General features: G+C 36.3%; 7 protein-coding genes and 4 long non-coding RNA genes across 35 annotated transcripts in view; 5 read left to right on the forward strand and 6 right to left on the reverse strand.

Annotated features, from left to right (window-relative positions):
• Positions 1-289, reverse strand: part of LOC137488320 (uncharacterized) — a 3106-nt gene extending 2817 nt beyond the window's left edge. Inside the window, exon 1 of the long non-coding RNA XR_011007332.2 lies at positions 234-289. This is a non-coding gene — a long non-coding RNA (uncharacterized lncRNA). The remainder of the gene's footprint in view (positions 1-233) is intronic.
• A 2519-nt stretch (positions 290-2808) lies between these two features.
• On the forward strand, positions 2809-18365 carry qpctla (glutaminyl-peptide cyclotransferase-like a). The gene is made up of 7 exons (NM_001044953.1): positions 2809-3687; positions 7106-7252; positions 10520-10813; positions 12148-12309; positions 14094-14193; positions 14276-14392; positions 17601-18365. The coding sequence occupies exons 1-7, from the start codon at positions 3475-3477 to the stop codon at positions 17744-17746; spliced, it is 1179 nt and encodes a 392-aa protein (NP_001038418.1). The 5' UTR covers positions 2809-3474; the 3' UTR covers positions 17747-18365.
• A 2797-nt stretch (positions 18366-21162) lies between these two features.
• Positions 21163-25005, reverse strand: six9 (SIX homeobox 9). 3 transcript variants are annotated; one of them, XM_009293776.5, is made up of 4 exons: positions 24855-25005; positions 24348-24771; positions 22359-22522; positions 21163-21575 (listed from the first exon to the last, which is right to left on the reverse strand). In XM_009293776.5, exons 2-4 carry the CDS (start codon positions 24753-24755, stop codon positions 21440-21442), a joined length of 708 nt encoding a protein of 235 aa, XP_009292051.1. In that variant the 5' UTR covers positions 24756-24771; positions 24855-25005; the 3' UTR covers positions 21163-21439.
• A 2365-nt stretch (positions 25006-27370) lies between these two features.
• six5 (SIX homeobox 5) lies at positions 27371-35734 on the reverse strand. Its single transcript, NM_131720.2, has 3 exons — positions 34955-35734; positions 29319-30787; positions 27371-29233 (listed from the first exon to the last, which is right to left on the reverse strand). Exons 1-3 carry the CDS (start codon positions 35644-35646, stop codon positions 28530-28532), a joined length of 2865 nt encoding a protein of 954 aa, NP_571795.2. The 5' UTR covers positions 35647-35734; the 3' UTR covers positions 27371-28529.
• A 7732-nt stretch (positions 35735-43466) lies between these two features.
• tbcb (tubulin folding cofactor B) lies at positions 43467-54407 on the forward strand. Its single transcript, NM_212775.1, is given in 7 exon segments — positions 43467-43667; positions 43811-43952; positions 47810-47953; positions 48804-48900; positions 51027-51218; positions 53356-53428; positions 53562-54407. Coding segments are annotated over 6 exon segments (741 nt in total). The 5' UTR covers positions 43467-43667; positions 43811-43832; the 3' UTR covers positions 53677-54407.
• Positions 54408-56136: 1729 nt separating this feature from the next.
• Positions 56137-65117, forward strand: tmem123 (transmembrane protein 123). Its single transcript, XM_021473324.3, has 4 exons — positions 56137-56412; positions 61270-61431; positions 61556-61703; positions 64460-65117. The coding sequence occupies exons 1-4, from the start codon at positions 56355-56357 to the stop codon at positions 64482-64484; spliced, it is 393 nt and encodes a 130-aa protein (XP_021328999.1). The 5' UTR covers positions 56137-56354; the 3' UTR covers positions 64485-65117.
• Positions 65118-67431: 2314 nt separating this feature from the next.
• Positions 67432-139322, reverse strand: yap1 (Yes1 associated transcriptional regulator). 4 transcript variants are annotated; one of them, NM_001139480.1, is made up of 8 exons: positions 138709-139311; positions 134911-135146; positions 96730-96848; positions 93431-93544; positions 84424-84596; positions 78888-79021; positions 71606-71718; positions 67432-69879 (listed from the first exon to the last, which is right to left on the reverse strand). In NM_001139480.1, exons 1-8 carry the CDS (start codon positions 138907-138909, stop codon positions 69641-69643), a joined length of 1329 nt encoding a protein of 442 aa, NP_001132952.1. In that variant the 5' UTR covers positions 138910-139311; the 3' UTR covers positions 67432-69640. The 4 variants fall into 4 exon arrangements, 2 of the variants coding, with proteins under 2 accessions (NP_001132952.1, XP_005173719.1); XM_005173662.5 differs by lacking the exon at positions 93431-93544 and having other exon boundaries at positions 138709-139322; XR_012393714.1 differs by lacking the exons at positions 67432-69879; positions 71606-71718; positions 78888-79021 and adding an exon at positions 81078-82297 and having other exon boundaries at positions 83506-84596; positions 138709-139322.
• A 4034-nt stretch (positions 139323-143356) lies between these two features.
• On the forward strand, positions 143357-146125 carry LOC137488321 (uncharacterized). Of its 2 annotated transcripts, XR_012394073.1 has the most exons (6): positions 143357-143416; positions 143737-143842; positions 144777-144903; positions 145073-145163; positions 145478-145520; positions 145618-146125. It is a non-coding gene; the product is annotated as an uncharacterized lncRNA (long non-coding RNA). The 2 variants fall into 2 exon arrangements; XR_011007334.2 differs by lacking the exons at positions 145478-145520; positions 145618-146125 and having other exon boundaries at positions 145078-145134.
• Positions 146126-162051: 15926 nt separating this feature from the next.
• cep126 (centrosomal protein 126) lies at positions 162052-199199 on the reverse strand. 17 transcript variants are annotated; one of them, XR_012394082.1, is made up of 15 exons: positions 199113-199199; positions 196589-196712; positions 194725-194851; positions 194544-194620; positions 183927-184072; positions 183674-183788; positions 181434-181620; positions 174388-176347; positions 172280-172435; positions 171616-171737; positions 169890-169944; positions 168677-168853; positions 168452-168516; positions 163999-164180; positions 162052-162306 (listed from the first exon to the last, which is right to left on the reverse strand). XR_012394082.1 is itself a non-coding variant. In XM_073930018.1 (14 exons), exons 8-14 carry the CDS (start codon positions 175907-175909, stop codon positions 164094-164096), a joined length of 2184 nt encoding a protein of 727 aa, XP_073786119.1. In that variant the 5' UTR covers positions 175910-176347; positions 181434-181620; positions 183674-183788; positions 183927-184072; positions 194544-194623; positions 194725-194851; positions 196594-196712; positions 199113-199199; the 3' UTR covers positions 163598-164093. The 17 variants fall into 17 exon arrangements, 8 of the variants coding, with proteins under 8 accessions (XP_021329001.2, XP_073786119.1, XP_073786120.1 ...); XR_012394081.1 differs by lacking the exons at positions 194544-194620; positions 194725-194851; positions 196589-196712; positions 199113-199199 and adding exons at positions 190857-190973; positions 191156-191263; positions 191359-191516 and having other exon boundaries at positions 164010-164180; positions 183674-183785; XR_012394079.1 differs by lacking the exons at positions 194544-194620; positions 194725-194851; positions 196589-196712; positions 199113-199199 and adding exons at positions 190857-190973; positions 191156-191263; positions 191359-191516 and having other exon boundaries at positions 183674-183785.
• Positions 199200-208781: 9582 nt separating this feature from the next.
• On the reverse strand, positions 208782-213116 carry LOC137488322 (uncharacterized). Of its 2 annotated transcripts, XR_011007335.2 has the most exons (7): positions 213042-213116; positions 212731-212768; positions 212411-212438; positions 210145-210204; positions 209711-209833; positions 209502-209605; positions 208782-208946 (listed from the first exon to the last, which is right to left on the reverse strand). It is a non-coding gene; the product is annotated as an uncharacterized lncRNA (long non-coding RNA). The 2 variants fall into 2 exon arrangements; XR_012394083.1 differs by lacking the exons at positions 210145-210204; positions 212411-212438; positions 212731-212768; positions 213042-213116 and adding an exon at positions 210016-210113.
• A 2093-nt stretch (positions 213117-215209) lies between these two features.
• Positions 215210-217338, forward strand: LOC137488323 (uncharacterized). Of its 2 annotated transcripts, XR_011007336.2 has the most exons (5): positions 215210-215316; positions 216120-216203; positions 216478-216553; positions 216628-216804; positions 217108-217338. It is a non-coding gene; the product is annotated as an uncharacterized lncRNA (long non-coding RNA). The 2 variants fall into 2 exon arrangements; XR_011007337.1 differs by lacking the exons at positions 215210-215316; positions 216120-216203 and adding an exon at positions 216324-216378.
• The last annotated feature ends 71020 nt before the right edge of the window (positions 217339-288358 follow it).

The following is a 288358-nucleotide window of genomic DNA, read 5'->3' on the forward strand; positions in this document are numbered from 1 at the left end:
ACATGTACATTTGATGTTTTTATGCACTATGTATGCGTGAGCACATATAAAAACATTCTTGAAAAGAAGTCAATAGTAATGCAGTTAAGCTAGATACACAAACGACCATGAATGAACCGCAGAAGTTTAAAATTGTCACTCCATTCTTAAGTTATTAACTTAACAATATGTTTACAACTGTATTTCCTTAAAGAAAGTCAGTAAAATACCAACATTTAGGTAGTTTGACTCACCAAATGGTGTCTGGAAAATTCTTCAGTGACTGGGGCTGCATGAATTCCCGGATGTTGGAAATAACACCACCAAGTGTTGAAAAGATAACTCCTTGATTTCGCACTGAATAAAATCAATTCTAACTCTAATTATATTCATTTATCAAAATCTAACTCTTTAACGTCAACACTTTACTCTGAAATGCTTCAACACCAAGAATTTAACTCTGAGGAATTTGCTGTGTAATTTGTGCATGTGTGTATAAACATAACATTCTGTAGTGCATTTAGTTATTGCCCAGCAGGCACACAATGTCACAGGTGACCACAATTCAATGTCTAACCAGTGTCTAAGGACAACGTTATTTTGATGTCCAAAAACGATGTGAAATCACGTTGATTTTAGGTTGTGTTGGAAGTGACCAAAATCCAGCATCGAGCCAACATCTTAAACAAACGTCATATTGACGTCAAACTTTTTTATTCATCAGTTATGGCAAACAAAATCCAACATCTGATAGACGTCATACTGGTAACGTCCCCACAACATCAAGCTGTAACATCATTAGACATTGATATTTGGTTGGTTTTAGGTTGGATGTTGGCCTGACAGTGAGTTCTGACGTCAACATGATTTTCATTTCCAAACAAAATGCAAGGTCTCCACAACACGGGTACAACGTCAGTCTGACGTCATGTTGAGGTCTTGTGCCTGCTGGGTGTTTAAGGCCATTTTGGTCATCATACAGTAAACATCTGTCATCTTCTCATCAGTGACATGCATCTAAACAGTCTCTGAGCCAATGCGTTTAAAAATTTTGGACATCTTCTTGTACACTTTTAATGCTTCGAATAGTCTGCTGCAATTATAAAGTGCTTGTGTCTTGAGGTAGTTCAGTATGATGCGATTTGCCTTCTATGTGTGATATGTTTGGAATCACAGGACTGATTTTTCTAATCTCCGTAGGCAGAAAAAAAAGAAAGTAGTGACTGCAGGTTGAAGTAGTGGAGTAAAAGTATCAATTACTGCACTAAAAATGTACTCAAGGGAAAGTGAAAGTACACATTTATAAAACTACTTAGTAAATTACAGTTTCTGAAAAAAAAACTACTCAATTACAGTAATTTGAGTATTTGTAATTAGTTCCTTTACACAACTGTATCACTCCAGTATGACTGTGGACACACTATACCTACACAGTTCTGTCCAAACAGCCTACAAAAGTTGATTTTGCATAATAGGTGCCCTTTAATTGTTATTTTATTTAATAATAAATAGCCTATTCGTTAAATAAACTACATGAGATATTATGAAAGTGATAAGAATCAAACTTGTATTAACTCTGGAGAACTGACTCAGAACCTCTTTGATGAAAATGCTCCAGATCTATTAGCCAGGTCGAATTTTTTTTTGTATTTGTCAACCCCACAACTTAGACTTTGTTCAACTGGTTTCACAGAACTAGAAAGTGCTAAAATGACACCAATATTGATCTCATTAGAAACATTGAAAACGCTGCAAAACATCTTAGGTTTCATTGTAAGAAAGAAAATATGATAGCATTAAAAGATGTAAACATTAAAGCAAGCAACAATATGCTGTGTGTGTGTGTGTGTGTGCGTGTGTGCGTGCGTGCGTGCGTGCGCGCGTGCGTGCGTGTGTGTGCGCGCGCGCGCGCTCGCTTCAGCGTCCAGCAGGAGGCGCTGTAACCTAAAGTTCTGCATGTGGGTTTACAGTGCATGATGCTGCAAAATATTACAGTTGGGCGTTCATTATATATGAGGGAAATGTGCACAAACACACACGTAGGCTATATGTATAGTGTCCGATCGCCACCGCCGCCGTTTGAAACCCGGTCCATTGTACAGTTACTAACACCACAAACACCCCACCATCTCCCCCAGTTCTCAACTTTCTTGTTCAGCCCCCTGCCCGGTCTCCCAGAATTTCGGACAAATGTTAGCAGGTATGGTGACTACCCAAAATACGGTAAATTCGGAATTAACTGGAATAAACGGAGCAACTTTGTCTTTTTTTATTATATATATATATTTTTTTTGCATAACTAGAACAATTACATACAAAAATGAGGAATACAATTTTTTACGTTAAAGGAACATCATTATATATATACAAAAAAATTGTATAAGAAAAATTGCATACATTCTTATAGCTTTTTTATTTTTTGTGTCTTTTAGGGTTTCTATATAATGCTTAAAACCATTTTAAACAAAAGAATATTAGGCTTATTATTGGACCTATTTTGTTTGCGTACATGGTACCTCCTATATATTATCATTAAATTAATAAACAAATTCTGGTCCAAAGTTTTGTTATTATTGTTATAAATCAAAAAAATATCTTGACAAGAAAACCGAATTTTTAATTTTGTAAGTTTAAGTATAAGATATTTAACATCAAACCAAAACATTTGGGTATATATGCATTCAAAAAAAAGATGTTTAATCGATTCCTCTTCTAATTCACAAAAAGTGCACGTAGATTCCATGTGTCTAAAAACGGTGAAACTTTATAGTTTATCGCCTGCACCTTTAAGATGACGGTGTACCTCGTGCTAGAATGACATCACCATGGCGGAAGCGCGTGCACCTTGCAACAGCCACAATCCTGAAAAAGAGAGGACAGGAAAGAAGTCATCCTTTATAACTTTCAACACGAGCAATTATTTTTAAACATCTTTTGATGAACCATCAGTGACTGGAGATTAACGCCGCTGATGTTGACTCTCTGGGGCAGTGACTGAAGTCCAGATCAGATGTTGACAGAAGAGTTCATTCACTGAGTGCTGGACTAAAGCTAATAGACGAGCTTTACTGACTGCAGACGGAGGAACAGAGACATGGCTCATTTTCATTTGCACTCTCTAGATGTCCAGAGCTTCCGAGAAAGGTCATGAGAATACTTCAGTGCGTTTATAAATCACGGATTTTAAAAATGGGCAATGTGTCGAATAAAGTCAGAAAAGTAACGCTTGTAGTCGACTAAAGGTCGTTTCTGGTTGTTGTTTACGAGGCGGTTCAGGAGGACCAGACACAGCTCAGGCTGAGCATTCATGGAGAATACTTTTATAAAGTGTTAGCTGTTGTGTTAGCCTCTGAAATGCCGTTGGTGGTTTCTACTGCACGGTGACGTTAGCGTTGGCGGACAAAGTTGGCCGTTTGAAGTACTGACGTGTCCTCTGGCTGAAGCTGGACGGACACGCCTGTCGCAGTTTCTGCCCCGCATCAACGCCACGTCAAAATGTCTAGAGCGGGACGACGGTTTAAAGCTTTGCATGCCAATAACGGACAGGCGCTGGCCGGATGCGACCCCCGGAGAGGGAGGCGCGTGCGCGTGCTGCTGCTGCTGTGCCTGTGCGGCGCGCTGTCGCTGGCCATGATTTTGGCGCTGTACCTTTCAGCAGAGCCCAGCGGGTCACTACTACCCCATCCTGCAGATCTCATCAAGGACAGGGTGAGCATCAAGACATCTCAGACACCTACACGAATAATCTAAAAGAGGAGGGTTTCAGTCTCGTTGCAATGTGTGCTTATCGTCCCAATAAAATGCTTAATTATTTTAGTCACGAATTGTATTATTATTCCGTTATGTTTTTAACTTCATTCAGCACATTTCACCTAGCCCGCTTAATGTCCCCATCACCTCTGTTTGGAAACTCATGATTGACCCAAGACTAAAAGTTGAGAATTGTAATCATCAACATGCTTTACTTTAGTGTGTACTTTCAGTTTAATATTATTGTTATTATTGAATAAACTTTACATTTAAAAGGTGTTTATTGAAAATAAAACTGATATCAAATAAAACATTAATATTAAATGAAAACAAAAGCAACTTACTACAATTAACTTAGTAACTCTATTGACATTTTTTATATTTATTTTCCTCTTTCTGTTATTTTGCACTGTTGCGGTTTCCTATTTGTGTTATTACATATTTCAAATAAATACTAATTTGAAGTGTTTGGTAAACACAAACATGTAATACACACTGAAATACAAGTGTTTTTAATCATCTAATGTTGAATTTGGTTTACAAAAACAGAAATGGACTGAAATAAGTTAAATCTTATATATGAAATATTATTTCACACAAACTATAAAATCACATCAAAGAATGTAGGAGATATTTACACTCTGTATCAGGAAAAAAGCAAACGAGGATGGATTATATCATGCTTTAATATCACCCAAATAGCATAAAATAAGTAAACTGCATTAGGGATGCTCCGATCAGGATATTTGCAGCTGATACTCAGGCCCGGATTAAGAATTCAGAGGCCCCTGGACACAATGTCTTGTAGATCCCCTACCTGACCGCACCCCTATAGAAAAAAATAAGATTAATGTAATATTTTTCAAATAAAATTTAGCTAGAATGTATTTTTTAAATAAATGATTTACAGTACATATAGTACTAGTCTACAAAAATGTTAAATTTTACTTTGAAAAAAATACTAATAAAACTAGTAAAATTAATGAATTTTAATATACTTGTTAAAAAGTCACAGAAGCAGTACTTAAAATGTATATTTAAGGGTATTTTTAATATATAATTGTGCAAACTTATAATGCATATGATTTGGATATCACACCTCTCCAGTCCAGTTTTATGAATCTGAGTCTTCTATAATACACATACATTTTAATAATTCTTACTTGTCTTTCTTGTGATGAAGAGTAGGCAAAATTCAATCCAGGTTCCTGATCGATCTCGTCAAAACATGCAAGAAAACAAACAAAACACAAGTTGTCATGTGCTTTACGAGCTACGCCACTTATATGGCTGTTGATTGCGCTCTTTATTTATGTTGACTCTGTCAATCAAACGGTGAAGGGCGGGAATCACTTAACGAGCTTATTCCAACAAGGTGCGCTATTTGCACTTAGCCTAAATAGACTCCAAAAGCGGCCTTTTCTCGCCTCGCAAGGACCCCAAGTGCACACAGACCCCTGGGCCTGTGCCCATAATGCCCATTGGTTAATCTGCCCCTGATTCCTTGTCATGGTGATCGGCCGATACAGAGTACCAATTCTAATGCTTCAAGCTTTATAATGCATTAAGCACATTTTCCCTCTAAGTATGAAACTTAGAAAAGATTTCGCCTTATCTAAGAGAATAATTTAAGGATGCTGCACATAATACCTTAAACACATCTCTTATAACCATTTAGATATGAACCTGTCACGGTCAGAAGCAGCTTTACAGAAAATAATTCATCCATTTATTTTACTTCAACTTAGTCCCTATTTATCAGGGGTCGCCATTGCGGAATGAACCGTCACAGAAAATAATATAACAGCGATATAAGAATTGGTATAAAAAATACAAACAAAGCTATTTGGGAACATTGCAAATGATGGAAGAAGAATTCAACATGTCTCAATCAAGAAAAAGTTTAGAGCATACATTTGATGCATAAGAACAGGGGTCTCAAACTCGCGGCCCGCGGGCCATTTGCGGCCCTCAGTGCAATATTTTGTGGCCCGTGCCGACCGCTGTACACTGACAGAATCAGCGGAGCGGGGAGAGAGAGCGCTCCCCGCTCCGCTGATTCTATCCGTACACATCGGTCACTGGCATTCCCCGCCCGCCGTGTTGTCGCGCGCGCGTTCTGATCAGCTGTGTTGTCGCGCGCGTACTCAAGAGCGATGTTATCGCGCGCCTACTGAAGGGCGGGACCGAGGGTGTGTCGCGTCGCGGGGGCACTTTTGATCGTTTTGGAAGGGCACTTTCTATGCAAGACTAAAAAAGGCATGTGCTCTGCACAGGTTGAGCCCTATGTGTGCACGTGCCTGCCCTGCATCTTATATCATAGGTAGATACAGACTGGTACAGACTGATGTGACTGGAGTGGGGTGGGGGTGTTTTATTTATACATATATACGCCTTTTTTTAGGTGAGGGAATGGAAGTTTTGAGTGAGTTTCCCCACTTTTTTCCCTAGGACTTCAATAAGTCAAAGTACAGGTCTAGACTTAATGATGATCATCTTCAAGCCATACTGAGGGTCTCAACTGCTTCCGCTCTAAAGCCAAATGTGGTTCAGATTTGTGAGAAGAAGCGCTGTCAAGTCTCTGGCAGCAAGAAGTAGGCAAAAGATGCCATGTTCAGAAGAACTGTTCATAATCTTCACTGTTCATAATCTTCACTCAATGTTCTATTAATGTTCAGGACACTTCATGTTCAGAAGAAATAATTAAAACTGTTAATAATGACATTTGAGGACTTTTTTTTGTGAAATCCCTTATGCGGCCCAGACTCACCCAGACTTTGCCTCCTGCGGCCCCCAGGTAAATTGAGTTTGAGACCCCTGCATAAGAAGTTAAAATGCACACCTATAAATTTATTACTACCTTACTAAAACTTCTACTATAAACTTCTACACTTCCAGGAGAGGTCATAAGGCAGGATGAGACACTAGAAAGGGGCGATCGCTCCTCTCGCCTCACAGCAACTCAAATCACTGGAAATACAATGGCTGCACCTGCACCAATAGACTGTATAAACAGATTGCACCACATATATTTTAGTAGTGATGTGAGCTCATAGATCGCTTACTCCTACACACATTATTTACCTCCTGTTGAGGCTGCTGTGGGCTATGTATAATAGACGAGAATGCCTGTGCATATTCCTCTGCTTTTAAACTCCTAAACCAGGGATGCCCAACCCTGTTCCTGGAGATCAACCTTCCTGCTGAGTTTAGCTCCTACCCTGATCAAACACACCTGAACCAATTAATTAGGACCTGAATACCACTTGATGATTACAGGCAGGTGTGTTTCAAATGGGTTTTCAGAGGGCCGGACATTCTTTTAAACCATAATAAATATGTTCATATTTTCACCTCTGTCTTTTTCAATCTGCAGCTCTCTCATAAGCCAAATAAATACTCTGTGGCACAAGCCAAGAAACTGGCAGGACAGGTGGATGGGCATCGGCTTTGGGAGACTCACTTGCGGCCCCTGCTAATTGAACGAGTGCCTGGGACAACAGGCAGTCAGATCATACGGCAGGTAATGAATCTGGTTTTTCACTGCTACTTTCTAAACATCTCCAGTCTTAGCGTGAATGAACATTGTTTTCCTGTATTACACTATACAGCTATGGAAAAAAAACAATTGAAAATTTTCTCAGGATTTCCTGTATTTATTAGGTTTGGGTTTTTGAGAATATTTAATTATTCCTGCAAATATTGCTTTCTTAACTCATCTGACTTTAAGTTATTGTTATTGTGCTGTTTAAAAATATTTAATATAATTAATATAAATATCTAATGACGCTTGTTTTGTTCTTTTATGGACAGTGTTTTTGTTTTAAATTTGTAAGAAATTTCAAGTTCTTTACGGAATATAATAAACAGAAATAGGTGCTATGTTTATATTATTAATTAGACAAAACAATACCAATGTTTCAACTTCAGAACTGTGCAGAATTCAATAATCAATACTTGGTTGAATAACTTGTGTGTTTCAATAAAAAGAGAATCATCACGTGAAAATGTTTGATTTTCTGAAAATAAAACCTTAATGTAAAATGGAAGTTGCTGCAGCTTTTATTACAGTATGATAAGGTATTTCCAACTGAAAAATCAATATTAAGGTTTTTATTTTTGCACGTCTTTCACTAGCAGCAAACTAACTTTCGGTAGGGTGTGGCAAAGCATATTTCATCCAGGTCATCAAACTGACGTCATCTATAAGCACTGCTTTTCCAGTGCTTTTCTAGAAGCAAGTGGTCAGATTATGATTAAAGATTACCAAGATTTTTTTTTTTCTCCAGTGGATTAACTTGCAGGCATTAAGAGATTATTTTAAGACTGACAATCTTAATGAAAAGGCTATAACTTTGTTTAAAATTCTAAATGGTAGCATAAATAAACATTCTTTTTATTCTGTCAAAACCACCATAGCCTCGTTGCAAACCCAGCCCCATGGGAGTTAGGGCATTGTCTTACCGTGCACCCAAATTTGGAATGCTCTTCCCAGTTCCATCAAACATTAGGAATGCTGGTTCCTTAAACTGTTTTGAAAAGCTACTTAAAACTCATCTTTTTAGGGCTTTTTAAAACAATTTTTGATATTCTTACTGCTTTTTACTGTATTTTTTGTTGTTTTACTGTGCTTTTGTTGTTTTTTATTGTCTTGTAAGCGCTTTGGATCTTAGAAAAGCGCGTTATAAATAACATTTATTATTATTATTATTATTAGTCATATCTCTTTATATGCAAATGAGATGCTGCTCTCCTGCCCCTCTCTGAGGTTGTTTTAACCTGCCAATTCATGCTTGAGGCACTAAACCAGCACACCACACACAGCGTTCAAACAAACCTTAAGCTTCGGCTTACTTTGTCTGAATGACTGACATGAAGAAGAGTTTGAAGCTATTTCCCCATTATCATGACAAAATGTGAAGTCACTTGGTCTCCACGCTCATAATCCTCGCATGTAATTGATCATTGCTTGACATTGCAGCCCACCATTATTAATGTAAAACATATTTAAACAAATGTCTGTACATATCAAAAGTGACCCTGTTGCATTTACCAAATGCTCAGCTGCAGTTTCTGTGGTTAGTGTGTGAAACCAACAACACCACGCCAAGCTCTGCGCATGAAGGATGTAAGAATGAACTCAAACTGACATTTGCTAACTGTAACCAAACATAACACGAATAAAATTTAAAGATGTACTTGCGTCTTTCAGACAAATTGTAGGTACAGCTACATCTAATTTTGATGCGAGTCCAGCTTTGTCAATCCAATCTCATAAAATAGTCTGATGAAAAATGGGTTGGACACACAAACACCTTTTTGCCCACTATTTCTGGAGCATTCCTTTCTTATATAAAACTAATTAATTTAGGCAATATTCAGTTCAATTAATCTTTTTTTGTATAGCACTTTTACAATGTAGATTGTGTCAAAGCAGCTTAACATAGAAGTTCTAGGAAATTTAAAACTGTGCCAATCCAGTTTTCATAGTTAATGTTCAGTTTATTCATTCATTCATTTTCTTGTCGGCTTAGTCCCTTTATTAATCCGGGGTTGCCACAAAGGAATGAACCGCCAACTTATCCAGCAAGTTTTTACGCAGCGGATGCCCTTCCAGCCGCAACCAATTTATGGGAAACATCCACACACTCCACACACACTCATACACTACGGACAATTTAGCCTACCCATTTCACCTGTACTGCATGTCGTTGGACTGTGAGGGAAACTGGAGCACCCGGAGGAAACCCATGCGAACGCAGGGAGAACATGCAAACTCCACACAGAAACGCCAACTGAGCTGAGGCTCGAACCAGCGACCCAGCAACCTTCTTGCTGTGAGGCGACAGCACTACCTACTGCACCACTGCTTCGCCAATGTTCAGTTTAGTGTGGTTTCATTTTCACTGCTGAAAGGCCAGACACTGAAGGGCAAATCCATCGATGCGCAGCCATGCAAACCAAGCACGGTTAGTGAACGATAGTGAAAAAAATAAACATCAAGAGAAACCAGGCTCAGTTGAGCATGACCATTTCTCCTCTGGCCAAACGTCCTGTGCAGAGCTTAAGTCTAGGTGCTGGAGAACACTGGACCTACATCGTGGAGAAACTGCATGTGTGTGTGAGTAGGTCACCAGCGTGTGTACAGGCTGGCCCTTCTGAATCAATGCAGAAACTTGTCTGTCACTGGGGTCTTTCTGGAGTCAGTCTCATGCTCTCCACTCCTCCATGACCACCACAGCATCTGCTCAGATGCAGGATTACTGAGACCTCGGGATAATGACAAACAGACTAACATAAGCGCAGATGCCGTTCAAATTATAGTCTCTATTGGGTGTCTCTTCTCTAAGTAATCTCTAAGTGTTCCTGGCTATGAATAATATAACCAACTCAACTCGGTAATATGTAACTAACTCGAAAGGCAATACTGTTAGCTGCTTTGCTATCTGTTTACAAATACATAGTCCATAGTTTGCTTGGAGGCAGGCACAAGAAAAAGTAGCTGATATAATGATGATTTTTATTTATATATGATTATTTCCTGAGCTGACAGACACAGCACAAACCCAAGAACACAAAACACACACACACACACACACACACACACACACACAAAAAGTATCTTGTGTCACTGATGTAAATTATCAAGTCAGTCCAGAGAAACCAAGGTTTTTCAAGTGGTCTCTTACTTGTGAGTTTTTAATAGCCGTATATGCAGATTTGCAGTAGCTGACTACCAATATACATGCAGTCAATTTAACTAATCTTCTCCAACCTCTCTCAACCACAGCATATCTTGTCTCAGCTGCGATCGCTGTCAGCTGGATGGACGCTAGAGGAGAATGACTTTGTTTCATCCACCCCTAAGGGTGATGTGACCTTCACCAATCTGCTGGCAGTTCTGGACCCCTCGGCTCCTCGCAGGCTCCTCTTAGCATGTCACCACGACTCCAAGATCATTCCAGCAGACCCCAAGAACTCCAAGCGGGTGTTTGTGGGTGCCAGTGACTCAGCCGTACCCTGTGCCATTATCTTAGAGCTGGCCTCCGCTCTGGACAAACAGCTTAAAGCTCTCAAACAGCAGGTAAGCAACTCTTTCCACACAATCATCAGGAACAAGATTATTTTCGGAAACATTTGAGGACATTCTGAAGAAGAATGAGCTGCATCTGCATATCTTTAAGTCAAATTAGGGACATTTTTTTAACCCTTTTTTTTTCTTTTTTTTTTAAACGTCAGAGTGGGTGCAAACATTGGAACTTAATTTTCTTCAAACTTCTGGTCTCATTCACTTCCATTTTGTTCATGCATTCATTTTCCTTCAGCTTAGTCCCTTATTTATCAGGGGTTGCAGCGGATGCCCTTCCAGCACAACCCAGTACTGGGAAAAAATCCACACACTCCCTCATTTACAATTTAGTTAATCCAGTTCACCTGTACCGCATATATTTGGACTGTGGGGAAAGCCGGAGCACCTGGAGGAAACCCAAACAGGGAGAACATGCAGACTCCACACAGAAAAGCCAACTTGCCCAGGGGGACTTAACCTAAAAACCAACAGCGATGTTACAGTCCAACTTTTGTTTTAACATAACTTAATTCTTTCATGAGTTATTTACAAGTTTCTGACCACTTATAAAAGGTGTTGCTCACAGTTTGTGAAGAGTGGGAAAAGAGGCTTGCGTTGACAATCCAACACAATGGGCAGCACATTGAAAACATTTTAGAAATGGTCAGAAACTTGTAAATAACTCATGAAAGAATAAAGTTGCATTAACACCATTGTTTTTCTTGTGAAATTCCCAATAAGTTTGATGTGACAAATGACCCTCTTCCTATTGAAAAAACTAAAGTTGGATCCAAGATGGCCGACTTCAAAATGTCCACCATGGTCACCACCCATCTTGAAAAGTTTGCCCCCTCACATATACTAATGTGCCACAAACAGGACGTTAATATCACCAACCATTCCCATTTTATTAAGGTGTATCCATATAAATGGCCCACCCTGTAGTTACTTTTTTAGGGAGTAACTCAATACTGTAAGGCCTTACTTTTAAAAGTAACTTTCCCCAACACTGCTAATAATTAAATAATTAACATTCAATGTTGGCACGTTCACCAGATTTTTCCTACCATGCACAATATACTGTCCAGCATTCACATCTGAAGAAAACAGAACACCGTAACAAAAACTCTTTGCTCACATGGACATGTATTTCATTTAAATGTGAAATGTTTAATGATTCTCCTTATTATAAATCACTGATTCTATTTACTATCCTGCAAAGATGTCTTGGATTATTAAGGTTAACGATGGATTGATTTGTTTTAATGGCAATCGATCATGGGAATGCATAGCAGTTGACATCCCTTTCCACAATTCATCACAGTTAATCCATTTGCGTTTCTCTGCAGAGGTCTGCGGTGACGCTGCAGCTGGTGTTTTTTGATGGAGAGGAGGCGTTTGAGGAATGGACAGACACAGACTCTCTCTATGGCTCTCGTCATCTGGCTGAACTGATGTCTCGTACTCCTCACCCTGCTGGATCCACCAAAAGTTCTCTTTTACAGGCAGTGGTGAGTATTCATGTGTGCTGGAATCAGTCGAAACCCCAAAACATAATTCTTTTTTAATGTGTACATTAGTCTACATACAGTTGAATGCACTTCCACTGTGTGCTTCATTTGATGTTATGTGCACCAGATCGATTTATCTTTGTACAGTGTTGGCAGATTTTATTGCCTTTAAATATATACATATCTTAATGCTCTTACACAAGAAGTCATCAACAAGGGTATCAATTATGTTTTTTTTTTGGTTTCCTCTTTTTTGGTAGCATGTTGTTCTTGTTTCATCCCCTCTAAGTCTTTTCAGACTGTGAAAAAACATATTGGTTCAGTGTTGACAACTTGTATTCAAACTAATTTCCTTTGTCCAAGCACACTTGGAAACACATTTATGAGCTGTAATCTGATATGCATTCTTAATGCTGCGTTCACACCAGACTCGGCACGCGCGTCAAGCGCGAGTGATTTCCATGTTAAGTCAATGCAAACGCGCGAATAGACATCCTGCGGTGCGATACGCGCGAATGGCGCGGCGCGAATGATGCAAATTTCTGGATGCACCTCTGAAAGAATGTAGTGGACTCAGACACGACCCTAAACGTATCGACGCTGTTTTTCAGTCTTCATAAAGCACATAAACACTGTTATTTTCTTCATAAAATCCATGTTAGCCATTTAGCTATGAAGCTAGAGTCTTCGGGCAGACAGAAGCCCTGCCCATCACGCGAATCCGCGTCTGTTCTGATGTGAATTTGACACGCGAATGAAGCGGGGTTTGACGCGCGTATGAAGCGAGAAACCTCAAATGTTGACGCGGCTATTTACGTGCGAATAGCACGATTTATCCGCGCGTTCCGCGTCTGGTGTGAACACAGCTTAAGGCATTAAGATTTGCTTAAACACATTGATAGAAAAATCATATAATAGCAAGGCATCAGCTTTATATATAAATACATGATTGCAATGGCGATTTGAACATGAAATTATAAATATTTTAAAGAAATAATTATTTTATAGTTCTTCCATTACCGTTTCATTTGTTGTTTTACTGTTTCAAGAGTTCACACTTAGCTGATGATTTATAAAAGCTTGTTTGGCATGCTGTCCCGGGAGAGAGCCCCGAGCTCAAGGACTCCTCGAGTCCGGGGCTTCCTCCCTTTTGGCAGAGCAAGAGGGGAGCCTGAGCTCGGTGTATCTCAGAACTCCCCTGCTGCGGTAGCTAAGGGAACACGAAGGTTAGATAAATGCTTGGTTGTTATGCATGTTGAATGTCTTTGGATGGTGGGAGGAAACCGGAGAACCCGGGGAAAACCCACGCGGACACGGGGAGAACATACAAACCCCTCACGGAAACACCAGGGGACACTGTGGGACCAGGGCTGGTAGTGTTCTTGCTGTGGGGCTCACAGTGCTAACCACTGGGCCGCCGTGTTGCCCAGTCAGAGGTAAAGGAGGAGAAGAGGGGAGGAGTGGGGTTTCTTCCAAATGAAGATAAAATGGAATGAAAACTGGGGTTGTTTATAGTAGCTTAGGGCTCATATGATTGGAAGATACTGATTAGCAAATGCGAGACTGGCAGTGATAAATCATAAGCACATAATCCTCTCGAAATTAGTTTATGAATAAACTTCATTTAATAGTAATTTTGCAGTAGCATGCACAGTGGTAACTTCATCACCTTTGTTACAAAACATACACATAAAATTTACTTGTTATTAGTAAGATTACAGTAATATGTACTTTTTTTTTTACTATAATAGTTACTATAAATTTAGAAACTTTTCATTTTCCAGGACCTGTTAGTTCTTTTGGACCTGCTGGGTGCCCCAGAACCACTGATTGTCAATCATTTTGATAATACAGCAAGGTGGTTTGACCGACTGATCGCTGCAGGTATGCATTTAAAAGAACTCTGATTCTCTTTTGTCTACAAACACTACAACTGTAGTGATCAAACCTTCTGTCTGACTTTCAGAGAAGAGACTCCACAAACAGGGTTTGCTGACGTCTCACCCATCAGAACAGAGTTACTTCAGGAAGGATTTTTATCTTGGTCCAGTGCAGGATGACCACATTCCATTCTTAAACAGAGGTGCGCAAACAATCATTGCTATGGTGTCACTTAAATAAAAAAAGTTCAAATGTTCAGAATAATAAATCCTTGATGTAACTTAATATAATTTTGACACATTTCCAAACAGTATAATGATGTCATTAGCTTGGAACTAAACTCATTTTGAACCAATGAGTTTAAATCTCTGTCGTTTGAATTGTCTTGTGAATTTCACGTGGATGCAGTTGACCCTTGAGCAAATGAATCAAAATGTCATTTAAACAACTAAAATGTTCTGTTAAATGATGCAGCTCAAAACTAAAAACAACTTTAGTAACATTTATTGTTTGTAACAAATGGGCAAGAAAAAAAGACTGATTTGAGAACTGGCATTAGCATGGTTTTTGTTAACTAAGTTTAAGCACCAATCATTATAGATGTTAAAGTGTTAAATTCGACCAAAAATAACAGATTTGTTTAATTACTAATCCTTGTATTGTTCCAATCCCCTGAGATTTGCGTTCATTTTCACAAATCGAGATCTTTTAGATTAAAACTGAGAGCTCCCTCATTCTCCATAAGCCCCTTTTACACAGTAATTCCCGGAATGACTTTACTGGTAAATTAAGATTAGATTAGATTCAACTTTATTGTCATTTCACATGCAAAGTACAATGCAACGAAATGCAGTTTAGGTCTAACCAGCAGTGCAATAGCAGCAAGTGCTGGATACAGGTATAAGTTATAAAGTGCAGTGATAGAAGAACTATGGTGATATTTACAGATGGATGTATTTTCAACATTATATACAGGTTGTATTAGCTATGAACAGAGATTTACAACAAATGAATATATGTAAATCTTTGTTCATAGCTAATACAATTCATAAATGCGCTGTTCACACAGGTGAGGACATTTCGGATTTTTTCTGAAAAAGACTATTCAAACATCGATTCCAAAATACCATTAAATTCTGACATCATTACCAAGAAATGACCTCTTAACGGCTGCGCTTGTATTTGATTAAATTACAAACTCTGTGGATGGATAAGTGTTGTGAACAACTTCGATGAAAACATGTAGAAAAACACTTTCGCATGTCGAAATGGACATAATATGTGTGTGTTGGCGCTCACCGGCTGCTTCAAGGGCACACGTGATAAGTCAAGCAACTGAAGGAAGCAGAGCTTGAAGGTAAACAAACAACGGCTTATCATAAGCATCTTATAGATAATTATTTACACAGTTGGCATTAAGAAGGAACATTGAAACATGATCTGACTAACAACTAGCAGCTAAATGTGTCTGGAAAAATATTGAAAGGCTTTTATCTTCATAAACAGCACTGATGTGAATGTGTCTCAGTGTTCTGATTGGCTAAAGTAGATGTCTCATGTCAGTGTGTTCTAGACATAAACACAGTCTTTCCGGCAATCTTCCTTCTGCTTTCACACAGTGCAGGATTCCGGCATATTACCGGTAATCTTACAACTTCTCTTTTTGGAAAATAGCTGGAACGAATTTACTGGTAATTGCCGGTAATTTTCCAGAAAGGTCTGTATGCCATGATGATAGTAAATAATATTGCACTAGATATTTATCATGACACTTCTATACAGCTTAAAAGTGACATTTAAAGGCTGAACTAGGTTAATTAGGTTAACTAGGCAGGTTAGGGTAATTAGGCAAGTTATTGTATAACGATGGTTTGTTTTGTAGACTATTGAGAAAAAAAAAAAAAGCTTTAAAGGGGCTAATAGTATTGACCCTAAAATGTTTTTTTTTATTTTTATTTAAAAACTGTTTTTATTCTTTTTGAAACAAAGCAAGTAAAACTTTCTCCAGAAGAACAAAACATTATCAGACATAATGTGAAAATGTCCTTGCTCTGTTAAGTATCATTTGAGAAATATTTAAAAAGAAAAACAAATCAAAGGGGGTTTAATAATTCTGACTTCAATTGTATCTGCAAATCGTTGTTTCAGCACTAGGGGTCCATTCTTCGTACATGGATTACTCAGTTAGCTGGATTTGGTTATTGACGATTTGACATGATCCAGGATTGTTTTGTTCTTGGTGTTGTCATAGCAACAGTTTTGTTAGCTTAAACTTGCTCGGGAGCAGGCCTATTTCATATAAACAGGATTAGATCAGGTCATTCAAGCAAAGGTAATACTGTAAGAATGTCAGCATTCGGTACATACTTAAAGTCGTAGTTATAAACACTTATGAAAATTGGAGAAAATAAAAATATAGTTATAGTAATGTAGTTTCAGTTTAAAGTTTAAAAATATAAAATAAAACTTCTAAACTGCACTGCAAAATAAAAGTACAAAGACTGTCACAGGGTGGTTCTCCCCAAGGGGTTCAAAGAGAACGTTTATTAATATGGACTTTTTAGATAAAAATGCGTACTATTTTAAGGTACCAGCTTTAGAACAATTTGTGTATAATAATAGACATGCACAATATTCAACAGTTTTTTTTTTTTTTTTTTTTTTAAAGGAATAATCATTTATGCAGTCATGCACGTGTTTTGACAGCTAATATGATGGTGAATTGATGCTTTGCAAAAGCTGCAGACACCTTTACCGATATTAAAATGCTTTTTATGATGCAAAATTAATGTATACAGCCAGTTATTCCTTACACCTTGCACAGATTAAGAAACTAGGCCTAGATGACTATAATAAAGAAAATCCGCTCTAAATGTAAAACCAAATAAATTGCTAAATACTCTTGACAGATGAAAGTGAGAAGCCTGCAGTCCAAAACAAAGGTGGAAAATTATTGCATATAATATTTAATACACCATTTACTACGAGTTGTATGTAATTTTGCTTCCATGGATAAATGAATATTAATCAGATGATGTCATCACGCTGCTGTGCAATCAGCCAATCATTGCATTGATCATGATTTCAAGGATAAATAGATCTGTCCTTCAAAACACACGCAGCAATCTCAGATCAGTTTATCCAGACATTTTAATATGATTTACAAACTTGTTTGAAGAACCAAATTAGCCAGAGATCAGTCATCAATCTTAGATCATTTAAGCAAGGTAAGAAGAATGTCTTTGATTTGAGAACTCTGTAAAAAACTCAGAATGCAGAAATTTCATGATACAAGTCCTTAAAACAGACAATGAGTCTATTTATTTTAATTTGAATAATACATCACAATATGTTGTAAAGCAAATGGATCTGACCAGATAAATTTGCTTCGTTTGTGCCCCCTTAACCAGGTGTCCCCGTGCTGCACTTGATCCCCACACCGTTCCCCGTGTTCTGGCACACACTGGATGATGTAGAGGAGAGGATGCACAGGCCCACAGTGGAAAACCTCACTAGAATCCTGGCCATCTTTGTGGCTGAGTACCTGAGCCTCTAAACATGCTGTAATGTTCATTCTACAGCAGACGTTTAGTCACATGACCACATGTTGAATGTAGCCACTGTAAATAATGATGATAATAATAGAGCCATACATCATAACTACCAAAGAGGCACACAGTGTAATGATGTGTTTATTTGGAGTGTGAATGGTACATGCTGATTACATTCATATATTTTTTCTGCTGAAAAGAGCCATATGTCATAATAGGACAAACACTCATGTTACGGCAGCTGTAAAAGGCCTAATCTCATCCTTAAAGAGACTGTTAGACCATCATTTTGTGCTTTGTTTGACTTCAGAGTCAAGTTGAAGTTTTCATTCAGTTCATTAATCATACTTTGTGAAGTATGTGCTGATAAACTACATTATAAATGCATTTGCATTGAAACTGCATTCAGGAAAGCCAGCGGTGCTGCACTTCACATGAAGGTCAGTACACGAGAGATTGAGAGATGCTTGTTTTAAGAATCTGTAAGAAGCATTACATGTGTTTTAAGAGAAATAGAGCTGATTTTGTACATTACTTAGTCAATGAGCTGTTACCACTTTAAACCAAAAGATCAAGTGAAGGGTCTGATGGAGATTCCTAATAAACTTAAGGAAACACTGAAAATGAGCCTCTTGAATTTAATCGTTCTAGAAAACACACTGATAATTGGCCCTTTGTTGAGTTACAGTGAATGAAACTGATACACATTACAAAAGTAACGACAGATCTTTTGTGTGTTGTGATGCATTTAAATTAAGTCATTTACTACAGGAGTTCCCATACTTTTCAGCCTGTGACCCCCAAAAATAACAATGACACTCATTTGTGACTCCCAATATTCTCCGAGGCGGTTATTGATATATTATCCTTGCACACATACCAACGGGCCCAAGTCTATTTATTGTTTAATTTTGTAGAACGCCACTCAGAAACCATCCCCCATGTTCAGTTGTGGCCTGTATTTATTTTTAATGTGCATGAGTGCCATAAAGGTGTCAGAAAGTTTAACCTGGTGCTATAAAATCAATGTGCTGCACCTGACACTATTGCTGTCTTTAATATAATATAATATTATATTATTATTAAACCACCCCAGGGGTCACAAAAACTATTTAAATGCTGGTGGCTTTTTATTTGCATGTTGTTTTAAATGTTTATTATTAACATGTTAACAATGTTACTATAAACTATTTTGTTCTTCAGTAGGTTATGGATAAATATGGTCATTTTCTAATAGTTTATTAAATCCACTTTGGGAACCACTGATTTAGTAGATGCTTTTTTCCAAAGCGACTTGCGATTGTGGAGACATTCAGCAATTCAACAAGAAAAATCGATACACATAAGAAGGGCTAATTATACAAAGGAACTGTTAGTGCTCAGAGAATTAAGCACTAAAGTGGGGTGGGGAGGGTGTTTGTTTGTTTGTTTGTTTTAGAGAGAGAAAAGTGTTTCTACAGGTGGTTTATCAATCCCACTCACTGCAAATTTGATTAAAACAGATTACCGGAAAGATTGGAGAGAATGTGAAACTGTGATGATTGGGTAAATTAGCCATTAGTCATCAGGAAAATGTCTGTAGCTAAAAATAGAACTTGCATGGATTATTATTTACGGTCAATAAAATAGATTTAAAAAATAGAGTACAGCATGCTTATAAACACCCATACCATGTGTCAAAGACAAGACATGCAGTTTTGGTGTTCCAAATACAAAAATATTACAAACTGATTTTACATAAATATAAAGCATATTCAATTATGGGTGAAATAGTGCCCCGTCCTCATTAAGGAAAGCTCCTAATGCTTATAGAAATGTAATTAAACAGCATACAATTAAATATATGTGAAATAGTTGAAATGTACAACTGTAGTACATCTTTTTTTTTTTTTTTTATTATTTGATTATTGAATACCCATTTTTTTGTCTTTGACCTACACTCACCGGCCACTTGACGCAAATTTCTAATCAGCCAATCACATGGCAGCAGCTCAGTGCATTTAGGCATGCAGACATGGTCAAGATGACCCACTGCAGTTCAAACTGAGAATCAGAATGGGGAAGAAAGGTGATTTAAGTGACTGAGTGTGGCATAGTTGTTGGTGCCAGACGGACTGGTATGAGTATTTTAGAAACTGCTGATCTACTGGGATTTTCACAAACAACCATCTCTAGGGTTTACAGAGAATGGTCTAAAAAAGAGAAAATATCCAGTGAGTGGCAGTTCTGTGGGTGCAAATGCCTTGTTGATGCCAGAGGAGAATGGCCAGACTGGTTCCTGCTAATAGAAAGGCAACAGTAACTCAAACAACCACTCAATGCAACCAAGGTATGCAGAAAAGCATCTCTGCACGCACAACACATCGAACCTTGAGGCGGATGGGCTACAGCAGCAGAAGAACACACCAGATTCCACTCATGTCAGCCAAGAACAGGAAAATGAGGCTACAATTCGCACAGGCTCACCAACAATGGACAATAGAAGATTGGAAAAATGTTGCCTGGTCTGATGAGTCTTGATTTCTGCTGCCACATTCAGATGGTAGGGTCAGAATTTGGTGTCAACAACACGAAAGCATGGATCCATCCTGCCTTGTATCAACGGTTCAGGCTGGTGGTGTAATGATGTGGGGGATATTTTCTTGGCTCACTTTGGGCCCATTAGTACCAATTGAGCATTGTCAACACCACAGCCTACCTGAATATTGTTGTTGATCATGTCCATCCCTTTATGACCACCGTGTATCCATCTTCTGATGACTACTTCCAGCAGGATAATGTGTCATAAAGCCAGAATCATCTCAGACTGGTTTCTTGAACATGACATTGAGTTCACTGAACTCAAATGGCCTCCACAATCACCAGATTTCAATCCAATAGAGCACCTTTGGGATGTGGTGGAACGGGAGATTTACATCATGGATGTGCAGCTGACAAATCTGCAGCAACTGCGTAATGCTATCATGTCAATATGGACCAAAATCTCTGAGTAATATTTCCAGTACCTTGTTGAATCTATGCCATAAAGGATTAAGGCAGTTCTGAAGGCAAAAGGGAGTCCAACCCAATTCTAGTAAGTTTACCTAATAAAGTGACCGGTCAGTGTAAAATGCCATTCACTGTGAATTGTGCTGGTGTTTCAGTTTTACTTACTGGAGCTCCAGAATGAACTTTCGGTGAAATTGTATTGTCATTTAGTAGGGTTGAATGATGCTGCAAAAATCTGACAGTGCAATATTTAGTTTTTCTGCTGTATAGCTCTATTTAGAAAAAATTCTTTCCTTATATTGATTAGGACTATTTGGTAGGGGAGCGACTCATGCATAAAATCATAGATAAATGGAATAGAGCAAAAGATGGAAATGAAATAAACAGTTCTTTTCTGGGGAGTCTAACAGTATTCAGAAATTGAATATTCAAATTTAAAATAACTGTGTTGTCTTTATTGTATAAATAATTCATTAAAATACACCTTTAGTAAAGTTCTAACTGCTATTATTTGTTGTGCCTGAATACTTTAATCTCAGAAGCATGCACAAATTATCAAATTTCACTCCATTATTACACTACAGCGACTCCACAAATCTCATGTTTTCTGAACTCTTGCTCTTAGTCAACTGTATTCCAACATATAAACTCAACACAAACATGCTTGCAGCACATTAGATTGCTGTTGTTTGACCTGTGTTCCAGTGCACTCAATAGTGTGCAGGTCCCAGATGGCGGAGAGGAGGTGGGTGGGCAGAGAGCTGCTGGGAGCAGGAGAACAGTGTTCTGGGGCTTCCTGGAGGAGAGATCTCCTCATCTGAACTCAAGAACGCTCCTGCTGAAGTTCTGCTGGAACAAACAGTATACAATCTAAAACATGCCATACTGAGGTCAAGTAGCAATAGAAAAGTTTTAATTCTTGAGTAAAATTATTTAATTTTTCAGTTTGTTGGCACATCCAGCAGAGGGCAGCCAGAAACCAATGAAAGAACAGAAGAACAGCTCTCAGCCATTTAGATTCTTGTCCGTAACAATATTTAGGCCCCATCAACAGTTTTTTTTGTAATTTAAAATGGGGGTTTTAACCAAGAGCACATGAACACCGTGAAGACTTCTATTTGATGTTTGTGTTTACATCTAGAAGATGCTCATCTGCGACACATCTATTGGACGTCTCCTATCAGATGTTAAATAGACATTTGTATTTAGGATGTTTTAATTAAAACAGACCTTTTAAAAACGCCACTCCTATTTTATACACAGATGTTTTCCAGACTAAATGCTTTACAAATATATTTTATTTTCATATGTGTGGTAATTGTAGAATACTCGTATTATCAAATAATGTGGAATATTGTTAATCGACATGCAAAAAATGACCACAAGGCCTATTTACGAAATTATTAATAAACGTCAGTAGCCTAAATATAAATTCAGCAAACTAGCTACTCAAATTAGTTGACTGACAAGTTTTTGTCCAAGTAGGATATATCTAATAGCTGCAAGAATATAAGACGTCACATTAAACAGCGTCAAAGCCGTATTCTTTACATTTAAATAAAAATGTTTAAATGTTTTGACGTTTCTAACACATCGTTCAATGATGCCGTTTTTAGGAGTTTGTCTTACCCTTGGCGGCTGGTCGCAGCTCTGTCCCGCTGGCGGCGGTTCTTGAACCAGTTACTGACTTGTGTAGCTGTCAGTCCGGTGGCTGCAGCCAAATCTCGTTTTTCTCGCGGCGAGGGATACGGCTTTCTGCAGTACCACTCTCTCAGCACACTTCGAGACTTTTCCTGCCAGCAAAAAATATACACAAAAGCTTTTGCTATATCACTTCCAAGAGGACCATTTCGTGAAAACATCAGGTAGGCCTAACTTAAATCTGTGGTTCAGGGGCCTATGCAGGATTCAATAGCCGTAGTTTCTTTTACAGTCGATGCAGGACCCATTTAAAAAAATAACATTTCCAAATCTCTTCATACAGTTCTTACACGCTTTCAATTTTGGGACGAGTAAATATCACATTCAAAATGGACTAAAACGACCAAACATGTTTTAATTTAGGCCTACTAATTCTTATTACTCTTAGAATTTTTAATAACAAAAAACGCTTTCCAAACAAACACAATCCGTCCTTCACAAAACAACGTCTAAACTCTAGATAGGTATTATTACACAAATTTCTTGATGATAATGTAAGTTTAGCATTTACTAGGCCTACAGTAAAGGTCTTTTCTACGGCCCATACTATGACAAAATTGTTCTTTTTTGATGATGCAGAAGTGTTCATAAAAAAATTATTGTTTATTACTTTTTTGAGATTTAGACCACATTTTAATAATGGTACTGTATTAATATAGCAAATCCTATTCAGTTTTGAATTTTGATAGGTTTAAAAATGTTAACTAAACATTTTGGAAAAAGCAGTAAATGTGCATTTCAGAGTGTGAATACACATATTTGGTGAAAAAAAGTATTTCAAAAAAGATGGCAAGTAATAGTTATTAATTATTACAATTAATATAATATTTATAAACCATCCAATAAACTTTGTATTATTTATAAACGTTTTTAAAAAGTACATATAGGTTTAAGTGAGAACATAATTAATGTGACTGATACACATTTTCAGATCATAAAAGTTTTTGAAGTCATTAAAGGGATTGTTGACCCAAAACTGCAAATTTTGTCATCATTTAACCAATTGTTTCAAACAAAGTTTCTTCCTTCCATTGACCAAAAAATAAGTTATTTAAAAAAAGCAGGAAACCTGTAAACATTGAATTGCAAAATAAGTTTTTCCACTATAGAAGTTAATGGTTACAGGTTTCCAGCTTTCTTCAAAATATCTTTAGTAGGCATGGGTCGATAACCGCGGTTTGGAAAAGTCAAGGTTTTAAAAACTGTCAAAATTTTCTGCAATACCGTTCCTAAGGCATGTGTACTACTTTTTTTATTTACTTTTTTGCTTTTTAGGACAACAGTATCTCCAGCAGAAAAGATATCCAAAGATGTTGTTTTAAATTGTAAAGCAAAATCTGTTTTTGAAATAAACGAAGACAGCAGAGGTCAGTAATTCTTTTGAATTATTTAGCATGACATGTTTACTGTTCCAAAATATTTCTCAAAATAAATATATTGAGTTTTTTTTTTTACACAGACATTTAAAAACAATGTATTTTAAAGCAGTGATCACAATACTGTGAAACTGTGGTATTTTTATCCAAGGTTATCATACTGTCAGAATCTTGTACTGGCCCATGCCTAATCTTTAGTCTTCGACAGTAAACTCATAAAGGTTTGGAACCTCTTGAGGGCAGTAAATAGTAAATTGGGTTAACAATCTCTTTAAGTCTTTTTTACTTATAACGCTCAATTCACAGTTTGCATGGGTGTCAAAACCTATTCCTGAAAATTGACCTCCAACCCTAAACACACAATTAGTTATGGTCTTTAGGCTCAAATGGAACATCCATGCAAATTTGCTGAAGCTAAACTTCGTTTGCCATTTACCCTCCAGGAGCACGATTGTCCACCTGGACTGGTGGCCTAGCCCATAGACTACTCACTTTGTGAAGAGTTATGAAGTAAACTTATGTGCTAAACAAACTTTAACACCTTGAAGCAGTAGCTGGTCTCCTCTCCATCCCAGATGGTGCGAGGAAGAGGGAACTTGCGGCGTATGCGATACTTTCCCACAGCCCCAAGAGGGCGGCCCCGCTGCAGTTCAGCCTCCATGTAGTGAGCCCGGAGCCACAGCTGCTGGAGGAGAGGGTGACTGCGCGGGGAAAACACGTTACCCTCTAACAAGGCATACAGCTCTGTAAAACGGCAGTGGTGGAAGGCGACCGCAGCACGTGCTTTCAACACACTCTCCTGACTCTGGCCAAAACCCATATACATGTTGGATGATGTGGAGATTGAAGGTAAAGAGCATAAGAATGAAGACAAGCGATCCATGCTTCCACTTTGCAGAAGAACCTCACAAACACACGCCACCTGCTCAGGTGAGAAGCCCATCGCCATCTCTGGACCAAAGATCCTGAAAGGTCCCACAAAATTATGAGGAATTGTTGTCTGAGAAAGTTCTAAAATCAAATCAAGTTATAATCACAGCAAGCTTACAAAAGTCCACTGGAGGATCCCAAAAGAGAACGGAGACCTGCTTCAAATCCAGTATTTGACTCCACTTGGCGGCAAGCTTCTCAAGAATACATCTGCAGAAGAAGTGTGCGAAACCGAAGAACCTTCTGATGGGAATGCAGTGTAGAAACTCTCAGGTGATGGAGATCTCACAATAGTCCTTTTTGTTCTCTGGTGACGTGTTAGCCAATAAGTGCAGTCGATGAGTGTATCATTTGTTTTTTTTTTAGCTGGTTTTACCTTCTCTGGCCACAAAGACCCGCCCAGACAACTTGGTACATGCAGGTAATCGGAGAGCATAGGGGTTAAAAAAACAGACAGGCACCAGCACACACACATACACAGACCTCTCAGACTGTGTTGTTTGTATTTGTATCAATTACCTGGGGAAGATGTCAGGTGGACAAAGGGGTGTATTTAAATATGAAGGCAATCTTATTTCCTAATCAAATCAGGGTTCCAGCATTTGTTAGACAATTTGGTTAAAGATGGCATGGCTGAAATGTATACAGTATATTTATGCATGTAATGATGTGAAAGAGAACCACGGGTGGTTTGTAGTTGGTGGGGTAAAACAGTGTTACAAACATTTGAGACAAAGAACATGTAGATAGCATTATATACGTTTATTACATATCAAAAAATGGAATATAAAAAAATAAAATAACTATAAGGTACAAAACACACCCCTATAAAAAGAGATGCTGTTTACAATTAGGATGAAATCTCCCTTTACTAAATGAAATGATTAAAAAAAAAAAAAACGTCTTTGGTTTGATCAGCTGCATAATTTTTCGGGGTTTTTTACGTGAACGTGAAGCAAAAGTATTAAAAAGTGAACAGAACAAACATATATAATTCGGATGACTAAAATACATGTGCATTAACATAGTAATCATTACATTCTGGAAGAGTAATAGCAATACTCAGGGATAAACACAAACATACATGCACGCACACAGTCATTCCCTTACTTTCCAAAAAGTCATTGTCCAGGTGCTTGAAAGAAAGAAAAAATAACTTTGGCAAGTCAATGGAACAATTCAAATGTAACATACACGTGTAAAATACAAACACTTTCATAAAAATCTATGAAACGTAGATGCTGCTACACAAAGAAAACTCTTGTGTTATATCACAAAATGGAGTGTAAACCTAAACTACAAAATGTTAAAGATTATCATAGAATGACCCCGAAATGATTGATAGATGCATAAAATATTGTTCAACTAACTGAAACAGACGTACAAAGGTATAATTAAGGCTACTCTGCACGTAAAGATATCAAAATCTCACAGGCCTATCATTCCACAAAAGCCTTAAATGTGTGGTTGAATGGTTTTAAAAATAGCACCAGATTTTAGGGTCAGGGGGAAGAAAGGAGTAAATGCTTCATGAATAAAAACGATAAAATGTGCAAAATATACAGAGATGTACTCCGCATTAAACAAATTAGCCTGATGGTGATAATGACCTGTGTTGAAAAAGTCACACTTTTTTGTAGCTTGGAATCACCTAGACTAAATTGCATTTGATTAAAAATAAAGGGTAGGTAAAGGCATTTTCTGTGGTTATGTAGGAATTCCACAGTTAAATATATAACAGAAGTAATAAACAGGACAATTAGAACAAAACAAAAACAAGAAGAAACATTTCATTGTATCAGTACATGGTGAGTTTGTAGTGTAAGAAGTGGCTGTTTTCAACAGTAAACAAATCTTAAGAGTTCAGTTTTCATGTGGAACAGTTGCATAGACGATTCAGTACTTCAATTCCCTTTAAATGCAAGAACCTACATACAGTCTCATGTTAAAGGTTTGGAATGTCCATGAGTGGAAAACCAACATAATGCTGCGTTCACACCAGACGCGGAACGCACGTCAAGCGCGAGTGATTTACATGTTAAGTCAATGTAAACGCGTGAATAGACATCCTGCGGCGCGATATGCGCGAATGGCGCGGGGTGAATTAAGCGTTTTGCGCGTTGCTTAACAAGCGTTTCGCGCGAATGTCTCGATTTCGAAAATCTTAACTTTAGCGTACATTCGCGCCGCGTTAACCAATCAGAAGCTTGCTCTTGTGGGGGCGTGATTGTGTCGTAGAACCTGTTATCGGTGTTCCTAGGGAAATCCTCCAGCCTTCACTGACAACAGTTCATCAAACTCGGCTTGGCTCAGTCAGAAGCACCGCTGAAAGCCTCCGTCATCCAGGTTAAGTTTCTGGAGGAGTTTATGAGCTCACAGAGCTGGATGCACCTCTGAAAGAATATAGTGGACTCAGACACGACCCTAAACGTATCAACGCTGTTTTTCAGTCTTCATAAAGCACATAAACACTGTTATTTTCTTCATAAAATCCATGTTAGCCATTTAGCTATGAAGCTAGAGTCTTCGGGCAGACAGAAGCCCTGCCAATCATGCGAATCCGCGTCTGTTCTGATGTGAATTTGACACGCGAATGAAGCGGGGTTTGACGCGCGTATGAAGCGAGTATACTCAAATGTTGACGCGGCTATTTACGCGTGAATATCGCGATTTATCCGCGCGTTCCGCGTCTGGTGTGAACACAGCATCATGTTTCCAAGTACGTTTTTGATTTTACCAAAATGTACAAGGGTTCCATTGTCAGCATCACCATCAAGAACATACTGCAAGATTATGTATACATTGACTAAAAGAAGCAACAGAAATAGTATGAGTGCTTCACTACATGTTCAAAGCGTAATGTTCAAATTCCAGGCACCTTGCCATCTTGAAATCTGACACTTGCTTAATATCTTTAGAGAAACTATTAAAACAGCACCTGAACCATGCAGGCAGTGATGATCTAGTACATCCAATGCAGTCACATTTAAAGGTTAATTTGTCAACAAGTCTCGTCTTCCACTGAGTATTATGAGTTTAATAAATCATACGTTTTGATTTTCCTCTCCCAGTGCAGTGTAGGGTCCTGTTGGTGCATTCAGGGACCTTTAAAAGGCACTTAAACAGGACAGCTGACGTTTGTACTCATTTCAGACTCGAGTCAACAAATTTCACACAAAAGATAACTGTTCTGAGATCAGTATAAACATGTATGTACCTCTAGGTTTCTCTCATTAGGTCTCTAGAAGGTAAACCTAATATTCCTATTTATTCTTAAAAGATAAAAGCACTGTTTGGAGTCCTTGAATCTAAAGAAGACAAGTAACAAAAATGTAAGGCACAAAAGAAGGCATTCCCACATGCTCTTCTATCCCAACTAAAACAATCTAGATTGCCTTTGAAATACGAGTGCCTTCTTACCACTCAGGGAGTCATGTAAGCCCTTCTAAAATGCATCAAGCTCTGTTTCTTATCAAAAAACAAGGTTAACTTGCACACACACAAACTTAGATTCCTAAAAGCGAAAATTGTGTGCACAAATTTCTTCAGCAAAATGTTTCCTCAGTTTTTTCCTCTACAACAAATACACCCGCTATTTTTAATTTTGCTGAAAGCATTGATTTCACAACCGAATTTAAAATCTAAGAAAGGTTTGCATTATCATCTTAATGCTAAACAACTGCAGCATTAACATTTGAAGTGAGGAAACACTCAACTTCTGGGACATGATTGAATGCAATTCATTCATGCAGAGATTTAATACTTGTTGCACATGGCCTCAACAGGCTGGCAGCTATAATCCCAGGTCATCATCCACAGGGACAGACTGCAGTTGTGTAAGAATTTTTGAATCCCCATCCATGTCGTCATCCAGATGAGAATCTCTCTCCATATCCTCACCCGGAGAAGGAGTGCCCAACAGGAGAGACTCTCCTCCTGGCAGGCCCAACAAAGCAGGGTCCTCAGGAAGTTCCCCTTTCCCACGCATGTCAAACAATGTCAGACTGGCGGAGGAGGACAGTGGGACAGGACTCCAGGCTGGCTGGGAAAGGTGGTGCCCAGTTACCACTCCACTACAGATTGGACTGAGTGATAACATGCTATCAGGGCTAAGGGCCTGCTGGGATTGTAGGATGCTTGTAGGCGTTGGAGTGCTGGAAGAGTCTGGGGTGTTAGGAGAGGCCCCTGGGGTTGTATTGGCAGTGGTCCCTGGTTCAGGGCTGCAATAAAGTGCAGAGGAGCCAACAAACGCCAAAGGAGATGATTGTAGTGAATTGGAGGTTTGAGCAATAAGTGGAGGTGCTGGTTGATTCTCAAGTGAATGTACAGTAGAGATTTGTGAATCAAGGTTACTGTTGCTTGAGACTGAATTGTCTGGGACGGACTTGACAGGCATGCTGGCAAACTGAATGCCAGCTGGGATAGTGAGTATAAGTTTGCCGTTTTGAACACTTAGGATGGGGCTGCTCCCGATGCCACCCGCTAACAGGATATTGCCTGGAGACAAACAGAATAAAGATCTAATTTAAGACAAAACAACACAAGAACAATTTTCCACTTCTGGTTAATTTGTATGGCCTACCTGGAGAGGCAGTTGGAAGCTTAATCACTCCAGAGTTGAGAAGTTGAACACCTGGAATGGTTCCGGTAGGGACACTCTGAGGAGGCCCTATCGGGCTCAAGCGTATTGGTCCCTGGGCAACACTTAAACCTGTTCCAGCTCCAGATGTTAGAATCTGGAAAGCACCTCCATGGGACGGAATGGATAGAGATGGAGTTGCTGGGACCACCTGAGGAAAGGAGAAGGTTCCAGTTGTTCCCGTAATGGATGATACGGGCATAAGTTGAGGCAGTGACAGGGGGACCATTTGGCTTGAGTCTTTGGTTTGAGATATGGGTACAACTTGAGTTGGGGAAGAGATGGGTATGACTTGTGTCCCTAAAGAGGTCTGTATCTGTGGAAGAGAGGCTAAAGTAGATTCGTTTCCTAGCTGAGGTGTTAGTACTTGTGTAACTTGTCCATCAGCAATCTGTGGGAGTGTTAAAGCACTGCTGGTGTTTAATGTAACTGAGCCATTCTGAGGCTGTGCTTGAGCAAGTCTTGGACCCATGTGAAAAGTCTGTGTCGGAAACTGGGGAATGGAGACTTGGGATAACTGGGGGTTGACTGGGGAGACTGGAACAAGCTGAGGGCGGGATGATACAGTGGTCCCAGATGGAGGCTGCATCAATTGAGATACTGGAACACCCTGTATTGATGGTACCACCTGGGGTAAAGACAGCACCTGTGGGCTAGAAAAAGAGCTGCAAGTTGACGACAGAGGTTCAGCCTTTCCTAATACAACAATTTCCGGTGGCTGTGTGGGCTGTAGTGGAACTACAGGACTTGAGATGACTGAACTCACAGAGCCAGGTATCGATGCAGATATACTATTTGGGGCCAGAATTCCTGAAGAAAGAGATGTAGAAGAGATGACAGAAGTGGAGATGGTAGGCAAGGAGATAGAGTTTGCAGGCACTGGGTGAGTATTATCTGTATTCTTTAAGGCCTCTGGAAGACTGATGAAATCCAGTGGAGAAACATTGCTACTGGTTGATTTTGTGTCCTCGCTAAGAGATAGAGGTATTGTGCTGGTTAGACTGGCTTGTGGATTTAGAACCACAGTAGTCAGGCTGCCTTGGGCCTCCAAATCACTAATGCCCCGTTCATCTTTGGAGATTACTTGAGCCCCATTAAGTAGCAATGGCGCATTAGCTGTAACAGGACTGAGTGTGACTGTGTGGCCATCGCTCAGTGTCAACCCATTAATGATGACCCCAGTTCCTGCCCCTGAGAGAATAGGGCTCCCATTGAGCAGCAGTGGATGAGGGCTTGTAAGGAATCCCCCAGGGCTGTTGAGAACAAGTTGACCAGTACCACAAGGAGCACCAGGGACAGATATGAGGGAAGCATTGGAGCTGCCCGTCTCTTGAGCAGCAGGTTTGTCAGTAATATCCTCCAGATCACCCTTGCTGGCTTCATCTTCTGTGCTGTGGTTCCCATCAGATTCACTAAAAAAAAGACAGAAACATTACATTTAGTTAAATGGTGAAAAAGCTTTTATTGCCTAGCATCAATTCTTAGTCCTCATTTTTTTGCTTGTTATTTGGGCAGAAATCTCAAGACCAGGGGTGTGCAAACTCGGTCCAGGAAGGCCAGTGTCCTGCTGATTTTATCTCCAATTTGCTTCAACACACCTGCAAGGATGTTTCTAGAGAGCCTTATAAGAGCTTGATTAGCTGGCCCAGGTGTGTCTGATTGAGGTTGGAACTAAACTTTGCAGGACACCAGCCCTCCAGGACCCAGTTTGGACATCCCTGCTCTAGACCACTGCCAATTTGCTGTGCATACTGCCACTGATACACATCTAACGTGTAGACCTGCAAGACAAACTAAAAACAGTGTTCAGTGTTACTTTTTAACAAAAACTCAAGTAATTTTTTTTACTTAAAGGAACGTCAAAATTAGTTTGGAAATTTCACAACTCCCTTGCTTGAGCCTCTGACCTTTTTCTTTCTCCAGGGACTGTGCCCTTTTATCTGAGGGGTTTATTGTAATTCGTTTTACTAATTATAAATCAATATATGTACATTTAAGGGTGCTTTCACACCTACACTTTTGTTTCGGAATGTGTCTCGATTGCCCAGTTAGCGCGGAAGCGCCAAAGTAATCACTCCGAGATTGCTTAAATGAGGTGGTCTCGGCTCGATTGAAACGAACCCTGGAGCGGTTCGATTGCAGTGGGAAAGCGATCCGATCCGAGCGCGGTTATATCACAGTGTTTTATGGATATGTAATAGGCATACGGCTATATGAAGAGAGATTTATGAGTATGGCGGGAAGTTTCGCGAGTCTCCGGATGCCCGCAAAAGAGTGATGATCTCCCGGTAATCTCGCGTCTCCCTCCCGGTCCTCAAATAGGCTTCGTCACGCACCCTTCTCACCCCTCCCCACCGCATCTCTCCTCAGACACATCGCGCGCGCACCCTGTCAATCACCATAAAACCGCCACCTCTCCTGACAGCTGAGCGGGACGCTGCAAAATAAACCCTGACACTCTGACCAATGTGAGGAGAGTTTACTCGCACGTGACTTGTTTTAGCTCTTTTGGTCCCATTAGAAACTTTGCAATGTGAAAGCGAACCGCTCCAAGAGCAAAGAGCAACAAAGTAACACTTGTAATCTCTGTTTCGGAACAACTGAATCGATTCACAGGTGTGAAAGCACCCTAAGTTAATATTTTGTCTGCGATTTGTGGACAGCTTTCCCTTACAATAAGATAAACATTTCTTGTTTAGCTACTCCGAACCAGCCATTTCTGCATGCGATGGGACTCTAAAGAGGACTCAACCATTCTAATATGGTGGTTACCAGAATGAAGTGTACAAGTAAAGTCTACCTGCGTAGCAATTCTAGCTGACCTCTATCACTGTAGTACACTATGATTGGCAGATCGGCTAAATTACATTCCTTCGTCAGTTGTCTTCTTTACAGTGTGAAGGTGAGAAAAGATTAACGAAAGACCCAAAGCAAATATTGTTAATTGGTCTCGCTAATATCCATGAAATGATGACATGAAATGTTAGCTAAGGTTTAGCCAAGGCAATATATCTTGGGCACATAGGCTAGCTTAATGAAGAGAAGACAGCTGAATAGTGAAAGTATGCACCTCTTTTGTCTAATGATTTATTCTGAACATATTATGTTAGGCTACTTAACACTAAAAACAAGGACAACATATGCTAATTGTTTCTTAGTCTGTTCTTGTGATAAAATTTGTGAATTCTAAAGCAGACCATGCAGGATGTTTCTGTTGAAACTTGAAATGAAATTAACATAAGGGTGAGGGAATAAACAAAATGTTTTGTTAAAGAGATGGTTCTTCCTAAAATGTAAATTCTGTCATCATAACCACTCCTCCTATTCCAAACCGCTTTCAGTTTCTTTATTTTCTTGAACAAACAAAACAGGAATATATTTCGATCCATGTTGTCTGTCAGTAGCCACTGACTTTTATAGTATTTTTCTTCTTACTATTGAAGTCAGTGTCCATTCTTCATTTTTTTTCAACAGAATGGTTTGGAACTACTTAAGAGTGAGTATATTGTAATTTTCTGTGTGTGAATTATCATTCAATATATTTATTTTTTTTAAATAAATGAGAAAAAGTGTTATTTTTTCCACTTCCCTTAAAATATCTCTGCACATACCTGATTCCTAGCCATATTGACCTAGAAAATAGCAACTTTTCATTTTTAGTCTTAGTACACAGTTACTCCATAAGTTTTAAGCTTTTAATAGTTTTATTCATTTTTAGTGAGATGCTAACGGTGTAATTCAATGATTTATGCCAAGCTAATCTAAAAGTGCTCCCGCCAGACCATGACATCGGCTGAGAGGATTCAAAAATAGTAAAACTCAACAATTTAACTCTAGGTGACGTAAAATGTGTTCCTTTAAACACCATTTATACTTCTGGCTCAAGTGTACACAGTTGTTATGATGCAGTCTCTGTGTAGTGGTATACCAGGATGCGCACATCCTGGTATACCAGAAACACAAAAGTATAAAATGCTTACAATACCAATCGTACTCATGCTAAACTATTCACCCAATGCAGAAGAATAAACTGATCTTTTGTTAACTTAAAGGAAATGTATAAGACGAATGTAAGAAAATAGTCATTCTTAAAATTACTATTAAATAGTTTATTAGCACACAACAAAATTGCTAAAATTCAACTGAGCAGGGAAAATAGGAAAACCATTTAACAACAGTTCTAACAATTAATATAAGTTCCTCAATGATACTGAAGTAACTGTACCACATACCATAATATATTTACATTTTTAACATGCCTACCAGTCGTCATATGTACGTCTGCATGCTCTTAAATGTGCAGCAACAAATAACAGAAAAAGAGAACATATTTACACATTTTCATCTTTGTTATAAACACCTACTGTAAACAGGAACTATACAGCAATTTATTGCAATTAATTATATAACACAATGAAAATATTGTGAATATGCTTTTGTGCAAAATGTGTGTGCTTTTAGGTAATAACCCCGCTTCAGAGATTATAATAGTTTCTATTGGTGTTAACTTATAACGAATTCTAATTATTGATAAATTATTAATTCATGCTTCATAGACCAAATCAAAGCCAGCCTTAAGAGTGATTAGCTTAAGTCTTGCAAATCTGCAAAATTAACAATATCAATAGCACTAACGATTTCATCATTACCGAGGTGGTGAAAAGAATTGTGAAAATGAAGGTAAAGTTGATTTTATATTCGCACATTCGTTCAGTGACAGCTTCATATAGTTTATTATAGTACTTTGAATGTTCAGGCTGAAATCACATGCTTGACTTTAAAACAACATTGGCACTATTAAATTGACTGTAAACAATGTTGTTTTTTGGTTGTTGGCTGCTAATATGGTTTCAATAATAATTTGCAATGACAACTTTTCTGAAATTATATTATTAAGGGGAAAGTCTAAATGTGCGAATATAAAATCAACTTTACCTCAATAGATTGAAACCGTGACCACAAGCAGAGGGCATCACAATGTTTTAAATTGTATTGAACTCTTTCACAGATTAGTTGTGGTTTACTTCCAGTACTCTGTGGGTCCAGTTTAAGTAGCCCACCCTTAAATCACATACATACTTATATTTAATTCACTATTCTCTCTGCCTTGAGATTTACAGGCCATGGACACAGAAAGATACTGTGGTGCAGGATTTCAGGAAACTCGAGCCACTCCTGGCGCCCCTATCTCACATTTCACAACAAAGCAACATGCTTTCAGTCTGTTTTCCGAGACCTCCTTGTCATTTACACTTTATCAATAAGTGTGCTATCAAGACAAACATCCCATCTTCACAACCTGCATCAGCCATTTGTTTATAAACAAACGCAAAGTTTCCATGTGCACAGCTTAAATATTTATTAAATACAACTCTGCCTTTATCTGTTGCACACTGGAAAAGTCCTTGAGGTAAAATGAGAATGTTAGCTTTATTCTATTCAGATGTCAAGATGACGGGTTGTCCTAATGTAAACCTCGCACACAGGAGAGGTTTGTTTACCGCTTTCCTCTCTCGGTTTGGCTCAAGAATGTTTCTTTTGGGCCTGAAAGACGTGCACTCCCAATTAAACACGCTTACCTTTTGCTGTTGGTACCGGACGGGGTCCGGTCCCTCTGTCGGCGATTCTTAAACCAGTTGCTCACTTGAGTCAAAGAAAGTCCGGTAACTTTGGCCAAATTCTTCTTCTCGGCCGGAGTGGGATACCTGTTGATCTTGTAACATTCCTTCAGAGCGTTGCGCGACTTCTCTTTGAAGCAGTACACCGTCTCCTCTCCGTCCCAAATGGTTTTGGGCAAAGGAAACTTTTTGCGCAGCCGATATTTATCCACGGCGCCCAAACTGCGACCCCGGGACCTCTCAGCCTCCTTGTATCGCGCCTTCAAGTAGAGGTCTTGCAGGAACCCATGGTTACTCGGGTGAAAGTCATGACTGTCCAGGATGGCGTACAACTCTTTGAATTCGTCCCGGTGGAAAGCGACCAGAGCCTGGGCCTTCAGCAGGGTCTCGTTGCCACGTAGCAGGTCGGCCGAAGGAGGGATGGTGGCGAGAAATCTCCACAGGCGATCCACATTGCCCGCTTGCAGGAGCGCTTCGCACAGACACGCGACTTGATCGGTGGAAAAACTGAGCGCCGAGTTCTGGAAGCTCTGCAACAGTTGTTCCGAAACTTCGTCCGGGTCCGTCTCCTCTTTCACTTTGGCTTCATTTTGCGCGCTCTCCTTTGGGCCGTTTTCAGTTTGTTCTGTGGACTCCAAAGACAAGGAAGCCATTTTTATTTTAACTTTTTTCCTTCAAGTTCCTCCTCCCTCCCCTTCGGTGTCTCTCTCCCATTCTCCCGTAGGCGAGTGAGCGCTGCAGCAGAGAGACGCGTCACGCCCCTGCGTTTCGTCAACCTCCCCCATCTACATCCACCAGCACACACACGCACTCACACTACAGGCCTGCTGCTTCAGTACCATTGTGCAATACTCTTTTTTCCAAAGCACATTTGTTTCACATTGGAAAATAAGCAATAAACACATTTAGATTTTGTTATAGCATGAAACTAAATCGCGTGCAGAAATTTTATTTATTGTTGTGCTTTATAAAAGGTTTATTGTTTCTTTCATTTTTTCATAAGTGAATGCTTTTAACATACGCAGCGAGCAATACGTTTTACATTAATGAATAACATTTAAATTGTTTTTTTTTTGTTTTTTTTTGCAATAACAACAGGCCATTACAACAAATAGAAATACAAAACCGATAGAATGAAAGTACAAGCAATATAAATATTACTTTTTTTGCCACAAGAGAAGTGTAACAATGTTAAAATAAATATGATAATAAAGGAAAATAAAGACAAAGAGAGAGAGAAAAAGAAAAAAATAATAAATGAGGGCACATGACAAAAATAAAACAAATTAATGCAGAATATTAAATAAAGCACATATTTTAAAAGGTATGTTTCAATTGCTTTCTTGTTGTGGACGTCTGTGATAGTTTTTAAATACAGTTCCAATTCTCATTTAAAAAATTGGCTTACATTGAGTATATTTGCATTTGTGTATGAAAAACTTTCCATTAAATAAAATGAGGTTTATGCAAAAAGTTGAATTTAAGGAATTGTTTTTCTTTAATATAAACCCCCAAAACATCATGTCTAGCATGAAGAAAAATCAATACAAACCTTTTGGACAATTTGAGAATTCACATCAGACCAGAAAGATTTAACAAAGGGACATTTTCCAAAACAAGCAACAGATTCAGAAGAAGTCTCAGAAAGAGCGAGACACGTTAATGTCATTTTTGAATTTTTGTAAAAATTGTTTAACTGGATAAAATCTGAATAATTTGAAAAGATATTTCTTTAATTTTATTTGTTAAAAAAATCTAGGGAGTGACCAAACATATATGACCATTTAATATCATCAAAGAGGTTGTTCTGATAAGAAATTACTTTTGAATTGTTTATGTTCTTTTTATTTCTCTAGAATTTAAGAGACACAAGTTATAATTCATGAATATATTCTTGTGGGCTCTATTTTCAATTTTATATCTCAATTAAAACTTTTGAATTCAGGATTGCTTTGAATGATTTCCTGGTCTAATGTCTACTATTTTTATTTTTTATTTCCTTACTCTTTGTATTTTATGATTATATTGTAAGGTGTCCTTTTTGAAAGGTACCTATAAATAAAAGGTATTATTATTATTATTATTATTATTATTATTAATGATATTATCTCTATTATTACTATTGCATTTGTAAAAGTTCAGATTAACGTTATGCATATATGATTTATAATTGTTACTCATGGTTAATTCAGTTTTTAATGAAACCTATTTGATTGTATGACTTCACATACTTTTTAAAAAGCTTATTCTGCTCATCAAGGCTGCATTTATTTGATCAATAATACACAGTTTAACAGTTTAAAAATGTTATTCCTTAAATTTTATTGTTATCCTTTTTAGTTTAGTAAGTTAAATGAACCCAAGAAACATTTCTTTTAAACCTAGCTAAAATATAATAAGGTATGGAAATGATTTATTACATAATATATATTTGTATTACAAATAATACATGTTATTTAAGATTCATTTGCGCTTTCTGTTTGTTTATGATTTTAAATGATGTCTGCTTTGACACTCTTGTTGTTAAAGACTTCACCATAGTTAATTTATGAAAAAAGATGTATTGTGTTTCCCAGTGATGGGTTGCAGCTGAAAGGGCATTTACTGTGTAAAACATATGCTGGATAAGTTGGCAGTTCATTCCACTGTGGCGACCCCGGATTAATAAAGGGTCTAAGCTGAAAAGAAAATGAATGAATGAATGTAAAGATGTATTGTATGGATTGGTTTGTAAATTATAATACAAGCTGTTAATGAAGTGCCAGTACGTTTTCTGTTATTTTATTATTTCTGTTATACATGATATTGTTTCAAAGCACAAAAATGTCAATAAATTCATTTTGTTAAACTACAGATTTTCATAAAGTTGACAGAAATTCATTCTTTCATTTTCCTTCGCCTTAGTCCCTTTAATCATCAGGGGTCGACACAGTGGAATGAACCGCCAACTTATCCAGCATTTGTTTTACATAGTGGATGCCCTTCCAGACGCAACCCAACACTGGGAAACATATACCTCCTCACATTTACACACTCATACACTACAGCCAATTTAGTTTATTCAATTCACCTTTAGCGCATGTCGTCAGACTGTGGGGGAAACCCACACGAACACGGGGAGAACATGCAAAGTTTACAAAGAAACCATTGTTAACCACTAAGCCACCATGCCGCCCCTTGACAGAGATTAAATTTATAATGCATCATAAATAAAGTTAAAGTAGCAAAAAAAAAAGGACAGGCAGTTATGTTTTCCTGTAGGGTAACAAAATGGAGTTTCATGGTTAGTTAAAGTGTAAGTAGACTTTAAGTAAACTTAAATTATAAATCTAAAAAAAAATCTATACCCTGATCTCTAGAAATGTTTGATCATTTTGATCAAGTCCCTTGAACCTGAACTTTGATATATCAAGGAAATCCATCACAATGATTTTACAGTTGAAGTATGATTAACTAATTATTAAACACTCTGAACTAGCCCCTCCTGTTTATTTTTTTGTCCAATTTTTGTTTCTAGTTTTAATAACTCATTTCAGATAACTGATTTATTTTATCTTTGCCATGATGACAGTACATAATATTTTACTAGATATTTTTCAGGACACTTCTATAGGTTTTAAAGTGACATTAAAAGGCTTAGCTATGTTAATTAGGTTAACTAAGCAGGTTAGGGTAATTAGGCAAGTTATTGTATAATGCTGGTTTGTTCTGTAGACTACCAAAAAAATATATAGCTTAAAGGGGCTAATAATTTCGACCTTATAATGGCTTTTAAAAAATTAAAAACAGTTTTTTTTTTCTAGCCAAAATACAAATAATACTTTCTCCAGAAGAAAAAAAAAAACATTATCAGACATACTGTAAAAATGTCCTTGCTCTATTAAACATAATTTGGGAAATATTTAAAAAAATTAAAAAATTCAAAGGGGGCTAATAATTCTTAACTGTATGTAAGTAGAAGAATTAACCTGGGCAATCCAGCATTGTGTGTGTGTGTGTACATGTTTTTGTGACATATCAGGACACAAATCTGTATAATGACATGGGTATGACACAGGTATTACAAAAAGGAGGTGAAATATGAGGACATTGGTGATGTTCTCATTTCTCAAAATGCGTTTAAATCACACAGAATGAGTTTAATCAGAGAGTAAAGCTGCACACAGTCTCCTGTGATGGTTGGGTTTAGGGGTGGAGTGGGGTGAGGGCAATATAATATACGGTTTGGACCGTATAAAATGAATGGAAACCTATGTAATGTCCCCACTTTTCACAAAAACAAACATGTTTGTGTGTGTGTGTGTGTGTGTGTGTGTGCGTGTGTGTGTGTGTGTGTGTGTGTGTGTGTGTGTGTGTGTGTGTGTGTGTGTGTGTGTGTGCGTGTGTGTGTGTGTGTGTGTGTGTGTGTGTGTGTGTGTGTGTGACTTTGCATGCTGGATGGCCAGGGAGAGTGAGGGTTTAAATGTGAAAGAGGACACGCACACCTGGAAGCAGAAGGACAGGGTGAGATGAAGCAGAGCTCTGCACCTCCATATCATCTCTTTACAAGAATGTAAACTTTTTTTTTTTCAGGAAGGCGGGAGATCAGGCTGTAGTTTGTCAGCCCTGTCTTACAACTTTCTCTCCTGTCAGCTCGTAACCCCTCACCCTTTGATCTTCTGCTTGTGCACACTTGCCTTTAAAAACACAGCCAGTCTTGTGCAGTCAAGACCTCTGCAAATGTGTAGAACTTCACACTGTGGAGATTCAGTTGAATGTGGCTTGGTTATCAAAATATCCATCTTACTTTGATAAAATTATAAAGTTGTCAACATGCTAAAACAAAATGTTTTGAAAGGATAGCTCACCGAAATATAAAACAATCTGCAATCATTTACTCATTCCTTGTTTCCAACCTGTTAGATTTTTCTTCTTCAAAAAAAAAAAAAAAAAAAAAAAAAAACAAGTGCGCCGACATATAGTGCAGTAGCTCCTCAGGGCGTCCTGAGTTTGAATCCCAGCTTGAGGACATATCCCTACCCCCCTCTATCTCGGTTGTTGCTAGAGCGGATGCGTTTGCGGCCGGAAGTTAACGCAAATTATTTCTATTATTTATTAAATTTCTCATTTGTTGTATTTTATTAATGTCTACCCTCACAGTAATGTAAAAACTGTACTTGTACCGAGTATTAGTTTTGTTATCTATTAAATTACCCAATAAAATGTATTTTTTAACGCCTACCCCCACCCCAACCCTAAACCCAACCCTCACAGTACTGTAAAAATATTATTTATTGTTGTACAGTGTCAAAAAAAATGCTGCTTTATTAATGTGCATATCGCACTTCCGGCCGGCCGCATATCCGATCTAGACTTTACCCTCTATCTCCAACATCGCTTCCTGTCTCAATACTGTCCTAACTACTATAGGCAAAAATCCCAAAATAAATCTTAAAAAAAAAAAAAAAAAAAAAAAAAAGTCGCCATTGGCTTCTATAGCACCACTACCCTACTATGGATGTCAATAGCTGCTGGTTTTCATATTTATTTATTTTTTACAGATTTTATATATATTATGGGTCAAAAGGAAGTGAGTGATTAAAAAATGAGGATTTTTAATGCATTTGCTAACATAAAAAAAATTGTTATATTAAAGTATTTATACATTCATTTATACATTCATTTTCTTGTTGGCTTAGTCCCTTTATTAATCCGGGGTCACCACAGCAGAATGAACCGCCAACTTATCCAGCAAGTTTTTACACAGCGTATGCCCTTCCAGCCGCAACCCATCTCTGGGAAACATCCACACACACACACTCATACACTACGGACAATTTAGCCTACCCAATTCACCTGCACTGCATGTCTTTGGACTATGGGGGAAACCAGAGCACCTGAAGGAAAACCATGCAAACGCAGGGAGAACATGCAAACTCCACACAGAAACGCCAATTGAGCTGAGGATCGAACCAGCGACCTTCTTGCTGTGAGGCGACAGCATTACCTAGTGCGCCACTGTGTCGCCTAAAGTATTTATTAATCGTTAAAAAAATACTTACTAAAATACAATACAACTGTTGTTCATTAGTTTAAGTACATTTATTAATAATGTGAGCAGTTTAATACAAATATTTTAATTGCTAGATCATGTTAAACAACAAAGATAAACTAAAGCTATAAAAATGGAATGATTTCATTAAACATTGGTACTAATTTAGTAGTGATCTCCTTATCACAGTGCCAGTATAAGGAAAATAAATCTTTCATTAGAAATGTTTTAAGCTATGATTTTTATTTTTTTCTCCATAGGATAGAAAGATTTTGCTGTTGATGATCTTTGGTGCTTGTTTACATATTCTAGTCTTATATTTTTATATTACTGCTTAAGGGGGTTTGGGAAGTAGGATATTATTGATTGGGCAGTCTTGGTATCTATCCCTTACAAAAAATATTTTATTATTCAAGTTTGCTATTTGTATGCTTCTTTTAAGCTAAAATCAAGTCTAAACTAATAAAACATATAAAGACATAAATAAATGGGTACAAAAATGGTTCAAAGATGATTCCTTTGATTTATATTTTTTTACATAAAGTGGTTGTAAACTATTTAGGCCTATTTGGGCTGAGTTTAACAAACAAATCAAGTTGAACATTTCTAAATTATTATTTTTTGTTTAAATTCAACACATGCAGAAATATTTTCAGTATACATCAAGTGCAAAATGTTAGTTGTAAACTAAGTATGATGTGAAGTTCACTTTAAAAATTACAAGTGTACTTTCAATATAGAAATGACATAATCTGAATTTACTGGCCCACCAAGAAAAAAGTTCACACACTTAATGCATTTTTTTAGCACATTCCATTCTTTAATTTTCTTGTCAGCTAAGTCCCTTTATTAATCTGGGGTCGCCACAGCAGAATGAACCGCCAACTTATCCAGCAAGTTTTTACGCAGCAGATGCCCTTCCAGCCGCAACCCATCTCTGGGAAACATCCACAAACACATTCACACACACACTCATACACTACGGACAATTTAGCCTACCCAATTCACTTGTACCGCATGTCTTTGGACTGTGGGGGAAACCGGAGCACCCGGAGGAAACCCACGCGAAGGCAGGGAGAACATGCAAACTCCTCATAGAAACGCCAACTGAGCCGAGGTTCGAACCAGTGAGGCGTCAGCACTACCTACTGCGCCACTGCCTCGCCCCTAGCACATTCCATAATTTCTACCAAATGGTTGATATGTTGGTTTATAGTAAAAGTAGCGGAATTAATACACATGCTATGAAAAATCTGAAAATATGAAGTGTAAGACCAATTTATTTAAAACATAATCAAAATAAAACATTTTTGAAAACTAAATCATCTTTATTTTTAAAGTATGTCATTAAATATTTCATACTCTCATTCATTCAATCATTCTTTTTTATTTCGACTTAGTCCCTTTATTAATCTGGGGTCGCCACAGTGGAATGAACCGCCAACTTATCCAGCATATGTTTTACGCAGCAGATGCCCTTCCAGCTGCAACTCATCTCTGGGAAATATCCATACTCACTCATTCACAATCATACACTATGGACAATTTGGCCTACCCAATTCACTTGTTCCGCATGTCTTGGGACTGTGGTTGAAACCGGAGCACCCGGAGGAAACTCATGCGAACGCAGGAAGAACATGCAAACTCAATACAGAAGCGCCAACTGACCCAGCCGAGGCTTTAACTAGCGACCTTCTTGCTGTGAGGCGACAGCACTACATACTGCGCCACTGCGTCGCCCTTCAGACTCTCATTTAACATGTTTTCTTGTTTGTTTTTACAATAAACCAAAATCCAGTGCGGTAGTGCAACAGGGTTATTTTATTTTATTTTTTTAAAACCAGCAATGCTGTGTGTAAAGCATTATTAAAAACAGTCATTCTTTAAATGACTTTAACTGCCATTATTTAAAACAGTCAAAATATGGTCAACCGATTGGTAGAGCAGTCAGTTAAATGTTAAAGTATTCAAAGTGTACTTTCAGAAACAAAAACATGCTACAAGTTATATAAAAGTAGGTCTCAAACTCAATTCCTGGAGGACCGCAGCTCTGCACAGCTTTGCTCCAACCCTAATCAAAACAGTTGATCCAGCTAATCAAGGTGTTCAAGACTAGTCTGATTTGGGTTGAAACAAAATTGTGCAGAGCCGCGGCCCTCCAGGAATTGAGTTAGACCTATGCGTGTTTCTTCCTGAAACTCTAGCGGCATCATGTGTTCCACATGCAGTACAGCAGGTGTTTGTGTTTTCCGGGCAACTTTGGGCGCGGTCTGCTTCAACAAAACAAACACTGATTGGACAGCAGCTGTTTCGCTGAAGAGCCATGATTCGACAGAGTGAGTTGTCCATTCCCACTGAAACACTCATAACAGATCACAATTGTTGGAATTCAAGATCCCGCCCAATTGCGGATTTAGTATTGGCCGAAAGGTGCGTGTGGGGGTGGGCAGAATCTTCCAGAATTTAGTGGCGTGGTCTTTGACGGAAGAGCTTTTCACGAGAAGCAGAACAATCAGAAAAATAGACGTTTTAGAGATTTGTATTTTAAATACAACCTTTGAAATAACTTATCGCGCGTAACCGATGAGATCTGAACGCGCAGACAGTTGACTGAAGCAGTGGATGAAGTGAAAGTCTTGTCACGTGAGTGCATGTAAATACTGGTTAGCTATAGCAACCAGCAAGATATCAGATATTAAACATTCAGCGGAAGTCATGAATAAATGAGTCCGTCCGGATATCTGTGCTTTACTGCGTAAATGCCAAACACGTCATTTGGTTTTCAGCTTGACCAAGCAGCAGCAGAAGATGGACGGGAGTGTGACAATCATCACAAATCCCACCGTGTCCGTGCGGGTGACCAGCACCGTCAGCTCCTTCGAGGTGAACCGGAGATTCAACCGGGGAATAACGATCGCAGAGTTTAAGGTGCGGCCGTGTGATCGTGCTTGTGTGTGATACAGTAGGCTAACGTTAGTGGGTGAAGTAATGTGAAACTTTGCTGTCTCCATATGTCCAGTGTCATTTCAGATACACATCATGTTTTTGTTTTCTTGTTTATTAGAAGTATCCATGTTATATTATTTTAGATAAAATGGCTAAAACAAATTTCCTACCTTGTTTTACTCCGTCACATATGTAATGTACTGGTCACATGTAAACGCACTGTGTGCTGTCCATTGTGGCAATATGGCAAAATAACAGCCATGAACATCACTCTTGCATGATCCTTATTATTCAGTACAAACGTCATTTGGACAATTGAGTGTATTTTATCTCAAACAAATTCGCATTTAAATAAATTAAATCTCAAAATAAAAACAAAAGTTTTCCTTTTTCTTCCTATCTCATTTTAATTCCAAATTTTCATAATAAATATGAAAAATACAAAATCTTGTTGGAAAAAAGTAATAAAAAAAGGGTATTTATTTTTCTATATATTTTTTGAACACTAATATTAGGTTACTTCCATCTAGAAAGATGCCAATATTCAATAGTTCAATATATAACGATAACGATTGTGCCTAATATTGTTGTCAGGGACACTTCAAAATACAATGAATAACTGAAATCTTTGGGACCTGTTTCCACTGAGTGGTACGGGTCGGTACAGGTCACCTTTATGAGGCTTGCATTTCCACTGCTAAAAGGGAACTAATCGTACCCTTTTGGTGGCCGTGGTGTACGACAAAGAGTTTCAGTCAACGTCATTCGCGCTCGAGAAAATGTCAAAGTAAAGCTGTACGGGTCATTCATATATCATATAAGAAGCACTTCTCACAAAACAGATGCATTATACACATAAGTACTTGTGTATAAATGTTCATTACTAACCTTTCTATGAGCATGAATTAATTATAACTGCAGATCAAAAAAAAAAAAAAAAAAAACTGCAGATCAATGATAGTGCGGTATAGCCTACTGTAACATCTGCGATTATGTAAAATAAATGTATAAATGCAACATATATGAACGCATACAGACCCTTACACTCTTCGATATAATACCAGTTACAGAAAAACTACACAAAGGATACATTTAGTTCTTATTTGGGTTCAAAAACAACACAACATATAGTACAGTCAGTGCAAATCACACATCTGTATGTTCAATCGTCTGCAGCACATGTAACCTCTTGTTAGAAAGTACTTCCCTCATTCCAAGTTCATAATAGTCCAAATGGTGATGATAATAGTTAAACATGGCAATTTGTTCATGTTTGCTGAAAAAAAATCTTTTTCTCCTTAATTTTTCTGGTTTGTTTTTCCGCGCATCAGTCTCACGTTTGGTCGTTTCTGAAAGGATCTGGGGCCTGTTTCAGTAAGGAGGTTCAACCAACTCTGAGTTTAAACTTGAACTCTTAGTTGATTTACCGAGAGATTAAAAACTCTGAGTTTTCGGTTTCAGAACAGCAGATCTGAGTTAGGTTAATTAACTTTGAGTAGACCAACTCAGAGTTAAGATGGCGCACCGTGAATATAAAAAGGCATTATCAATAGAGTGCAGATATTACGAGTGAGTATGGCAACATCTTAAAAGAGAGATTAACTTGATGTGCTCATGCAAAGTTTTAGCAAATATGACCATGTATTTTGAAAAGCAACACCACTTGGTCAGTGAAACAGAGACAGTTAGCATGGGAAAACAGCTGCTCAAGTTAATGCGTAATTTTACATTTAAAGTATTTAAATATTTAAGTTTAATAAAATAAGTAATGTTATGTGTGACGTTTATAAAATCTTTACACAAGTTTTATACATGTTGATCAGTATTAATAGATTTAAAAGTGCACTTGTGTGTCTGCCTTTTTTATTGATCAAGAGATAGATGTTGATATGACATTTAGAAGGTAAGCAGAACTAAAAACATTAGTATTTAGAAAGAATATTAATCCCCTTAATCTAGGCTACTTGTCCCTGCTGAAGGTCCGTGAATTTTAGCTTTATTTATTAAAAAAGGACAAGCCATTCTCGTACGTGACTTTGTTCTTTGTGTGACTGTAATGTAGGCAATAGCTATGTTTCCATCCAATAATATTAATTAAATTTATGTGCAAAACTGGAATATCGCATAAGATATGTGCGAATAAAGCAGCGTTTCCATCCAACGAGTCAAAGAGAACAAAATCGTCACTTCCTGATAAAACGGACACCAAATATCAACAGTAAAACCAGAATTTACTGCGGTATAAGAAGCTGCAGCAGCGTCAATCTTTTCTATATTTAATAAATGTACTTGCGCCTCAGAAGACAACGCTGACACACATTGAACACGTGGGGCGTTTAAAGCCATGAGATGCGGAGAACAGACGCTCTTGACACGCTCCAGACGCTCTGGAGGTCTTTAATGATATAATACCATTAATACTCAAACTGTTAAGGATTTATAGAATGAATGAGCAAAACAACATTTAAGATGTGTTATAGTGTGCTCAGCCTGCTAGTTTGTCCATTCACACACATTTTCATCATCAAATAACAGACCTTTTTTTAATACAAATACTGTAATTTGTTCATTAAAAGTGTTTTCATCGTAGTTTATGCACATCTTTTCTATCGAATAAAAGTTTATCCTACTCAGCTATGCACATTTTTAATGTGTATTTTCCAAAGTTATGTGCATCATGATGTTTCCATTAATCATTTTTATGGGCATCTCCATAAAAACTTCATTTTTATGGGCATCTGGGGAGGAGACCTGACAGAAACTCAGTTTAGAGAATAAAACCTGCTCCAGACCAGGTTAGGTTCATAGAGTAAGTTACCACAGTAACTGACTATGAGTTAAAGTTTCCTCTCGTTCAGAAACAGGTTTGACTTACCCTGCTTTCTCCAGTTTAACAAACCTGCCATTTTGAAATGGAAAACCCAGAGTTTCTCACATTTTAGGGTTAAAATACTCTGAATTTTCACTTAACCTCCTATCTGAAACAGGCCCCTGTTGTCAGAAGCACTTCAATAACCATGCGCATGTTATTATAATCAGCTCAAGAAGTTTGTTATTACAAATATAGATATGCACACGAGCCTTTACAAAGGGTACGGGCCCTTTTGAGTTCTTTTTATGAACATTCAGATTGTATTTGATTATTAAGTTTAATAGTTAAAACATGAAAACATTTTGCTAGTGTACATTTTGTTGTTAAAACTGTGCAATAAGGGTCCAAAAGTTAACATTAGTTTATTTAACTGAACTCACAATGAAAACGGCAAAAGTTTTTATTAATTGTAATTTCTCACTTACTGGCTAATGGGATGTTTAAATCAGTCGTAATCTGATAACAAGTTGCAATCATTTTATTAAATGAATTTGATACATAATCATTCAGTTTAATTTTTAAACTAATATTAACAATCAGTACTTAAATAAATCAGTTTTTTTTTCTCACAGTTGATTTTGTTTCATTAAGCAATTTTTACTAATATGACTTTACGCAAATGAGGACGTTGCTAAACCTTTTGATCACAAACATTTTGCCACCAAATGCAAAACTTTGCTATTGATTGTAAAGTTATTAGCATAACATTATTGTAATTCAATCAAACATTTTTGTTTGGGTGAACATAAACATTTTGTAAACAAACAAAAATTCCACAGGAACATAAAAGTTTAGCAAGAGAACATTTTTTTTTGTTTGTTTTCAAACCATCCCAAGCTATATTAATATTAAGAAAATGAATTTCGTTCTGAGAGTGAATTACATCCACAAATTGCTTGAGTCATTTTGAAATCACATTGATGTTTTAGTATGGTCAATGAACCTAACTTGTATATTTGTTTTTCAGAGTAAACTGGAGTTGATTGTGGGCACTCCAGCTAGTTGTATGGACCTAGATCTGTTCAGCTCCTCAGACAAGTTCCTTCAGAAACTAGATAACAATGAAGCTCTGCTGGGCTCCTATCATGTGGATGATGACTGCAGAATACATGTGGGTATTTACTCTTTTTGACACCTCGTCTACAAAGTGAACAACATGACACATTTAGAACATGTGAAAGGATGCGAGTTCGTCCTAAATTTCCACAGTGTGTCACATTCATGGGTTGTTATATGTTGGTGTCCCTGGAATATCTTTTCACTCTGGAAATTTAGTCAAAACCTTATTCCTATCCCTAAACCTGGACCATCCACTTGTTAAGTCATGACGTATAGACTACTGTTTCCGGGTCCAAGCTGCTACTCATTTGTCCTGTGATAATACTCGAATGTGACCACTTTTTAGTTATATCACACATTAAATAGATTTTTATATAAAATCATGGTGTACACGACAGTCTCTGGACTTGCTGCATCACAGACACCAATATTTTAACAATTTATAAAAAAATTACTCACTTTCTGGCCATCGGATATTAGGCATTGATATATATATATATTGCGATTATGATTTTCGAAAGTACTACATCGCTTTGTAAATGTTTATTATTACCATTTGTTGATTCTCCCCATGCAGTTTGATAGAGCACTTGGACCTGAAAGCTGCTACGCGGGACATCACACTTAATAAGCGGATGCTTTGTATTATGTTTTATCAACTAACAAAACAAACTAACTCCCACTTATGCAAGGTGTTTGTAGTGCAGAGTCAATGAGCGGGACAGTATATTTGACGTTGTTTTCTTTTCTGACTGCAGAAATCAGTCTTACTATTTAGTTATTTATTTTAAAGTTGTGAAGTATTAAAGATTCAATATTCGTGGTCTGGATATTTAGAAAGTACTTTGATGGCATTAATAAAGACTAAATTTTTGTTCATGGAGTTTTTTTTTTATTTGCAGGTGACAGACCGTAGCGGTACACAGAGCGGAGAGTTCACAGATTTGTCAAAAGTGGAGAAATTTGAAATCTCAGATGAAGCCTATGAAAAACGGGCAGGTAAATAAAATGTCATAAATCATTTTCCTCTGAAATGTGTCATTTAGAATTAAATGGATAGATAGGTCACCCAAAATTGAAAATTTACTTAGTATTTACTCTCCCGCAAGTGTTTACAAACCTTTGTGGGTTTTTTCTTTAGTTAAACGCAAAAGAAGATATTTTGAAGCAAGCTGAAAACCTGTAATCATCGACTTCCATAGTAAGAAAAACCAATACTATGGATGTCAGTGGTTACACAAGTTTGCAGCTTTCTTCAAAATCTCTTTTTTTTCAAGAGAAGTAACTAACTCGAACAGGGTTCGAAAGAAGAGAAGGGTAATTAAATGATGACAGAATTTTCAGTTTGGGGGTAACTATCCATTTATTACAACTGCTGGAGCAGGGTAGGTGATTTGGTTGAAAACATTTTTTGTTATGCTGGTTAAATGTGTGCACTCATCTCGATAGCACTCATTATGTTAAGTGCTCTAAATTTATTTAATGTGTATATGTATTTTAATGTGTGTGCCTTGGGGAAAACACTTTGGTGGACACACTCTTAAGGCTGATTTATATTTCTGCGTCAAACGCACGCGTATGCTACAGCGTTGACCCATAGCCCTACGCTGTGGTCGTCAGCATCGCTGACGTGCACCTCTCAAAAAATAACTACACGTCGCAACGACATGTAGCGCAAGCTCTGTGATTGGTCGGCTTGATAGTGCTGACGAGTCTAGGCGGGATCGAGGGCCGCGTGAATGCCGCGAGCCTGATGCAGCGATTGTTTAGAAGCATGGCCATTTGAAAAGTGAGTTTTCAATGGTGTGTGCAGGATCTTTAGCTTTTAGAGACAGCTAGCATCTCTGAAATCACCTACTGTACCTTCTGCTGACCAACTTGCAGTAAAACAGCACCTGACATAAAAGTAAAACTCTATATTATGCATGCCAGGCTAGTAGTTGGTCATTTGATATTTTAACACCAGCATTTTTACAAAAATCTAAACTTACAATTTGAAACTGCCCCCAAAATGTGGCTGTCCTGTCCTGCTGTCCCATGACCATATCCATATCCAAGTTTTCTGTTTTTAGCTGTAAAATGCTATTATATGTAAATGTACCCAGAATGTTCAGTCAGTTGTTTATAAAGGGACCAGTTTTAAGCAGAATAAACACTAAAACATCTTTCACCTAATGTTTTTTAATGTAAAAAAAACTTTTGTCATTCATGATGTATTTAGAACATAAATTATCTAGTGTTTTACTGCTTTAGGACATGCACTGCTATGATACAATAACTAGAGCTGTGGTTAAAAAAAAAGGCCTAATTTATTCTGCATCTTCAAAATGCATTGATAATCCATTTTGAGTCAATTCTGAGTTAGTTTTTTAACTGCAGATGGCGCTGTATGTAGTTCACGGATCTGCTTGCATCCAATTCCTTACATATACCACTTGACCTGAATCTGAAACAAGTATTAATAAAGCTTAGAAAGTTTTAAGCGAATTACAAGAGGGTTCATCTTGAGCCATTGACATTTAATCTCGTGACAAAAACAAACTGGTATGACTCCTTTTCTTGTGAGCATTTGTGTGCACAGTAAAAAACAAACTAGCCTTGAGCACCATCTGCTGTTAAAATCTAAGCGCAGAATCAATTTATGCGATGCATTTAAAAAATCTCAATCGATTTCTGGAATGGGGTGTCATGGTGGCGCAGTGGGTAGCGTGATCGCCTCAAAGCAAGAAGGTCACTGGTTCGAGTCTCAGCTGGGTCAGTTGGCATTTCTGTGTGGAGTTTGCATGTTCTCCCCATTTTCGCATGGGTTTCCTCTGGGTGCTCTGGTTTCCCCTACAGTCCGAAGACATGCGCTATAGGGGAATTTAGTAAGCTAAAATTGTCCATAGTGTAAGTGTGTGAATGAGAGTGTATGGATGTTACCCAGTGTTGGGTTGCTGGATAAGTTGCTGGTTGAATAAATGAATTTCTAGAATGATTTTTTATCATAGCTCAAGTTTTGTAGCTTAAATAAAAAATAATAATTTAAACAGTTACATCATACATACTGTAGTATCTTTATTGAATTCTCCAAAAGTTATGTTAAAAAAGCAAATATCTAACTTTAAAGTTTTCTCATTTGTCAGATTCAATTCGGAACTTCAAGAAGAATATGAAGTTAGGTCGATTTAATGAGGAAGAGAGGGCCAAGCAAGAAGAGGCTGTCGCTAAGAAAGAGGAAGAGGAGAAGGTGGCCGCTGAGGCTATCGCTGTTGGAAACCGCTGTAAAGTTCAAGTTCCTGGGCAGGCCACTAAGATTGGCACTGTTATGTATGTTGGTAAGTTTACCCTCATTTTCATATCACACCACTCAGATTAAGACTTTCATTGTTTCTGTTGTTTGCATGACCTGATTTAATCAAATCTGCTGCTACTTCTCACAGTGCAATTTAGTTTTAGGTCATGGTTTTTGTACAGTTCAGTGTATATGTTCAGTATGAAAGCACCGTCAAAATAACAAACTCTACAAGCAATATAAAATACAAATTCAAAACAATATAGGAATGATAATACTAAAATAAACAGTGTCTTTTTAGGTTTTTGATGTACCTAACAGCAGTGGTGTAAAGTACTTAAGTAAATGGACTTTGTTACTTTACTTAAGTATTTTTTGGCTACTTTGTACTTGTACTGAGTATTAAAAATATAAGCAACTTTTACTTCCTACTTGACTACATTTTGGATTGAGTATATGTACTCTTTACTCCACTACATTTGAACGGACGCTTCTTGTTACTCGTAACATTGTGATTGTGCGCGACAAGTCGGCATCTTTTTTTTAAGAATTTATCGTCAAATTTTAAACACATTGAGGTAAGAGTCTATTTAACGTTAATATAATAATTTAGTGAATTTAATACAGTTACTGATATGAAAAAACCACTGAGACATGACATGACTATGTTTTTGCTTAATTTCTTTGTGCAACGGGAAAAAATGTATCACTGAAATTATACGTTCTGCATCAGGTGCATTTAGCTGTGAGTTTGTGATGTATTTTTCATTGAATTTAAGTGTAGTTTACTAAGTTGAAAAATAACACTGCTCCTCTTTGTTTAATTTTAATACAGAGAAAACATCCTAATCAATTAAAAAAACTACTCAAAATAAAAGTACTGCCCCCCTTTGAGACTGAGAGGTGAATCACATGAAAGTCAGCTCTGAATTTTTCTTTTACTACATTTTACTACTTTTTTTTATTGTTTCTGCCTTTTTATGAACATTTGAGTTTTAGACTTTTTGTTCTTTTTTTCATCTATTTTGTTCTGCCATTTTGAAACATTGAGGTGTTCATATTTAATTTAATTTCTATATTAGGAAATAAAACATTTCTTGGTGTTCTTTGAGCCAACATATGAGTAAATACTTAAGTTCTTTTAAAAATGGATACTTTAATACTTTTACTCAAGTCTTATTGGAATTTGTGACTTGTAACTTTAATTTTTATAGTAAGGTATCTGTACTTTTACTCAAGTATGGTTTTCAGGTACTCGTTACACCTCTGCCTAAAAGTTACATAAGCTGAAAAATATAATCAAATGTAACACTATACGATAGATAATCTAGACTGTTTAAATTAAATAAAGGTCAACCATTACTGAGCTATATCTATCCAGTTAAGAGTAGGGGGATTTCATAAATTTTTGTTACGACAGGGAAGCTGTCATAAAATATCAGGCCTGTAGCCAGTCTGGTGAAAGGGGTGGTTCTTTTTTTTTTGTCAAAAAGTGGACCTTTTTGCGATTTATAGGCCTCATTTTAGGCTCTTATTTATTTATGAGATTTAATTACCGCATTTCAGTGACATTTTAAGCATTATTTTAGCTGAAATAGATTGTTGGATGATTGTAACCAAAGAAAGTACATTTAAAAATTCACGCGTAACAGCAATAGCCAAAATTGTATTTAAATTTATTTTAATATCTGGTGCTTCACGTCTTTTCATTGGTCATTTTTTGTTCCAAGATTTAGAATGAAAATGCTTGTAAAATATTTGATCTATTTAAAAACAACACAGTAGTGAAAGATGACTTCACTTCATCAGATCGTATGTTTTCTTGCACAGCTGGTTGTTGGATTTATGAAAAATAATTGTGTGCAACTGGTCACACTGAAACGACAGCTGACAGGGGATTCCACTTGGTCTTATCCTTTTTCAATGGTTTTTTTTCACTATTTATTATGGCATCGCAGTCAAAATAGGACAAATGAGCTCATGTATGGGACAAATTCTAGACCTTTATCAGTGAGGGTTGGTCTTTCAAACCACCTGAACCCCCCCTAGCTACGGACCTGAATATGTTATATGATATGTATAGTCATGTTGATTGCAATATTTATTTATTTAAAATTCCTCTTTTTTGTCCCTATAGCTGAGTGCATTCATATTTTTTGCATTGCTTCTATTGTTTTCAGGTACGGCAGATTTCAAGCCAGGCTACTGGGTAGGTGTGAAGTACGATGAGCCACTCGGGAAGCATGATGGCAGGTCAGTGCAAGCACATGCTGTTTAAGTTTATGAAAAGCGCCAGGATGTTTTGAAAAATGACTAATGGGACTGTTACATGAACCTTACTCGAACCTTGTAGTCTAACTGATTCTTTATGTTTGTCTTGATTTAGTGTGAATGGAAAACGTTACTTTGAGTGCGAACCAAAATATGGTGCCTTCGTGAAGCCCCTCACAGTGACTGTAGGAGATTTCCCTGAAGAAGACTATGGTTTGGATGAGATGTGAGAATCAGAACCTGATGAACAGTCAGAAAGTTCTTCAAGAAGTCTGCAGTGAGACTTTGCTGAAGTAGAAGGGTTTTCTGTTGTCATTGCGGATCATTTTGTTTTTTTGCTGATCTTGAAGAGATCGGCAACAATTATACCTTAATTTCCTTCAGTCAAACTCAAGAAATGATCTTAAACAACATCTGTGCCCTGATGACTGGAAGTAACTGGTAAAGCAATTCTGAGAACATCAGTCAAGATCAGAGTTAGAACCTAGTTGAACTCACTTGCATGTTGATTATTGAATTCCAAAGTTCTGCAGCTGATTTGAGCCCAGGCTTAGTCATTTTACTTTAAACAAATCCAACAAAACAAAATGTTCTTCGCGTTTTTTGCAATTCTGTACACAATGTATTGTATAGAGGTCTTATTTGTACTAATGATTTATTTTTGTTGCTTTCTTGTGCATCAACATGACTGTGTTTAGGGTCTCAGTCCCTTATCGTCCTCGGCACTTTAGCAATTAGCTCACTTATGAGTGCAGTAATGTAGAATCCTGTGGCCTCAGTTTTCTGTATTTTCATTGTAAATTACAAAAGTGTGACAATAACTCTAGCTTTTTACTTTGGCATGTAAAGATTTTGATGCATGTCAAATTCACTTTGAACAGAAAGGCCTCATGTTTTATGGAATTCTGTTCAGCAAAATTTGTTTTGAATAAATCCATGTGCCAACTTTGGACATCATGCAGACAGATGCACAATTTGTCTTTTTTTCCCCCTGGAACTGCCTTAATACGCAGCTCAGAACATGTTGATCTGGAAAATACTAATGCAGAACAGCACTAAAATCTTCATGGTTCATGGGTAATAATAAACATTTGTTTATGGTTCAGAAGGGTATGATTGGTTTCATTTGAATGCTGTAATTGTCTTATAGCAGTGCACTACTTTAACAAATCATAGAATAAGTAAAACGTTAGAGACAAGAGCAGGTATAAACATTGATTTTTTTTTGTTTGTTTGTTTGAGATGTTTAGGGAAATGCAAGCAAATTTCATGAGTTGTATATATTTTGAAGCATAGTATTAAAAAAAACTTAAATGAGATATTTGGTGGAAAAACTGACCAAAATTAGAGAACACTTTCAGATTCCTCTGTATTTGTGTTAATCTGACATCTGATGGAATTTCCTTGACAAAGAACCAACAGTCTAATTTCATTTATTTTGCAAGTTGGCCATCTGTTCTAGTATGACTGATGAAGACCAGCAATATTACCCCTAATTTAAGTGAATGCAAATATTTATAAACATTTCCTTCTGCAACATTATTCTGTTCATGCATTCATCATCCAGTCAGTATGCAATTGGCAAAGAGCCAAATGCACAGCAAAATAGGTAAGGCTGTTCATTCAAGCTAAAAATAATGAAATGGCAGACTGGAGTACTGCTGTAAACCTGATTCAAATTTTAATTAATTAATTTTCTTTTCGGCTTAGTCCCTTTATTAATTCGGAGTTGACGCAGCAGAGTGAACCAACCAACTTATCCATCACGTTTTACGCAGCAGATGCCCCTCCAGCTGCAACCCATTAATGGGAAATGATTGAAATTTATGGGGAAAAAATCCTTCTGATAGTCATTATCCTTAAAATTTGTCTAAAAACCCAGTACTGTTGGTGAACTGTGGAGATTGAGGAAGAGCTGATCAAGATCACAGGGTTAGCAGTGATAGACTAGTGATGTGCCTGTAGATTTGTTGCAGACATTTTTTTTTTTAGTTATTGACTGATGTAAACTTAAATAATTGCTATTTTCTTTTACGTGCTACAATTGTTGCTGTTCTCTAACTTTAATTACAAAATTGCTAAAGTGACTTTTTTTATAAGGAGAAAAAAAAGTTACATCAAGAAATACCTTCAAACGCTGAATGGTGAATATTGTCTCTAATGAATAAATAAATAATCTGCTTTAATGTTGCACTTCTGTCTCAACTTAAATTAAGTGACAAATTGTTTTATGATGCAATTTGAGCTCTCCAGGGAACCTTTTTTGTTTTTTAAACGGCCAAATTATAAAATGTATTTAATAAAACAATAAAAATAATATTTAAACTGAGTTTGTGAACTGGGTGTTAAAAATAATGACCTAAAATATTTTCCAAGCCACATTTTAGAAAGATTTATAAAATCAATTTTCCATCCACAGCATAACTTTGGTATTATTTAAGAAGTTACTTTTTACATTAGAATGGGGGGCACACTTTCATAACATCTAAAACATTGAAAACAATTACATTACAACCCCAACGTCCTTGCATTAAATATAACATTTTCACTATTCTTAATTTTTTTCTCATATTCTGCTTTAAATATTAAAAATCGTATCATCGATTGTAACTTACACAAGACATGCTAGAAATCGTTGGACTTTTGCACAAATCATCGTGGTCAGACCAACCCCCCCAGAAAAAACGTCTACAGTTCTTGTCCTTTTGCTGTCAGTAAGAAGCTGCGTGTATTTTCTAAAACTGGATAATCCTGTTTATTTATTTATTTAATTTATTGAAGAATGGTTTTTATCGCGTTTGAATGCCTGAAAGCCGTCGACAAGGATGCCTCAAGAATAACCTTAAGATTATTTTGCTCATGAATTTTGTTTGGATCATGATTGTGGAACTTTAAGTTCGTTAAGAAAATGAACCTCTGCTTATGGTTGAACCTCATAACATTTTCCGGTCTGCTTTTGTCGTTGGGTAAGTGTTTTTCAGTTGTTATTTTGGTATTATTGGTTGAATAGACTTGAAGCGCACTATTTAAAGGAAATTGCGAAAGCTTTCGTTGTGTATACGTGTACACAAGGTCTGGAACACTGGTTCTGTCTAAAAAACTGGGTGAGTTCCCTACCTAGACAACATCCTACGAGGCATTTCGCCGCATCATCAGATAACCAGAAAAGGCGACTCGTCGTTTTAAAATGTTTCAGGGATGAATATAAAGAGAACAACAAACAAACGGCTATTTAGGGACTGCAGTTGGCGTGAAATCTTGTTTTAAAGGTCATTCAAGTTTTAGACGTGCTGCAGATTTTGTTAGGCAAAAAACACGGTAAAGGCAGGAATACCTCACTAAAATCACTTTCAGCAAGTAAGTATTGATGTAGGCTACGTTTTTAATATTGACAACATTTTGTAAAGTTTTTGAAAGAGGGCTTGACATTTCCTGATTTATGTTCACCAAACGTTGTGTCTAAGGATTTCTAAAGTAACGTTAAGCCAGTTAGCAGGTTTCATATGGGCACATTTTTTTTATTATTTCTCATACTTTTAAATATTTATTATAAATGTCCAGTGGCCCCTTTAACACATTCTGTTGATTATAGTTAAAGTGCAGCTATACACGCCTTAGAGTTCAATTAATTAGAGTATAAGTAGGATTGTGGTTAGGTTTAGTGTAAACTGGCATGTAGCAACTTGTAAAGATTCTCATAGACAGATTTTGGTTGAGCAGTGTCAGCAGATACTAAGCAAACAGTCTGCTAATAATGCAATGAGAAATAGTTTGCATCTAGATGCATTGTAACCTCTAGTCAACAAAATGTGCAAAAGCGACTAAAATAAAGTGATACAGATGTAATTATTGTGTGCTACACAATTTAGATCTGGATGGACAGCTCATTATGTTTTGAGTCAGTCTTCATCTCTATAGCTGAATCATTTTTTCGCAAATTGTACACCACATGAATCTCTTAAATCACTGTATCTTAAATTTGAAAATACAGATTGCAATATTCCAGATGTTGTAGACCAGATGTGTAAACTATTTCAGCAAAATCTTACACAATAACTATAAAATACTCTAGAGGCGTTTATCATCACTTCTGTAATAAATGAGCAAATGCTTTTCTGCTAAACTTCTTGTTGATTGCTACTCAGACTCGATGGGGCTTTTCACACTTGAAAATGTTAACCTTGACTTATTCAGAATTGCAAATGTTTTTTTTATAAAATTAAACATCTAGACATTTACTGTTTTGTATTTATGGTCTTAAAATAAAATAATTTGTCCAACGTTTATAAAATAGATTGCTCTGAACTGGTACTTGATTCTGATTGGTTGAGCTGCATTAGAAGCTGTTGTAAAATACTCTATAAACACATCTTTTGTTGTGTTTCATTTTAAAGGCTGCATCTTCTGAAGCATGCATTTGAAGGGCTCTGCGCCATCTGTGGTGCAAAGCTGTCTCATTTTTAAAAAAAATTCAAAGCCTTCTTCAAATGCAGCCTCAAAATGCATCCTTTTGTTTCTCAGGTAATGAAGAACACAAGCTTTGCATCCATTGCGGCCTTAAACGTTCCAAGATTCATTGCGCGCTGATAACGGCAGGACTTCAGATTTAAAACTGCAGATTAAATGTATGAATTAGGTTTATTTTACTTGGATATCTAAACACACATGTTAAAAAACAAAGAGTATGAAATGTTACTAAAAAAGTGTTTTTATATACTGTTTAAAATTTTATTGTAATTTATTTTTTAAACGAATTAACAACTAAAAAAAATTTATAAATCGACTGTAATTGTTTTTAAACTGAATCTTTACCTCGCTTGACTGCTTAATGGTTGGAACAAATTTGCGTGGATTTTATAATGACGTGGAAATGTAATTTCTTAGACCCTCACCATACAAAATATGATCAAACCATGCTGTGTATAATTTATACTTCTAGGTATTTATTGAGGGCCCCCAATTTCCTGAGGCCCTAAGCGGCTGCTTTCTTCACTTATTTGTCAAATCTGCCCCTGCATGTATGCATCTAAGAAATCATATTTCCAACTTCTGTAAACCTTGTTTTGCCTTCAGATGCTTAAAATAAGTTTGAAAATTACTTTGAAAAAAGTAATTCAAGATTGTATTACCGCTTATTATTAACTGCAGCTGTCATAGTTGCTAGGTGATGAGATCTGTCCTCTGTACTCTCTATTTCAACATGCTTGGATAAGCTTGTGTGGACTTCAAAGGACTCACCTTTGAGGTCTAGCCTCTGAAATGAGACTCAGCTTTTGTTTCTTTGGTCCTGGCGACAGTTTTTTTTTACTTGGTTTTATTTTTTGAAACCTTACTATACATATGGAATAAACATATTATAAAAGCAATAAGCCCTATGCAGTCATGATTAATGGTGAATTTATAAAATTTAAGGGGGGTTTTATGTATGTTGTTGTGCTTAACAGCACCCTATTGCTGTTATAAATACACTGTAAACCATGGATTATTGCTTTCATTTTTTGCTTTTTGTTTTATAACCAATTCATATGAAAATTGTTTTTTTTATCTGCCCATATATTGGTTATCAGCTTTTAAATGTTCTGTTGGTATTTGCCATTTTACATGTGGTGTAAAGTAACAGATTACAAATACTCAAGTTACTGTAATTGAGTAGTTTCTCGTAGAAATGGTAGTTTTAATAGTGGTTCTACAAATTGTGTACTTTTACTTTCCCTTTAGTACATTTCAGTGCTACATTGGTACTTTTACATCACTACTTTCCTTTAAACAGTGTTCATTCCTTGATTTTTTTCTTGTCTGTGAGAATTGGCTAAGTAGAAAAATCAGTTCTGCGATTTCTGTCCAATCCCATAGAAAGTAAATCGCATCATACTGAACTACCTAGACATGTGCGCTTTAAAAAGGCAGCAAAACATTTGGAAGCATTAAAAGTGTCCAAGAAGATGTCCAAAATCTTGCACTAAATGCCCTACAGAATGTTACAATTACACACACACACATGCAAAAATTGCATGTAAACATATCACCTTTACACAGCGTAATACTCACTACTAACTACTCTTGAGTACTTTTAAATGGGCTACTTTTTACTCATACTTTGTGTAATATTTAAGACATATTTTTACTCCACTTGCACTACATTTTGGGGTTAAGCAATGGTACTTTTACCTGAGTATGATTTTTCTTTCCTCCACTGCCTTTTACATATTGGTGCATTCCGATATAAAATGCATTATCATGACTGTCCAAAGCATGTAAATATGAATTATATTATATTTTATTTTTTATAATTAAAATATTAAATGCTCTGCAGCTGGGTTTCATGTCCCTGGGTAAAAAAACAAACAACAACATAAAAAAAAATGCTAAAGCTAACCTGGGGTTTAATATAGTGTGAAAAAAGACATATGAACGTTCCAATGAACACACAAAAAAGATTATTGCTGCTTGTAATTTCTTTGGACAATTTATGTTCTATGTCTAACCCACTTTAATAATAATAAAAAAAAGATTAACCTAATTGCTTTGTGTTGGTGTAACCAGGTTAGTGAACGTGTAGTTCTTAGCATGCCCTGTGGGAGATTGCATTAAGAGGAGGATAAGTTAAAAATAATAAAAGCAACCTTTAGTCTTTTAAGTTAAGAAAAAGAATTGTTAGTCTTGTTTTGAAGAGTTTAAGGTTTTGAGGTTACCACCTTGAAGAAGAGTAGCACTAATCATGCTTTGGCAGCTTCTTTAACAACAATATTGTTTGTTGCTTGACTGAGAAAGCCACAACTGTAAAATAGGTGAAATAACACAATTTAACTTAATTAAGATGAGTTGAAATAACTAATTGCAGGACTCTGGGTTAACATCCTAATTTGCATATCTGCGGTTTGAGTGTCATGAATGCAGCATATGACCAGTTAACGTAATGGTTTTGCATGTTTTCACATTACACAGTTGAAGTCAAAAATATTAGACCCCCTTTGATTTTTTTATTTTTTATTTTTTCAAATATTTTCCAAATGATGGTAAACAGAGCAAGGACATGTTCATAGTTCGGCTAGAATAAAAGTAGTTTTTAATAAAAATGAATAAAATAATATAAATGAAGGTCAAAATTATTAGACCTTTTAAGCTATATATTTTTCGAAAGTCTTCAGAACACTTGCCTAATTACCCTATCCGGTCAAGTAAACCTAATTAACCTAGTTAAGCCTTTAAACGTCACGTTAAGCTGTATAGAAGTGTCTTGAAAATATCTAGTGAAATATTATTTACTGTCATCATGACAAAGATAAAATAAATCAGTTATTAGAAATGAGTAATTAAAACTATTATGTTTAGAAATGTGTTGAAAAAAAATCTGCTCTCCGTTAAATAAAATATAGTATAAAAATAATAAAACAGGGGTGCTAATAATTCTGACTTCAACTGCATATCTTTTTTAATGAATCACTTTTTCACACTCAAAAAATTATGTTTTCTGTTTGCTCAAACTACTTATTTGAAACACGCTGAGACAAGACAATTCTAGATGTTTTTGTGGACAACTTAATTGTTTTATGTTTAATCCGCTTCAATTTGTAAAAACCAATAAGTTAGTTTAATTCTATCATGTCATCTTGACACAAATCAATTGCAAGGAACCCAGCATTTTTGACTGTATCAATTATAAAACTTCACTAGCATGAAGCATTTTTGTTATTGTTCAAAGTATGTGAATGTAAAGCAAATTAAGGGGTGTCTATCCTGAATCCTAAAAATAATATTAAGAACAATGACAAAGTGGGTCAAGCATAATGTGAAAACCCATATACTAAATGTCCCCTATACAGACACAAGAGCTCATCAAGCTGAAGAAGAGCCGCTGACTGCCTCAAACATGTCCCACTATTCAACACACCTCTCCAAAGCTAAATCCATCACCCCGACTGAAGCATCTGTGAACACGCTGCACATCTCAACACCCAGCAAACACCTGATCTCTGCATCTATAGGTACACAGCCTGATCTCTTGCATTGAGCTTCTTTTTTTTTAAAACATTATTTTAAGCAGAATAGGTTTGATTTTGATTTTCAGCTTTATCATTTGAAACCCTTTTCTTTGGATGGATAAAACAGGCGTTCCTCCAGGTCACCTAACAGCAGGTGGTGGATTTGATGCGGGTAGTTTCCTCGGTGGTATGATTCTGGCCTTTATCATCATACTGGCCGTCGCTGTAGGGTACAGGCTGTTCTGCTCAAAACGGGCGATTCGCTACAGGGTCATGTGAGTATCTACTGGTGCTTTATGCAACTACGATGAACATAGTAGCTTATTTCAAACATATACAGTTGAAATTATTAGCCCCCCTTTGATTGTTTTATTCTCTTTTAAATATTTACCAAATGATGCTTAACAGAGCAAAGAAACTTTCACGGTATGTCTGATAACATTTTTTCTTTTGGAGAAAGTCTTATATGTTTTATTTCAGCAAGAATAAAATCAGTTTTCAATTTTTTTAAAAACATTTTAAGGTCAAAAATATTAGCCCCGTTAAGCTATATATATATATATATATATATATATATATATATATATATATATATATATATATATTTATTTTTATTTTCTTTGAACCTAGTTAAGCCTTTAAATTACCCTATAAGCTGAATACTAGTGTCTTGAAAAATATCTAGTAAAATATTATTTACTGCCATCATGGCAAAGATAAAATAAATCAGTTGTTAGAAATGAGTTATCAAAACTATTATGTTTAGAAATGAGTTGAGCAAATCTTCTCTCCTTTAAACAGAATTTGGGGGGGAGGGGGGATAAATGGGGGCTAATAATTTTGACCTCAACTATACATGCATCCAAGACATCATAGTGAGGTGAAATACTAAAAAAAAAAACATAATCAACAGGGCTTGGCATTAACACCCACCAAATGCAGGTGGATTTCAGCTGTGGTGGGTTAAACAGCCACCCCAACTAGTCACTTTGGCTGGTTGAAAATATATTTTTTAAATTGTCAGTGCAGTTAATTGGTGATCTGGGACATTCAGCCTGGACAAACTACTGTGCATTTTAGATACATGACAATCATTTTTTTAAATGTCTATTTTTTTTATTGAGAACATTTTTGTTGAATTAAAAAGTGTGTGTAATTTGGCTAGCTTTGACACATTATTTAAATTTTGTGGCAAGAAAATAAATAGTTTGGTGTCACCAGAGAAAAATGGGTAAATTCTTAGCATTAAGCCCTGAAAATTCCTTTCATTAATGAAATATGACACAATGAAAGCACAACCCATTTGCTCATGCATATTTAGCAAGGTCATACACACCACAGAAAAAAGTGAAATGAATGAGGAGGCATGTGGAGATAACACAAAAATCTAAATTAAGTAATTTTAGCATACCAAAGTCAATTATCTGCATATAAAATATGTGCTCCCAACAACAAAATTGTGAATAATGAAAATGCAGAGTGATTAGTAACAAACTACTAGCCACAGTGGCTCATGAGCGACAAAGTTAATGTCAAGCCCTGATAATCAAATATTACAAAAAAAAAAAAACGTAAAGGTAAACATCTAAATGTAATTTCAAAATAAAAGGGAATATGGTGTTAATAATGGTATATGATAATAGTGTTAATCCTACATTTAGGGCTCTTAAAGTATTTCAGAAAGCATTTAGTGATAAAACTAGCTCCTAAATAAGTGAAACATTAGGAATAGTGAATAGAACTCTAAATCACCAAGACCAAACAACATACGATCGAAAAGTGGCTGTTTGGCTTTTTGCTGTGGAAAAATACATTTTTTAAAAATTGGCCAGGATCAGAAATATGTTTTCAAAAATATTTCAAAATTTAGCAAAAATCAAAGGCACTTGAAATATGTGGAATAAATATCCAAAAGCCTTTATTGACATAGCCTTAATAGTCATCTCAATAAGGGCTTTTAAATAAATTGCTGTTTATTCTGATCAACCCTTACCCAAAGAGCACCAACACATTATTTAAGCTACCCCTACCCCTTCTGTTTGATTTTGAATTTTTATATTTCAAACTTTATTAAAAAAAGACCTACAAATATTTTCTCTAAAGTTATTTTTATGCAAATATATGTTCTATAAATAACATTTTTGACTTACATTTTCCAAAATATATGTTTAAAAAATGATTTAAAGCCTAAAATATCTATTTGCTTTATTTCATTTTTTATTGCTTTATTTTCTAAGAAACACAGTCATTTGTATAATTGGGAAAAATCTATATTTAATGTGTGATGAACACTTTTTAGGAATGCAATTATTTACTTATAGACCATTTTGATGGATTTAAACCAAAACAACGGTCCCAAGGTGTTTCCTGTTTTACATTTTGAATTTCTATAGCTTCCGAGAATCCAGAAAGAGCCACATGTTGATAAATAATGTTACGTAATCGCTATTTTAACATTAATTTATAATTGTATTAACTCTTGTTACAGTTATAAAATAGTTTGATAACAGCCAGAACATGTTGATGGGCCAGTGACATCATATTTACATGGTCTATAGCCTGTATTTTAAAAAGTAAATTTGAATGTGGCATTATTATTATAATAATAATAATAATTATTATTATTTTTTATTTTTTATTTATTTTATTTTTTTACTTTTAGTTGAATATGACATCATAATATTGGGTTCTACAGAGTTTCTATGAATTGATCTCTGACATCAGCCAATGATTGTGTGCAACCTTTACTCTCAACTTCACTGAAATTGATTATATTAGATTCAGCTGCTTTGTGAATAGCTTTAAGGTGAAATTGCTTAACTAAAAACCTGACCGCTATTTACAAGAACTATAGGAGATCAAATGTGTTGTGAAACTGTCAAAACATTTTTGATATGTTTTTTTTAAATAATGATATCTGTTTTAAAACCACACACTTTCTACTTACCAATTACACATTAAACAACCCATGTTTTAAACATATTCAAATGTAATAAAACAACCCATCTAATTTCTATTCCATGTCACGCAGCGAGGAACATGATGCCATCATTTAAAAATGGAGCCATCCAAGAAACCTTCATGATCTGAGGAGTTGGTTTTCATCATAATTCATATGCATATGAGGGGTGTGTTCCTGGTGTCTTCACACTGGTTTGACTTGATTTAATTGAACCAATTGAGGGTGTGATTGCTTTGTTAGCGCCACTCATTTAAATGTGTGAACTTCGCAATCCAAATGGTGCACAGACACTAATGAAATGTAGGTTTCGGTCCACTTCCAAATAAACTGTAATGCTGTTCAACAGACAATATGAATGCAGCAAGGACCAAACAAAACAAAACTTGGTGAAACAAAAACAGCAAATGATGTCATAAGATGTGACTATAAAAGTACAGAATGCTCAAAATTGTAGTTTTTTGCTGCAATTCTTGACGTGTGTGTAGCAGGATTTATCCTGACTCCTTTATTATTATCATTATTATTTTTAAGCTTTTCAACACATAAAAATAATATCTCAGGTCCACATATAGAAGTGAGTTTCACATAGTATACAGTACTGCTTTGGATGTTTAGTATGAAAATATACATCACAAAACTTTTTTTGAGGGGACCGACTGTGAAAAGAACACAATGTTTATACATATTTTTGTGTTTTGGTTTGGTTATTAAAGCTATTTTGACAGTTTCTAAGTAAAAGTTAATGTACTTGAAGGGATTTATTAAATTTTTTGTCTGTTTAGTCCAGATTTATAGTCCATGGGCTCTATTTTGATGATCCAGGTGCAAAGTCCAAAGCACAGGGTGCAGAAGCATTAAGGGTGTGTCAGAATCCACTTTTGCTATTTAAGGATGGAAAAATCCGCTTTGGATTTTCCATGGTCCATGAACGCTTCACAAGAGAGTAAACAGTTAAACAGAGCATCAGCGTGAGAATGAGAGATGAGCCTCCTCATTATTTACTTTCACTCTCGTGGATAGGGAAACGTGATGTATGCACAGAAATCCATTAGCCTATACATAATTAATTTTGTTTATTAAGCGCAAACATTTGTTTCAAAACTATTTCTAAATTCAGTTCTAATTTCCAGCAAATGAATAAATGAACAATAATAACGAAGTGTGGTCAAAAAACTGAGTTATTTCCAAAATACATATACTGTGCCCCATATGGTCTAAAACCTGACAGGTTTTAATCTAAGCTTGTTTTTAATAAAACAAATATAAATATGGATATAATAAATAATACTGCTAGTAATGATAACGATGATGGCATGAAGGCTGTTTTTCTTATATTTATGTAGGCTAGAAAGAAATAATTTTTGTAATGTTTTAATCCTTTAATTCATTTTCATTTGTAAAGATATTTGCGCATTTCTCTACATAATGCGTGTATTAGGCAATGTGTAAGCGAGGCGCACAACTAACACGCTCTGTGCTGGATTTTAGACCTCCTCTAAGCGAGGCTATTGAATAGACTATTTTAGTTTCTCAAAATAACAACGCGTCAGCAATGCGCCTTAACATGCCTCCTTTTTTAGAACAGAACACCTATGGGCGCACTTATGAGTGCAAATGCATTTGCTATTAAAACAACGTGGTGCAAAACGTTAAAATGACACCTGCGTCGTGCCTTGCGCCGGTTGTATGATAGAGCCCCATATTTTAACGATTGACTCAATATGTAAAACATGCACACTTAAAAGTCTTTTAACCTTTGTGTACTGTTTAAATTGACTATCTATTCGTGGCTCTTTTTGCTGTTTTTGACTTCCATGTTCCTATGACATTTTTTGATTGCAAAGCCATGACACCAAATAATCATGCAATCTTGACTGTTGGTGTTTTCTATTTCGGGAAGAGGTCAAACTTTTCATTATTTCTGTTGATGATAAGTTGGCAGCATTAACTCTTAAGATAGGCCTGTGCAAAAACGTTTGCTTTTTATATGGAGTAAAACAGCAGATGTGTCTGTGCTTAAATACACTATGTTTACTAATTTCTGAGAGTTGAGCTGCTTTATTCCCCCCAAAAAATATAGAAGTGCCCAATGGTCTCACTCTGTCACACGAACTATAATTCATATAACCATATAATTTTTGTCAAGAAACTAACCTTTATTTTTGCTCTGCAACTGATAATCAAGAGTAAAAATTGTAAATTTACCTCTTCCTAACAAGAAAAACCAGCAACATTAAAGAAAGCATGATTATAGGGTGTCAGAGATTTGCAATCAAAACTGTCATTATAATGGAAGTCAATGGAGCAAAAAGAGCTACAAACATAACAAAAGGCTAGTAAATTTGCCCAGAGTGCATTGTTGAAGGTGACATGGTGGTGCAGTGGGTAGCACTGTTGCCTCACAGCAAGAAGGCCGCTGGTTCAAGCCTCGGCTGGGTCATTTGGCATTTCTGTGTGGAGTTTGCATGTTATCCCTATGGGTTTCCTTTGGGTGCTCCAGTTTCCCCCACAATCCAAAGACGTAGTATAGGTGAATAGGGTAAGCTACATTGTCTGTAGTGTATGCGTGTGAATGAGAGTGAATGGGTGTTTCCCAGTGATGGGTTGCAGCTGGAAGGGTTACACAAGTGCTGGATAAGTTGGCGGTTCATTCCACTGTGGTGATCTCAGATTAATAAAGGGACTAAGCTGAAAAGAAAATGAATGAATAAATGTATTGTTAGTTTTTCTTGTAAATATCAAAGTATTTTTTCCTCTTAATAAGATTAGTCACCAAAAATTGTTCCATTTGCTGAAACAGAAAGTTGTGGACAAATTAAGACTTGATATCACCTCAGAGTCGATGAAAACAACAGCACATAAGGGTTAAAGAAATATGGGGACAATTACTATTTTGATTATCTATTGATTAGTTCTTTAGTTGTTGTAATGGTCCAATTAAGTATTTTTTTGCATAACAAACCTTATACAGACGTTCCTCACACACAAATTACAATAACTCTATAATACTGCTCGTTTATGAACAACCATCAGACAGTAAATACCAAAGTATATACTTTATTCCAGGCCAATTTTAAAGTAATATGTCAAGAGATATAATGTAACAGAACTTAAGGTTCTAAAGTACATGCACATACATTGATTAAAAAAAAGCAACAACGAGATCATAATAAATGGATATAAATTCATTCTGGGTGCGTTTAAAGGAATCTAAATACCAATCCATTAACTTGTGTGATTAGTACTACCACTACAACAAAACAAAACGAAGAGAAAGAAAACAAAAAGTAAACAGTTACTATATAATCTGAACGGTTGCAAACTAAGCAAGCAAATAATCAAGTTTAAGTGACATACACAGTTTAGTCAATGTTCTAGAAACGTGCAATACCCTCACAATTCAGAAAACCTTTTGTTGCATTGCTCTCTTTCTCTCCAACACTGTTTTAGCCCACTAGAGTCTGCCATCAATACTATGTTTGCAAAAATAGAAACTTCTCTTAGCTTGTCTTTTTTTTTCCATTACTCCGGCCTAGCTTGTAGGTATCGATCATAATATTTGACAATACAATTGTTGCCTACTGAGGCAATAAAACTTCACCTTTTAAAATATATATTTATATAGTGTACGGGCCAGTTCTGAAGCTATAATCACGTAGTGTAAAGCTAACCATATTGTAAACAAGACTAAAAAAATTCATATTGTATTTCTGAACGGGAAAGACTGTAGTGTTCTACTAATGTAAACTTCTGACATCATAGAACCAGCAAAAGAAGACCTGTCAAATCTTGCTTCATTAAACCCTCCTCAAATCAGTTAGACCTTTTCTCATTAGCTTATGTCTTACGTGTACATCAAAGAAGGATAAATGATCCCGTCGTCCATTTCGAGAAAAGATTCATCACGAAGAAATCTTTGGAAGAAATCCTGACAGAAATGATAACTTGATGAAAGTCTACTCTATCGATACCAAATCAGATCCAAGCTAATCTACAGCACTAACCCTCAAAACATACTCGGTCTACCCATTTTTAAACGTATCAGAATCTTTCACTTCCTGCCCGATATCGGTCTCGGCGCCAAACGCCATCAACGTAACTGGCACAGACTCTGCTGGAGCTCATATCAGAGACGTCTGTCTTTTGATCAAAGTGCCCTTGATAGTTTTGTTCCTTGCTTTTTAGTTGAACGATATTTTTGCTTAAACAAGCAAGCATCAACTAAGATACTAAAATCGTACAATAAGAATAAAAAATAGGTAACAAACTGTTACAACGTAGCAGAAATGCTAGTTTTTCTAGTCAGTGTTCTTATTCATATAGTGTAAGGCAGCTCTTAGAAGAAAAGAAAGCGGTTATGAGAGCAAAAACTTGTTCTTTGATCACAAATGAATGCCAAAACCCTCAAGAAACAAAATGAGGCTTAAATAAAAACTAACACACAAGGAGGCTAGGGTTCTTCAAAGAAGAAACAAAACAAAAATCAAACCCTAATTCCCAACATAATATTCTTTTATAAAACCTTTGAAAGAAATATACTTTGATTAATGAAGAAGAGTAAGTAAAAGAAAACGTCGAATTTGATCGATGATCTCGAGTGTAAAAACTGTTTTTTTTTCTTTTGTTTTTTCATCTGAAGGCACTTGATTACACAGTATCTAGTGTGATATGCTGGCACAGCCAAGCAGCAGTATTTGTTTAACCAAAGCCACGCGTTAAAAAAAGATTTGAACCCACATACATATGACCTCCTCATCGCTTTTGTTCGTTTGGTATCTCAGGCTCATCGCTGCATCAAGTAAAACAGTCAATTGTAGCTTGAGTTGAGATCAGGGACTTTCATTTATTCAGGATTCGTCTGTCTTTGTCGTTCCCGCTTGTGAAACACTTGAACCCACTTGGCTCTGTCGGAGTTTTGCGAGGCAAAAAACAAAACACAAAATGGACATACTCGCACGCTGATGGGCCGACGTGCAGTACAGCCGTGAGAGAGATTCTGCTACTTGTGAATACTTGTCTGTTCATGGGCCAGCCTTGAGGATGCAGACATGAAAAGAAGAATAAAAAAAAGGACCAAAGGTTCGGCTTTTAAAACCAATTGGGCCAAATGTTGTGAATAAAACGAGAGAGAACCAAAAACAAAAAGGTGAAATGTCTTTTGTCGACTCAAAGCATCTACAGATCCTTCACAGATTGGATTGGGCAGCAGTTCGGTATGAAAGAGAAGGTGTAGTGCTGGGTTCGGGCTCTCTATAGCCAGGTTAGAAAGTTCTCCTTGTCGATCTTGGTAGCTGCCAGCACTGACTCCATGTCGTTGAGGATGTCGGAGCTTAGGGCTTCCTGCAGGCTGGGCATCAGCTCCTCGCCCTCCACCGCCATGCTCTCGCCCTCAAGGGTGCCTAGGTCCACGTCCGTGCCCGGGATGGCGTCTAGGTAATCGGGGAATCGGCTGGGCTGTGTTGCCATTGAGCCGGGGCCGAGGGTGTCACCTGAGAAAGGAGAGAGGGGTCAGAAATGAACGTTTCCTTTAGGGCTGCACTATACAGAGTTTGGGAAATGCCTGTGAGCCAAGACTGTGATTGTCCAAAGTGCAATGCCGCAATAAGTATTATTGTATATTTATACAAAACTCAATTAAACACGATTAAAATGATTGAATACACTTGATTCTTGCTCTTGACAGTAATAAGGATTCTTATTAGATTATTGCTGTTTTTATTATTATAACTCAAAGCCTCTCCTATTTTGAGTCACCACCGCCTGAATCAAACAAACAGCTTCAATTATTATCACAAAAATCAGTCAAAGTAATTTTTTCATTGCATTAACATCTGTTTCATGCATTATTATTATGTATTTTATGACTGTTTTAAAAAAATGACATATTTTGTCTGTAACAAAAAGTCATGACAATGATCTGTAAAGCACTGATAGAAAAAAAAAATCTGGTTTAGGATACACCAATTGTATATTTAATATATGTAAATTCTGTTATTGTGAAATTTCAGCGAATTTCAGATTTTTAAAAACAATAATATGATGGAAATGCATGAAATCCTGTTTTTGGCATGCCCTGTAATATCTATTTTTTTAAGGTTAGCATCTTGAGCTAAAGCACAGAATGGCTTTTATGGTTTAAAACGTTTAACTGCAATTAACAAGCAAATGTTGCCTATTACATTCAAGAATTATGCATTATTTTACATTATTATCAGATTCACTTCACTGCAAATATATCATTCCTGTTTAAGGAAAATGCTTGAAATGTCCCCACAACTCTGGAATGAGTCACATATAATAATAGCTGCGTCCCAAATGGCACACTATACACTCATGCACTATGTACTTATGCACTTACACACTCACCAGGATAGTATATGTATGTAGTGTCGTCTCAAATGGAGCACTAATGTTTTTTTACTAAGCAGAAATTCAAACCGTTTCCCTGATGACGTTTGACGGTTGCCAAATCAGTGAAATAAACGACCGAATTATCAAATAATACCTGCCGTGAGTATAACCGCATTCACCATCGGGAGGCGCTATAATCACTCTCGTAGGAGAATTTTGCTTTCACAATCCATAATATATAAAGTTATTCAACATGTGCGCCCGATAGCTCCGCCCCTTCCGCTACTTGAGCAAACCTGCAGTCTTTGAGCGTGTGAAGTGTCCATCATTACACACTTCGTTTTAGCGGCTGAATGAGTGCACCATCCGGGTAATTAAAGTGCATGTATTATTTTTAGAGTTTTCAGTGTGAACACACTACTTACACTATTTATACTACAAAATGACGTAGAATAGTGCATAAGTATGCAAGTTGGGACGCAGCTAATGTTTTTGTGTTTAAAAAAACAACACTTCCTATTCTTTCTGCACAGACAAAACAAATGTTGGCCCATTTAATGAGTTTCGTACAAATCTATAGTTATAAATGCTAACTCTGTGAAACAAATCTCATTGATCATATCTGCACTTTTTATTATTCATGATGAGAGAATTACCCAGCATGCATTCAGCAATATTTAAAGTAAATCTGATGAAACAAGCAACCCTAAACATAATGCAATGAATTGACAATTTCAACTGTGACATCACAATACATTTGGTTTAACAGCGTAGCATTTAGCATTTAATTTTAGGCCCAATTGATTTTCTATCAGAGGATATAAATTGTTATGCATTTTCATTATAAGTAGTCCAGTACTGTACCTGTCTCCATCTCATCCACACTGTTGAGGAAGTCGTCTGGAGTGCGAGGGACGCTGTAACTGCTCATGCTCAGGCCACTGTCTGTGCTCTCGTCTCTAGAGTGATATGTCCCGCTGCACAGAACAACACCATTAATAACTTTAAGTGTTTAAATATCAGTTATGTGTACGGATCAAAGATGAGGCATCAAACTTAAAGAACAGTTCACCCAAAGTTAAAAGTTATGTGATCAATTTCTCACCCTCATATCACTCTAATCCCTTGAGGCATTTGTTCATATTATTCGGTAAACAAATGATAAAACTTCTGATCAAACCAGAGAGCTCCCTCATCCTCCACAGACAGGTATAGCTCGATTAACATTTTTTCCCTCTATATCTTCTCATCAGGGCGCCAGGTTGTATGTTTACTACCAGCTATACATTGTAAAGCAGCAAAACACATAATCGTTGTACTGCCGGAAGTAAGCGCGGCCTGACATGGAAAACAGACAAAAACTTGTTTTTACAGTTTTTTGGCAAATAAAAGTGTACTCAGAGCTTTATATGGTTATTTTTGAACCACTGAAGTCATATGAATATTTTTTGCAATGATTTTGTTTGCTTTTCTGGACTGCTGTTTAAGGAGGATGTGAGATTTCATCTAAAATGTCTTCACATTTGGGTTCCAAAGAAAAATGAAGGTCTTTGGAACTACATGAGGGTGAGTAATTATTAACAGAATGTTCATGGTGAACTAAATCAGGACATTACCTTCTAAAACATTAAATATACAGCAAGTAATGCTCTGAGGTTTCATATAACTACTGTGAAAAAAAATGTCAAAACAGTATGATAAAAATTTGCTTTCTATATTTTTACAGATTTTTTTTTTTAATAGCACTTTTATTTTGTAAAAGTATATTGTACACTTCCAGTGTTGCCAGAATGGGCATGTGTCTGTAAAAAAATGGCATAGCCGGGTTGACAAAATGTGGGCGGTTTTAAAGCGTAAATTTTATATGCAACTTATTTAACAAAACATAACTGCGTGCTCCTACTCCATTCAGTTTCTAGTGACCAATGCATAGTGCAAACCCCTTGGGCTCACCCGCAACAGGAGGTGAAGGAAAGTTGTATCAAAATCTGACACCCAGGACAAATCTGACTCCCCTTCGCAGTTAAACTCACAGCAGTTCATCATTACACTTATCTATCTTTTTTTTCCACAATTGACAGCAAGAACAAACATAGAAGTACTGTCTAATTAACAAGCAGCACCTAATTCTATTCAAAAGAATTTAAAACACCAAATGGGACGATTTTTTACCCCATTTTGAAAGTGAAACTCTAGGTAGTGTAATCTACATAGCAATAAGTGCAGCGTGTGTTTTGATGTGATCCGGTTATGTTGTGGTTCTTTGACTGCTGGTTGGTAAAAAAAATTATGACAGTTACAGTAACTCGGTTTATTAATTAATAATATAATTTATTTCATGTAAATAAATTTAAATAAAATAAAGCAATTCCATGCAATGTCAACCTTGCCATGAAAAAAATAGCAAAACCCCCTTTTTTGTGTGTGTGTAGGCTTGTATTTTAAAGTACTGCACAAATGCTCAAAAAGTATTTGTCAGTGTTTTCAAACTATTATATCTGATTTACTAAAGTCACACAAGTGGCAATTTCACATCTGTCACTTCCATAACGAAAAAGTGTCCCATCCATAACCAAGATTTTCTCTTATAAATGCAAAAACATCAAATCAAATCAATCATGTTTATTCTATAGTGAGTCAACTCTTACCCTTTTAGTTGGCATTAATTTTTTTGGGGTTGTGCAGTTTAATTCACTGAATTTCTACAAAGCATGTTGTGCACTGTAAACTTGCAGACCTTTTTGGTCACATCCATAACGCATGTTTATTTTCCTCATTTAAAATATAAAATATGTTTACGGATTGATATTGTTCTGATCCTGTAACTCTGTGCTTTAGTTGCTTTAAAAAAATATAAACAGATGTTTCAATATACTGTTATACTTTCTCTGTGAATTTATGTTTCGAGTTTTTACTGCAAATGTCACATCAATAACGCTGGAATTGCTTAATATTCTAGTATTTAAGGCAAGATTTGGGTGTGGGGGCAGGTTTTGGACATCTTTTGAGCTGGAAAGTCAGCTATATCTGGCAACACCGATCAAATCAAAATCAAGGATCAGAAATGTTAAATATACTGCAGATCAACACACACTTGATTAAATCCAAACCCAAACAAGCCAAGACTATAATTATATACTACAATTGAATCTCCGATGGCTGAGGGAAAAGGTTACCAAAAAGAACATGGCATCTTTTGTATAAAGGTGGATTTATCCCAATAATGTTAGACCTTTTTCTTGGCTGCTGCATAGAAAGCGTTATACCGACCAGCGTCTTCCGGTCGAATGTTTAGAACTTCCGGTTACAGCGTTTACAACTGGTAATTTGCACTCCAAAAATGGATATCAATAGCGTTTGAGTGGATTACGTGTGTGTTTTTGTGAAAGGTGTGTATTAAAGCCGTTATAATCTGTCATTCGTGGTTCAAGCACGAGAGAAAAACGTTCTCCTAGTTCACATCTCTGCTGTGAGAAATACAGTGGCTGTGTGTTTCCCCGGCCTGTCAGCTGTTAGCTCAGCGGCTCTTCAATATTTCACTGCATCATAGAGCAAACCAGATTACTGCCATTAAACTTAACAGGTATGCAAGTCATGCAGTTTACAAAAATGACCAATAAAAGTCTGTTACTGATACTCAGCTGGCTGATTTGCTGTTCATTCTAATCAGGAGCAGTTTACCTTTCATTTAGTGTGTTGTATTTTCAGATTTGTGTTTTTCTGTCATTTCAAAGTGTCGCTTTATTTTCACTTTTTCACAGTTATTAAATCAGTGTGTCAGTGGGACAGTACAGGTGACTTTAGTGATGACGAGGCTTCATTTAAACAGTAGAAGATGCCGTCTGACAATGTGAAGAAAATGCCTCACTGCCCTCACAGCAGTTGTTTTCCCTCCATTAGACATTTTTTTAAATGATCAGTCCAGGAGGTGGCGCTGATCGACAACAGTATTAGTTCAAAGATGATAAAACAGGTAAATAAATTAAAACTATTGTTACAAAGCTGTCCAAATGTGACTGTTTATCCGCATCAGCTGCCGACCGGAAGTTCTTAGCATTCTCCTTGCGCATACACGCAAAGCATAATGGCTAATTTTGGGTTCCAAAAAAAGGTCTATAGAAAAATCACAATTTTATGAAGTCATTTCAAAGAATGAGAACGTGCAGAGCTGTGACTTTGCAGAAAATGTCCTTTTAATATACTAATAATTGTGCTAGTACTGAGCTATACCAATTATAGTGATTATTATACACCTTCACAAGACAATAATCATTTACAAAGTGTTGCAAGAAACTTCCTCTTGACATCTCTACATTTATTTGCAATAATAGCTAATAATAATGACTGCTTATTCTGCTACTAATTGCTGTAAGAGTTTGTGCATGTCCTCCTCCTCCCTGTGGCCTGTGTTGAACTGCTTTTGAGAGTCATTGTAAAAGGTGTTGTTTTGCTGGTGGTCTGAAAAAAAGCGCTCTATAAATAGCAGACAGGCCGTTTAGCAATGAGGGCTCAAATAAAGGGGCCAGAGGACATGCTACAGTGAAGGAAAATACAGCAAGTTTCTCTAATGAAGAGAATGAAATGTGGCTGGAGTGCATGAGAGTTGCTGGATGAATGAGCTCTTTGTGAGTGCAGTGTGAGTGGTGGGGGTGAAGGGGACGGCCGTGTATGAGACCGAAACCACACAGGCCGCCTTTTTACATCTTTTACATGAGAGCTTATGAGGATGGATTCATGTGCTGGACTGCCACTGGAGGGCGCAATTCTCTGAAAAAGCACTAAAATTCATTCATTTTCTCACCCTCGCATATTTCCTTTTTTTGTGATTATTATTATTTACATGACAAAACACCACAAACACATATGACAGGTAGTATGTAGGACTAAAAAATAATGAGAGGGTAAAATGAACAAAAATGCTGATCTAGGAAGAAAGAAAAAAATGGGTTAATAAAAAAACAATAGTAATATGTGTGATTTATGGTGTTGCCAGGGGGGGATTTAGTGATTTGTGGGCCCTAAGCAATTCCTGCAGTAATATGCACCCATTGGATTTGTATTTATTTATTTAGCTGCCTTTTTCTTACACCACTCCGTCTTTTTTCTCCATTTTAATGCAATTATAAATTTTTTTAAGATTTATTTGCTTAAATTGAATTCCTAGCTAAAATTATTGAATAGACTTTTGGATTTGATTTTTATAACTAAATCTTCACCTGATTTGACTGCTAGACTGATCCATGATTGGGAGTGGGGGGACACATTTGCAGAGATGTGATAATCAGGGTGAATCTGTATTTGTTAGACACTCACAGAATAAAATATGTCTCAAAATGCTATTTCATATAGTTTATAAAAACATCTAGGTATTTATTGGGGGCCGTCAAATTTCCTGGGGCCCTTAAGGCTGGTTTATACTTCTATCTCGAGTGAACCGGCACATACCTTGCGCGTAGTTGCAAGATGTCCTCGCTGCAGCCCGCAGCTTGATATCGTAGACCAGTGGTCACCAAACTTGTTCCTGGAGGGTGAGTGTCCTGCAGATTTTAGCTCCAACCCTAATCAAACACACCTGAACAAGCTAATCAAGGTCTTACTAGGTACACTTGAAACATCCAGGCAAGTGTGTTGAAGCAAGTTGGAGCTAAACCCTGCAGGGACATCAGCCCTCCAGGACCGAGATTGGTGACCCCTGTCATAGACGATCGTCAACTATGTAACGGACCTTGTACCGCCCTAAGTTTACGCTCATGCTACCATGATGGTTGGGTTTAGGGTAGGGGGAGGTGTAGGCGATCGTCAACCACGTAGCAGACCTGGTTAACTACGTCATCAAGCTGGGGGCTGCAGCGAGGACTGTCTCCATAGCTGTGCATTTATACTTCTGCATGCTGTTTGTGTTGCTCTGCATTAGCACTTCAGAAACGCTAGCTGGCAGTAGGTTTTTAAGTTCCTCTATGTCCAGTTTCTTTACTGGTGTTTGGACGTCAAACTTGCTCATTCAAAGGCGGGAACCGATGGATGTGCTTTAATCATAAGATAAACAAAATAAAAGTTTTCATCTGGAGCTCCTTTTCACGATACTCGACACTTGTAAACACTCATTCCATCGGCTCTCAGCACCGCCCACACTCGTCACAGCTACCCAAGAAGACCAATCACAGAGCTTGTTCTATGTGTTGTTGCGACGTGTAGTTACATTTTTTAAAGAGTGCAAGTCGACATCAGCCATGGCGAGCCTTAAGTGGCTTACTATTAAATCTGCCCCTGGGTGTTGCATGAAAAGACCATCCTGTCTTTTTTAAAGAGTTACAAATTTTGTTCATTCAGCACAAGTGAAGTTTTTTTCTTTTCTTTTTTTTAAAATTCAAATCTGAGAGATTTCTTGAAAATCTGCACATGCAGAGCTCTTTAAAATGTTCTTAAAGAGGTTAAAAAACCTGTATGAATCTGTCTGAGGAGACATGACTGGCTTAAATCATGAACAGATTTAATTTATTCAAATATAAATGCTAATCAGTAATGTTTGGTTGACGTGGAATGTTTAGTTTCTGTTTGCTGTTCAAAGTTAATATATGTGAATAAAAGCCCAATATATATCTATTCATCATTTTAAATGTGATTCATCAGTAGAATTGGATTAAATCTCTTAATTTTTATAAAGAGTCAAGAGTTTTGGATGAAAAAACTATAAATAAAGGAAAAGAAATATGCCATATCTTTAAGTTCTACAAGTTGAGCAAAGGTAAGTATTTGGAACAATAGTCAGTGATTCCTTTGTGTGTGTGTGTGTGTGTGTGTGTGTGTGTGTGTGTGTGTGTGTGTATATATATATATATTTTTTTTTTTTTTCCTTCTTTTTTTGCTTCTTGTTTTTCTGTCCATTACAAGTCATATAAATTTATCTTTTTAGTCAAGTGAAAGTGAGGGAAAAGTCAAGGAATTTGACATTTGGTTTAGAGTGGGGAAAAAACAAATATGACAAGAAGAAATCATCATGGTAACCAATGACAACATTTTCATTTTGTGGTGAACCAAGGCAGCATTTACACTGCAGATCTTGATGGTCAATTCCGATTTTGTGACTGCATCCGATATGTTTGACAACCCGCTTACATAATCTCTTAAAAGTGACTTGTGTTGTCTGCATTTACACTGCACCAGCAAAGACACAATGAACACGGTAAAAACAGTGGGTGCCGACTGACGGTTGTGATAATAAAATGATCCATTACTGTAATGAATCAGTTTGAAGGTTGTTGGGTTTTTTTATGCATGCATGCATGTACACTACTGATCAAAAATTTGGGGTCAGTTTTTTTTTTCTTCTAATAATTAATTTTATTTAATAATTTAAATAAAATTATTTTGTTCATCAAGGCAGCATTTATTAAATGAAAAAAAATATTAAATACATATTTATTAAATAATTAAATATTTATTTATTACATATTGTATGTAGTTTCAAATTAAATCATTACTCCAGTCATTATGGCTCTTATTACTATTACGATTAATAATAATAATAATAATAATAATTAATATTAGAGTAATTTCTGAAGGGTCATGTGACTCGGAAGACTGGACTAATGAAACTGAAAATTCATCTTTAAAATCACAGGGATAAATGATTAAATTAAATGATCAACTACTTTTAAACAGTGATTTTATAGTGCAATATCATTTGACAATTTAACAATGTGTACTGTATTTTGGATGCAGCCTTGGTGAGCATGAGAAATTTATTTTAAAACATTTAAAAATCCTACTGACCCCAAATGTTTCACCGGTAGTGTATAACTTTAAGCCCTATGCAATTTCTCTGTCTCGACACTGCTGCTAAGCATATTCATGGGCAAGTTAATTTGTTTGTTTATGACGAAGTTCTCATTTGGTACTTTGGTACTTTTAATGTAGGCTTTTCAGCAGAAATGTGACTATCCCCAAATCTCAACTCAACTTGACTGTTTTCCCCAGCTTTTCCAGCAGAGGTCACCGATGAAAGTGCTTCAAGCAAAACTACATACATACTTTGTTATACACTGCCCTTATGTGCTTTTGAACAGCCAACTACAATCATGTGCAAATGCAAAAGTGAGCTTTTCTTGAATAACCAGTGTTCTGCGTGCAGCTGAATGTGTCTTACCTGTTCAAGAAAGGGTCAGAGCTGTTGGTGGTCATGTTACGGGCGTCTTGGCCCATACCAGGTGAAGACACAGGGTTTTGGGTGCCGCCATCCTGCTCCATGCTGGTTGGCAGCTGGTTTCTGAGGGCGAGCTCCTGCACACACACACAAAACAAAAGCAACATGCCTCAAACCGTCATGAAGCAAGCAGACAGGGTTTGCAGGAACCGAACGGAAGCTTAGCGGAAGTCTGAATAGCTAATTTTTGTTGGAATTACTCCAAGTACAGATGAGAGCAGATACATTTTTCTACTGAAGAAAAAGGACAGAACAAACTATACTGGTTTTACTATGAAACCACGCATACGTGCACAATGAACTATCAATGAGTTATGGGAAGTAAAGGACAAAAAAAAAAAAAAACTTAACCTACAAGTTTTACTTAGTTTCATGTGTGTGAGAAATAAAAGCCTTTTCCCATCCAACAAGTTCCTAGGAGTTACAAATCTGGTTATGATTTATCAATGGATTGTGTAAGACTGCTTACTTCAGGCCTCAGCTCAAATGAGTGGTTTAAAGAGACTCACGCGAAGGTGTGGGTTTATTGCACATCATTTAGTACAGAAGGGTCAGAGCTTTGATTTTATTACAGACTTCCTATGACTAATTGAAACTTAAATACTGTCACAATTTCTGCTGATTAAAGGATGATTCAAGCACTGCTTATCAACACGCCATCCACACTGACCCTTTGACTGTTTGAGTGCACTTCACTCATCATAGCTGATAATTATTCATCACATTATGTAAAAAAAAACTCATTTAAATTAACTGACATGATTTTTTTGTATTCGTTTTCAAAAAATATATGTATAATTGAGAGTAGTTTAATTTTATTCAGTATTAACATATTTTATTTGAATTTTTTTGCACAGCCATCTTAACTTTTATCATTTATTAGTGAATATTAAACATCTGTACTTAAAATGAAAATGAATTATTTAATAGCATCCAGAATATAGCTGTTAAAATAGTTGAGAAATTTATAGATATGCGTTTGAGTTTATTGTTAAGATTTGAATTATTGTGTAAAAGGTCTGATAACATTTCCATATGTCAAATAACAATATTGCCATTGAGATTTTTATTATTCATTATATACAGTGCTCAGCATAATAGAGTATAGCCCATTTTTGAAATGAATATTTGTATCTGTTTCTCAGTAAATATAGGCAATGTATTCTGGTGCATTTAAACAAAACAGATATATTTATTTAAATAATATTTTAGTTACCAAACTTATTTAGAAATTGAGAGATAATACTATTAAAATCAAAGCAAAATACTGCAAAAAAAAAAAAAAAATCAATACAATTTTCTCTTTTTTTTGTTGCTCTTGATTTATTTTCTTTTTTAAATTCGTATGTAATATTTTTCCATAACATAAATTTGGGTGTGCTCATTTTTTGGCCATTATCGTAAATTATTTTGTTAGATGAGCTCCAGATTTGGCCTCAGTACTGACTAATCTAATGTTTTTGCACAAATATAACATTGTATAGCTTCCTATTAAAAATAAACAAATTTCAAAGAGAGATTTGTGAGAGGTGTAATCATATTTGCTGAGCACTGTATTTCAGAGGGAAGAATTACACTTAACTGTGGTCATGCCATTTTATAGATTTTTTTTCTCAAAAATGGTATGACAGCAGCTTGTAATTGTTCATCTGAATGTCTCTTTCCTCTGATGGGAACATTGTATATAATTCAGGGGGGCTGATAATTCTGACTTCAACTGTTATAATGTTATATATATAACTGTTATATATATATATATACATATAGTAAATAATATTTTATATTATACACACACACACACACACACACACACACACACACACACACACACACACACACACACACATACATACATACATACATACATACACATATATACACAAACAGAAATGGACAAAATTGTTGGTACATTTCAATTTTGTCCAGTCCACTTTCATAAGCTTGCCTTTTTTAACACTTCTGTTTACCCAAAATTCGAAATCAATATCTGATTTTCATTCATTTATTTTCAGTAATTTTTGATTAATAAAGACATAATTTTATTGACCACTATACTTTTTCTTTCTTTAATGGATGATGATGATAATGGTGTATTTTTATTGAATGCCATATCAGCATCCAAGGCTATTTTCATTTTTCTTTAACCTTTTGTCCACTATGTATGAAAATACCCTATATAAACAAATAAGAAAAATCCAGAAAATTGTCAAAACAACAAATATTTAATCGACAATTCATGGTTATTTAACCAAACACTTTCGTCTCTTTGCAATATTAGTTTGGGTATTATGCAACAATTATTACAACCAAAACATGGAATCATTTTTAGTTATTCTTTGCAGTTGTAATTTGATGTTCTAAATGCTCTAAAAACACTCTAAATAAGTTTTTACACACAGATTTCAACATCTACTAATCAGTCAACCTTTAGCCAATTAAAACTATACATAAAATATAATGTTATTTAACATATAACATAAAAATCAATACAATAATAGAACTAAATCCTGCCCTACAGTTATCTTTAAAAAAAGTGTCATGATATTGAAGCAAAACCGGTTGTGGAAGCAACTTTACATTGACTTTAATTGTCTGTGATTCATTACATAACACTGCTACAACATCAATTCATATGTATACATGTTGTGCTGCTCAGTGTTTAAATTGAGCTGTTTGTAGCCACAGTCTGTCAGATCTCTGTTTATTTCGTTTTCCAGCAGGGGGGTCTACATGACTGACTCAACGCTGTGTTTACATTCCAAAGCAGGGGCAGCTAAAAAGCTCCTCCTCTCCTCCGTATCATTTACTCTCTCAATACAATATTCATACAGCAAGGCTCTTATTTACTGATTTAAAGAAACTAAGTGTGACGGTTTCTTCATATGTTTGTCAGCTGCTTGACTAAGCAGCAAAGGGGACCAGAATTAATGCCAATATACTAATATGTCTGTCTTAGCAATCTTTATAATTACACCATTAGTGCACTGCATATGAAAATACCGAACATAAAGGGTGAGTACATGCGCTACATCCATCTTGCATGTCAAGACAGAAGCTACGTCTGTATGACATCAATGTAGCCAAAAACGTAATCACTTTCCCTCTGTATGTTTACAAGACAGTGTTTTCAAAACAATCCACATTTACACATCCCTTAAAATGACTAAAAATGTTGTATTAGGTGTGCCAGGTCAGTATTTGGTGGTGTTACGTATTGTGAAACAAGTGATGACTTTAAGGACTTTGCTGTGTGTGTATGATGTAATCGTCATAGTTAGTTGAAATGTAAAGTAAACTACACTTTGCTGTGGATTGAGCAATAACACATGCACATATTTCGCCATTGTTGTGTACTGTATGGGCCCTATCATACACCCGGCGCAGTGTGGCGCAAGGCACGGCACAATAGTTGTTTGCTAGTTTCAGCTTGGCGCAAGAGTCGTTTTGAGGCGTTGCGCTACGCTGTTCAAATAGCAAATGCATTAGCGCTCATATGTGTGTCCATAGGCGTTCTGGTCTAAAAAGCAAGGCGTTCTGAGGCGGACCGCTGGCACGTTGCTATTTTGAGAAACTATAATAGATTTTTCATTAGACCAAAACAAACCCAGTCTAAACTCCAGCGCAGAGTTGCGCCTCGCTTACACACTGCTTAATACGCACAAGAGAGCAATAGGCAAATATCTTTACATATGAAAAAAAAATAAATATTAAGGATATATATAGGATATAATAAGAATATTTATAGGATATAAATATAAAGGATTAAAATATTACAAAACATTATTTTCTAGCCTACATAAATATGAAAAATCACTGCTTTTATGCCTTCTTCATCTCGGGAGGCTTTTTCAGTTCATTCATAACAATTTGCTTTTGTATAATGTTATTATTATTAGCAGTATTATTTATTATATCCATATTTATATTTGTTTTATTAAAAACAAGCTTAGATTTGCCCACCTGTCAGGTTTTAGACCATATGGGGCACAGCATGTGTTTTAGGGTATAATTCAGGTTTTCGAACACAATTCGTTAATATTGTTCATTTATTTGTTTGCTGGAAATTAGAACTGAATTTAGAAATAATTTTAAAACAAATATTAGCGCTTAACAAACGCAATTAATTATTTATAGACTAATTGATGTCTGTGCGTAAAGGTTTCACTATCCAAGAGCGAAAGTGATCCATTATCTCTCATTCTCAGCAGTAGATGCTCCGTTTAACAGTTTTCTGTTAAAAAAAACTGTTAACTGTTAACTGTTTGCTAGTGAAATGCTCATTTTTTCCACTTAGACTTACTTTACGTCCTGTAAATAGCGAATACGCTAATGGCGCAACGCAACTGGCTCTTAAAGGGAATGGGAGATGAGACTCTAATTGGTTTATTCTCAAAACACACCAATAACTCATTAAGAAAATAAACTCAACCCTTTTATACAATGCGCCATGGCGCAAAGTGGATTTTCCAGTCCTTAAATTAGCAAAAATGCGTTCTGACTTGCCCTGAAAGCGTTTGCGCCCTGCGTTTTGCGCTCTGCGCATGGACCGTCAAAATAGAGCCCTATGTTTGTTTGTTTTGCTCTTGTCTTTAATCAACACCTCCCTTAAGATGTACGATGCACTTATGTGACATCGTTTTCAAAGACTCTTGGTTTTGGGTGTTTTCATGAACATTTCACAAACTTCCACTTTGAAAGTGAGTTTCAGCAGTGGTGGAAAGAGCACTGAAAAATCTTGCTCAAGTAAAAGTACCAACACTTGCCTAAAAATGTAGTACAAGTAGAGTAAAATTATCTGTTGTAAATATTACCCAAGTAGTTAATACGAGTAAAAGCCCTTTTAAAAGTACTCAAGTGTAGTGAGTATTACCATGTGAACGGCTCATGTGTTTACATGCAATTTGAGCACTGATGTGTAAACGTAATATTCTGTAGTGCATTAGTAATTGTTTAAGGGCATTTGGTGGTTTCAGTTCTCATACAATAAACATCCATCTTCTCATCAATGATATGCAGTCTATAAAGTCTCTAGATCATTGCATGTAAAGATTTTAGACATCTTGCACTTTTGGTGCTTCCAAACAATTTGTTGCATATATGAAGCACCAATGTCTTACGGTTGTTTAGTGTGATGCAGTTTACTTTCAATGTGCGATTTGACTGGACACGAATCACAGGACTGATTAATCTACTTTAGCCAATCCTCTGTGAGAAGAAAATGAGGTAGAGATTGCAGGTTAAGGGAAAAAAAAGGAGTAGAAGTACCAATATAGCCCTAAAAATGTACTCAAGGCAAAGTAAAAGTACACTTTTTTTTCAAACAACTTAATAAATTACAATTCCTAATAAAATGACTTAATTACAGTAATTTGAGTATTTGTAATTTACTTTACACCACTAAGTTTCAGTCACAGTCTTGCTTTTCACTAAAAACGTTGTGTAAACAGCCCCTGAATGTTCTGACTGGTGTGTGTCTGACCTGAGGTCTCTGGCGAAGGAGCTCTTGTTTGATCCTCAGTCTCTCCTTCTCTATGTGGATCTGCTGCAGTCGGATGGGGTTGTTTCCACTCATCACTCCACTCTGTGGGCTGGAGGGCAACTGGGAACCTTGCTTTACTGGGGCACTCTGGGAAATTCGCTGCTGGTTCATTGCTGAGGACATGAAATTAATTGTGTTTATTAATTATTGGCACAAAAAGTACATTGAGGTATATCAGACTTGTTTACATTACACTAATTATCTCACAAACGTATATGGCACAGGTGTCAAACTCAGTTCCTGGAGAGCCGCAGCTCTGCACAGTTTCGTTCCAACCCTAATTAAACAAACCTGATCAAACCTATTTATTCCATCAGGCTTGTTTTAAACCTACAGGTAAGTGTATTTCAGCAGGGTTGGAACTAAACTCCAGGAATTGAGTTTGACACCACTGGTATGTAGAAATGTGCTCATCTACAGCAGTCAACATGTTAAGTCGGGATAATAGTTGAGCAGGAGCTACAGCTCAGAATACACACGACTTGTGGAGTCACTACAGAGATTATTGTTTTTAAGGCTTGTGACTTTGTAAGCATATTAAGAGAGTAAAGAATTCAGGCACAAACGTTTGTACTGTAACTTTAATAAAGATTGATTTGATTTAATATTTAGAAAATGAAGGCTAGGCAGTGCTATTTTTACATTTTATTATTCAATTTCTGCACCTGAAAACTGTTAAAAATAAAAAATTGCAAATAAAACACGAACATTATTTCACTTGCTAATTGATTTATACTGGTTGACTAATTTATTTATTTATTTATTATATTTTATGCATAATTGACGCTCCTGTAAAATCATCCCAATCAATTTAAATGAATAGAATGTTTCCAAATAGGGAAATTTAAGACATCTGGTGAAATTGTGTTCATACCGCAAAATAAAAAAGAAAAGCACAGAAAAGCTAAATACCGCAAATATGTAGTTAATTCACATGGCTGTAAAATAAAATAAAACATTCATTGGAGGGCCTTTATAATTATTAGATAAAAGAATTGTAAAGTAAAAGAACAATCAAATATTTATTTACAAAAAAAAATGGAAAATAGGTATGCTGATATGTTTTTAGAAAATGTTGACTGCATGTTTTTAAGGTATTAAATGATCAGGCACCGTCTTAATCCTGACTTATACTTTCGACTTGAGCCACATGGCGGACCTCCGCTGACTGAGCGTGGAAATTGTATACTTGGCTTTTATACTTGATGCGTTTGCCGTTGTGATAATCTTTACAATGTCAGGGGGTGGCCAAAAGAAACCTATCGTAAAATCAGACAGATAACCATAGAAGTAGGAAGTTTCCGGAACTACATCATATCAATAATATCATTCAAGATTTTTAAACAGTTCTACCAATTAAAGCTTATTAAAATATTAAAGACAACAGAACATGGGTTGCTCAACATATATATATATATATTTATAGGAAGAATAAACCATTATCACCAATAGAATAAAAAAAAACAGAGCATCAGTATGTTAAAAACGATTAAATATTCTTTATCAGTTTTCAAATAAATTATTTTTTCCTTAATTATTGTTTTGTACCTATAAGATTATTTTATTCAAAATGAATGATGAAAAAACACATTCCTGTAATTAAATAATCTGTTTTGCCTTTAACAGACTTTAGGTTTTTCCAAGCTTTTACAAAATTGGTCCTCATTTCCCAATGCTGTTGCAATTTCTAGCCAAGAATTATTGGCCATCTGATTATCCTTATGATCACGCATGGATGGATCATGAAGGTGTCTGTACAGTAGTGAATGTTTCAGACAAAATCTCTTCAAAATGATTCATTATTCAACTCAAATGAAACACTATGCTGCACAAACTGTTCTGCTTTTGTGCAATCATGTCGCACGCATCAAAAGCAAACCACCGAATGTGACATCGATGACGTCACATTCGCTGCGCACACTAAAGCGAACTAGTGGACGAGTCGAGTATAAACCAGTTTTATTTTTGTAACCTTAATGCTGTTAAAATTACTGGCAGATGTTTAAGGTCTTCAAAGCAGAAAATGTCCCCAGAAGTCCCCAGATCAAACTAAAGAAAAAAGGAAAAAAGTTGCAATGACTTCTGGGACTTCTAGAGCGAGTGCTGCGCTAAAATCTGCATTGATGCGTCTTCGATATCAAGAACACATTTGGGAACTTTCTCATGTCCTCTGTACTTGCGTTCTTGAGTTTTGGAACTGAACTTTTGCAGTTGATGATAATGTTACACGAGGACGCAAAATCGCTGATGAACCCATACTGAGAAACAGCCAAAGTTACTGGCGATTGGAACAAACATGGATGGCATTCATATTGCCTCGGCATCTTCTTTAATGTGCACCAGCATTGACAGTTTCGCGCTTGATCGCCTCCAAGTGTTGTGTACTGTAATTTTAACTGCTCCGTGAACATGAACAACCAATCTGATTGAAGGGTTTGATGCGATGATCAGATTGGTACCCTTTATTTAGTCACGAGGCATTAAACGTCGACTAAAAACGTGAGCAAAAAGCATTCCGGTGTGAACAGGCATTTAGAAAAAGCCTTTTAATTTGTTTCTACGATATGCATTTGATGTTAAGTGCTATGTTGGTTGTACTGTATCCTGTTTTATTTGTTGTTGCTTATCTTTTGATAATTTATAGCCCAATGTGTGTACAGCACAATGATTAAGAACTGTTTTATTGTGCTTTGTAAAGAAACGTAAAGTCAACATCAAAACTTAAATTGTAGAAAGAAAAAAGTTAGCTAATAGTTTGATTCAGATCTGTAATATAATATATTTTTTTATTCTTTTTGCCAATTTAACATTAAACAACTTTGTTATATTTATTTGTAATTTCATAAATCACCTGAGATCAGTCTACAATCACTAAGAAGCCTAAAAGATAAGGGATCTCACCCAAAGGGTGTCATAGGCATTGGTATGTATACTACACAGGGTTTAGGAAAGGCCTATCAATTCAAATGAATAGAGCAATGTGTTTCGCCGCAGACGCAAACACAGAAACAAATGTTTTGGACCGTAGGAGGTGGGGTGTTACAGTAATTGGACCAATGAAAATCGGTGTTTACTTATGCGCTGGGGCCACCAGTGACAACAAAGCCGCGATGGTGCTGGCGTTGTCATGCGCAAGGGAGCCCCGTCTTCCCTGCTTATCCTCATCACCATTCAATCAGAGAGTGTTTACACTACCTCAGGCCTGAATGAGTCTCCGCTCTCCTCTCACCATGGGAATCAGATCAGAGACTCACCACGCCTCACACACACACCGCAAACACCCTCCCCCACCCTGCCCGAGGCTTGGAAGAGTGTGTGGGAATGTGTGTGAGCACAAGTGGGGGAGTGTGTGTGTGTGTGTGTGTGTATGTTTGTTTCTCTTTAAAGACTCTTATCTCGCATAGATATGGGTTTGTTGAAGGCAAATGATGGCTCTGGTGGAGCAGTAATGACTGATCTCTGACCAGAAGTGACCAGTTAATGGGGTAATTCACCCAAAAATGAAAATTTGCTCACTGTTTGTTCACCCTCAAGGGGTTCCAAAGCTTTAGGAGATTTCTTAATCTGTTAAAGACTAAAGAAGATTTTGAAGAAAGCTCAAAACCAGTAAATAGTAGGAATAACAAATACTATGGAAGTCAACGTTCACATGTTTTCAGCTTTCTTCAAAAGATCTTCCTTGGTGTTTAACAGAAGGAAGAAACTCAAAGATTTAAAACAAGTAAAGGACGAATAAATGATGACAGAAATTTGGGGAGAACTACCCCTTTAATATTTGCTGATATGTCATGGCTAGTTTTGTTTCGTCTGCGATTAGAGACACAACAACAACAGTAATAAAAATGGTTCTCAGGTCTGGATTTCCCTGACTAGTCTGTACTTGTCTGCTGTAGAGTTTCTGTGGGCATCTCTCTTGGGAAACTCCATACCACAGCACGAAGATGAAACACAAACAAGTCTTATCCATGGGGTTGAATGACTCAGTGTTGCATAAGCACAGCAGAACTAAAGGGTTGTGCCATGGACTGTTCTCTTCTCTTCTGAACCAACATGTGGAGGTGGAGGAATCGTTCCAGAAGAACACAAATAAAAAAAGAGATAAAAGTTCAGATTGACGTAGTTTGCCCGTCTACACAACACCGAGTCATAAGTCTTCATATCAAGCTATCTTCTAAAGGTGCCAGCCAATAGCAGCTCACTTTTCTTTTCAGGAGAGAGCTGGAAGGGTGTAGGGAAATGTTGGGAAATGCAGGACCTTTGAAGTCTTTGTAAATATTGATTTAACAGGTTTGTTGTATAAAAGCCATGCTCAAGTTGCGTTTCTAGTTAAGAGATAAGTGCCAAGGAGAAAAGGAAAGAGTCAATCAGTGTCCAGAAGAAAAGCCTCTCTATATCCTATCATACACAAACCTCAGTGGGTCACACAAAAGCATGCTGAGAGCTGCCGGAAGCCAGCGTGAGGAAATTCAGCTGTGACTAGTGTGTAGTAGGAGACCAGTTGAAAGCAAGATGGCAGCCGTATCACTTACAAGTGGAAACAGCAGGTGGTATATTTATACATCAAAGCTCGGAGACTTAGGCAGTTATTATTAGTGATTACTGCAGTGAGGAAGGCAAATGTGTTTCTGTTATTTGGGACTCAAGTAACACTAAATTATATTATCTACAAATATTACAGTTAAACTAAGGTTCTTAGACTTTTCTTGCTCTCGGAATATGTAACATTTGATCAGTTTTCTTTCACAACATTTTATTTCACGTCCTAACAGCAGATGCAGTCACACCATCTCAAAATTATTATTATTATTATTATTTTTTTTTAAAGAGAGATCACATTCTTGTAAAACTTAGTTTCAATGTCTGAATGTCAAGAGGTATCTCAATGACTAACCAAATGCATTTCAAGGTGAAAAGGAGGCAGCACACACTTGGGTGTAGCCAAGTTTGACGGGGCCTGGTAGGGAACATGCTAAAACCCACCTAGAACTAGCCATATATCACTGCACTCCAACTCATCTGAACAAGCTAATCATGGTCTAAGGTGCCATTTACACTAGTGTGTTTTTGTTTTAAAATGCAGTTTGTAATGGTTATGCCTGCTCTCCACTGTACTCCGACATCTTCAAACTGAGAACAAAGAGCCTGTTTTAGTGGATGCAGTTTGAGTTTGGAAATGTGGCTATCCACAATCCCCTTGTGACTGGTCTTCTGAACTATTCTGCATCTTTCCCTGATTTGCCAAGGCCTGGTTATATGAAGATTACAACCAGTAGATGGCAAGTTTGGATGCCGGTAAATTATGCACATATTAATAATAATAATAATAATTCCTTACATTTGTTTAAAATTTTTCTGGACACTCAAAGTGCTTTATACAATTTTGGAAAGAATCTTCTGTTTCACCACCAGTGTGCAGCATCCACCTAGATCAGGGATGTCCAAACTCCTGCAGATTTTAGCTACTACTTGCTTCAACACACCTGCAAGGATGTTTCTAGAATGCCTAGTAAGAGCTTGATTAGCTAGCCTAGGTGTGTCTGATTGGGGTTGGAACTAAACTTTGCAGGACACCGACCCTCCAGGACCGAGTGTGGACATCCCTGACCTAGATGATGCGACAGCAGCCATATTGTGCCAGAACGCACACCACACACAAGCTGACTGGTGTAGAGGAGACAGAGTGATGAAGCCAATTATGATATGGGGATGGTTAAAAGGGCATGATGAACAGAGGCCAGTGGGCAAATTTGGCCAGGATGCCGGGGTTAAACCCCTACTCTTTTTTTTTGAAGGACATCCTGGGATTTTTAATGATTCAGGACCTCCGTTTAACGTCTCATCCGAAAGATGGCGCTCACTAAGCAGTATATAGTCCCCATCAATATACTGGGTCGTTAGGACCCACACAGACCACAGGTCTCACTAACGCCACTTTCGGCAGCAACCTAGCTTTCCCATGTGGTCTCCAATATAGGTACTGACCAGGCGCAGCCCTGCTCAACATCAGTGTGTGACCATGTGAGAATTGCAAAGAGCTAGCTGCCGGCAGAGAGCTACATGCCTAGAGTGTGTGAATAATCACAGATCAATCAGATTTTAGCAAGTTTTATTCAAAAACAAAAACGCACTAGAGGGTTACTAGAAATCTACAGGTAAAGAGTTTTTCAAAATTGGAGTAGATCCGTGGCTGTCCAGGACTGGAATTGGCAATCCCTGCCCTAAAACCACAAAACAGCTTAGCAACAACTACCTCAGGAAAAGCTAAATCCATGAATGCACTGAGAGACCTTTGAATGTGTACCAATGATATCACATTTGTCATCCCGATTCCCAATAAGGCAAGCGCCTTGGGAGTCATGAAGTGTTTATGCAATGTGCATGGTTGTGTGTGTGTGTGTCAGCTCTGGAAAAGATGAGTGCTTCACAAGAGCATGACATGACTTGGCACTTGCCAACAAGGTGCCAACTCCTGCACTTCAGTAGTATGATAATCCAAGCCTGCAGCACATGACCGATAACCCAAGGTTCCAGTTGGCCTTTGTGCTCAAAAACTACAAGTCTGCAAGCCTAAGGGCCAGGTGTAGTGTGAAATGCATCATAAAGTCGCTTGTTGAACTCTCAGACCAGACCTCACAGCCTGTTCACCACCTCCACCAGTTTATTCTATGGGCTCTCTTCCTTTTTCTCCCATTTTTCCCTTTCTTTTTCCTCTTCCCTTCCCCCCTCTCTGGCTCTGCCTCCGCCTGCCCCCTTTCCTCCCTCTCTCTCTCTCTCTCTCTCTCTCTCTAACATTGGGTCTCTTTGACTGAAAAGGTCTGGAACAGATTAGGAGCAGAGCTGCAGCATCGAGAGGCCTGGCACCGACTCAAGTCCGTCTAGATGTGCAGCTGAGAACAGTTCTGCCTGTGCTGGGCCTCACGCGGGGTGGGAAGGGGGGGTTAGACAGAACGAGAGAATGGCCAGACTTCAGTTCTCTGTTAAAGGAGTACAATCCCATTCTACTCCCAGCTCGAATTACCAAAGTGTCTCCAATGGCAAGCAAAGACCCAGACGAGACAACATGTCAGGTTAGCAACATATTTAATGGCTTCTCTGCAGGTCTACCACTGCAAGAAGAAGCCGATGTTCTCAAAGTTGTGTTGGCAGGATAAAATTTGCCCAAACTTCTACACTTCAACAACCTCAAAGAGGGTAGCGAAGGTCATTAAAAAAATGCAGATACAAGCAGTTACATAAAGCTTGCAGGAACACCCAAATGTTTTCAACATGAGGCAAGGAACGAGTTAACCATGTCAACCCCTCTGGTTGTTCTCCCCCTCACATTACGTCTGTAATTCAGGGGCCCACCAGGCTTGTCCGCTGAACACTTATAAATCTTCAAAGGACTTCACCCACAAGAGACGACCCCCCCCCCCTCCTCCTCCTTTTTGTCTTTCGTTCTTTCTCTCTCTCCTTCTCCTGCCGTACCCAGCCCTGCATAGACTGTTTACCACTTTAGCCACAAAGATTTTTGCGCAAGGTGTACATTAGCTCACAAAAATCTAAGCAGAGTATTTTGGTCAAAGATTGGGCAAAACAAGCTTGTCCAAACATGAAGGAGATAGTGAGACCTAGTCCCGTAGGATATCTCCATTGGGATAAAGGGAAAACACCTGAAGCGCGAGTAACTCAAAGTGACATAAGCAGAAGCCTTCATCTCTTTGTAAGCCTTACGTGCTCATAGAAAGAGATTAAAGAGAGGAACTGAAAAGGGTAGAAAAAGGACAAACATCCCAGACTGACAACCTTTCGGTGAACCATTTATCTCGACAGCGAAAAAACAGATGATTAGATTAACGTGACTATTCCACTGCTTAGATATGTTTGGTCGTCTCCTATGGATTATGGATTCATATCTGAACAGGGGATTTAGGAAACGGTATAATCAGATGGAGTTTGAGCTAGTTCGCTAGTGTGTGAGTAAAGGGATCACATAGCAGAGTCCTGAGTGTGGAGCAGTTTTGGCTAACCTCAGTATGAGTCACAGGAAGTAGGAATTGTGTGCCGCAAAAACAAACACTCTCACTCACTTTCTAATGAACACATTGTCATGGAGCAGATACCTACAGTCTGTAATCAGCATACTGTAATGATAAAGCAATAAGGAACAGCTCTGTAATTTTACCACCACAATGGAATCAAGTTCAGGGCTTTGAGGACCTGAAATCATGAAGTGATTTGATTTCCGGTCTTCATAGTTAAAGGAAAAACATTTTATTGAGACAAAAAGAGAAACCAAAAGTAATATTTCGATTTTTAAATTTGGCTAATTGAATTGGCTATGGGCGTTACGGTGGCACAGTGGGTAGCACGATCGCCTCACAGCAAGAAGGTCACTAGTTTGAGCCTCAGCTGGGTCAGTTGGCATTTTTGTGTGGAGTTTGCATGTTCTCCCCGTGTTTGCGTGGGTTTCCTCCAGTTTCCCACACAAGTCCAAAGACATGCAGTATTGGAAATTTGGTAGGCTTAATTGTCCATAGTGTACATGTGTGAATGAGAGTGTATGGGTGTTTCCCAGTGATGGGTTGCAGATGGAAGGGCATCCACTGCGTAAAACATATGCTCGATAAGTTGGCGGCTCATTCCGCCATTGCGACCCCAGATTAATAAAGGGACTAAGCCGAAAAAAAAAATTCATGAATGAAAGAAACGGCTATGCCTATTTTTGCTTAGTGAACTGACAGCACTGCTACTGATATGTTATCGGTCTATATCTTGTGAATGAAACAGATTCGTAAGTTAAGCTCTCCAAACCATTTTATTATACTTTTTTTGTTAAATCTAATACATCACTGTTCATATCGTTTATTTCTTTTATTAAATAGCAGCAACAGCGTCATGGAACGAGTCCAATGTTCGGGCCCAATTTTTATATTTTAATTTAATTATTCTCATTTTTTAAGCTTACCGAAACGCGGGTCAAGTCGTGGGTCCAGCCAAGAGGTGGTTTTGTTCTTGTGATTGATGTAGTAGATTTCTCCTTCTGAGGTAATAGCTTGTTCCCACCCGTCAGGAAGAGGACCTGAGAGAGAACAGTCAGGATACAATTAAAGGGACAGTTCTGTCAAATTCTGTCATCATTTACTCACCCCTTTACTTGTTCCAAACCTGTTTGACTTTCTTTCTTCTCTTGAACACAAAAGAAGATTTCGTTTTTTTGAAGAAAGTTTAAAAGTTGGAACTATTGACCTCCATAGTATTTGTTTTTCCTACTATGGACGTCAATGCTTTTCAGCTTTCTTCAAAATATCCTCTTCAGTGTTTAACAGAGTAAAGAAACTCATAAAGTGAGTAAATCTTCATTTTTGGGTGAACTATCCCTTTAATCATCCAGCACCATCTAAAATGATCAATTTAAGATTTGTTTAAGAACAGTTTGTTTTCATCCTGCATTTTCACCCACATGACACTTCCTCATTCAACTCCATAGCTAGCTAAACTTTCGTTCCTGATCTTTTATTGCTACTAGAAACTAAAAGCACCACAGAGAAAGATAAGGGATGTGTACGGATAAGAATGACGTGCGTTTGAAGCTTTTCGGAGATGGAGATATTGTGCAGGCATAGTAAACTGTATGCATTACACATAAGGAAATGACATGACTTGACAAGTTATAGTATGGAACATTCTGTTTTTGGTTTGACTGACAGTCAAGTAGTAAAATAGATCTACATGATTGCCAATCAATAGCCGGGTTTCCATTCTAATGTAAAGCAAATCTTTTCAAAGTTTGGAAAAAAGAAAAAAAATCAAAATGCAAAATAAGTGCGTTGCCATTACGTTGTTAGACCGGCTGACTGTTTTGGTTACCAATAGTAGACAAGGCAAGCATAAAGAGTTGTTCAGACTAGGGCTGTGCGATTTGGGGAAAATATCTAATTGCTATTTCGATTTGATTTGCGATTTAATTTTGTAGAGTTTGTAGCTTCGGCTCAATAATCTGCATTGTAGATTCTTACTGCTAAAATGCAGTGAGTTTTAGTAATAAAGGAGCTGAAAGAAATTAACCAAGTTGGAGACTTTTGTTCGAATTTGTTTAAAAGATTCAGAAATTAAACACTTATTTTTCTTTAGAGCACACAGTAGTGAGTTATGGCATTAGTTATCTCCTGGTGCCTTCGTGATGTTTTTTCATATGGTGTAACAGCTTCAAACAACTCTGAAACTGCACTTTGCTGTTGCTAGCTACTAGATTGAGCATCATTGACAATACTTTTGGTTGACTTTTTAGCAAAACACTCCAAAACACACCCTGTGGTGCTTTTTTAGGTGCTGGTTGTTGCATTTCCTCGTGCTGTGGCAACAATTCTGCGACAACTCTTACAAATTACCTATTTTTGTTCGGTGTCTGTGACTTTAAAACCCATATTAGTGACATGCTGTTTTTCTTTGATATGAATTAGTATATTAATGCTTCTGAAGCAGCAAATGGCATCATCCCACTCGTCTGCGCTTTCCTGTTTGTTTGTTTTATTATGGGTTTTCTGGATAGTTTGATTGTACAATTCTGATCTGGCAGAATGAAAGTGTGCTTACTGAATTGGCTAGTAAGACTGTCAAAAACAGACCGCAATCACGCATTTGCTCTGGGTGAGGCAAATTATATATTTCATATCACAGCCTCTTGCGATTAGCTAATGGCAATGTTTAAAATCAATTCGATTTCGATTCATCACGATTGCAAATCGATTAATCGCACAACCCTAGTTCACACCATGCACGTTAACTATAAACAATTTTTATATTTTATAATGATAAAAACATTTCACTTTTTTTTTTTTTAAATAAGAAAAAAAAATAGCAAGAGTTCAGACCACAACTATTATGATAAAACTGTTGAGAAAAAATACAGATGGGATCACTTTCAGACTTGTTTTTTCTCAGCTAATAAATGATAAAAAGACCTTAAGTCAGTCAGAATCCCCTGAAATACAAAGCAATCGTGCATTTTAAAGCTACAGACGACATTGTGAAGATGCACTGCTTAATGTTAAGCCTTCTTTTCAAACATTGTTTAACTATCTAAAAATAATTTTGTATACCATGGGAAAGAATGATAATACATGAATGCTTTGCAAGACAGGCTAGCAACCCGAAGTATAAAAATAAAAAATTCATTTAGTTTGTGTTACTTTTTTTTAAATGCTGAGAAAACAGTTTGAGTTGTTTTTTATTCCACTACGCTGACTCTGACAGCTAAATGAATTTGATTAATAAAACATTTTTAAATAAACTTTACAGGAGCTGGATTCACTGGTCGGATGCGCTAGTAGCACACTGCTGGTCACAAGGGGGTAATGCAGAATGAAAAGCACAAACTAAAAATAATGTATTTTTCTCGTTTGTAAGTATGGACGCAAAATATAGTTACTGTTCTAATTATATTTATAGTTATCATGCTTGGTGTGAATGGGTCTTAATGGTATCACGTGAGTGTAAATGTCGGCAAATGCGTTTCCCATCACCCATTATTTAATAACCCTTTTTCGCAAAAGTACAAAACCACCTCAAGCGAGCGTAGAGACTTTTTTTTGTGAATTTAGAGATTTCTTTTGAAATTTGGCATTTCCATCACTCATTTTCATGTTAAACTTTAAAATGTACATTAACAAAGAGTGATAGAAACCCAGCTGATGATATATGCTTCTGTTGAAGACATCAGCCTGCATTTCTCAATGTATTTTAAAAGCAATCCTGTTTAAACAACTCCATCCATAATTTCACCAATAATTGGATCTATCCATACTCTATCCATAATTTCACTTCATTAATCATAAAATTGTGACAATGTATCATTATATTGAGTGATATTTAAAAGGACCTCAAATCAAAATGTACAATAAAGTGATCAACCGAACAATCTAGTTTTCAGGACTCCAAAGAATGACATTGGAGTTTGAAGGAAACGCCTTAAAACCCTGCTCTCGTCTCAGTTTCTTTTAAACCTCCTTTGAATCGAATAACCTCGGATCTGAACATCCAGGTCACTGTTGTCACTCCAACCAGACAACTCCACCTAATCATCAGCTGCCATTGACATGCATTCATTTGCATTTGTCTGCCTTGATAAAGTTTCTGTGTTTGCTGAGGTAGAGGCGTGTTTGGGTGGGATGTAAACAGAGACTGCTACACCCGCAGAATTACCATGAGAATGCTGGGGCTGAGAGTGTAGTTTTTAATATGAAATAAGTGTCTGGAGCCGCTGACCTGAGGCTGGGTTCATGATGTTCTGTTGCTGCACAGGCACTGGGCTGGCTGGGGCGGCCTGGTTCATCTGAAGGAGAGCTTTACGTGGGTCCTGCCAGGTGGTCGTCTGGTCATTATGGCTAAGGGGAGACAGAGACATACATAATCAGGACAGTTAAGCATAACTATGAGTAGCTTTGTCTTTCATTTGAATGAGCTGCATCCTTGCTTGGACATAAGTGGTTTAAGTTTAAATCTTGAACACGTGAAAAAAAAAAAATTTAATATTATAATACTTTTGTGATTCTATTAGTTTTTTCTTTCAAATTTATTTATCCTTACGATTTAAAATCTTTAACACGTACTATATATGCACAAACATATACTATTTTTATAGTATTTTGCAGACAATACTAAAGGTATCTCAAGTGTCATTATTGTACAGGATGTACATCAATGACACAAATTAGACAAACACCTTAGAATTATAAGGTTCTATCTGTCATTTTAAAAATAAGTTTTACATTCATTCATTCATTTTCATGTTGGCTTAGTCCCTTTATTAATCCAGGGTCACCACAGCGGAATGAACCGCCAACTTATCCAGCAAGTTTTTACGCAGCGGATGCCCTTCCACCCGCAACCCATCTCTGGGAAATGTTTTACATTTTAAAACTTTTTATTTAAAAAAACAAAAAAGGTTTTTAATCTACAAAGTTGAACTCTGGCTTGGCTCTATAACAGGGGTGCCCAAAATTTTTTGCATGAAGGTCCAAAAACCAAATATCATTGATAGCCATGGGCCGAAGATAAACATATCTTTGATTCCGATATCATTCATTATTGTTATTTTCAGTCCCTTTATTAATCTGAGTTCGCCAAAGCGGTACGTTTGTAGTGTGAGTGCAAAACGCGTGAGACGTGACTTTTAAGGGACTGTTTCATATGGATTTATTAATCATTCTTACTGTTCAGTGAACGCAAACTGCCGTAGATTATTAAATACGCAAACCTCTCACTGCACGACAGCTACGCGCCTTCAGCAGACCTCATTCCTGCAGCACGAGGGTTTTATGATTGTTTATGAGCGCCAAAAGTGGCGGATCTGTTCGGCGAAATATCTGACTGCGTGTCCCCGCATCCCTAAGGACTGTTTTTGGCGAAATATTTGACTGCATGTCACTGCATAACAAACGACTGAAACGATATAACTAGAGAAATCTCCACTGTGCTGCTGAGTGAGAGAGCGCTTCTCACTGAACAGCGCAGCATCAATGACGCAAGCGTGCCCAGGCCCGATTTTGGTGTGAGAGCGAGCCGTCGGGGGAGACGGGAGGGAGGACAAGCATGCTTTGGCCCGGTTTGAGGCAACCGTACCTAGTGTGAGTACGGCCTTAGGATCTCTGTTATGTTCATGTATGAAAGAGAACTGTTATACACATATTATTTGCTATATAAAATGCAAAAACGATCTCAAAGAACGCAGATACAACCTTATAATTCCAAGGTGACGAAATTTTTTTATCTTTTTCAGACAATATACAATTTTTTAACTATTTATTATAAATAAAATACTGAACTATTATGACAATTTTTCCTTCGTCAACATATTTTATATACTTTTTTAGTTCAATTATATTAAATGCATTTATTTCACATATGGACAGCTCAGTCCTTCACAAACATTCTTGCAAAGAAACGATTTTATTTCTTTCTATTCTGCTAAAAAAAAAAAAGACAATTTTTTGGTGTGTATAACACATACAGCACAAATGTAGTCTAGGCAGGCAGCTCACCAAGTTTCAAGACACACTCTATGTCTAAACATTGCAAAGATTTATGGAAATTAAAGACATATTAACAAAGGTGCGTCAAGGGCAGTGCGCTGCAATATAAACCACAGTTATATATTCCACACCGGTTTATTTTGTTCAAACTGAGCGCTCAGATAAAACTCCCAGCGAGTGGAACTTTTAATAGATCTCTGTAAACAACTGAAGGCCAATTCATTTGGACAGCATCTCAGTCCTTTAATCTGCATAAGCAAAATAAAGCAGCAACCAAACATTTCCAAAGCCTCCTGCAAGCAAGTGTAAATGATGGTCTGTCCTAAAAGCAGTGAAACTCCCATTCATTTCGTCAGCCCTGCCTACTAAAAATAGGCTGTTATGAAAGTTTATTTCGTAAACTTTACAATTGCCACCCACTCTCCTGTCAGATTTGCTGATGTATTTCTGTGGAGGAGGGAGTGTGGATAACTGTAGGTCGCTTGGTGAACTTTGACCCCGTTTACTTGCGATTTGCCTACATGCAGTGGATTGAAGCAGGGTCATCTGCACATTTAGTCACTGATTTCTGTGTAAGGCCAGTGATGCGTAACACAGTTACTGGAAAAGGCATCAACAAGTCTGAAAGGAGAGACTGAAGCCAGACTTACACTCTTCTGTTTATTCAGATTGCAGACAGCAAGGTGGCAGTGAGAACTGTTCTGTTTTCTCTTTCGCTGCAGTTTATCACTTAAAGGTTAAGCAGGCGAGGCTTTATAAACTTCAGTATCCAACAGACAAAGGAAACAAAATTAAGGGGACAGTCCTTTACTCAACCTCAAGTGGTTCCAAACCTGTTTAAGGCTACATTTACATCACAACAGTATAGGCAACAACAGAAACGTTTTTCCATTGCATTTTGAAAATCTACACAACAACATTTTCATAATAATCCACATTTACACATACCCGTGAAAACGACCAAAATGCTGCATTACATATGCTAGGTCAGTATTTGGTGCAGTCACCTTGCTAGTAAACACGTGTTGGGAAGGGACAATGTGCTGTTCGACATATATAATTTGCCGTTTATGTAACATGAGTCTCCAATTTTGGTTGTACTGTTAAGTAAATCCACTCTTTTCTGATGAAAACTCCATCATGGTTGTGTTTGTTTGTGCCTGCCTTTATTGCATGTGCATGACGTCTTTGTTTTAGAACACTTTAGTTTCTGGCTGTTTACATGGACATGACAACAGCAGCATTTTTAAAAACTTCTATTTGAAACAGTCCCAAAACTATTGTTATGTATTCAAACAAGCAAAATGTGTACAAAGCTATCAATTTTTGTCTAAAAAAAACATAGTTGTGCAAATGGCCTCTTAGTCCTTTTTTTGAAGTTTTTGAAGAATGTTTAAAACCAGAAGCCATCAACATCCATGGTATTTTTACCTACCATGGACGTCAATGGCTGATGGTTTCTACCTTTCTTTAAAATATTTTCTTATTCATTTATCTATCCATTCATTCATACATCGATCCATGCATTTATCCATCTATTTATCCAAGTATATATCCATCCATCCATCCATCCATCCATCCAACTATACTGTATATCCATCTATCTACATATCCATCCATCTGTCCATCCATCCATCTGTCTATCCAGACATCCACATATCCATCCATCTATATATCCTTCCATTTATCCGTCCATCCATGCATCTATATATCCAACTATATATATATCCATCCATCCATCCATCCATCCATCCTTCCTTCCATCCCCACCATCTATCCATGCATCCATCTATCCGTCTATATATCCATCTATCATACATCAATCCACTATACATCCATCTATCCACCATCCATCCCTTTATCTATCCATACATCCATCCATCTGTCCATCCGTCTATCTATCCATCTAACTATATATTCATCTATCCATCTAACTACTGTATATCCATCTATCTACATTTCCATTCATCTATCCATACATCCATCTGTCTATTCAAACATCTGTCCATCCATCCAACTATATATCCATCTAACGATATATATCCATCCATCCATTCATCAATCTATACATTCGTCCATCCATCCATGTAGATATCCAGCCATCGATCCCCCTATCTATCCATCTATCCATACATCTGTCTATCCATACATCCATCTATCTGTCTATATATCCATCTATCATAAATCAATCTGTCTATATATTCATCTATCCACCCATCCATCCCTTTATCTATCAATACATCGATCTATCATTCATCCATTCACTCATCCATCCATCCACCTAAATATCCATCCATCTATATATCTATCCATCCATCCAGGCATCCATCCATATATATCCATCTATTCATCAATATATCAATCTATCGATATATCCATCCATCCATATATCCATCCATCTATATACTTCAATTCAATTCAATTCAGCTTTATTTGTATAGCGCTTTTACAATGTAGATTGTGTCAAATCAGCTTCACATAAATGGTCATAGTAACTGGAACAGTGTAGTTCAGGTTTTAGTGTTTAAGTTCAGTTCAGATCAGTTTAGCTCAGTTCAGTGTGATTTAAACATTACTGAGAGTAATGTTTACTCATCCTTCCGTATATTCATCCATCCATCCATCAATATATCCATCTATCGATATTTCCATCCATCTATCAATATGTCCATCCATATATCCATCCATCCATCATTCCATATATCAATCCATCCATCTATCTATCCAAGTCAGGAACTACTTAAAGGCGAGTAACTGTTTTCAAGGTTTATTTTTGAGTGACTTTTTACTTCCATTTTAAAGCACCCAACTATTCACCTTCACAAACCAGCATCACATGATTTCTAGTGCATTATCACAATCTAATCTCACAACTTCCTAGACTTGCTTTTAAACAAATGAAGTTTTCCAAGAAATGCTTTTTGTGTCCTGAAGGCACACGCACACAATTTACGAGCACTGTTCTGGATGGAGTAGGCGGTTCAAAAGACCCGAGCTCAGAGGCGACGCACGTTCTGTCAGGTCTACGAAAGTACAGGATTATGTGCTTAACTTAAAATGTAGCTCCAGGTAAAGACTACTGAAAAAGCAGAATTACGCAACTTGAGGAAAGCTGAGAAACGCTAACCAACACTACTTTATTATCTATTCGACAGTGAGAATGGGCTGTAACGCTTGGTGCAGAGGCATTTCTAATGATGGCTTTGTTGGGACTTGTTCGATTAAGATGTAGCGTTAATGCAGGAAAAGGCCCCTCTCTCTCCCTCTCTGACTCTCTCTCTTTCTGTACATTCAGGCAGGGTCAGTCATGGGTCTCCTCCCAGGAGGTTTCTTTCTCTCACTGCCTGTTCTAACACACTGAAGTGTCAGGCTCTTTAACAATCTGGCGCCAGTTTTACAAAGCTTTCACCTGCTGGACAAAAGCTCAGACCAAGCTACGACCCAAAACCCTAAATGCTATTCACTTGTCCCACTTTTTTCCCCCCAAGCTCTGCTCTCTTTGCATATTTAAGACTGGTTTTGTCACTGAAAATGTGAGCATCATTACTAGTGACCAATAAATCTAGTTAAAGATTATTAGGAATAGATTATAAACACGTTTCACTGGCCAATAAACAAGTGTTGCTGACTGCTTGAGTACGTTTCTGAACATATATAAAAAATAACAAAACCAAACCAATATTAAATGTATATATTATGAAATGTGCTTACATTATTTAGGTCTTGAAAAATTGTTTTCCCTAATAAAAAAATGCAAAATGAATTGGTAACAAAAGATTTGACATTCATTGAAACAAAAACATACTCCAGGATGAATGTTTACTCTCAAATGATCGTTTACCAAATTTGTTCAGAATTTTTTTTTTTTTTTTTGCATTTATAAATATGCATATAGGTTTTGAAAAAGTAAAAGGATGGATCATAATGACAAAATGTTCATTTGTTTGTGCTAAAGCATAAATTTAACGTAATTACAATATAATGTAATTGTAAATCCCATTGGTTACCCTTAATTCTTTACAGTTGAAGGCAAAATTATTAGCCCTGATGAACAGTTTTTATTCTTTTTCAAGTTTCCCATGTGATGGTTTTCCTATTTTTTCCTATATTTATTTATTTATTTATTTATTTAGCTTTTGAAGAAAGTCTTATTTCATTTAGTTTGACATGATCAACAGTTTTCATTTTAAATTAATAAATAAAGATAGATAAATAAATAAAAAAATAAAACAAAATAATAAATAATAAAAAATAAAAATAAACTAAATACATTCAATAAAATAAATAAATAAATGTAATGATGTAGAGTGTTTTTGTTTTTCAAATTTCCCAAGTGATGGTTTTCCTATTTTATCCTATATTTATTTATTTAGTAAGCTTCTGGAGATAGTCTTATTTCATTTAGTTTGACATGAACAATTAGACTTTTCATTAAAAACAAACAAACAAGCACATAAATAAAAGATAAAAAATAAATAAAATACAATAATAAAATAAATAAATTAAATAAAAATAATAAAATAAATTAAATATAATAAAAATAAATAAAATAACAAATAAAATAAACACTATAAAATAAATAAAAATAAATATAGAACAATTTAATAAATAAAATAATAAATTAAAATAAATAAAAAATTAAATAAATAAAAACATAAAATAATAAATAAATAAAGAAATAAAATATAATAAAGAAATAACAATAAAATAAAAAAATATATAAAAAAATAAAAATAAAAATAAATAAATAACTATTTTTTTCCTCCCAAATAAACCACTCTTATCTAATAATACTATGTACCATCATCATGGACAAAATCCAAGAAATAGTTATTAGACTTTAGTTTTTAAAACTAATGTTAAAAAAATATCTACTTTAAACAACACTTGGAAAGCAATGGTTTGACTAATTTGTATTTTAACTGTATATTGTCATCAGTCTTTGAAACCCCATTTTGTTTGGTCACTAGCCTAGACAGATAGACGGCTGACCACTGGTCTACTGGAAGAAAGACCGCAGAGGAAAAAAAAAAACTATTGGGAGAATTTCAGCTAGTGAATTCTGCAACTTTCCGATTTTATTTGGAGTACTAAATCAGCAAGACCCTTTCCCATTTTCCCATCATAAACACCCCTGTGAGCATTTTCCCCTGCCGTCACTTTCTCTTGGCCACCAATTAGTCACTATTCCACCATCGCTGCCTTATGAGAGAGGGAGGGAGCAAGAATAACAAAAAGAGGAGAGAGAGAAAGAGAGAGACTGACTCAGCACTTCACCACCCCCTCTTCCCTAAGCTCTCTCTTGTTTATGCTTTACTGATCAAAGGAGCTGCCAAAAACTGCCCCCTCTCCCACCCACCTACCAGTAAGCCACCCTACCCCCAACCCACACACACACACACTCCAGGAAAACAGTCCAGGCCACAGCAGACGAGGAACAGGGGGCCTCTTCAGGAGGGTCACGGGGGAAGGCCGAATGACTGTCAAACAAAAACAAAAGGCCAAAGAAGAGGAAAAGAAGGAGGAAAAAACGAGCGCGGAAGCAATCCCTCAGAACTCCATTGGCTGAGTGGATCGCTGTGGCCCTGTTACACTTTATGTCACCCCGATCCTCCCCCTCCTATTGCTGCTGGAAACTATGACAGAGACACGGGGGGAGCGAGGGATGGAGGGAGGGAAGGAGAGGCGGTGTGAGTTAATTTTAATTGGAGCACAGGATGTGGAGTATGAAGATCTCCTCTTGGGTTTCAGCGAGGGCAGACGCAGGCGCACTCGCACAGGTGGGCTTTATTAGCCCACACTGTGCAAAACACTGACGCTTAGGTTTAATTCAGCAGTAGAACTGTAATCAACACAAATGACAGTTTAGTTACAACATGCTGTTTTCAGATCATTAAAAAATATCTGCAAACAAAGTCCCGACACGGAATTTAAAGGGATAGTTGAAGGAATTCTACTCATCATTTATGCCCCATTCACAAGGAGCGTCAGCTTCAACGCAAGCTTCCCATTTACTTTGAATTGGTGACGTCAGGCGTTGCCGAACAGCACTGTGGATCCGTCGGCGGTGCTTCAGTGGCGTTGCTCGCTGCAGACGTTAGGACTTTCTCAACTTTAAGCGCCGATGGAATCGTCAGCCAATCAGATTGCAGTTTGCAAATAAACCAGCTCAGACAGCAGCCAATTGCGGACTAATTTCATTGGCTGATGCTGCTATAACGATCGCCTGACAATCGAACTGTCAGCAACACTTCTTCAAACAGTCTTGCATGCTCTGCAGAGATGCACAGAGTTTTGCCTTCTTGAGGCTTAAAAATGCATCCGGCCGTTGTTTCTTATCACCTAAAATGTCCAGGAGTCTACTTTTTCCTTTTGCTTTCTAAAGTTGCGTTTTTGTGTTACTCTTTTATCAAAGACTATCCACTTGGCTTCACAGCTGACAGCGCGCACGAGAGAAAAAGAAAATAATAGATTATTTAATCTAAACGATTAAAAAAACTCTTTACTAAATACTCGGAGAGGATGAAATGACATCTATGTAAATTAGCTGCAAAACATACGTGCACCATTAAATGGTCAATCTACTCATTTGTCTCAAGAGAGTGCAGCTGTGTGCACATGCCTCCTTAAGAGAATTTTTAAAACTTTAACCCATTGAAAAAAAAAATGGTTTAACAGTGTCAAAATAAATAAGTATTGTTAAAAATCTAATTTTTTTGTGTCACATGGAGTTAACCATGTCTGTGCCATGGGTGAAGGATGTGTTTCAATCCGGCTATCACCACAAGTGTATTTTAAAGCTATGGGAAGCACTGTGACTTATTTACAATATAGTTAGTCATTTCTTTTCTTTTCTTATAGTCTTATAGTCTTATAGTAGTTTTTAATAGCTTTTACTAGATGTATTATATAAGAAACTTGCTTTGTTTACCAAATAAGTGGATCTAATTGGTTTTGCATTGTAAACACGATACTCCCAAAATTATTTAGCATAAATTTGCAGATTTTTTACAAAATTTTGAGCAGGAATTGCAAAAGATGTCTGCAGATTCTGTCTGTCCCTAGTTATGAGTTAAACACAAGACATTTTGAAGAAAGATGGAAACATGTACATTCCATAGAAGGAAGAACTAATTATTGGTAATTAAGGTTTCTGCCTTTCTTCAAAATATGTTCAACAAAAGAGACAAACTCAAAGTTGAAACAAGTAAAAGGTGAGTAAAAGATGACAGAATCTTCATTACTGGATGAATTATGCATTTAAGATAAAATATTAACTGTTTCAAAATCTAACAAGATGACTACTTTCTTAAGTCCAAAGTGTAGTTCACTTTTTATGCACACATAAAAGGCACCGTAGACTCGCAAACAGTTATGTTGCTAAGCTAAATACTAAGAGTGCTAAAGTTGTGAGTTTAAAACCCACAAGACTAATTTGACACAGGTTCTTGATGATAAAATTAAGACTCCAAATTAGGGCTTCACAAATAATGAACATAACAAATAAATAAATGGACAAAGTTTATATACAATTTAGCATAGGGAAGCACAGTTATGTGATCAGTAGTAAATCTTCTCCACATAGAGAATGAGGGTGCTCTTGGAACTTCCAAATATGCCTTAACGAAACTTAGGAAATCTTATAGCGGTTGGTGAATTAACAGAAAATTTACCTGCTTTCATTTTTACAATGTGACTACCAAATGACCACAACAACATTCAGTTGATCTGAGTTCTCCTTATAAATTTGAAAAACGTCAATTTCCTGCTAACATTTGAGCACTGTGGAGCACGTTCCTTAACACTGATTTGCCGATGTGTTCACGTGCTCAACAGAAATGACCGTGATTAGTCAAGTAGGTCATCAGTTCACCGAACTCACCACTGTTTACGGAGTGTAAACACAGATAGAGGGACAGTGGAGCATTTTAAAGTCACATTGATGAGCTGGTTTGTCTATAAGCTGACATAAGAGAGATCCGCTGATTAACTGCGGCTTTAAAATACCCCAGTGTCCCTGTACCAGTGGTAAGTTCGGTGAACTGATGACCTTCACGGTCAATCACAGTCATTTCTGTTGAGCATGAAACACAAAGGCAAATCAGCTGTGTTTAAAACTTGCTCAACAGCGCTCAAATGTTAGCGGGAAATGGACGTTTTTAAATGTATTGTGTCAACCCTATAAGAAAGTATGTAATGATGCAATGCCTCTGAATATTGCATAATCATGTTGCATGCAATATTTTGCGTAGCTTGTCACAGCCATGTCTGAGTAGCTTTCTAAGTTTACATAGAGATTAGTATGGAAGGACTCATTCAACTCCACTGGACTCATTTGGTTTGAACATTCACCTTGTGCCTGCATTGTCTCCATGACTGTCTGTGTGGACAATAGAACTGCAGATAGTTTCTAATGATGAAAACTGACTCACAAGGACAGTGCATGGGCCGTCACAGAGTATAGATAGCTGAGACATACTTATAGCTTTAGAAAGCATAATTAAGTTGCCAACCTTCTGGAAGAGGCTTGAGGTCTTCACTGCTGCCGTCTCAATGCTGTAGTCAACTCTCCGTTGTTTTGGAACAGAGAAAATGTGTTTTTGTAGTCAGTCTGGGTCAGAGCCCTACCATTGCATCACTCTTGAGTGTCTGCTCAAGCAATGTTCTCTCTGGACATCGAGCACACACAAACACAACTGAGACTGACTGGCTTCCCTTTGCTCAGCGGGAAAGTACCGGGAAAATGGGAGGACAGTCAAAAAGCAGCCAAGAGTAACAATAATAGTAAAATCCATATGTATACAATAAATCACCTGACTTTTGTTTGTGGTGCCAGCCTGTGCATCATAAATTAAAAATATTAAGGTGCAGTTATTTACCATTGCACGGCAAGATTTTGAGTATGATATCCAGTAATTTTTGCAAGTAGGCTCATTTTACAAGTCACCTAAAGTTGAGCCGATTTCGGAGTCCATTCAGCCAATCTCTAGATCTGACAGGAACTCTATTCATTTAGCGTAGCATAAATCATTGAATGGGATCAGACCATGGGCATCTCACTCACAAATACTCTGAAAAGAGTCGATTTTTACTCCATATTAATCAGCGCTGTTACCAAGTTAACTTTCTGGGGATTATTTTCAGGCACTGTGGGATGTCAGTGAGCCTGCTGCAGCCATGGTCGCATACCCCTCGTTGTGGCTGACGCTGACGCTGATGAGCACCTCTCAGAAAATGCAATTACACTTTTCAAGGATGCGTAGCACAAAATCTGTGATTGGTTGGCTTGGTAGCGCTGACGAGTGTGGGCGGGGGTGAGAGCCACACGAGCCCGTAGGGACGAGTGTTTACAAGTGTTGAGGCCGGTGAAGGAGCTTCAAATGGAAACCTTTGTTTTGTGTTTACCTTATGATTAAAGTTATGGCATGTCCGTTGGTTCCCGCTTCTGATTGAGCGGTTTTGTATATGACATCCAGTCATTTTTGAAAATAGGCTCAATTTACAAGTCACCGAGAGTTAAACAGTTGAGTCCATTTCTGAGTCCATGCAGCCAATCTCTAGGTCTGACAGGAGCTATTTTACTTTAGCGTAGCATAAATAATTGATTGGGATCAGACCATTGGCATCTCACTCACAAAATTTCCAAAAAGAGTGCGATGCCAACATGCCTGCTGCAGCCATGGTACAGCAGCAAAGTTCCTTGATTATTAAGCCAGAATGAGAATATTGTTTCTAGCCACATTGGCCTAGAAAATAGCAACTTTTCATTTTCAGTTGGTCTTAGTAAACAATGTAACTACAGAAGAATGAAGCTTTAAATAGAAAAAAAACTCTATTTTGATATTTTTGAACGAGAATCTAATCCAATGATCTATACCAGTGTTAGGGAAGCTAAGGCTCATAAGCCACATGTGGTTCTTAGACCAAAAATACATGGCTCTTCAGCTGTCTCCCAATAATATTTAAGAGATTAAAAAATTATAACTGTCACAAGTAATTCAATTCCCATTAAAAATGCGATTACAATTACTCCATTTGTGTGTGTGTGAATATATATATATATATATATATATATATATATATATATATATATATATATATATATATATATATATATATATATACAGTTGAAGTCAGAATTATTAGCCCCGCTGAATTATTAACGCCCCTGTTTTTTTTCCCCCTTAATTTCTGTTTAATGGAGAGAAGATTGTTTCAGCACATTTCTAAGCATAATAGTTTCAAAAACTTATTTCTAATAACTGATTTATTTTATCTTTGCCATGATGACAGTAAATAATATTTTACTTGATATTTTACTTGACACTTTTATACAGCCTAAAGTGACATTTAAAGGCTTAACTAGGTTAATAAGGTTAACTAGGCAGGTTATGGTAATTAGGCAAGTTATTCTATAACGATGGTTTGTTTTGTAGGCTACTGAAAAAAAAAATAGCTTAAAGGGGCTAATAATTTTGTCCCAAAAATAGTTTTTAAAAAATTAAAAACTGCTTTTATTCTAGTTGAAATAAAACAAATAGGACTTTCTCCAGAACAAAAAACATTATCAGACATACTGTAAAATTTTTTTGCTCTGTTAAACATCCTTTGGGAAATATTAAAAAGAGAAAAAAAAAAAAAGGGGGCTAATAATTCTGACTTCATATATATATATATATATATATATATATATATATATATATATATATATATATATATATATATATATATATATATATATATATATATAAAATTGTATTATTTTTTACAGCAAAATAAATAAACTTAGTTAAACTCAGTTAATAATTAGTTGAACTTAGTTAATAATAAAAAGACATTTTGACCAATGTCCGTGTGCTGCGCTGTGGATAAGCTTGACCAGTGACACGCAATACCAAAAAAAAAAAAATGTATTCTATAATTCGTCCTCTCTACACTCCATGAACTTGCTCAATGTGACGCTTCATAATAGTTTATTTTTGCGTTATGCATGGGTATAACTCAAAGGGTTTTGTTTAAACCTGTATTATTTATAGTAGTAATCTATAGTTTTTATTAGTAAACCTCAATGGCTTTTCAAAAAATTAATTTGGCCAAAATAAATCCCAAATAAATCTGAAATAGCTCTTTGCTAAGTGGTTCCAGGCCCCTAATCTACACTAAAAGTTAAGCTAAAAGTGCTCTCACCAGACCCAGAGATTTACTGAAGGGATTTTTACATAATAGTAAAACTCACTGGTTTAATTCTAGTAAAATGAGCATATTTTCAAAAAAGTCAAGAGTTTCTTTAAGCAAGCCAAGTTTAACAACTGATGGTAAGATATCTATATTTACGCAACAGACAATGCAACAAAAGTTCATTATCATGCAATTATAATGACCTGAAATGGTGCTAATGTAAACAAAACTTTAAAAGTATTCATTAACATATAGTGTTGCACCACTACATTCAGCTCGGCTTTAACAATGTCAATAAATGACCAGTTAAGATCACTCATCAGTGCAGATTAATGACACCGACTGCACTTTCACACCAACAAACTAACACCTATGGCAACAGTATCCCCACACTCCCACAGAAAACACATCATCGCCGTTCAGGGCCATTACAGATCGCTCGGGGGGCCACCAGCTGAGAAGCATTATTGAAGATTATGGGGCCAGAGATGCAGACAAAAGCATAGACAACATAGACGTCCCCTCAAGAGACCCCCACAAACACCCTCCAGAGCTTCAAACATCATCAGCTAGACGCCTGCAACCTTCTTTCTGGAGCACTACTTCCAGACTAAGTACTGAAAAGACCGACTGAGGCAATGACAAACAGACAAAGAGCGAGGTCTACAACCCTGGTACCAGGCCTTTGCTTTTTAGCCAATAGACATGGAGAGTGGAGGTGGGGATTCTGGCACTCAAATCACATTGAGCCATGACCACACAGGAATCACTCCACGACACTAAAGGAGACAATCCTCTATAGAAGCTCACTTCCTGATTTCCTCTCCAGCTGTTATCACTGCTCATGAAACCAGAGAGCGCTGGAGAAGGAGGAGGAGGTGGTAGTAGGTGGAGAGAGGAGGTAAGCGAGCTCACGGCACTGGGCTTAGACCCACCCAAGCGCTCGACATGATTGATGGCCCAATTATCAGGGCCCTGTTTATTGTGCTGCAGTTATTTATAACGCAGCAGAGCTCGAGGTGCAGCGATGAATGCTTCTCACAGTTGCGCTCAACTTCGCCAGCACAGTGTGTTTTCCACTTTGCTTTCAAAAATAACTCATATTTGCCATTGGAATATGGAGAATATCCTGGATGAGCTGCCTTCACAATAGTGAAAAGTGCAAAGATGGCATTCACTATTGACTGTCTGGTGAAGGCGTATAGCTGATTAAACGTTGCTTAGAAATAATTGTGACTTGTTCTTGACTTTTTAAAAATAAAGACAAAAAGTTTATAATAATAGGCGACACGGTGGCTCAGTGGTTAGCAATGTCACCTCACAGCAAGAAGGTTGCTGGTTCAAATCCCAGCTGGATCAGTTAGCATTTCTGTGTGGAGTTTGCATGTTCTACCCGTGTTCGCATGGGTTTCCTCCGCTCGCTCAGGTTTTCCTCACAGTCCAAAAACATGCACCATAGGTGAATTGAATAAACTAAATTGTTAATAGTGTATGTGTGTAAATGAGGGTATATTGTTGTTTCCCAGTACTGGGTTGCAGCTGAAAAGGCATCGGTTGTGTAAAGCATATGCTGGATAAGTTGGCAAATCAAGACTAAGTTGAAGGAAAATGAATTAATGAGTTTACATTATCTCAATGCTTAAGAAAAAAAAAAAAAAAAAAAAAAAAAATATATATATATATATATATATATATATATATATATATATATATATATATATATATATATATATATACAGTTTTTCACTACATTGGTCTCCTGGCTACAGGTTTATACTTTCAAATGTAATATTTAATGTACTTAAACTTTTATTATAAATATTTATTAATATATTTATTTATAAATATTTATTTTTTAAATATATTTTGTTGTATTAATGTTTATTTTCAAGTTATAGAAATAATTGAGGATGTAAGAGATGTTGTTAGCAAAGCTTCAACTTTATATAATGTCAAAAATGTGAATTAAACTGTTTAATTGAAACAAAAATAATATAATTTGTACACTATAATATTGCAATTTAAGTGTGCGTTTTACAACATTTTTAAAATAATTGATTTGCTGTTCCTAAAGTCTGAAAATTATTTAATTGTGTTTTATTTTTTAGAATTTTTATTTTAAAAAAATAAAGGGGAACAAAGCATTTATGTTTGGAGTCACAAAATCACAATACATTTTGATGCACATTATCACACATTATTTCAATGGCATACTCAGTCCATTTATGCATTTTGGATTCTAATAATAAGTTCTAATAATTTTTAATAAGTATTTCTGAATACAATTATAACAAAACATAACATATTAGAACAATTAGAAAAGATGATGTGACACTGAATACTGGTGTACTAAGTAGGCATACGATTTCAAGGCATATCACGGTTTGGAAAAAATCAAGGTTTTAAAACCGCCAAAAATTTCTGCTATGCCGTTCCCAAGTTATGTGTAAGATTTATTTCATTTTTTACTCTTTTAGGACAACAGTATCTCCAGCAAAAAAAAAAAAAAAAAAAAAAAGCTGTTTTAAATTGTAAAGAAATCTATCCTTTTGAACCTGATAAAAACTGCAGACGCGAACAATTCATATTAATTATTCAGTCTGTTTACTGTTCCAAAATGTTTTAAATGTTTCTTAATATAAAATATTGTTTCAAAGGGAAAGTTTTTTTTTTACCCAGACATTTAATAAGAATATATTCTAGAGCAGTAATCACAAAACCGTCAAACCATGATATTTTTATCCAAGGTTGTTATACTGTCAGAATCTTATACCAGCTATTGCCTAGTACTAACTAATTTTCAGCTTTAATATAAGCTAAATAAATTACATTTAAAAATACATTAAAACAATAAACAAGAAAAAAAACTTCAACTTAATTTCAGTAGCAGTAACTTCAGTAGCATATCTCTTACAAGTCAAATTACAAGTCAAATCATGTTTATTTTTGTAGTGCTTTTTCAATGTAGAATGGGTCAAACTGCTTAACGTAGACGAAGAGAATAAAAATCCACAACATTATTTCAGATTGTAGAAAATTAATGAGTAGAATGCTGATGTAGTTCTAGTTAAATAAACCGATTCAGTTCAGTTTAATACAAATGTCACTGTTGAAGTACGATTCACTGGAGAGCTAGCAAACACTAGCTATGTTTCCATCCTCCCATTTTTATACGCATTTTGGTCTTGCACAAAAAAAAAACAGTTGATGGAGACGCCAAGATCAGCATAATTTTGAAAATGTGCATAAAACACACACACACATAACTCAGTACTTTTTATTTCATAAGAAAAGATGCAGATAAACTATGATGGAAACACTTTTACCAAACAAATTCCAGTATGTACATTAAAAAAGTGAGCACATTGTGAAACATCTGAAATGTTGCTTTGGTCATTCTAAAAGACTGTAACCAATATTAGTGTTATTATGTTGTCAATTACCTCCAGAACTGTCTAGAGCAGTGGTTCCTAAACTTTTTTCACCAAGTACCACCATAACGAGCAGTACTGAAATACAGTAGCGTAGTAGGCACATTACTTCCTATTATTAAGAATATAATTGTCAGCCACTTCAACATTATAAATAGTTTAAACATTAACCCTGCACTGTGCTTACATATAAAAAAAATAATAAATAAAAACATCAACATTTACATTAAAATGTGCTTTTAAAAAGTTAAAAATGATAGGTTACTGTTCTTAAAAAAGTAAAAAAAAAACTTCCTGTACTCCTGTAAAGTATTAACATAGTAGCCTATTTATCAACACCTAGAAATATAGGCTATATGTCATCACATTTATTTATAAATCATTTTTGATACATTTTTAAATATATTTAGCATGTACATATGACATTTAATTCCTCCGCGTACCTCTAGAAGGAAGCCCACGTACCACTAGTGGTACACGTTCCACAGTTTGAGAATCACTGGTCTAGTCTGCGCTCTACGTCTCACGCTTTCAAACGCCACCACACGCTCATTGTGTCGGCTTCGTCTTCTGAGGCGCAAATCATTTATTAAATAATGAAAAGATTCACGCAGCTTCTCCTATACTGCAATGAATTCCATTTTTATTGTTGATATTTGGCGTCAGTTAATAAGGAAGTGACCAATTTTGTTCTCTTCGTCTCGTTGGATAAAAACGCTGCTTTATTCGCACTTCATTTATGCGATATTCCAGTTTTGCACATAAAGTTAATTTGCATTTTTAGATGGAAACATATCTACTGCTTAATTGGTAATTTACCTCATAACCCTTTCAACTTTATTTTTGGTTGAACGATCCCCTTTAACAACATTGACTTTTAAACAACATCTGCAACAGATCCACACAAAGACTGTCTATAGCTTATAGCTTAGCATAACATGCACAATCTCTAATGAGGCCAGAGAGAGCTTGGCAGCCATTATGAAAGACTGAATTCTGCTGGTCAGGACAGAAAGAGGACATCGCCTCTCCATTTTCTCCCTCACGGCCGAGCGAGCGAGTGTGCAACGGGACGGCTGGGTGAGTGACTGAGCTTCCGTCAGCAGGACATCATCAGGAGAGATTATTGAGCGACCTGCTGACCTCTGGCCGGATTTAAGTTCCTCTTTGAAGGAGGGCTCATATCACAGGAGCCAGGGGACAAAGCAGCGAGTTAACGGAGTCAGAGAGGGAAACCTGGGTAAAGGTTACAAAGTTCTCACATGTTACACAACGCATATTTTAATGCAAAAACATTTCACTCATTTAGAGAAAGGAAAAGGCTGGTCTTCATCATGAAAGGAATAATTGCACACCCAAGTTGCAGAACTTTCAAATAATTTAATGGTCCAGATTCAATTTTTGTTGCATTTATACTACTGTCACCCCATTTAAAGACATTTTTCAGATGTTGTTTCTTAAGAATTTGTTTATTTTGTCATATTTTTGTCATCAAATCAAAAGTCTACATCAAAAAAAAAAAAAAAAAAAAAAATTTCATTTTTATATTCTATATAATATGTGAAAAAAATATGTGAGCCGCACAGCGTGTCTGAATTCATAGTATTTGAAAACAGTAGCCAAAAAGTACACGGATGACAAGCTACTTCCGTTGAGATTCTGAAGTGCGTATTTGATGGACACCAAAGAGAATTTATGAATGGGATTGAAGCAACAGACCTGACATGGGTGACAGATGTAGTACGTCTGAATTATTACTCGCATAATAACTCACATTCATACTACTCACATTCATACTTTATAGAATATATTTTTCTAACGATTAATAAGTAAATTCAGATTTAAGTGTAGTACATACTCAAGTAGTATGCAATTTCGGATACAGGTGTGTCTCAATCAGCTCCAGTGGTTCCAGAGGTCATGGATCACTAGGTTGTGTACACAAATTCAGGCACGGGAAAAAACAGCAAAGCCTCATTTCACACTACGAGCAACTCGCGGTCGAAAAGCAACCATTCGTTTCAACAGAGAGTGAGCGACTTCCGGTGACCTCCGTCTACTTAATCGACAGCGACCATTGGTGACCCGATGGGTGTGTGGAGCAGAGGTGTGGACTCGAGTCATGTGACTTGGACTCGAGTCAGACTCGAGTCATGAATTTGATGACTTCAGACTTGACTTGACAAAATATGAAAAGACTTGCAACTCGACTTGGACTTGAACATAAATGACTCGGACTTTCACTTGGACTTGCGCCTATTGACTTGTAAAGACTTGCTATTTTCTATAAAAAGCCCAAAGATAAAAAGTATGTTGACACAGAACGCTCTATCTCTGCGTGTGTGTGCGTGTGTGACAGAGAGCATGCACGCATACTTTCGACCACTAGCGCTTTGTGGCGCACTTCCGTGTTTTTGCACCAGCGGGAAATTTGAAGATGCCATTTTCATTCTGACTCGGAGAGTGAAATAAACACATCCGCGATCTGCTCCTTTTGTTTTATTCAGCGGATTTACAACATCTGTCAAAGGTAAGAGACTTTACTACTCGCAATGTGTTACTGTTGTGCAAAAGCATTGTTTTACTGTTGTGTATAAGTCAATGAACTTTTTTTTTTAAACCAAATTTACCCTCTCGTCATTTATATCATATAATTATGAATGAACATGGCTGTAATTTATGTTTTTGCACTTGGTCGTTTGTGTCAATGCGCATATTATGTTTTATCTTTGTGTTTTGCCCATAATAACTAGATATATAATTTATTTTTAAAGCTATTAAAACTGTAAAAAAAAAAGAAAAAGTTTTTTGTTATTTTCTGGTGACATTTTGCAATAAGGTTTCTTTAGTTAATCTATGTACTAACATGAACTAATAATGAACTATACTTCTAAACCTTTATTAATTATAGTTTAACATTTACTATTGCATTATTACAATTTAAAGTTATGCTTGTTAACATTAATGTTAATGCACTGTGAGTTAACAAGAATTAACTAATAATTTTATTTCCATTAATTAAAGCATACAATAATGAATACTGTAATGAACTGCACTGCATTGTTTGTTCACATTAGTACATGCATAAACTTGATTAATTAATACAACCTTATTGTAAAGTGTTACATTTTTCATATTTTGGATTAATACTATTAATTTTATTTAGTATTTAAAACCTTAAATGTATTTGTATTATTGTTGATGTTATGCCTCTTAGCAATATTTTATTCCTCTATATGGTTTTTAATTACATTTTTATTGTGAGATTGTAATGTAATGCATATATATTGTTGAATTTCTGTTTGTTTGTTTTTCTGTATTTCCCCCTCTATATTTAAGGCTTATCTACTATTTTTAAAGTACTTAAAACCAACCATCTAATAAAAAATACAATTAACAATCACATTTTGTTTCATGGGTGTCTTTGTTCCTGTTTTGTAGGACTCTTATTTTAACAGATTTCATTTGGAAACACTTGATTGATATTCCAATTAAAGTTTTACCTTTGTTATTCCATCACTAAATGAGATCATTTAATTGTGAGTTGAATTACTCCATTTTTTATTGTTTTTAAATAAACTAAAAACAAAGACTTGTTTTATTCAGTTTGTTGAATGTAAACTTCTCTACTTTACATATTAAAATATATTTAAAACCACTATGAATGTATTTAAACTAATATTTAAATTTATATAACTGTTTCACTGTGGGTATTTCTATTTTAAATTATTTAGCACATTTATTGGCTATTCAAACATGAAAACAAGTTTTAGATACTTTGTGGCTCTAATAAATGGTTAAACATAACAATATCCCTGCAGAAAAATCCAGCTTAAACCAGCCTAGGCTGGTAAGCTGGTTTTAGCTGGTCGACCAGGCTGGTTTTAGAGGGGTTTTGGTCATTTCCAGGCTGGTTTCCAGCCATTTCCAGCCTGGTCTTAGCTGGTCAGGCTGGAAACTGACCAGCAAAATCCAGCTAAAACCAGCTTGACCAGCCTGGTTTAAGCTGGACATAGCTGGTTTTAGCTGGTCATCTCCCAGCCTGACCAGCTAAGATCAGGCTGGAAATGGCTGGAAACCAGCCTGGAAATGGCCAAAACCCCTCTAAAACCAGCCAACCAGCCTAGGCTGGTTTAAGCTGTTTTTTTCAGTAGGGATTTTTGACAAAATGTTCTAAAATGATTGTTTACAAGTGCCTAAGTGGGATTCGAACCCCGTTCTTTATGAAAAGAAAGAAAAATCTGATTGGCTCTGACATTACTTTCACTAGTCGGCAGGTACTTCAATCTGATTTGCTGGTCTCTCACGCGCGTATTCAGTCTCTCTGCGTTTGCTTGAGTTTTGTCCACACTGGCGCTTCATAATTTTCCTGCTTTTGCTCTCCAGAGATCCTCCTGGTAAATTGATTATTCCAGAATGTTTATATGGTTTATATATTGCTACACTATTTAGCAACAATACATGAAAAACTATGAGGTTAAGGTAAATTCTATAATAAATACTAGTGTTTTTGAGAGTTAGGTATACTGCCTATGTTTAAGCCTAGTATTATTTACAAGTTGTTAATGAATGCTTCAGCATACTGTAGTATTAAGAATTGTGAACTGATAAAATAAAATACAGAGTGTAGTTTTACTACATTCTCTGTGTCTTTAAGTGTTTGAAACTGGAAATATCTCATCATATAACATACAGCCAAAATGTTATGGTTTATTAGATAAAAAATTGAATATGTAAGTCTATTTTAGTATTTTGGTTATTGTTAATAAATAGTGCCTCAATATAAATCATATCAAAAAGCACAAAAGGAAGAGGAAACACAAGACACAAATTCTATATATATTTTCTGAGAGCGCGCAGGAAAATGTGTGCATTAGCAGTGCATATTTGAGAGCGAGAAAATTTGCGCGTGAGCAGCGTATATTTGAGAGCTCACAAGCAGTTTTGTCCACAGAAGAAATCGGTGCACGAGCATCACACAAGGTAGAGAGCAAAGCTCTTTAACGTTATGTGAAGAAAACAACGTTATTGTTTGTATGAAGTAGCCTACTTCATTTAGAATATGTGCTACCATTTTACATTGCTGCTAGACAAATTTGCATCTCCATCTCTTTAGCACACACGAGATTCAATTAACAAAAAACCAAGTTCACTCAATTTTACTTTGCAGCATACAGGAGTTGTTGGTCTACTGCTGCCTCATTGAGGTTGTTTATGTAGTTTTAGTTAATCACAAGTTGATCACTGAAGACATAACATAGCACAACTAAACTTAATGAACTAGACAGCAGTAGACCTGCAATTTCTGTGTGATGTGAAGCAAAATGGACTCTTTTTTTTGGTGGAACTCATTCTTGTGCAATAGGCTGTGTAGACGAGACGCAGCATTGTTTAGCACTTTTTCAGAAAATTACATTTGTATCTTTATATATCTAAGCAATGTTCTTTCATTAAAAACAGGTTTGTTTAATAAATACAGATCTTACAGCCATACATAATCTGTTTAAATTTTATTTTTCTGTTAAAAAGACTCGAAAAGACTCGAAAATCAAACTATAGGACTTTGGACTTGACTTGAGACTTGTTGCCTTTGACTTGGGACTTGACTCGGGACTTGCCTGTCTTGACTCGGGACTTGACTCGGGACTTGAGGGCAATGAATTGAGACTTACTTGTGACTTGCCAAACAATGACTTGGTCCCACCTCTGGTGTGGAGTGACGCAACAAAGTTGAGACTCGTTGAATTTTATGCAAATAAAGAGTGACTTGAGCGACAGCCAATAGAAGCACCTGTACTACGTGAGCTCGCACGGAGGTTGGTTGTATTCTCCATGCTGTAGACCTACACAGACCTGCGTTTGCAGCAGGTCAACACCCAGAAAGACAGGCAGCCACAAAGTCGCTGCTAGTGTGAATGAGGCATGAAATAGCTTGGTTCTTTACACGTCGAGACACTGATGGCAACATGAGAACGTCCTCATTGTACAACATCAAAACTGGAGTTTATAAACAACAGCAAAATTAATATTTCTCGTTTAATAATGTTAGGAAGTTTTTAAAAGTATATCATAGCTATATAAATTGATTGCTTCATTTACCACCAACATTTAACCATCAAACAATTATAAATGTTTGCTTGAATGTACTTAACCTGTCCAGCTTTGCTCATTCTTGTTAAATATAAGTTAATAGGTTTCTTAAAATGTTATATTTGGTGATTTGTTCGTATGATTCATGTTTCACACTTCTGAACTTGGGCCGATAGTGCGCATCTATGAACCCTGATTTTCAAGCCGCAATGTGAGACTTTTAAAGGTGAAAACGTTTCAGTAGACTGAAAATAAAGTGATTGAGACAGCCCTTAAAATGGCAGACTCCATAATCAGTGCCCTGACTACTGAACAAGGGAGCTGACCGAGACCAAAGACTATAGAATGCACGTCACTCAAATCTTTTTGAATGGGAAAAATTGTAATATTCAATATAGTGAATAAAGTCCTGCCTACTAGTACCGGAGCCAATCACAGATCACTATATGGCCAATGAAGCCAGCCTTTTAGTACAGGAGCCAATCATCGATGGCTATATGACTAATAAAGCCCTCCTTTTAGTACAGGAGACAATCATTGATTACTATAGACTGACAATACTCCGGGAGAGGGCTCCGACCAGATGTGAGTTTCTGCAGATTTTTTGTGATTTGGATGTTTAGAAATGAAACTAAATACAAGTAAGCTTGGCAATCGGTTTTGGAGAATTTGATGTTTCCCCATTCAGAAAGAATGTCCGAGTATACCACCCAAGAGGCGTTTTAAAGATGGCCACCGAGTGAAATGACTTGCAGGGACTTTGCTGAGACACACCACAAGTCTTTTGTTTTGATATGATTTTTGACAGTTGTAGCCTGTGAAATAACTGAAATCATTCAGTGTAGTGATATGAAAGTAATGTGGACAAGACCTGCCTGGAACTACTCAAAGTCCCTTGAAGGCAAGTCATTTCACCATCTCTGAAACACCTCTCGGGCAGTATGCTCGGGCATTCTGTCTGAAACATCAAATTTTCCATAACTGTTTGCCAACCTTATGATTACATTACATATTTGGAATCACCAACAACATTTAACAACATCTGTCTCATAAGTTTAATTTCTAAACGTCTGATCAGAATTGAATCAAACAAAATCAGCATTTTTTAGGTTGCCTGAGCTAGTGCACATGCACACTCAAAAGGAACAAGATCAGCAACCTTATTTAAGGCCGTTGTACACATTATCATCCTCTGGATAATGATTGTCTGATCGCGCTGCTCTATTAACGTATTTCACAACTTAGTCTTAATGGCGAATCTACTCCAGAAATGAAATTGACTCTTGCTTAAAAGTGTGAGGAGTAAGGTCTGTCTGCGGACTGCAACATAACATGAAAGGGCCTTAGGGTCTACACCTTCCCCAAACCTAAACCCAACCATCAGTTATCAACGTCTAAGACCTTCCCCAAACCTAAACCCAACCATCAGTTATTAACCTCTACACTTTCCCCAAACCTAAACCCAACCATCAGATATTAATGTCCAAGACCTTCCCCAAACCTAAACCCAACCATCAGTTATTAACCTCTACACTTTCCCCAAACCTAAACCCAACCATCAGATATTAATGTCTACAACTTCCCCAAACCTAAACCCAACCATCAGTTATTAACGTCTACAACTTCCCCAAACCTAAACCCAATCATAAGATATTAATGTCTACAACTTCCCCAAACCTAAACCCAACCATCAGTTATTAACGTCTAAGACCTTCCCCAAACCTAAACCCAACCATCAGTTATTAACCTCTACACTTTCCCCAAACCTAAACCCAACCATCAGATATTAATGTCTACAAGTTCCCCAAACCTAAACCCAACCATCAGTTATTAACGTCTACAACTTCCCCAAACCTAAACCCAACCATCAGTTATTAACGTCTACAACTTCCCCAAACCTAAACCCAACCATCAGTTATTAACGTCTAAGACCTTTCCCAAACTTAAACCCAATCATCACAGTTATTAACGTCTACACCTTCCCCAAACCTAAACACAACCATCAGATATTAACATCTAAGACCTTCCCCAAACTTAACCCCAACCATCACAGTTCTTAACGCACAGCCGCGATTTGCGGAGGCTTTCATACTTGACACGCTCGCCATTGTACTGTTATTTGAAAACACAGGGGGGCGACACAGAGTAGGCCAACTGTCATGACAAAACAGATGATGTCGTCACCGAGTGGAGTTGCTTAATGACTGAAAATTATAAAATATCAAATTAATTGGTTATGGATCTTGTGGATTTCAAGAAAACCCAATCATTTGGTGAAAATGTTCTCTAGTAAGTATTTCCGCCATCTTGCCAACAACATCTCGTTGGGACATGTTGCAAGTTTTAATGGGATCTCAATAACTGCAAGTTACACCCCTCTCTCGTAGTCCGCAGACAGGTACACTTCAGTTTGTTGGCATTTGAGTAGTTGCTGCTGTCATGTGATGTGCGTTTGACAGGATGGACTGTACCTCATGCTCATTTCATACAGATTACAAAAACAGAAAACATTTGTTTTCAAGTGTAGTTCATTTAAAAATAGAGATTTTAAGCTTTATGTGGAAATATTTCTTACTGTATGTCTATGAAGCAAGTATTTGCTGAGATTCCAGTGTGTTAGTGGACCACAAACTGTCATGAAAGCGTACGTCTGGGTCTGAGCTTCTCCCTCAGAGAATCGTCAGTCTACAGCAATTGCTGATTGGCTCCTGTACTAGTAGACGGGCTTTATTCGCCATTTTGACCGTTACACTTTTCCCCAATCAAAACTATAGGAGTGATGTCTCTACTTCAGCCATGCCTTATTTGGAAAATAATTTAACACCTTTGAATGTTCGTCAGCCAATCAGAATCATTTATTCAACAGCCCCAAAGCATAAATGCCATTAAGCAAATTCTAAAAATGAATGCGTCACATTCAACACATTGACTGCACTGTTGATAAATGTAAACAGTGTTTTAACTGCTCTGAATACATAGGCAGAGGTCCTTCTTCAGTTTGCACCACTATGACAGTAGCAGCATTGATGTCTGGGGCAAAGGTGTTACATCAGGACTGGGTAAACACTGGTCTGGTGAACTCTGCTTTCTATATGTACACACATACACACACACAGAAAAGTGTCTCGTTTGTGTGTGGTCAATAAAGCTCAAGCTTGACAAACACACATTTGCTCAAAGTAAATGCTTCACACTAGTCGAGCTGAGAAATGAATTCACTCTGACCTGGGAAACCAAACATTACAAAAAGGAGGCCACTGTAATCTAACAAGCGACAAAGTAGTATCTAAATGAGTCGGCTGTTCACATGCAGTACAATGAGTTCAAATCTCGATGTGTGCTCCGACATGATTTTAAAAAAATGTAGAATATGATCAAAATATTTTGAATATTTTTCAAAATATTGTATATTATTGTAACATTTTGTTTTATGTACTATTTAAGAGTAACCATATTAACGTTAACAAAAACCATATGACAATATGTACAATATATATATTATTTATCCAATCCCATGTGTACACTTAACTGCTAAAGCTACCTTAATAAAAATTAATAACCAGCAGATCAATAGATTACTGAATAGTAATAGATGCTAAATAATAACTAAGTTAATCATAATGCATCATAATGTGCTGAATACAATAGAAGATAATTTGAAGAATGCTGAAAACTGGTAGTAGAAGGCACTATCAGTGCTGTTGTACAATACTATATGTTGTACTGTAAAGGCATCCAAGGTGTAAAACATATGCCAGAGTAATTGGTGGTTCATTCCACTGTGGCGACTGCTAGTAAAGCAGGTAATAAGCCAAAAAAACTAGCCATTGACTTTATAGTATATTTTTTTCCTAATATTGAATGATTGTTGGGTGCCGTGGGTAGCGATGTCGCCTCACAGCAAGAAGGTCGCTGGTTCGAGCCTCGGCTGGGTCAGTTGGCATTTCTGTGTGGAGTTTGCATGTTATTCCTGTGTTCATGTGGGTTTATTCCGGGTGCTCCGGTTTCCCCCACAAGTCCAAAGACATTTGCTAGAGGTGAAGCTAAATTGTCCGTAGTGTATGTGCGTAAATGAGAGTGTATGGGTGTTTCCCAGTGATGGGTTGCAGCTGGAAGGGCATCAGCTGCATAAAACATATGCTGGATAAGTTGGTGGTTAAGTAGGGTCTAAGCCGAAAAGAAAATGAATGAATTAGTTTCCAACATTCTTCAAAATATCTTCTTTTGGGTTTCGAGAGTGTAAATGATGCCAGAATTTGTTCCTAACTATCCCTTTACACACAAAAAGTTCAGAAAACTAACATTTAAATCTTAAATTAAGATGGTTTGACTTTAAATTCAGTTTGAATTTGCAAGATAATTAAACATCATTAGAGTTCTATATCAATGTAATAAGTTGCAAACTGCTCAGAAACAATCAACAAGTTCTGGTTTCACTTTGTCTCTAATAACCTCACAAAATCCTTCTCATCGTGACTCGATGAAGACATCACCCTGTAACCTTTGGAAACCACATGAAAAGCGCATTAATCAGTTCTGTCCACTGCAATATTAACAGTGTAACTGAATATCACAACATTTCAACCGTCCCACAGTCCAGCAGAATGATACCGCCCAACTTTAGGAGATAGGCTTATAAAAAGGCCTTGATCATGCATGAAACAAAAGTATGATTGTGGTCTGGGCTTGTGGGAAGGACAGCCTATCCCTGTGATGTTGATCACATTTGCAATAGCAAACTTTCACTCCCTTCAGCCGTCCTCCACACAAATGTGCTACAAATGGAGCTAGCGAGAGAGGCCTGACCCAGATGGCTAAACCGTTAGCCATCAAAGAGACGACCAAAAGTGGTACACAACACGCCTGCTCCAAACTCACACATACAAAAGTGCAACTGAATTCACACCGGGCCTCTCGATGAATGGATTTAAAGACAGACAGGAGTGGCTTAAGATAAAGTTAAAAATCACATGAACTCAATACTCCTCATGATACTGTTGTGTCTATATTTTGTCCGTAAAACCCCAATGAACTGTTTCGAAATTGAGACGGATGTGAATTTAGCCTATACTGCCGCTCAGAGAGGGGGGAAAGGAAGAAAAGCAAATATTTTCCCAACTGGCCAAAGAAAAATGGAGTTTGAGTGTGCGAGGAAAATCCAAAAGAAAACAGGCCACCCCAGAAGACTGCAGCACTCAATAACAAAGACTGTCTACGCTAGCAGTGTGTGTCTGGACTTGTAACGCTTCCAGGAGCAGCACACTTTCTCCACAATACTGATACGGAAACTCACAAATGTGATTTTTTTTGTTTGTTTGTTAGTTTATATATTTTGGCTATGCTTTCACACAACACTATTTGATGAAAAAAAATAATAATTATTTCACGTTGACAAAGACTTTTTTGTTAATTAATCAATTAAACACTTTTTGTCAAACAAAAAAAACATCTAAATTCTACAAATGACCATATGCATGATTATGCAACACTTATTTACAGCAATTTAATGGATCCTTGCAGAGTAACAATATATTTTTCACTCAACATTGCAAAAAAGAAAATAAATAAAAATGTAAAAAATAAATCTCACGATATCATGTTTCATATCATTCGATATCAATGATTATTGAATATGTTTTACTAATACATTTAGGAATTTTAGGATTTTTTTATTTAACCACTTTATTTTTATTTACCACATTACTAATGCAAATTGTTTTAATAGTCAAAAACAAAAAATTATAAACAAAATATTTCTTTATAACAAAATAAACAAATTTTAGAGACTCTAAAGTGTTTGCAATGGTAAAGTGTGAGTTCTAAACAATCAAAGCAAACTTTAAGGTCTGAATGATAATGATACAGTAAACCTCACACTCTGTAAACAACACTAATTATGATGATCAAATTTAAGATTTCAGATAAAGTAACCAGCCATCATCATTCAAATGCATATTGCGACATTACAAATTATAAAGTTAAATGACTATATTACCCCTACGCTAAACAATCTTTCAGGTGGGAATCTAGTGGCTGGGACGCACAAGAAAAGAAACCAAAAAGCCACTCTGGCAACATCCTTACATTCTTTTTTATTTACAATCTCCTCACTGCTGCAAACCACAGCATTCATTTTTGCATGTGTTGTTCTTCTGACATGAAGTGACAAGCGTGCACTTGTGGTTGCCTTTGCCATTTTCATTGGGCTTTGCACTCAAGCTCCCATAGCGTCTCTCGTAAGCGATCATCCAGCATTTTCTCAGAGGATGACAAGTATATGAAGAAAAGCAAAAAGCACTACAGTGTTTGGATGCACTGTGTTTGTCTCCTGAAATTACTGAAATGTGTATAAGTGTATGTGTACATATGTGTATAGAGCACTCAATGCAGTCGAAAAAGTTGAGATGTTTTCAACTAGGTGTGCCTGGAAAATGCGCGCCACTTACACAACATGTGCACGTCGCTCCCATACACGTGTCATGCAATTTGCACGCCTTCATTGGAAATGAAAAACTTACACCCTGAGCTTATTGGCATTGCTTCCAAGGCGCACGCTCAGCAGCCACATTTTAATAAAACTATAGCGCTTCGTACTGAAACTACATACAGAATTTTTTTTTGTTTTTGTTGATATTGACAATGGTGCTCAGCCAATAATTATTGATACTGATTTTAATCGCCCAGCCCTACTCCAAACTAGAAACATTTTCATTTATTGATTTATTTATTAGTTTTAAATAGTTAAGAACTTTATTTCGCTTCACCATGGAGTTAAGTCCCTTACCGTTCCAACTAGTGAATTTCAGTACACCACTGTTGCCACCTTGTTACTAGTCAGTAGACCCACACGGATTCTGCGCGCGCAGAAATCCACAGTTTTTTAGCCCATCATAGAGTCTTTTTATTTATTTGTGTAAATGTGTGCAAATTAATATTTATTTTGCTGTGATATCCATTTCAGTAATATTGTTGACTAATATGAAATTGTTCATATGATTTATTTACGTAATATTAGTAATATTTTCTGTCTTTTAGTAGATTTATTATATGAGAGACTTGCTTTGTTTACCAAATAGGTGGATCTAATTAGATTAACATTTTAAACATAAAAATAATAGCTTTTAAACTTTTATTTAATTACATATATTAAGTTTTTAGCTGCGATACCATATTTTTGGGGGGCAAAATTCACTGCATAAACAGTACAAAAATGTTCACAGATTCTGTCTGGCCCTACTCATCAGGGATATAAATACCAAATACTACATGCATGATCACATCTTGGAGAACCCACCCGACAACATTGCAAGGATACAAAATGTAGTTAAAGTGATTGCCCACAACAAAGGGAAAATGTAAGAAAAAAAAGCAAGTAAATAAACAGAGAAACCAACCCTTAAACCCACTCTTACACATAATTTATTTTGAATTATTGGTGCTATAAAGATTAGGTGTCATCTGAAAGTTAATCTAAATGAATAAAAAAACAAAGCATACATGAAACATTAAATAAATAGTTTTTTTTTCAATTCCAATAGCTACTACAGTATGCATCTCTAACTTGGATGTTTTCCAAGTATGTGTGCGTATGCAGGTTTGCAGATTACAGCCACAAACCACAGGCAATAAAAGAATCCTAATGATACCCATCCAGGGAAAACCCTGCCATCATGTGTCCTTGTGTTTTTCCAGTGTGTCCAATCATGCTCACCTCCTTCCCAAACTAAGAAAATCCCATGGTGGGAGCACATAGCAGGAAGGAAACAGGGGGGGTAGTTTTTAGTTTACAGACCTTGAGGCCACATTGATCTAGCGGCAAAGTAAGTTGCGAAAACCAAACAGTGTCCATTAAATCACTTAACACCATGCGTTTACCATCACCTTGTTTTCTTATGACAGGTCACGTCCTTTAACTCCACACACAAACGATAGAACTTTTCAAAACTCTTCTTATCAGCTGTATTTCACAACATTTCTTGATGAGAAATAAGTTTGTGACAGTCTAAATGCAGCAATCGGCAACAAACTTTGCCTGGAGGAAAGACTCTGAGCCACACCTTTGTATAGTAATTAAAAACAGCATGTTTTAAAGTGGGTGGAGGGGTAACGGTGGTTCCCATCAGAGGGTCTAATCCCTGTGATAGCTGGGGTCCACATCCCCGAGGGCCCTTCTCGGCCTCCCATGGACTAAACCCCCCTCCTACCGAGTCCTGGCTTTAATAAGACAACGGAAACACTGATTAGCCCCTCTATTTGGCCACATTCTCCAAATTAGAATCCTTCATTAGTTTATGACCCTGGTCTCAGTGTTAGTGCCCTGTGAACTTAACCCCCCCCCTCCTCCTGTGGTCCCAAAAAAACAGGCAGGCTAGAACTAAACAAGATGACCCTCAACCGCCCTGAGTCCCCCCCCACTCCTTCCCCTCAGTCCCAGTCTATTATAAATCAAAGCTCACAGTAAACTGTTGGAGAAAAAGGGAAAGAGAGGAAAGGTCAACACATCATGTTGACCTTTCCCACTTCTGTCCTCCACAGGGTTAATAATGAAAGCAGGAAAACAAGAGGGGAAAACAGGGGATGGAAACCTGGGAAGTCTCCAACTTCAAAAAAGACTAGGTGATGACTCTTTTTTTTTTTCTTTATATTCTGTATTTCTATATTCAATCACTAAACGACAAATGTTAAGGAGCTGGCAGTTTTACAGTTAAGGAGCTGTAAAAACTATTTTCAAAATAAAAGTTTTAATTTCCTTTCAATGTAAAATGCTTCAACTTACATTCCAAAGTGAATTATATAAATGTAAAGCACACAGAATTGGATTTTTTTTTTTTCAGAATGGGATAAATTATGACTTATTGTCTATATTTTCCAAAGCGTTTATCAGCATTTGTACAAAGCTATTTTCCTTGGTGATAAGCAGAGGGAATTAACAAAATCACCCCTTACATTGGATGGTGCTTAATGAAAAACAGAAATACTCTTTTCTGAAAAACAAATAATTCTTGCCTCTATTAATCTTCTTTGTCATTACAAATTTTAAGCTTGCCAAGACTGTTTTGTAAGGCCGTATGTTAAGCACCACCAAGGCATGTTCAGCAGTAACAGAATAAAAGTACCAATCTCATTGTTCGACCAGTTTTTAAAATGTAGTGTGTCAAAAAAAGCACCTAAGACTTTTTTAATGACAATTTTATTTAGGTTTTTTTTATGTAGATAAAATTGGTATCAGTATATAATGACTGTACGCCACTGTCAATAACGATAAAAAAGTTGTTCGCTATGAAGTTTTGTACAAAGGCTATAGTTTTATTGAAATGTGGCTGCTGAGCACATGCCTTGAAAGGAATGCCAATAAGCTTAGAGTAGGGCTGGGTGAAAAAAAATAAAAAATCATTATCGATATTTATTGACCGAACAACATTGTCAATAATGGTAGAAAAAAACGTTTTGTATAAAGTTTCAGTATAAAGGATTTAGCTTTATTAAAATGTGGCTCCTGAGCAAGCGGTGCACATGTAACGGCAGACTAAATACCTAAGCTTTCTAATTACTTGTATTTGTCATCCTGTGATAAAACTGTTGATAGTCGCCTAGTTTGTCGCCAGAGTGGCTTTTTGGTTCATTTTCTTCTGCGTCCCAGCCACTAGCCCCCCATCTGAAAGATTTTTTTAGAGAGTAATAAAGTCACTCTACCTTAATTTGTAACGTTGCAATATGTATTTAAAAACTGATGGTTAGTTCCTTTACTTGAAAATCTCAGGTTTGTTTATCATAATGTGTGTTGTTTACAGAGTTTGAGGTTTACTGTCTCATTATTTATCCATTTTTTTTACATTTATCAAGTTTAAGAGTCTCTTCATCACTTATGTTTATTTTATTATAAAAAGACATTTTGTTCAAATAATTTTGTTTTTGACTATTAAAACTGTTTGCCTGAGTAATGCTGGTAAATTAAAATAAAGTGGTTAAATAAAAAGAAAACTCCTAATATACCTGAATGTATTGTTAAAAAAATATTCTATAATTATCGATATCAAATTTTATGAAACATGATATTGTAATTTATTTATTACATTTTTTTTTATATCGCCCAGCCTTACTTTTACGCTTGCCTTTTTGGTATACATGTGAACATTGCCGGCCATTGTTTAGTCATGAGGCAATTAGCATGAGCAAAGATCTCTGTGCACTGGCCCTAAGGAAGTGTTGAAAACACATTTTCAACTAAAAACTGAATGGAAACACTATTATCTCTGTGTAAAATAGAATAATTTTGTGAAAGTGGTTGCAGTGCAATCTGCAATCGACAATGGACTATACAGCATCTTTTATACTAGTTGACTATTCAGCAACAGTTTCTTTGCAAATTGATATCAGGGACAACTGGCCTGTCATTTACAATACAGCATTGTTAGTGGCTTGTCATCTGAACCTTTTCCCATTTTAGTATATCATTGCCATTTAAATGTACAATAAATCACCAATGCAATGTTTTAATCTCTCAACGATGATGTTGTACCAGTTGTAACTTGCAACCTTTATTTTGAATCCAGAAAACACGGTATTGCTTTTCTTGCAATCTCAACATCTGGAAGCACCACAGGACTAGTTCCCTATAATCCTGGGCTTTTGAGGCAGCGTTGAAACGGTCTTCAAATGACTGGGTGTTGCAGGTTGATTACGACTTCTGATAGCTTTGTGTTTCCTGTCATTTTCTTCCTGCTATCAAAGTGTCACGGGACACCACTGAGGCCTGAGCAAAGGGTGAACTAAATATAGAAGGACAAAAAGGTTACAGTGTAACTGTTCATGGCTAAAATCTAACTAGCTCTAACGCGATAGATCTTTTACTGTGTGTTCAGAGTCTCTCAATCTTGTTTGTTTGTCTATATCTGACCGGGTCACATGAGTGTCACTGGATGAATAAAGAAACTCGCTCATGCTCACTCTTTCTCTCTCTCCACTTTATCTCTACTGAGCGGATTCACAAACTGCCCTTTCATTCATACCGAAACGGAAACCAGGCTGCTTGTCAGACTTCCTTTAGCTGTGTGACTCGCATGTGGCCAAAAGCAAAATCCATCGGGATACACGGCACAACGCCATCTGCTTTTCTGCAACCAGAATGAATGCTACAACATATACTCAAAGGAAACCTCTGGCCTTAGAAGAAGAGTTTGTTTGAGGGTCACGCAAGTACAAAACAGTAGTGGTCATCTGAAAGTAATACAAGATAATCACAGTTTTAAACAGCTTGGCTTACAGCCTTCATCTGAAGAGGGCCTGATTATAAATTGGAGTGCTTTTCTGTTCCCAGGACAAGCTTCATGAAGCATCAGGTGATTCTAGAGTCTAACTACACTCAATGTGAAATGAGAGTCGCAGAATTCCTAAATTTAATATTAACCTGTTAAACTGCTCACAGTTCAGCACTTTCATAAAATAATAATTTATCTAAAATTAATCTATGGTTTCCCAGAAAAGTGGACCTAAATATGACATGACTAACAACTGTTATAAAGCTGACAGCGGAATACAATGTGCTGTGAACTCTGATCCAGACTCGTTCCATTTAACTTATGAAGTTTTCAATTTTTTCACAAGAACAATCTCCGTTCACATTATACAAAAAAAATCCTTATCTTACATCTCACACTCAAGCACACTGGGCATGTGTGTGTCTTGTTGGCATCCATTCTTGCAATTTTCCAGGACAGTAATGTTCATATGAGAAGGTTTGGATGAATCTGGAAATCATACTTAATAATAGTCCAGAAAATTCAATCAGTAAGCGATTATGGATAGCCATGTCTCCATTTTAAACGGAATATGTTTTAGGCCAGATCACGGCAAACATTTTTAAAAAAGTATATTTTTTATTTTTGTGGTGAGAGGTACCTTTCGGTACTGGCTTTCTATTGGAAGTGAGTAATTTGCATGCTGTTTATGCACCACTGTCACCATATTCTATCTGCCTGATGTGCCTAAAAATGAGTACTCTGTGGCCCTTCAATTAAAAAAAATCAACTCTGTGCAGAACAATTGCCTGATGTCATTCACTCCAGCACAAACACCATTGATACAGTAGTTTCTAGCAACATAAAAAGTGCAGCACACTGCTCTTTTCTAAAAACAATAAAAAGGCAGTGTGGTGCACCTCAAGTTTCAGAAGTCTTACTACACTGAACCGCAACTCCAACGTTTTCAAAATTAAAATTAACTAAACTAATTAAAACCATTTACAAAATGCTTTGTTTCCATAGGTCATACGCGTTGGAGTAGTGTGGATGCCAGGTGTATATGTAGCATAAACTATGCATTCCAAAGCAAAAATGCAATAGCATAAATGCAGAATAACTCACACTCTCTGGAAAAGGTTTAAGTAAGATATATGCTAGAAAATTAATGTAGCAGTCTCATACAAAATATCTCCTTTAATATGTTGGGGCGACAGTAATATGGTAAATACAAAAAATCTCTTGTCAACCATGTCAAGACCGGTAACTTCCAGACCAAATTTGAAGCTGAGTTTTGAGGATTAGTCGTCCTTATTGTTGGACACATTAGCAGTTGCGACATTTCCAAAACATTATCCTTAGTCTTGTGAGCCGTCTACACAAATAGCGTTTTCCCCTTCCTGTCCCTCAACCCCTGAAGATCTGGTCCAAATGAAGCAGATGTTCTCCAGATGTTCCTCTTCTAAACATCTGGTTTTAAAAGCTCTCTGTTTTATCAGTGTAAATTGGAGACTAATCATGTTTGTCTAGAAGCGATTGGTCAGGGGGTCAGCGTTCCAGACATCCCACAAACTACTCAAAAATGAAGTCCTAATATAGAAGCTGTTTAATGAGTTGCAAACTTGAGTAGGACACAACAACAAGACACAATGTACTTCTTCAGTGTGCCCTATTAACTCCTCCTGTGTACAGCCCATGTACCGTGGACGGGCTTCTGCAGCCAGGCAGATGAGTTTACCAGGCCGGCCCGTCCTCCAGTCATTCTATGCTGCTACACTGGGCCTTTGTTCCCCTCTGAAACCCAATCCGCAGAAGCTCTAAGTACCCACACACACAGAGGGAGAGAATGAAAACCTTGGCACACGGGCTCACACTCTGTATTAAAGACAAGGATATTCAAAGCAGCTGGGGAAAAAATCTCCTTATTGAATATATTGATAAAAAAATTACGTTCATCTGCATACAAGAGAAATTTTAAGAAATTCTCTTAATTTTAGTTTTTAGTTCATTGACTACTTCTAGTGCCAATATAGAAAAGAGGCTACTCAAATCAGTCAATCACTTTCAAAAACTTGTTTTGAGTTTTTGAAAAATGCACAACATTGTAATTACCGTCCCCATTCACAATGATCAGCAAAAACAAGTATACTTTGCTAAGAAAAACTACATGTTTGCAGACATATAGTCATAAAAGCCACTTTTCCACTATCAGGCTGAACAGTTCTGTCTGGTTAACCATTCCATTCCGCGCCAATTGAGGCAAGTCAACATGGAAACGGTTTCATTTTCCACTGTGTGCTGATAACTGAACTGTTTGGAATGTAATACAAATGCGCCAGTCACAGACATTTTAACATAATGTAATCAGTAATGTAAATTAGCGATATAAATGATGTTCAAGTATTTCTGTTTTTGGGACTTTTTTCTTATATTTACTTCATTGAATAACAATAAATAAATAAATAGCGCACTTTTGCCTAGCCAGGTATAAGAAACTGGCAGCCAGACAACATAATGGCAGTTGCTATGCTTCCATCCAAAAATGTGATTTAAATTTATGTGCAAAATTGGAAATATCGCATAAAAGATGTGCAAATAAAGCAGTCAAAGAGAACAAAATCGTCACTTCCTGCTTATCTGGTGACAAATATTAACAGTAAAAATGAAATTTGCTACGGTAGGAGAAGCTGCGTAAATAAACTTTTTTATTTAATAAATTACTTGCATCTCAGAAGATGATGCCGACACGCAATAAACACGTGGTGGCGTTTGAAGCCATGAGGCGCAAAGTGCAGATGCTCCTGACAGTTCTAGAGGTCATTAAAAATACAATAACACTAATACTAAAATGGTTAAGGTGTTTTTGAATGACCAAAAACAGCATTTCAGATGTTTTACAATGTGTTTCTTCAGCCTGCTGGTTTGTTCATTCACACACATTACATATCATCACATGATCTTTTATAACAAAATTCAACCCAGGCTCATTCTGAAAACGTAGTCTCGTGGATGTTTCTGGAGGCTGCAAATTATGTAACCAGAGGTACGTCTGGCTGCATTTTATGTTTTAAGCGAATGCTACAAGCGGTATGACACTGTTTCTTTTCGCGCTTACAGGCTAACCGTTTACCTCCGTGTGGACGGCTTTCCCGCTGCAAGCAGTTTGTCCAGTTAGCTCGTTGTGTACGTCGGCGAACTTGAGACGCAGAGGCTTAAGAGGAGCTGACCACGACGACGACTGATTCGAGTCCGGGGAAGTGTGGTTCCAGAAATCAGGTAAGACAAAAACAGAATCCAAAAAATAAAGTGAACAAGTTCATAACAGGGTGGGAATGTGGTAAAATACGAAAATGTGGTAAAAATCAGACGAGGGCTTTTCTTTTTTCTGGGCGGTTTTGTAAATTGTTGGTTGGGTTTAGGGAAGTAAGCAGGTGGGCGGGTCAATCGGTAAAATTGGTTGGGTTTAGGGAAGGTGGAGGCTGGGTCAGTCGATTGACAGGTCGCACAGTCAATCATTCAGTCAGACAGACGGTCGTTCGACAGTGGCCTCTGGTGGGTTTCACGAGAACAGCGTGAGTGCGAACAGCACTTGCGAGAGACATTTGAGATACGAAAATGTGCTCACAGTGACTTCTCGTGGATTCACGAAAACAAAAACTGCAAAAATAGGTACCTTCCTGAAAGTATTTCGCAGTGTCCAGAAACGTCCATGGGACTACATTTTCAGAATGAGCCTGAGTTGACAAAAATCACATGAACTTTTTTTTAATTCACATACTGGAATTTGTTTGGTAAAAGTGTTTCCATCGTAGTTTATGCACATCTTTTCTTATCGAATATAAAATGTTTATCCTACTCAGTTATGCGCATACATTTTATGCACATTTTTAAAATCTAAGCGTATCTTGGCTTTCCATCAACCTATTTTGTTTTTTGGTAATTTGTCTAAAATGCGCATAAAAATGCGCACAAGTGCCTAGAATTTCAGTCTGAGAATGGTTTGCATTCATACTGTGTTATTCCAGGCTCATGTGGATACACATCTTAAACAGTACCTGACTGTTCCTATAACCATTCGGTATGATAGTGGAAAAGCAGCGTTGTTTTGGTTTTCAAATACTCATACACGCCTACAGACTGAACGCATAATATAGATGATGTCACCATTGTCACAAAACCAAAAAAAAATTGCAGTTTACACAGAGTTGATAATGGTAGCATTTTTCAAAAACCTGCCATTTTTTCAAACATTTGCACTTCAAACTGCCTTCATCATGTAAATGAACTGCCAAAATACATAAAAACTAGTCATGTAAAAAAGTGACACCTCAAAGTCTAATTGAAAGACAAGTTTCCACTTCTAAAATGACCAGCAGCATTTCAGACTTAACCCCATTCTAAAACTTACCAAAACAAATTAATCACCCCTAACCCATGATGCTGTAGTACGCGTTATATCAAGCAACATTAACAACTCACTTTAGGAAGTATCTCTGTCCCGAAGGGGTCTTGGCCATCTCCCAGCCTGGGGGCAGCGGCATGTCATCAGGTATCTCGTAAGAGGACTGGCGGAGGTGCTGAGGTGGGGCGTTTGCTGGACCCATGCTGGTCAGTGCACCAGGAGAAACTGCGCCCAGCTGCAGGGAGGCAGGTGAGGAGTGTGCCCGGACGTGATGGGGCGTGACGGTACCAGCAGTACCTGCATCTGTACTGGCCTATACGGGGATAGAGGATTAGTTTAGCATAAAGAAAACATTTAGACTAGGATTGGATTTAAAGCAAATACCCCACAGGCAATAATTCTCTCAAACAGAGAACAGACTTATGACTAAACCTAAATAATTTGCACAATTTGCTCTCTTGCTTTACTCTCCCTCAAGTGGTTCCAAACTTTTATAAGTTTCTTGAACACAAAGTAAGTTATTTTAAATGTTAATTATGTCAGAAAGCTGTAACCACTGACCTCCATGGTATTTGTTTTTTCTACTATTGAAGTCAGTGCTTACAGGTTTTTAAAATGTCTTCTTTAATGTTAAATAGAAAGAAAAAAAATCTCAAACAGGTTTGTGATAATTAAAGAGTGAGTAAATGATGACAGAACGCTCAATTTTTGATGAAGTGTCCAATTAAAGTCAACAATTTGTTTGAAAACATTCATTTCGACTTTTTTCAACTAGTCTATGAGATTTAAATTAAAAAAAAGGAAAAGGAAAATCTGGAGTAAAAATTGAAATACACTTATATATTCTAAACAGATTGATTTTTACTTTATAATATAATAAACTATATAACTTATATTTATATAAGTAAATATAATTTTCTATTTATATAAATGATATAACTTGAGACAAAGAAAATCTGACACTTCTCAAGTATTCAGATCATATGGTGGGATGTAGGCATGGGACGATAACTGTTTTCAAATCACACCGCGATTTGGAAAAGTCAATGTTTTAAAAACCACCAAAAATTTTCTGTTATACTGTTTCTACTGTATATGCACATTTTTGAATGAGCTTTTTTTTTTTGGACAACAGTATCACCAGCAGAAAAGATATCCAAAGATGCCGATGTATCATGTAAAGAAATCTGTTTTTGAAACTAATAAAGACAGCAGAAGTCAATGATACATTTGACATGTTTACTGTTCCAAAACATTTGAAATGTTCCCCAAAATGAAATATACAGTGTTCTAAGGGGAAAATGATTTAGTTTTTCCCCATACATTTAAAAGGAATTTATTTTAGAGAAGTAGTCACAATACCGTGAAACCGTGATATTTTTATTCAAGATTATCATACAGTCAGAATCATATAGCAGCCCATGCATAGATGTGTAAAGCAGTGGTTCTCAAAGTGTGGGTCGGGACCCCCCAAAGGTTCGCGGGACAATGAAGGGGGGTTGCCTGGTGATTTTCAAAAATCTATTTATTTTTATTAAACCATAAGTATTACCATATTTTATCCATAACCTACGGAAGAGAAAAAATAGTTGTTTATAGTTACTATACTGTATTGAGTTAGTAGCTTATAGTTACTAGTTGTATTGGTTTGCGACCCCAGGGATAATTACATTATATTAAAGACACAGCAATAGTGTCAAGTGCAGCAGATGGATTTTATAACACCAGATTAAACTTTCTGGCCCATTTACAGCACTCACATCCATGAAAAAAACTAAACAAAGAACAGACTTGAGTCTATTGGTGTGTGCCCTATTGCATGCAAGGTTTCTGTATTTATAACCACCTCAGAGAATATTAGGGGTCGCGAGTCAATGGCATTGTTATTTTGGGTGTCGCGGGCTAAAAAGTTTGGGAAACCCTGGTGTATAGGATACTCAGTTATTGAATAATTATCTAGATTTTGTCAATTTTAATCACAACTGAGAATTCATTGCAGCTTGAAATTAGTAAGACAAAAGAAAGGTGTTGTGGGACAAACAAAATAAAGACATTTTGTGACCCTTTGCTAATTAATGGGGAGGAAGTTGAACAGGTGAGTTCTTTTAAATATTTAGGTGTGGGAATTGACTTTCAATTCTCTTTCGGTAAACACTCAGAGAAAGTTTTTAAAAAGGCTCAGCAGTGGTTGAGAAAACTGAGAAGTTTTGATATTGAGAAGGACAGTTTGATTGTTGTTTATAAATCACTTATTGAATCTGTCCTTACTTTTAACACTGTAGCCTGGTTTAAACATGGTTTAAAATAAATTTTTAAGGTTGGTAAACATAGGGAGTAAACGTAGGTGAGAGACAAACACTTCTCACTGATTTATTAATAGTAGCAGCAAAAAGAAAAACCTCCACTATTGTGGAAGACTCATACTTTTCATGGTTCCTTTAAGTTACTTTCATTTGGTAGATGATAAAGTCCCTTTAGCAAAAAAGGCTAAATACAAGACGTTTATTCCCACTGCCATTGTTTTTTTTTTTAAGTAGGATTTTTTTTTTAAATTGTGTAAGTGTATGTTTTGTTTTTGTGTGAGAGCGTATGTCTAAGACAATTTTCTAACCCCCGTGTGATAGACAATAAAGTTTACTGAATTGAATATTTCTAGATGTATTTAATTATAGGAGTTTAGCAAAGTACAGGATGAATCACTTGAGTCAGGATGAGTCAGTTTCCAGTAAATAAAGGGCGCATCAAATAGCACATGAAGTAAGATAACACAAATCATTTCAAAGATTAAAAAAAAAAGATATGGAAAAAAAAAAAACAGCTCATTTTCACACAAATGGCACTGCTGTATGCTTGAATCTTAGCTGGAGAGATGCTTTCATTCGTTTTATCAGCTTGGTTTACAATAACAGAAGGTTAAGGAACGGATGTGGCCTAAGCTGTTGGCTTCAGAAGGAGCGGAGTAGGAAACAGGCTGTCCTGGGACACTTTGAGCAGAACTCAATCTGTGCGCATGCGCTAGACGTGATTCCAAGATCGAGAACAGTCGATCGCTTCTGTTGTCATAAACTTTTTTAATTAAGGTTCAGATTAAGCCATTTTAATCATCTTCCCCCTCGTATCACAAGTACTTAAACCTAAAGTTTATAATGCGTATACTATTTGTAAATTAAACCTCCTTAAATGGATAAATAAGACAGTTCTTATGTAAAGTCTAAGTGTACATTATTAGTCAGATGTAGTAATGAACAAAACCTCCATGTAATATTTTAAAAATCAAGTCGGGTGTGTTTTCTGTGGGTTGTTTAGAATCACAACTAGCGATGCCCAAATCGCAAATGATTGATTCTTTTGAGTCGGTTCTTTTAATGAACTGGTCAAACGGGTTAGCAAATGGACTAAATTAATTTCGCAATTCATTCTGAATCATTCAGACAGCCCACTCGAATGTACAATCTATCAACCTAACGATTATTTGTGCTGTGTAGTTTAGTTTGCATAACACTGACTAATACTTTGTAAGGTAGTATGACTTTAGGTTCAGACTTTATTTTACATTTCTTAATTACAAATCAAGAATGACATTTCACTTTTATTTGACTATTTATGACTTTCAGTAATATGCAATCGGCCTTTATTTTCCTGCATAAATGTATCTCTAAATACGATGTTTACAGTTCTTTAAGCATGCAAAAACAAACAAATAAAACTAATAAAAATATTTTAAATCTGTGACTGTGTCATTACAAACTATACGAAAATACTACGCAGTGACACTGCAGGCTGAAAGTGTGCATTGCCCCGGCGCCAGTTGCAGTGTCAGGCGCAGGAAAAGTTTGTGGAAACTGTTTGTGGTTTCTGAGGGGGTGGTCTCTTACTTGTCTGGAGTGGGACTTTGGCTCTGGCGGCGTGAAGAATGAGTCTGGCAGCTTTCTCAACCTCATCGGCACGGAAGGGGGGACGATGGTGTTTTTCGGGTTCATCACAGCGTTAAAAAGAGCCTCCAGATCGGTCTCGGAGTCTCCCCGAACATGGACGATCTGGTGGCCGGCTGGAGGGTTGTGCTGGTTCGGATCCATGACTCCAGATAAAAGTAAAACTCTTCTTTCTATCCAACTGAAACCGTTTTCAAGGAAAGTCGGCTGCAACCATACAAATGGCGAAAATTTTAATCCAAAACAACCCAAAAAGATGTTCTGTGTCCGGCCGCTTTATCAATTATCCAAGCCTTGCGAAGGAAAAAAATTGGCAACGTTGTGTTTTGCTGCTTGCCAAAAACACCCAAATAAATGTGGAAACGCGCATATCTACAAAACTGTATCTCTAAAACTTTTTCTAAGGTGTCTAAACTTTCTAAAATCGTTGTCTGTGTTGCTTTTCCAGTAGTTTACGGCTCTTCTAACGCAGGCATTGGTAGTGACTGTACTGCGCATTGAAAATCACAGCCCTCTCACTAACCTAACTAACTTTTTTTTCTCTTCTTCCAACTTCTGAAACTTTGGGCAGGACATCAAACTTTATGAGTCATGTGACCGCTGACTCAGAGGGGCGGGGCTTGAGCAGGGCCTTTAAAGCAACACGATAGTTCATCCTTATGGAGCCAGATCAGTCTCAAAAATAATACATTTGCATTGATAAATCATCAAGTCCAGCAGTGAGTGATTTACTGGGTCCCAATTCGCATACTTACACTATGCCTTAAAAGTATGTACTTTTTTGTGAAGGAAAAGTATATACTTTTGAGTGTGTACGAAGAGTAAGTTTTGGAACATAGGCTACTACTTCCTTAACAGATCATTTTGGTGCTTACTGTAGAGCACTGTCAATTATCCACACATCATCCACATTTCTGTCATATTTAATTTCCTACCTTATTGGAGAAGCAGCAGCAGGTTAATCTGCCATTCATGAGTCTTTCAATCAGAAAAACTTCCTCAAATTATTTGGATAATTATGCATTCAGATGTTAATGTCCAAACACATCTTTATATAAGTTCAGTATTGGTGCAGATGAAATATAACAAAAATGTGATTTAAATATTTTCCAGTGGGCTAGATATTAATTAACAGTCATACAAACATCTTTACCGAAGCCTCTACTTCAGGGGTGGCCAACCCTGTTCCTGGAGAGCCACCTTCCTGCAGATTTCAGTTGCAACCTATATCAAACACACCTGCCTGTAATTATCATGTTGTGTTCAGGTCCTAATTAATTGGTTCAGGTGTGTTTGATATGGGTAGCAACTGAAATCTGCAGGAAGGTGGCTCTCCAGGAACAGGGTTGACCACCCCTGCTCTACTTGATGGTTGGTCTCAAGCATCCGTCTTGTTTGTAGTTTATTTACACTTTTCACCCGTGTTTGTAGTCCTAATCAAAGTTACGTCCAACACGCAACGTATTGTGGCCAATATCAGTGGTTAGAGTATGAACGCTTCTACACATAAAATTTTTACCGGAAATAGAAAACCATCCGGGTACCTTTGGCATACTCTTATCAACATCCTACAGTTTGGGACATACTAATTCTATTTTCAAATACTATTTAGGATGGATAGTATGCGAATTGGGAAGCAGCAATTGTATTAATGAATGAGTCGTTTATTTAACTGACTCGTTTGAATCAATGATTTGTTTAGTAACATTTGCTACTCAATGCATTGATATCAGTGGTATCAGAAGATCATCATACTTAATATTACTGATGTATAACATTACTCAGATTATTTAATTTATGGATGTCGCATATATATTAGGTGTACACTGAAGTCGAGTCTGCTGGTCACTACAAATTCATTCGCTCTATGCTTTGTAATTTGACAGTTTTACCACAGATTATGAGAGCTGGTCAGACATGCTAAGATGCCCAAGTATGATATACATATATATATATATATATATATATTTGTGCCAGTCTGTCAAGATAAAATAGCTTAAAACACCTTACTATGACGTTATTTTAATAACAACTTTCTAATACTGCTAAAATTAATTGATTTTATTTTATGTAAAATAATAATAATTAAAGGGTGAAACTTCTTGAGTTTGTTCAGTGAGGAGTGTTTTTATTGGTGGATTAAAAACTCATTGCAATTGGCAAAACAGAATATCCTCCAAAAAAAGGTGTGTACGAATCATATCCTGCCAGGAAGGTCTCAAAAATACTTCACGAATTCGAAGGACTCCATGCTGGTGTGAGCCTCAGATGTCATGAATCTAACATAAATGCATGAGGAAAGTAATCCAAGAACTTCATATATACATAATTGTGTAAACATTTTAAATGTGTTTAGGTAAGATGTATAGGTGTGAGGGAAATATTTTTACTTTTTGGTTTTAAATTGAATTATGTTTTCATAAGAATATGAATTATGTTTTGAATATAAGAATTGGAGTTGTAGATTTATAATTTGTGCTGTGCATATATGATTTTTATGAATGCAAATGTATTATTTTTGAGACTGATCTGGCTCCATACATTCTTTCTGTGTGGGCCCATGATGTGCATGTGTCATTAGTCTAATAGTCATTAATAAAGTACTTCTAAATCCACAACAGCTTGGAAAGATTAAAATTCATTATTGCATTTTCAATTTCACTTTGTATTTCATAAAGAAAATACAGTATAATAGTTGTGAATTATATTTCAAATTTAAAAAGGTTTTGATCTCTAATATTATTTATAATTGAACTTATTGTATTTATGTAATTCAGAGTTTTAGTGTCTTCATGCCAGTACATGATCATTTACAAATATGATCCAATCATTCATAATATTACCAGTGGTAAAAAAAAAGAAGCTTTCTTTGATGAAACTAAACACATGTTAATTTTTAAGATTAGATACCTTTTAAGATGGAGTTGAAAGTTATTTATTTATGATAAATAATCATTTAAAATGTTGTAATATTCATTATAGTTATGGTTTAAAATAGTAGCACAACTATTTGAGTAAAACTGCAGCAACAAATTGTTTATAATGATAGTCCACCTGCTTCTTGATGAGCAAATTGGCATATTAAAATAATTTACAAAGATCATTTGACACTGAAGCCTGGACTAAAGTTTTTATACACTGTAAAACCCAAAAAGTGAAGGTAACTTGAACCATTTGAGGAAACCGATTGCAACAATGAGTACTGTGAACTTAATTCATTTGAGTAAACGAAGCAATTTGAACACAGCAAAATTCAATAAATTAAGAAAACTTAAACCAACTGAGTACAGTAAAACCAAGTTAAGGCATCTCAAACCGTTTGAGGAAATCGATCGCTACAAACCATTTGAGTTATAAAACTATTCTACATGAGTACTTTGAACTTACTCTATTTAAGTTGAAATAATTAGGTGTTTTATTAACTCATTACCTTCAACACTGAGTTCAAAACTCTTTTCAAATGAGTAGAATTAACTTTCAGTCAATTTTGAGTCAACTACACTTATTTCATTTGATAAAGTTGACTGTTGGGGTTTACAGTGTAGACTCACTTTGAAAACCCTTATTTTATATGATTGTATACATTATATATATTATATAAGTTAAATATTTCACACTTGTTATATTTGTATTGTAGTTTTAATTGAAAAAAAAGAAGAAAAGAGACTTTCAAAACGTTACAACAATTTTAATAAAAACAAAAAACATGCATGTTAATATTTTTTGATCTGTATAATAGTTTTTTTTATCAAGCTTTTTATTAATAAAAATATTTTTTATGTTTATCATTTTTAGCAATACACATAAATCAATGTTTTCATAACAACTCCTAATCTGTATCATCAAATAGGCTCATAAAAATAATAAAACATTCATCATGACACATCATTTCTCTGTGCTTTTATAACATAGTGCTTAATCAAAGCTCTTTTTTATGTGTCTTTAGTGGGTGTCACTTATTTTTATTCATATTTAGCTTCTGGCGTGAAGTGTCACTCATCACAGAATAAATCTGATTATACAAAAAATACACCAGTGAAGTTCAAGCACTCGCTTCTTTATGAATAAAGAAATAAATTGTCTTTCATTATGTAGAAAGGCGCAGAAAAGTAGTCCCATGCAGTTCCCATAATTGTTATGTAAATGAGGCTTCCCGGTCCATTGAGAAATCATTTTGTCAAGACTGAGCCCGGCTCTTTTCCCATACATTTAACATTGAGTGACTGATTATGAAGCCCTTTTAATCCGCTGCAGGGACTGTAAGAGCATGATGAATGGATTAAAAAAGTTACTTTGTACTTTTTTTCTCCCCCTTTTAACCAGCCAACCAATATCCAGCCCTAACACGAACTGTCTCTGCAAGCCATATATAATCAACCACATTTGCGTGGTTTTCAGTCTACACAGCAAATTCATCAGAGTTAAATTCTCGGTGTTGAAGCATTTCAGAGTAAAGTGTTGACGTTAAAGAGTTAGATTTTGATAAATGAATATAATAAGAGTTAGAATTGATTTTATTCAGTGCGAAATCAAGGAGTTATCTTTTTTACACTTGGTGGTGTTATTTCCAACATCCGGGAATTCATGCAGCCCCAGTCACTGAAGAATTTTCCAGACGCCATTTTCCATCTGAAGTTTAGAACAGCAACTGGTGAGTCAAACTACCTAAATGTTGGTATTTTACTGACTTTCTTTAAGGAAATACAGTTGTAAACATATTGTTAAGTTAATAACTTTAGAATGTAGTGACAATTTTAATCTTCTGCGGTTCATTCATGGTCGTTTGTGTATCTAGCTTAACTGCATTACTATCGACTTCTTTTCAAGAATGTTTTTATATGTGCTCACGCATACATAGTGCATAAAAACATCAAATGTACATGTTCAACACATTTCTGTCACGCTTAATGCCATTTTGTGCGTTGTTACCCATCTGTAAAATAAAATCGACACTTCTCCTTTAATTCGAAGCAAACTAGCGAGGGATTCCCCGGAGCGCCTAGCCTACTCTGCCCGGATGCTAACGGCAACACAGGACGGTTTCCATAAGCTCTGGAGAGTTTCTAAAACATATCTGGTGAGTAAATGAACATATGCTTACTTGTAAAAGGCTTCCTGACTAAAACATATGATTGTTTGTTATCCGTGTATGTTAATTTGGTTATTTTAAACACCGCAGCCCTTTTAAACTGGTTCATTCGTGGCCGTCCATATACCGTTAGTCCATAGACTCGCGTGATAACGTACGCTTGAATTATATTAAGTGTTGACAACCATTAAAGTCGGAATGTTAACATTAATGTCTTTAAATGACCGCGTTTGCACTTTCTCAGACATTTGACATTACAGAAGTCTCCCGGAAGTTGCGGGACTAACGTTAACGTTATCCCGCAAATGCACAGAGACTCCCAGATGCCTAAGTAGATGCCCGCAAATGAATGATAATCTCCCGGAAATCGCGCGTCTCCCGCCCGGTCATTAAACACTTTGCACACCCCTCTCCACCGCATCCCTCCCAGCTCTTCAGGTACGTCGCGCACAAGTCACCCCCACCGCTCTTTAGGTACGTCGCGCGCAAGTTACCCCACCGCTCTTCAGGTACTCATCTCTCCCGCTACCTCCCGCAAATCAACTCTGTATCCCCCGAAAATGACTTTTCCCAACTCGGGATGTCTGACGTTAGTAAGTTAGGCTATTTCTGTAGTCAGGAACATCTTAGTCAAGCTTTTTCTCCCGCATGATATTGTGCTTAAAACTATAGGCTAAACTTAAACTTAAAGACAATTTAGTGCGTTGTAAACAGCCACCTGTCTGTAAAATTAATCAACTGATTCATATTTGAGCAGCCTAATGATGATACAGGTTTGATTTGTAGATTTATTATCAATAATCAACATCTGAATCAAAATATATCTGAAAAAGTGTGAGGCATACTTTGTGATGTTCATCTCTCTTTTTTTATCTGAAGGTTATGCATATGTGTTAGATACTAATGTGTTGTTTTTTAACAGCCACAGTTCTCTATACAATAACACAAGACCCTGTGACGGTGGCTGATTAGAGACGGATGGTGTATTTCCAGAGTTGGTGAAATGACCAAGCACACCTTCTTGGTCATATGTGGTGATAATAATGAAGGTATGTTTGATAAAGTTCTGTATTTGTTTCACAATAAGCTGAGAGGGTATTAGAGCATTAGAGAATAACAAATGACATGAAGGTGATAAGTTTTGTATTGTGGGTGAACTGTTACTTAAATAATGTTTTGCTCTGCTTTGCACTTTTCCTCTTCTGCTTATCCTAATAGTTAAGATTATATTTGGACCTGAAACATCTGCTAGACTCCAGTAAAGGTGGCGTCAATACTGGTTCTGAAAGGGCCCAACAAGTTGAATCTGGTAAAGAAACACGCACGCACGCACGCACACACACACACACACACACACACGCACACGCTTACAGAAAACTGTAAGTTTATGAATATTTTTTACACTGTGGCCAATATTTTGGGGAAGTCAGCATCACTAAATGATATAAAAGATTTTAAGCTCCTCTAAATTTTGCTCCAAGTGTTGTGTTAAATTCAGGATTCTGGACAGACAGCTGTCTGTTTTTCCAGTTCTAGTCATAGTGATTAACCTAATTGTTTTTGGAGATCCAACAGTGATGTATGTGTTTTTTCTACTTTTCCATATCCTGTCACCTCAACCAGCTGGGAGAGTCAAGTTGTGGATCATCATGAAGATTTTCAAAAGGTGAGTTTAGATTTCTTGAATGTTTTATTTACTTTAAATGTTCTTTTAAATATATCATAGAATTTGATTGCAATTTGTTTTCAAACATTTATCTTAGTCATGCTGGAGTCTTGAAGAGTTCTTAGAAGAGCATCACCCTATATCCGTGCATCAGGAACTACCAGACGAGCGATCAGCAGCTGCTACATCGTCATGGATAAAAAGGTCATCCTGTGGCTGGGAAGCACTTCATTCACAGGACATGCTTGATGAGATTTCCTAGCTCCAGTTTGCTTTCACACAAGTTTCCAGCATTTATACCTTCATTTAAACTGCTGTGTTTGATATGGAGGACCAAGGAAACACCAGAAGTGAAAGATTTGCACGCCAAGTTGTTTAAAATGTAATTTCAGAAGAAAACTATGCGTTCAGAAGAAAACTGATGAAACATCAAGTTTGGACCAAAGGACTAAAACAGCCTTTTTGAGCACTGGTCATACATATTTTGTTGATACTGTCTGTACTAATAAAACATTTAAAGCATATTTGACATTGTTGCATTTTAAAAACTGAATGAATTGTTGAAGTGGTGAATGTTTTCAAATAAAATGTTTTTTCTTTTGTAATTTACAGTCTATTTGAGTTTTTTTTACCATATTTACACTCAAGAGAGTTAAATAAAATAATATATTACACCAGGCGGTGTTAAATATAGTTACATTTTTTAACTCTGCCCAGAGTTAAAATTAACCCTTACTTCGGTGTCAATGTGCCAACCCTTTTGAAAGTGTTGATTTAACTCTGTTTTGAGTGGACCCCATGAGACACTTTCAAAGTGTTGAAATTAACACCCATAGAGTTGTTTTGGGTCCCCATATTTTGCTGTGTATCCCTTGTCATTTAGATTCTGCTCTCAATTATCTCCATATTAAACTCTAGTGATTTGGAATTGAATGTATGGGAGAAAGGGAATTGTGAAGTGTAAAACCATCTTTTATTAGTAGTGTGAAATCATTCACTGACCACCGGTGAAATATACTTTTCATAAATACTTAGAATAACGAATGTGATTTGTGATCATGTTGCTGTACTAAAAGTGCTAACATTTGAGGGTTTTTTTCAACCTAATTTAACATAGAAAGTAGTTTTATTGGTCTTTTTATTTGATTTAAACAGCTTCGATTAGTTGTTTGCCATTTTAAAAACTTTGTTTAGTGATAATCAAATATAGAAATTAGTTTTGTTGGTATTTTTATTTGATTTAAAAAGCTTTGATTAGTTGTATCTCATTTAAAAACTTTGTTCAGTGATAATTAAATGTAGAAATTAGTTTTATTGTTTTTTTTTTAATTAAACAGATTTGATTAGTTGTATGCCATTTTGAAAACCTTGTTCAGTGATAATAAAGTATAGAAAACAATTTTATTGGTATTTTTATTTTAGATAAACAGCTTCTTTTATTTGTATGTCATTTAAATCTTTGTTTAGTGATAATTTAATATATAAATTAGTTTTATTGGTATATTTATTTGATTTAAACAGCTTCGATTAGTTGTATGCCATTTTGAAAACCATGTTCAGTGATAATTAAATATAGAAATCAATTTTATTGGTATTATTTTTTGTTAAACAGCTTTGATTAGTTATATGCTATTAAAAAAAAACCTTGTTCAGTGATAATTAAATATAGAAATCAGTTTTATTGTTTTTTTTTTTTTTAAATTAAACAGCTTTGATTAGTTGTACAGTATGCCATTAAAAAACCTTGCTCAGTGATAATTAAATATAGAAATCAGTTTTATTGGTATTTTTATTTGATTTAATCATCTTCGATTAGTTGTATGCCATTTAAAAACTTTGTTCAGTGATAATTAAATATAGAAAACAATTTTATTGGTATTTTTATTTTAGTTAAACAGCTTCTTTTAGTTGTTCATTTAAAAACCTTGTTCAGTGATAATTAAATAATTCAAATTAATTATTAAATTAAACTTGACTATTTTATGTCACCACGATTGCAGTTGTGAGACTTTTATGTATTAAAATGAGTCGCTGCCTTAATTTCTTTAAAAAACATGCATCCAACTTGCATTATATTGAACTGATTTAAAACATCACATTAAATTCAAGGAATTAAGTGGATCCATAATTCACTCATTTAAATAAATTAATATCCACTCAGAAATAAAGGTTATGGGGCAATCGATGTGGGGTATTTTTGTAAAAAATGCACTTGTCCCAACATTGCTACTGAAAAGTGTTTACATTAGAACCGAATCACATTTTTAAGTTGAATCAAATTAACAATTTAAGTCATTTTAACTTAAATAACATACTCTCAAAAATGCAGTCTTCCACACAATTGCTTCACTCTGTTTACTTAAGTTAATTTAATTGTTTTTACAAATATAGGCAATGATTTAAGAATGAACATAAAACAATTAAGTGGTCTCCCAAAAAAACTCCCAAAGGAATTGTGAACAAGCTGTGTGACACTGACTTAAAAAAGTCAGTTTTAAAAGTTAAAAATATGATATACTTGATTTTATAACATAAAAATATGTTGTCATGACTTATAGATCACACATGTTTTTTACAGTGTACTTTTTGAAAAGTTGCTACCCAACTCAAAACCGTGTAAAAAATGTAATTAACTTTTTGTAAGTTTTACTTTGTAATTTTCAGACTGTAAAAAAAAATAGTGTTAATTTAAAATATCAAAATAAATGTAAATGTTTGGGCTTAATGGTTTTAAGTTGTACAAGATTTAGCTTGATTTTCAAAATCAGTTCAATATAAGTCTAAACAGATTTTTTTTGAACAAGTTTACTTGAACACTTGAAACATAAAACCTCCAAGCTTTCTCAAAAATATTACAATATTAACAACAGATATAAAACAACTCTATTTGATATTAATTTGCACCATTTATTAAAAAAAAACCTGATTTCTAAGGTTAACTATAGCAGACGCATATGGAATCATATTTTTTTAGGAATTTAGAGCAAAACATAAATTAAATTTGATCTAAAAAAAGTCTTATAGTCTGTTTTTTTATTTGTGTTGTATGAAATTGCATTATTATCATAATGTAACTCCTGCAAAACCTCAAATTCCAACTTTGTGAAGATGTGCTTCATTAATCGGATGTGTCATTGAAGAGTGGCAAATATCCTGAGATGACTGCGGCAGTATTTGAAGTTAGCTCGGGGGTCTGTCCTGCCCAGGCCTGAGGGAGACCACCCACTCAGCTGTCCTGAGGGGACTCCATCATTTAGTCAACATGTCCCGACATCTTTGAGCCTGGGACAATTGTTGACATCAGTATTACACGGGAAACGGAAGCGTTACTGAACATAATTTTGTGTCAGTGGTTTCAGGATAGTAAAACAGTTCTGCTCATTAATTAATGAGTGAATGTGATTGTTTTATGTTACTGTGTTTGTTGTAAATAAACTATAGAAGTGCACATACCATACAAAGTAAGTAAAACCACACAGTAAATAAAAAAAGCAAAGCAATGTTTTTTGTTTGCTGTTATTCACATTTTACACAATAAAAAAGATTACTACCTTTATTTATTTTTTTTTAGTTACCATATGTAGTCACTTTTCTAATCGTCATAAAACTTTATCAGGCTTTAACTTTCATCAGTCAAACTGCTTAAAATATTAAGTTAAAATTTGTATAAGAAATTAAAATTACATTATTAAAATAAGTTAAAGTAACAACATTTGTTGTCTCAACATTAGACCTGTCACAATATCTATTGATTTGTGGTACGATATAAAGCAAAATAATTTATTGCGGTAATTGTAATGCAAGTATACTCTTCCAATAAACACATAATATTTTATTCTTAAGAATATTTCATTTTATTATAGTCATTTTAACAATTTAATAATGAGGCATTAATAATGAGGCAAAAAGGGTATCTTAAACAAATAAATGTAATCATTTTCTTCTTGGCTTAATCCCTTTCTAAACAAATACATAATAAACATAAATGTTCAAGGTAAATGGACTAGAAAAAAGTAGCAGATTTTATTCATCAGGCACCCACATGAATATAGTCATTTATAGTAAATATCGTAGTGTTTTTTAATCATACTGACACTGACACCTCCAATAGAGATAGAGATGCTGCACATTCAGCTAAAATGTGGTTAGAAGTGTTTTTTTATGTATGGGCGATATACAGTTAAAATCAGAATTATTAGCCCTCCTTTTAATAATTAAAAAATTTTTGTTTAAAAATATTTCCCAAAGGATGTTGAACAGAGCAAGAAAATTTTCACAGTATTTCTTATAATATTTTTTCTTGTAGAGAAAGTCTTATTTGTTTTATTTCAGCTAGAATAAAAGTAGTTTGTAACTTTTTTAAAACACCATTTTATGGTCAAAATATTTAGCACCTTTAAGCAAATTTTTGTAGATAGTTTACAGAACAAACCATCATTATACAATAACTTGCCTAATTACCCTAACCTGCCTAGTTAACCTAATTAACCTAGTTAAGCCTTTAAATGTCACTTTAAGCTGTATAGAAGTGAAAAATATCTAGTCAAATATTATTTACTGTCATCATGGCAAAGGTAAAATAAATCAGTTATTAGAAATGAGTTATTAAAACTATTATGATTAGAATTAAAAAACCAAAAGTTAAATATTTCATATTTTTACACATGAACAATACCAAAGACCTTTGCTGCAAAACAATATATATATATATATATATATATATATATATATATATATATATATATATATATATATATATATATATATATATATATATATATATATATATACATGAAACATGAAAGCACATCAGAGTAACATGTTTTCAAACAAATTAAGTTATTTTTACTTTCAGAAACTTACACTATAAGATGAAAAATTATACTATAAATTATATTTTACTTCAAAAGATCTCTTTGCTATGTTCTATTAAAAACAAAATTGTTCTCAAAAAATTGTAAGCATTTCATTTAGGCAGGGGCAGATTTAACCAATAAGCAAGGTTAGCATCCGATTAGGGAGCCAGGAACTCCGACGGACTCCAAATAAATATCTAGAAGTATAAATGATACCTATAAATTATATATAACATTGTTTTCTATTATACTTTGTATGGTGAGGGTTTAAGAATTCTAATTTTAATGTATCTATCACATTTGCACAAATGTTTCCCCCACCTTCAATCCTGGACCAGTCTAGCAGTCAAATAAGTAAAGATTTAGTTTTTTAGTTGTGAATAAATTTTAAGAAAACAAACCGTATAAAAAGTTTTATAAGGTGCTTTACATGTTATTATTATTGTTTTGCATAACGATAAAATGTTGAAAAGGAAATTGAATTATATAAAAATAATAATTAAAAACAATAAAAAAAAATGTAAATACAAAAGGTGCATTTTAGAACTGTTGGGCCCCATGGCTGGAATTGCTTAGGGCCCCAAAATCACTAAATCCGCCCCTGAACCATTTAGGGGAGACATACTGCACTGGAAGATCTCCATATTGAACTCTAGATATAAAATATGCCGTAATAATCTGATATTTTTTAGAAACATTTTCACATAAAACTTATTTGTTTTATTATTAATGTCTGTGATTAAATCTGGATAATGAAATGCTTCCATAGCCCCTGTTTAGATGGAAACAAGAGCTTTTGTGCGCCCTCTACAGGCCAATCAGAGTTCAGACGATTGGATCATTGTGTTAACGTGATACTCATATTATCCTAATTAATGTTATGCAAGTTTAGTATTAGCTTCTAATTAAATTGAATCAAATTATTGTGTTAAAAAAACAATTGCATAACATATTTTCTCTGACACATTTTTATTACCAATTTTAAACAACAGTTCCAAGGCAAGTCATTAATTTTTTTCCATTGGTTTTGCTATTCTTCTGCATGGCTACAACCGCAGTCATCTCTTAATCCCAAGTTTATCGTGTCTGTGTTGGTTTAATTGCAGTGTTTTGTTGCTTAACATGAACATCTGTCAAAAACTGACTGACTGCTGACTGATCCTATTATAACAAAGGCAAGGAAATGGCCAAGCCCTTTCTTTTGTGTGTATTTACTTCATTTTAAAAAATCAGATTTCATAATTATAGTGCAGAAATATTTCTAAAATACTAAATTAACTCCAGAAACTAAAATTGTGCTCCAAAAAACAGCTGTCTTAAGTCATTTTAGGTTTTTCGGCAATTAACCACATCTGAGGTAATACATTGTTTTGTTTTCGATTTACTAATATCTAGTAGTCACCTTTAAAATTATAGCTAATTATTCGTTGTGATTCATATAATACACACAGTAACACACATGCACTGTAAAACCCAACTATCAACTTTATCAAATTAAATGAGTTACTGAAAGTTAATTCTACTGATTTGAAAAGAGTTCAGAGTACTCATACAGATTATTTTTTTAACTCAAATGGTTTGTAGTAATCGATTTCCTCAAACAGTTTGAGTTGCCTTAACTTATTGGGTTATACAGTGTAGTCGTCAACAGCCTGTGCGCTGATTTAAGTAGGAAAATTGTTTGAATACACTGTAAAACATGCTGGCTTCCAAACAGTCGATTTGTGTTTGGACAACACGAAGAAATGAAGTTAACTTATACGTTTTTACAGATTTAAGTAGGCTGAAAATAAAGCAATTAAGTTGTCCCAAAAACGTTGTTGTTTTTGTGTTGTTTCTGCTCATTTTAAATAAATAGTTTGAACAAACAGCAAACGTCATTCTTTGAGTGTTTAAACTGGAAACATAAACACCTAAAATCCATCAACGCAGGAAAACCTCCCCCTGTCAAGTGGAGAGAGAGAAATTGAGGTGAGAAACAGACAGTACAGAACAGACGCACACCGTGCGGAAAACCTGTTCAGCAAGTGTGTTCTTGCAATACATTTCAATTTGACACATTTCAAAGAGCAAAGGCAATCTCTGCCAAATTCTTCAAAGGTGCAGGGACCTCCTCCACCCGCTGCGACAAGCCACGGCAGGCTGACCGGAGAGGAGAAACTGCACCCTTCCCTGACACAATCTTAAACCGTGCATAGCATGAACCCATGAGGGTGTTCTTCTTTCTCTTTTGCATGAGCGGTTAAGTAAGCACTGGGATCCTGTAAGCCTAAAGTTAATCATTGCATTGGATAACTGGCAGTGATTAAAAAAACACAACAGCTAACATGTTCTGTCGAAGGAAGCCTAAAGCTGCGGTTCTTCTCGAAAGAGTAACGTTTGTTACTTAACTATTAGGAAGTAAGTATGAAAGCAACATGGACGCTTGTTTCTTTTTTTAAGAAACGTGCAAAAATTCATCAAAAAATTGCCTTGCAACAACATCTTGTAATTGCTCTCTATTTACTATCGTCAGAGTCAGACTACCTGCCAATCATGTGAGATCCATCATTCACACCACAATTTTCCAATCACAGGATTATTTGCCAAACTATATAAGCCAAACATCAAAATCCCTGACTTTCATTGACGTAAAAGCTGAATCTCTATAACCTATAATCAACTTAAAGACAGGAACAGGAAACTGTTGTGTAATCGCTGAATTAAATGCAAATGCAACCAACTGGCTTGCATGGTTCAGGATCTGAAAAGCTACTCGTCGATGAATTTGCTCTTCAGTGTTTGGACTCTCAATAATGACTTCAAACCACACTGAACTGAGCTAAACTGAACTGAACTTAAACACTAAAAACTGAACTACCCTGATCCAGTTACTATGACCATTTATGTAAAGCTGCTTTGACACAATCTACATTGTAAAAGCGCTATACAAATAAAGCTGAATTCAATTGAAATATCTCAGAATTGATTGAAGCTTGCATTTTTTTAAAAATTGCTTCAGATTTCCTGCAGGTTTTGGCCAGCCAGGATAGTGTTCAAATTCCTGATCCATGTGCCATCTGCATAGTTTTATTTTAAATAACATTTGATTGGAGTATAGAATGTGCTTGTCCAGATGTGTAAAGCTTTGAGTTGTCACACGCTTCTTTAAAAATCTGTGCAGCAAGTCAACTTTAAGCTGCATCAACTTTTATTTTTTTACAGTGACGGTCATGAGGACTTGCTGCAGTTCAAACCGAGCATTAGAATGGGGAAGAAAGGTGTTTAAGTGACTTTGAATGTGGCATGGTTGTTGGTGCCAGACGAGCTGGTCTGAGTATTTCAGAAACTGCTGATACTGGGAATTTTATGCACAACCATCTCTAGGGTTTACAGAAAATGGGCCAAAAAAGAAAAAAAATATCTGGTGAGTGGCAGTTTTCTGGGTGCAAATGCCTTGTTGATGCCAGAGGTCAGAGGAAAAAAGGCAATGGTAACTCAAATAACCCCTCGTTACAATCGAGGTATGCAGAAGAGCTTCTCTGAAGGCACAAAATGTCGAACCTTGAGGCGGATGGGCTACAGCAGCAGCACCTTTGGGATGTGGTGGACCGGGAGATTAGCATCATGGATGTGAAGCCGACAAATCTGCAGCAACTGATATCAATATGTATCTGAAGAATATTTCCAGTACCTTGTTGAATCTAGCCACGAAGGATTAAGGCAGTTCTGAAGGCAAAAGGGGGTCCAACCTGGTACTAGAAAGGTGTACCTACTGTGATAAAAGCCGTTGAGTGTGTATATCTTAGCTGACATAAAAACAGCCACATACAGTCCATTTGACAAGAGGGAAAGGAATAAAATGGTTGGAACGTCAGGGAGTGACACAAACAACTGGAGTTTTGGATCCACATGCAGGTTTAATCAAAGTCAGGCAAGCGATGGTCAACAAAGGTGCAAACAGGTATTTGGAGACAGTCCAGAATCACAGTCGAATACAGGCTAGAGGTCAGAAAGGCAGGCGGCAGGCAAAGACAAAGAGGCTAACAAGGCTAACGGTCAGTACACAAGATAACAAGACTGGGAAATCGCATTGTAGTGTTACTAGTGGCAGATAACAAGACTTGGCCATGAGAATGAGTGTGTGTGCTGCTTAAATACTGTGTGTAATCAGTCTTTGACAATCCTCAGGTGGTGAGAGTGTAATCAGTCTAAATGAGGAAGCAGGTGTGTGTGTGTGGCATGACTGAATATGTAGTCCATTTACAAGCAGATTTGTAGTTCTATGAGAGTGAATGTTTTCCAGCGACCTCTGGTGGTTAGAGGTCGCTGGTGATTGTGACAATGGTAGTGAAAAAGCCCAACACAAGATGTGGAACAACGTGATAAAACAATGTATAGAAAAATGACCAAATTGACTTTTAAATTCAACAAAGACTTTTTTCAATTGTACAATAGACCTGAAATCTGTTAAACAGCCAGTGTAGAACTGATCAATAAAGGTGACATGCACTGTTTTCAGTTTGTTAAAGAGCGCTCTTGCTGCTGCACTCTGAATCAGCTGCAGAGGCCTGATTTGAGATGGTTGGGAGGCCAGTGAACCACTGCAATGTACCCTGGACTGAACAAGAGCTTTGACAAGCAGTTGAACAGCATGCTCTGATAGGTAAAGTCTTCCTGATGTTACATAAAGCAAATACATGAACAAGATGTTAGTTACCAAAATTGGTCCTTGTTGGCAAGCCAGGAGAGTTTTCCTTGTGCAAAAAGAAGTTTCCTCTAGGTTATAGAATATTTCTTCCAAAGTTCTGGGAATGTCAATATACGGTTTCTACTACAATGTTACTAGAATGCTCTGGTTCTGCCCAAAATACCAAATGGGAAATAAACAAGAATCATATGAGAATAATTGGGAATGTTTTGTGTTTACTGGGCAGCTGCAAGGTTAATCAAAACATTACAGACTTTGATTTCAAGCATATGAAAATTACAATTATTAAGTTGATTTAAAATGCTTCAATTATTTATTTAAAGTTGTTGATTGTATTTATAGAAACAATATATTTCAAATGTACTTCAAAATATGCGTTTATGTACATGTGTAGTTTCTGCTTGTTGCTTGACAGCTCTTACTGCAGGCATTTTCCGCACAGAAACTATTTTCTATAGTGTTTTCTCTATTTTCCCTTTTTCATTTACTCATCCTCAAGTGGTCCCAAATCTTTATGAGTTTCTTTTTTCTATTAAACTGAATGTTGGAAACACTTAACCACTGACATCTGTACTAAAAGTTAACCTTTAAGTATCTTTGAAAACAAAAGTGAAACAAGTGAAGGGTGATACAGAACAATTAATCATGGAATTTTTAGTTTTGGGGGAACTATTCCTTTAATCTAAATATAAACAAATGTTTACCAACCTTAGAGCTCACAACAGCTTCTTTCTTTTAAGACTTACTGTTAAAATTACATTTTCTACACTGTGTTTTTCAATCTGGAACCCATCTGCTTCACTAATGCCCAATATTTTCCCATACATTTTTCCAATAGAGGTTTATTAAAAGTACATTTTAAAGTGTAAAAGGCCATGACCCAAAACTTGCCAATATTAAAGTAATTACATTACAATGCTTGAAACAAAAATGTATATGAAAAATTTGGGGGAAAAAATTTAAAATGTATAAGACTTTGTAAAAAAAAAAAAAAAAAAAAAAAAAAAGGTCCCTTGAAGCACTGCAAAGAACGGGAATAAAGGGGAAAAGTATAAAACTATTAATTTAAAGTTGCTTAAAACTATTTTGCGTAGGTATTTGTTTACTGTAATGACCTTTGTATCTTCATTCAATGATCATCAATTATTGTGGGATGTTTGATTGCCAACCTTTTTAACGTTTTTTTGGGTGGCTCCATAAAACTTCCTTAAGTCTCAAGTCATTGTTTGGTGTTATGATTCAGTGTTCTGTATCTTAAAACTGCTAAATCATTGTAGTCAATGTGCAATTGTTATTCTGTGAATACATTGACAGAGCACAATAAATAATTCGGAAATGTAGATTTATTTGATTTTCCTTTATTGAAATTATTTAGTTGGAGTCAATGCTCATTACATAACAACAAATCAAATTGACATTACCTTTAAAAAAAAAAATTAAATACTTTTTTTCAGAAAAAAAATAATTATGAAATTAAAACTTTTAAATTAAAACATATTTTAAAGTATTGGTATATATTTAGGTTATGATACAGTGTTATTACAAATAAATTTGGTTGCTCTGAACTTTCTGTTCATCAAAAAAACTAATAAAATTTATTTTCAACACTGATCAAAATATCAAATATTTCTTAAGTGCCAAATGAACAAATTAACGATTTCAAAAGCATCCTGTAGCAATAAAGACTGAAGAGATGAAGCTTAAAATTAATAAGGAACAAATAGAACTTTCAAATCTGTGATGATTGGAAAGTGGTTCCAGTCTTTTATTTCAATATGAAGACGTATTTCTGACTGAATGCAATATTGAGACCTAAGATTTATTTTTGGCCTCTTCCTCTCATCTTTCACTTGAAGCAAACTAACGGTAGGAGTGGGGTGGCTGAGCATATTACCCCCAATCCGTCATACTGACATCATTAGAGAAGGACTGCCATTCCAGTGCAGAAGTAAATGGTCAGTTTTGATTAAAGATGACCAAAACAAATCTTTTTTTTACCTGTGTATTAACTTTTAAGCTAATTACATTAAGGCTAATATGTGCTGTTAAAATAAACATTGCAATTAAAGGTGCAACAAGCGACTTTCTGCATAAAAAAAATTTATTATGGGGTTGAAAGTCTCTTTACATCCTGATAGCAATCATTAAATTATGTAGTCCATGTATTTTAATATGTGAAAGGCGTCGGACCAAGAAAAGTTTATCCAATCAAAATGTTCGGTCTGAACATTACAATAGGCCGTCCTGCATATCATACAAAAAAGTAAGAGCATACACGCTGTGGCGCAGAAAGATTACATCATTGCGTGTTCACGGATGTGGACAGAGGATGAAAGACAAACTTCAACAACCTGCCTTCTTTTTTTAAAGAGCCCATATTATGGGTTTTTGAAAATTCCCCTCCATGTAGTGTGTAACACAGCTCTAAGTGAAGTGAAGTATCCAGCTAAGGCTTAAATCTGTAAGAATACAGTGTTTAAAACTGTTGATTCATCTATAAAAGAGTCGACTCATAGTGCTTCAAACGAGTCGCCTTGATCACGATTCATTAGGTGTTTCGCCATGACGTACGAACGAAACCAAGTTATTCACGTGCACGCGCAAACCCGGGAGATTTCAAACCTGAGGCCCCGCCCTCTGACGCAGAAACCCAGACACACACACACCCACAAACACACACACACACACACACAAACATGCCGGTTGATTGAAGTCACACTGCAGATGGATATATTGAGTCTCTACCCAAAGATGAAACCTCAGCATTATAACCAAGCAGTTGGAAACTTCTGGAAGCTACATGCTACAAAGAATACTTCATCTGAGTTTGTTAAAGGAAGGATCAGTAAAGAGTAACTGATGCACGTCAGGATGGGTTTCTTCCATTTCTCAAGTGTAAGTACGTGCGGTTAAAGTTGTTGCCTCGTTGACTCTAGCTTGCAAATGTATTTAGTTGTGATTTGTTACTTGTAACCGCGTGTACTGTATCAGGTTAACTGGATATTTTATCTTATCGCGTGCAAAGTCACGTTAAAAACGCGACGCGTGCTGTTTGTTTATGGAGCTTCGTGCTAGAGTTCTGCTCCCGCGATTTATTCGGAAATTTATTCCCGCGCCGCAGAAATCTGGCGCGGGGACAGCCGCGGGAATAAATTTCCGAATAAATCGCGGGAGGCTAGCGGTCGGTAACGGGTTTAATTTGGGACGGGAGCGGGCTGTCTAGCAATATCACGGATATTGCTATGTGAATTAGAAAGAGAGAGTCTGCTTGGTATGAGAGAGCGTATGAGAGAGAGCGAGAGAGAGAGAGAGAGAGAGCGAACGAACGAACTTTGTGCTGTGTGTATGTGTTTATACAGACAGCTTGGCTGTCTGGACTGTATACTGGGTGATTTTTGGTTGTGTTCTCCGCTCTAGCGGGACCAGGCGCGGCGGGCAGAAAACGGAGCGGGTTCTCAGGCTAAAACCTGGCGGGTGCGGGCGGAAGCGGGAGCGTTGTCATCCGGAGGTGTGTGTGTGTTTTTGTGTGTGTGTGGTATGGCGAGTACACGACTGTCTCCTTCGTTCGGTTATCCGTGGCACTATCCACTCGCCATAGTGTGGCAGCTAAAATCCACGCCTACACTATCGAGCGTGTATGAACTGTGATTACTTTTTAAATTGCTGATTAGCTATTGGCCATTTCCCTCTCTGACTGAAGGCAGTCGACCAATCGCGACAGACTGTCATCGGTCCAATCAGCGCAGATTAGAAAAGGAGGGGTTTGGGAACAAATGAATCACTGGACGATTCATACAGGAGTCGCTGGGATAATTAGGTAAAAATAAATGCAGATTATAAGACCATGAAAGTGTTTTTTGACCTTGCATGCATATTAGACTGTTGTTGGAGACTCTTACAACCAAGATATGACCCTATTTCATGTATAATATGGGCTCTTTAAAGTTTGCTATGGTACTTAACTGTACTATGAAGTTGTTCTCTCTGATGAATGTTACGTTATGTATTATGAGGTATAATGATGTTGGCTGTTGCACGTTCATGCATTCAGGGACCATGTCTTTGGGATTGCAGGGTGGTATATAGGCTTTCAGTGTTATCGACCTAACATTAGCATTTTCTAAGATCTTAATTATTAGCATTATATTCAAAATTACTGCGTAACTTGATCAAATAAATGGTGAATATACACTACCTGACAAAAGTGTTGTTGTCAAACCCAGTTGTAAGAGCAACAAATAACAACCCGACTTCTTAAGTTTGGAAAAGTGGCAGAAGGTAGAAATCAGTCAAGTTTGGTGAAGGAAAAAATCATGGTTTGGGCGTGCGAGAGATCTGCAGAGTGGACGGCAACATCAACATAAGGTATCAAGACATTTGTGCTGCCCATTACATTACAAACCACAGGAGAGAGCAAATTCTTCAGCAGGATAGCGCTTCTTCTCATACTTCAGCCTCCACATCATTGTTCCTGAAAGCAAAGAAGGTCAAGGCGCTCCAGAATTGGCCAGCCCAGTCACCAGAAATGAACATTATTGAGCATGTCTGGGATAAGATGGATGAGGCATTGAAGATGAATCCAAAGAATCTTGATTAACTCTTGGAGTCCTGCAAGAACGTTTTCTTTGCCATTCCAGATGACTTTAATTATGTTATTTGTGTCATTGCAGAGATCATGGGAGTCATACACAATATTAATTCTTTTCCACTTCAAGACTTTATATTCTATACTGTACATTATTTCTGTTAGGTGACAAGACTTTTGTCTAAGCAAAGTCAGAGTTTACTGTCCTAATTAAATCATTAAAAATCAAGGAATGATCATATTTTATTTAGGTAAAATAAGCATAAACTAGAGGCATTTGCCATTCATGTACAGTTGAAGTCAGAATTATTAGCCCCCGTTTATTTTTTCCCTCAATTTCTGTTTAATGGACATTTCTAAACATGATTGTCAACACATTTCTAAACATCATAGTTTTAATAACTTATTTATTATAACTGATTTATTTTATTTTTGCCATGATGACAGTAAATAATATTTTACTAGATCATTTTCAAAACGCTTCCATACAGCTTAAAGTGACATTGAAAGGCTTAACTAGGTTAATTAGGTTAACTAAGCAGGTTAGGGTAATTAGGGAAGTTATAATAATAATAATAATAATTTTTATTTATATAGCCCCTTTCCAAAGCTCAAGGACACTTTACAAGGAATGCAACAAAAAGATAAACAAACATACATGAGGTCAAATATAACAAACTGGAATTACACAAACAAGACCTAAGAGACATATGAGCAGAGTAGTGGTGGATCAGATTAAGTGGTCAGTTTGGCAGATCAGAAGCGAAGCATTCAGAAAATAAGTGAGTCTTAAGTAAGGATTTGAATTCAGAGATATTATTAGCAGAGCGGAGTGAGCGTGGTAGAGAGTTCCAGAATTTGGGTGCAATAACACTAAATGATCTGCCCCCCATTGAAGAGAGGGTTGTATAACGATGGTTTGTTCTATAGACAGTTGGAAAAAAACTAAATTTTTTTTTTACCTTAAAATAGTTCATAAAAAATTAATAACTGCTTTTATTCAAGCCTAAATAAAACAACTAAGACTTTCTCCGGAAAAAAAAATATTATCAGACATATCGTGAAAATTTCCTTGCTCTGTAAAACATAATTTGGGAAATATTAAAAAAAGGAAAAAAAAATTAAAAGGGGGCTAATAATTCTGACTTCAACTGCTAGCCACTTCTGATTTCAAATGATCAACCAGAAGTCAAGTTATTATTTGTTGCTTCTAAGACTTGGGTAGGTGACAGGACTTTTGTCAGGTAGTGTATACGTTTTCCAATCAATAAAAGAAAATGAAAAATCACAATTTTAATACTGAAAATCTCAAACTACTAATTGTTCTGTTGTACAATTGTAAACTTAATACTAAATGTTTAAGATTCTACAATAACAAATGACCAAAAAGCAAAGTTATGAGCAAAAAGTGGTTCAGAATCTGTTGGTGTCACACTATCAGTACAATGTAGGTACTGTTTTTAAATATATATTCATTCATATATAATGAATGGATATATATATTCATTCATTCATTGTCTTGTCGGCTTGGTCCCTTTATTAATCCAGGGTTGCCACAGCGGAATGAACCGGCAACTTATCCAGCAAGTTTTTACGCAGCGGATACCCTGCAGCCGCAACCCATCTCTGGTAAACATCCACACACACACTCATACACTACGGACAATTTAGCCTACCCAATTGACATGCAACATGCACATGCAAACTGCACACAGAAACGCCAACTGAGCCGAGGTTCGAACCAGCGACCCAGCTACCTTCTTGCTGTGAGGTGACAGCACTACCTACTGCGCCACTGCCTCACCTCTATATATATATATATATATATATATATATATATATATATATATATATATATATATATATATATATATATATATATATATATATATATATATATATATATATATATATATATATATATATATATATATATATATATATATATATATATATATATATATTTTTTTTTTTTTTTTTTTCAGTCTTGACTTAATAAATCAACTGATTGTGCAGAACAGTATTACATAAGGGTTACCTGACATGATGACAGTTACAGGGTGGTGATGGGACAAGAGCATCCGGATAAAGTATAGTGCTGGTTTTGACTTCGTTTTCCTGCAAAGCCTGTGCGGCAAGTCTGCAATGCGCTGTCGTAATTAATAGTACTTCAAATGTCACTGTCACACACCTAGATAAGCTTTCCCATGCATGCACACACACACATACACAAACACAGGTCAACACACACGCTCAAACGTAAAATACACACCCAGAAAAACCTGTCACGATTTTACAAAGTAAATCTGTATCTTTTATGCTTAACCGACACTTGACTGAGGTCAACTTGCACAAAAAGTCCTTTATGCTCTTTTGACACTGAGAAAACAAAGCAAAACAAAACTTTCCAAATGTATTTATTTTCCCTCGAGAGCAAAGGTGGTATAGAATAAAAATATTACAATGGATACATGAGCAGCGATTCCTATGAAAATATATTAAGAATCCTAAAGTAAAAAATAAATATGAGCCTTCAGAAGGCCAATAATGCATGAACACATAAAATACATTTTCTTAACTTGAGTTTTTACAACATAAAAAAGGAAAGTTCCATCTTCATTTACTTGCCATCAGGTCAGGTTGAACCCGTCAGTCCTTAGTTTAAAACACAAATGAAGATCATTTTAATGAAACAGGATTCTGTCTCTCCATTAGAAGTGCATGCAACAGTGCAACAATTATGACGAGATACAACCAATACATATATATGATGAAAATATTTAATGTGGTCATTGTTTCCATATAAACCCACATACAAATAGTGCAGAACTTAAAATAAGCATGGAATCCCAACTTAAAATACCAAATTAAATGTGTTCATCAAATAAAACGATCATGTTTCAACTAGTTCCGTCAACTGATTATTCATGTTTAACAACTTCCAAAAAAAAGTTTATATTTACATAATATATTTGCACACATGTATATTTGTTTAAATAAATAAAAACATATGTAAAACAAACAATGACATGTGTTTTTACATTAATATAAAATTTGTATTAGATATAAATCTCTTATATCTAATACATATTTTATATTAATATAAATATAAGTCATTTTTTGTTTAAGTAAATTATAAATTTTATTTAATAATTAAAGTATTCTGTTCATCAAAGCGGCATTTATTAAATGTAAAAAATAAACAAATTGTAAAATACTTATTTATTAAATATTTATTTATATTACTTATTGTATGTATTTTCAAATGAAAAGATTTTTCCAGTCATTATTGCTTTCATTACTATTACCAATCATAATAATAATATTAATAATAATGATAATAACAACAACAAAAATAAATAATATTAGAGTGATTTCTGAAGGATCACATGACTCATGAAGACTGGAGTAATGAAGCTGAAAATTCATCTTTACAATCACTGGAATAAATTATTAAATTACTAAATAAACTATTAAACTAAATTATTAAATAAACAAACTTTGAACAGTTATTTTTCACAATTTTACTATTTGTGCTGTTTTTTGATGAAATAAATGCAGCCTTGGTGAGCAAACCTTTGACCGGTAGTATATATAATACACAAACACACACACACACACACACACACACACACACACACACACACACACACACACACACACACACACACACACACACACACACACACACACACACACACACACACACACACACACACACACACACACACACACAGCCTGATCTAACGAAAAAAAATGTAACTATTTTATGTTTGGTTAGTGGCTAATTCGTACAAATTTTAGGATTTTAAAAAGGAGGCATGGCAACCAACCCCACCCCTAAACCCAACCGCCATTGGGTGATGAGCAAATTGTACTACACTCTATGACTGGAACTGTACGCATTTATACGAATTAGCCACCAAATCAGAAAGTAACGAATTGACGTAAGATTGCGTTGATATACAAACACACACACACATATATGTGTGTGTTTCTGTGAGTGTGCAATTATATAGTAAACAATAAATATGATAAATGTAAACTTTTCATTTGGAAGCAATTAAACGTGACTAATCGTTTGACAGCACTAGTTTCAACAAGTCTTAAAAAACCTCCTTGATTCATATGTATTCACTACATAGCATTTGAGAACCTTCAAAGTTTTTGTTTCTACTGACTTTCAATGAAAGAATGGAAAACTATTAGGTTTTATCAAAAACATCTTCATATGTGTTTCAGGTTTCACTGCAATTTTCCCTTTAAACGTGAACTGACCCTTTAAGCACTATGTGTGCTTCCAGAATCAGTTTACACATATGATAAAATCTAATAATGTCTCTGTACCTTTCACATACAGTTTTTAAGTGCGCTTCAGCAATCATGAGGTCTTAAGGTTTTGAAAGTGCTGTTGAGGGAGTGGTGGATGATAGGAGGTGAAGTCAGAAACGCTGTTGTGTTCGGATATGACTTTCAGCAGAAGCTCCTCTTCTTCGCGTGCAGACACTCACAGTCTCACACTGCTGCTTCTACAGGAATGAGAACAGAGAGAGAAAGGACATAAATATGATATATGAGCAGGTCACAAATCACTTCCCCTCAACACATGGCCAAACCCTGACAAAACATTATGAAATGTTGAATGCAGTATATTACATAATACACTTCCGTATATGGAAAACTAACAATTTTTCCTCTATATACTGTAATATATACAGTTGAAGTCAGAATTATTAGCCACCTTTGAATTTTTTTCTTTTTTTAATATTTCCCAAATTATGTTTAACAGGGCAAGGAAATTTTCACAGTATGTCTGATAATATTTTTTCTTATGGAGAAAGTCTTATTTGTTTTATTTCGGCTAGAATAAAAGCAGCTTTTGATTTTTTAAACACCATTTTAAGGACAAAATTATTAGCCCCTTTAAGCTATTTTTTTTTCGATAGTTTACAGAACAAACCATCATTATACAATAACTTGCCTAATTACCCTAACCTGTCTAGTTAACCTAATTAACCTAGTTAAGCCTTTGAATGATACTTTAGGCTGTATAGAATTGTCTTGAAAATTATCTAGTAAATTATTATTTAAGCGAGGCAGTGGCGCAGTAGGTAGTGCTGTCACCTCGCAGCAAGAAGGTCGCTGGGTCGCTGGTTCGAACCTCGGCTCAGTTGACATTTCTGTGTGGAGTTTGCATGTTCTCCCTGACTTCGCATGGGTTTCCTCTCGGTGCTACGGTTTCCCCCACAGTCCACAGACATGCGGTACAGGTGAATTGGGTAGGCTAAATTGTCCGTAGTGTATGAGTGTGTGTGTGTGGATGTTTCCCAGAGATGGGTTGCGGCTGGAAGGGCATCCGCTGTGTAAAAACTTGCTGGATAAGTTGGCGGATCATTCCGCTGTGGCGATCCCGGATTAATAAAGGGACTAAGCCGACAAGAAAATAAATGAATGAAATTATTATTTACTGTCATCATGGCAAAGATAAAATACAACAGTTATAAGAGATAAGTTATTAAAACTATTTTGTTTAGAAATGTGCTGAAACAAATCTGCTCTCCGTTAAACAGAAATAAACAATCAAAAATAAACAGGGGGGGCTAATAATACAGGGGGGCTAATAATTCTGACTTCAATTGTACCTTGGTCAAAATGATACTTTATAAGTTTACAGAATGTTAATATCACGACAATATTATGGACTGAAAATCCTCCACTTCCACACAGCTCTAAGGTCCGCTGTAGATTCTGCTCTCCGAATCACTGTCTATCTCCCCTGCTTCTGTGTTTGTCTTGCTGCTGTGAAAATCAGCACGTATAGGTAATGAAACTGCTCTTTTCATGCAAACCCTTTCCTCTTTTGCCACTCGACACTACCACCTAAACAAAGCTGGAATGAACCACTTTCCAGACTTTTTTGAAACTATGGTGAAAATTTACAAACGTTACAAACAGAAATATTCATAAAAGAACACACTGCATATCATGTCAAACTGATATTTCTTCTACATAACTGTACAAACATTGCAAATGAGTCAAATATGGGATTTTGGTATCTGCATTAGGGGATACCCAATATTGAAAATAACCTCATCATATACTCTCCGCCTTCACTTATGCCAAACCTTTTTGAGTTTCTTTATTCTGCTGAACAAAAAATAAAGGTATTTCAAAAAAAGCTGGAAATCTGTAACCATTGACTTTCATAGCGTTTGTTTTTCCTACTATAAAAGTCAATGGTTACAGGATTTCAGCTTTTAATAATGTCTTCTTTTGTGTTTAGCAGAAGAAACTCATAAAGGTTTAGAATCACTTGAGGATGAGTAATAATTGAGCTAATAATCCTTTTTGAACAGAAACTCTTTAAATACTCTTTTTGTTCATTAAAGTTGTTTATTTGTAAATACACTTCTGTTACACTGAATGATATTTTCAACAAGTCGTGCTAAAAATGCACTAGATATCACTCTGTAATGACATAGCACATTCTAACGGCTGGGGGAAAGGCTGTATTACACTGTTATTGATTTAATATTTGAAAACTCATTATTGCTTTTGACCCATATGCATGTTTCTACATGAATGTGAATGTATAGTACACTCACCGGTCACTTTATTAGGTACACCTGTCCAACTGCCCGTTAACGCAAAATTTCTAATCAGCCAATCACATGGCAGCAACTCAATGCACTTAGGTCTGTCGACATGGTCAGGACGATCTGCTGTAGTTCAAACTGAGCATCAGAATGGGGAAGAAAGCTGATTTAAGTGACTTTGAATGCGGCATGGTTGTTGGTGTCGAACAAGCTGATCGGAGTATTTCAGAAAAACACTGATCTACTGGGATTTTCACGTACAACCATCTCTAGGGTTTACAGAGAATGGCCTAAAAAATAGAAAATATCCAGTGTGTGGGAGTTTTGTGGGCGCAAATTCCTTGTAGATGCCAGCGGTCAGAGGAGAATGGCCAGACTGTTTTGAGCTGATAGAAAGGCAATAGTAGGTCAAATAACCACTCGTTACAACCGAGGTATGCAGAACTGCATCTCTTAATGCACAACACATCGAACCTTGTGGCAGATGGGCTACAGCAGCAGAAGAACACATTGGGTGCCACTCAAGTCAGCTAAGAAAAGGAAACTGAGGCTACAATTCGCACAGGCTCACCAAAATTTGACAATAGAAGATTGATAAAGCGTTGTCTGGTCTGATGAGTCTCCATTTCTGCTGCGACATTCGGATGGTAGGGTTAGAATTTGGCGTCAACAACATGAAAGCATGGATTCACCTTGCCTTGTATCAATGGTTCAGGCTGGTGGTGTAATGGTGGGCGGGATCATTTCCTGGCACACTTTGGTCCCATTAGTATCAATTGAGCATTGTGTCAATGCCACAGCCTACCTGAATATTGTTGCTGACCATGTCCATCTCTTTATGGCCACAGTGTACCCATCTTCTGATGGCTATTGCCAGCAGGATAACATGCCATTACAAAAACGTTTCTTAAACATGAGTTTACTGTACTCAAATACCTCTTCACAGTCCCCAGATCTCAATCTAATAGAGCACTTTTGGGGTGTGGTGGAACAGGAGATTTGCATCATGGATGTGCAGCGGACAAATTTGCAGCAACTGCGTGACGCTATCATGTCAATATGGACTAAAATCTCTGAGGAATATTTCCAATACCAGAGAAAGTGTCATATTATATCAAATAGAGATGTAACGGTATCAGAATTTTACGGTATGATAATACCTCGGTATGAATGGCACGGTACGGTATTTATAAAAACAAAACTAATAAAAAGTGCCAAAAGTGTTTATTTACCTTAGCACTGAACATATTAATGACATACAAATTAGCCATCTATCTGTAAGTTTCGAAACAGGAACTTCAATTTTTCAATTTTAATAACAAAAAACTATTAAACCCTATATAAAAAAATAAAGTTTCAATTTAGTATTGTTGAAAACTCATCACATTCAACATTTAATCACGCACTCACTTAGATAGAGATGGTTTTTTTTAAGGAAAATGATCATATAACTATAATCTGGCAAAAGCTGGGATCTCTGGGTATGTCCCCTGCAACAGAAAAAAACCCTCTCATTGGGGACTGAGGTTTCTGGGACAGAAAGATATGATTTAGCCAAGGTTGACAGCAGTGGGTTACGTTGTGCATTGTCTTTCCACCACTTGAGAGGACAAGCCATGAGTAAGATAGAGGTCTCTTTGCGGTACAAGTCAATGTCTGCATCAATCTAACAAGTGTGCTGTGTTCTGCAGTCCCCATGACTGTTTTTAGTCGAATTCCCCGACTTATATTTCACCACAGTCTGGCAGTGCCTGCATATTGTTTTTTTCTTTGTCTGTCACCTTTTCTCCTTTTTCGTATTTTTTTGGAAAGAAACCGAAATGCTTCCACACATCCGATTTAAAACCCGCTTTAGGTTCGATCATTTCCAGCTCTTTTTCAACACACTCCATTTCTGCATTACTGGATCTGTAGTGACAACAGACCGCAAAGGATGATGGCCACGCCTAGGCTGATGGGAATTGTAGTTCCCACTACCTCCCGTTCGCTTCATTCGCTTAAGCAAACTTTTCTCTGAAATATAGTTTTATTGAGTCATGCGCCTACGGTAATATTGAAAAAAATTACTATTGCGGTATGACGGTATTTACAATATTGTTACATCCCTAATATCAAATGTACATTTAATGTGGCAAAGAGTAAGCAAAATTAATTACATACATTACAGTAAAGGAAATACTTCTATTCATAAATTAAATACTCACGAATGCGGGACCCAAAGCAAAGATGCCCCTCACTGTTGGGTTTCCAGCAGCTGTATCTTGCACATCTGTTAAATCAAGCAGAAGTTATCAAGTCACATGAGCTGCTAGATGTGCCAGCAAACACAGCTGTTGATGTTTTGAAAACATCAGAACAGGAAATGCACACACACAGGGCCAAATTAAAAGCTGTTCTACTAAATGTACACAGTTTAAAGTGAAGCTGACATTGCAGGCGCTGATTGAGTCTCTCGAGGGACTGCAGGATCTTCTGCTCCTCCAGCGACAGAGCGCCGATGTTGAGGGAATGTGTTCTCTGGTTCTGAGGAACCGTCGAACCAATGTAGGACTTATGGGCTTGAGGACAATCCACAACTTCATGAGCACCGTCTGATACCTCTGGGCCTGTTACAAAAAAATAGCATAAGTGTATATTTTTATACAACAAAAAATTACTATAATGTCACAATAGATTAATGGTACATTAAATAAATGAATCAAATGACCAAGAAGAAAATACATTACAGTTTAAACAAGCATATTAAGCACAGCAGAATTGTTTTAAGCTCTTTAACTTTATAATAAATGTTTTTTAATGGTTTCTGAAGGATGGTGTGACACTAAAGACTGGGAGTAACCATGCTGTAAAATTAGGAAAAGATATCCACTTTGTAATCACAGAAACTTATTATTTAAAAAAATATATTGCAGTAAAAAAGGTTATTTATAATATATTTTATTATAGTATAAATAAAAAGATAAAGTAGTAAAAATAGTAGATAAAGCAGTAGACTTTTAAATACAAGCAAAAATTGCAAATATTATTAAAATTAATGAATAAAGGAATGGAGCAATGAATAAAAAAGAGAATAAATTTATTATTAATATTTAAAAATATATTAATTAACTAAATAAGCCATTAAACAAGCCATTTATATAATGTGTAGTCAAATGGTACTAAAATTATTATACTTTATTTGGATTCTGACAACTATGGACACTATGATCTGTCAAGGTATATGAATAACAATTTCTCAGATTGTTTAATAATAACAGAAGTAATAACAGAACATGGTAATACTATGATTATATCACAACTTTTATTGTTGTTTTTATTCTATTATATTAGAATTTGTTTTGTTGGTTTTGTTCAGTACTTTGGTCGATGCAAAACTCAAGATTATTGTGCTATGTAAATAAACTTTACTATTACTTTACATGAGAATTTGAAATAAGGGTTTCATTTTGGTTGTTCAATGTTTCTTAAAATTATTCTGCACCTCAAATTATAAATTACATGAGATAACATAATGATTCACATGCTTAAAAATCTTTCTTGCCCGATTATGCCCTGTTGTAATTGTTATTACATTTGTAAATGTATCGGTATAACAGGGTATAATATATTGATATACATTGATTCAATTTGCATTATAATTACCTTCACTGTCTACTGCATGACCATTTTTATTTAGATGGTGAGTTGGCACAGTGACCTGTTAAAAAAATGAATAGTTAATGAACAAAAACGATGCCAAAAGCATCATCGATTACTCAAACAAAGCTAAAATGTCATCACACACAACACACTCATACAAACACACACGCACACACTTAATTAACTAGAGCAGTGCTTCTCAATCAACCCATACAAAGCTGGAGCAGGACATTTATGCATCTAAGAGAAACATTGTAATGATTTGTTCCTGAATTAATTTTCTTTATTTAAATGATTTGTTAAAATAGAAAGTGATAGGAAGTGTTTTGTGACAGAATTATTCCATGAATCACACATTAAGGCAGGATTATGCCACCAACTACTCACATTTTTAATGCAGGGTTTCTACAGATTTTATCAAGACATATTTAAGACTTTTTAAGACCATAATGAATAAAATTTGGGCATCATAGTGGCGCAGAGGGTAGCACAATCACCTCACATCAAGAAGATAGCCGGTTCGAGCCCTGGCTGGGTCAGTTGGCATTTCTGTGTGGAGTTTGCATGTTATCCCCGTGTTTGTGTGGGTTTCCTCCGGGTGCTCTGGTTTCCCCCATAAATCCAAAAACATGCGCTACAGGTGAATTGGGTAAGCTAAATTGTCCGTATTGTACGAGTGTGAATGAGAGTGTGTGTTTGTTTCCCAGTGATTGTTTGCAGTAGGAAGAGAACGACTGTGTAAAACATTCTGGATTAGTTGATGATTCATTCCACTGTGGCGACCTCATATCATAACAAAGGGACTAAGGTGAAAAGAAAATGAATGAATGAATGAAATTTCAGACTTACACAAGGCTAAACGCTAAAGACTTTTTAAATACCCAAAGTAAAACCTTTAAAACATTAAAAACAAATATTATTATAAGGAAGATAATTAAACTATGTTAATAAGTAAATAGAGTTAATAAATAAATGTTTCTTAAACTTTTTGTTGAAATATATTGTTAGTGATTGGATGAGTGCTGGCCCAATTGGGTATAGCTTTACATGGACATAGGAAAATTAGCACCCATTTAAAATGAATTAAGGCTTACAACCCAATATTTGACTGGATTTACTGAATTTTTTGGTTTTTGAAATTAAGACATTTTAAGACCCCACAGATACCCTGTAGTGTCATATTTATCTGTCATTTAAAATAACACTCTGCAGCAGGAGAAATTATGTTATGCAACATGCTCCCTGTGCAATTGGCTCATCACACTGCCTTAGGTTACCAAGCTGGGGACTGATTTCAGGAGCTGTATAATATCATTGCACCTGCTGCAGCCATAGTATGGCTTAAGATTATTATGCTGGGATGAGAGTATATTTCCTATTACTTTTCATTTTACGTCAGTTTTAGTACACAATAAACCTACAAAACAGTCAAGCTTAAATAGAAAAATTATTATTGTTTTGATTGAGATGTTAATGGTCTAATCCAGTTCAATGATCTATGCTAAGGTAAGCTAAGCTAAAATTGCTTTCAATAAACCCGGATATCACCTGAATGCATTCAAAAGTTGTATAACTTGACCGTTTAACCCAAAACAAGCCTTCGAAAAGTGGAGTGTTCCTTTAACATGCCACAAAAACACTAATATAATTTAATTATCGTTATACAAACAAAATCCCCAAACATATTGTGATAATATTTACTGTCAATATCCACAACGTGCATGTTCACCTGATAAGAAATGCTGGGTTTTCTCTGTGTTGCTCCTGTAGTTTGGATTCTGCTGTTTTCCACTGGAACTCGGTTCTTCACCATGTTACTCTCCATAGCCTGTCTCCTTATAGGACTTCTCACTAATTAATAGCAGAAACTCACCGATTAGCAGACCAATTTATCTCAAAGATAGGCTATTACACCAGAGTATCTAAAGCTTAACCTCTTGAGGTACGGACATAAGTAAGCTCTGTGGATTTAAAAGGATAGCTCGCCCAAAAATGAAAATGTACTCACCATCAAGAGAACCCAAAGTTTCTTTAATTAGTTGAACAAAAATGAAGTTATTTTGAAGCTGAAAAACCATTGACATCCATAGTAAAAAAAAACAACAACACTATTGAAGTCAATGGTTGCCAATTTCTAGCTTTCTTTAAAATATTTATTTCTTTTGTGCTCAACAGAAAAAAAAGTCACTCAGGTTTGGGACAAGTGAAGGGTGAGTAAATGATGACAGACTTTTCTGTTTTGGGTCAACTGTTCCTTTAAGTGAATTTAAACAACTCTAGTGAAACAATAAGCAATTTGATCACATTATGAGCTGGCAGGTGGAAATGACCTAGCTTTTTGGACACTGAATGCCCTTTGACATCATTAATTAAATAAACCTATAGAGCCTTACCATTAGAGGAAGACAAGAAAAAGCCCCCCATTCTTGAGGATCCTTTGACACCATTGATCAGACTATCACCATTGATGGTAACATGGGACAGACTGGCACAGACTTGAGGCGAAGGAGACAACGGGCCATTGTGAGCCAGAAAACTTTGAGGGTCACCTAAATCAATTCAGAAGGAGAGAGAGAGGAACACAAAAAAGACAAAAAAAGAAAGAAGACAGTTCAACTTAAAGGTCCCGAAGTATGAAAGCCACTTCTCCTGTTCTTGAGGTCTATGTCGACAAAACAACGACTTTTCCTGATGTTATAAAAAAATAATTGACCCCTGAGGAGCAACAGTCCATCATTAAATGGATCAATTTCAACCAAGTAGTAATCCCAAGTGGTGCAGCGCTGAGCTGAGGGCCAAAGAAAACACACTCTATTGATCCAACACCAAAAAACACTATTCCAAAAACTCTAGAAAAATATCCCTCTAATAGCTCAAACAAAGCTGCTGAACTTGCCGACCCACAAAGGGAGCTCAGTTCTTTCAATCGACTCTGATTTGACTATATGACAAGGTGCAGGGAAAGTTCATGAGAAGCCGACCATTCATGACTGTTGGTTTTGTAATATGTGGCTGAAATGTTCCTTGTCTGTAGAAAGAAACCTATTGAAAATGTTTCTCCACAGCAGGAAAGCAATTATTTCCGAAATGTGATGTTTGCAAAGAATAAAAAGCACAGTAATACTGAGGTAATAAATAGTTGCTAATGATATTAATATTTGCTGAAACTTGTTAAGGAGTGTTCCAACTAGGGGTGTAACGGATCTAGGCATGGGATGATAACTGTTTTCAAGATATACAGTGGTCAGGAAAAGTCAAGGTTTTAAAACCTTTGAAAACATTTTCTGTTTTACCGTTCCTACGGTATGTGTAAAATACTTTTTTGGTTATGCTTTAGGACAACAATATCTCTCCAGCAGAAAGATATCCAAAGGAGCCATTTTAAATTGTAAAAAAAATCAGTTTTTGCAACTAACAAAGACAACAGAAGTCAATGATTCATTTAAATTATTTAGCCTGACATGTTACTGTTCCACAATATTTAAAACTTTCTCAAATTAAAATGTATTGTGTTCAAAGGGGAAAAAAGTTTTTGTTTTTTACACAGACATATAAAAAGAATATATTTTAGAGTGGTAATCACAATACTGCGAAATAAAAAAAAAAAATATTGGCTACATTCAAAATCTGCATTCTTGTACTGCATTTGAATTGTTATTTACAACTCAACAAATAGAAAAGTACGTTATGAATTTGAGTGGTATGAATGAAGCTCGGTTGTACTACATCCGCCGTTTTATCATGTTCACGGGAAACACCAGCTTCACTCCCATTCATGATTTCTCTCGTGGTGCATCATGAGATAGTGTAGCGTCCATCAGATGCGCACTTCAAATCCCGTCGGAAGTAGTAGGTCATCTGGTACTTCTCGCATCCTGTTTTTCGATTTCTTTGAATTCGGACATATAACTCAGCTTTCATACTGTTTTTAGCGCACTATATAGAATATAAGTATGCCATTTCGGACGCAGTCGTTGTGTTCAAAGTAGTAAAAAGTTCTTGTTTTTTACCCAGACATTTAAAAAGAATATATTTTAGAGCAGTAATCACAATACAGTGATATTTTTATCCAAGGTTATCATACGGTTAGAATCTTACAAGCCATGCCTAGAAAGTATCACAAGAAAATGAAAGATTGATTCACTTTTCTTTGCTAAACAATTATAGTAACTTTACTAAGAGGATTCAGTGTATTTTTAATTCATACAGTGAAGAAAAAAATTAAATAAGATTAGATTGCTTGATTCAATTTCTTTAAAGCTATTATTTTTATTATTTATTGCCACATAAGCAACATAGGCCATTTCATGGCAAGTTAAATATAGATAAAAACATATTAGCTATTATGTATTTTTGTTTAATTTATTTGCATCTTTTTCTATTTTATTTATTCTATTGTTTGTAATTTCCTTTTATGCTATTAACTGACTGTTTCAACTGTTTAAAAGGTTGCTCAACTTGGTGTAAGTAGAAAAATGCAGAGTTTGGGATTCATCTTTACCGTCTTTGCTGGCGAGAGCACTTCGAACTCCATGCCAAAGAAGTGCAATCTCTTCATCTGTTGGAGTCCGGTCCAAACAGATCCCATTCTCTCCACACCTGCGCCTGCCACTGTCTGCAAGGGCATCTGGAGGGGAGAGAGAACAGACGCCCGCCTCGTGGCTGTAGGTATAGCAAAGTGGCGCTGGAGCACAGATACCATCTGTTCTGAGGACAGGCGGAGAAACTACATTCTGGAGATCTGGAGCATCTTTGTACATTGTCTGTACACCTTCATCGGCCTTGGAAATGTACACGGGACACTCAGCTAGGTCAACCTCCGCCACTTCAGGTTTTGGAGGGGGGCGAGGTACCAAGCTTTTCCCTTGGGTCTTGGCCACATGTTGTGCTTCTCTGGCAGATTGGGGCCTGATGATAGTGCCCTTCCTGGCCCGGGAGGTAACGGGACACGAGGAGACTCTGGCTGAGCGCACTCTCCGGGGAGTCCTTGGGCCCCCAATGCAGAGGGATCTTTTTTGAGAGGTGGGCTCCTTGATATGCTCCTGTGCACGGCTTTCTTGGGGCCCTACATCTGCCCAGGCATGTCTAGTGGATTGGGGCCCAGCAGGGACAGCAGAGGTCTTACTGGAGATGTTCTTTGATACCCCTGTGAGTAAATTCACATGGTCCGAGTGATCTGCAGAAAGCTGTTTATGGGTTTGTTGAGGCAGGTTAGCATGTCTGTTGGGGTCGCCAAACACTCGTTCCTCCCCCTCAACTCTATGTACTTCATCAAACCAACGCAGTTTCTTCTTAATATTTCGTTTTTTCTCAGGCTCATTGAGTTTTGCCCTTGCCAGCTCTACGCTGTCCCGGATTAAAATGGCCACTTCCTTGGTGAAAAGCAAATGGCTAGGGGTGTACGTGAATTTGACGTTTGCGGATTTGGATTTTAAATGGTTTTTAAGAATTCCTTTCAAGAATCTGACGTTGTTTGGCGCACAATGGGTCACGGGGTCTGCAGGTGTTCTGTTAGGTTCCTCTGTGCCTGTGGAAGACTTCAACATTCCGGCTTTTGCCAATTTGGTGACATCCGTTTCATTTTTAGGATCTATGCCTATAGCTTCCTCTATGCACAGTGGTTTGGATTCTGCTTTGAGCCTGGGGGCTTCATCTACATATGGTTTGTGTTTTTGCAACTGTAAAGAACTCACTGCTTCTGTTTGTTGTAAGTTTGGGGAACTCAGGTCAGTCTGATATGTTATGCTAAGACGGGCATTTGAGCTTGAAAAGGCTTCAATTGGACTGTTGCTGTGTTTGCATCTGCCCGTTGGAAGACTGGTCTGCATTACTGATGAATGTTTAGCATACTTTTCCTCAAGGGCTCTTGTCTGCTGTTGGGATTCTGACTTTAAGTCTTTAGTCAGACTTGAGAATTCCAGGGGTGTGGTATCTGGCAAGGCTTGTGTTTTGCAGTGGGCAACCGCAGTTCCTTTGTCTTTCAAAATGTTCCCTTGAGCGTTCCTGTCATTATCGTGAGTCATATGTTCTGAATTAGCCACTAAGTCCTGCTGAGTCAATTCTTTTTGGCAACCATGGGCGTCGAAAGCCTGTGATTGGTCCTTCAAGTTGTCAAATCTGTGTTGCGTGAGATTTTGGAGATTCCGGCTTTTCTCTGCTGACTCATAATACCTTAGTGAATGTGAGTTAACAGCGAGATCACTTTCCTTGTTTAAAATCTCCTCCAGGAAACTCTTAGCTATGGAAGAGGCAGGGTGAGATGGTCTCAATGGTGATGGAAGACAGTTGGATTCTTGAAGCTTAGGGTTATCCAATGGATTGTAGAAAGACTGGGCACAGGTGGTGCTTTGCTGTGAGCTACAAACCGGTAGAGTGTCATGGCTCTTCTGAGGGTCTCCGTTCTCTAAGCTGTCCAGACTAGACAGACTCTCTGTCTCACTACATGGGGTATCAAGATACTCCTGAAAATCAATACGAAAAAAAAAAAAAAAACATTAGAGCACTTATGCACTGATATTGACAGACTGAGTGCTTTTTAGAGATCATGTTGCATTCAAGCTGCAGAGGGATAGAAAATAACACATAGTCAGTTAATCTTTAACTGTAAGGGAAATAATGTCAGTTCCAGCAACAACTTTTTACAATGAATAGAAAGACAGATCAATGGGGTCGATAAGACTTTTAATGTATATGATAGATATGTTTTATGCTTACCAAGGGTGCATCTGTTTAACTAGATATACGCTAAAACAATAAAATTGTATAAAGTAAAATATGTTCTTATTTTAATAGATTTAAAAATTTAAATCCATTCTCATCCATTCTTATTGAAATCCCATGTCTCAATTCTCATTTGACACGTTGTTTTCCCATATATATATATATATATATATATACACACACACACACACACACACACACACACACACACACACACACACACACACACACACACACAAACACACACACACACACACACACACACACACACACACACACACACACACACACACACACACACACACACACACACACACACACACACACACACACACACACACAGAGTTGAAATCAAAATTATTACCCCTCTCTTTAAATTTTTTTTATATTTCCCAAATTATGTTTAACAGAGCAAAGAAATTTTCACAGTAAGTCTGATAATATTTTTTCTTCTAGAGAAAGTCTTATTTGTTTTATTTCAGCTAGAATAAAAGCAGTGTTTAATAAAAAAAAACATTTTACACATTTGATATTTAATGGTCAAAATTATTATCCCCTTTAAGCTTTTTCGATAGTTTACAGAACAAACCATCATTATACAATAACTTGCCTAATTAACCAAGTTATTGAATAAATAAGCCTTTAAATGTCACTTTAAGCTATACAGAAGTGTCTTGAAAAATATCTAGTTAAATATTAATTACTGTCATCTTGACAAAGATAAAATAATTCAGTTTTTAGAGATGAGTTGTTAAAAGTATTATGTTTAGAAATGTGTTGAAAAAATCTTCTTTTCGTTAAACAGAAATTGGGGAAAAGATAAACGGGGGTAATAATTCAGGGGGTTAAAAATTCGGACTTCAACTGTATATATGAAGTAAAGCTAATACATTTGATCATTCATGAACATATTTGTAAATTCAATGGTTGAAAAAAATATATATTTAAAGTATCTCTTTTTTTCTCAATATTTTGAAATATACACTACCAGTGAAAAGTATGGGGTCATTTTTTTCAATTATTATTATGTTCATCGAGGGAGCATTTATTAAATGTAAAAAATGTTGAATTGTTAAATATTTATTAAAAGTTTAAATAACTGCTTTCTTATTGTACATAATTTCAAATATAGTTTCAAATGAAACTCCAGTCATTATTGTTTTTATTACTATTACCATTAATAATAACAATATTAATAATGATAAAAATAACTCATAATAATGGGCATCACGGGGGCGCAGAAGGTAGCACCCTATCCTATAAATAGGGCTGGATAAGTTGGTGATTCACTCTGCTGTGGCTACCCCAGATAAATAAAGGGACTAAGCCGAAAATAAATGAATGAATGAATAAATAATCATAATAATTAATTTTAGAGTGATACTGACCCCAAACTTTTGACCGGTAGTGTATTTTGAATGTGAAATCCAAACAAAAATTTGTATATTATATGTAATTTGCATATATTGCCATATATCAGATTTCTATACAGATTGGGGCTGATTAAGCTATTATTTTTATAACTGTGTTTAAAGCTTATTATTTTTGTGGAAACTATTTTTTTTTCAGAATTAACAAATGAAAAGACAGTTAATCGACAAAAATAATCAGAATTTATTTGAAATATAAATTATTTGTAAATTTATCAATTAAATTGCTTGAAATTTTTTTTTAAAACCTCAAATATACAAAATATGACAAAATAAAATAAAATAGAAAACTGGAATAAAAGCTAATATATTATATTTTTCTACATTTTACATACAGCAAGGACAAATCTACATTTATGCAGGAGGAACGAAGTTTTAAGGATTTATAATTTTGCATCTGCACCAGAAAGCCTCAGCAATATATAATACAAAATATAATAGCTAACCGAATTTCCAGAAGGAAAACCAATGACAGCCAGTGCACAATGGTCACGGGCATCGAAGGGTATTTCAAAAGTCTGACGACATTTGTGCACAGGATAGAACACATTTCCAAGAAGACCTGAGCCAAAGATCTATCCTATAAATAGGGTTATTACTCTGTGCATCCTGCTCTGTTCACAGTTCACTGTATTAAATTATGTGTTGGCTACAAGCCAGAGCAGGTAACATTCCAGCTGGAAGAGGACATAAACTAAGTGTGTGAGAGTGAAAGAATGTTTGTTTGAGGTAAAGATCGCGGAATGTGTATCTGTGTTTTTAATATGCGTTTGTGTGATCTCATCTCTTTAAACACCTCAGTTTGTTCAGAAGATGCAGCAGCGTGTTGTGGCAGGAGGAGCCTTGGGCTAAAATTACAATGTCTTTTTCACCCCCTCCCCCAACAGTTGGATTTGAATCTTAAAACCTACACAAACTCCTTAAGCAAATTTGTAAAAAAGGCTTCTTTCATCATACACAATCACGGCCCAGTGAATCACTTGCACCAGGAAGCTGATCACAATTAGACTATAAATCACCTATAAAAATTAGAAATATTCCTTATATTGTATTCATGATCACAGAATGTAATCATCCCTTTAATAATGTTTTATTCATCTTGAGCACTAAACACCTGGTTGGCTGTATCATTCCGGAACTGTTAATTTCTGCAATATGGATATTACTTCAGGGTTCTTTCATGAACACAAGAACTTTATTGTTAAAGTACTATTAATTTAAATCAAGCACTTTTGTAATTCGTATCACAGCAAACGCAGCATCATGAAAGTTCTTACAGTATTTACCATTTCACTTACCCGTAGGGCTCTATTTTACTGATCTAGGTGCAAAGTCTAAAGTTCATGGCGCAAAAGCATTAAGGGTGTGTCCGAATCCACTTTTGCTATTTTAAGGACGTAAAAATACAATCTGTGCCCCGGCGCATGGTCTAACAGGGTTGTGCTTATTCACTTATTGAGTTATATGTGTGTTTTGAGCATACCGTGCATTAAACCAATCAGAGTCTCATCTCCCATTCCCTTTAAGAGTCAGTTGCATCACACCATGGCGCATTTGTTATTTACATGGTGACTTTGATAGAGGAAAAACTGAAAGCTTCACTAGCGAGAAAACAATTAAACAGACCATCTGCCAAAGATAAAGAATGAACTTTCCCCATTCGGCCTCTTTACTTTCTCTTCTTTACTTTTACGAATAAAAGAACAATGTTGTACGCACTCCACTGACATCCATCAGCCTATTTATTTAATTTAGTTTGTTAAGCGCAAGGATTTGCTTCAAAACTATTTCTAAATTCAGTTCTAATATCCATGCCCCCCATATGGTGATGCATACATCTCTAAAACCCGACAGGAGGACAAATCTAAACTTGTTTTTATTAAAAGAAATATAAATATGCATATAATAAATACTATTACTACTAATAATAACATTATACAAAAGCAAACTGTCATGAATAAACTGAAAAAAAAAAAAAAACCCGAGATGAAGAATGCATGGAGATGGTGGTTTTTATATTTGTGTAGAAAGTAATCATTTTTGTAATATTTTAATCCTTTAATTCTTTTTCATTTGTAAACATATTGATGTATTGCTGTATATCCTGTGTGTATTAAGCAATACACACAATATTAAGCAATATGTACGTGTTTAAGGCGCACAATAGCACAAGTTTACAAAGTGACGCAAATGGATTTATTATTTAAACAACGTATTGCAAAGTGGGAAAATTAGTGTTACGCTGGTCTGAAAATAGCAACACATCGTATCAAACACGTCTTGCGCCTTATTGCGCCGAGTGTATGATAGGGCCCTTAATATTTACATAAAAAATTTCAGAGTTCATTTTCAATGAATTTTAATAAATTAGTTGAATTCAATACTGATAATATTCAGATGCGGTTTCTAAAATATAAAAAAAAGTGCATAATTGTTGCATTACTATTAATTAAAGATTTTTAAATGAAGAATTTCTTCCTTTTTTTGTTCTGTTTTTGACATCAGAACAAGACAATTGTTGAAATAACACCATAATCTTTTTTATTACAATTCTAATTCAAGCACTTTCATGTTTGTTTTTAAGAACTTTCCAGGCCTTATTTATTATTTTTAATTGTAAAGTATAAAACTGCTTTGAAATGATAAATGATATACAAACTAACTTGAATTAAACTGAATCGAATTACAATCATGCGCTGTTAAAAATTTCATTTCAAAATGACATATTTCTAAATAATTCACAAAATTCATACATTCATTTTCCTTCAGTTTGGTCTTTGATTTATCAGAGGTTGCCACAGCAGAATGAACCGACAACTCCTGGCGTATGTTTTATGCAGCAGATGCCTTTCCAGCAACAATCCAGTACTGGGAAACACCAATACACACTCACATTAACACTTTGATTACACAAAGACCAATTTTAGTTAATCCAATTCACCCACAGCATATGTCTTTGGACTGTAGGGGAAACCGTAGCACCTGAAGGAAACCCATGCCAACACGGGGATAAACTCCAAACAGAAATGCCAACTGGCCCACCCGGGACTTAAACCAGTGACTTTCTTGCTGTGAGGTGACAGTGCTAACCACTGAACCACCATGCCGCCCTTAATTGACATTATCTGTCAGCGTATATAAAGGGACAGTTCATTATCATTGTGCGGTAACCACTGACTTTCACAGTTTTCGTTTTTCCTACTATAGATGCCAATGGTTAGCAGTTTCTAACATTCTTCAAAATATCTTCTTTTGTATTCAACAGGAAAAAGAAAGTCAAACAGGTTGGGAACAAGTGTGTGATGATGAGTAAATGGTGACAGTTATTTCATTTTTTGGTGAGCTATCCCTTATTACCTTTAAATTGATGTGTATGTTTTGAAGCGTATGTATTAACCTGTGGATCTTGCTCTTTTTCTCTCAAAAGAGTCTGGCTCTCTTTCTGATCATTGAGGAAGAACGTCTGGTGGTTCTGGAAGTTACTCAGGCTCTTCTCCTGCAGGAGTTTGGTGTAGGCCTCTGCTGCTGATAAGGCACGCAGGTGACGAGCGCCCCCTGAAGGCTTAGGCGAGGGTGTGCAGCTCCTGAAATAAAGCGTAGGCATTGTGATGATGAACTTTATTAGTTTTGTACCTCTGATACAAAAAATGCAGCATGAAGGGATAGGTCACCTAAAAATAAAGATTTCTTCAGCATTTACGCACACATAAGTGGTTATAAACTTTTATGATTGTCTTTCTTCTGTTTGTTACGTAGCAGAAGCACCTCGCTACGCAAATAAGGATAAGGAAGACCGTCTATTAAAAGAGGTCACCCAGAGTCCTCTTTACTGTTCCCCAAGCACATACAGACAGGCCAAGTTGTCGAAAAGGGGTAACAGATTTATTAACATAAATATTTCCAATATCAAAACAAGGGAACAAAAGGCCAAAACAACAAACAAAAGAGTATGCTACCTAATATTAGATCTCTTACCTAAACCGAAAATAAAGTTCTGTAAATAAAACAATAATTCTACCCTCCCTTACTATCCTTTAAACAGGAGAAAACGTGACAATATCATTTAGCAGTAGATAAACATTTGGCCACAGCTAATACAGAATACCGTCCTATTACCGTTTTTACAGAGTATCTCACCAGATGACTTTGGAAAAGGGTTGCGGACAGGAAAGAAACGCTCAGGCACGGTTAATGCAAGTTACAAAAAATAAGAATTGAATAAGCTAAATTGGCTGTAGTGTATGCGTGTGAATGCACATATAAATTTGGGTGAACTAGTTTTTGACCATTAAGTTATTTTGTTTAATAAGCTCCAGATTTGGCTTCAGTACTGACTAATCTAATGCAGGCCCATAGCCAGGGGGGTTCGGGTGTTTTGAACCCCACCCAACTGACAAATTCCAGAATTTGACCCCTATATGAGCTAATTTATCCCATTTTTGACTGCTGTACCATCATAAACTTTAGGATTTAAGACAAGGATTTAAGACAAACTTAATTTTTAATTATTCAAGTGGCTAAATTCATTTCCCAGTGATGGGTTTCAGCTGGAAGGGTATGTGCTGCATAAAAATTCTGCTGTGGCGACCCCAGATTAATTATTTTGGACAAAGACGAAAAGAAAATGAAAGAATGAATGAAAGTTGAATGAGCTGGCAAGTTTTTATTTGCCCATAGTTTGCAGTTTTTAATTTAAAATAAATTTTAGCAGATCCCTATTTGTAAATGATAAATAATAATACATTTATTTATTTTATTGTATTGTATTTAAAATAAGTATTTTACTTTTTTTTCAATTATTTATTTAAAATGCTTAATCTCATAATACTATTTATAAAACTGAATTAACTGACAGTTTGAATCTAAATTTGCATGTAAAAACTTCATAGTAAAATAGTCTGGTGAGCACTCCTACAATTTTTTTTGCTGCATTAAAACAAGTGTGGTTATGATCACCATCCGACAAGCTGATCCAGCAAATATTAGTTCTTAAAATGTCACTAAAATGCATAATTGAATAAATGAGGCAAATAACTGCAAAAAAAGGTCAACTTTTTCAGAAAAAAGAACCTCCTCTTTTAACAGGCTGGCTACGGGCATGTAATGTATATGCATAATAATATTGTATAGCTTCCTATTTAAAATATGAATTTAAAAGATAGATTTGTGAGGGGTGTTGTTATATATATGCTGAGCACTGTATATACATTTTTTAGATAAGCAAATTTTAATGTTTTAACTTAAGAAGAATAAAGAAAGCAATATTTGGTGAAACTACTTAAAAGTTTTGTTATTCTGGCCAAATATCCCTTTCAGAAAAATAAATTCTTTATGTGTGAATGTTTTTTTTTATTGTGAAGAAATATGATCTTTATAGAATAAAATAAGTGTTACCATTTTAAAATAGAATCCATTTTTACAGTAGTTATTTAAATCTATCAAGTTAAATTAGAACCTTTAATGTACACTGAAAATTCTGTAGCAGCAATAAAATAGGCTAAATGCTTTTAATGTTTCATATCAGTTAACATTTACTTTATTTGATGTAATAAAAGGGCTTTAGTTTTATGTTTTAGTAATAGCTGACTATAATAGTTCTGCCCGTTATGATATATTGTGATGGCAGTAATGTCGTACCTGCTAACAGGGGAGGCACCAGACCAAAATTGAGATGGATGAGTATATAAGAGTGGACTGCCTTGAATATGATGAAGTGCTTCGTCAAGGTTGGGTGTTCTTCTCTTAAAGGCTGCTGCAGAACACAAATCACCCTATTTACTGTTTATGGCAGACGGACTGTTTACAACACACACACTGACCTTATAGTACTACTAACACAGTGCATGTAAACACATGGATTAGTGTTCACCTGACTTTTCACTGAACATACCGGGTCTTTTCCTTTGGGAAGGCGGGAGATGAGCTCTTTGGAAGTTCTCTGTGGCCTCCTGGACCTGCTGATGGCGCTGTTGTAGAATATTCTCCCTTAGTCTCTGCTCCTGAACATCCCACTGTTTTCTTTTCTCATCTAGAGCCCTGAAAATAGAAAAACAGCCAGACGGTTTACATGCATGCCAATATATCAGCTTATTAAAGGGATAGTTTACTCAAAAATCAAAGAAATACTCTCTATTTACTCACCATTGATTAAGCTTCTTTATTCTGTTGAACACACAAAATATGATATTTTGAAGAAATCTGAAAACCTGTAAACATTGACTTCTAAAGTAGAAAAAAATACTATGAATGTCAATGATTACAGGTTTCTGGCATTCTTCAAAATATATTCTGTTGTGTTCAATAAAAGAAAGATAGTCAAACTTGTTTGGATTAAGTGAAGTGTGATTAAATGATAAATTTGCAATTTTGGGTGAACTATCATTAGTACATAACACGTTAATATCGAAATAACAAGCTAATATAAAATAACCCATGGAAAAATAACCTGGCAGTGCAAGTAAAATGTGTTTGGTTTTTCAATAAATCAATTCATCTCCATGTTTGCCCAAAGGAATCTGGGTTGTTGTAACCCACACTGTAAAAGAGTGATTAACTTTCACTAAACTTAAAATTGTAAGACAACTAGCTTCAGAGCTTTCCAAGTTGACTCAACTTAAATCGAGTCAAGTGCAGTACTTGGGTGTCACACAACCAGCGATCGCTTTCCAGAGATCGCTGGTTCTCACACGAACTCTCAGGACTACATTTCCGCATTCCCTAGGACTACACATTCATACACGCACTGCTCCCAGACATGCACGCCTGCTCATTCATCTATCCTGATTGCAATCACCAGCTGAACCTTGTCACAGACTGATATCACACCATACTTAAGCCACACATTCACGCTTCCAGTTTGCCGAGTCTTGTTTGCTTTACTGTGACATTACAACGTGGTTCCCTGTCTTGTTTTCTCCGTGTTAGACCTTAGCCCAGTACCCAGCCCTGTTCTCCTGTTTAGCCGCCTGCCTTGTGACCTGTTGCCTGATTTACGACTACGAATTTGGATTTGCCTTAATATACCCGATTGTACCTGATTTGACCATTGCATGAATAAACCTGCATTTGGATCCTACCTTCTGTTGTGAGTGTCACTCCCCCCAGCCGTTACATTGGGATCAAATCAAATCAAATCAAATCAAATCATGCTGTTGTATTTTGCACTGTTGTTGTATTTGCACTGTCTGTATGTTGCACTTTCTGTATTTTGCACTGTCATTTTATTAGCACTGTCTATATTTTGCACTGTCGTTGTATTTTCTGTATTTTTGTACTGTCTGGAGCCAGCACCTAAGCTTTTCACTCATCATAGCACACATGTTGCTGATGATGTGACAATAAAAGTGATTTGATTTGGACTGTTAAGTTGACTTACCTTATTTCTTATAATTAAGAACATGCAGTAGTTCATTTACTTAAAAATTTTAGTACAATGGGTTAACTCACTTTTTATTTTTAAAGTAAAGTCAACTAACCACTATATAGTTCAACATTGATTCAACTATGAACAAACCAACCGTAATTGAAAAAATTAACCCAATGTTGGGTTTGTTTATATTCTACCCAATATCTAACAACAACCAATTATTTTTAAAGCATGTGATGAGTATTGCTCTCAATATGTTTTAATAGCCATGTTAAGTCTATTGTTCGAACATGCTTTTTACATGTGAGGAACATTGCAAAAATCAGAAATGTTGTTTTAAAGAAAGAGATGGAGCTGCTTGTCCATGCCTTTGTCTCTTCACGGGTGGATTATTGTAGTGTTCTGTGTACTTGTCTGAACAAATCTTTCATGCATCAATTGCAAGTTGTGCAGTATGCAGCAGCGAGGCTTTTAACCAACACCAATAGGAGGTCACACATTACTCCTGTGCTTAAGGCACTTCACTGGCTTCCTATTAGCTTTAGAGTAAATTTTAAGATTCTGGTCATTACATATAGAGCTCTGCAAGGTCAAGCACCTCTATATATTCATGCTCTTTTTAATGTAGCCACTTATGTAGCCAGTCTCTGAGGTCTTCTGTCAAAGACCTTTTAGTCATTCCCAGAAAACATCTTAAGACTAAAGGTGACTGTGCCTTCTGTGTTGTAGCCCCAAGGCTCTGGAACTCTCTCCCTTTATGGCACAGTGAACTCTGGGATCAGTTGAACTTTTAAAAAAGCATTTAAAGACACATCTTTTGGTCAAGCTTCTAATTAACATTATTAGTGTTTCTGTACTTGGATTTGTTTTGAAAAGTTTTCTTTTACTGATTTGTGTTCTTTTACCTGTTTTCTGCTTTTCTCTTATTGTAAAGCACTTTGTGACTTAATGTCTGGGAAAGGTGCTATATAAATAAACCTTTACTTACTTTTATCACAAGGAATTTTATAGCTAATATTTAATCCTCTTAGAATGCAGTATTTTAATTGCAGCACATATATTTCTGCTAAAGCACTTTTTTTAACTTTGGGTCAAGAAAGCATCTGAATTTGTGGTAACACTTTACAATAACAGTACATGAATAATGATGTATTAATATGTAAACTAAACATTGCTTTATTATGAATTAATGATGAGTTAAGGTATGCACTAATCATGAATTAACTTTAAGTACAACATGAGTCACATGAGTTCATGTGTGAATACCTTAATTACTTGTTAGTACATGTTGTTAATTAATGTATTAATTAACATTTAAGTTTAGGCTAAATGTAACCAACATGAACTCATGAGCTGTTAATGTATAGTTATGTCATGACTTTACTTGGAGGAGCACATCACTATTAACTCATCCTTAACTACTTATGAACTCCTCTTCATGTTGATGTTGACAGAACACTTTTCTATTGTTATTCAGTGTAAACTCACTAGTTGGACGTGTATAAGGAGTTCATGAGTAGTTAAGAATTGGTTAATGATGATGTGCCCCTCCAAGTAAAGTCACAACATAATTATACATTAACATATCATGAGTTCATCATGGTTAAATTAAGCATAAACTAATGTGGTAATTAATACATTAATTAACAAACAATCATGAACTAACAAGTAATTAAGGTAGCCATTATTCACACATGAACTCATGTGAATCATGTTGTAGTTAAAGTTAATTCATAATTAGTGCATACATTAACTCATCATTAATTCATAATAAAGTAATGTTTAGTTTACATATAAATACATCATTATTCATGTACTGTTATTGTAAAGTGTTACCGAATTTGTTATATGTCTTTCTTCCTTCCTTACTGCAAAACTGAATGCATTTAAATTGGCAGTAAGGATGCATTCTTGTATCATATCACACACAAACACAATTCAATAGACCTACAAAAAGCATGTTTTATGCATTTAAATAATGTTACAAAACTGTAGAAGGGGACAAAATCTTGCTGTGATGATCAAATTATGCTCGGATAAAGGAAAATAGGTACTGTCATGCACTGTCAGTTTATGAAGCATAATTGGGTAAGATCAATGCTCTCAGTATGAACTTACAAGCTCCCTTTGTGCCAGTTTGATCCTTTTAACGATATTATTAATTTGTTTAAAGGCGGAAGGATGAAAACTTTGGCAACTGTTTGCAGCATATCAAATGCACTACTTGACTTCTAATGGAAATGAAACTTTAATCTAATTGGCAATATCAGACTATTGCGCAAGCTGCTGTTATCTCAGACGTTTACTTTCCAGGGTAAACAGAAACTTGAGCTTTCTCTAGCAGATGCATTTCAGCTTAATTAATTTGTTAATGGCACAGAATGTAGCGCATGACTATGATGCGAACCCATTGAGCTGTCTGTCAGAGCACCTACAATCATGGAGAATAAAAATAGCAACCTGAATTAAATTTGAAGTGTTATTTTTTTAAATTTAGTTCTTTAAAAATAGTATTCTTTTTAGATTTAAGATTTTTAATATGTCAAGGGCGTAGGTTTGCACTTGACATTGGTGGGGCCATGTGAATTAAATTTCCCCAGGCCAAGGGGGATTTGAAAGGCCAAAGGTTGGATTATTCTTCTTATTATGTTATAATTTTTCTTTTTATTCAAATGGCCAGTTTCTGACTGAGGAAAGTTAAATGTGCTGGCCAGATTGTTATTTGCCTGTAGGCTTCAGTTTTCAATTTGAAACAAGTTTTAACAGGTTTCTAAAAAATGTAATGATAGATGATAATACATTTATATTTTAAAAATAAGATTTAAAAAAATCTTTTCATATAAAAAATTTATAAAAATGTTATTTATTAATTTATAAAAACTGTACTATAAAATGTACAGTTTAAATGCACATTTTTAATAAAACACTAAAAACACTAAACACTAAAAATAGTAATATAGCATGGTAAGCAATTTGACAAAATTGTAATTATGTAAGTACCATTTGTAATTTGATGTACCAAAATATTTTTGGTACATCAAAAAGTGTGATTTTGATAACCATCCAACAAGATAATCCAGCAAAAAATAGTTCTTAAAATGTCACTAAAAAGCAATATTTACACATAATTATCCATAAATATTAGTATCATAGTTAAATAGAAAATGGGGCAAATAACTGCAAAAAGGTTCAGTTTTTCCGAAAAAAAAAAAAAAAAAACGACCCCTTTCAATGAGCTGGCTACAGGCCAGATGTCATGTTGGAAGAATGTTAGCAGCTACAGCCTCTCACATGACAGAAGGCAAAGGCTCAGCCAATCACAATGTTTATATGTGTTTTGGGGTGGTGTGACTCAAGGAGAAATGAGATTTAACTGTTTCTGCATGTCTAGGTTAATAATGGCGGCGCCATTTTTTTCAAAGTGAATCAAATTATTGGTGGAGACATTTCAATATCTGGCGGATATTGGTGGGGACGGTATATTTTTATAATTTTTTTCTTTTTGGCTTAGTCCCTTTTATTAATCTGGGGTCGAACAGCGGAATGTAACACCAACTTATCCATCTTATGTTTTACGCAGCGGACGCCCTTCCAGCTGCAACGCATCACTGGGAAACACATACACACTCATTCACACACACATACACTATGGACAACTTAGCCTACCCAATTCACCTGCACCGCATGTATTTGGACTGTGGGGGAAACCGGAGCACCCGGAGGAAACCCACGCAACCTTCTTGCTGTGAGGCGACAGCACTACCTACTGCGCCACTGCATCCCCACAGTGTATTATGTAATATATAATATTATGGCAACACAATTAAGGTTAATTTCAGGAATTTTGTCAATTAATGACCTTTTTTCTGCAGTATGTACCACCCTGATAAATAATAATAATATGAAATATCAAAAATGGAGATATGGCATGTCTTGTCATTGACATGCATACACACAGAACTGAAGGAATATACTATCTATGTATTTACTATGAATACATGTATATGAATGTACTTAAACTACTGAATTTTTAGGATTGGTTATTAGGTGATCTGTTAAGCTGTCTAAGTGGCTTTGTTTCTCTTAATTATACAATTATTTATATTATATATTTTATATTATATATTATATTTATTTTAATGTATGTTTATTTTGATATAGCTTTAATTGTGATTGATTTTTGTAATTTGTTTTAAAAATATCAGAAAAACCATCATGTCAATGACACTGATGTATTCTTTAAAAATAGTTAAACTGAAAACTAAAAAATGTTAAACTAAAGTTTAACTAAAGTTAACTAAATCAAAGTTTTACTTAAACTAAAAACTATACTACTAAAAGACCTTTTAAGACCTTCTAAGTTAAAACAGTTTGAATAATCGTATTTATGAAATCTAAAAAGATATTATTAAAATATCACATGCTTTAAACCAAGTTATTTTAGTCATATTGATCAATTTTAAACAGTGATAGTTTGAATTAATATAATGATTTTCTTTTAGACTTTACATTTTCATTTTTAATTTTTTCTCTAAACTGACAAAACAGTCTCTTCTTCCTCATCATCACTGCTTTGTATAAAGTACTCTTTCTTTGCTCTTACTGATTAGAGCTTCTATTTCAAGCAAGTAAATCCTGGCTGACAAGTAAAGGATTGTATAACAGTATCTGCGCACTGTAGGGTAGCTTCACTTTCAATGTGCACAGAGACTGACCAGGTCAAAACCCCAGACTGAGTCATTAACAGCATGGAGACAGTTCTTAGTATATCTGACACTCACTGTCAACACTGCATTCAGCTGGTGTGCATTGCTTCTGATCGCTGGGGCTCTTGCCCGGCAGTCTTTTAGCACATAGTTGCCTTGTTGGTGAATACACTAATGCTTTTTTTCTTGTTTACGCCACCTCATCTCATAACAGGTCTTCAGAGACCAACAGAAAGAGCTGTGTGCTTTTATATCCACGTTGAAATGTATTAAATGCTTTAGGAAATAAATTTACAGCAGACATACATATAAATGTACTATTGCAAATGTTTGTTATTTTTGTAAATGTAAATCTTTATGAAAATTTACTTTTAACTGACAAAGATGAGTCCGGAGATTTTTTAATAAAACTAAAATAATATGTTTGTGTTGAAGTTTACATACATTGTGCACAAATGTAAAAAAAAAACAAACAAAAATGTTTACAGATAAATAGATTGAGCACATTTTTAATGAAAATGCTATTTTAATTTTTGCACTACAATGTTTTAAAAATTAGTTAGTGGAAATTTTCCAGCAATTGCTTAACTTAGTGATAAATGTTTTGACACCAAATTTATATAATAATATAATGTAATTTACATAAAATACACTTTGATGTAAATTCATCAGCCACCCATAAAATGAGCCAAAATCCCATGCAGTAATGAAATCAACATAAAATCAGATACATTTTTGTCACACTTACTTTCTTCTGCGATTAGTTTCCAGAGAAAGCTTTCGAGCCCGAGCCCGACAGTACCTCTGCTCCTGTAACAGCACTTCCCTTTCATCTTCAGTTTCTCCATATACACCTGATCTGATGCTAATGTGATGCAAAGTTAAGGAAGGTACTTCCTATATATATATAATGTGTGCTTTGTTTGTTTAGTGTTAGTCATAAAAAAATCTGTACAAATAATCAACTAAGCCAGTTGTTTTGCTACAGTAAATTACAGCTGAATAGACTACAATATCCACATATAATTCATACACAAAAAAGGATACGAGTAATAAAGTGTGTCCTCCATGACTGACATCCCAAATATCAGGTCTCCACACAACGAATATCTCATCCATATAGCCAAAACTGTATCTTATCGCGCAATAACATAGCTGGAACAAAAGGTTTCAAAAGGAAAATACTGAAGAATGACAACAAGGTAAAGACTAGAAAGCCGGTGGAACGTCAAACAGGTAACATGTACTACCTCTGACTTTATGACGTCCTTTTGGTATGATACTTAATTTATCCAAACCGAGTGCGTGTTATCTTGTCATTGTGTTAAATTATATCAGGTTAAGGTAACGTTAACCCTTCATCGCCATTCTCTACAGGTGAAAGAGTTACGCCATGTCAGTAACCAGTGACGCGCTTCCTTGACAACAGACACAAACTCACGGTGGAGGCGCGGTCACGTCACGTCAGTCAGAAGGGATTGATCCTCCTCAATCTCAGCGGATTTAATACACTGCTGCTCCCTGCTGGATCATTTGAATACTCAACAGGTTACTTTCTTGTAGCGACACATACATTTTTCATTCTTTGAATGTCTACGTGAGCAGTCTGATGTCAGTTGTTAATTTCTCAGTTTACCGGTTTCGGTCAGTTATTCTATAGGTTAATATTGTGAATAAGTTACTTGCATCGTGGCGCACTTCCTGACCACGAGGTCCTAATATTTCACCTGCACCTGCCTTGAAAAAAAGATACATTTTTTCCCATGTAAGTAGCCTACACAAAAAGAGGTAATGTTAACAACTGAACACCTATACAGCCAAATATACCAATATATAGCCTACCACCAGGATGAGTTGGAGTAGGCCTACACAAACACTCGGTCTTCAAATAATGTGTTGTCTATATGTTGAAAAATGTAAGCAATATACAGACCCATAGCCAGCCTGGTGAAAGAGGGGTTTTTTTTCTCCAAAAGTGGACATTTTTGCAGTTGTACTCTTTATTTTCTATTTAATTATGTAATTTAATTACTGCATTATAGTGACATTTTAAGCACTATTTAGCTGAATTAGCTTGTCGGATGGTCATCATAACAGCACTTTTTGATATATCAAAAACATTTCCTAAAGATTTTATAATGAATAAATGTGAAATAATACTTATTTTTAAAATACATATTCATTACATCATATATCATTAGAAAAATAATAAGAATCTGTTAAAGTTTTAAATTAAAAACTGTAGTCTATTGTCATTTATCAGGCAACTAACAAACTGGCCAGCACACTCAGCTGTTCTCAGTCAGAATTTGGCCCTTTGAAAAAAAAAAAAATTAAAACATGATAATATAATGTAAAGATTCACCATTGTTCTAGCCAAAATAGTATTCAATTCAGTTTCAATATGGGCTGCTTTTGGTGCAACTTGCTCATCTTTTGTTTCAAGAATAAAGTTTCACAACAACTCTGCAGTGAAACAAGACTTCTCTTGCGTCAAATTGTAAGAATAAAATATATGTTAGCGATGGCCAAAACGGATTAGCCAAAGTCACACCAAAGCGTCAGCCAATTCCGCTTAGTCTTTAAACCTTTTTTAATGGGTTATTATCAATATTTATGATGGCATAGCAGTCAAAATAGGACAAATGAGCTCATGTATGGGGCAAATTCTGGACATTTGTCAGTGAGGTGTGGGTCTTCCGAACCACCCGAACCCCCCTGGCTTCAGGCCTGTTATATTATCCCTTTAGGGGTCAGTAGATTTGACCCCTTTGGCATTTTTATTATAAAAAATAAATAAATAAATAAATAAATAAACAAAACAAACAAACAAATAAATAAATAAATAAATAAATAAATAAATAAATAAAATACTTTATGACCTATTAAGCTATATCCAACCACCAGGGGGTGATCAAAATATTTTGTGCTAATCATACTAAATCATACAATCATGAAAAAATTTCGCTTAATCATTCAGATGAATCAGTCAAATGCTTATAATGAATTAAAATACCCTGAAAAGCACTGAATTAGTCATTGTTGAGTGGAGAAAAGTGCTTGTTTCAATGTGATTCTCACAAACAAATCATATGGAAGCTTGTATTTGTCACTGAATAAAAAAATAATAATAATATCTTGCAGCAGGTGGCTAACTAGCACTTCTTGGGTGTATTGCCTCTTGTTGAATCACAAGAGTAAGAGTAAGAGTAAGTTAGAGCTGCAAGAAACAGAATAATAAGATACGTCAGAATTGTGAGAGAAGATTAACTCACAATTGCAAGAAAATGTAACATTTCTGAGAAAAAAAAAGAAAATGGCAAAAGGTATATAAATGCACACAAGGTTTGATATTTACACAAACAGGTGCAACAGATTTATAAAAAAAACGAAAACAATCATAAAAAAACTATTTATTATAAAAATGTGGCATCATTATAATTACAGCAGTTTTCCCCTAAAATTTCCGCCCATCTGTCCCTCATGATGTAGTCTTTGGCCCCGTTTACACTAGTACGTTTTAGTTTTAAAACGGCGTTTTAGAATGAAAACGATCCGCGTCCACACTCGCGTTTTACCCAGCGTTTCTGAACTGCTCTCCGTCCACACCAAAACGCTGAAAACGCACATCACGTGACCACACAGACGCTCTCGGGCAAGCGCTGCGCCCATCTACCCAGTTGAGAGCTGTGCTAGTCGGACTTCTCATCAAGCATCTCCCGCTGGATCTAATCTCACTATATTTATTAAACGGGATATTTCATTTATCTTGTTGTCTTTATCTAACGACATATTCCCTGACTTTGGGCATTGGAATCTATTACAGTGAAGATGACACTCATCTTATGCAGCACGACGCCTCAACATTTCTGCTGTCTAAGTTGCTAATATTAAAATGAAAATAGGCAGTTCCTTATATCATGTATACATTTTATTGTTGAGAAAGTGAAACAACGAAGCCAGGGTGATGTGAATGAAGTTATAAAGTACACTGTTCCCTTTGAAGATTTACCCGTGTCCTCGGTATAGTCTGCTTTTCCATATCAAACTGAGAAGAAGAGATGCAGCCTTGATCAAACTTGCGAAGTCTGAACTTACACGGAGAAGATGCAGGACTGAACTGTGCGTGTTAGGCTACTTAATATTCAGAAAAAGCCCCAATCAGAGAGGCGAACGTCTGCAGCCCCGCCTCCGTTTTCAGATTTCTCCGTTTTCCATCATCCACACTGAGACGGAGCAGCAGCGTTTTAGAATGAAAACGGCCTCTCCAGCGTTTTCGAAACGATCCGTTTTCGGCGCTCGAGAACTCCGGCGTAGTGTGGACGGTTGGCGTAACCGTAGCAAAACTTATGCGTTTTCAAACTAAAACGCATTAGTGTAAACGGGGCCTTTATTTAAAGGTCCTTCACACATTAACTGCTTTAAATCACTTAACTGAAGTTGTGAATGGCGGGTCTTCCCAGGGTTGATCCTGTCTGTCACAGCCGCTGCAGAGTGTGAATTGAAGTGAAACTGCTGGGTTAGAGATGTTAGAGTGTGAATGTAAGTAGCTGACAAGCCGTGTCGACCCGTTCAGGTATGTTTGTTCCAGCATGACATAGACTTTTTTGAACCACCTCCTCTCTCGCTGTCTAGGATCTCTACATGACTGTCCTCCTGTGACTGACCCTCCTGACTGTGAGATGCATCAGTGTGCAGCAGAATCTGCTCCTGTGCTGTGCCATCGGCAGCTTTAAATTCACACTTGACATGTGAAGATGAAAAAAAGGATGAGTGAAAATGCACAGTTCACGCATGCAAAAAAAACCAAATAAATAAATAAATAAAATATAAAATATAAGATAATTATTTTAATGGATAAGTGAGTGAATGAATACATTTAAATTTGTGCTGATGAATCATGATTAATCGCATTCAAAATAAAAATACACAATTATATATATATATATATATATATATATATATATATATATATATATATATATATATATATATATGTATTAATGTATGTATGTATGTATGTATGTATGTATGTATGTATGTATGTATGTATGTATGTATGTATGTATGTATGTATGTATACAGTTGAAGTCAGAATTATTAGCCCCCCTGAATTATTAACACCCTTGTTTATTTCTTCCTAATTTCCGTTTAACAGAGAGCCGATTTTTTCAACACATTTCTAAACATTATATTTTTAATAACTCATTTATAATAACTGATTTATTTTATCTTTGCCATGATGACAGGAAATAATATTTTACTAGATATTTTCAAGAGCTTCTATACAGCTTAAAGTGAGATGTAAAGGCTTAACTAGGTTAATTAGGTTAACAAGGCAGGTTAGGGTGATAAGGCAGGTTATTGTATAATGATGATTTGTTCTACAGAGGATTAAAAAAATATGTATAACTGGGTCAGTTGGCGTTTCTGTGTGAAGTTTGCATGTTCTCCCTGCGTTTGCGTGGGTTTCCTCCGGGTGGTCCGGTTTCCCCCATAGTCCTAAAGACATGGAGTACAGGTGAATTGGGCTAAATTTTCATTATCTTACAACCTATTTTATCTGTTTTATCTATTTTTATTCTTATTTTTATAATTCTTATTATTTGTTTTTATTTGCTTACACTTGTCTCTTTTATTCCTGTTTATGTAAAGCACTTTGATAAACTTGCCTTGCCTTGCCTAAAATGTCCATAATTTATGAGTGTGAATGAGTGTGTATGAATGTTTCCCAGAGATGGGTTGCAGCTGGAAGGGCATCCGCTGTGTAAAACATATGCTTAACTAGGTTAATTAGGTTAACAAGGCAGGTTAGGGTGATTAGGCAGGTTATTGTATAATGATGATTTGTTCTATAGAGGATTAAAAAAATATAGCTTAAAGGGGCTAATAATTTTGTTCTTAAAAATGGCTTAAAAAATTAAAACTGCTTTTATTCTAGCGGAAATAAAACAAATAAGACTTTCTCCAGAAGAAAATATATTATCAGACATACCGTACCATAAATTTCCTTGCTCTGTTAAACATCATTTGGGAAATATTTAAAAAAGAAAAAAAATTAAAAGGGGGGTTAAAAATTCTGACTTTAACTATATATATATATATATATATATATATATATATATATATATATATATATATATATATATATATATATATATATATATATATATATATATATATATATAATGTACATAAAAATATATCTGTAATATATTTGTATTTATACATATACGTAAATATACACTGCACACATGTATATATTAATATTTAAATACAAACATTTATCTCATGTGATTAATTGTAATTAATCGTTTGATGGTACTAATTTAAATAACTAAATCAAAATACAAAATCTTTAAATTCAAGCTTAAAGTGAAAAGGGATAAATGAGTGAAAATATACGGATACAAAAGCAGTGACATTAAAATTTAAAAATATATAACAGGGTATGCGTGACGCAGTGGGAAGTACTGTCACCTCACAGCAAGAAGGTCGCTGGTTCGAGCCTCGGCTGGGTCAGTTGGCGTTTCTGTGTGAAGTTTGCATGTTCTCCCTGTGTTTGAGTGGGTTTCCTTCGGGTGCTCCGGTTTCCCCCATAGTCCTAAAGACATGGAGTACAGGTGAATTGGGTGGGCTAAATTTTCATTATCTTACAACTTATTTTATCTGTTTTATCTATTTTTATTCTTATTTTTATAATTCTTATTATTTGTTTTTATTTTCTTACACTTGTCTCTTTTATTCCTGTTTCTGTAAAGCACTTTGAATTGCCATGAAATGTGCTATATAAATAAACTTGCCTTGCCTAAAATGTCCATAATTTATGAGTGTGAATAAGTGTGTATGAATGTTTCCCAGAGATGGGTTGCAGCTGGAAGGGTGTCCGCTGCATAAAACATATGCTGGATAAGTTGGTAATTTATTCCGTTGTGGCGACCCCGGATTATTAAAGGGACTAAGCCGAAAAGAAAATGAATGAATAACAGTATACATGACTGAAAAAGTATTTGAATATGTAAATTCACACAAAGAACTGTAAATTAACATTTCACTTGCAAATCACAGCAATATAATATATGCAAAATACATTACGTAAAAGTTATACATACAGTCAGGGATGGGCAGTATTTATGTACAATGTACTGTGTGTATTTTAAATAAATTAGTATTTTGTAATTTGTATTTGATAGGGTTCATGAAAATGGCTTAATATTTTGTATCAAAATACTTGAGTGTCTTTTATTTTTGTAGTTTAAAAATACTGTAAAATACTTTGCAAGTATTTTACATAATGATATCTTAAAAATGAAGTCTCTGATTGGTGCTTTCTCATTATTTGCCTAAGTTTAAGATCAAAACATAAAACTAATTTATTTTAAGAAGGTGGTGAATGATTGGATGGATGGAAATTATGCTTAAAGAAAGTAACAGTCAATGGGTGAGGGTATATTTAGTTGTTAAAGTCAACAACTATTGAAAACAACTTTTGAGCAATGCTAAGACCAGAAATATATAATGCTATAGTGTACAATTCAGCATGTTTGCCTAAGAAATGTGATGTAATATGGATGATCAGAATTTTAGTGACCATTATCAGCATCAAATGGTCTAAACTATAGGACAGGGGTCACCAATCTCGTTCCTGGAGCTCCGGTGCCCTGCAAGGTTTAGCTCCAACTTGCCTGGGTGTTTCAAGTATACCTAGTAAGACCTTGATTAGGTTTTAGTTGTGTTTGATTAGGGTTGGAGCTGAAATCTGCAGGACACCGGACCTCCAGAAACAAGTTTGGTGATCACTGCTATAGGACATCATCTTCAAGACAAGACTTTCTGTAAGATTTGTGCAAAATGTATACTAAACTCAAAGAAAAAAACACAAGTTACCTTTGGATTACAAGTTCAATTTACATTATGCCACAACTTGGCCCTGTAGGTGAATGAAGTGGCAGAGAATATCTGTTGTTATCAAACATTGTTTACTTTACTAAGGCAGTTTAATGGAATCGATCCAATAGGCCTGTTTATGGAAGGTTTACAAAGAAATTTCATGCTACCTTTTAAAAGTATTTTGTAGTATTTTTAAAATACAATTTTATTTTGTGGCTGCTGTATTTTGTAGATTATTTTGCTACACTTAAAATATATGTATTTAGTATTTTATTTTAAAATACATTTTAGTGTATTTTTGCTCACAATCCCTGCATAAAGTCACCTTTAACATGTAATGCAAAATTGGTGAAATTCAGAATAGAAGTGAAGCAAAAAGTTAGGATAAATGTGTGAATAAATAGATTCAGTAATTTAAAATACAGGAGATCTACATAGAAAAAATAGTATGTAAAATATATACATACGAATTACAAGTTTGTTTATTAAGCAGATTGTTCAATTTCAAAAATCACTGGGATATATAATAACCACATATGTAAAGTTAACAAAAATATCTTTATCTCTCAATTTTATGTATTACCTTTTTGTAAATGACTTTTCTATTGTTATAAATTATTAGTCATATCATTTATAATGAATCATTTTGACTTATATAATGATTTAAGTGATTATTTAAATAAACAAATATTTTATTATCATGTATTTATTTTAATGTATTCTTTCAAAACATATGATTTCTGCTGTTTATTTGACAAGAAAATACTAGTTTAGATAAATGTTCACATTTAATTTAGTGCTACTTGCAGGTTCTTTGTGATTATTAACAAAATTTGCTAGCAATCATTCAATAAAGCTGCTTAATTTATTTTCTAGTAATCTGTAGATCCTTTTATGCAAATCTGTCAGATTATGCCATTATTATTATCTTCATTAAAACTCTAACTACAGATAAGTACAGATAAGTACAAGTTACTGGATGATTTTAATTTATAGACTAAGCAAAAAGTTTGCCTGTAAAATTTTCACCAGTAATCTTTTATCAGCCGTATGGTTTGCTGCCACAGTTAAGCTGTTGTTTACAGGAGATCTGGAATGAATGAAAATGACTTACACTGACTCCCAGGTTCTTGTTTCTTCTATTTCCCTCTTGAACCCCCCGTTTGTACTAAGCAAATAATAAACCCAGGCTAAGCATGTGGAGGACAAATGTAATCCAGATCTCTGTAATCCAGTTACTGTGAGACATCCTCTCTGATCCGGATTTACAGTCACAATGAAACACTGAGGGTGTGAAATGTATACTGCCTCAGAAGTTCTCTTCCACGCCGCATAGGGATTAAAGCTGCTTATACTGTCCTGATATTAGCACACATTAACACATTAAAAAACAAACCTTGAGGTGTTGCCCTTCTTTCATCTTAAGGGCTTTTGGAAAAACTTCACAGGGCAAAATTGTTGCGTTTTTAAATCACAGTAGATCATTTTCTCCAGCAGGAGACGTTAATGCTCCATTAATGCCACTTATGACTGATCGCTACTTCCGTGTCATAGCTCTAGAGGGCGCTGTTGACCCGTTTTTTCCTTTTTATTCGTGGGTGGGAAAATGTGTGTGTAGGCTATGTGTGGCAAAGACAGCGTGTCTGGAGAGATGGGGGTCAGATAAATTTTGCTAGTACAATTGTGTCGAACTGTCATCTGAGGAGGAAAGTGCTTCAATAGCGTTGAGAGAGTCTGACAGTGAAAGCCAGCTTTTCCTCGCTTTTATTGTGGCCCTCAGGGTAACATGAGTGATCATTTCTCCCAGACTGGTGGCTGACGTGTCACAAAAAAGGTGTCTCACACAAGCCGCATCGTCTGGGATTGATTGGCCCTCTCCTCTGTAAAACACAAGGTAACCGGATTTCGATTGGACTGTATTTATTTGGTCTTATTGGGAATTGAATTTGTCCCCATGTTCTGAGAAGGGATAATCAGAAAGTAAATAGCAGAGACTTGGGCTCGCTGTCACGCTCTTACTTTTATTTTTGAAAGTCAATATCCGTCCACTTGTTTAAAGTCTGAGGTGTTCGTTTGCGGACAACAATATACTTAAAAAGGAAAAGTTTTGACTTTGTGTTTTTTAGAAAAGTTTAACGTGCATATGACTATGAATCAAAATGAAACCTGTTCACAGATACACAGACTTAAAGGGCACATATTTTATCCTTTTATAAGATTTAAGATACGTTTTTATGTCTCCAGGATGTGTCTGTAAAGTTTCAGCTCAAAACACCAATCATATTATTTATTATACTTTTCAGAATATTGGTATAAGAGTGTCTCCGTCTCAGCAGCATCAGATAAACAGCACAGTGACAGACATGAAGGAAAAAGATCTCACATAACGTTTGCGAGAAATATTACAGTGAAAATTTTCCCAATGATTATTTGATGTATTTGTTGTGGAGTTAATTCACACACAATGTCCTTACAAAATTCACGCACACACACAACGCATGCGTGAGTTTAACTTTGCACTGTTTTTGCACGGCAAATGTGACTTTTAGAGATATCATTACTAAGATTGAAGATGTTACTAGTTACCCAGTAGGTAGTGCTGTTGCCTCACACGAAGAAGGTCGCTTGTTCGCACCTCAGCTCGGCTTGGCTCAGTTGGCGTTTCTGTGTCGAATTTGCATGTTCTCCCTGTCTGCCTGGGTTTCGTCCGGGTGCTCCGGTTTCCCCTACAGTCCAAAGACATGTGGTATAGGTCAATAAGGCAGGCTAAATTGTCTGTAGTGTATAAGTGTGTGTATAAATGAGTGTGTGTGGATGTTTCCCAGAGATGGGTTGCCGCTGCGTAAAAACGTGCTGGATAAGTTGGTGGTTCATTCCGCTGTGGTGATCCCGGAATAAAAAAGGGACTAAGCCGAAAAGAAAATGAATGAATGAATGAATGAATGTGACCAAAAAAAATATAAATAAGGGCAGTGGCTTAGTAGTTAGCACTGTCTCGGCCGGGCTAGTTGGCAATTCTGTGTGGAGTTTGCATGTTCTCTCCGTGTTGGTGTGGGTTTCCTCTGGGTGCTCTGGCTTTGCCCACAATCCAAAGACATTTGCAATAGGTGAATTAAATAAACTAGCTTGTTAAGAGCAATTTTAAAAGCAATTTTACTGGCCACGCAATGGATGAAAACACAATGAACAGATACTTTTCCAACTCATTATCTGCAATGTTTTTTTCAATGTTTTTTTTTTACAGTTCATCCAGAGATCCTCTTCAAGACAGGACTTTATGTATACAATTTTTACAAAATATATACTAAAGTGAAAGAGAACTAAATGTTTATGAATACTTATTCATGTACAGTAGAGGTGAATGGTGTGGCAGAGAAGCTGACTTAGGGCCTACTCACACTATGCTATCCGAACCGTGCCCAGGCCCGTTTCCCGGATCGTTTGAGAAGTGTGAGTGCGCTGAATCGGGCTCAGGCACGGTTCACTTGGTCGGCCCTGGCCCGGTTGGAAGGGGTGGGCCTGAGCGCGGTACACTTGGGCTTTGGCGCGGTACGTTTGTAGTGTGAGTGCAAAACGCGCCAAAGCCTGAAACTGAAAGGGAGACGTGACTTTAAGGGACTGTTTCATATGGATTTATTAATTATTCTTACTGTTCAATGAACGCAAACTGCCCTAGATTATTAAAGACGCAAACCCCTCACTGCACCACAGCTGCGCACCTTCAGCAGACCTCCTCATTCCTGCAACTTTATGATTGTTTATGAGTGCTAAAAGTGGCGGATCTGTTCGGTGAAATATCTGACTGCGTGTCACCGCATCCCTGAGGACTGTTTGGCGAAATATTTGACTGCATGTCACTGCATATCAAACGACTGAAACAATATAACTACAGAAATCTCCACTGTGCTGAGCGAGAGCGCTTCACTACTGAACAGCGCAGCATCAATGATGTAAGCTTGCCTAGGCCCGATTGTAGTGTGAGTGCTGGCCGTTGGGGGAGATGGGAGGGGGGGACAAGCGTGCTTTGGCCCGGTTCGAGGCAACTGTAGTGTGAGTACGGCCTTAAACTTGCTCAGAAACTTGCCGTTGCTGTCAGACATTGTTTTTATTCCACTAGATCACTTTAATGGTAAGAGGATTGATTGAATAGGCCTGTCGATAGAAAGCTTGTGAAGAAATGTCATGCTCCCTTGTAAAAGTATTTTGCACTATTTTTCAAAATACAAAATACAGTGTTTTATTTTGATACTTGTTGTGGCTGCTGTATTTTGTAGTTTACTTTGATACAAGTAAAACTGAGGTATTTTGTATTTTATTTTAAAATACTTTTTAATGTATTTTTGCCCGTCCCTGATTATATGTGTTACTATGGAGACATGTTATAACCGCACTCCTACCTCATGTTGCAGTGGGCCTCAAAATGGGAGGGATTTGGATCCTATTTTATTGTCAGGAAATTAAAAAAAAGAGACTTATCAAATTTATATCAATCCAGTATGACTGTGGACACACTTTACCTACACACAGTTCTGTCCAAACAGCCTACAAAAGATGATTTTCTTCACAGGTGCCCTTTAAAACTGTCGATTATATATGCATTGCAGGCTAGTTGATTTAGTTAATTATAAAAATGATGAAAAAAGGTATGCTTTGCTTACATATGGTCTTGTTGTTTGCCATTTTGGGGATAAAGAACTTATTTATGAACAACACAAAATATGCATGTGTATAGTGTTGTCTTATTCACACATTTGTGTTTGTATTGTTTCTACTTTGATAAAAAAAATTTTTAAAACTACTATTCATGAAACCATTTTCAATAGACTATGTTTTCAAGTTTTTCATTTGAAGTTTAAAACTTGCAGGGCTAAGTGTATCCTTAATTACAAATCCCACAATGAACGTGTAAACATTTACTGTCCAAGAAAGAGAAGAATAATCTTTTGATGACCTTTTTGGTTGACCTTTTGCGACAACTTGTAACCAAAAGTGGGTCGTACTGTATGTTAGACTATTAAAGGCTGTCATGAATTATAATATTTAAACATCAAAATAGTCATACACAAAAAGCAAATTAAATTGTTTTAACAACTTGATCTAATTGCTGAGTTGATGATGTGCAAAACTAATTGCTGAGTTGATGATTACTGTCAGTAATGTAAATTCTGCAATTTGCGATTTTTTGCAATTTTGCATTTTAACTCGATTACGAAAAGTGAATGATTTAATTTTTTTTTTACCCTCGTAGTTCATTGACAGGTCTTGTACAGTAAATATTCTCACATATTACAAGTGAGAGATTTCTGAATGAAGGTTGCATTACATGATTTGAAGAAAATCAAGGACAACACAAACTATCTACTATCAATGATTATTAATTGAACATCAATGCTGAATTGCCAATGCTGACATTAAATCACACATTGCCTGAAACAAAAAGTCACTTTTTTCTTATAATATATATTAGAAGTAAAAACAAGCAGTATCTCCTATAAATATAATAACTCTTGTATATCCTGCAAATAATATTTTAAACAGTGAATTTCTTGAATCTTCTGTAAACAAATCTTTTAATGTAAATAATAATTTTAATGTAATAGAAAATATTCCGTCTCAAGACATCTTTGGCGCAGCATCCCATCAATGTAGTGCAAAGTAAGGCTCAAGAATGGGTCCATCATCCTACTTGACCAGAGACCAGATGTGGCTGCAAAGTGGCCACAGAGTTATCAGCCCCAGCCTTTAACAGAGCGGGGTCATGCGACTCCACACGCAGAAAAGTTATTTAAAAAGATCATCCTGGAAATATTAGATTAAATATACACTTAAAAAAATTATTTTTTTGCTAATTCAAACTACTTATTTAAAATGAGCTGGAACAACACAATTCTTGAGATTTCATTGGGACAACTTAATTTTTTTATGTTCAATCTACACACATTTGTTAAAATGAAACTCTGCATTTTTTACAGTGTAGGTTCTAAATGTCGATTTCGATTACTTTTCGATTAATCACCCAGCTCTAGTTCATCTTGACTTTTATGACGTTTTAATTTTTCACCCTGAAATTCAGTTTTATTCTTTGCCAAATTAAACTTTGCTTCCATAATTCCATTTTCTCTCATTATAACTTTACTGGACTCCATTGGTTAATCTATTATTGTTAAAGTTGAAATAAAATGTTTAATGAACTTCGTTTGAATCAAGTAAATTTTAATAATTTATAAATCTTCTTAATATTATAATTTTCAGATATTATACAATTTATTCTTCTGTGCAGTAGTAATATAGGCATGTCTTTTTACCACAATATCTTCAAGTTTTAACTTTTTAAAATAAAACAGTAAAAAGCTGGTAAAGTCACTATCATGTCAGTTCTGGAGATTAAGTCCCCAATTAATAAAATCAAAAATTAATACACACAGAGACATGAAGAACATGCAGACTTCATATGTAAATAGCCCTTTTGCTGTAAAATATATTGCGATTAGACCTTAGACTTAAAGTTTAAATAATATATTTTGATGAATATTTGAACAGTTTTTGTTCACAAAGTGAATAAAACAGCACTCAGCCCCATTAAAAATGTATATATAAATACATCCACAGCTCAAAAATGCAAACCATTTTTGAAATGGCATGAGTAGATGACGTAAGAACTTTAATTTTCTTTGGTAAGCTATCCTTCTGTTGTGAATGATCATTATGAAATTCCATTTCACATACTCCACATACTCTTCCCCTCTTCAAAATGAACACTTAGTGCTGTAGGTTTCTTATTTAAAGTCTAATCTGATTGAGGGTCCTTAAAGACAATATCATTACAAAACCTCATCTTTTAATTAGCCTATTACAGAAATGCTTAAGGTGAATGGCGTCATGGTTGGTACACACTGATTCACTAAAAATAATGTTGCCTTCCGGGCTTCAGCATATGATAATCTGATGAGGTGAAATAATGAGTCTCGGAGTGAAATTTCCCCCGATGGTATTGGTCAAAGCTGAAAAAACTTCACATTGCCGTGAGGAAAACTTTGTGCATTTTGTACAGGGAGTAATGGTCTTATCTTTGAAAGGTTTCATTTATTAGCATTACAAAGTCACCAAGCGAAGATGCCTGGAGATGGAGAATAATTATTGCAGAACCTGAAGGCCACCAGAATACCTACCTATACTTTCAGCTTCTTTCCAGATTTGTCCATATTCTAGTTTACTTTGTGAACTTGAGTTATGTGACAAATGTGCAAGAGTTATACTGTAAGTTTTGTGTTAATCCCAGTCTCTCTGAATAACACCTACCACTTCTTTTTGAGAGAGCAGAGCCAGCAGACGTGGCTTTTTTACAGCCAGGGTAAAAGATTGATTATATCATTCTTTTATGACACTTTATATTTACCAACAAAAAACAAGTTATTTAACACAATGACCCAGCAAAATCCCAAAACAGTTCAAATTTGCTGGTTTCTCTTTAATAAAACCTGACTGGTTTGAATAAGACAAACATTAGTATGATTGCTCTTTTTATTAATGTAAATTTGTGTGAATGCTGACACCCCAACCTTGGTTTGCTCCACATGGTGGACCCACTCCATTGACACTATGCACTCTCAGAAAAAAAGGTACAATGAGGGTACAATTTTGTTCCTAGAGGGAACAAAATATAAAATTGTACCTTTAAAGGTCCCATATTGGTCCTTAGGGTACAATTTTGTACCCAAATGGGCTATAAAGGTACACTGTAAAAAATTTGACCTTAAATTCACAGTAAATTACTGGCTAATAATTGCATTACTTTCACAGTAAATTACTGTATGTAAATTCACAGTAATTTATTGTGAGGTAGTTCACAGTAATTTACTGTGGTTTTGTCACATTAAATTATTGTGGAATTACAACCATATATTGTAACTTTACAGTAGATAATAAAGTCAGTTACTGTAATTTCACAGTATTATCTTGTAGAATTAACTATATTTTACTGTGAATTTGCAAAACGATTACTGTGATTTAGCAGTAGGTTGCAGTTTAAATACCTGATTTAACTGTAAAGTTACAGTTATATCCCGGATTACTGTAATTTAACAGTTTGGTGCTGTAAAATTTCAAAGCAATTTTAGGTCACACAAAAATGAAAATTCTATCTTGATTTACTCACCCTCAGGTTGTTCCAGCTCTGTTAAAAATGTTTTTTTTTTGTTAAACACAGGAATAAAAATATCAAATATTCCTCTTTGTGTCCAAACAACCTGAGGATGCGTAAATGACGACAGAATCTTCATTATTGGGTGATCTGAAAAGACTCTAAAATCAAAATAAAAACAAACACACATACATTTTACAGATTTATTTAACAGCTTAATGACATCTGTGTAAACATTTCAGAAAACTTTCAAAAGGTGAAGGTGAAGCCTCAAAAAATACTATAAGAACATATTAATAAAAAAATCTGACATCATATGTAGCATACATATAAAAAGCAGTGCTTCAGAGTGCACTCTCTCTCTCATTTTATATATATATATATATACAGGGCTGATAGTGGAAAAAATTCCTGAGCCTGAACTTTTTTCCTTGCCCCTGAGGTGAGTAGGGGTGGGTATGCAACGCACTTTTAACACATAACTTGTGGGCCCCTGGGCCCAAATATATTAACAGCCTATGTGTAACCCTGATCATCATTATTGTCAAGTGGCTCTTTTTAGACACATGCCAGTAATGTCAGTGACACATGCCAGTGTCAGTGATCTTGTGACATGTGCCAGTAGGTGTCAGTATAAGCACGTTATAAGCACATTAATCTTATAAGTCTCTTTGCCTTAATATTTAAAAATCATTAGGCAAATGACACCTGTTATCTTACATGCATATATGTTATGAGTTTTAAACATGCATTTTATTATAACTTTTTAAAGGATATTATTTAAAATGCCTTAAAATGAAAATAAGTTAAATAATAAAATAAATGAATGAATTAAAAACATAGAGAAGTCCATATTGTAGGGAACAAAGGAACTGCCAGGATGCAATAATATACAGTACAACAGATAAGTGTAACCCCTCCCATACATAAGCATGCCACAATAAATTTGACTGACATACTGTCAAATGACTATATTACGTACGGAAGTATGACTACGAATACATAAAATAAATGCTTTTAAATTAAAACATCGTGGAGTAGCTCAGCAAATAAACTAACTTGCGACGCGATAAATTAGGTTAAAAGTCGCGTAATGATTAAATATGGTTTTGCTCGTGTTAATTAATGTCATAAGCTTCGCCGGGTGTCGATGTCACTGCAGTGACATGCAGCGGACACTCTGAGTGACACAGGTCACTACACATGCCACTAGCGAGTGACACATGACAGTGGAAACCCGGAATGTGCCAGTGTCATCTGTACGTCAGATGTCGTGTCACTCCATGTTAAAACTGCTACTGTGAATCCGCGTTCAAGCGCACACAATAAGCTAAAACTCGCCCCAAGCACCGGCAAAAACAAATAACAATGAATGTGTCGAGGAAAGAGTAAGGACATATCTTAATTATTTATTAATAAACTTATTCTGAGTCAGTGTCGCAAAGATCCTGACTGGCAATCTCCTCTTGGACTCGCCTTTAGAAATTCATCTTTACGGATTACATGAAGGACTTTTTTTGTTTTCGATTTGTTTTATTTCGTTAAGTAATAATTTAAAGCTTTCTATAAATATATTTATTATGTCTGTGAGGCATATACATTTTGCTTCATTTTGTTAAGCGCTCCTGTTCAAAAACCAGACGACAGAAAGCGCATAATTTTGGTTTTCTTTATTTTATAAAATCGCTGTAATGTTTTTTGATGTATTACTTCGTACTTTGTGAGCAAAAATGACGGATAACTTTAAATTGCTCCCACTGAAAAAATGCAAGAGATTGCTCTGGCGCCTCGATGTCCTGCAAGCTTTTTATAAGCAAACTATGCGCCTAAAAGCACACATTCTTTAACGTTTAAGCTACCATTGTTTTATACTTGAACTGTTTTATATCTTTTATTTTAGGCAAGTCATGATGATCTGAGAAGGCAAACTGATCAAACAGACAATGATGGTCTTCCGCTGGGCGCTGTTCGTTAAAAAAACCTTAATTTTAACGAATAAAAATGCTCCAAACGTTTTTCTAAATAAGCTGAATAAAAAACGAAACTAAATATAAACACTTTGCCATTAGGCTACATACAAAACTGAACTATTTCATAGCTGAAACACTAAGTTGTTTAAGGAGAAGGGGGAAATATATTTTGTCCCGTCTATTGCTTCACCGTTATTTCGAGAATAAACCCAGCGTAAATATGCAGATGTCATTCCCAAAACATATCAGCGTATATGTGCCGAAAACGAAAGTTTCATACAAATTCTGAATGGATTATAGCCTGGAAAGTGCAAAGCACGCTCCTCTTATTATCACTAAAAAGCGTCACTAATCTTAGTTCATAGAGATCTCACAAAGATCCGTTATAATTTATAAAGCTCTCTAAATTACACAATTAATCTTTTATTTACATGGCGTCTACACTCAAAAGATGATTCACGAGCACACAAAATGGCATTTAATAAAAACCAATCTGGCGCTTTCAGCAGTGAGTGAATTCTGTGAATCTAGAGAAATGACAGATCAATATCCGTGAACCTGATTTTTTTTTTTCCCCGCAGCCACAGTACGCCGGAAATCCAGCGTGGTGCCGGAACGCTATCACCCCTGTATATATATATATATATATATATATATATATATATATATATATATATACACACATGAGAGAGAGACAAAACTTCTTGCTAAATTAGGCAGTCGTCTATTCAAGGTCAATCATTTTCCTGATAATTTTACACACTTGCTGGTTGATGTGTCTTCTCTGCTTCTTTGACTTCGTCTGTCTTCCATCTCCAAACTGGAGCCCAAAAAGCACCTATAAGCAAAAGAGCAGACAAACAGTAAGCTTCATACAACACTACTGGGACACTACTGCTGCACTACAGAGCAAAATTACTGTTAGCTCAGTTTGAACATGCTGACAATACTTTAGCTCAGTCAAACTGCAATCATTTAAACAAAAACATCTGAAAAACATTTCCATCACAAACACACAATCAAGAACAGTCCAACAACAAATAGTGGTTTTAATGACCTAGGCAGAGCATTTTAAAACAGTTGATTTGATTTACACCTTGTTTACAGACTATAATCTAATGCTGGGTTCACACTTATTGCAAAGTTAACACATGCATCACAATACTTGCTCTTGAATACTAGCAGGATGTTTCTTGCATCAAGCTAATTTTTCATGATTTAAATATAAGGAAAATTTTGCAAAAAAAAAAACTTGATTGAAGTGATACAGCACTTGTGTTGTATTCATTTCAATCAAGTTTTTTGCAAATATTCCAAATATTTTTCAACGTTTTTTGAGTTTCACTTAATTTGTGCTGCTCAGTAAAAAATTCCCACTAACTAATCCACTCACCTGAATAGGTAACTTCACATATGGTATAAGAGCCCCATCCTTTTAAAGACAGCTTCCCCTCTGGTCTCCAGCACAGACAAACAAATTGTGTCTGCAACACGGCCCTTTATAACAAGGGGACAAGGGGAGTCATGACTTGTGCTCCTATACATTCCTTGTTTAACCCCCCAAAACAAGCCCTCAGTTACAATATTTATTGTTGACATTACCTTAAATTCCAGAGTGCAAAAGGCATCTTCAGCATACTTCAGTTTCAGACCAGATCCAAAGTCAGTTGTGAAATCCAGGTGAGGTCCCATGACCACTCGACCCTCCGAGTCCAAGGAATAAGACTAAAAGGGGGAAAGAAGGACTAAATTAGAGGTGTTTGTGAATAATTACATTTTTTTGTAGAAACAAAGTTGACATTCCATGCTCTGCCTATTAAAAACCGAGCAAACAAACACACATGCCCAGTAAAATTGCTAATAAAAATAAAAACTATAGTTTAAAAAAATCTTTGTCTAATATTTACTACTACTGGAGGTACTGGTGGAACTTCTGGAAGAAGAAAAAGAGTTTGTACAAGAAACTGCTCACAACAAATCTGTGAAAAACCTGACATTAAAAAATCTAATAAAAATGAGGAAGGCATCAACATTACCTTTAATAATCAAGCGAGGGTTGATTGGTAGCATCAGTGTTTCAACATCAATGGCTGTGGCTGCAAAAAAAATGAATATAATAAGATTAGAATAAGACTCAACCTAACACACGCACACACATACTCTCTCTCTCTCTCTCTCTCTCTCTCTCTCTCTCTCTATATATATATATATATATATATATATATATATATATATATATATATATATATATATATATAGGTTTAGATTGTGATAATGAATTTAGGTTATATTTGTGTGCTCAGAATTTACACTCACCTCCAGAGATGTATAGTAACGAAGTAGAACTACTTCACTACTGTACTTAAGTACTAAAAGGCAGTATCTGTACTTTACTGGAGTATTATTTTTTTCTCCTACTTCCACTTTTACTTAAGTACATATTTTCCATGAGTTTAATACTTTTACTCCGATAGATTTTTTATGTGCTGCATCGTTACTCGTTACTAGGGGTGTCAAAATGATTGATATCAGTTCAGTAATAGGTCATACCCGGTTATTACGTGATGACGTCATTTATCTCCTATGCGCGATGTCGCAATACTATGGCGAAGGACGGAGGCGCGAGTGCGAGGCGGCACAGCATATCAGCCGCTAGTTTACTATTAGAGAGAAATGTTGTAAAACTTCACCTCTGCCTATCTCTCGCTCTCTCACTTTGGAAATTTGACCCGCTGGCCAGTTTGTAAGGTAACTTTTCCTCTCTTCTTAGCTGTTAAAGCTGTGGATCCAGACATGCCTCATGTGCAATTAAGTTTTCTCTACTGTGTCTATTACCTGTGATAATCGCATATTTTTCCCGCCATGAGTGAACAGCGCTTATATTTCTAAAGCCCTTTCTGTTGAGGACAATAACCAATCATAGCCGTGTAAGACCCGCCTGTCAGCGCTCAAAAAGCAGGCGGGATAATATTGACATGAGTTTATTAGCTGTAAATGCTTGTGCTGTCTTCTGTGCTTGAGTTTTGTTTGATACATCCAGAAAGTGTGTTTTCTTTGAGCAGGTCAAATTAAGGGCACAGTTTGTATATCTGACTGCTGTATTAAAGGACAAAATTTTATTACAAAGAACCCCTTTAACTGTCACACCAAGACAAAAGCAATAGAAATTTTTTGATTGCATTTCTTAACTCCTAATGTCGCTAGTTAACACAATCAGTGCATTTTTATTCAACACATCACATTATTTCTAAATTATCAGCCTCTACCAAATGGTTGAGATGTTGGTTTATGGTAAAAGTACCAAAATTAATAAATATACTACAGAAAATATGAATAAATAACAATTAAATAAATAACAATTATTACTAAATCATAGCCATAAGCCATAAAATATTTCAGATTTTCATTTAACACAGTAATATACACATTTTCCTGTTTTTTTACAATAAAATCAAAATCAAGTGAATTTGTGAAGCAGGATTTAGTTTGCTTGTTTAGTTTAGTTTCACGAGTGCTTCCAGAAGACAGAACTCCTGTTTATTGTGGTATTAACCAATCAAACTTCAAAACTCCCAAAGTGTGAGTGTGTCTTTGTGTGTGTGTGAGTGAATAATGTGTGAGTAAGAGAAAACAACAGTGTGTGTGTGTGTGTGTGTGTGTAAGAGAGAGTGTAAAAACAATTGCAACCTATGTAATGTCCCCACAATACACAAAAATGTGTGTGTGAGGGAGAGAGAGATAGAGAGAGAACTGTGTGTGTGAGAGTGTATGAATGTGTGAGAGTGGGGAGAGAGTGTACATTTAGGTGTGTGCAGGGCAGTGTGTGTGTGTGTGTGTGAGTGTGTGTGAGAGAGAGAGTGAGAGAGAGAATGTATGTAAGTGAACATGCTGAATTATCTCATCAGTGAAGGCATTTTCTGGTAAAAGGGCCTGACGATGTGAGCTCTTGTACTAGAAACTATTTACAGAGAAAAACAGTATCATAAGCCATGTTTCTTTTCGTTCTGCTTAAGTACCCCAAAAAAGATATTTAAAATAAATAAAACAATTAGTGTATTTTGACTGCTTTCTTTAATAACTACATTACACAATACTTGTACTTTTACTTTCAGTACTTGAGTAGTAAATTTTGAAATAAACTACTTGCAATACTTAAGTACAAAAAATGTTGAATACTTTTGTACTTCCACTTAAGTATGGTGCTTAAAGAGCACTTCTACTTCTACTCAAGTCAATTTTTGATAAAGCACTTGTACTTTTACTTAAGTATGGGTCTCTAGTACTTTATACATCTCTGCTCACCTCACACTTCAGCTATTATCAGGTACACCTGAACACCAAAAAATAAAATCTACAGTTAGTGACATTATACAATTAGTTCTCATTAGTGTTAGCACTGCATTAACACAAGTGAGAAATATACAATATGTACTGTGTTAGTGTTAGTTTAAAAGAATACAACTGAATTGTATTATAAGCCTCATTTAATAAAACAGTTAAGACTTGTTTCATAATGAGTTTATTTAACTAACTTAACGTTAACGTTACAGTGAACAAAATTAACGTACATGATGGTGACTAACCGTAATGTTAACTTAAGAGAAGGTCAGAGCTTAACTTACCTTAACTTTAGTCATTTCACCTTTACTTCAGTCTTGTACTGAAACAGAAAATGCAGTTAACAAGAAGTTAATTAAAGAAAATTCCCTTTCTTTTTTCAGGAACTAACGTTAACGTTATGCTAATACCTCAGAAAACACTACAATCACCATCTGGCGTCGTTAATGTCTTGTTTTAAAAAAAGGCGCGCTTAAACCCTGTACGTGCGAGTACAACTGAAGTACTCGGTAAATTCCTGTTAAATGACATGCACTATACAGAAATACACATACAACAATCATTTAACGGACAAAAGTCATATTTTAACACTTACCGAGGATGAATCCGTTGGGTGAAGAGACGACGCGTTGTCTGTGGTGATGGCGCTTGTTTGCGGTTGAGTCGAGTCAGTTCTGTTAAATGAATCGGCTCCTTTAAGTGAACAGTAAAGAGTTGAATTCGGCTCCTTTAAGTGAACCGTAAAGAGTCGAATTCGCCTGAAAACGATTCCGTTTTATATAATATTGTAAGACGCAAACATATAATTCATTAATATTTCATCATATTGCTTGGTTCGTGTACTGCTTGTACACGAATTGCTTGTTGATGACTATGAGCTCATGAACACGTCTGATAAAATATCTGAATCTGATTCAATGTCACACGAGTCCTGAACCGAAGCAGTGCAAAAGTAATATATTGATTGAAATATAAAGTTAATTATTTTCTTCGCCATTCAAAATATTACATATCTCTGATTTTAACAATAAGAATAAAGTTCGTTTGGAGTGTATTAATTGAGAATTATTATTTTTTCCTCCCAGGATTCATTTTGCACCAAGCTGCATCAAGCTGTAATGGTGGATGAGAAGGCACATACTATTATAAATATTGCTTGTAATATGTAATGAAATAAAGTTTTAACACTTTTTCATGCGAGAATGTAGTTCTTCAAAACTCAAATCTGTGGATTGTTAGTAAAGATTGTGTGTAATTTTAAGTGTGTTTTGCCGGTAGCGGAGATCTATGACTTCTAGGCGGTAACGGCGCTCATTACTCATGTATCCGCCGAGAGGCGCCTGTCTTCAGGCTAGACATTGGGACAATTGCCCCGTCTTCGATGGCTCTATATGCGTCCGAAAATGAAGTTTTAACTGTTTTTCATGCTAGAATGTAGTTAAAACTCTAATCTGTGGTTTATTTATATATATACAATTTGTATATATATATATATATATATATATATATATATATATATATATATATATATATATATATATATATATATATATATATATATATATATATATATATTTAATTCTAAATTAAAGATTAGTGACCTCCAGGCGATGACAGGTGCCCAATACTCATGAAACCGTCTAAAGCACACATTTACCCTGACATTGAAATAATTGTTGGCTTTTTAACAGTCTTTGGTTTCATTAATTAATTACTTTTTATTCCAGTTTATTATGTTTTGGCTAAGCACACAGTTATGTTCATTAAATATTATTTCCTATTCTATGTTAACTGTATAAAATTAAATAAAGGTGCAGTACAACCAAAAAGATGTTGGTAACCAAATCGTTTTGGGGGCTAAAACATTCTGTTATTATCTGTTAAAAGTTCATTTGTATTAATTTCTACGTTGAATTAAAAAAGGTTTGAATTTCTATAACGTGCAAAAGATATAGCCCTTTTCACAGTAATTTGCTGTAATCATGCTACCTGCCGTAATTTCACAATAAAATTATGAATACAACATATTACTGTGAATTTTTCAGTTAAATACTGTGAAGGGATACTAATGTAATTTACTGTGAAAAATTACAGTAACTTGTTGTGAAAACCTGGAAATTTTTTACAGTGTACAAATGTCCAGATTTAGGTTTGAAAGGTACATTTTTGTACCTTTTATAGCACATTTGGATACAAAATTGTACCGTAAAGGACCAATTTGGCACCTTTAAAGGTACAATTTTATATTTTATTACCCTATAGGAACAAAATTGTACCCTCAGCTCATGATAAGATCAAGACACTATATAACACTAATTTAAATGTATTAATACTAAACATTAATACAAAAATACATAATTTAAAAATATAATAAATAAATAAATTGATTGAATTAAATATTTTAATAATTAGTTTTTTTCATGTATTTAAATTACATTTTTTCTCAAAAATGTTAATAATTTAATTTATAATTGAATGTAATTTTAATCATTAAAAATGTAAATACTGGTCTTTGCTTACTGTTTAAGACCCTATAGTTTATGGTATGTAGAATAAGAACCATGCAGAGTGACAGAATCTTCATACAGGTGGTGATGTTGCTGTCTCTTTAAGAATTTGGCTTGTTGAGACCATAGACTGTAAAATATGAATGTATTAAATATATATTTTCAGTCTCATTTTTACATGTGAAGCCGTGTTCTGTTGATTTTGTCTGACTCTCCGGTCTCGGCTTTCCCCCGCTTTAAGTGCTCCGGGCTGTCTGGTGTACGTTGGCCTGCAGGATGGAGTTTGCTAAGATGTCTGCAGCTTATTAAAGAAGTTAATACAATGTGATATCGAAGTCACCGAGGGACATAACGTTATAGACGGTGAGTACTAATTGCTGTTAGTTTTCTCGGTGTAAAAGTTCCCTTTATCGCCTACGTTACGTATTCGCGCCTTATATCTTACGTTACGTTACTGCTTTATTAATACGTCTTGCCACGGCGGAATATAATCGCAACCCAGATAGCAAAATACACTCGGGCCAGTTGCGGCGGCAGAAGCGAGCCGACGCTGCCGTATCCGTGCACCGGAATTGGTCCGTGAGTAATGTGCGGTGTGGCCCGGAGCTCGCGCGACTAAAGTCTTCATATACCTTGATATAAAACCTTTTGTTATTAATACTGGAAATTTGTAATTATCGATAATGTTTTATATTTTGAGGCCATTTTCTAGCCACGGTTGACCGCTGAAATGTAATTTTAGACGGTTATAAGTTACACCGCCATTTTGTGAAGAAAAATCACAATTTTGTCACCGACAAAGCGACTGATATGTAACTTAAACGTGGCTAGTTACAAACGTGGCGTAAGTTACATATCTTCGTTTCAGTGTCTAAGTTACATTAATGTTGAGGAGTGTCCACAAACTCTCATGTCCAGAATTGTTGGTGCTTTACTATCGTTTAACGTTATACTTATGTTAATGTAGAATTATTAACATACCATGTTGTATAAATCGACGTTTTAAGTTATACTTTGTTTTTTAATGTAATAATTTGTCTCATCTGTTCTGAAACTGGTACCTTGAGCTATTTTACCTATTTTATTAAAATCTCAAAATAAGTAAATAGTAATTGCTTTATCTTCTTGCTTTCCAGAAGTTTTTGAAGTTTCCAATTGTCTTTCAGGACAAGATTGAACAACAGAATGCAGCCTAACAGCATCAGACCAGTGAAGGCATGTCATATGAAAGCATGGCTCAGTTACAAGATGTAAGTATGTCTTATTATCTATACCATGGTTTTAATGGCTTACATACTATTTTAAATTTGTAGGTTTTTACTTACAAACAACAATAAATGTACACCCACATGTTTAAAATTATTTTCTAGGTTTTCACCGAAAGATGAGAGATCAACTGAAGAATGCTATGGACCTGACTTTAAGGTACTCTTTCTAACTTTTCTCCACTTGATTAATATTATTAAATTCTAGCTTTGTATTAATTCCTTCATATTTGTTTGTATGCCACATCTTATGTTCCAGGAATTGATTTTACAGCAGCACTTCTCATGTTGCCAGCCTTGTTAAGCGAGACACTTCAACATTTCGTTGTGCTCAGGTGCGCATGTTGTTTTCTGTTTAGTATATGCTGTGATAAATGCATTTTATAATGCTTGATATTCTTTATATTAGGATGACGCAGTGGGTAGTGCTGTCACCTTACAGCAAGAAGGTAGCTGGTTCGAGCCTCGGCTGGGTCAGTTGGCATTTGTGTGAGGAGTTTGCATATTCTTCCAGTGTTCGTGAGGGTTTCCTCCAAGTGCTCCGGTTTCCCCACAAGTATAAAGACATGCGCTATAGCTGAATTTGGTAAGCTTATTTGTCTGTAGTGTATAAATGTGTGTGTGATTAAGTGTGTCTGGATATTGGGTTGCAGCTAGAAGGGCATCTGCTGCATAAAACATATGCTGGATAAGTTGGCGACCCCAGATTAATAAAGGGACTAAGCCGAAAAGAAATTGAATGAATGAAATTTATATTAGTCTTTTAATCTGTGATACTTTTTTTTTAATCAGTGAATATTAATTATTTTACTTTCTATGCATGTTGATTTTCTCTTCATCAGTGATAGAGTGACTGATATTAATGTAATTATTGCTTTGTCATTTACAGGGAATCATCTTCACCACATCCAACAGTTCAAGTACAGGAGGAGGCCACCGACTGGACAACTGTGTTAACAAGACGAGTCACGGCAGTCTTGAGAGTTGATGGGATTGCGATTGGCCGGGCTAATGATGTGGACGAATATACATTTTTGACATATCCATCTTATTAGAAGAACACCTTGATGTTTCTGCAGTGGAATGTTTTGAATGAACGGTGGACGGTGACAAGCCTCAATCTACTCCAGTTACCACAGTGATCAACCTTGTTTTTAGTTTCTCTACATGCTCTTGGGATAATCACAATCATCAAGTTAATCCAGCACACTGCTATCATTCATGCATAAAGCAAATTTTTAAATAACTTGTGGTCCTAATGACTATCAAAGAACATTTTCCAGATATGAGTGCTTTACATGTCATGTTTATCAAAAGCATAAACACATATTGTGTTACTTACAACTAATTACAACTCCACTTGAGGATGATGAGTAATCTACTGATGTTGAGGAAGAGGCTACTGATGTATTTGGTTTTCTGCACTGTTGAAGCAATTTATAGAGAAACATTGCCTTCATTCTGAAATTCAGAGAAAATGTTGATGACAAATTATTTATTATGACCGAGTATTCTGACTGAAGACAAATACTTTGGACTTTATAAAGTGCAGTACTTGATGTAGCCTGTGTAATGTGTTTATAAATCTTAAACAGTATTCTTGTGGTCTTTGTATTAAGTGTAGATTATTTAGTTTTTATTCTTATCTAAATTGTTCTTTTTACTGTTTTACATGTCTGCTTTATACTTGCTGAGTAATCTTATTTCTTAACACATTCAGTTGTGAGTTGTAATGAAATATTTCTACATTAATAAATAAAAATGGACATCTGTGAACCAAAATATTTTATTTATTTATTTGTGCATGCAGTCACCAAAGGATCAAAATGCCTGGGTCAGTACCCTGAAAATACTGTATAATATAAAAAGGTACATTTTTGTACCTTCAGTGTCTAGGGTACAAAATTGTCCCTTAAAGGGTACAAATGTAGAAGGTACAATTTTGTACCTTTAAATAGAGGTACAAATTTGTACCTTTAAGGGTACCACCCCAGTGACGGGCCATTTGTACCCTAAAAGGTACAATTTTGTACCTTTTTTTCTGAGAGTGTGGATCGAAGTCCACTTCCAAACAAACTCAGGTGCGGGTCGTCTCACAACATGGACTAAAGACATCTAAACGAACCAAAAACAGGATATGATGTCACAGAATGCAACCATTAAATGTACAGAATGCTCAAGCATTCTCCTCATTGCGATGATGACCATTACAAGCATCAGAATTGAATGATACATAACTACCAGTTTGAACACACTAAAATTGTGCTTGAAAACAGAAATAACTTAAGTTTTAAGTTAGTTTTGTTAGGTTTTAACAATTTTCAGATTGTTATCACTATTTAGTTGTTTTGTGAACTTGCTCTGTGATCAGAATTATAAATACTTTATTGGTAAAAGTATTTATAGAACCAAATTTGCTTATTTATCTAAAATTCTAAGCTGTGCACAAAGCTACACTCTTTAAATTTTTATTTATTTATTGCATAAACACAAAGAATGTTCAAAAGATTGCTTATAGTGAAGGTCTTCACTTCAAATAATAATAATAATAATAATAATAATAATAATAATAATAATAATATTACAATAAATAAATAACAAATAAAAAAGTTAATGAACATTACTACTTGTATTTCACTGAGTAATTCACAACGGTACTAAAACATTTAAAAAGGTACCAGGGTTTGACAGTAACTTTTTTGATCACCAGCCACTGTGGCTTGTAGATTTTCAACATTACTAGCCGCTTGCCATTTTCACTAGCCAAACTTTTGTTGTTGGGAAAATATATTTTATATGCATACATTTACCTTTGAGATGCTAAAATTACTTGATTTAGATGTTTGCATGCTCACTATGGGTTGTGTCGCACTGCAATTAGTTTTTATTTCACATGACTTTTCAGGTCTCAAAATTAAAGATTTACCAAATGTATCTCTGACCACACCAAAAATAAACTATTATTTCTTAGCAAATTTTAAATGTGTCAAAAAAAATATATAAAATATAAAAATATAATATAAAAATATAGCTGTATGCTATTTCTATTCAACAAAACCTTTCTTAAAAAAATGACATTTAAAAAAAGAACTATTCTCATGTGTCTAAAATATGCACAGTAATCTGTCCTGGTTATGTCCAGCTTACTACACATAAATGGGGAGTTAGTATCATATTTAAAAATTATAATTAAACCATATTAACAAACATAACTGTAAGCAAAAGAGAGCAGGTTAGAAAAAAATAACACACCATGAGTGATAATGAAAGGATGATCACGCACACATAGATAATGTTAGGCCTGTTAATAATCTAACGAAAGCAGTGACTGCTGCTGCTTATGAAAGGATTTTTTTTTTTAAATCTTGAGCTCTTGAAAGCAGCAGGGCTGTGGGTGCATCTTGTCCAGTATATTTCAAAGAGAATCGATCACGCCAGTTGCGTTTCCTCTAGGCATGGAGGCTTTGCGCAAGTAAACTAGAGCGCGCTCACTTTTTAGAGTCACTGTGTGCGCGAGTGATCGTCCTCTCATTCGGTATTCACCTGTCTTCTTTTGCTCCCTTTATTTTTGTCATTTGTGCTGTTTCTCGATACTAAGATCACATTTGCATGAATATTGGGCCATCTTTATTGTCGAACCCTGCTTTTAAGAAAACTACAATTTCGAAATTATTTTCAACCAGCCAAAGTGCGAGTGTCTGTTTAACCAGCCACAGCTGAAATCTACCCGCATTTGGGAAGATGGCGGGTGTTAATGTCAAGCCCTGAAACGTACACGTTTGTACCTAACAGGTCCACATCCCTAAAACATATTAATACCTAAAATGCACAAATGTATACCTCATATTACTTGTAAGTTACAAAGATTTACCTTTTAAAAAAAGTACCACACAATGACAGGTGTTGTACTTTTATTTCTGTGAGTGTAATAAATATACTGTACTTTATTGTCATTCTTTCACACACACATACACACATATTGTACAAATGTATTTCTAATGCATTAAGATGCAGAGACACAGACAAAACAGGTATTGTACACATGGTCCTGAAAACAGTAACATAAGAGTACATTAAACATAACTAAAGCAATATACATGACGAACACATTAAACATAAGGGCAGAAGTGTTGTATGAGGTAGAAATGTAAAATTGTAGAAATGTAAGAACTGCTAGTGAGGTGGTAAAGTAGCTCAGAGGTTGCTCAGAGCAGATTGAATTATGTTAAATAATGTGCATCTGCACAGTGTCCTTAGCACACATCAGGCCTCATTCATGAAACACAAGCAGAATGGATTTTGTGTAAATCATTTATAAAGCTGTCCTGACGTACATTTTTAGACTCATAAAAATGTTTTTTATTTTCTAAATGTTAGTTGGTATACATGAAATGTACACATGCCACCTATTAGATATAAATGTGATGTGAACCTTTGTTCTGTGCTCTTCTTCGGAAACTGATTATGCTGAATTTTGATGCACCAGCATATTAATATTTTACAAGTTCATTTGGTGTGTCATTTTTTTGTTGTTGTTGTTGCTAAGAGCTGGTAACTTTAACTTTGGTTAAAGCTTAGCACTCATCACTGTCACTCAGTCGCCAACCAGTGGAAGAAGGTTGGGACAAATACACAGATCAACTATCTGCATTTGTGCAATGACTGGTGGAGTTAATATTACAGATTACTACATTTTTATATTCAGTTTTTTATAGTCAATTTATTTGTGTTGTTACGATCCCAAATGTCTAGGGCTGAAGTCGAACATAAAAGTTAAAGAAAAATAAATGAATAAACAGTTAGCAGGTTTATGATTTTAAATGACCTTAAAGGTTCTTTTATTGTGAGAAGTCGGAATAAGTTTGTGTTTACAAGAAACAAAAAATGAGAGCAAACAAAAAGCTTCAGGGCTGAGCAAGGCCAAAATAATAAACAAAACATTAACTAACTCCACCCGAAGATAACTTACCTGATGAATAAAAAAGAAATGAAGAAATTACAAACACTACCCTTACACCTTAACTAAACCAAAAACAGGAGAAAATCAGTTTCAAAGTAAATGGCACTCAGCCCCTACGGCGCTCACAGCTTATCAGACAAGTCATGTATATGACAGTCACAAAAATGGAGGGGAGAGAAAAAAGGTGGAGGGCACCTTAAAGTTCACAGTTTATAAATCAACAAAAAACACTTCAACAGGTTTTAAACAAGATAGCCACCTTTTTAGGAAAGCTTTCTGTCTCTCCACCCAGGGATCTGACTCCGTCGGTTTCCTTTTCAAAAGATGATGCGTTCTCCAAGCACCAACCACAGTGCACGCACACAGCACGTCCAATTAGGGCGGGGCAACCTGGAAACAGGAACGAGACAGGACGAGAGAGAGAAAGAGAGAAACACACACACACACACACACACACACACACACACACTTCACGAGTTCACACTTGCATTCGTTTAAGTATAAAACGTATTTGGCGTGCTGTCCGGGGGGAGGGCTCTGAGCTCGAGGAGACACCCCAACTCGAGTTATTCCCCTTATAAGGAAACAAAGAGGAGTTGGGATTCGAGCGAAGTATCTAGCCCGCCCCAGAGCGCTCCCCCCGGGAATGAAATGCAAGAGGTGAGGTGACGGGGTGGTGGAGGGATGCTGAAGTCGTGAGATGCTGCAGGTAAGACAGCTTTGGTATATATAGGCATTGCTCAGAAACTGATTTGATGATGGGATAATTGTCAATGACGTATTCGATACTGAAACTTCTGCGCATGCTCCTCCCGAAATTTGTTTACAAACATCACATAGCGGCACACAAACAACCCAATACGCTCTTGCGTAACAGTGTAAATGTGTATTTATTGAGTTTATCAATTAATTTCAGTAATATTATTGACTAATATGAAAATGTTTATATGATTCATTTACAGTACAGTTCGTAAAGTACTATTTTCTGCCTTTTACTAGATATATCATTTGCTTACCAAATAAGTGCATAAGTAGACATTAAATAAAAGTTAAAAAGGTAATATTTTTAATTTCATATATTGAGTTTTTAGTTACCATACTCCCAAAATAAATCTGCATAAATCTGTGGATTTTTACAAAATTCTCTGCAGAAATAGCAAAAAATGTCCTCAGATTCTGTCTGGCCCTAGTTATGCGTTACTGCCATGGATTCCAAACCATAGGAACCAAAGCGTCTCAGCTGGAAAAATACTCCAATAGTATCTGGATGCAGCCATGATGATGCAAGGTGAGACTGCATATTGAAGTGATGCAATGTCAGACACAATGCACTCAATGGAGCTCATAACGACACTGTGAGGGTTAGGGGTGGGGTTAGGTGAGCGCATTAAAAAGCATTGGATTCAACTCAGATTGCATCTGTGCCAGATCTGCATCCAGACCCCTCTCAAATGCTCTGCCATCAAAGCATTCTCAAGCACCACCATCTGGTTAAATCTGCTTAAATGGACACTTGTTATTTCGGTATGTATTTAGACAGCAGTTAGCATAATATGTTTGAAACAATCCCTGCCCTGCTGTGTAAATCCACACCTCTTGAAATCACGAACATACACAATTAAGATGACAGAGACCCACTAGATCATGTCATTCGCCAGTTAGAAATGTTTACAGTACTTTATAATACTGCAAGTCTGAATGAAAAACTGTATAATATCTAGCACATTTTCAGTTGTGTAGCAAGCAAAACTTTTCATAATGTGCAATATTTCATGCATGCGACTACTGTATGCTTAGTGGTTGGCCAGCGGTGTGCATTACACTTATTACTAAGCCATACTTACATGCTATTTCGGACCAAATATTTAGAGAAGCATTGTAAACACTATAGGGAGAGCATCACAGGTTGTCATTGTTAAAAATGAATAGATGTGAATATAAAACTTCTGCTCAGTAAAGCAGGCTAGGTAGATGGGGCGAGGGGGCGTGGCCAAGAGCCGTGGGAACAGAGTGAGGCCACCGCGTAAGTGGATACACCTGCGGTGCGCACCTGCCTCGGATCCCACGGAAGGAGCTCTGGACCATATAAAGAAGGCACGATGGCAGAGGAAGCCGAGAGAGGATCGGGCCCGGACATATTTTACTTTTGCTTTCAGTTTGCTTTTGCTTTTCAGTCCATTTGTTTTGGTTTAGACGGCAGTCTCCGTGAGGAGCTGCCGTCACTGTTATTAATAAATATTTTAAAGCTCCGTCGGTTCTCCGCCTCCTTCTTCCCGGCGGCCAAAGGGCCGTGAACTTTATTACAGTAGAATATTGCTATTTACTTAAGTTTTGTTGTTAGATAAATATCAATGTTGTAAAAGGACCTTATGAAACTGAAAATAGTCACATCAATCTTTCACCAGAAGATTTCAGTCGCTGAACAACACTTCTGTGCATATAACCCATTTGTAAAACAACAAAATCTTATGTGACTAAAGTTGTTTTAAAACAGAACATCACCTGTCTAAAAGAAATACTTCAGCCATGGTGTAATCCTTTCTTCAGCGTGCAATAGTTACTCCAATATTGATTTATGATTTTTAAACGTTTTGATTTAGCATTTGTTTTTACCGCTGTGACTGTGATCTCATGCGCAAACAGCAGATCTGCATGAACGGCTGCAGATGCATAAATCTACATTTGTTTTTTCTTCAAAGATTTATTTTGGGCCTTTTTGCCTTTATTAGATAGGACAGTATTGAGACAGAAAGCCAAGTTGGAGAGAGAGAGAGGGGTAGGGTAGGGAAATGTCCTTGAGCCAAGATTCAAACTCGGTGCGCCCTGACGGGCTACTGCACCATATGTACATTTGTTGACAGACAGTTTGGGCTACCTATTAGACTTATGGTTATTGTCAGCTTGACAAATTTTATTTGGATGGACATTTTTTTTTGTTTTATGCCTTACACAGAATATAAAAATACTAGGGCTGTCAAATGATTAAAAATAATTACGTAATTAATCACACTTTTTTGTAATTAATCATGATTATTGATGAAACGTAATTAACGTAATATATCATGATTAATCACGAAACGCCATATTTAGTACAGAAATAAAAACACAGGCATGTAAGTGTGATTTGAATTTCAAAACAATAACGAACAAAAATGATTTCCATGTTGAATTCTAAGTGGACTACAAACAAACTTTCTAAACGGCTGAACTGCAGTTAAAGTCTAAAGATTAAAAATGAAACACCCGAAATTGCATGAAACTGGAGGAAACGCAGGATTGCCTGGTGATGCCACATTAATTGTTTTATACTGAAACCTTCCTTCTCAAAGCTTGGTCTTGGTCTTATTCAAATTTCTTTGCACGTTAAACACATGCAGAGGCGGAGCAAGCTGAACTGGCGCTCAAGGCAAACAGCAATCACGCCGCCCTCAACCTGAAAGTGACCAGTTTGCGGATAAAAGTGAGGACCTTGAGGGAGGGGGTGAGTGTAGCGGATGAAAGTGAGGACCAGGGGGTTCGCTCACTATTCTGCTGCCCATGGTGGCCGCCTAGGTCACCTCTATGCACACGCCGTCCCTGAACACACTTCGACCACAACAGGGAAAAAAAAAACAAAAAAACAAAAAAACAAACTGCAACTGCGTTATTTGCTTTATTTTTTTCACACATTAAATATTTCAAATTAATCACTTGCGTTAACGCGCTAATTTTGACAGCCCTAAAAATACATATAAATATATATAGATCATTTACTTTAATCATTACTACTGGAATGTGAAGAGACTTTCAACCAGCACAACAAAAATGTTTCTGAAGACAATCACCTACTGCACCTTTAATTAAAGATTTTGTTCCATGAAGATATTTTGGTTATTTCCTCCCGTTATATATCAACATATTTTTTTTTTTAAATATGGATTGCTAATTTCAGTTGGATAACTTTAATGGAAATTTTCCCAACATTTAGATTTTTTTGAACGTTCAGATTAAAGATTTCTAAAATACTGTAGTTCTTTATTGGCCAATGTTGTATTGGCCAATATGGTCCTGTTCTAACTAACTATAAATATTAAGGAATATTAATTCAACTTTCAGACCATTTATATATCTCCATTTTTAAAAAATCTAGGGTCACATATTATCATTATCATTTTTTTTGCATGTATGAACTATACTAGAGCCAAACTTAAAACAATTACATAGTAGCAATTAATATATGAGAATTATTCTCTATTTATGAATGATTGGAATTCCTTTATCAAATGAAGACTAATTGTACTGTCAAATATTATGTTTATGAAGTAAAATAGGCACAAAAGGTATGACCGAGAAATTGATCTCACACAAAGAAATCACAGGGGAAAAAATATGCAGCTGAAAACGTGTTGACCATTGATCATGACATGCCTCCATTAGAGTTGCCTATTGTTAGACCATATGGGGTTAATTGTCACAGTGGCATTTCAATAAAGATCTTTTAACTAAATCTGAAGAATAAATGAACAGATTAACTGATTTGCTCCTCGTCTCCCCACTCAACAAAAAAGAACAAAAATCACTTTTCAATCCGGAGATTTGATCAAAATATGTTCCCGCAGTGTTCTGCAGTTTCGCCTCTTCTGTTCTGGTTTGAAAAGCACTTTAGAACTTCAGTGGTATGAATGATAAATGCCATGTCTCTGTTTCTCTTAACTGCTCAATTTTAGTCAATCAGTCAGTCGGGCGTCTTTGTCTGCTGGATGTTGATATCCCCTGTGGCAACTGAGTGTTTCACAATATGCCACAACAGACTCTTCATTTCATGCCTGTATTTCAAACAGCTCCTGCTCTCAGCCAATTACCGCCATAATCATTTCTGTGGCCAAATACAGTAAATTGTGCAAAAGAAAAAAAGACCCTCTCAGGTGGGCTAATGCATCATCTGGCTCATGTGTTTTGTAGTCTTAAACCATTAATGTTGATAGCTGTTTATTCAGCTGATTATTTAAATGTTTTTCTTTTCATCCATTATAAAGGTAACATACCTATAGTGAGCAAACAATAATAGTATTAGATTAATAGTAAAAGATTTTTGTTTGTTAGTAATATATATATATATATATATATATATATATATATATATATATATATATATATATATATATATATATATATATATATATATATATATATATATATATATATATAACCTTCACACTTTTGAACTCCTGCTGTGTAGCTGATGATACAGCGGTGATCATCCTCTGCAGTGATGCTGGAAATCAAGAGACAAAAGCAACAGCTTTGTACAATCTGTGTCTTTTCCAGATCACTGGTTCAATTGGAGAAAAGCTTCCCCTGTCTATTAAAGCTCTGATAGGCTTTTCTCTTCCCTTATATAAAGAACATCACAGATATTTCTTCTTTCTTTTTGCTATAACCATTTTTGTCTGATCATATTTTGTCGGATCATTTATCTGCTGCTTGGTTTTACTACATTACAATCTTACTGATGCCATTTCAGAGGCCAACCAGGGTCTATGTGGACATTTGTAGAAAAAATTTAAAACGAGACCTTCTCCGATTGGGTTTGTCTATGAAAGCCTGTGAGAGACTGATTTTTATGTGCAAATTAAAAGGATGTGACATTTACAAGTGCTCTCTAGAGCCTTTCTTCAGTTCTATGACACATAAAAAGAAGCTTATACAATATTCAAAATAATTAAAGGAGTTCTGAAAGAGCCATCCTGCACTGTAATGTCAACGTGTCAACCAATGAAAGGGATTCATTCAAACTAGTCTTAAATCGATCGGTAGATCTGTATAGCCTTTCATAAATGTATATACTTTAAAACCAAACTGTCACAGCAGTCTACATTTCCTCATCTGTCCACATAGTGAATTTCAAAGCCTGTGAAAACATTCATATTGCTCAAATCATACTGATCAAATGCTTTCTACTGTTTTATTAGTTCTTTATAAGTACTAATTAAGGGTAGCATGGTGGCTCAGTGGTTAGCACTGTTGCCTTACAGCAAGAAGGTCGCTGTTTTCTTGTCCTGGTTGGGCCAGTTCGAAATTTCTGTGTAGAGTTTGCATGTTCTCTCTGCATGCACGTGGGTTTCCTCTGGGTGCTCCGGCTTCTTCACTGTCCAAAGACGTGTTACAGGTGAGCTGAATAAATTAAATTGGCCATAGTGTATGAATGTTAGTATGAGTGAATGAGAGTGTATGTGTGTTTCCTGTTACTGGCTTGCGGCTGGAAGATGCAATTGCTACATAAAACATATGCCAGAAATGTGTCGGTTCATTCCACTGTGGCGACCTCTTATAAATCAGGGACTAGGCCTAAGATAAATTAATGAATTTTGTAATTATTTTGTATTGATGGCAGTATACTTCCCTTCAAGTCACTCTAGGGCAGGGGTTTCACTCTAGGGCCTGTGAGCGTCTGACAAAAAAGTGCCCTTCTGGATCTTTCACTTTGAAGACACTACTGACTATGTTTACATGGACATCATTTATTTGCCGTAATAAGACAATATAATTAAGGTCTTACGTGAAGTGCTTTTAGAATTTTGCGTCACCAGGCTATTCAGGTTCACGCTATTCACGTCCAATTTTGGGTGTTTTATCCTTAATTTTTTTACTTTACTGCAGTTCGTTTCAAGTTTCACTTTCAGTCATGAACATATCATTTATGCTCCTGTGACAAACTGGGGTAATAGATGTGGGTCAAGCTGAAATTGGTCAAACTTGGGGGGCATGTGTCCCAAAAAGTTTGAAAATTCCTGGTCTAGGGATCCGTTCTTCGAATGTGGATTACTTGATTAGCTGGATTTGGTTATTGACGATTTGACATGATCCAGAATTGTTTCGTTTCTCAAAACTCATGCAGGAGTTGTTGTCATAGCAACAGTTCTGGTTGCTCAAACTTATGTAGTCTGCACTCCAAAATAAAAGTACAAAAGACTGTCAAGAGATGGTTTTTACCAAGAGGTTTAAAGAGAACATTTATTAATATTGACTTTTTAAATCAAAAACGTGTACTATTTTATGGTACCAGCTTTAATACAATTTGTGTATAGACATGCACAATGTAAGTTTTGTTTAAGGCATAATAATTTATGCAGTGATGCACTTTTTGAAAGCTAATATGCCAGTGATTTAATGCATTGAAAAGGTCGCAGACACCTTTACTGATATCAAAATGCTTTTTTGATGCTAAATTATTTTAAACAGACAGTTATTCCTTACGCTGATCAAAAAACTTGAAAAGGCCTAGGCTATATAATAAAGAAAATCTGTTCTAAATTTAAAATTAAATAAATTGCTTAATACTCTTGGCACATGAACGTGTAAAGCCTGCTGCCCACAACAATGGTGGAAAGTTATTGCGTATCATATTTTACAAACCGTTTACCCACCCATCATCCCTCACTGACAAAGGTCCAGAATTTTTCCTATACATGAGCTCATTTGTCTATTTTGAAAATAATTCATTTAAAAGGCTTTAAGACCAAGCGGAATCCTCTGTTAGCTGTCGCTTTCGGTGTGACTTCAGCTAATCAGTTTTGGCCAATGCTAACAAATATTTTTCCAGCTGTGCTATTGTTTTTTAACAAAGAAAACATTTTACAAGTAACTTTTATTCTAAATCTTGGACCTATTCTTGAAACAAAAAATTACCATAAAGGTGTGAAAAAGGTCACCAAAAGCGGCCCATTTTAAATAGAGTTTAATACTATGTTTAAATGGATAACATTTTTTTTTTACAAGAGAGGCTAGAAAATTGTGATTATTATTATTATTATTATTATTATGTTTTAATTCTTTTTTATTAAAATGGACAAATTCTGACTGAAGCAAATTGAATTATTTTTTTTATGAATATAAAGGAAAAATAAATTTGTATTTTAAAAATAAGTATTATTTCACATTTATTGTAAATCTTTAGGAAATATTTTTGGCACATCAAAAAGTGTGGTTATGATGACCATCCGACAAGCTAATTCAGCTAAAAATAGTGCTTAAAGTGTCACTAAAATCCAGTTTTTACATATCATAATTATTTACATATCAAAAAGGTCCACTTTTTGAAAAAAAAAAGAACCACCCCTTTCACCAGACTATACAGGCCTGTACTAGTTAGTTTGTAACTAAATTTGTTCTTACTTCAGTTGCACCACATGTTCTTAAGACAAACGGTAATTAGTGGGTTGTAAGCTCTCTCATGCCATGCAGAACATAATATCCAGTATGAAGCATTTAAATAATTAAACAGCCTCAAAATTCTGCTACTAATGCATTTATATTTATATCTATATGTTTTATGGAAATTAAATGACAAATTACACTAACACTAGATAGCTAACACTAGGTTGCACTAACATAGGTAGGCTGTTATTAGTGACTGACTATAATCACGAGCTTTGAAATACATATGAAGTTATCAAAACATTAAACTAAAGAGCAGGGAGAAGAACAGTCATGAAGAAATTCTTGTAAGAACTGATGGAATTAACACAAAACAACTCTATCCTGGCCAGAGTTTCTGGAATCTACCACTGGCTCAGATATATGTCTCTTGCTAAACATGACTTAATTTGTTTTAAAATGGCTTATCTTTAGTTTAATTAAACTATTATTTGTTTCTATGGCACTCTATTATTTCTTTCAGTTTATCTGTTCAAAAAATTGTTAATCTATTCATCACTGCAAAAATTACTGTTAGTTTCAGTGCAAATAACTTAACCTGCTGGGAGAAACTATTTGGTCTATCTCTAGCCTTCAGTGCCTGGTTGGAGCGGTCAATTTGATAAATAATGTCCATCCAATAACAACTTAATTGGAGTATGTAAGAGAGAGAATTATGAGTCTGCTACTGTCAAAATTTGATTGATGAAAGGGGTGGGCTTCCAGCCTTCTGGTTTTAGCCCCACCCCTTTTTTTTAAATATAGACTTTATTTTTCCAGTGATTAGATCTAAAAGAGCTTACTTTTACTTTTGGACCCTTAACAAGTGGGAGGCACATATGCAAACTGTTGTAATTCTTAAACCATTCACCTTATTTGTGATGTACCTGTGATGTATTTTGAATACCCTCAAATTTAAGCTGACAGTCTGCAGTTAAAGCACATCTTATTCATTTCATTTCAAATTGATTGTGTTAGTGTATAGAGCCAATAATGTTAGACTTATGTCCATGCCCAAATTTTTATGTGCCTAACTGTATGTGATCAGTCTCAAGAACTATTTTTTTTTTCAGCTGATAAAATGGCAAAACACAGACAACCAATCAGAATCCACTGGCTTGTTTATTTAAAGCTGCAGATCACACTGAGGAGCTCATTGTTACTGTAATGTTACTCAATGTTACCATTGCTATTACTATATCTGGAAAATAATTGTTAATATCATTGGAATGAATGGTAAGCATTAACCAAGTTGAGATCGTTACAAATTCAACAGCAAAAATCATATAATTCTAAACAGTGATACATTCTTCCAACTACTCCTCTCATTTTTAAAGGATCTCTTTTATCCAATAGCATCTATTTTCCCTTGTCTAAGGGAAAAGTAAGGCAGCAGCAGATCAAATACATCCATTTTCATTACTTTGAAACTGCAGCACATTGGCTTAGCATAAACAGATCATTATTGTTTTCTGGTCTGGATGCAAATAAGGTTATCATTATAGTTTTTGGTGTGAGCGGGCCTTAATATTGAATATGAGCACTAGTTTCTTGACCGAGGTTGGGTGTAGAAGCAATAAACACATTTCTCTTTGACAACAGCTGGCTTTTTTGAAAAAATATTGCATGGAGCTTTTACTTTTCACTATGCAGATATTTTTCCCAACAGACTAATTGCAATAACTGTGAGATGGAATTTGCTATATGGGTTATTCAGACCGCATCATCACCCTGAAATAGTAAAAATAAAATGAAATATTTGCCCTTTCAGACATTTTCTTTTTTCACTGTGTGCTGTTTTAGTGAGACACAATGGATCATTTTGGAAATAATACAGCCATAGTAAAGATATACAGCTGCAACACGAGCTGAAATAAAAGATGTTTCATTTTTATCTGACAGTGCTAATTCTGAATCGCCACCATGCTTTTCTTTGCAGTCCATTTGTCCTTTCTGTGGTATTTTCTATTGCTTCTGCAACATTGATGCTGTGCAATTGGATTATTTACACTCATACACCCCAAAACAAACTGTGACTCCATAATTCTTCATATCATAGCTAATTCTCAATTCTCTTTGTACTAGTGCAGGTACCATAACCCTTTTGACAAAGTGCCATCCTGTCATTTACGCAGAGTTGTTTGGAGAACAAAAAGCAACAACAACAACAAAAAAAGAGAATAAAGTGCTTTAGTGTTGCGGTGAGTACTGCGGCACTGCCCAGCTGATCTACACAGTCTGACCCACAGGTCACTCAACCATTAACTTGCACAACCCATTGCAGCACAGATCAGCTTTTGTCAGATTGGTTCGGTGGCTAAGAGACGTGAGAAATATTCTATATGTAGGCCTATCTTCAGATCTAGAGAAAAAAAGAGCTACGTCTTGCCACAATCTTCATCGTTTACTTTCTGAAGTAAAGCAACAAAACCTGTCACAGGGGCAGCACCTTTTCAAAAGGTACACATTTATACTGAAAGGGTCCATACATTCAGGGTACATATTATGCCCTATTTTTACTGAGCGATACAATGCATATTTATGTCTGGTTTCATTGTCGAAGTTATCAAAATAGTGAACTGTACTATAGCTGTCATTGTTCGGGTTGGGGAAGGATGAGGACTCAATTGCAGGGACAAAAACATGGGTTTAGTAATTATAATATAAAACAAAAAGCAACAAAAACTACCCAGAGGAGGAAATCATTAACTAAACAAATAAACAAACTGGGCTGGCAGGAAAGAGAAGGGCTGGACATGACTAGACAAGGCAATAAATGACGACGAAATGGCACAGGGCAGCAAACATGAGGAGACTGTGAGCTGAAAGAATGAACAAGCAAACAGGTGAACATAATAAACTAATAATGGGTTAACAAGGAGGGTGGAACTAGAAAATAGACAGAAGAGCGCACAAAGAAACAACACAAAGCATGTGCTCGCGTAAAACAGGACTAGAACACGCAGCCAATGAGAAAACTCATTAACTGCGTGTTCACATGAAACACAACACTAAAGCACGCGGCTACAATGTAAACACAGAGCCAAGTGCTTTGACACAACACCAAGACGAAACAGTTGAATGAAAAACTTACAGTAGTGCACTCGCTTATGCAACGTGTTCCAATTCCAGCACCAACCAAAACCAAAACCAACTAGACTGAGGCACTGAGAATAAAACAGCATGCCACTGACAAAACAAACATGAGAGCAAGAGAGCACGTGTAACAGAGGACAGCTAGTGAAGTGTTGTGCAGGTAAACCTCACTCCTCTGACCTCTAAAGGTGCTCTAGCGACAGATGCTAGAGGCCATGGTCTTTAGCCTCCTTGTTAGAGCAACTGACTCCCATGCGGAAAGTTGTCAGTCCCAGCTCGGAGTGGGTTGGGTGGTGTAGACCGATGGGGTGTCACACGCACAAACCAAGCCTCCTTGGAGGCACGCACATGCTCGCTACAAAGACACAAACGCGTAGCTCACTCAAGACCACTCATTTACAACAACAACAAAAGACACAAAAACTCAAGCTGAGCATGGCATACAAGACAAGACAGGAGTACTGTCTGGACCAGGGGTGGGCAAACTCGGTCCTGGAGGGCCGGTGTCCTGCATAGTTTAGCTGCAACACTAATCAAACACACCTGAACATGCTAATCAGAGTCTTCAAGATCTCTAGATTAGAGCTGGAGCTAAACTGTGCAGGACACCGGCCCTCCAGGACCGAGTTTGCCCAACCCTGGTCTGGACTCTGCCATCAAAAAAAGAATTAACAAGACCAGAGTGGCTGAATCCTGACAATAGCTCTATTTTGGCACCCTTTTCAAAGTGCTTTGCGAGTAAGCCATCATTTTTTTTTACGAACTCACATTTCTTCCCCCTTGAAGACGAGTTGGTGGGCTCGTTTTCATCACAGGTATCTAGCACAACAGTATTGTACCAAAAGGGTGGAACTAGACTCAATTTACATGTAAATAACAAAGATACTATTACAATGATGGTGTACAGCAATGAACCATAATCAAACAAAGCTTGTCTTTTCAAACAGCCACATGCCAAGAAGCAAGAACATAATCTGCTTTATGTCCTCTATTTTTGTTTACAAGGCCATTTTTGATATTTGGATCATGGCTGTTACTTCTCTGAATTTACATTAGCTACGTGTCTATTTTTGAAATAATGAACTTTAGAATGCACAAGACATGATGTGAATAGTCAATATGACTTTCTTCTTTGAGCAAGAATAAGGTTGATCGTAACATTAAGGGATACTCTACACCTATAAGGTAAGGGTACTGTTGGTGGTGGAAACTCAATCCTAGTTAGGGTGGCGTTCACTGAACCACACTGTACTATACTGTACTGATCTCGTGGGAAAAAGGCATTAGTACCCCAAAAGTCCCTCCAAAATTGAAAGTGTTAAATGTACCGTTCAGGTGCCATGGCAGGGTACCTATTGCAAATAAACCACTTTAGTGACAGGTTTTGTATCATTATTTTTGGGAGTGTTGGATTTAATCGTACACTATGGCCAATTTAGTTTACCCAATTCGCCACAGCGCTTGTCTTTGGACTGTGGGGAAACCATATTACCTGGAGGAAACCCACGTGAACATGGGGAGAACATGCAAACTCCATATTACTTTGAAATTAGCCATTCTGAATGGTGTCTGGATTTATAAATAACCTGACATTACTGACCTGGGTGAGTTAACTCAAAAATGAAAATTGTTATTATTTTGAAATTATTCCATTCCAATCCTCTAAGACCTATGATTGTTTTTGATGCACAAATCTAGCTATTTTAGATAAAAGTGATGACTTTCTCAAAAATGAGAACTTAGTTCAGGAAAATCGTCTCAAGTAGAAGTCTTTATTGAGACGTGTTGGGTGTTCTGCAGTCTTTAAAAAGTCTTACAGGTCTAATTGAGTCTGCAAGTCAAACACAATTCTAAAACAAGTCCAAATTGGACAGAGTCGTCCAGTCTATTACAGTATATGTTTAGGATGGGGCAGAGTTTGGGAACTGGGAAACATCCACACACACATACACTACGGACAATTTTAACGTACCCAATTCACCTATAGTGCATGTCTTTGGATTTGTTGAGGAAACCGGAGCACCCGGAGGAAACCCATGCGATCATGGGAAGAACATGTAGACTCCACACAGAAAAGCCGACTGACCCAGCCGAGGCTCGAATCAGTGACCTTCCTGCTTTGAGGCTACCCACTGTACAACTGTGACGCCTGGAACAAGATTATATAAAATTTTATTTCTAAAAAAGCAACATTTCAGGTTGTTCAAGGTCCACAAAAATGGCTATTAAAATATAATAGGCTAAAAGTCTTGTTGAGGAAAAAACACAAAGAAATTACTATTGAAATACCATACGTTGAAAGTCATGTTGCGGAATAAAAAAGTGTAAAGTTTGTGATTTTATACACAAATTAATAGATCCAATTTCAAGACTATTATATATACTACTGTGAGACTGGGTTGGTTGAGTCAGTTTGTACCCATGTGGCAGTGCTGCCACTGATTTAGCTTTAGCTGCTGCTAGCTTTAGCATGTCTCGTGTGTTTTGTGGAAGTAGAAGATTGGATGTTATCTGTGACACATGCAGTGTTTGAGGTGTGTTTGAGGCTGAGTGGTGTGAGGCTGACCATGCTGGATCGTGTTCATCCTTGTTGCTTATCTGACTGGAACACTCAGACATAAGAGGTAAAATCAGAGAGGGCTAACTGACCTTATTGCACTCAATGAGGGGAGGCACGTGTAGCGATGACTAATGGCCCAAATCTAGGCTAGACCTAGCACGGGCATGAGTTTAACAATGTATGACTGAAAACAAATTAGAACTCTGGGAATGACTACACCACTTCACTGATTATAGCAATCCTTGAGCATTTATAAAGGAGCAATGTGGACAGTGACTAATAGCGGGGGAAAACACGGTAAACAGGTATTAGTTGTGAAGAAATGCATACTGTAAAATCTCATCTGTTGTGTAAGATCTGCATGCTCATGTAATATCCGCTTCTTATATCCTGAGTTAACCTCAAGTCAGATTTAGCCATCAAAGTGTTTTTGTTTTGTTTCCATGGCAACAGAGGCTGACAAGTTCACTATTGTGTGCAACAGTCGTGCAGAGAACCATGCAAGGACAACAATTCGTGCTGTTTGAATCGCTGGGTATGAAACTTCAGCTTTTTTATTTAAAATAATGATCACAATCTGTGTCTCAAGGATTTTTGTCTGTCATATTATGTTCAGTTAAGTGTCTGTCTTGTATGAACAGAACATTCTATGCTGTAGTGGTAAATTAATACTTAGCTATTGTAAGAGAGGAACCAATTGGCGAAACAACAATTGTTAATCAGCCACATGCCAAGCTAAAATTTTAATTGGGACAGAGGCAATATTTATACTGTTATTCCTAAGAGCAAATAAACATGAACACATTCACCATTAGAGCTGTTGACTCAAATGTTCAAGTAGTCTTTCAGTAGATGACACCCGGTGTGAAAACAACTCTAGAATCTCAAGTTAGAACACACAGATTTTTTGATGAGACATCTTAACACATCAAGTACATTTTTTATAAGTTATCAGTTTGGCTTTATTACATCACTTATTACAGGATTGCTTTGTTAATTTCAAAGTATCTCCCCTGCAGGCACAGCACATCAACATGATGTCATATTGTTGTACCCCTATGTACTCCAACGTCATGGGGATGTTGGATTTTGTTCTGAAATAAATATCGGGTTGACGTCAGAACCCAACATCAGGCTGACGTCAGTGTCCAATGTCCAATCTAAACCCTAGTAGCAAAGAATTCTGGCCCAGATTTGGCATAAAGCTGGGACATCAGGGCATTCATCCGGCACTGGCATACAGCATGTGGGCCAACTATGGCCTGGGTTTGGCAGAGGTGGCACCGTCTATAATGCGGCACACAAGATTTGGGCCAGATGTAAAACGTAGTATTTGGCCCAGATTTAAAAAATTGATGGTGGGCCATGTGTGTTTCACCAGTCTTGACCCACATTTAAAATACATAAAAATAATTTTTGATTAAATAAATCAATTCTACCAATCAGGTCACTGAGAAAAAACAAGGCCCATAGTGTGCCTAAAGCACAACGCTTCATAGGTTCATTAATTTCATTGCAATCGTGACACACCAACCTATCTGGCCCAGTTCAGGCCCAGTTATGAGTTATTAACTTGACTGAGACTTGGCCCAGATATGGTCTGTGTTTGGCCCTTGTCTGGAAGCCAGATTTGGTCCAGTCATGTACCGTAATTCACAGCGGCATGTGGGCCAAGCAAAACCTGATTGTGTGGGCCAGAGCTGGGCCAGAGAAATTTTGCTATGTGGGAAATCAACTAAAAATCAACGTCTAATCATGTTACAGCTTGATTTTGTGTGGACGTTACCACTATGACATCTATCAGACGTTGGATTTTGGTCACTTTCTTACACAACCTAAATTAATAACATAATTTGTCATTAATAATGTCATTATCGGATGTCAAAATAACGTTGTCCTTAGACGCTGGCTAGACATTGAATTTTGGTCACCCGACGTCATGATCTAAATCTAATCTAATATTAATGTGTTATGATGTTGTGTGCCTGCTGGGTCTTATTGGTGGTTGTTTTTTTAAGTCTGCATTAATGACAGCTTTTGAAATCATCAAACATCTGTCAAATTAATGTAATAATTATGTGTGTTTTTATTGTGGGCAGCTCTGGAGGGTTTTAGTATATCAGCATGATTTCTAAAGATGAAATGCTGACTCCACCAGGGTTTGTTGTGACTAGACTGTGCTTCAGGGTTTGTTTCTCAAACTGCGATCTAACAGTGCTTCAAGTGATAGTTCACCCAAAAGTGTAAATTTGCTATTAATTTACTCACCCCTCTGGCAGACTTTTTCTTCTGCAAGACAGATTATTTTTTGCTGAAACTGTGGTCCTTGGTGATTTGTCTGATGCAAGTTAACAGGAGCAACACTTTGAGACTTAAAGGAACACTCAGCTTTTTTGCAAATAATCTTATTTCATAAGTCAACTAGAGTTAAACAGTTGAGTTTTACAATTCTTGAATCCATGCAGCTGATCTCTGTGTCTGGCTGGAGCACATTTGGCTTAGCTTAGCATAAATCATTGAATCGGATTAAATCATTAGCATCTTGCTGCTGTACCATGGCTGAATAAAACTCTAGGTGACTTGTGAAATTAACCCATTTGCAAAAAAATAAGAGTTTCTTTAAAATAAATAAATGAATAAATAAAAAGGTAAAACAAAAACAATTTTTGTGTTTTGGTTTTATGGTATAAGTTTTATGTAAATCGATGATCGTAATTATAACAATTAATGTCAAATCTATATTTCCTTTTTTTTTTTTTTTAACTGTCAGAATGACAAACATTTTAACCAGATCAAAAATTTGAGGTGCAATAATTATAGTGCTAAATATTAATAATAAGACTTGTATTGCTCTCAAGGACACGGGGCCTCCACAAATGACTGTCCAGGGGCCTCATGTACGAAGACTTGCGTTGAAACATACTAAAACATTGCATACACACAAAACTGTAAATGTGCGTAACCAGTAAAAAATCAGATGTATGAAACACTGCGTACGCAGAATCACACGCATATTGTCTTTGTACATCCGAATGAACATGAAACTGAGCGCAACATGCACGAGCGCAAAACCCCTCCCTGCCTTCTCCCCCGTATGAATATGCTAATGACTCTACTTTGGCAAAACCCAACGAAAAAGCAATGGCAAAAGCAAGCAAAAAGAGAAACTTTGAACAGAATGTGAATTGGAGGTGCTGCTTTCGGAGGTAGACCGGAGAAAAACTGTGTTATTTGCAAGTTTGTCCTCCGGATTTAATTACAAAAGAAAAAAATAGCTGATGCGGTTAACACAGTTGGGTTTGAACATCGCACTGAGTGGATTTAAAAAGAAATAGTGAGATATATAGTTGTAAAATTTTGTAGTGTCATTACCAGGTGAGTGGCGTAATGCATGGTAGCATGTTTTGACACGTTCGAGCATGAACTTGGTTCGAATTCAGTGTCTGATGAACTCATTCTTCTTTTTTTCCCCCCGCTACATATCAGATTTTGCCTACTCCTCATCATGAGGAAGACAAGTAGGAATCATTAATTAATAAGTCTGTGCATCATATATTTATTGAATGGAAATGTTTCTTATTCATGTATGCAAATACATCTTCAAGTGGCGCCTTTATAGCAATGTGTGTGCAGTAGATCGCTCCGATTAGATTGGGCAAATCGGCGACTGCTGCAAATTGTGCTTTATGTATGGCTGGTCAACTGCATGGTATGGAAACCTTATATAGCTGCTAGACATGCGGATAAACCCGTCTCATACAGCTGCCATTGCACGGCTCAGACACATTGTAGTGTGCAATTTAACTGCCTCTAGGAGTCGCCAATGGAAATAAAACAGACACACACAAGAAATGCACGTACGCCAGGCATGAAGTTGGCGTGTACCAGCGCACAGTCCCACGTTCATTTAATCGTTAGTAAATCCAAACGTGAGCGTGAAACCTGGTGTTTAAGTTTTTGTACGTATGCAGCGTTGATACATGAGGCCCCAGATGACTGGTTTCCTGAAGGTCCTCCCCTAATGAGCTCTTATTGGTTAGCTAAATTAGCATGATGTGATTCACAAATCAGCTGCACGTTGATAATGTAGCCGTTTTTATGTACTTATTATGATTTTTTTGGTTTTGTTCTTCATTTTGTTTATCAAATGTGAATATTATGTAAAAGAACTGTTCTCCTTTACTCTGTTCTAAATTGTATTATACAGTTTCTTCATATTATTAATAAAAAAGGATAGTTGCATGCGCTCTTTTGTTGTGTAAATAATGTTGTCAATGTTGCGATATCTGTTTGAAACTGAATCAGACATAAAAAATGAAGAGGACGTACCTGAACCCATGTTAGCATGACTCTTGCTGGACATTTCAGAATGGTATGTTTTTGTTCTTTTGTAAGAGTAGGATTGAGGTCAAGCCAGCCGCACTTCAAACACAATTAAGCCAGCTGTCTTATTCGATATTATATTGACTTATTCCTGATGGAATACCTGCCAAAATGACAGCTACCTCTTTATTTACTGAACCCAGAGGGTTTATAACAATGAAGCTGTAGAAACTGCCATAAAAAATGCAGTATTGCTGACTTTGTCACTATATTTAGCAACTTTTCAGACCCCTCTAGCCATGCATTTTGAAAAAAGTGACTAGCGACAATTTTTTGGTGTTACTGAAGATTTTTATAGACTCTCATGTGTGCTTACTGTACTATTCCTACTCTTCTCAACGAGCTGTGAGTGATGCCATCTGTCCCTCCCCTGCCTCAAAGCACTCACAGGTGGTGCAGTCCTCATACACCAGTCTCTCCACCTGCAGCCTGAGCAGATCACCCCTCTTCGTACCAACTGCAAATGATTAGGCACTTCAAGTGTGAGGTATATCCCTTGTACAGTCAAACCGATCTGCTTCTCTTTTGTTTTAAATTTAACAATTTCATTTGACCATTTAATCTTTTCTTGTTAACAATCACATATATTTTAATGATGGTTTCTGAACTTCGTCGTTTATTACATCTGAGAGATTACTGCAAATTTACTACACATCATTGAAGCATAGTGCAAATATAAATACCTCTTTGATGGCATCTGATGAAATAGCTGGACGTGATGACATCATACAGAAACGTCAGTAATATGCAAATTGACGTATGACATAATCTTGCAGCATTTAGCAACTTTACGGGCAGAGCTTAGTGCCTTTTCATTGAAAATAGTTGAAAACACTGAAAAAAAATGTGTTTGGAGTAAGTCGTTCCCAAGAAAAATCGTCATTCTGTATAGATTGATGATTGGCTCCTTAACCAGAAGGCGGGGCTTATTTCTCTAGATCGGCTATTGACCTTATCATGCAACGTGGAAGTGCGATTGTTTTAGAACTTCCTATGGGAGAAATGACTAGAAATATTTAATGGTAGAAAATGGTCAAACTACTTGCTCTACAAACAACTGTGTTCATGACTATAAATACAAAATGGAATAATCTAATAAGAAAAGATCAGTTTGTAACATGGAGCTTTTTAACGAGCTGTTTCTAAAGTCTGAAAATCAATGGAAGTTAATAAGACTGGAAGTCTTGAGTCAAACAGATTCCAAAGGGTGCGCCCACTCGTTCATGAAGAATAAGATTAATATTGGTTACTTTTATACCCCTTTCAAAATTAGAGGAGTTATGTCTCGTGTATTCTATAGTATTTGTTAGCATTTGGGATTTTTTTCTTTTTTGTAAACTTTGAAAAGTTTGCTTCATGTTAAGATGAAAACCATACTGATGACTTTAGTAATGGCTCTTGAATAATCACATGAATAAGTGCATTTTAAATATGTTAAAATAGAAATCATTACTTTTAAATTGTAATAATGTTTCAGTATTACTGTTTTACTGCATTTTGCAAGCTGTATAGATCCGCTTTTTAAAATTACATATGTTTGCCAATGAGATTGAAAACATTCTAACATATGGCAAGGAAAGCACACTCTGTGCTTGTCATTAAAATTCATTTTGGGAACAGATGCATCTTGTGAGTCAATTCTTTTTTTAATGCATCTAAAGTCATAAAATCTGAGCGACCGATTTAAATCATTTTAATGATCATTCACTGAAACACAACTTTGGCTGTTATGTTCAACCGATCAGTCAAAACTTCTTATGTGATTAAGCATCTGTGGAGAACATAATAAAATTTCTGTGACTTACTGTTGGGCAAGAAATACTAAACAAAGCAAATTAGTGTGGAAGTGCAATTCCATAAACGCACTGAGGGGAATGCAAAGTTCTGCGGGCGATTTTTACTGACAATCATTGAACTAAAGAACAGAGATGCAGCAGCTCATTAATATAATGACCAACACGATCTACCAAGAACAGAGCAATTAGTGTAGAATCGCAAACAAGCCATTGATAAGCTTATGATCATTTGTACTCTACAACAATGTGTAATATACTTACCAGACGCAAATTGGTTGGACAATAATGGTGCAAATATCACTGACCACTCTCCTATTCCTTACATAAATGTTGCCTCTGAAAGGAAAATTCATACATATTCATATCCAATATGGTTAGTCACAAAAATAACTGTCTGTGCCTTTTCATAATGTAACCACAGGGGAGAGACACAGACAACTGAGGTTTGGATCCACATGCAGGTTTATTCGAAGTCAGGCAAGCAAAGGTCAATACATGTGCAAACAGATATTTAAAGGAAGTCCAGAATCGTTGTCAAAGGATCAGGCGAGAGGTCAGAAGGCAGGCGGCAGACAGGGAAAACTTGGAAGCAAGCCTAAGGTAAACACACAGGAAAACAAGACTAAAGAAACGCGTTGAAATGTCACCTACAGATAAACAAGACTCGGCCATGTGAATGAGTGAGTGTGTTGCTTAAATAGTGTGTGCAATCAGTCTCTGACAATCCTCAGGTGGTGCGAGTGTAATCAGTCTAGATGAGGAAGTATGTGTGAGCGGATTGCATGTATGAAAATGTAGTCCAGAAATGGCGGATTTGTAGTCCATAGTTATGGTGAATTAAGTCCAGCGATCTTATGAAATACGATCGCTGGTAATCGTGACACATAACAAGTCAAAAGAGTGTTTGTGCTGACACAATTACAAGTGAAATATAGAATCTGTGATTTGTTAATTATCTTTAACCTGATTAACAAAAGTAAGAAAATTGCCAGTGTTTTCAGTGAAACAATCAGAAATAAAATATGCACATGGTTATGCAGGGTTTGCTCTTAATTTATGTTTTCATTTAATACATCATCTAAGTTTACTTTGAAGTGTGAAGATTGAAAATATGAAATGGACGTTCCACTGGTTTGTGTGCATGAAAGACTTGTACATGAGTGACACTGTCACACACTGACCACAGCCAGATCACTCTGCAGTCCAAGACTGGTTACTCACTGAAGCTAAGCAGAAATGAGCCTGGTCAGTATCTGGATGGGAGACCGCATGGGAAAACTAGGTTGCTGTTGGAAGTGGTGTTCCTGAGGCCAGCAGGGGGCTCTCACCTGTGGTCTTTGTGAGTCCTAATGCCCTAGTATAGTGAAGGGGACACAATACTGTCAGTGAGCACTGTCTTTCGGATGAGACGCTAATGAGGACCTGACTCTCTGTGGTCATTAAAAATCCCATGGCACTTCTTGTAAACAGCAGAGGTGTAATCCCAGTGTCCTGGCTGGTTGTATGTGTGAACAGGTCCTTTTTGAAAATACCGGTAAATTCGTTCTGGCTATTTTCCGGAAAGAGAAGTTGTAACATTACCGGCAATTTGCCGGAATGCTGCGCTGTGTGAATGCAGAAGGAAGATTACCGAAATAAGCGCGTGCACGTCTAGAACGTGCTGACGTGAGACGTGTGCTTTAGCCAATCACAACAGTCAGACGCATTTAAATAAAAGCCTTTGAATATTTTTCCAGACACATTTAGCTGCTAGAAGTTAGTCAGATCACGTTTATATGTTCGTCTTAATGCCAATTGTGTAAATAATCATCGATGAGATGCTTATGATAAGCGGTTGTTTGTTTACCTTCAAGCTTTGCGTGTGCCTGTGAAACAGCCTGTGAGCGCCTGCACACGCACATATTATGAACATCTCGACATGCGAAAGTGATCCTGCGAAAGTTGTTTACAATATTGATCATCCACAGAGTTTGTAATTTAGTCAAATGTTTACAAATACAAACGCAGCCGTTTAAAGCTCATTTGTGGTGAATGATGTCAGAATTTACCGGTATTTTGGAATGGATGTGTGAATGCTCTTTTCCAGAAAATTTCCGTAACGTCCTCGCCTGTGTGAACATCGCTTTTTTGAATATACCGGTAAAGTCGTTCCGGAAATTTTCCAGATATTTACCGGTATCACTGTGTGAAAGGGGCTACTGTCCTTAAACTCCCCATACAGCTGGTGAGTGCTGCGCGCACTGGCGCCGTTGTCCTGTGGCTGCCATCACATCATCCAAGTGGATGCTGCACATTGGTGGTGGAGTGGCGAGACCCCCCTCATGATTGTGATGCACTTTCGGTGTATGGCCACACACAATAAATGTGCTATATAAATATACATTACATTACATGAGAGACATTTTTTATCACCATTACACATTTTAGTGAGTGTATGCCTTTAAAAATGATATGGAGAAAGAGCTGTCACCTGACGAGCAGGAAACAATATACAGAGAGCAGAGGGCTACTAACAGCTTCCAAACTTCTTTTGTTTGCACTTACCTTACCAGAATATTCTTGCAAGTTTGTGTATTCTAACTGTTTTGGATTGTATATACACTGGTGGACTATCACTTTGGGACTTTCTATCACATCATGATTGATTTTAGTATATGGATTTAGTATATGTTTTCAACAGACAGAGTTTCTTGTTTTATTGTGTTGTTTTAAAGCCCAGTGACTGTTTGTGAAAACACCTTTCCTACCACAGTTTTTTTTTGTAATTCTTTTAAGACTACAAACCTCTCACACAACTAAAATCTGACCTATTTTACAGTTTGTTTTCGTGCCTAACTGCTCCTCATCCTAAAGAAACTGGCAGGAATGGCATTGTGAAAACAGTAGCCGCGTTTCCACTATCGGGGCCCGCCGAATACCTTTGGCCAAAGAGGGCCAGCTGGAGCTTCGGGGCGAAGTTAAAGGAGAGGCGGACACAAATTTTCTGATCACACACGAGTACATGCACCAAAAAAATAAATAAAAAAGGGAAAGAAAACATCTAGCCTTATAGGCTGGGGTCTTTTTGCATATAAACGCCCTTATGTTTCCCTTTTAAATGTAAGGCTGTTGCATAAAATAATAAAGTTTTTATTTATAAGTGACATTCTTTGCTGCGTCCTCGTTGATGTTTCAATTACGCATAATCTTTACATCATATTAAAGACACAGCAGACAGTTAAGGTTTTCGAGAGTTTTTGTCAAGTTTAAAAGGTGTGTTTGTGCGCGTTTAGATGCCTGTATGTGAATGTAAGACCGAGCAAAAGATCGCTTGCTGAACAGCTCTGTTGATGCCGCAAGTGGCTTTTTTCCTTTTTTCTTTGTTTTTTGAGGTAAAACACAATATTAATACAACAGAAAGACATAAAACTTAACAAATTTCGTGTCCACTTTTGTACGCTCAAAACAATAGTGTCATATCTAAATAAAATAGCCTAAGCTATATTGAAATAATTTAAAGAATTACAAATATCAGATATAATAAAATCACATTAAATAAATATAAACCAATATAAAATAAACACAAGCTAGATATAACAATGTAGGTATATACAATACATAAATCAAACCGTTTTAAAGCCATATTAAACTTTCATCTTACAAAGGCTTCTCTGAAAAAAAAAGATTTTAGATATTTTCTAAAAACAACAAAACACCGGAAAAGGTTTAACATATTTGGATGCGACGAAATTAACCAAATCGTACAAACAGAGCATTTTTTGTGTGAGTGAAAGCAGAAACTAGGCGACCTTTTTTCTGTCCTGTGCAACGCCTCTTTACAAACGCAATGGGGAAAACTGCAAATACAAAATGTGTTCTGTGTTCTCAAACAAGTGTTTATGTTTTTATATGACGTGCTAAAATTTAAAAATCAAATTTTAAATAAATGAAAAACTTTATTCGTGAAAAAAAGCTCTGGCTCGCACTGGCCCGACAGTGGAAATGCGGCTAGTGAGTCCAGATGTATAATGACTGAATTGATAAGTATTTATACTGAAACACTTTTATTGGTGTACATTATTGAGCAGGCACAGTGTGTGCTTAGTGAGGGTTACCTGGATGGTAGATGGTTCTGCCTATACATAGCCAGCACTACAGGCTGAATTATACTTCTGGGTTCTGTTTGTGTTGCTCTGAAAATAACTCTTCTGAAAATACTAGTTGGCAGTGGGGTTTATGTTTCTATGTTCCTCTGTGTTTAGTTGCTTTACAGGTGTTTTGAGTTGAGACACCAGAATGACATACTAACTTACTGTATAAATAGCTCTAACTTACCCATTAAAAGGTGCTGTATGTAAGTTTTTGATGCTTCTAAAGCATAAAAATTCTATAATATGTTTGCAGATATTTAAAAAAAATCCCTAGTAAACATATTTGTTTATTTGAAAAATAATGCTAAAGTCAGATATTCTGCCTTGAAAATGTCTGTTACTTGCCACAACGCTGTCTTTGTTTTTTTTTTTTTTACCTGCCCAATGCCAGCTTAGCCAGTTATATTTCAGCAACTGCTGGTTGCCTTGGTGGAAAACTGCATATTTCAATTATTCATTCAGAAAGCGTCTCAAAGCATGCATGCAAATGGGACTTCCGGTGAACAGTAGCAGCCTGCGAAATGAGATGCAGATTCAGAGTTCCACATGAGGTTATTAATTAGCTAGTAATATAAATATTACAAATGTAAACATTAAGTGAGCAGGTTACATTGTAACCGCGTGTCCTAACAACATGCTACATGAAAAGTTTTGCAGCAATGAGCAATTTGGCTGTTTGCATCATACGAGACATGACTAAAGTTTAAATACAGCCATTCAGAAGCACAAAATATTCACTCACTTACAAAATGGTTGGGTTTAGAACCTAATTAATACATGTTAAACCTCTACATTATTAAATGTAGATGCTGAATCACTGACATGTGTTGGTTTGCACCGAGTTACAGAGCTAGAGTTTAATTTCAAACGGTTTATTTTATTTTCAAGATCTGAGGTGAGCTATCTGCTGCTGCTTTCAGTAATATGACAATAAATGTCATGTAAAAGGGCATTCAAATGCACATTATTAGTATTTAACATGAATAAAGCAGGTGAGGTTTACCTGAGGTGATCAAAGTTTATCCTGTTGTTCAGCAGCAAGAAATAGAAGCCATTTTTAATATACAAATTCGAGGTGTTTGTTAGAACAAAAAGTTATTTTAATATGGAAAATATTCCTTCTATCATGTTCTGTTGCTTTTATTTAGAACACGGTTTAGGCTTAATCATCAGACTCGCTCTTTGGTACTCAATCTGGCAACCTGGCTTGCATTTTTTTTGATCCAGTAATGCAATACCTAGTTTTAAAATTGGGTGTCAAACTTACATACAGTACTGCACCTTTAAGGAAGATGTGGGAGCTTGCATACATGCAACAACTTCAATCATAAAGTCAACACAAATCAAAAGTATCCATTTGGAACTCTCCACAGGACTCAACACTTGTTAAGGGGGTCGCACACTTAATGCGCTGTGCTATGCATTTGAGAGATGGAAGCACTTTTAGATGCACATTTGAAACCAATATAATGGTATTTAATATGAAACTATGCAGATGGGGCATGGCAGAAATCTGAACAGCATCCTGATTCCTTGCTGAGTACTACCGAAAGCCACCGACTTGCAGTGCTGGTGTGTGTATCCTGATCTTTACAATTTTAAAATGCATCTCACGGCTGGTATAACTTTCCCTTAAACACTCGCACCACCGGCCCAGCACCTCTTAGCCCTCCCACACTGCTATCAAGCTGACCAATCACAGCTCTTTTTCTGTGCTTCACCACAACGTGTAATTACATTTTTAGAGAGTTCCATGTCAGGGTTTGCATCAGGCTACAGTGAAGGGTATGCAGCTGTGTAAAGGTGATACTGCAACTGCTGCACACATTAAATGCAGAAACTGGCCTTAAGGGGCCAACGTTTTTGGCAGTGAGCAAACTCTCAATGGCCCTAGACTCGCAGCCCACTGGGGCCCCTCAGACTAGCCCTAAGTGGGCCTATTAAGGACCAGCACAGGCTTGTTTGCAGGGTTGTTCCTCATGAAGTAAGCTGTACATCAGTTCTGTGCAGTGATATTACTTTTTTTTGGACCAGAGCACATCTCAAGTTGTCAAAAAGGCAGTGGAAGTGTGTGCCGAGCTCAGAGGAGTCCACATTTTAGCTTGTTTCTGGGGAAAAAAACAGACATTGAGTTCTCAGTCTCAAAATTCAAATAGACCATCCGGACTTTGATGAGCACAGATGCAAATGTAAACATCTGTTATGGTTTGGGGAGCAGCAGAGCAAATGGCACCAGTGACTGGCAGATATGTGCAAAGGTACCTACCATTGATGTGGAGGCATATATTTGAACATGGAGAATGCTGTCGTCATAATGACGTCTTTCATAGTAAATTTTCGGTTATTAGATCAAATCTTATTCTGTATGTGCTCCAACAGTGTAATTTCATACTTGATAAGTTGCTTAAAATGTATGACTCATTATGTAAAAGTAAAAGACTTGGCTAAAACTTTGCTTGTAAAAACTTAAGAGGTAGTATCCTTAATTTCCAAATGATTAAACATTGGAATTAAATGGTTGATGTAACACCACCATGGCCAAAGTATTTTTTTTACTGTGTTGCATCACTGAAATAAATGTATATTTACAAAGTACAATTATTTTAGTCAGGCGACGTGGTGGTGCAGTAGATAGTGCTGTAGCCTCACAGCAAAAAGGTCGCTGGCTTGAGCCTCGGCTGGGCCAGTTAGCATTTCTGTGTGGAGTTTGCATGTTCTCCCCGCGTTCGAGTGGGTTTCCTCCTGGTGCTCCAGTTTCCCCCACAAGTTCAAAGACATGGGGTACAGTTGAATTGGGTTGGCTAAATTATCTGTAGTGTATGAGTGTAAATGAGTGTGTATGGATGTTTCCCAGAGATGGGTTGCAGCTGCAAGGGCATCCGCTGCATAAAATATATGCTGGATAAGTTGGCGGTTGACCCCAGATTAATAAAGGGACTAAGCCGAAAAGACAATGAATGAATGAATGAATGATTTAATCTCTGAAAAAAGGATTTTTTTTTTCAGCCAGGCTATTTGGAAAATGTTCCTCAGCTTACATTTTTCCAAAATGTCAAATCAGTTGCTCAGGTTATATATTGTTGTATGTTTCATATGACAAATCCAATTGAGATTGCTGTCTATTGTGAATCTGAAATATGTCACTCTGTGTAAATTTTGTTGTACATTTCAGACTCACATCCTTGTACATGTTCATGAGAAAGCAGGGCTTGTTCTAGGGATGCGCACATCGATTCTCGAGTATCGATATATCGATACTCGGAAGATTTTAATTTGGTATCGATTTTTTTTAAAGTATCAATATTTTAACTATATTTTAATAATTTCTGCATAACTATATGTTTTAGCGGTGTGTAAAGGATTCTCAGTGACGCTTTGTATACAAGACGTTACACCAATCAATCTGCGGTGGAACGTCACGTGAGCGATCAAGTGCCTTTCAGAAACCTTACATACTCAACACACGCAAGTCCACACTTCTGCATTACGGAATGACATGATGGCAGAGGCATTACGCAGCGTGTTGTGGTGCTCATCGGCTTAAAAAGCGTTGCACAAGCAATATTTGTGATAAAAAAGTCAAACACAGCAACAATACAAGCAGCCTTTATAGACGCTTACAGAAAACACAGCCTGAAACATAAAGAAGTGGAACAAAAACAAGATGCCCAGTGTTGCTCTGCTCAGTCTCTTTCTGTCTGACAAAAGACATAGGAGAGTTTAAAAGGAGGCAAACCTCTCTCTCTCTCTCTCTCTCTCTCTCTCTTTCAATTCAGTTCCATTCAATAATTGCGTTATTGGCATGACAAATGTTATGCCAAAGCATTTATAAAATTTACATTAAAACACACACACACACACACACATATATATATAAGCTTGGTAAACAGAGCAAACAGTAGTATAGTATTATAATATATAGTATAATAATAAATAAATACAATAAATAAAAATAAACAAATAAAAAAAATTAAATCAGCTCTGTAAATCTTTCTCTCGTTAACATTAGGGTAATAAGAATAAATATAAGGGTGTGTGTATCTTTGCAGTGTGTATACAGTATGTATGTGTATGCAGTGTGTATATACAACATGGATATGTGTGTGCATGTTTAAATTACACACAAACACTACAGAATTTATATATATATATATATATATTTATATATATATATATATATATATATATATATATATATATATATATATATATATATATATATATATATACACATGCATTGATTTTTTTAATTAACATCATTTTGAAAAATAACTTTAATATTTTTAATAATAAGTGGTATCGATATCGGTATCGATATCGGAATTTTTTTAACAAAAAGTATCGGTATTGTATCGAATTTAAAAATTGTGATATCGCCCATCCCTAGCTTGTTCTATAGATCAACCACCAGTAAACGGCTTACCTAAACCCAAACAAAATTGTTTTTTAAAAAAAAGCGAATGTAAGGTAAATGTTCAGATAAATGTACTACTAGTTTTACTTTTATTTTACATTGCTATCATCTCTTTTGTGCAACTGTGTTTCACCACAGTAAAACTGTGACTATTCCGCATCACTAGTGCAACACCGTACAAATTGAGCCACAGAGAAAACTTTCCATTTGAGAAAAGCTATTCATATGGAGATAAATAGTTGAGGGAAACGTATTCGAGTACAAATCACACACATTGAATTCCAATTCTACCCCTTAGCTCTTCTCCTTACCCCTACCCCTCATTTTGTGCGTTCAGGTGAAGGGGTAGGGGTGACCTAATTCTCTTTAGCTGGAAGGCATAGGGCTAAGGGGAACGGCTAGATTGAAATTAAGATTTTTCAGGACCACACTCAAAACCAAGGGGTACGAAAATTTCCCAGAATACACCATCTACAACAGCAACATGGCTGCACACAGAAGGCAGGAGATGCACAATATAGTAATTTTTGTCATTATTATGAATTTTTACAACAATTAGGCATGTGTATTAATATGTTTATAACCACATTCATGTTTTACCATCATGCTTTAAAAAAATGTTTAAAAAACCCTGCTAAATTGCGCTTTCCAGAAATTATTAAAATATAATCCATAAAAATAACCCTTGTATGATAGTTCCACAACATACTTTCATCTGTCACTCAAATTCAATCTGACACTTGAATATCTTTTTAGAAAAGTCCAGTGGCTGGGAATTATTTATTTATTTATTTTTTTTCAATGTCTGATGTTGTTTTCATGTGTTTAGATGAATATGGTCTTGATTAATACAAAAAAAAAAAAACGCAACTGTGCAGGTGTTGTAGTGCTTTCCCATTTCTTATGGGTAAAATTTGAAGCCCTTCCCCTTCAAACTCTGTTTCAAGGGCCAAGGGGAAGGGGTGGGGGAAAACAGAATTGGGATTGGGCCTAAGTTGTTTTGTGGTATTTGTTTGGTGTTGAAAGAACAACATGAAAAATAATTGATACTTTTTTGTTAGTATGTCCCTGAAAATATCATTAGTTTGAAATGTAACAATAGTTGCTGGCATTATACTGCACTGTACTATTCATTTTACCAATAAACGGAGTCAAGCATATGTTTAAATACACATTTGCAGTTTCACAGAAATGTAGGCTGAAGCACAAATCTCCATTGAGCCCGTGTTGATTATCTTTGTACTTTTTGTAAATTAAACAAAGGTTAAAGAGAACCAGCAAATCACATATTAGTGATTGTATTGGATTTTAAAAAACTTCTTAACTTTTTAAAATATTATTATACAAATGTTTTTCATTCAGTATATTAATTTTCAAAGCTAATTTGAAATTGTAATTTTCCTTGCTTGCCATTATCTGAAAAATCCATTATCCTTTGACCCCTATCTCCTGTATCTGTGCTGCATATGCCAAGCTTCCACCAAACAAAGTCATGTTAACATTCAACGGTACACATCATATCCCTGTCACGCTGGATCATGAGGGTCACATTGCCCCATTGGAGCTAGGATGCGAAACTGCATCTACCTTGATCTAATTACTAGGCGGATCCTGCAGGACTCAGAGGGAATCTTCATGTCTTATTCCTTTTCATAATGTTCCTGATTCAAAGAGCTTTTCAAATTTGGTGTCATCATCCTGCATGTACTCTGTATAGGAGGAAGATCTCCCGGAAATACAGTATGACATGAAAGAGAAAATGCCCTTTATAATCAAATCTCTGTCAGAGCAGGTGTCGGCTGGATGTCATCACTCCCCGCATTGGCACTCATCATTAAACTGATCACCCTGAACGCAGACCTACAAAAAATAGCATATTAAAATACTGGTCAAATATAGTTCAAGTCAATTTTTTTTAAGAATATGCTTTTAAGGATAGCTTAAAGAAAACAAAATTCCGGGAATTCTGCGAAACAGAACGATACGGGAATACGGGAGATGGGTGGGAGATGGGTCTGAAATACGGGAAACTCCTGGGAAAAATGGGAGTGTTGGCAGGTATGATGTATACTTTTATAGTCAATTAAATGTATGTTGAAGGAGCAGTATTAACAGATATTAAGCAGACAGTCTACTAATACTCAAATGGACCATCAAAATAAAGTGTTACCAATAATTTTTTGGGGGCAAACTACCAATGTACCAAAATATTACAGTCATACTTGGGACTAATGTGGCCTATACTTTTAGTTTATGAATGCAATTATGTAAGTATGCCTGAAAACTTTGAGTACAAGTACAGAATTAATAAAAAGAAACTAGGCACAAAAATTGCCATTACAATCCATATTTCTAATACTGACTTTCATGACCGATGACGGTTCTATTGACAAAATTAGAAATTTTATTTACTATTGTGTATTTAGAAGTAGTTTTTTTACAAGTTAGCCATTAAATATTGTCTGTATACACTGCCTGACCAAAGTCTTGTCACCTATCTAAGTTTTGAGAGCAACAAATATTAACTTGATTTCTAGTTGTTCATTTGGTTTCAGAAGTGGCATATATGAAAGGCAAAGGCCTCTAGATTACATTTATTTTACCAAAATAAAATATGATCATGCCTTGAATTTTAATGATTTAATTAGGGCAGTAAGGTCTGACTTTGCATAGACAAAGTTTTGTCAATTAACATAAATAATGTAGAATATAGAATATAAAGTCATGGTGAAGAGGAAAAATAATTAATATTGTGTATGCCTCCCATGAGTTTGGACGTCTGCATCCATACATCTCTGCAATAATGTAAACAACTTATTAATTAAGTCATCTGGAATGGCAAAGAAAGCGTTCTTGCAGGACATAAAGAGTTCATCCAGATTCTTTGGATTCATCTTAAATGCCTCCTCCATCTTACCTCAGACATGCTCAACAATGTTCATATCTGATGACTGGGCTGGCCAATCCTGGAGCACCTTGACCTTCTTTGAGAGGGAGTGCAATCCTACTGAAGAATTTGCCCTGTCCTGTAGTTTGTATTTTGTAATGAGCAGCACAAATGTCTTAATACATCAGACTGTTGATGTTGCCATCCACTCTGCAGATCTCTCGCATGCCTCTATACTGAATGAAATCACAAAAAAAATTGTTTCTTCACCAAACTGGACTTATTTTTTATGCTGCAAGCTTGTACATTTTAAGTGAACTCAGCATCATGATTACTGGTTGCTCTAGATCAGGGGTGGCCAACCCTGTTCCTGGAGAGCCACCTTCCTGCAGATTTCAGTTGCCACCCATATCAAACACACCTGCCTGTAATTATCACGTGGTGTTCAGGTCCTAATTAATTGGTTCAGGTGTGTTTGAAATGGGTAGCAACTGAAATCTGCATGAAGATGGCTCTCCAGCAACAGGCTTGGCCACCCCTGCTATAGATATTATATTATTTAAACATTTCCAGATGACAAATCTATTCAAGTATCAGCGACTTTTCTGTCAGCATAAGTGAAGTATACTGAAGTGTGTAATATTAGTTATTTACTGAAATCAAGTTTTAAAATCAGTCATTTGTTCAAACATGTACTGTCCTTCTTATCATGATAGCTGATAGCATAAAATGAATGGGACCGTTTTAATTCTACATAGGAGGGTATATTTTAAAACAATGTGAAGGAGGTTAAGAGGAGAAACTGTTAGATAGATTCAGCAGTACTAGCCATGGTTGTCATAAGCTGTCAGATGTGGCTCTGCCAAGCTCATCGGGTCTCTGTTAAAGCTGCCCATCAGTGATATGAAAAACGGGTGAAAATCTGTTCAAATGAAAGCTGTGAAAATCACAAAATACTCAAGTATGAACTCTTGCAAATTTTAAACATTATTGTTGTTTTTATAATAAGAATGAACTCACGAATATAGGATTTTGAATTAATTTATTATTATTATTTGAAAACTTTGCATCCTTTTTGTTTGTTTTTAATTGAAATTTTGTAAAAATGTGAGTTCAATGCTAAGTAGTACCAAAGAGCTTAGCATGACCAAGAGGTGGCTCTCAATAGAACATTCCATTGAAACAGCAATGCCTAGCAACAGCCCCGGCTCCCGCCATTTTGGAGTGAAAGTGATCGGCTGTCCATTGGATCTTATTGCTGTTGCGATGGCAAACAGCTGCTTTGTTTTTTATTTATTTATTTAAAAAGCTCATTAAAGCTGAGATACAACCTGAAAGATGACAATACAACACTTACTTTATTTTACAGACATATAATGTTGTTCTATTGGAATTTTCATTCCATAATGGCCACCGTGCCAACTAGTGGCTGTTTCTCAAATCAAACTAGGGTGTTGCCTCTTGGTGATTCTTTGGTAGTACTCAGAGACATACTGTATTTTTGGATAGTAAATCTCCGAATTAGTCATTTGGTAATAACTAAGTATAGTTTAGAACTATTGTAACATAAAAACACAAACATTAAAGGGTTAGAAAAATATTTATGAAGCATAGTATTGCAATATTTCCCACAGCAATACTATACAAATACATGGATGCGCATATCAAAAGATTTTAATTAATCCAATAATTTTATCATACTTGGTTAAAAATAAAATACATGCAATTACAGTCATGGTGATGTTGAATTGATTGTTTGTTTGTTTTCTGGTGGACAAGGTCACCTTCATATGCAGTAAGTTAGTGAAAGAAAGATTGAGCTGCATTGAGGTAAGGTGGCTATAACATTTACTGCAGGTTTTCATTAGTGTTGGTCTGTTGATCTGCTTTAAAATCCCATTTTGGACTGCAGCAATAAAATACATATATAATAAACATAATTTATATACATAAACCGAGAAATGTTTCTGCTTAGTTAAAAAAGATATTTCCAATGTTTTTCTTTGGGGGATAAGGGGGATAAACTACAATATATTGTAGAACATCACAGTATAACAATAGTATTGTATCGTAACACCAGATTTGAGATAATATTGTATCGTGGGGATTAAGAGAATTGTATTTTATTTCCACTGCTAACAAGCCTACATGTACACACACACACACACACACACACACACACACACACACACACACACACACACACACACACACATACACACAAACACACACACACAAACAACGCAATCTCACAGCAATTTGTTTTTGAAAACTTTTTGATTTAGTGGCTAATTCGTATGAATTTGTACAATCTAATTCGTACAATTTAGTACGATTTGCTCATTAACCAATGACTGTTAGGGGTGGGGTTGGGTGCCCCGCCTTCTTTTTAAAATCGTACATTTTTGTACGACTGAACTAGTACGAATTTGCCACTAAACTGACAAAACGTAAAATACTTACGTTTCTTTGTGAGATCAGGTTGAAAAAACTGATCACCACAAACCATCTTTCAGATTTTTCTCAGACCAAAGACAACAGGACAACAGGAAAAATTGGGCATCTCCTGACTAAGAATATTTGACTTGATTTGATTCAGATGTGCCTTATTTCTTTTCTATTATGGAGAGCATTTATCATTCAGTAATAGAAATTTATTAGGAACTGCTAATTCAATAAGAAATGGAAAATTAAACATTCTTCATGACTGAGCAATTGAGTCATTTACTCAATCAGTATAGTGCAGTTATTGTTTGCAGCTTAGCTAGATGACATAACAGCTCCTGGGATAAATTTGATGTAGTTTCCAAGACACCAGTACTGCCCAGTCAGTGCTATAGGTTTGCTGTATCACCTGAGATACATCTTACACTGCATCTACTGTTTTGTTCTGTTTAGCAGGTGGCAGAGAAGTAAAGTAAAATTGTGTCATATACACAAATTTGTATATTGCATCAAGATTATGACTTTTAGTATCTAGAGCAGACTTAACAGACATTCCACTGAAAGAAACTAGGGTTTGTATTAAAAATCATTCAATGTTTGTTCTTTTCTGGCTTTGTTTGAAATTTCATTTTTTTCGGGGCTATGTGAAACACTAGAAACACATTTTAGCAGTTATTATAGTTTACATCTTCAAACAATAAAAATAACTAAATTGACTGTTTTGGTCAAAAATATTCAATACTTTTGAAAAAAACTTTTAACATATCAGCCACTGCAAACCCTCTAACAGCACTATTCAAAATTCCTTTTGAGCCAAATTTGCCTTCAACAGTACAGAACGTTGTGGCTTTTACTACAATATTGGCTAGGAGCCTTATTCTCCTTAAATGAAAACAAACATCTCCACCTTCATATAACAGATGGATAAAATCATTTTTTAATGTGTTTAAAATTGGGAAAAAATTAGGTTTTCATTAAGAGGGTCTTTAAAATCTTTTTTACAAAACATGGAAACCATTGTTGAGTTAAATTGACACTATTGATCTTGAAGCAGAAGAGGAATAAAGATTTTTTATTTTGATTTTTTTAATAAAGTTTTTATTATTATTTATTTACCACTGTTGTAGTTAGTTTTTTGTTGTTGTTTATATGTTTATTTTATTTTATTATATTATTTTTATTTTTTTACTTTTACTGTGTTATTTTATAACTATATTGCTTTCTAATGGTCATTGGTTCTTATTTTATTTTATTTTATTTTATTATATTATTATTTTTTTTACATTTACTGTGTTATTTTATAACTACATTGTTTTTCTAATGGTCTTTGTGAAAAAGCAGAACAGTATATTACTTAATTCTGTATGTATATGAGATTGTATCTGCACAAAATGTAAAAAAATATATTTGCCAAAAATAAAATAAACAAACAATAAAATTAACAACTCATTATAAATGAAATATACATATTAATACAGTAAACAAGGTGTTTTAAATCATGTTTGTTGTGTTGATTTATACTGTAGAATGTTGTGAAAACGTGAGTAGAAGGTTTAGCTATTGTACCTAAAAAAGCACACAGTGGCTGGATGTTTTATTTTGGAGTAGACATTGCTAAAATATTATGTAATAAATAGGCACAGAGACTTTATTATAGACAGTGAACTGTCATGCCATTCTATACTCACCTCACTTAATATCTTCTTTGTGTAAAACAAATGATCTTCACTGCCTGATTCAAAAACAATAAAAAGTGGGTCTCACATCAGACAGTGCTGCTGAACTGCTGCTTTTCACAGTTCTATACAGCTAATCTTTTCATCTCATTTTATATTTAAAAACATGCTTAAGTTGTCAATATTCAAAACAGGCAAAATGATATAGAGTTCTGTTCTGCAGTTCTATATATATATATAGCTGACAGTCAAGAAGTGCTTGCAGCTGAGCAGTGCAAAAAACATGCATCTCATAAAATGAAAAAAATAGATCGAAGAGAAAACATCAATACAGACGTTCAGTTATAACTGCCCATATTTTTGTAATGTTTTAGTGTGCTGTCAGCCTGTAGTTTATTTATTGTTTTTATTTAATGTGTAGGCTGATTTTTGTTTGGCAACTTTTCAAAACTAAAGCTTATTTTTCATTTGATGTTGAAATTTTTAAGCCTAATGCTTTGGCCTAGTCACAATGATTATTGTCCATAAACGTTAATTTTTTTTTATCAGATATTTAATATGATGCTTGTCCTTCAGGCTGATTGTGTTTACAGTTATTATTATTATAACCTTTATTTTACCAGGAAAGACACATTGAGATGAAAAATCTCTTTTACAAGAGCGTCCTGGCCAAGATTAGGCAGTACAAGTCACATGAGTCCAACAGACAACAAACAAAAAAACAATTTACAGTTAACATGGATCACACTGACAAACTATTCAAAACATCTACAAACCTGTGTTTCAACTTCTAAATCTTTTACAGTCTTTTTAAAAGCATCTAGTGAAATTAAGTCTTTGAACTGCAACTGTGTTTGCAGATTATTCCAAGCAAAAGGTGCTGCGTACTTAAAAGCTTTTTTTTTTCTTCGTCCGCACTTTAGGAACAGACAGTAAAATAATATCCTGTTACCAAAGACCATAGTTAAGAACAGGCTTTTTACAAATGTAACTCTGGAGATATGATGGGAGTAAACCCAGAATAGATTTGTAAACGAGGATATGCCAATGCTTGAGCCTACGAAAGGACAAAGCATTCAGACTTTGAGACGAAGCATGCATTTAGATATCATCACCGTAGTCCTATGTCAACATGGATTTTGCCTCAATCAGCTTCTTTTTAGCATCAAAAGAAAGGCAGTTTTTATTTCTAAAATAGAAGCCTGAAATCACTTTTTTTTACCAATTGCTGAATGTGAGTATAAAAGAAAGTGTATCATCAGTTAAAATTCCAAGATATTTGTACTGGGACACCAATTCAATCTCTGCACCTTGAGTAGTAGCAATAGGACCTAATTTTTGCTTGGCAAAGTTTTCATCATTATTTCATTTAAGACTTTGTGGTCGGCTTTATATTAATTTAGTTTAATTTAGTTTATCTTTTACATTTGATACAGATAATTAATAGCTAAGAAAATACTTTTTGTGTAAATGTTATCCTTTTATTTTATTGACAAATTATAAGGTCACATTTTATTTTGATGGTCCGTTTGTTGAATTAAGTTAGATTGCATCTACATGCCAGCTAATTCTCATTAGATTATTAGTAGACTGTTAATTGGGGTTAGGGTTAGTGTAAGTTGACTTGTACTTGCACAGTTTCTTATGGTCAGTTAAATGTCTGTTGAAGGAACAGTATCAACAATAAGCAGACTGTCTATTAATACTCAAATAGACAAATGATGTTCTTTCTCAGATCTTAAACTCAGTTCCCCTATATTTGCTTAAGTAGGCTTAAATAAAAAAAGTTAATAAATATGCAATGTCAACTAATGGCTTTAATGAACGACTACTGGTTGACTAAGGGCGTACTCACACTGTGCTATCCGAACCGTGCCCAGGTCTGTTTCCCGGATCATTTGAGATGTGTAAGTGCTCTAAATCGGGCTTGAGCACAGTTCAGTTGGCTGGCCCTGGCCAGGTTGGAAGAGGTGTGCCAGAGCGTGGTTCATTTGTATTGTGAGTGCAAAGCGCACCTGAGCCCGAAACTGAAGACGAAACGTGAGTTTTAAGGGACTGTTTCATATGTGTTTATTAATCATTCTTTCAGTTAAATGAACTCCAACTGTCGAAGATTATTAAAGACGCAAACCCCTCACTGCACGACAGTTGCACCTTCAGCAAACCTCCTAATTTCTGCAGCATGGGGACTTTATGATCGTTTCTGAGCGTCAAAAGTGGCTGATCTGTTCTGCGAAATATTTGACTGCGTGTCACTGTATCACAAATGACTAAAACGGTATAACTAAAGAAACTGTGCTGAGGGAGAGCACTTCTTACTGAACAGCGCATTATCGATGATGTAAGCATGCTCAGGTGCAAATGTAATGTGAGTTCGGGCCATCGAGGGAAACCGGAGGGGGAAAAATATGGTATATTTGATTTGGTAAATATGGTAAATTTGAAGTTTTTCATGTTTATTTTCAGTTTTATCACTTTGTAAAAACTCTCCCATTTGCTTTGAAGCACAATCTGTGGTTTGTGTTTCTCATTTTTATTCTATTGACCAAGCAGCAGGTCACATCATACTGCAAATGTTTTTATTTTGGAATGCACAACAAATGCATTCATATTTAGTCAAAAGCTATTGATCCAAGATATATTCTGTACTTTGAAGAAGAAGAAGAAGAAAAAAGAAAACCCACATACAAATCAATCAAGATGAAGACATTTCTGTACTTTGATGGTGCAAAACTGTCTCAAAAGGATTCAGTTTTATTGCTATGCATGCATTGCCCCAGTCACGAGTGGGTTTATACGGCTATATTGAACTAAGATGGTGGTTTTTCATGTAATCCCTGCTCCTCAAAGTCCCCTCTCTGGAGACTCTGCATCTATTGAATCCATTAGTGGCCTCTGCCTTCAACATCAAACCCCAAATCTCTGATTAAACCACTGTACGCCTCAACAGACTTTCATCTCTGTATGCCGTTGACTGACACTGAATGACGGAGCAGGCATGTCTGTCTCCCACAAATAGTAACAAGTCGACATCCATCAACAATTCATCCTTAGGAAAGATGTGTTTGCAAGTTAGTCCATGCTAATACTCAAGGTTTTTTTGGGGGGGGGCTGGCTTGATATTTTAACATTTCATTTAACAATCTTTTAACAGACTATTCTGACAGTCTTTGATGCATTTTTAATGCACTTTGAGGGATTCCGTTATAACGTTTACCATTTAATGACAATTTTCCTCAGAGCATCATAATGTTCCTCGGTATACTTTAGAATGTCTGAATCTTCCGTATGGCTCAATAACAATATTTGTAAGATTTTGATATATTGGTATAATTAGGCAATAAAATAAATTTGGCTATGTTATGTTGTGAATATACTTTATGCCTAAACAACTCTTTTTTAAAAGTAGCAATTAGAATAGTTTTGACAGTTTATTGATTATGATTTTAAGGTTGGTTGTTAAGGGTATTGTGCATAGGTACACAGATGTATTCAGTGAAGAGATTAGCGAGTTTATTGTACAAACAACTTGGCTGTTAATCTGTCAGGATAAGAGATTAAAAATGTTTCATAAAAAGTCAATATTTCCTGATATTATAATATTAAATATGCCATAGAATGAAAATCTGGATATACAGTTGAAGTCAGAATTATTAAACCCCCTGAAATATTAGCCACCCCCCCCCCCCCTTGAAATTTTCCCCCAAATTTATTTTAACGGAGAGCAGATTTTTTTCAACACATTACTGAACACAGTCGTTTTAGTAACTCATTTCTAATAACTGATTTATTTTATCTTTGCCATGATGACAGTAAATAATATTTTACAAGATATATTTTTAAGACACTTCTATATAGCTTAAAGTGACATCTAAAGGCTTAACTTATTAGGTTAACTAGGCAGGTTAGGGTTATTAGGCAAGTTTTTGTATATGTAGACTATCAAAAAATTGCTTAAAGGGGCTAATAATTGGTATTTAAAAAATGTAAACTACTTTTATTTTAGCCAGATTAAAACAAATAAGACTTTCTCCAGTAGAAAAAAATATTATCAGACATAATGTGAAAATTTCCTTGCTCTGTTCAACAGAATTTGGGAAAAAAAAAAAAAAAATCAAAGGGGGCTAATAAGTCTGACTTCAACTGCACCTAGTTGAATAATGAAAGTTCAGCACATGGAAGTGACATACCATGAGCCTCAATCACCATTGTTTTCTTATTCTCATGTAAAATCCATGAATGTAAAATTCAGTTGAAAAACAGGCCAATCGAACAAAACACAGACTTTAACGTGCCTCACAACATCATTAATATTAATGCTTGCTCCAGTAGTGTGTTCTTATGTTTATGGGACTCTTATTTTGAAAATGGGCCAGGCATTAACTCTGGGCTAAATCAATGCAAAGGCATCTTATGTGTTTAGGACTATAACGATGGAGTAGAAGCCACCCAAAAGAGAACCATGAACCGTAAAGTAACAAAAGTGTATGTTTGCAATGAGACAACAGACACATGTAAACTGTTGAATTAGAGTTTAATGCATGTTTTTCATCATGTTTTATCTAATTAATATGGTGGCCAAAAGAGCTTAATGTGCTGCAATTAAAAAAAAAAACACATACAATTACAGAAAATGCCAGCAAATTAAGAAAATATCTTCATCTATTTGACAGCAAACGTAATTCATAATTCATACATATTAAAAAGCGTGCTTTATTTTTTACACACTGCAAACAAGTTAATAAAACACTCTGCATTCTCTTAAAGTGCAAACTATTTATCAAAACATGCTGTATTTTTTCACAACACTTGCAAAAACAATGTTTCAAGGGGAACTACCTAAAAACATGATGCAGCTACGCCTGACAATTGCTTATTAAAGTTGTAGGTGATCTTTGAAAGGTGAATTTTTTTGTTTGTTTATTTTAACATTCTGATTTCCTTGTCTTTTGTATTTTATTACCCTAAATAATCATAACCTAAATAACCAATGGTCTCCTTGAAAGATTTCCGTTGTGTTCCGTGCTGTTTTCATAAATTGTTTACGTTGTGAGAAAATGCAGTGCATTTTATTAATTTGTTTACTTTCTGGCAAAAATGCAACCCATTACAAAAAAAATGTGTTTGGATTGTGAGGATTTGCTGCACGGATTTATTTCAGTTTGCTGGCATTGTAATTGCATGTATTTTAATAAATTGCAGCTTGTTAAGCTCTCTCAGCCATCGTAAATGAATCATAATTTATTCATACATCAAGTTTTGTTGTGAAATTACCCCCCAAACACATATATAGTCATTATGCTCTTAAATGAGACAGTAAAATTCCCATTATAAAAAAGTATTTTATTTTTGTTTAATGTAAAATGTATTATTTATAAACACTTGGGCAACAATGGCCTAACATCAACTGAGGAAGATATTTTAGGAACTTTTTTAGCTGTTTTGTTCATACAGTTGTAATTAAAACATTTTTTTGTAATTCTCTCTTGTAAAAGAAAAAAAAGTTCTGCACATTTCAAACAATAGCCTGAGTAAAATATAACAACCCTGACTAAAATATGGCTTTTATGCTAATTTATATTAATGTGGAAATTATTAATGTATAATATTAGTCATAAATCAATTACTTTAAAATGCAATGTCTGGGGTTGATGTGTTAAATGTAATGTAAATCCTTAATACGTATAAAAAAAGAAAACTTATTAAATTTGTATGGTGAGTTGACAGGGCAAATACAAACAATACTTTTTGTGTTAGACTTTGCTTTAAGACAGGTTAAAAACAGCCCAATAATGCTGAGAGATGAATTTTGAATGAAGAGATAAAAAAAAAAAAAAAAACACTAAAACTTTAAAGGATTAAAAAAGAATAGACCCAGCAGCATGAAAACACATATTTCATCACTTGGTACACAACACAATAATGTAACAATCAGTGTATAATTTTTTTTTTTAACCCAAACAAATCATCCAGAGTAGAACTCTAGGCAACACAAACTCACTAAACTACTCTGTAAATAAGACTGGCAAAAAGTAACATTATTAAATATTTATGCCCCACACACGCTGTGAACACCAGCACTGTAAAGTCAAGCTGACTTGACTTAATTTTATGCCTTTATATATTTTTCTAAAATCTGTATAAATAACTAAAAATTGGGGAGTTTTTTCTGCTTTGGAAACACATAGATGAAAACCCACTTTAACCAAAATAAACAGCCTTAATGTTTACAAAGTTAAGTAATCTTGCAAATGCTTAATATTTTCAAGTTTCAAGTTCTAGAACAGCAAACTAGAAAGCACACAATCTTTTCTTCCAGCCTTTACTCTGTCACTTTTTTTGCAATTTTTTTTCTTTTCATTTTTATCTGCAGTGATATTTGCTTTGTCTAACACCAAATAGTTAGAGATAATTTGGTCTCAAATATTAACATCAGTATTGGTATTGATATTAATGTTTGATTTGTAATATATTGTTTCACTTGTAGAGCCTCTTACTGTATTATCAACACAAGGAAGACACAGATGTAATGAATGAATATTTATTAACAAAAGACTAAACGAGAATAACTAAAAACTACTAAATGCACAATAAATGAAGTGCACAAGAATGAATGATGAATGTGTTTAAGTTACTCTGTTACCCGTTTGCATGTCGGGTATTTCTGGAGTTTGCACAAGTTTGTTGATTCCAATAAAGGTGCGCAGCTTGACGCGCTTGCACCAATGAACTCCAGGCCGCGAGCGCACCGTGAGTCACGTGACAAGAATTGACCGATCAGCTTTAGCTTGTATGGAATATTCACATTTCGGTAAGACAAATTTTCTCAGACAAACACAGAACACACAAACACTGACAAATTTGTAATCAGTCCTCCACAAAAATGACAGAGTCTCACTGATTTGCCTCGCAGCAATCCTCACATTAACTGACAGAGCATAACAAATAACATGCAAGTAGTAAATTGTAAAAGCCTATTTTATTTTTTCCCTTATAAACCAGTGTGCATACTGATATTTTTGTTATTGAATTTCAAATATGGTCAATTTAAAGGCCAAAGGCTTACGCTTTTCAGCTACAAATGGCCTACTGATGTTTTGCTTTTATATTTTACATTAGGCTATCATTCATTAATTTATTCATTCCTTTTCATTTCGGCTTAGTCCCTTTATTAATCCAAGGGTGGTCACAGCGGAATGAACCGCCAACTAATCAAGCAAATGTTTTACGCAGCGGATGCCCTTCCAGCTGCAACCCATCTCTGGAAAACATTAGGCTATTATTTTGTGCATAAACATATCTATATATAGTAATAAACATACCGTTTGTTTGGAAACAACATTTTTTTGCCATCATTACTGCAAATTTATATGAGCGATTATATTATTAAATGTGGAGGGGGGCCTTACAATAATTTCTAGGGGAAAAAGGGGGTCTCAGGCAAAAGAAGATTGGGAACCACTGCCCTAGTTTATATAATATATCCAAAATAAAGTTTTGATTTGAAAGGCCAGTAGAATATGGCTTGAAATGATGAATATTATCAGGTGTGGCAAAACTTTTGCATAAAACTGTATATACTGTATATAAATAACACATTATATGTAGGCAATTTACATTCAGTTTTTGTGTAAATCCATTGAGCAACTTACAGTTTTATTGGTAACATTTTACAGTATATCAACTGATGCAAATGGACAAATTTGCATTGAGAAAATCTAAACAACACAGATAACTGCCCTCAATAAGTTTTTAGAAATAGCCATTATGATGGTGAAAAAACTGTCCCAGGAAATCACTTCCAGGGAGCAAATAATGAATGGAAAAGAACTTTTCTGATCCATCCATCTCCTCTCTGTTTGCTGGTGTGTGTCTGATGTTCTTGCACTTTTTGTCTGCTGTTGCATCATCCAGGTAGATGCTAAAGACTGGTGGGGGTTCAGAAGATTTCTTTGTGAAATGTTTGGAGTGTAAAAAAAGCGGGCCTATAAATGTACAGAATTATTATCGATAACAGATGTACATGCAGATTGTGCTAAACATTTCTATGGAAAAGTGTAAAAAACAAAACAGAACAAAGGCCTGCACTTATCACACATGCTCTTTTGGAGTGTGAGAATGTGTATACCTCTTTTTTGTTCTGGGACTTCATTAAACATGCCCTTTTTCAGCTGTCCTCGCTCTCTCGCTCTTCTTTCCTTCTGTCTCTTTGTCTCTCGCCAACACTACCACAATGTGAAGTGCAGTTCTGAAAGCCTGTCATTGTCTCATACTGCACATCTTTAATGGAATCCTGCTGCGGCATCAAAGAATTGCGGCAACCTTCCCATCTCCAGCAATCCCCTTGACAGTGTTGTGAAAGTTCTGTCTGTGTAAGAAGGGGGTGGATGGGCATCGGCAAAGCTTTCTCGGCTCACGCTGTTTGTTGGAGGATTGTTATTCCAATAACAGGCTGAGTTTAAACTGTGAAAGGTGTAGATTATCTTTCTTCACAGTTTGGGAAGTGAAAAATTTAACCGAATAGTTTGCCCAAAAAAAAAAAAGAAATCATTTGCTTTCATCATGTAGTTTCAAACACCTGTGACTCGATCTCTCAGGAGAGCCAAAAGAAGAAACTTTGAGAAATAGTTGTTCTTTTCCTCCTGACTACAATAAATAGGGCTTTCAAACTCAAAAATACTATAGAGGAATCATACAAATGATTTTTATAATATGGACTTCTGTCTGGTTTTAGCTCAGACTGTCTGGTTTTGAAGTACCAAGTTCTCCAGAGCAGTTCTGAGGCGATAGTCATTAGTCCTCAGTGCTATTTTTCTTTTTGTCAATGTCAATAAATACAGCACATTTTATGTAGTGTTTTAAGCAGTGTGTTTAGCAATTGTTTCAAAGCTCTTATTATTTTTGTAATATATCTATTTATACATTTTCTGATTGTTGAAACAAAAAACGTGTAATTATCTTTAGATTTTTACTTTATTTTTATTTTTTATACTTTTTATTACTCTTAAAGAAATGGTCTTCATTTTTGTCAGTAATGTTATGAAATCATTAGTAGTATGTTACTAGATTTTAAAATGTACGTTAAATTCAGAATGGTCTGCCAGCCCCAACTAAGATTTTATTTCCCTTAGGTAATTAAAATTGTAAGTGAGCTAGTATAAGATAACAAGAAAGACTACTTGCTTATCATAATTACAATAACCAAGTGACTTTTCGAGAGTAAGATAAACGCTTATTCAGTATCAGTAAATTTGGTACAACAGTTATAAACTAAAGAACTATTATCATACAATGATCCTAAGGGGAAAATGAGCGTCCTCCCTGAATGATTCAGTGTATTAATTGAAATTGACTGAGAATAAAAATCTAATTATACCCAAGCATAGATGAATTATAGTATATTCATATGTTTATCCCATAATAAAACAAAAAACAAAAAAAACAATCCCAGCAAATTAAAGGCTGTGATGTTCGTTATGGTATCCTTAATATGCATGCACCCTAGCAGCATTTTATCGTTCACAACATTTCCTTATGAGGTTGCAACAATTATCTTTCCCATCTTTTTCTACCAAGTTTAGAACATCTTATTATTAGGGTTGTCTAAACTAATTGTTTCTTTGGTGCAGCGTGATTCAGACACGGACAATTTGGTATCAGTTCAGTAATAATCATAATCGGATATTATGTACAGACGTCATTTAACTCATATGCGCTCAGTCTTGAGGAAGGTGAGTCGAGTATTTACAACACTCCAGGCGCCAACTACTTAAAAACGCAGAAACTTTGCACGATTTCACTGTGTGTGTTTTCTGGACAGGTTTTCACTGACGCTTACAGCAGAAGCCCCTATTTCTCTGCGATTGAGGGAATGAATGTGAACTCCAGTTCCCCTTCGGGGGGAACTTCAGCACTATAAGTGGATTTGATTGTAAAATCCACGCATTGGGAGGTTCGGTTCAGAAGCTACTCGTCTGAAAGAGTATTGAACGGGCCAATTAAGAATGAATTGGCAGCGCAAGCCTGCGCAGGTGAGCGGCATAAGCAATCAACTGAGTATATAAGCTCACCTGGCGCCAGCAGACGCTATCCTTTTCGCTTCAGAGACTTTCTGATCGAGTCGATGAGGGTTCCTCCTGCTGTGACCAGCGATTCTGAGCGAACGAGAGCATTCTCCCGGTCCAGAGTGTGTACACGCAGTGGCAGACGGTCGAGCTGGGTTTCTCCCTTGCCTGGCGTTCTTTGGGTCCGGTCCTCCAGAGCGGTGCGTATAAAGTTGCAAACTTCACAGAAAGAGCAACACAGTCGTGCAGCACGTCCTTATCAGGACGGCGCTCCGACTGTGCGTTTCTGGATGCGGTGGTTTCCTGTCCTCGGATGATGGGCGCGGGCACTGCGTTACATGTCTGGGGGTCCAGCATGTTAATGCGCTGCTCGCGGGCAGTTCATGTCGTCATTGCGATGCCATGACTGTTGCGCAAGATCGCGGTTAGCCTTTGCAAAAGGGCGAACCACCCCAGTTGTCCCCTGCTCTGCAGCGGGCACTCGGGCAGATCTGAGGGTTTCAGCGAGAGATAATCCGTCGCCCACGGGCCCGCGGACCTCCCGCTCCTCTAAGCGCTCCATCCAAGCTTCGGGCGGGGGAAGCGATCCGTCTAACAGATGGTAGCCCTTACGCCCGATGACACCGGAGACCAGATGTCCACCGCGGCATCGGAGGGTGGGCTTTCATTGTCCGATGATGATCCAGACCCGCTCGCCCCCTTCGGGCTGGTGAGCGCTGTCACTACGGATCCTGAAACGGACATGTTAGCCGTGCTTTCCCGGGCTGCTTCGGCCGTGGGTTGGAGATGGTTTATCCCCCAGCTCTGCGGCCGGACCGACTAGAGGGGCGTTCCCTTCTTCCCGGAGGTGCACAGTAGGCTCACGCGGTCTTGTAAAGCACTTTTTTCTGCTCGTGCTGCGTGTCCCTCCACCCTAACCACTCTTGACGGTGAAACAGCCAGGGGGTATGTGGCGATTCCTCAGGTTGAGTGCGCGATGGCGGTAAATCCGTGCGGCGCCTCTTCTTGGCGGGGTCCGCCTCGTCTCCCATCCAAAGCCTGTAAGTTATCTACCTCCCTCGGAGCTAGAGCTTACATAGCTGCGGGCCAGGCTGCTTCCGCCTTGCATGCGATAGCCACCTACCAGCGCTACCAAGCGCAGGCGCTGGCCGAGCTGCACGAGGGTGGGACCCAGGCTTACGAGCTTCGCACCGCCGCCGACTTAGCTCTTCGGACTACTGAGTCCGCTGCGTGTGCGTTGGGGAGGACGATGTCCACATTAGTGGTCCAGGAGCGCCACCCCTGGCTGATATGCGCAAAGTCGACAAAGTCCGCTTTCTTGACTTCCCCATATCCCCAGCCAGGTTCGGCGACACTGTCTGTGAATTCACCCAGGAATTCAAGACGGTGAGAGAGCAGTTGGTGGGTGATGTCTATCGGCGGTCCGTAGCCCGCTCCGCCCGCCGTGCCATTCATACCTGCTCCTCGCCGAAGGCGCCCGCCTACGAGAGCTGCTCCGCCCCCGCACACGCCTCCGGCGAAGCGAGCGCGTCGGGCACCTCGGAAGCAGGCAGCCCCCCTGCCCAGAACGCCGCTAAGTCCGGCAACGGACCGCGAAGCGCCCCTGGGACAGGCCATCTGGAGAAGAGGGAACTTGCTCTTTCCCCACTGGAGGGCGGGGCCCCATTTCCAACGGCACTTTTTACTGCCATGAAAACATTATGAAAGGGCACTTTTCACTTCCCCAGATGTGACAGCCCGAAATCTGCCAGTCTGGGACGCTATGCTTTCTAGCTTGCAGATTCGGTGCGTTTCGCCAGTGGCTCACGAGCGCTGGGAGGACGGTCTCCTTTCTCCCACCCCTCGAGCCTCCCCTCCGGAGCTCGGGTTTGGAGTGAGAGCAAATATCTCACCTCCAGCTTTTCCGTGGGACCCGCGAGCTTCCCGGATCAGCACACCCACTCCGCGCTGCCCCACTGCTGGTACGTCAGCGATTGTAGCGATGAGTCCATTAGCGAGAGCTCTGCCTGCCTGGTTAGCGCGGGCCAGCTCTTCGCGGTGGCTCATACGCACAATCAGACTCGGCTATGCGATTCAGTTCGCGAAACGGCCCCCCAAGTCACGGGTGTGTATTCACCAGGGTCAGCCCTCTGTCCGCCCCTGTCTTGCGAGAGGAGATTGCTGTCCTCCTGGCGAAGGATGCAATCGAGCCGCTCCCTCCAGCCGAGATGGAGAGCGGGTTTTACAGCCCACACTTCATCGTGCCCAAAAAGAGCGGTGGGTCACGGCCAATCCTAGATCTGCGCGTTTTGAACCGCTGCCTGCACAAGCTGCCGTTCAGAATGCTCACGCAGAAGCGCATCCTCCGGTGCGTTCGTCCTCTGGGTTGGTCTGCAGCATTAGACCTGATGGACGCGTATTTCCATGTCTCCACTCTTCCTCGCCACCGACAGTTTCTGCGGTTTGCGTTTGAAGGTCGAGCTTGGCAATACAAAGCCCTCCCCTTCGGGCTCTCTCTGTCTCCGCGGGTCCTCACCAAGCCCGCGGAGGGTGCCTCAGCGCCCCTTCGGCTCGCGGGCATCTGCATACTCAATTTCTTTACGACTGGCTGAATTTTGCCCTCTCTTTGATTATGCACAGAGTTGATTATGCACAGAGACAAAGTGCTCTGGCACTTCCACCTGTGGGGGTTTCAGGTCAACCGAGAAAAGAGCAAACTCGCCCCCGTGCAGAGGATCTCTTCTCTCGGGCTGGAGCTGGACTCGGTCACCATGGCAGCGCGCCTCTCCGGAGAGCGCGCTCAGCTGATGCTGTACTGTCTGAGAGAGCTCGACAGTAAAATAGTGGTCCCACTGAAACTATTTCAGAGGCTCCTGGGGCATATGGCATCCGCAGCCGCTTCATGCCGCTCGGATTATTCTATATGAGACCACTTCAGCACTGGCTTCACGATCGAGTCCCCAGACGCGCATGGCACGCGCGCGCACACCGAGTCTCTGTTACTGCGCTGTGTCGCCGCGCCCTCAGCCCTTGGAGCGACCCCTCGTTCCTACAGGCCTGGGTGTCTCTAGAACAGGCGTCCAGTCTTGTTGTCGTTTCAGCAGACGCTTCCAAAGGTACCCAGTTGCATTGGCATATCGCCTGGAGCTGTTGGCAGTGTTCCTCGCTCTCCACCGTTTTTTTCCGGTGTTGGAGCGGCAACACGTGCTGGTCAGGACGGACAGTACGGCGGCGGTGGCGTATATCAGCCGTATAGGGGGTATGCGCTCTCGCCGCATGTCTCAGCTCGCCCGCCGTCTGCTCCTCTGGAGTCATCCGCGGCTGAAATCGCTGCACGCCATTCATATTCAGGCAAGCTCAACCGTGCAGCCGATGCGCTCTCACGGCAGCCTTGCGTCCTGGAGAATGGAGACTCCACCCCGAGTCTGTTCAGCTGATATGGGCGCGATTCGGGGAAGCCCAGATCGATCTGTTGCTTCCCCCGAGATCGCTCATTGCCAGTTGTTCTTTCCCTGACCGAGTGCTCTCGGCACGGATGCACTGGCTTACAGCTGGCCTCGGGGCACGCGCAATACGCGTTTCCCCCAGTGAGCCTGCTCGCGCAGTTACTGTGCAAGGTCAGGGAGGACGAGGAACAGTTTGCTGGTTGCGCCCCTCTGGCTCAACCGGACCTGGATGTCAGAGCTCTCCCTCGCGATAGCCCTCCCCTGGCAGTCCCTTCAAGAGAGCACCTACTCTCTCAGGGACAGGGCACCACCTGGCACCCTCGCCGATCTTTGAAGAGATTTTTAGACGCGAGGAAGACTTAGGTAACCTCCGATTGCGGTGGCTAATACCGTCACTCGGGCTAGAGCCCCCTCCCCGAGCGCGCCTATGCCCTGACGTGAAGTCTATTCACTGAATGGTGTGTCTCTCGCTGAGAAGACCCCCCTAATTTGCCAGATCAGCGTTGTGCTTTCTTACGCCGAGAGAAGTTGGAGAGCAGGCTGTCGCCCTCCACACTCAAGGTTACGTGGCTGCCATCTCCGCTCTCATAACGCGGTGGCTGGCAGCACCGTGGGAACGCATAACCTCATCATCCGGTTCCTCAGGGGCGTTAAGCGAATTAATCCACCCCGCCCCCTCTCATGCCCTCTTAGGATCTCGCCCTCGCTACACAAGCCGCGTCAGATCCCTTCGATCCTCGACTCAGTATATTTCTGTCCCTGAAGACAGCTCTGCTGGTCGCGTTGATATCGATTAGAGGGTCGGGGACCCGGAGGCATTTTTCGGTCAGTGACTCGTGCCTGTAATTGGGCTGGCTTCTCTCACGTTCTGAGACCCCGCCCACGATATGTGCCCAAGGTTCCTACCACTCCGTTTTAATACGAGGTAGTGAGCCTGCAAGCGCTGCCCTCGGAGGAGGCAGACCCAGCCCTTCTTTATTGTCCAGTTCGCGTTTTGCGTATTATCCGGACCGCACTCAGAGTTTAGATCATCTGAGCAGCTCTTCGTCTGTTATAGCGGTCGGCAGCAGGGAAGTGCCGTACCGAAATAAGTTCCCACTAGATTGTGGATGCCTTTCTTCACTATCAGAGCCGAGATGAACCGCGTCCCCCGAGAGCGCGTGCGCACTCCACTCGGAGCTTCGCATCCTCTCGAGCGCGCGCACGCGGCGCCCCTCTAACAGACATCTGTAGAGCTGCGGGCTGGGTGACACCCAACACATTTGCAAGGTTTTACAATCTGCGAGTGGAGCCGGTTTCCTCAAGGGTATTAGGTAACCCTTGGTGATTGAGGAAACAATTCGGTAGGGTGTTGAAACACGCTTGCTGCGCCATTTTCCCTAACACGGAGATACGTGCGCCTTTTTATCTGTCAGTAAAGTTCCCCGTCAGGTGAGCCCTGCAGATTCCTCCGTGGCCCCCAGCACTGACTCAGCGGAGGAGTCACTTGCTGGCCCACTACGTTGTAGGTCTGCCCGCTGGTCAGCCCGCGTTTTGGGTAAAGGTGCCTGCTATGCGTGGTCCCCACTAGGCGATCCCATATGCTTATTCAGCCACGGTTAAGTCCCCCCCCCCCCTGGGCGGACCCGTGTCTTCCCTCCCCGCTAACCACTCTTTTGCTATGCGTACTCCCCCTTTTTAGGGCTAGTCCATATGTAAATTCTGCCATCTATCCCCCCTTGGGTAACGGATGGCCTCCGCAGCGTCCTCCCTATCGGGATTGCACGCTTCCCAACGTACTGTCGTATTTTTCTAGAATTATCTAGATGCTCACGACTTCCCAAAAAATATATATAAATCCGTAAAACTTCTGTTGAAGTAGGATAAATTAGGGCCAGGGACACGTTGGAGGACCGCGCCCCCCATGATGTGGGTGCGTCACGCTTGCTTGACTATCTCCTCATCGGGGGTGTTGGTAAGGTGCAGTCATTATGGCGCTTTCAATGGGCTCCCAATGCGTGGATTTTACAATCAAATCCACTTATAGTGCTGAAGTTCCCCCCGAAGGGGAACGTTCGAGGTTACTAAAGTAACCCTTCGTTCCCCGAGGAGGGGAACGGAAGCACTATACTCCGTCGCCATAATGACTGTCCCTTAGCTGTTGAAAGTCTCTTCAGCTTAAAAAGGATAGCGTCTGCTGGCGCCAGGTGAGCTTATATACTCAGTTGATTGCTTATGCCGCTCACCTGCGCAGGCTTGCGCTGCCAATTCATTCTTAATTGGCCCGTTCAATACTCTTTCAGACGAGTAGCTTCTGAACCGAACCTCCCAATGCGTGGATTTTACAATCAAATCCACTTATAGTGCTTCCGTTCCCCTCCTCGGGGAACGAAGGGTTACTTTAGTAACCTCGAACGTTCTCACTCTCTCTCTGTGGCCCATTTCACCTGCTGGTGTGACTTTTCCTCCCTTCTCTTTTCCTCTCAGCTGTTACAACGATACTTCTGGATATAGGTCCGCATTCCCGCAGCTGTACCTGTGCATTGTTGCAGGATCTGACTGAATTTCATGCGGCGCGGAAATAAATTTCTGAATAAAGCCCGGGAGCGGTTGGTAACTCTGGTGTAATTTTAACAAGAGTGGGAGTTTTCACAATATCGCTCCAGAGTGAGCTTGCGTGTGTGTGCGTGTGTGTGCGTGTGTGTGCGCGTGTGTGTGTTTGTTTGTTTGTTTGGTGCTGTCTATGTTTGTGTATGTGTGTGAATGAGAGTTAACTTAATGAAACTAAGGCTAATATTAATTCCTGCCAGTGTTGTCATACTCATTAAACCCACAAAACACAGCTCTAAATACATATATATATATATATATAGATTTTTTTTTTACATAAAATGTAATTTGTATTTGCTTTGTTTAATTGATTACACTTTAAACCTTAATCTGCCTAAAATTGTTCTAAGCAGATTAATAGCAGAACAGTTCTCTGATCAACAAGCTGGCTGCGTCCGAAACCGCATACTTCCATACTATATAGTACGCTAAAATCAGTATGCGAGCCGAGTAGTATGTCCGAATTCATAGAATTCGAAAATCGGTAGGCGAGAAGTACCCGGATGACTTAATACTTCCGGCGAGATTCTGAAGTGCGCATCCCATGCACGCTGCGCTATCCCATAATGCCCCGTGAGAGAATTCATGAATGGAAGTGAGGCGACGCAATTGACGCAGGTAGGTCATGTGACCATGACAAAATGGCGGATGTAGTACGTCTGAATTCCATTCATACTTTTCACATTCATACTGTATAGATTGTACTTTTCTAATGGCTGAGTAGTACGTTTAAATTCAAATGCAGTACCTACTGAGTATTAGGCGGTTTCGGACGCCGCTGCTGTGTTTTATTCCTAAATGATTCAGTGTTTAGTATGAGTAATGTGAGTCAATGATTCAAGTTATGCGAGCTGGAATCGAAAAGAAATGAACTGGGGTATTTATTGATTATTTCAAGGCTGATTTGTAGCTGCTACCACCAAAAATAATATCAAATGCCATCCCGTTCCAGTGAAGCAAAACAGAAAAAAACAAAGTTTTGTTGATTAGTTCCGACTGAAGAAAGCGTTTTAAAAGAATGAAAGAAACAGCTTTGGTGTTCTTATTAAAATTCTACCATCAGTCTCTAAGATCCACTGATTAATGAATTGTTCCTTCAGACAAGTAGTTTACAAAGTGCAATCAGTCAGGCGCAGAATTTTCTGAAAGTGAAAGCCAAAAAGCATTGCCAGGAAAAAATATTGTAAGGCATAACAACTAAGTCAAAACATACAATTCCTCCTATTGCCTTTTCAAACAAATGTTCTAATCAGAAGAGACCGAATAAACCTCCACCATTCCACCTCTCAAAGTACATTCAGGGTCTCCATGGAAACCACAACCTGTGTAATGGCCTTCCAGACTTATGTTATATCATTATTGCTCTCGCCAGTAATCCCTCTGATATGACTGCAGCTCGGCTATTGATTGCTGGTGAACTTAGCTGTCAGTTAATCTATAGTTAAAGGCCAAGAAAATGATCGTACTTTAATATTACTGCTGCATTGTTTGCTGTGTGAACAATAATGTCTCAGATTAAGTAATGGCAATTAAGTTATGCATGTTTCTGTTAAGTTTTACTTTCAGACTTGATGCAAAAATTGACAGTTAAATTTGTTAAAAAATTTTTTATTTACCAATAATTTTTGGTAAATCAACAAGATTCATTATGACCAAATCTCATTTGCCTGAAAAGCTGTGTAATGAATTTGCCTATTTGTTGGATGATAGCCTATAATACTTGTATGTTGTGTGGCCACAGTTGGATAACATTTAGAATGTTTTTACAGCATATGCAAAAAGTCTGGAGATAACACAAACTTATTATTATTAACAAAAGCCAGAATAATTTCTTCAGACTGTTTACATTCAAGTGCTCTTAGGGCTTATTCACATTTTTTTTTTTTTTGCGTTTTTACATTTCAGAGCACTACTACACTTTCCATTGTTTTAATGTGAACACATACTTTTGAACCGCTGGGCACATAACTGCCATGTTTTTTTAGACGCCGTGTCTACTACTATATTAATGGATTGCACTAACAATAACCATGGACTACAAATCCGCCATTTCTGGACTACATATTCATACATGCACTCCGGTCACACTCACACATGCTTCCTCATCTAGACTGATTACTCGCACCACCTGTGGATTGTCAGAGACTGATTGCACACACTATTTAAGCCACGCACTCACCCATTCAGTTTGCCGAGTCTTGTTTATCTGTTGATGACATTACAACGCGTTATTCCTTGTCTTGTTTCTCCGTGTTTTACCTAGCCTTGTATTCTTGTTCTCCCTGCCTGCCGCCTGCCTTTTGACCTCTCGCCTGTTTACTGATTACGATTCTGGACTGCCTACACATACCCGTTTGCACCATTGCTTGCCTGACAACGAATAAACCTGCATTTGGATCTTACCCCTGTTGTACCCCAGTCACTCCCCGTGGTTACACTCATGTAATGTAAATTCAAAAACATAAATCACAAAATAAAGAAAATTGGTAATTCACAGATATTTTTAGCAGTGTGTGAAAATCGCTAAAGTTACAAAATCTATATTGCACACGCACACCATTTGAGCTTCTTAATATATGAGTAATTTCTCTTATTAAAATGATTGGGCCTCCATATTAGAATGAAGAATTCTGCCTTCTAGCTCTAATTTGTATGTTAATACGTTCATGTGTTTTGTATAATGAATTAAATCGGCTTCCAATCCTGCTCATTAGTTATTACATTTCTGCATTTTGTGATAAGAACCAGCACATTTTCCATCCCCCCAGGGTAGGGGAACAGTACGGTCCAGCAGAGACTGATATAGAGATCTTTCAGCTTTGCCTGAGGTAAAGTTTCACGTCCCTGGGGGCCGACACAATGTTTTGACCCACAGCATGTTCTTTTTTCTCTCTAAATCCACTTGATAATAATGCTTTACCTGCGGCTCAGGTGGCACTGCAAGCTTTAACCTCTCAAAACATAAGCACACAAATGTCATGGCCTGTCTGGCCCTTAGACAGTAGTACAAAGTCAGAGTGAAACAGCTTCTTCTCTTTAATTATAGTTCTCTGCTGACTGCGCTTGATTCTGTGAGCTGGCTTTGTAAATATATATTTTTTTCTTCTCTTGCCCAGAAAAAAGAATTTTGAGAAAAGATGCTTAAGGGCAGCTCAAACCGTGTGCTGTGTGAAAAGCACATGCAGTGCATCTTTAGTGACCGACTGACTGTTTGACCTGACTGTGAGTTCCTGCTGTGGTTGACGCTTTATAGTTGTGTGACCTGACATTTTCCCATTTACTAATGGCTGCAGGCATATAAAATGGATACAGGACCTAGATCAAAGATAAATAGTGAATAAAAGGCTTACATTTTAGTCAGAACATTTGTCATTTTTAGAAATATAAACATCAAAAAACAATTCACCCTGAAAATTATTATTTCGTCATGATGCTTGCTATTTTTTTTTGACATCACTGATCTTTATTTTTACATCTAATTCAAATATAATTTTTTTGATAATGAAATGGGCTGATGCTTTTCATTTATTATATATTTTGTTGTCTTTAAGCAAAAGAAGGTACATGAAGACGATCATTTGTTTTATCACAGGATTAGACTGCAGTTTAATTATAATCATAACAAAGGTGCTGCACTAGAAAATTCTGGGTTGTTATATCACACATTTTGGGTCAGACAAGGACAAATCCAACAGTTGGGTTAGTAATTAAACCAAATGTTTGGGTTTGATCATTATTTTGTTTATTTATTTATTTCTTTTTGGTTACTATGTTAGTATAGGTGACCATAGGTCGAGGTGGACACCCATGACATGTGGAGTCCTACAAGAATCAATTCACGCGGGTCAAACAGCAAAAAATAAGGTCAAGAATCTTGGTGTTATTCTAGAGTCAGATCTGAATGTCAGTAGTCATGTAAATGTTCTAAATAAATCAGCATACTATCATCTCAAAAACATTGCAAGAATTAAATGCTTTGTTTCCAGAGATAAACTTGTTCATGCTTTTATCAGCAGCAGGGTGGATTACTGTATTGGACTCCTCACTGCCCTTCCCAAAAAGATTACATCCAGTTATATTCAGAATAGATTTTAAAGTATTACTACTTGTCTATAAATCACTAAATTGCCTAGGACCTCAATACATTACAGATATGCTCACTGAATACAAACCTAACAGATACTTCAGATATTTAAGATCAAGTAAATTAGAAATCAGTTAAAAGCAGGGTGAATCTGCCTTCAGCTACTACGCCCCCTGCTGCTGGAATCAGCTTTCAGAAATGATCAGATGTGCTCCAACATTAGGCACATTCAAATCAAGAATGAATACACGTCTGATTAACTGTGCTTTAACTGAATGAGCACTGCTATGGCTGACAGATGGCACTATTTCTTTCTTTTCTTTTTTATTCTTTTATAACCTGTTTTAACTAGGGTTGGGTACCAAAACCCTGTGCTATTATGGCACTGGTACCTTTGGAACCGGTATGCACCGGACCGGATCAGTATATAAATTTCGGTGCCTATTTCTGGTGCCACTGATGCTGCGACAAGAACGTAAAGCAGGTCGCACACAAGAAGCGCTGCTTCTTGATCAAAAGAAATATATGAATGCAATTCAAATATATAAATTATGAATTAATGTTTACTGTAAACTTATTATATATATATATATATATATATATATATATATATATATATATATATATATATATATATATATATATATATAATTTTTTTTCAATAAATTTTGTGGCTAAAGAGTATCGGTTCAGGCACGGTTTTGGCACCGGTATGGTTTTAAAAGTATCGATTTAGCGCCGTTATCGAAAAAAAAAAAACAACTAAACAAACGATACCCAACCCTAGTTTTAACAAATTTGAATCATTTTTAATTATTTAATTAATGTTAATATTGATATCAATTATTTTATTTTAGTAATTTTTATTTTCTTGTTTTTTTAAATTCTTTTTTATGTAAAGCACTTTGAATACTATTGTCTATGAAATGTGCTATATAAATAAACTTGCCTTGCCCTACTAATGCATTGTTGAAATCCAAATTTAGGCTTGTTAACATTAGTTATTGCACTGAGTTAACTTGAACTACCAACGAACAACTTAATTTATATTAATTAACGTGAAAGATTGGAAGCTTTGGAATAAATATTTTAGGTTACACTTTACAATAAGGTTCATTAGTTAATGTTAATTAATGCATTTACTAACATGAACAAACAATGAACAACACATTTACTACTGTATTTGTTCATGTTAGTTAACGTTAGTTAATGAAAATACAGTAGTTCATTGTTAGTTCATGTTAACTCATGGTGCATTAACCAATGTTAACAACCATAGACTTGGATGTTAATAATGCATTAGTAAATGTTCAATTATGATTAATAAACGCTGTACATGTGTTGTTCATGATTAGTTCATGTTAGTAAATGCATTAACTAATGAACCTTATTGTAAAGTGTTACCATATTTTAACAATTATTTTGTTCATTGTTTCCCAAATGCAATAACTTCAGTTTTGGAAGAAACTTTTGCAGAAAGTTTTGGCACATCCAGTAATCACTGTAATATTAATATTAAGCATAATTATTATTACTAATATTAATATTTTTATTAGTGTAATAGTAATAAAAGCAATAATGACTGGAATAGTAATTTTATTAAAACTATATACAAAAAGAAAGCAGTTAGTTGAAATTCGAATAAATATTTAACTAATTTTTACATTTAATAAATGCTTCCTTTATGAACAGAATACTTTTCAAAAAAAGAAAAAATAAGCATGAAAAAAAACTGACCCCAAGCTTTTGACCAGTAGTGTATGTTATTGGTTAATGATGTAAATGGTCTGTTACTGAATCAAGGACCAATAAAGCTTGTATAAAATTATTATAATAATATTAACGACATGTAAATAAGATAGCTAGTGTCTCAGCAAGCAATTGTTTATAATACACTGCAAAAGCATTTCAAGAGTTTATTTTTTTATTTTTTTGAGTTTAATATATTGGCAGTTCATTCTGCTCTGGCGATCTCTGATGAGTAAAAGGACTAAACCAAAGAAATGTATGAACGAATGAATAAATGAGTTTATAATATTATAAATTTGAAATCGTATTAAATGTAATTAGAACTAAGCGCAAGATCTTTTTTTTTTTTTAATCCTTTTTGTTAATTTTTCACACACATTTCATTTGAAACAATACAGCATTTTTAAAGTACACAAACACTGAAAAAATGATTCATTGAATTTACTTATTTTTTTAAGGTAAGTGGTTGCATTTAAGCAAACAAATTAAGTTGAATATCACTAAATTTCATTAGTTTAAATTTGCTGGGCGCTGCTGTGACTTATTATGTGACTTAATGATGACAGAATGTTCAGTTTAGTGTGAACTATCCCTTTAAGAATAGATTTTTTATTCTCACTTTAGATAAAGTTAACAGATAAATGATGCTGCCCACATTTGCCTCACAGCAAGAAGGTCACCGGTTCAAGCCTCGGCAGGCTCAGTTGACATTTCTGTGTCGAATTTGCATGTTCTCCCCGTGTTTGCGTAGGTTTCCTCCAGGTGCTCCAGTTTCCCTCACAAGTCCAAAGCCATGGGCTATAGGTGAATTGGGTAGGCTAAATCGTCCATATATATGTGTATCAATGGAAATGTATGGGTGTTTCCCATTGATGGGTTGAAGCTGGAAGGGCATTCACTGTGTAAAACATGCTGGATAAGTTGTCAGTTCATTCTGCTGTGGTGACCCTTGATTAATGAAGGGACTAAGCGGAGAAGAAAATGAATAAATGAATGAGTAATGCTGCCCAAACACAACTCTTGCCTGTATAGTCTTTATTTAATGTTAAAACCTCACAGAATTATGAAATGAATGAAGGTCAGTTTTAAACATAGACAAGTCTGATTTAGCACTTTCTGATCTTCCGAATAGAGCGAACAAACACCTTAAACTAAGCACTATAGAGGCAATTGTGTGTATTACAACTTGCAGGGAGCAGATGTGAGGTCCTCTAATTAAAGAGGCTCCAGGATCTCGATCAATGTTTGGCTTGGTAATGTAGAATATCCTCTGTGTTTTTGGGAAATTCTCTTCCATTCTTGTGGCATCAGTGCTACCCAGTACTGCATTTTGTCTGCTGGTACATCTGTGCTCTGTCTTCAATATCTCTGGCCTCTGTCAACCCTCTGTTTACCGACTTTGTAATATAAAATGATTGCAGTGCAGTTTGAGTCCTAAACAAAATACGGTTCTGATTAATGGCCAGGCGATCTGTGCATCTCTGTTTCGAACTCGTATGACTTATTTTTTTTTCTTCTGAAGAACACAAAGATATCTGGAAAAGCATTTTTCTGTCCATACTTCAATTGTACAAACAAAACCAGAGAAACATTATTAAAAAAAATTGCTCTTTGTGCTCTGAAATAGCATCAGGAAAGTGCACAGTTTTTCTGTTTTTAATAATTATACCGGCTCATCTGGGACCGACAATTATGGCAATTTCAAAGTCCTTTACCTCAAAATTCCCATGAACTTCATTGCTCATACTCCGTCTAGAGCAGCTTCTGAATCTCATGTTTCTATAATTGATAAACATGGTATACAGTTCATCTTGTGTACCCAGCGGGCACTCTGATGTCAAAAATGCAAATCGCTTTGCATCAAAACATCTAATTGATATCTAACATTGGCTATGAAATAAACATTGAAAAAGGATAAAAAATGCGGTGTAAATATGTAATTGAAGTTTTACAGATGAATTAATTTTCTTTTCGACTTCTTTTCGAGTCCCTTTATTAATCAGAGGTCGCCACAGCGGAATGAACCACCAACTTATCCAGCATATGTTTTACACAGCGAATGCCCTTCCAGCTTCAACCAAACACCGGAAAACACCCATACAGTCTTGCATTCACACACATATACTATGGCCAATTTAGATTATTCAATTCACCTATAGCACATGTCTTTGGATTGTGGGGGAAACCGGAGCACCTGGAGGAAGCCCTCGTGAACACGACCCAGCCGGGGCTCAAACCAGCGACCTGCTTGCTGTTAGGCGATCTTTCTACCCACTGAGCCACCGTGCTGCTCATAAAACTTGTCTTATTTTATAATACCTTTTGTGTCATTTTAGTGCAGATGTTAAAAGGACATCCAGATTTTGATATCAAGACAATGGGCAACACACACAGCTTGCGTTTTTTAGCTAATGATAAACTTCTAGTGAACGGGTAATGTGACTTTTTAAAATCCTATAACGTTCCTTTTACAGCATTGGTGTTGTAATGTAATTAAATTACATTCAACTGAATAGATTTAAGCTTTCATTTAGTTATTGAAGTGTAAAATGAGATGAAAGAAAGAGAAGAAAACGTTAGTGTCGTCAGTAGCAGCAGGCTAGCGCAGAAATTCCATTGAAAAAATTGGGGTAGGTGAGATCTTAAACGAGTTGATTTTGTAATGAACAGTTCACCAGAAGCGCTTGGGCTGGCTGACTGAAAATTAAAAGTCAGTGTGCATATACCTGATTTGCATTTTTGACTTTGTTTGACATCAATGTTAATGTGATGTAATTTTGACATCAAGATGGCTTTTGGGTATCTGTTGACTGCATATATATTTACATATTGTATAGCAGTACATTGTTTTATTATGAAAATGAAAGTAAAAGTTGGGGTATATATTATTATTATTTTTATTAATATGCATTTGTTATGAACAATCACCGGCCACTTTATTAGGTACACCTTACTAGGACCGGGTTGGACCCCCCTTTTGCCTTCAGAACTGCCTTAATCCTTCTTTACATAGATTCAACAAGGTACTGGAAATATTCCTCTGAGATTTTGGTCCATATTGACATGACAGCATCACACAGTTGCTGCAGATTGGTCGGCTGCACATCCATAATGCGAATTATGTTATGTGCATCATGACGTTTTCATCAATAGTTTTTATGTGCATCTCCAAACTAAGCATTAAAATAGGTGGATGGAAACGTAAGGCTAAGGTGAGAAATACCGCTTCGTCTTTAAAAAAGGGGAAGAGACCAACAGAAGCTCAGAGTTTAGAGAATAAAACCTGCTCCTGACCAGGTTAGATTCACAGAGTGAGTTACCACAGTAACTGAGTTAAAGTTACCTCTCTTTCAGAAACAGTCTTGACTTACTCTGCTTTCTCCAGTTTAACAAAACCTGCCAATTTGGAACGGAAAACCCAGAGTTTCTCTCATTTCAGGGTTAAAATACTCTTTTCACTTAACCTCCTTTCTGAAAATGGCCATTATCTTTATTTCTTATTGTTTACGTCTTTTATTATATACTTGTTTAATGTCCTTTGTAGTTTATTAAATCTGATAATCAAAGCCGAGTCTGTGTATAATACCACATTTTGCTTCACATTTATATGGATTTGTTTAGCTTTTCTTGATTTATAATATTAATACAATATTAATTATAAGGGTGCTTTATATAATTAAATCATTTTACTGTTTATGTACATTCAAACCGATCATATGTACATTCAAACCGATCAATTCATGGTGAGGTAAGTGATGTTATAAAGTATACTGCCATTCCATTTAAAGAAGTGGCTGACTTGTGTCCTCAGGAGTTCGTTTTTCCAAGTCTGAACTTGGCAAGACTGAACTTCCGAGGACACAAGTCTGAACTTACCGTACTTGGTGTTAAAAAAAGCCAGAATGTCCCTAAATAAGAATATAAACTATTAATTTTAGATAACTAGATATTATTTGTGCTATTATTCAAAAATGCTTCATTTTCAATTTTTGAGGATGCAAAATGTACTCATAATTCCAGAATCAGTAATACTATAATGAGGTTAACATGACATGAGATAGCAGTAGCCATAGCAACAAAGTTTAAAAAAGACAAAAAAAAAAGGTATTATTGATGTGTATCTCTTAGTTTTTATAAAGACATCTGTTATCTACCTGTTTCTTCAGCTGGTAATAATTAAATTTGAAACTATGCCTTTATTGTTGTAGTAATTTTCCGATTGTTAAGAGTGTGTGTCTGTGCCTCACATCTCTTTTCACCCTGAACACAGCTGAATGATTCACTCAGACAGCTTTCTTGGAATCTCAACGGAGCTGTTTTTTGAATTGCTGATCATTCTGTGTACAAGCCGTTGCTTTAGATAAGGGATGACGTGTTGACCTTGAAGACTGAAATGCGATTCTAAATCTTGACGTCTTCCTTGTTTTCTTTTCTGCTGCTCTTTCCTTCATCTTTATTGTTGTCTGAAAGTTGATAGTGGTGAAAAATACAATTACTTTCAGAATCACTTTAAGAGTTAGATTCAGTGTTATTTTGTTTATAGAATGACTGGATCTTGACATCAGCACAGGTGTGTAGCTGAAGTATGAGGATTACCGAGGACATCTGCGGTGCGATCAAGGTCATTCAAGCCTGCAGTCTAACGCTGTCTGATTGATTGTGACTGACTGGCAGGATTGCTGGCTGTAGTGGTATGTTGACAGGGGAATTCACTAGGAACTGATTGCACTGTTTATTTGTGTGCACTGTTTGTTCAATGTTCTTTGGGTGCCATGTATTACTGGGGCTGAAGATGCACCATCTGAAGCAATTCTTTAAAATGACAAAAGTATGAAGGTTTATATCCCAATTTACCAGTATATGCTGAGTATAGTGTATACTATTCAGGTTGTGGGTTTTGAAATGTGTATAGTACATAAGTCTCTTTTCGTCATGGTCAGGTAAAAGAAAGATCAGATGAGATTGTCTCTGTTGATGTGGTTATGCGTAATGATAATAATTAATAAAAAAATCATTATGCTTGAAGTCTATATGAATTAGATTAGTAGTTTTTTTTCTGTAAAATATCATTTTGACCTTCAAATTTCACATTTTATCACAACTCTTTTTTTCTGTGGTGTAGGAAATGATACTTATTATTAATATTTTTTTGCAACATATCACATAAAAATTAAAAATTCTAGTATTATGAAAGCATTCTCTTTGTGTTAAGCTATTTTAATGTATATGATTGTATTTTGTAACTATAAAAACTATAGACCCTTTTGCAGGATGTAAACAAAAACAATGGTCGCAACCTATTTCCTGTTTTACATTTTTAGTTTCTATTGCTTGTAAGAATCCAAAAAGAGCCACATATTTATATATAATCTTGTTTAACATTAAGTTATGATTGAATTACCTCTTGTTACAGTTATGAAATAGTTTAATAACAATCAGGAAATGATTATAGGCCAATGACATCACCATATTGAAATTATCTAAAAAATGCTTATGAATTAGTTCAGCTTTATATAAACACATCTTAAGTAATGGATAAGATATTGTGGCATTTTAAAGGATTTTAAATGCACAGTGCAGAGGCAAAGAATGACATGGGCATATCTAATAGCTCATAATGTGTTTACTAACTTAGCAAATATTTTGGATCATATTTGCTTGTTGGTTAATCTCATTTTATTACTTGTGTCGTTAGTTATATTGAAACGAAAATGAACCAAACTAATGATGTAATGTGATTGACTGGAATAAAAGGGTGGTGTTAGAAGATTGTGTCACACACTGAGAGAAAGGCATTGTGCTGAAACGTCTGTGTTTTGTATCTCTTAAGAATGTAAAAAAAAATACTATATAAAGTAATTATTTAATGAGTGTGAATCACGGCCTTCGGAATTTTACCATTAACAAAGTTAACGCACCAAAATAAAAAAAAAAACATCAGTGTGGAGCGCAGACTTCATTACTGAACAAGTTGGTTAATCCCCTATCGGCTCCCTGGTAAAACACACAAAAACAAACATTAGTGTTCTCGAGCATACACTGATTAACGAAGCCTAAAGTTACTTTCACTGAGTTACTATAGGTACTACTAATGTTTAAAGAAAGTAAATTTGTTTAAAACTGTGATCAGAAACAGGGCCGCTGCTGGCCAAAAGTGTGCCCTATGCAAAATTTTACTGTGGTGCCCCCTTAAGAACAAACACACAAACATATGTTTAAACATGTATTCATTTATGTATTTATACACATAAATTGGAATTTAAACACTCAAAATTATACTTAAACATTCAAATAATTACATTACAAAATGATAGTTTACATTAAAATAAACACTGACATGTCTTCTGGAGAAGCATTCTCAATTTCAAACATTTACAAAAGGTAAGGAATAAAACCCTCTCTGTACCTGTAGAGATGGACGGTCCTCAGTGCTGCATCCTGTGTCTGTACCTGTGCAGCTCCTGGTATCTCTGGAGCAGTGCTGGATCAGGACACCTCATCTTCTTTTGTGACAAATTTCAGCATTGACCTCTATGTACAATGCAGAAGAAATTATTCATTTTAAAGAAAAAAAACTTATGGCATACTATTAAAACTATGAGCTCATCAAGCACTCTTCATAATGTGTCTAAACTACAACCAAAATGTGGATTTATCTTGCACTATAACCTATGGTGACAAAAGTTGACCCATCTGTCAGTGTAAATCAAAGACATGCGTGAAAGAAATTAGTAAATTTTTAAACAAAAACTTTGTTAACATTATACAAAAAATTATCATTAATAAATTTATGCAATAAAAATGCTTTATGGCTTGTGGCTTACAGTAAATTGACTCATTTTATATTATTGCTCATTTTAGAAATTAAAGAATGAGTCAGTTTGTTATTTCATATTGTAATATACAAAAAAAAAGGCCTATTAAAAACACACCAATCCACCAATGTACAGACTAAAGAGACTTTATTGTCATTGCAGTGGTACAAGCAATAACAACAGCAGCAATAAGAAATGTAAAGAAATAGACAAAACAACAAACAAAGATAACTGCAAAAAATGATATAATTACATAACATAATAACTATAATAAAAAATACATACAGTGAAATAAATGTGCAGTGCATGTGTATGTAGCTGGTGTGCAAACAGAATTGTAAAGTGTTGCACAAGTTAATAAAAATAACTGAGTTTGTGTAATTATCAGCGACATGGGGAAGAGAGGCAAATCCGAAAAGTTATAGAACATGTCCTGTCATAGTTTAAAGCACAATGCATAGCAGCAAAGCAAGAAACTTACCGTGAACAACAACACATAAGCAGATTTGGTGCCCTTGTGGAGAAGTTTAAACGATAGCCTCACTAATTTACTTGAACAACCAAAAATAGGTTTACCAGAGTCATGGACATCAGTTACCTGAAAGTGCAAAGTTTTTTCTCTTCTTGGCTCCAGACTGCTGTTGTCTTTTCCCGGGTGACAGTGCCGTGCGTACGCGCCTACACGGCTATGCGGATACATGTAAAAAAATTATGTCACATGTTTGTTTTTGCGTTCATCATAAAATGAATTTTTAAAATGTATTTCACAACATATTATCAATATATATTTTATTGACACTCTATTTATGTTAGTATTATTAAATAAATTGTCACCCTGAAATTTTAAGGTTCTATCTGCGTTCTGAATGATTTTGAGATAACGAGCTTTAAAGTTTTTGCACTCCATATATATAACAGTATGTGTGTAACATTTGTTTTTAAATAAAAAGTCTTAAAATGTAAACAACTTATAAAAAATGTCACATAATGTAAATAAGTTGTCATTTATTCAGAATTTGTCAATAACTAAATTTTGACAGAAATGTCAGTTAGACCCTTATAATTGTAAGGTGACGAAATGTTCATTTTTTTTTGTTGTAAAACTGGGATGGTGCCCTCCTCCAGAATATGTGCCCTATACTCTGCGTATAGGGAATGGCGTTACTAATCAGAACTGACTAAAACTACCTGTTTTAAACTTTAACATTTTATTGTACACCTTTCAGCCAATCAGTATCAAGAATTTGAACAGACCATGAAATAATTAAGGAATTAAGTTATTCTGAAACTTTACATTTACTTCAAATTGTTGAACCTCTCCTCCCTCATCCACAAATGGTGCATAGAATGTCAAAACAATGCAGAAACTAATTTCTATGGTGCCAAAATAGATGGAAAGCAGCTATATAAAAGTTTTTTTTGGTTCAGAATTAAAAAATCTAAACAGCGATTAATAATACCGATACTATAAAAAAATGTTATTTAACTTTTTTTTTTTTTTTTGGCAGATGGGGTGAAAAAATTTAAACAACAGCCGTTAAATTACAGAAATTTACCGTAAAGTAACATATGTTACATTACTGAAATTTACTGTAAAATAACAGATGTTAAAGAGACCATACTATAAATGAAATAGGGTCATATCTTGGTTGTAAGGGTCTCCAACAACTGTCTAATATGCATGCAAGGTCAAAAAACACTTTCATGGTCTTATAATCTGCATTTATTTTTACCTAATTATCCCAGCAACTCCCGTATGAATCGTCCAGTGATTCATTTGTTCCCAAACACCTCCTTAGCGCGAAGCTAATCTGCGCTGATTGGACCGATGACAGTCTGTTGCGATTGGTCGACTGCCTTCAGTGAGAGAGTGAAATGCCAAACAGCTAATCAGCAATATAAAAGAAGTCACAGTTCATACACGCTCGATAGTGTAGGCGTGGATTTTAGCTGCCAGTGGGTCAATGTAAATACAGACGATGGACTTGAAAATACAGAAAACTAACTATTTTATTGAGCAAAAACTCCAAAAACTGACGAGATCTCCTAGCTTGTCTCACTCTGCTCTTTTCACAGACACACACAGACACACACACACACACACACACACACACACACACACACACATACACACACACACACAAACAAACACACATACCTCCGGACGACAGCGCGCACACACGCACACACACACACACTACTCCTCCTCCACGGAGCTCTGTAAACAAAGCAGCACGTGTCGCATTTTTAACGTGGCTTTGCACGCGATATAAGAATATAGCGAGTTAACCTGATACAGTACACGCGGTTACAAGTAACGAATCACAACTAAATACATTTGCAAGCTAGAGTCAACGAGGCAACTTTAATCGCACGTACTTGCACTTGAGAAATGGAGGAAGAAACCCATCCTGACGTCCATCAGTAAGTTACTCTTTACTGATCCTTCCTTTAACAAACGCCGATAAAGTATTCTTTGTAGCATGTAGTTTCCAGAAGTTTCCAGTAGTTTCCAACTGCTTGGTTATAATGCCAAGGTTTCATCTTTGGGTAGAGACTCGATAAAATCCATCTGCAGTGTGACTTCAATTGACCGGCATGTTTGTGTGTGTGTGTTTGTGGGTGTGTGTGTGTCTGGGTTTCTGTGTCAGAGGGCGGGGCCGTAGGTTTCAAATCTCCCGGGTTTGCGCGTGCATGTGAATAACTTGGTTTCGTTAGTATGTCATGGCGAAACACCTAATGACTCGTTATCAAGGCGACTCGTTTGAAGCACTATGAGTCGACTCTTGTATAGATGAATCAACCGTTTTAAACACTGTACTCTTACAGATTTAAGCCTTAGCTGGATACTTCACTTCACTTAGAGCTGTGTTACACGCTACATGGAAGGGG

The sequence above is a fragment of the Danio rerio genome, chromosome 18 (genome assembly GCF_049306965.1).
Source record: "Danio rerio strain Tuebingen ecotype United States chromosome 18, GRCz12tu, whole genome shotgun sequence".
Lineage (NCBI taxonomy): Eukaryota > Metazoa > Chordata > Actinopteri > Cypriniformes > Danionidae > Danio > Danio rerio.

Bases quoted from the DNA above. Each gene is read 5' to 3' on its own strand.
- qpctla (NM_001044953.1), top strand. From the start codon at position 3,475: ATGTCTAGAGCGGGACGACGGTTTAAAGCTTTGCATGCCAATAACGGA. The intron at 3,688-7,105 runs GTGAGCATCAAG...TTCAATCTGCAG, and splicing joins CAGATCTCATCAAGGACAGG to CTCTCTCATAAGCCAAATAA. The intron at 12,310-14,093 runs GTGAGTATTCAT...TTCATTTTCCAG, and splicing joins GTTCTCTTTTACAGGCAGTG to GACCTGTTAGTTCTTTTGGA.
- six9 (XM_073928893.1), bottom strand. From the start codon at position 24,755: ATGGCGATGGGCTTCTCACCTGAGCAGGTGGCGTGTGTTTGTGAGGTT. The intron at 22,523-24,347 runs GTGTTAAAGTTT...TTTTGCTGGCAG, and splicing joins AGACCAGCTACTGCTTCAAG to GAAAAGTCTCGAAGTGTGCT. The intron at 21,579-22,358 runs GTAAGACAAACT...TGTTTGTTCCAG, and splicing joins GCTGCGACCAGCCGCCAAGG to CAGAACTTCAGCAGGAGCGT.
- six5 (NM_131720.2), bottom strand. From the start codon at position 35,646: ATGGCTTCCTTGTCTTTGGAGTCCACAGAACAAACTGAAAACGGCCCA. The intron at 30,788-34,954 runs GTAAGCGTGTTT...TCTTTTTTTTAG, and splicing joins TCCGGTACCAACAGCAAAAG to TGAATCTGATGGGAACCACA. The intron at 29,234-29,318 runs GTAGGCCATACA...GTTTGTCTCCAG, and splicing joins GCTTCCAACTGCCTCTCCAG to GCAATATCCTGTTAGCGGGT.
- tmem123 (XM_021473324.3), top strand. From the start codon at position 56,355: ATGAACCTCTGCTTATGGTTGAACCTCATAACATTTTCCGGTCTGCTT. The intron at 56,413-61,269 runs GTAAGTGTTTTT...TCCCCTATACAG, and splicing joins CGGTCTGCTTTTGTCGTTGG to ACACAAGAGCTCATCAAGCT. The intron at 61,432-61,555 runs GTACACAGCCTG...TGGATAAAACAG, and splicing joins CCTGATCTCTGCATCTATAG to GCGTTCCTCCAGGTCACCTA.
- yap1 (NM_001139480.1), bottom strand. From the start codon at position 138,909: ATGGATCCGAACCAGCACAACCCTCCAGCCGGCCACCAGATCGTCCAT. The intron at 135,147-138,708 runs GTAAGAGACCAC...ATCCCCGTATAG, and splicing joins CAAAGTCCCACTCCAGACAA to GCCAGTACAGATGCAGGTAC. The intron at 84,597-93,430 runs GTAAGCTTAAAA...TCATGTCCTCAG, and splicing joins ACGACTTGACCCGCGTTTCG to CAATGAACCAGCAGCGAATT.
- cep126 (XM_021473326.3), bottom strand. From the start codon at position 191,223: ATGAGATATTCGTTGTGTGGAGACCTGATATTTGGGATGTCAGTCATG. The intron at 181,621-183,673 runs GTACGACATTAC...GCTTTATTTCAG, and splicing joins GGTGCCTCCCCTGTTAGCAG to GAGCTGCACACCCTCGCCTA. The intron at 171,738-172,279 runs GTAAGGCTCTAT...GCTATTAATTAG, and splicing joins TTTCTTGTCTTCCTCTAATG to TGAGAAGTCCTATAAGGAGA.